The 236,645-nt window shown below is 41.1% G+C and overlaps 7 protein-coding genes across 16 annotated transcripts; 2 read left to right on the top strand and 5 right to left on the bottom strand.

Annotated features, from left to right (window-relative positions):
* Nucleotides 1–18,684: 18,684 nt before the first annotated feature.
* On the bottom strand, nucleotides 18,685–132,653 carry sptbn4b (spectrin, beta, non-erythrocytic 4b). The gene is made up of 43 exons (XM_085381049.1): nucleotides 132,337–132,653; nucleotides 116,420–116,577; nucleotides 115,806–115,957; nucleotides 115,057–115,230; nucleotides 99,954–100,045; nucleotides 99,727–99,807; nucleotides 99,406–99,521; nucleotides 98,555–98,667; nucleotides 98,088–98,275; nucleotides 96,376–96,493; nucleotides 96,124–96,282; nucleotides 95,731–96,033; nucleotides 95,352–95,502; nucleotides 95,058–95,194; nucleotides 94,601–94,750; nucleotides 93,777–94,145; nucleotides 93,440–93,654; nucleotides 93,133–93,270; nucleotides 86,620–86,860; nucleotides 86,185–86,343; nucleotides 84,426–84,556; nucleotides 84,116–84,341; nucleotides 75,218–75,420; nucleotides 73,048–73,138; nucleotides 67,674–67,820; nucleotides 44,433–44,696; nucleotides 39,927–40,151; nucleotides 39,615–39,704; nucleotides 39,108–39,386; nucleotides 38,742–38,872; nucleotides 37,964–38,168; nucleotides 37,490–37,735; nucleotides 37,090–37,224; nucleotides 35,303–35,547; nucleotides 34,935–35,073; nucleotides 34,284–34,368; nucleotides 33,968–34,164; nucleotides 32,820–33,838; nucleotides 32,628–32,688; nucleotides 32,208–32,464; nucleotides 27,597–27,767; nucleotides 25,370–25,412; nucleotides 18,685–25,220 (listed from the first exon to the last, which is right to left on the bottom strand). Exons 2-43 carry the CDS (start codon nucleotides 116,562–116,564, stop codon nucleotides 24,891–24,893), a joined length of 8,121 nt encoding a protein of 2,706 aa, XP_085237175.1. The 5' UTR covers nucleotides 116,565–116,577; nucleotides 132,337–132,653; the 3' UTR covers nucleotides 18,685–24,890.
* Nucleotides 110,827–113,817, bottom strand: LOC146654602 (uncharacterized). Its single transcript, XM_085381050.1, has 3 exons — nucleotides 113,193–113,817; nucleotides 112,839–112,936; nucleotides 110,827–112,764 (listed from the first exon to the last, which is right to left on the bottom strand). Exons 1-3 carry the CDS (start codon nucleotides 113,581–113,583, stop codon nucleotides 110,827–110,829), a joined length of 2,427 nt encoding a protein of 808 aa, XP_085237176.1. The 5' UTR covers nucleotides 113,584–113,817.
* Nucleotides 132,654–134,205: 1,552 nt separating the features above from the next.
* blvrb (biliverdin reductase B) lies at nucleotides 134,206–138,474 on the top strand. Its single transcript, XM_085380709.1, has 5 exons — nucleotides 134,206–134,398; nucleotides 135,660–135,821; nucleotides 137,006–137,095; nucleotides 137,185–137,316; nucleotides 137,946–138,474. Exons 1-5 carry the CDS (start codon nucleotides 134,314–134,316, stop codon nucleotides 138,098–138,100), a joined length of 624 nt encoding a protein of 207 aa, XP_085236835.1. The 5' UTR covers nucleotides 134,206–134,313; the 3' UTR covers nucleotides 138,101–138,474.
* A 914-nt stretch (nucleotides 138,475–139,388) lies between these two features.
* Nucleotides 139,389–144,946, top strand: sertad3 (SERTA domain containing 3). Of its 3 annotated transcripts, XM_085380509.1 has the most exons (3): nucleotides 140,175–140,423; nucleotides 142,626–142,882; nucleotides 143,114–144,946. In XM_085380509.1, the coding sequence occupies exons 2-3, from the start codon at nucleotides 142,630–142,632 to the stop codon at nucleotides 143,542–143,544; spliced, it is 684 nt and encodes a 227-aa protein (XP_085236635.1). In that variant the 5' UTR covers nucleotides 140,175–140,423; nucleotides 142,626–142,629; the 3' UTR covers nucleotides 143,545–144,946. The 3 variants fall into 3 exon arrangements, with proteins under 3 accessions (XP_085236634.1, XP_085236632.1, XP_085236635.1); XM_085380508.1 differs by lacking the exon at nucleotides 140,175–140,423 and adding an exon at nucleotides 139,389–139,535 and having other exon boundaries at nucleotides 142,626–144,946; XM_085380506.1 differs by having other exon boundaries at nucleotides 140,173–140,423; nucleotides 142,626–144,946.
* Nucleotides 144,947–148,255: 3,309 nt separating this feature from the next.
* On the bottom strand, nucleotides 148,256–163,521 carry kcnk6 (potassium channel, subfamily K, member 6). The gene is made up of 3 exons (XM_085380397.1): nucleotides 163,165–163,521; nucleotides 155,311–155,703; nucleotides 148,256–149,390 (listed from the first exon to the last, which is right to left on the bottom strand). The coding sequence occupies exons 1-3, from the start codon at nucleotides 163,478–163,480 to the stop codon at nucleotides 149,149–149,151; spliced, it is 951 nt and encodes a 316-aa protein (XP_085236523.1). The 5' UTR covers nucleotides 163,481–163,521; the 3' UTR covers nucleotides 148,256–149,148.
* Nucleotides 163,522–169,290: 5,769 nt separating this feature from the next.
* Nucleotides 169,291–187,014, bottom strand: LOC146654597 (uncharacterized). 3 transcript variants are annotated; one of them, XM_085380398.1, is made up of 6 exons: nucleotides 186,673–187,014; nucleotides 183,054–186,015; nucleotides 177,688–177,887; nucleotides 176,523–176,644; nucleotides 174,986–175,100; nucleotides 169,291–171,843 (listed from the first exon to the last, which is right to left on the bottom strand). In XM_085380398.1, the coding sequence occupies exons 2-6, from the start codon at nucleotides 185,446–185,448 to the stop codon at nucleotides 171,712–171,714; spliced, it is 2,964 nt and encodes a 987-aa protein (XP_085236524.1). In that variant the 5' UTR covers nucleotides 185,449–186,015; nucleotides 186,673–187,014; the 3' UTR covers nucleotides 169,291–171,711. The 3 variants fall into 3 exon arrangements, with proteins under 3 accessions (XP_085236524.1, XP_085236525.1, XP_085236526.1); XM_085380399.1 differs by lacking the exon at nucleotides 169,291–171,843 and adding an exon at nucleotides 173,517–173,580; XM_085380400.1 differs by lacking the exons at nucleotides 169,291–171,843; nucleotides 174,986–175,100; nucleotides 176,523–176,644; nucleotides 177,688–177,887 and adding an exon at nucleotides 182,721–182,929.
* A 3,650-nt stretch (nucleotides 187,015–190,664) lies between these two features.
* On the bottom strand, nucleotides 190,665–236,402 carry prx (periaxin). Of its 6 annotated transcripts, none has more exons than XM_085381058.1 (10): nucleotides 236,139–236,402; nucleotides 218,177–218,226; nucleotides 215,454–215,561; nucleotides 211,272–211,397; nucleotides 210,547–210,706; nucleotides 208,872–209,065; nucleotides 208,486–208,721; nucleotides 199,888–208,285; nucleotides 193,269–199,434; nucleotides 190,665–191,635 (listed from the first exon to the last, which is right to left on the bottom strand). In XM_085381058.1, the coding sequence occupies exons 4-10, from the start codon at nucleotides 211,299–211,301 to the stop codon at nucleotides 191,346–191,348; spliced, it is 15,474 nt and encodes a 5,157-aa protein (XP_085237184.1). In that variant the 5' UTR covers nucleotides 211,302–211,397; nucleotides 215,454–215,561; nucleotides 218,177–218,226; nucleotides 236,139–236,402; the 3' UTR covers nucleotides 190,665–191,345. The 6 variants fall into 6 exon arrangements, with proteins under 6 accessions (XP_085237184.1, XP_085237183.1, XP_085237179.1 ...); XM_085381057.1 differs by having other exon boundaries at nucleotides 193,269–202,047; nucleotides 202,501–208,285; XM_085381054.1 differs by adding an exon at nucleotides 192,653–192,739 and having other exon boundaries at nucleotides 191,499–191,635; nucleotides 193,269–208,285.
* Nucleotides 236,403–236,645: the final 243 nt, after the last annotated feature.

Genomic DNA, 236,645 nt, shown 5'->3' with positions numbered 1-236,645 from the left:
GCTAGACTACTGCAATTCCCTCTATGCTGGCCTAGATCGTTCCTGTCTACATCGCCTTCAACTGGTGCAGAACGCTGCCGCTCGCCTGTTGACCGGTTCAAAAAAAAGAGACCACATCACTCCGGTTCTCTGCTCTCTCCACTGGCTCCCAGTTGCCTTTAGGATTGATTTTAAAATCTTATTGCTGGCTTTTAAGGTTTTAAATGGCACTGCACCTTCTTACCTGTCAGAACTCCTTAGTACTTATCGCCCCAGGAGATCTTTGAGGTCAGCCGACCTGATGCTTTTAGATGTTCCCAGGTATAAATTAAAGACAAAGGGAGAGAGGGCGTTTGCTGTGGCTGCACCCAGACTGTGGAACAGTTTACCTCCTCACGTCAGACTCTCCAAAAGCCTAGAAACTTTTAAAACCGCTCTTAAAACTCACCTCTTTTCATTGGCTTTTAGAAAGGTTTAATTTATTTGTTTTATATATTTTTATTTTATTTTTATCAGCGAGGTGTTATTACGAAATTGTGTTCTATTGTATTTTTATCTGTATTTACTGTACAGCACTTTGGTCAGCCTTGGTTGTTTTTAAATGTGCTCTATAAATAAACTTGACTTGACTTGACTAGATTATCTTAAAATATGAACACAAATACTTAATTATGATTATTGATTTTAATTGTTAAATTCAAACCAAAACTGGAAATTTGAACAATTATGCCAAGAGAATTTGGAAAAAAACAATTATTTCAATCCAATACACATTTTAATCAAAACATTAAGTAGAAAGAAAACTTTAGTTTGAACTTTAAACTCAAATGTTCTCTGGCTTGCACATAAGAGAGATAATCCCATACAGCTTATGACAAAATTTAATCCGAAGTGATTGATGGCCCTAATCACGACCTTTTGACCTCCCCCCTCCCCCCCGGAAGTGTGTAATGAGCGTGACGAATCGCATCCGGAGAAGGGGGGTGAACCCCGGAAGCGCGCCATCTGTTGCTAAGCGTGTCGAATTGCATCCTGAGAAGGGAGGGGGGAAACCTCCGGAAGAGCGCCATCTGTTGTTGGGAAAAAAAGTTTTTAGTGGGAGGGACTGCAGCGGGGGAGGAGAATAAAAAGCAGAGAGGAGGAGTCCGTCACAATTTCTAAGTCACAGACACACAAGATGGAATCTTTCATTCTGCAGCCCAGCAGCGTTCCTGTGTCCGATGAGATCTGCTCTCCCAAAGAAGAAGGCTTTGAATATGACATATTCAAATACAGCATATTTACTATGGAAGGCCTCGATCCGGACCTTATGACCCTACCGGAAATACTCCGGAAGTGTCTAGTCATTTTCAGACCTGATGCGTCATGTTCCCTAAGCACAGCGGTGATGCAGCAGATGATTCTGTGATGTATAGAGAGACAGAGCGGATGTAATTTTACTTTCTTAAGCTGCACCGGCGTTTGTAATGGAAATAAAGAGTGACTTCCTGTAGAGATTTCAATAGTATTTTATTTTCCTATAATACAGACGCTGTAAAAAACCTTTAAGATACACCATAGCTTGTGATGAAAAGAAGAACTTTCTATCCGCTTGTAACCTACAGGCTGTCTATGTGTAAAAAACGAATAACTATCCCTTACTGAATACTACTTTTCCTTTTGAGAGACTGAAAAACAAACCATAATTGCAGCGACAGGCGATCTTGTTTCACACACACACACACACACACACACACACACACACACACACACACACACACACACACACACACACACACACACACACACACACACACACACCGCGGGTCAAGGAGGAGTTTTTTTCTTCAATACTTTAACAATAAGTTTTCTCAATAGATAGAAAATGATGACGCTGAGGAGTCAACATCCGATATTATCATTGCTTGTAACCCGGTAAATAATTTCGTACATCTCCCCATAAAACAAGTCTTAGTGGAAAAAAGCTCATATTCGAATAAGTTTATTAAAGCACCCCCCTCTGTGGGGAAAGAGTCAACCATGAGGCGAGTTTTGTCAACAGCAAGAACAAGGTCAGACAACTGTTGCCCATTTGGTAAAACAAATACCCATCTCAAAGTCATATTTTACCGTTGCAGAATGTGGAAAACAGACGGCGTTCGCAAGAAGGCAATCAAAAAAAAAACAACCCTCTCTAACTATTGGTATTGTCAAGAGAAAGATGCGAAAAACAGATGCTTCGCTAGACTAGGATAAAATGAGAGAAGAAACGGGAGGGGAGTCGATATCTGCTCAGCCCTACTGTGACAGTTCTACCAATCGCGAGGAAGAATCCGTGAATATTATGTCAGCATTCCGTTCAAACAACGCCGCCGATCACACACACACACACACACACACACACACACACACACACACACACACACACACACACACACACACACACACACACACACACACACACCGCGGGTCAAGGAGGAGTGAGACGGCAGAATAGTTTTTTTCTTCATTACTTTTACAATGGGATTTCTCAATAGATAGAAAATGATGACGCTGAGGAGTCAACATCCGATATTATCATTGCTTGTAACCCGGTAAATAATTTCGTACATCTCCCCATAAAACAAGTCTTAGTGGAAAAAAGCTCATATTCGAATAAGTTTATTCCCCTCTGTGGGAAAGAGTTTTTTTCTCAGAGTCAACCATGAGGCGAGTTTTGTCAACAGCAAGAACAACTGTTGCCCATAAAGTAAAACAAATATCCGCCTCTAAGTCGTATTTTACCGTTGCAGAATGTGGAAAACAGACAGCCCTCACAGGAGGCACCATAGTTAAAATATTTAAATTTCAACTAAATTTGTAGTAATGATCGGATTTCCTCACTTATCTACACCACACTCCTTGTCCTTGATTTCTTATCGTTTCTTATCGTTCCTCTGTCCCTTAATAGAAACCACATATATAGAAACTATCCTCCCTTTCAGTTGTCTTTTGCACTTCCATATCGCAAAGCAGTTACTGTAGGTTATTTTCTGCTTATGCATTAATGTAATTAATTAACTTATTTATCCTTAAGTAAGGTAATGACTTGAGTTCTAATGCTTTTTGTCTCTTGAGTTAGCTGTCAATGTGGGATTTTTTTCCCCTTTTGTCCAGTTAAAGCTGCCTTTCATTCTTCAACACAGCTTAAACTCTAATAGGTAAGCTTTCTTGTAATTTCTTAGTTCTGCAGGCTTCTTGAAAGACATCCGAGACTCTTCTTTGGATGCTGGCTGCCTTTTGTTTTGTTTTCTGTCAAGATGATCCCACACTGCTTCGATTATCTTGAGGTTCGAACCCTGGAGAGATCAATCCATGACTGATGCGTTGTTTCATCCAGGCATACTTTGACTACATTGGCAGTATGTTTGCGATCATTGTCGTACTGAAAAATGAAGTTGAAGCCAATCAGACACTACGTGGTATTACATGGTCGATCAAAATCTGGTGGAACTTTTCTACATTCATAATTTGATTAATTTGGATAAGAGCTCCAACAACACTGGCTGAAATCCAGCCTCAAAGCACGGTAGAGTATCCACGCTGTGTTAAAGACGGCTATAGACATTCACTGTTGTATCTCTCTTCGGACCTCTTCCATGCATATTTCAAATTTGGATTCATTACTCCATAAGACATATTACAGCTGATTTCTTTTTCCAGTCAATTTCTTGTGTAATTTGGCACACCTCAGCCTTATTTTTCTCTGTTCTCCTTCCTTAAGAATGGCTTATTAACAGCCACCCTTCCAACTCAGATAACTTTTGATGAGGTTTCATGAAATGTTTACAGCACTTGAGTTACTCGCCACGGCCATCCTAAATGCTAAAAACACTAAACTTTAATTCTAAATTACGTAATTAACGTTAACCAGAAAAAACAAGCCAAAGTCGAAATGTTGCTGAGCTGACCTGTGGTATGCTATGTCTTCTAAAGCACGTATAATGTAAACAGAACTGGTCTTTGCACAGAAGCCTGTGGAGCTTCATAATTAACCTCAGTGTGTGAAGAGGACTCTCCATTTAATAATAGCTGTAATAAAATGTTATGGCCGACGGTGTTAAACGCTGCACTTGGGTCTAGCAGGGAAGATTTCAACTTTTCAATATGAATGAAGGCTGAAAACTGATTAGATTAATGTCTGATGATCTTTTCTGTGCTTCTTCAAGTTTGTAACACCAAACATATTAAAGGATGATGTAAGGCTCACAGGAAGAGTTTAATTAGACACACATTTACTATTTTCTTTATACTCTTTCTTTCTTGACATGTTTAATATGATTACTATCAGAGGAGAAAATGAACCTTGTGTAGTCTAAAAACTTTTTTATTTAATCAAACTGTAATGTTGTTGAACTCTGACGGACGTGTCTTTTAATCTTGTCAACAAATCCTTAATCATCTAAATCTGCCATTTATCATCTTGTAAAATGTTTCCTCTGCTTCTGTTGCACATCTCCCCCCGGACACTCTCTGCTTCACCAGCCCTGTGCAGGTGGTCCAACCCCTGCCTGCCTCCTTAAACTGGGGTGTTTAAATCTCTTTACCTCTGTTGTGAACTTCACACAAAGTTTGTGGTAACAAAATCAAACTGACGAGGATCTCGTTTGAAAAACACACACACTCACGAGACAAAATAAAAACAGACTGCTCAAAGCAAAAGCAGAGCCCTCACAGCTGGTAGTACAAACACAGTGACAACATGCGTATTAGATACCCTCAGTGCCAAAAGCATAAATATGAAAAAATGTGATCACCAAGAATATCCTAAAAATGGCATTGAGGTGCATGTTACAGTAAAGAAAAAAAAAAGTAGCCAAATTTTCATCGGAAAATGTTGAATTTTAGTAAAAACAATGCTCTGTAGTTTGATACTGTCGTTACAGACAAAGCAGATGTTTAAAGCCTTTGGACGCACATTTGAAATGCACTCATTCTCCTTATCAGCTGGAAACATTAAAGCCGTAAAATGACTTTTTCAAACGGATAAAAACTATTGAACAGCAGCAATGTTGAGCCTGTTCCAAAATTTGAATGTACATGTGTTGAAGGTGCGGGTCTTGTTGAATTATTAAACATACTTTCTTTAATTTTTCGAGCCACAAAAACAACAACTTTTAATTTTCTTCTGCTTGAGTCTCGGCCTCGGGTAGCTCTACTTATCATTGCTCAGTCAGTCGTCTGTTTGTGCTACTTTTTTTCAAGGAGCAGTGGATTATTGGTAAGGGTGACTTTATGTGTTTAGCTACTTAAGTGGAAGTACTGTGGAAAGTTTTACCTTACATACATAGATCTACCAGTACAGCTTCTGAGGTAACTGTTTACAAAATGTTATAATCTATTCAAAGGTTCTTTGCAATTTTACATTGATAAACATTATCCTTAACACATTTGGCCCACATAAAGTACTATGGCCATCACACTGTCATTTAGAATTGTTTAAATAACTCGTGTCTTAAGTCCTTCCATCAAACAGAAAATTTAAAAAAAAAAAAAAACATGGTTCACTTTTATATCACAAAATGTTAGAAATATAAGCCGTTCATAACAACCTGAAAGGTTGGGAGTTTAAAATGCAAACCGATGGAAGCAGAAGTAGAAGACTATAATGTCTCAGAGCACACGGTGTCTATTAATGTGTAGACATGTATAAATAAGAGCTTAATAAAGATGCTTAATTTCTTAAGAAATAAACAGGTGGAGTGATCTTTATCAAAAGTGGATGTTGCATCTGTGGCTAAACCACTGTACCCAAAAAAACTTTAAAAATCTACTGTGTGTGAGGCTGTGTAAGTAAAGCTTGCCCTTCACACCTGCGTGTAATAAACCATTTGTTGGGGGTTGTGGATTTGGCACCTCAGCATTGTGAAAGTGGGGAAACATGTTTCTGGCTGTGCATAAGATTCCTCCTTACAACTTAGAATCTCAGTTCTAAATGAAATTCAGATGTTTTTTTAAGTATGGCTAATGTATTAATTGACTTCTAAGGCACACACACACACACACACACACACACACACACACACACACACACACACACACACACACACACACACACACACACACACACACAAGAACAACACAGAGAAGAAGAAGAGGGGGTCGTTTTACTACACATCATAAAAACGCAATCATTCATCTTCCAACTGTATCTTTCTGTTCTGGCTTTAGAATCATAGGTTGTTTACTGAGCCGTACTTTGGGAGTCATACTGTTGTGATACTGAGGAGAAAAGGGTAAGGTTTGATAGACTAAACCCTTACACACACATAACTTGAAAAACCTAAAGAGTGTGTGAGACTGCTAGCTGTGTTGTTCAGCATTAAACTCATCTACAAATGTGTTAGTAAAGAGCGACTTGTACTTCTGTCCCATTAAGCAACGGTTTAACAAATTTCACTGCAAACTATAAAAGGAATCTGGATTTAAATAGAACATAGTAGTGATGGATTAAGTGCAGGAAACACTAGTATAAGGTGTCTATTGAACAAATCTCCTTCAGCGTTCAAAATGACCAAAGTGAGGCCTACAGGCGTTTCTCTCAGTTGGTTGTGTTCAGGGAAAAAGCAGCTAAATACACTGAGATTGCTCCCCATTGTTAGTGAGTTAACTCTGGATATCTGTAGGTTTTGTCAAACTTGGAGTGAACAAAAGCAGAAAAACAGTAAAAGATGCAGACAGTGAAAGTCTGGTTTATTTCATGAACACAATGAAACATTTTACAGTCCACAGAGCAAAGTAGCATACATGATAAATAGATACACATAACATGAGAAGTAAAACTCGTCGTCTTACCACATGTTATATTCTGTAAACTTAAAATAAACCACAGAAATTAGAGTTTAGTGTTTTAAAGTCATTATTAAAAACATGAGTCAACATTACTGAAGTGACGCTTTAACGATGCGTCTTATCACCGTGTTTATGATGATAAAACATGTCCTCTCGTTAGTAGATGTCAGCGCTGTCACTTGTCATGAAAATGTCCAGAGCCAGGGTTCCTCTTTAATCACCATTGATCATTAATAGGGTCACAAAAGATTTGTCACATTATCCCCATAAACAAAATGCTTTTATAGAAATCATTGTGATACAAATATTTAGATTCTTGATTCACAATGTGCACGAACTCAAAATCTTTAGAGGTTCATATTTATAAAGTATCGCAAATAATACATTTATACCATTGTATGAGCTACACTTCTTGTAAAAACTGATTGAAAAAAGCTCCTGTCGTGACCTTCCTTCTGTGAGGACACACACACACACAGAGAGAGAGAGAGAGAGGGGGAAGATCATTAGGATTGGAGGCGTTTTTGGATTTTCACTTATTGTTGGCTTTACAGTCACATAAAATTCATTCCAATTTTTTTGCCTTTGCTTCAATTAAGGTGTTTCTTTAAATCTACAGCAGCTTCCTTTTCAAAAAGTTTACTGACATAGTAAGGAAGTAGCTAGGGAACTCAGTAAGTATGAGCAACAACAGCTTAGGGACTGTTTCTACAATAAAGAGGAATTCATCATCATCTGCAGTTCATCAAAAAAAAAAAAAGTGCCATTAAAAACAATTCAGCAGATCCTCAAAGTATGGATACAATCTGTTTTCAGCTGTAGAGGTACGCTTCATGTACTTATCAACATGCAGTTTAGAGGCTTGCATTAGAGTGCTTTGGTACTTGGGCCTCTTTTATTTAGCACGGTTATACCATTGTGTATTTAGCTATATAAATATGCTCAAGAGTCTATTGTATGTTTGTCATGCAATTAAAAATTCAAAAATATAATTTTTAAATCAGTAACTTTGCAAATTTAGCGCGGACCCTCACCCCTCCCTCCGGCTCCCACGGCCCCGCTGTCACCGTAAGACTCATACTCTTCCCCCACGTATGCTGCTATTTCCCCGCGCCCCAATAATTCTTGTCCTTTTTCTGTTGCAGCCTCCCACAGTCCCGTTTTCGGCGTTCCTGCGCGACTCATCTCCCGGTCCCTTGGTTTCTCGAGTTTCACGCGTGTTTTCCTTCTACCCTCCCGGGACACCTTCAGTTAAAATAAAGTTTATTTTCTCGTACTCCTGTGTGTGTGTTGGCTCTGCTTCTGGGTCCAGCTTGTGCGCTGAACTTTGGTTCATGACACTAATAGTTTTAAATAGAGCACCACAAACAACAGGTATTCCTTTAGAAATAAACTTTTCTTGTGTTACTTCTAAAAACTACAGATTCTTAACTCTGCAACAGTTAGACAGAGTTGGTTACAGTTAGGCCCTCAACAGTCAGCAAAACAAGTCATAAAACAATAAAAGAGGCTGCCTTATCAAGAGCATCCCAGCACTGTAGTTCCATTACAATCAGTTTCCTTTATTTTATCTTATCATGTCAGAGGCCAACTGAAACCAAGTCCACCTATATAAAAACACCCCATCAGACACACAGTAGTTTCCTCAGCACTTCACAACTGCCGCAAGGTATAGCGTTTTAACTTTTTTTTTTCGGATCCCAGACACAGCGGTTAGCACACAGTTTGGACGTGTAGAAAACATTGCTTGTTTGGAACACATCAGCAGAGAGGTAGAGTTCATAGCTGTTCATAAGAGTTTAATTTAATCAAACCTCATTTTACGGATCTAAGTGGCTCCTCATCACTAGCCAATTCACCATTTTATTTAAATATCTGAATTTTCGGAATGAGGAGCCACTTAGATCCGTAAAATGAGGTTTGATTAAATTAAACTCTTATGAACAGCTATGAACTCTACCTCTCTGCTGATGTGTTCCAAACAAGCAATGTTTTCTACACGTCCAAACTGTGTGCTAACTACCTCACACCGCTGTGTCTGGGATCCGAAAAAAAAAAAGTTAAAACGCTATACCTTGCGGCAGTTGTGAAGTGCTGAGGAAACTACTGTGTGTCTGATGGGGTGTTTTTATATAGGTGGACTTGGTTTCAGTTGGCCTCTGACATGATAAGATAAAATAAAGGAAACTGATTGTAATGGAACTACAGTGCTGGGATGCTCTTGATAAGGGAGCCTCTTTTATTGTTTTATGACTTGTTTTGCTGACTGTTGAGGGCCTAACTGTAACCAACTCTGTCTAACTGTTGCAGAGTTAAGAATCTGTAGTTTTTAGAAGTAACACAAGAAAAGTTTATTTCTAAAGGAATACCTGTTGTTTGTGGTGCTCTATTTAAAACTATTAGTGTCATGAACCGAAGTTCAGCGCACAAGCTGGACCCAGAAGCAGAGCCAACACACACACAGGAGTACGAGAAAATAAACTTTATTTTAACTGAAGGTGTCCCGGGAGGGTAGAAGGAAAACACGCGTGAAACTCGAGAAACCAAGGGACCGGGAGATGAGTCGCGCAGGAACGCCGAAAACGGGACTGTGGGAGGCTGCAACAGAAAAAGGACAAGAATTATTGGGGCGCGGGGAAATAGCAGCATACGTGGGGGAAGAGTATGAGTCTTACGGTGACAGCGGGGCCGTGGGAGCCGGAGGGAGGGGTGAGGGTCCGCGCTAAATTTGCAAAGTTACTGATTTAAAAATTATATTTTTGAATTTTTAATTGCATGACAAACATACAATAGACTCTTGAGCATATTTATATAGCTAAATACACAATGGTATAACCGTGCTAAATAAAAGAGGCCCAAGTACCAAAGCACTCTAATGCAAGCCTCTAAACTGCATGTTGATAAGTACATGAAGCGTACCTCTACAGCTGAAAACAGATTGTATCCATACTTTGAGGATCTGCTGAATTGTTTTTAATGGCACTTTTTTTTTTTTTTTTTTTTGATGAACTGCGGATGATGATGAATTCCTCTTTATTGTAGAAACAGTCCCTAAGCTGTTGTTGCTCATACTTACTGAGTTCCCTAGCTACTTCCTTACTATGTCAGTAAACTTTTTGAAAAGGAAGCTGCTGTAGATTTAAAGAAACACCTTAATTGAAGCAAAGGCAAAAAAATTGGAATGAATTTTATGTGACTGTAAAGCCAACAATAAGTGAAAATCCAAAAACGCCTCCAATCCTAATGATCTTCCCCCTCTCTCTCTCTCTCTCTGTGTGTGTGTGTGTGTCCTCACAGAAGGAAGGTCACGACAGGAGCTTTTTTCAATCAGTTTTTACAAGAAGTGTAGCTCATACAATGGTATAAATGTATTATTTGCGATACTTTATAAATATGAACCTCTAAAGATTTTGAGTTCGTGCACATTGTGAATCAAGAATCTAAATATTTGTATCACAATGATTTCTATAAAAGCATTTTGTTTATGGGGATAATGTGACAAATCTTTTGTGACCCTATTAATGATCAATGGTGATTAAAGAGGAACCCTGGCTCTGGACATTTTCATGACAAGTGACAGCGCTGACATCTACTAACGAGAGGACATGTTTTATCATCATAAACACGGTGATAAGACGCATCGTTAAAGCGTCACTTCAGTAATGTTGACTCATGTTTTTAATTGGTGACTATAAAACACCAAACTCTAATTTCTGTGGTTTATTTTAAGTTTACAGAATATAACATGTGGTAAGACGACGAGTTTTACTTCTCATGTTATGTGTATCTATTTATCATGTATGCTACTTTGCTCTGTGGACTGTAAAATGTTTCATTGTGTTCATGAAATAAACCAGACTTTCACTGTCTGCATCTTTTACTGTTTTTCTGCTTTTGTTCACTCCAAGTTTGACAAAACCTACAGATATCCAGAGTTAACTCACTAACAATGGGGAGCAATCTCAGTGTATTTAGCTGCTTTTTCCCTGAACACAACCAACTGAGAGAAACGCCTGTAGGCCTCACTTTGGTCATTTTGAACGCTGAAGGAGATTTGTTCAATAGACACCTTATACTAGTGTTTCCTGCACTTAATCCATCACTACTATGTTCTATTTAAATCCAGATTCCTTTTATAGTTTGCAGTGAAATTTGTTAAACCGTTGCTTAATGGGACAGAAGTACAAGTCGCTCTTTACTAACACATTTGTAGATGAGTTTAATGCTGAACAACACAGCTAGCAGTCTCACACACTCTTTAGGTTTTTCAAGTTATGTGTGTGTAAGGGTTTAGTCTATCAAACCTTACCCTTTTCTCCTCAGTATCACAACAGTATGACTCCCAAAGTACGGCTCAGTAAACAACCTATGACTCTAAAGCCAGAACAGAAAGATACAGTTGGAAGATGAATGATTGCGTTTTTATGATGTGTAGTAAAACGACCCCCTCTTCTTCTTCTCTGTGTTGTTCTTGTGTGTGTGTGTGTGTGTGTGTGTGTGTGTGTGTGTGTGTGTGTGTGTGTGTGTGTGCCTTAGAAGTCAATTAATACATTAGCCATACTTAAAAAAACATCTGAATTTCATTTAGAACTGAGATTCTAAGTTGTAAGGAGGAATCTTATGCACAGCCAGAAACATGTTTCCCCACTTTCACAATGCTGAGGTGCCAAATCCACAACCCCCAACAAATGGTTTATTACACGCAGGTGTGAAGGGCAAGCTTTACTTACACAGCCTCACACACAGTAGATTTTTAAAGTTTTTTTGGGTACAGTGGTTTAGCCACAGATGCAACATCCACTTTTGATAAAGATCACTCCACCTGTTTATTTCTTAAGAAATTAAGCATCTTTATTAAGCTCTTATTTATACATGTCTACACATTAATAGACACCGTGTGCTCTGAGACATTATAGTCTTCTACTTCTGCTTCCATCGGTTTGCATTTTAAACTCCCAACCTTTCAGGTTGTTATGAACGGCTTATATTTCTAACATTTTGTGATATAAAAGTGAACCATGTTTTTTTTTTTTTTTAAATTTTCTGTTTGATGGAAGGACTTAAGACACGAGTTATTTAAACAATTCTAAATGACAGTGTGATGGCCATAGTACTTTATGTGGGCCAAATGTGTTAAGGATAATGTTTATCAATGTAAAATTGCAAAGAACCTTTGAATAGATTATAACATTTTGTAAACAGTTACCTCAGAAGCTGTACTGGTAGATCTATGTATGTAAGGTAAAACTTTCCACAGTACTTCCACTTAAGTAGCTAAACACATAAAGTCACCCTTACCAATAATCCACTGCTCCTTGAAAAAAAGTAGCACAAACAGACGACTGACTGAGCAATGATAAGTAGAGCTACCCGAGGCCGAGACTCAAGCAGAAGAAAATTAAAAGTTGTTGTTTTTGTGGCTCGAAAAATTAAAGAAAGTATGTTTAATAATTCAACAAGACCCGCACCTTCAACACATGTACATTCAAATTTTGGAACAGGCTCAACATTGCTGCTGTTCAATAGTTTTTATCCGTTTGAAAAAGTCATTTTACGGCTTTAATGTTTCCAGCTGATAAGGAGAATGAGTGCATTTCAAATGTGCGTCCAAAGGCTTTAAACATCTGCTTTGTCTGTAACGACAGTATCAAACTACAGAGCATTGTTTTTACTAAAATTCAACATTTTCCGATGAAAATTTGGCTACTTTTTTTTTTCTTTACTGTAACACGCACCTCAATGCCATTTTTAGGATATTCTTGGTGATCACATTTTTTCATATTTATGCTTTTGGCACTGAGGGTATCTAATACGCATGTTGTCACTGTGTTTGTACTACCAGCTGTGAGGGCTCTGCTTTTGCTTTGAGCAGTCTGTTTTTATTTTGTCTCGTGAGTGTGTGTGTTTTTCAAACGAGATCCTCGTCAGTTTGATTTTGTTACCACAAACTTTGTGTGAAGTTCACAACAGAGGTAAAGAGATTTAAACACCCCAGTTTAAGGAGGCAGGCAGGGGTTGGACCACCTGCACAGGGCTGGTGAAGCAGAGAGTGTCCGGGGGGAGATGTGCAACAGAAGCAGAGGAAACATTTTACAAGATGATAAATGGCAGATTTAGATGATTAAGGATTTGTTGACAAGATTAAAAGACACGTCCGTCAGAGTTCAACAACATTACAGTTTGATTAAATAAAAAAGTTTTTAGACTACACAAGGTTCATTTTCTCCTCTGATAGTAATCATATTAAACATGTCAAGAAAGAAAGAGTATAAAGAAAATAGTAAATGTGTGTCTAATTAAACTCTTCCTGTGAGCCTTACATCATCCTTTAATATGTTTGGTGTTACAAACTTGAAGAAGCACAGAAAAGATCATCAGACATTAATCTAATCAGTTTTCAGCCTTCATTCATATTGAAAAGTTGAAATCTTCCCTGCTAGACCCAAGTGCAGCGTTTAACACCGTCGGCCATAACATTTTATTACAGCTATTATTAAATGGAGAGTCCTCTTCACACACTGAGGTTAATTATGAAGCTCCACAGGCTTCTGTGCAAAGACCAGTTCTGTTTACATTATACGTGCTTTAGAAGACATAGCATACCACAGGTCAGCTCAGCAACATTTCGACTTTGGCTTGTTTTTTCTGGTTAACGTTAATTACGTAATTTAGAATTAAAGTTTAGTGTTTTTAGCATTTAGGATGGCCGTGGCGAGTAACTCAAGTGCTGTAAACATTTCATGAAACCTCATCAAAAGTTATCTGAGTTGGAAGGGTGGCTGTTAATAAGCCATTCTTAAGGAAGGAGAACAGAGAAAAATAAGGCTGAGGTGTGCCAAATTACACAAGAAATTGACTGGAAAAAGAAATCAGCTGTAATATGTCTTATGGAGTAATGAATCCAAATTTGAAATATGCATGGAAGAGGTCCGAAGAGAGATACAACAGTGAATGTCTATAGCCGTCTTTAACACAGCGTGGATACTCTACCGTGCTTTGAGGCTGGATTTCAGCCAGTGTTGTTGGAGCTCTTATCCAAATTAATCAAATTATGAATGTAGAAAAGTTCCACCAGATTTTGATCGACCATGTAATACCACGTAGTGTCTGATTGGCTTCAACTTCATTTTTCAGTACGACAATGATCGCAAACATACTGCCAATGTAGTCAAAGTATGCCTGGATGAAACAACGCATCAGTCATGGATTGATCTCTCCAGGGTTCGAACCTCAAGATAATCGAAGCAGTGTGGGATCATCTTGACAGAAAACAAAACAAAAGGCAGCCAGCATCCAAAGAAGAGTCTCGGATGTCTTTCAAGAAGCCTGCAGAACTAAGAAATTACAAGAAAGCTTACCTATTAGAGTTTAAGCTGTGTTGAAGAATGAAAGGCAGCTTTAACTGGACAAAAGGGGAAAAAAATCCCACATTGACAGCTAACTCAAGAGACAAAAAGCATTAGAACTCAAGTCATTACCTTACTTAAGGATAAATAAGTTAATTAATTACATTAATGCATAAGCAGAAAATAACCTACAGTAACTGCTTTGCGATATGGAAGTGCAAAAGACAACTGAAAGGGAGGATAGTTTCTATATATGTGGTTTCTATTAAGGGACAGAGGAACGATAAGAAACGATAAGAAATCAAGGACAAGGAGTGTGGTGTAGATAAGTGAGGAAATCCGATCATTACTACAAATTTAGTTGAAATTTAAATATTTTAACTATGGTGCCTCCTGTGAGGGCTGTCTGTTTTCCACATTCTGCAACGGTAAAATACGACTTAGAGGCGGATATTTGTTTTACTTTATGGGCAACAGTTGTTCTTGCTGTTGACAAAACTCGCCTCATGGTTGACTCTGAGAAAAAAACTCTTTCCCACAGAGGGGAATAAACTTATTCGAATATGAGCTTTTTTCCACTAAGACTTGTTTTATGGGGAGATGTACGAAATTATTTACCGGGTTACAAGCAATGATAATATCGGATGTTGACTCCTCAGCGTCATCATTTTCTATCTATTGAGAAATCCCATTGTAAAAGTAATGAAGAAAAAAACTATTCTGCCGTCTCACTCCTCCTTGACCCGCGGTGTGTGTGTGTGTGTGTGTGTGTGTGTGTGTGTGTGTGTGTGTGTGTGTGTGTGTGTGTGTGTGTGTGTGTGTGTGTGTGTGTGTGTGTGTGTGATCGGCGGCGTTGTTTGAACGGAATGCTGACATAATATTCACGGATTCTTCCTCGCGATTGGTAGAACTGTCACAGTAGGGGCTGAGCAGATATCGACTCCCCTCCCGTTTCTTCTCTCATTTTATCCTAGTCTAGCGAAGCATCTGTTTTTCGCATCTTTCTCTTGACAATACCAATAGTTAGAGAGGGTTGTTTTTTTTTTTGATTGCCTTCTTGCGAACGCCGTCTGTTTTCCACATTCTGCAACGGTAAAATATGACTTTGAGATGGGTATTTGTTTTACCAAATGGGCAACAGTTGTCTGACCTTGTTCTTGCTGTTGACAAAACTCGCCTCATGGTTGACTCTTTCCCCACAGAGGGGGGTGCTTTAATAAACTTATTCGAATATGAGCTTTTTTCCACTAAGACTTGTTTTATGGGGAGATGTACGAAATTATTTACCGGGTTACAAGCAATGATAATATCGGATGTTGACTCCTCAGCGTCATCATTTTCTATCTATTGAGAAAACTTATTGTTAAAGTATTGAAGAAAAAAACTCCTCCTTGACCCGCGGTGTGTGTGTGTGTGTGTGTGTGTGTGTGTGTGTGTGTGTGTGTGTGTGTGTGTGTGTGTGTGTGTGTGTGTGTGTGTGAAACAAGATCGCCTGTCGCTGCAATTATGGTTTGTTTTTCAGTCTCTCAAAAGGAAAAGTAGTATTCAGTAAGGGATAGTTATTCGTTTTTTACACATAGACAGCCTGTAGGTTACAAGCGGATAGAAAGTTCTTCTTTTCATCACAAGCTATGGTGTATCTTAAAGGTTTTTTACAGCGTCTGTATTATAGGAAAATAAAATACTATTGAAATCTCTACAGGAAGTCACTCTTTATTTCCATTACAAACGCCGGTGCAGCTTAAGAAAGTAAAATTATATCCGCTCTGTCTCTCTATACATCACAGAATCATCTGCTGCATCACCGCTGTGCTTAGGGAACATGACGCATCAGGTCTGAAAATGACTAGACACTTCCGGAGTATTTCCGGTAGGGTCATAAGGTCCGGATCGAGGCCTTCCATAGTAAATATGCTGTATTTGAATATGTCATATTCAAAGCCTTCTTCTTTGGGAGAGCAGATCTCATCGGACACAGGAACGCTGCTGGGCTGCAGAATGAAAGATTCCATCTTGTGTGTCTGTGACTTAGAAATTGTGACGGACTCCTCCTCTCTGCTTTTTATTCTCCTCCCCCGCTGCAGTCCCTCCCACTAAAAACTTTTTTTCCCAACAACAGATGGCGCTCTTCCGGAGGTTTCCCCCCTCCCTTCTCAGGATGCAATTCGACACGCTTAGCAACAGATGGCGCGCTTCCGGGGTTCACCCCCCTTCTCCGGATGCGATTCGTCACGCTCATTACACACTTCCGGGGGGGAGGGGGGGAGGTCAAAAGGTCGTGATTAGGGCCATCAATCACTTCGGATTAAATTTTGTCATAAGCTGTATGGGATTATCTCTCTCACATAAATCCATCATAACTGAATGGAATGCTGCAAATAACTTGCTTTACTTAACATGTTTATACTCTGAACAAAACAGATGCCTTATTTCTGATTAATCAGACTCAACTTCATAGTCACAATTCTGGCACACATAAATTGCCTGGCCTGAGGTGCAAGCATCATGGGCCCATTTTACGCATTTTACCCAGGTCTCTTTTGGACGACTGTTTGAAAATGGCTCCACACAGACAAGGCAGAAGCACTCTTCATCATCTGATGATGACTCTTGAATTATTTTTCTTCTTTTAGCTGCGTTGTTCTTCATAGGTCCAGATGTTTTCCCCCCTCGCGTCCCTCTCTTTTGAAACAGCTTTTTGCTAGATTCAGCCTTATTCTTTTCTTTTTCTAGTTGCTGCTTCACTGGCGTGTCGGTTAGAATTGCTGATTTGCGTCGTTTTCTTCCTTTGCTGGATGGTTTTCGGCGGCCAGCTTTTGGATATGGCTGGATGTCCTCTGGAGTTGGTAGTCCGCTGTCAGTAATTGCAGTGCGGTAATTTATGTCAAAATCCTTTGCTGTACTTGTGATTGATTTGTTCTGCATCTTTACCTGCCTGACTGCCTTTAACATAATGTCAGGTGGTGTTCTGCCACGCTCTGTCTTTCGTTGATAATTTCGAACCATCTTACTTTCTTCCTTCCTTCCTTAATTCCTGCCTCTCCTTCCTTTCTTCAAAAACCTTATTACAAATACAAATGAATTACAATATCACAATTTTTTGGAGCATTTATTTGTACTGGGGCAAGTTGTCACATGTGACGACTTGCCCCAAAGTTAATGAGACAACTTGCCCCAAACTGACATTTATGCTAATTTTGGCTAAATGTCAGGGTTAGCTCAACATAGCACATCAGCTGAAGTATCAAAAGACACGTTAATGTCTCCTCTATTTTGTGTAAAATAATAATCTGTAACATCTATACCTAACAAAGTTGTACTGAAGAAAATTTAAAGTGATTTATTTTTCCTTTTAGGTCAAAAAAATAAAAAAGATGTGCTCACCTCAGATTAGAGCAGTCTTGACCACATGTGAACAGGAGGTTGACTATAGAAGAAGAAGTCACACAAAGTGGCTATTTCATTTTTGAGATAGAGCCTCTAGTGTTGGAGTTATGAACAGTGTGACAACTTACCCGTGTGACAACTTACCCCGCTCTCCCCTACATGTAGTCACTGAAATATGCTGAAGTTGAACCTGAACATCAGAATGTGTTTGGGTGATTTACGTGACTCTGAACATGGCGTGGTTGATGGAGTTAGCTGGGCTGGTCTGAGTATTTCAGAAACTGCTGACTTACTGGGATTTCCCCACACTACCTGCTCTAGAGTTGACAGAGAATGGTCTGAAAAGGAGAAAATGCAGTTTTCTGGGCAAAAATGCCTTTTTGATGTCTGAGGAGATTGGCCAGACTGCTCTGAGCTGATAGGAAGACAACTATAACTAAAATAACCAATCATTAAAAGCAAGATATGAAGAAGAGCATCTATGAATGCTTGGAGCAGATGAGCTACAGAAGCAGAAGACCACACTGGCTGCCACTCCTGTCAGCTATGAACAAGAAACTGATGAAACTGAGATTGGAGAATGATGAAGTCTGATGAATCTCAGACCAGGTGATATTCAGATATAGGGTCAGAATTCGTCAAGAACACTGTGATGAAAGTGTAGATCCATCCTGCTTTGTATTAATGCTTCATGCTGCTGCTGGTGTAATGGTGTGGGGGATATTTTCTCGGCACGCTTTGGGCTTTTTAGTACCAAGTGAGCATTATTTAAACACCGCAGCCTACCTGAGTGTTGCTAACCATGTCCATCCTTTTATGATGACAGCTTACCCGTCTTCTGATGGCTGCTTCTAGCAGGATAATACGTCAGGATGTATCTCATATCATCTCAAACTGGTCACTTGAACATGACAATGAGGAACTTTAGAAATGAAATTAGTCAATATGGCTTTTTTTGTGTCTATAAAACTGACTGACACAGTAGGTAATGCGAATTATACTGACCCTCAGTCATAGTGGAAATAAAATAGGAGCCCCCAGACCTGCTTAAATGACTCACAAAAACACACACACACTCACACACACACAAAAGATTATCTTTCAATCTGTACTTTTCAATTCAAAGAAACAACTGTACAGAGTCAGTAATTTGCAGTTGGTTGTGATCATTTTGTACATTTTTTCACCTTTTTTCCATGTCGGTAGTTTGTGTCACCCCTGTATGTTACAGTGATCGTAGAATGGGACTCAAAGACATGCACAGCAGTACTGTAATAGAGACTATGTCATTCATGCAACCTCTTTGTCCTGATCTGTTTGTGTGCAGGAGGTGTACATCACTTTCATCTAGGCTTGTGGCACAAATAAACAGTCACACTTCAAGACAGACTCAGACTCCAAGATTCAACATAGAAAAAGACAAGGGGCGGTTTTCCCAGTGTCACCATGGATAAATTATTTTCACGTCTGTTTTTACAGAAAATACTTCTGAGCAAATAGATTTGTACATTTCCAGGCTGCAGGTTGCAGACAGGCATACAGAGAGACAGGCAGGCTGAGGGCAGACAGACAGTGGTGCTCAGGGGCTCCTGGGAGGGGACACGCTGTGGCAGCAGATCAGCTAAAACACCAATTTATATTCAGTATTTATTATTTTTTATCTTTGGCTGGTGATAAAAAATGTCACCACATTAATGAGGTGGTCAACAGCACCAAACTAAAGCATAATATTATTCATGACGTGATGATAAAAGTGATCATTTCTAATGAGTATCCCTAAAGAACATCAATAAATTCAACCTCTCGTCCCACCTGAACATCCACTGAACTTAGCAGCCCTGATTGTCCCCGTTTGTGTCTGAGAAAATAACATTTCGCTTCAGTGTACGAGCCCTTTTAATGTCTGCGAGTTTTCTTATGACTTTCTATTCAGGCAGTGTGTTCACGAGGTCCAATTTTTCACCGCTCCTGACGTGGAAACAGAAGCATCAGTGTTTTCCTATCAGAGGCAACATATCAAGATCAACAGTGACACTAGTGGTGATTTTCACCCTTAAAACAATTAATTGTTTGGTCAGTAAAAGACGAGCAAATACACAATCCTCATCATTGTTACTTTGACAAACTTTCATATATTCAGTTAATCCTGTAATAAAAATATTTAAGAAATTTGAGCAAAAGCATGATGGTAGTTTTTTGGTTGTATAGAGAATTAAGACCTAAGTTATAACAGGGCAGTGCAGTGAAGCTAAAGAAAGAAAGAAAGGCGTGTCCAGGTTGGGTAACAAACAGACCATATAAAAGATGGACAAAGCTTTAAACCTGCATTCTTGCTGATGGCCAGCAGAGGGCGACTCCTGTAGTTATAAAAACAGGTGGAGTTGCATGGAAAATGTCCCTCAACTCGACTCCTCTGTGATCTCACTTTCCCGATTAGATTATGGGCTCAATCACTTTTTTTTTCACTTTTATTCAACACAACAAGATGCCTTTTAAATTTTTTGTGAATTATGAATTATTAAAGTCACAAAGGGGGACCAGTCCGAGTATGTCCAGTGTTGGTTTCACAGCGAGATCCGCACCCCTTCTGTGACATCTGGTTTCAAACAACTAAAATAGCAAAGGTTGAAAATATCTTCAGGCTTCAAATCAGAACTTCACTCACTAGTGGCAAAGTCCATCTGTTATATACAGTCTATTTAATAAGTACATAGCACAGTGTTATGTGTCGCTAAATATTAGCTTCTGAACGAAAACAGGACTTCTTCCAGGTTTAATTTTTGCAGTAATGTCACTGAACTTATGTTTCAATATTAATTACAGTCAGTGCTGTCAAAAGAAAAATGTAGTATAACAAAAGTAGTGTTTGTTTAAAGTTTGTTTATAGATTTTTCTATAAAAGGCCGGCTCTGCTGAGAAGGTTCTAGGACCACTCACCAAAACGACGAACTGATTATTAAGCAGTTCGTTCAGTTAAAGGTTTTAGCTCTTGCATAAATGTCCATAAGCTGTACACGAACTTTGAAGATCAAAGTGAATTTCACGCCCTTCTCAAAGCCAAACTGCATGTGACTGAACCTGAAAAGGTCACTCATAATACTTTAATCTTCTCATTTTGGTAACTTTTAACTTGTCCGGGTCTGACGTCCCTCTGCTGGATCCCCAACACCAGTGAACACCAGCCCTCAGCCCTGCAACAGGCCAGCGTCCCTAGTGCAAAGAAAAGGTTGCATAAAGTTCCATTGCTACCACGGACATCATCCTCACCATCATCGGCAACATTAATCCCTGAACACACCGCTCTACAATCCTCATAGACTTCATAATACTGCATACTACTGAGTGCTTTTGGTGTACAAGATGCAACATGTCAAAGTCTGAAGTGTCTGAATGGCATCAGAGAATCTGCACCAGTGTTTCCCTCCGCTTAAAAAACAGTGCGTTTCATTTTTCGGGGCTTTTTTGGCCCCTGATCATGTAAACAGGAGGAAACACTGATCCAACATGAAACATTTTCAACATCAATGATCTACATTCATTTCCAGGCAGAAAAGAAAACACTTTCAATACATTAACAACAAACCAAAAGGTATTTTTATTTATTACTTCGCGTCTGCCGACAGAATGAGGCTGATGTGAGCACAACAGACAGACGGGCAGGGTATCGGCACACACGCCCAAACCGTCGAGCTCTCATTTGTCCCAATGTTTACCTTTCATATATTATCTAAATGTTTCTGCTCTCCAAAGTGTAAAGTTATTTGACTTGTTATTGGTTCAGCTGTACCCTGCGCGATCTGTTCTGTGTGTATCAGCAGAAACAAATCATGGAGGTTTATTAAGATGCTGGATTCATAATCAGTCAGCCAGCTGGCTCGGTGTCACTTTAAACATGGAACTCTTTTCACTCTTGGTGTGTTTGTTGTGTCTGACATGCATGCAAATGATTGCACTCATGTGGCATTCTCATGAAATAAATTACAAGTTCTAAAGACAAATTTTATGAGAAACAGAAACGAGGTCTGTAGGTCAGGAGGGAATTTAAAATCCAGCAATGAAAACCTAAAATAAATAAATAAATAAATAAGACCCAACACAATCAGCTGACCGATAACCATATCTTTAACAAGCCTTAAATATGAACTCTATCCTAGCAAATATAGACACGAGCTGGATTCTTGGGCTTTACAGCCTTCTTACAAATAAATGTAAATGTTTTCTTGTAAAATATTACTGAAGTTATGTGAAGTCCTTCATGTTTGAGTTAAAAAATAACCTGGTCTATGATTTTAAAAATGTAAGTATTGGAGTGATGCGTCTTTGATGAGCTGGCAGACTCTGTGACATGCAGCAGAAAGGTGAGAGAGCAGGTAAAGTCCATGGGCAGACGGTGTTTTGAAAAGTAAAAACACCAAAAGGCTGCATTCGAAGCTCTGTGAAGCAACTGTGCACTGACCAAAAAATTTAATCAAAAAGAGAAAACACCTTAAAAAAGACAACCTGTTAAGCTCATTTTCAGCTCCATAGTTTTACTCTTGGACTCTAACAGCGTAGCTTTGCATGATTTACATTTATACCGAGCCCCGGTGGAGCCCCTTAGTTTATCTTCTGTCTGAAATAAGCTGTTGTAGCTCTTCTCCCTAAAAGGCCATGCTCTCTTTAGTCCTGATTTCTTTTGAATGGCTGCCGCTGGCAAACAGAAGATAAACATAAGCATTATCTCGATGGCTGAACACAAGCGCTTGTGTTTCCTGTTCTCCACTGTGGCTGCGGGGATTTTTTTTATTTTTTATTTTCTCTTGCATCATTTCCACTTTAGAAGTCATAGTTTGATTGGTTCTAGGCCACAGGTGTGGGTTAAAATGCACCACATATCCTGAAACTGTGCCCACAGCATCAGGGAGCATCAGGAGCTAATGCTCCAAGAAACTAACTTGGACGTGTGCCCTACGAATGAGGCCTTTCTATTTTATCTAGCTTTCTGTTTCACATGCAGTACAGGAGCTGCAAATAATTAATTATTAAAAATAAAATAACAATTATGCAAATGCATTTCAGCTGAACTTTAACAGAGAGCATCAGAAACACGAGAGCTGGAATGAGTTTTCATACAGCAGCGGTGACAATAACGCACTTTAAAAGAAGTTTAAATTCAGTCTGGCCCGCATGCATCTAACGGGGCAGGAAATTAATGCCACCATCCACCGCTGGTGCCTCACAAAGCTGCATTTACCAGATAAACCAAACCGTGATGATTCTCATTTCCTGCTGTTTATGGCATTGTGGTGCGTTACCATGAAATGAAACATATACTTGTAACAAGGATGCTAAACTGCAAAGACGAGCTTCTTTAGACGAGTGATTTCTCTCCAAGAAAAGCATGCAATCTCTCACTTATGAAATATTTTGTCAGTGCCGTGTCAGCTCATTCGCTTTTTTAATTGATCGCTTCAGTCATTTCCACCTGATGACTTTTAAGACTCGTTTATAACCTCTAACATTTTCAGCCTGATGGGTTTTATGTGTGCGTGCGAAGATGTAAGTCTATCTTTGTGAGCGAGGACATATTTCCAGGACCTGAATTTGAAAGACGCTCTGAAAGGTTTATTTGAAGGTTCAGAATCAGGGTTAAATTAAGGGGTGAGGGAATGTAGCATCACAAAGATAGAAGTACAAATGTGTGAATGGGGTGTGTGTAGATGTGTGTTGTGAATGGGACGTATTGTATCCGGAAGACTGAGGCGGCATCTGAGGGGATGAACGTACTGACGAGTGTGAAGCACACACCAACACAAATAACCTGAGAGCTATGAAGACCCTGGGAGCGGAGAGCAGCAGCGCGCGCACACACACACACACACACACACACACACACACACACACACACACACACACACACACACACACACACACACACACACACACACACACACACACACACACACACACAAGATTTTGTTTTAAACTCTGTATAAAAACAAATTTGTATGTATAATAAATCAAAGAGAATATCCAGTAGTTTGATGTTGTAAGAGAATAAAAGAGTAGATGAGGCCTGTTTTCATCCCTGAAGGCCTCATTCATTAAAAACATGCAGATTTTGTGCTTATGACCAAATCATGAAAAACTGATCTAGATGGTAAAACAAGCAGATGACAATGAATGGTTTCATTTTTATTAGAAATATCAAAAATAAAGATTTTTTCCTATTTTATTCATTAATTTAAGTGGACCTCTTAAACTTAAACCACCACCTGGTAAGGCCAATGATCATACTAGGAATACCCACCTGCCCCGTGTTTAATATGAGCATTTATCTACCACTGTAAAAGTCTATATATGACAGAATATAAATAAAACTACAAGAGGTCCACTTTTAAAATCGTTTTAATGAATGAGGCCCCTGGGAACAAGACTTTTTATTTCTTCTGACCACCTACTGCTCACTAGAAAATCTATAATGCTAAAATAAAATCCTACCCAAGGGAAGGGAAACTGCTGTGTATGCCCTGGGATCTTGATTTGATACATTTCTTCTTGTTTTTTGTGTGCGTAACAAAGTTCTGAAGACCGACGTCTACTCTTCTCTTCTCTTAAACAGAGTCAGCACAAACCTGGAGATCAGTGCTGACTCATCCAGGGCAAGTGCACGCGTGTGTTTACAGTGCAGTTTGTTATCCAAGTAAAACTATTAGAATTTCTACATGTTTTCATGGCCAGACCTCCAGACAGATGGGATACAGCGGAGAAAGTAAAAGAAGGTCTGTAAAACATTTTGGCATAATTTCATTCTGTTTGTATTTCCAAGGAGTAATAAGACGTAGTGTAGGATGTCTCGACTTACAGACAGATATATACAGTAAATAGGACACACAGACGAGAAATACATACAGACGGAGCTCGTCTCATAGAAAAAACAAACATGGAACAGCATGAGCTACGTTTTATCGCTCTACCAGCCGTCAGCCTAACAGCCTTCCCGTTGACTGTGATGCGCGTCCCGTCTCTCTCTCGCGGCGACGCTGCCCGGGGCTCCGCAGCACAAAACGCCACCCTGCTCTCAGGCAGTTCTCCGAAACAGCCGCCAGGGGGCGTCGGTGACTCTGTGCGTTCTCACAGAGACACAGAAGAGAGAGAGAGAGAGATAGAGGGGGAGAGCGAGGGAGGTGTCTCCTGCTCCAAATCAAATCCGTCCCGTCTGTCCTATGAGTGAGCCCGGGTCAAACCTTCGATTTCCATCCAAACACGACTGCTCTGTTGACAGTGTTGGAGGCGAAGAGGAGGAGGGGGGCGTTCGCAACCAGTTTATGGCCCCGCCTCCCAGCCAGAGTTCATACTGTGAGCTTCAATCCCAGCTCCCGTCCAAGCTCATTTTTTCTTACTGGACTTTTCTGATCGTTTTGCGTCCGACTTCCCAGCCCGTTCTGACCTCTCCGACCGTTCGCCCCTCTCCCTCTCCTTCTCTTTATCCCTCTCCTTCTCTCTGTCCCGTTCCTTCTCCTTCTCAGCACGCTCGATTCGGTCACCCCGGTCCGAACGCTCGCCACCGCGCTCTGACCTGTTGTCCACCTTGCTCCCGTCGCGGCGCGTGCCCTCGTCGGTGGATGAGGTAGTTGGTTGGGGCTGACCCCATTTGGCAATCTCCTCGTGCTCTGAAATACTGGCGGTGATATTAGTCACCCACGTTTTGAGGTCGTCCTGCGATGGGAGAGAGGGGTGCACAGATGTCAGCTGGCCGGTTCAGTTGTTAACATGAATGTTTTTAAGGTTTTCGATGACGTGCAGATGCACAGTTACAGCTGCTTTCACTATTCTGAGGCGTGCAGGAAACAGAAAAAATGTCTCACCTCATCTTTTGCATGAAACAAAAACTCGCTGCCGTCCTTCGTTCTGCAAAGAGAGAAGAAGAGTTAAACTCAGCCTTAGAGCAGTGGTCCCCAAACTGTGGGGTGGGCCCCATCTGTGAGCCACAGAACTACAGTTACATTCTCTGCGGCCTGCTGGAGCGGGAGGGCTAGTAGGAGGAGTTGGCCGTCCGACTGCGGTCTGGGGTGTGGGGCCTCCCTGCTGCTGCGGAGTCGGGGCGGTCTGCCTCTCCCCACCGCAGGGAAAAGGGTAACACCACCTGGGTCTGGGTGCAATTCCCCCCTCCAGGGGCAAGGGTACCTAGACCCGGTTTGTAGAGTACGCTTGGGGAGTGTGATTGTGTGTACAGCGTCTCTTTATGTCTGTCTCCACGTTGGTTGAGTGTGGAGTGAGTGCATATGAGAGCATGAGGGTGGGAATGGATGTTTGTATCTGTGTGTGCCTGTATGTCTGTGTCTATATGTCAGGTTGGGTATCAGACGCCACCTCTCTGGGGACACCTCAGGCCCTCCAAGGTTTGGAGGCCTATCTCCACCCACCACCACTTCCCCTGCCGGTGGCGGACTCCCTCAGGTGTCGGTGTGTTGGTGGTTCTTTGTGTCTGGGGGTGGGCGTCCGGGTACACACCGGCTCACTCCTTGGCGGCCGCTTGTCGGGGCCTGGGGCCTGGGGCTCGCTCGGGCCCCTTTGGAGGTGGGGTGCCCCCGGCCTCTCGGCCTGGGGCTCGGTCACTCAGGCACAGCTGGGGGCCGGCGGAGCTCACGGGCGCGTCACTGCAACTCCCCCTGACTTCTGCTCCGCGGCTGCTGGGCGAGCCCTCATCTGGGACTCTCCTCAGCTCTTACTGGAACAGTGGCGCGGCTGCCCCTCTGTTGGTCTTCCATGGTCTCTTGTGTTCTGGGGGCCTCTGGATGTCTGGAGTTTTGATCTCCTCCATACCCGCTTCACACCCTGGAGGACGGGGCTGTGGCCCCCCCACACTCCCTAGCAGATCATTACATGGAGAAACCTTTGGAATGCAAGCATGCTGATCCACACAGGTATGCACACATGGGTATTCACAGACGCGGATTAAAGCTTTCTTGGCTGCTGCCTCAAAGCACACTGTGCGCTGTCTATCTTGCGTGCTGCACAATATCGTTTATTATTTAGTAAATATTGATATCTATGACTAGCTAGTTTATTGTGATGGTGCTTTGTTTTCTCTATTATTATGTTACTCTTTGTTGTTTGCTGTCTCCTCTGTTTGTTTTTTTTGTTTGTTTGTTTTTTTTTCTCCATACAGGTGACCCAGGAGTTCTTTTTTTTTTTCTCTCTCTTCCCCCCCCTTCTCACCGTCTCTTCTCCCCTTTGGTTTTCTTTCTTTCTCTCCCCCTCTTTCTCTCATTCATTCCCCCTGTCCTATTTATTTAAAAAAAAAAAAAAAAAAAAAAAAAAAAAAAAAAAGAACTACAGTGTGGAAAAGAGGAAAAGCGCGAGTCATTTGCTACTGCTCTGACTTTTACTTAACTAAAATTCAACTTAGATCAATTTGGAAATCCCCGTGTCTGTGTAGCTTAGACTACTTTAAGTTCTTCTTTAAGATTTGGAAAGATGTTTCACCCTCACTGTATCATGTGTTCTATTTTTAGATTTCTATTTTAGTAAAATATCTTTCTGTAATTATTATGAGGTGTCACACACTTTAAGGCATTTGCTTTTTTAATTTCAGAGAAGAAGTAAACAGCCTACTGATCTCAGTCACCTTTAACCAGCTGCTTCTTAAACACGACTCTCAGCTGTGGTTTAACTACGCTTCTAACGTCTAGTTATCGTCTGTAAACAGGTTCCATCGAGGGAGCTCATCACATCGTGAATCCTTAGCTGACCAATCAGCATGCATCAGCAGGATGCTAACGATTCATGGCCAAAAAAATGGAAGAAAGCGTTGTTTCGTTTCAGTTTGGAAAGATTATAAGTGTCATATTTTTGAAAACTAAAAGAAAATGTGACCTTTTTTGTCTAGAAGCAGGTTTTTAGCTATTGGAACACCAGAATTATGTACAATGGGTTTACTAGATCAAATCTGGGTTTGTGGTTATGACCAAATAAATTACTCACACTGTTTATTTTTACAATGTGCCCAGGCCCTAAAGAGTGAAAACACACTAACGTGAAGCATGAAAGTGCCTGTCTGCAGTACATGTGAGTGCGAAAACAGCCGATTACTTGAGCGTGAAGACGTTCTTCTTCTTCTTGTAGCCATTGGTGACGTCGCAGTGGCAGTGGGAGAGGTTGAGCAGCGGCTCGTTGTTGTAGGGCGTCGTGGTGTTCTTGGCGTCCTTGTAGAAACCCAGCTCCCCTTTATTCAGCACGCAGTACAGGTTGACCCATGATCTGCTGTGGTGGGGGGAGGCGGGAGAGGAAGGGAGGGGAAGAAGAGGAGGGAAAGGTGAGAGGAAAAGAGGAGCATGGGGAAGGAGGTTGGGTGGAGGGGTGGGGGAGGACAGGAGGAGTCAGGAAGAGCTGCAGAATCACAGTCGCTACACTAACACCTCACTCACCTGACCAGAGCAGACAGGTAGGTAGGCGGGATGAAGCAGCCCCAAGAAGGGAAGAGGAAACACACTGCTGAACAAACGCAGACGGACGGACAAACAGACGGAGGAGGTGGGGGGATGGAGGTATGGGGAGGAAGGCTACGTACAGCTTGTGTGCACCTGTGTGCGAGGCTTACATGTGACTTACCTTGGAGGAGACAAGAGGAGCAGCCAGCAGCACCGAGGAAGAGAGGAGAAAAGAGACAGAGGAGTTTGGTTAAAATGCCATTTTGGCAACAACGCGGCTTAAAATCCAGACATGCTCGTTTTCCCTCTGTGAGCGTGTTTACATGCACACAGCATTCCAGTTAATAGCTGACATCGGCAGTACTGTGCACAAGTTTCAGGAACTTGTTTATATTTTTATCTTCAGTCGCCCAGACACACAGTCAGAGTTCTTAAGGGCAACTTTCAGCCACAAGAAGAACAAAGAGTTCTGCAGCAGATGGTGTGGAAGCCAGTGTGAGATTACATAAAGAGACAGCCAGGCTCCACAGATGATCTGTGGCAAATCTCCACAGACCTTAAAAAGAAGTTTCATTTTTGTTTACTTCACTTTGTATTATTTTATTTTAAACATTCTCCTTTTACTTTTAGCAACTAAAACATTTGCACAGTACTGCCAGTATTATTCAGAGCAAGTTTCCGTGTGCAGCTTAATATCCTGATTTCAAACTCAACAGTAGATACACGGGTAAAAAAAACAAAAAAAAAACAATGGTGCAAGTGATAAGTGATGTCTGAACTGCTCACAACACCCATTAAAAGTTCATTCTTGAAATGTTTTTCTATTGTTGGCTCTGTGTGATGGCGGGGAGTGCAGATATCCCAGACGTGGTCATCTCCAACCACATCCAGAGCTTTGCTTTGCAAGGCAGAAGAAAAATGGCTTAAAGGAGCGGTAAACTAAAGAGTTAATAAGGAAGAGCCAAAACTGTTGGGAAGAGTTGGAAATGAGCGCAACAGGTTCCCTTTAAAAACACTTGAGCTAAAAAAAATGTTCCTTTTAATATCTCTGTTCCTTGGTGTGGGTTTTTTAATGTATTTTCCTAGTTTACAGTAGCAGATATTACTTTTCTCTTCCTGTACATTATGAACAGGACACCTCGGGAAGAAGTTTAAACTTTTTCAGAGGAAATTTGACATGTGAATGCGCTCACAGCTGTAACCTCAATTTAATGCGAAGCATAGATGTGGAAGTTTGTCGTCCACTTTCATACACCTTTCACAGGCACCATACCCTAACAAGGTACCAGAATATTAATGTGCACATCAACTTACTTAGTGTCTCATCGCGTAGAGATGTAACAGAGACAGGTTGAATCTCAGTCCTTCCCTAAATGCATCCTCGCTTTCTTTCTCGGCATCAACCGCTAACAACGAGGAGCACTTTGGAGATTCACACTTGTCCGGATTTAAGCCATTCGACATTGTGCTTTACCTTGCCATGTACATAACAGGGCATGTACATACGACACACTCATCCATTGCCTTGAGTAGGTGCGTGAGCGGGACTCATCCACAGCTGGGAGGGGATGAGCTTTTAGCTGTGCAAGGTCAGCCCAGCCCTCAGGGGGCAGTGCAGAGAGAGACTTTCTTGCTGGTGTCTCTCTGGAAGAAGCAGGGTGGTCATCAGTGGAGGGCAGGCTGTGTGCATAAGTGTGTGTGTTTGACCAGCAGCTCCATCCCACAGCATTCCTCAGCCAGTCAGTCAGTCTCCTGTGTTTTATTCTGTGGGCTCGCGTTAGATCAGGAGGCATCGTAAGCGTCATGCATGAAGTTTTCACATGCGGTGGGAATCCTGCAGGCCTCTGATCTAATAAAGTGCTCTAATTACATCCTAATAATCAGCACTGACAGACATAATATATTCAGAGGCTGACATAAGATTTACATTAGTGAATCCTTTTCCTGCTTCATGTACTCATCACTGATTTTCTTACTCTTCAGTACAAATTAACAACTGGAGGACTGGGCGATATCTCAGTATCTGCTATGAACGAAGATCTTTATAGCAGAAATGTGCAGTAAGCCTTCAGGTCCTTCACTACATGTGCAGACTTATCAGTATAAAATGCATTTACAAACCATGTCGGACATGGTCATCAGCAAAATGTAAAAGAGCCAAAGTTAGTTTGTATGGTATATTCAGCGTTGGGGAGTAACGGAATACATGTACCTGCGTTACGTATTAAAATACAAAATATGAGTAACTGTAATCCGTTACAGTTACCATTTAAAAAGGTGGTATTCAGAATACAGTTACTTTGTTGAAATAAAGAAATTACACAGCGGTCTTCTCCTGTTTCATATGTTCGGCTATGCCCTCTCTATTTCTGGTAATTCCACGCTGGCGGAAACCCAAACAAAACACGCATTAGGAGGCTCTAATGTCTGTGTCTCAATCCTGCGGCCCATGTCAGCTCTACTTGAGGCCCGCATAATGACATGAAGAAATATTTTTAAAAATTATTGTTCAAAAATTATTTAATATAAAGGCAATAGGCAGAGTGTTCGGAGCCGCAAACCTGTTTTATATACACGCGGAATAGTTTTAATACGAGATCGCTGCTAAAAGTGCAGCCTTACCTAACGTCCACCCTACTGTTACTCATTTATATTAAGATTGAAACATCTAGTTAGTATTGGTATGGAGAGTAACCTGCAGTAATAGTAATAAACCACACAGCAATAGTACATTCATGTAGTTGTAAAAAGTATGATAATATATTAAGTATTCAGAATACGTTACTCTCATTGAGTAACGTAACGGAATACGTTACAAAATACATTTTGGGGCATGTATTCTGTAATCTGTAGTGGAATACATTTTAAAAGTAACCTTCCCAACACTGGGTATATTTAACCTCCTAGGACCTGGCGTCCACATATGTGGACATCACATTTTGGGTTATTTAGACCAAAATAGTCAATTTTGCTCTACATGGTCCTGATATCCACTTACGAGGACATTATACTACTACTGCTCTATCAAAATTTTAAACAAATATCCTGATATGTGGCTCTTATTTTTCTTAAAAACAAAAATAAGGTAAAAAAAAAATCTTGTAATTCTTTGTTTTTACATTCATTGGGCCCCAATATGCCCAAATATCAAATAGAAATTAAAAATGCATACTGTGGAAGAGTTCGGGTCTTAGGAGGTTAATACATTTTCACCACTATATTTCCAACCCCAGGGAGAATAGCTGCTGTGTTGCTGCAGCTAATGGGGATCTTAATCTATTACACTAAGCCATACCTGCCTTCAGACAGATGTTTCCAGCAAAGAACTACTACTCTTTACCCAGCTGCAATGACCAAAACAGTTATTTACCTTGCAAAACATCTACTGCTACCTAAATTAATTTGTTAGTGTAGCTGTGTGATTATTCTAAAGCTGTAGCTCAGTTTGGCCTCAAAAAGGTAAAAACCCTGTTTTTGAGGTTCTGAAAAGAACATTTTATTGCATGAACTAAGAAGCTTTGATTTGTCTCACATTTTTAACCTTTAGTTAAATAACTCCTTCAGTTTTTATTTTATTATTCATTGTTTGGCAACGCTAACATGACTTCTCCTCGCGGCAGGAAAACCTTAGGAGCAAGCAGAGGTTGCATGCGCGTGCTGACAGGTTAAAAACTCGATATATCGCCCAGCCCTAAACAGCTGTAATCTCCCACTGCCAGGCACAGGCAACACCACAAACTGTGACTACCTCCTTCTTTCCACCACATACAAACACAAGACAGTCTAGAACTTTTTTATGTCAGAGAAAAAGGTAAAAATTCAAACTTCATCTCAATAAAAATATAAAAAGGTAAGATTTCCTGAGAAACGCCAAAGCTCTTCTGAGTATTTTCATGTTGAACACACGATGGAATCAACCTGTGAGCCTGTGTGTGTCATGCATCTGTTCAACATGTCCGTGTGTTAGCCTGTTAGCTCAACATGCTAAAGTCATGCCTCTGTCACTCCTGTTGAATTATTAAATGGAGGAAGCAGCAGTGTCATGAGAAAGTGGTACTTAGAGGGCTGGAAATGCTTTGTTCAAACTAATATTTAAGAATAAGTCGATGAAACAATCATTTTTTCTGCACCTCAATAACCCCTGTGGAACATAAATAGCTTTGAATTGATTAACTGGAATCCCTAAAGTTTGATACTCATGACATCACTGTCCATCCTCCTTCTTTATAACTCCTATCAGGTATCAGGTATCATTATGACCCTGAACACCCACCTATTGGTGCTCTTCTTCAGGCTCTCAATGTCCAGCTTGCGGAAAAGGAAGCCCTCGTGGTGTGCCGTATGTGTGGGCGGTTGGGGGACGATCGGGCTGCTCTGGGCTGGTGCAGATCTGGACCGCCGCGTCGTTTCCCCGGGCTCTTTGGGTCGTGGCCGGCGTCGTGGTTTGGGTCTGTCCCGAGCTCGAGGGCGGTCGGGACGGGAAGACTTTTCTGGTATCCCATTAGGCAGTCGGGGCACCTCACCGCGGGCCTAAGGGTTGGGAGAGGCGATGAATTTGAGTTATGGCTCAAAAGTGAAAAACGTTATTACTTATCCCAGTTTTCTCTTTTTAGGAAGTTTGGTCAAAACTTAGAATTAACCCCTAAACGCCCCCAAATATCACACTCTTTATTTATAAAGACTAAACCCAGACCTGCGCTGCTTCTCTTTCTTGTAGCTGCTCTACGATCTCTGCCATGGTGGACCTCTTGTCTCTGTGGAAAAATACCTACTGTTCACATCACAATTGATTCAACTCCAAAAACTGACTACAATAACATTCACTTCTTTTCTGCATAAATATCCACATCCAGATTAAAATGCACTGCAGTACTCTCAGTCTCACCCTCCTGCTGAGCGTCTGTCTGATTGCTCCTTCCCTGTGTCGTGCTCACTGGATTCCTGTCTCTCCAGCCGGTGCCTGTCCCTCTCTCTCCGCCGGCCCTCGTGGCCCCCGTGACCTTCTTGTTCGCTGGAAGTTTGCCTCTCCAACGTCCGTCTCTCCCGCCTCTCAGCCTGTTCCCTCCACACCTCTTGAGGCAGCTCATCCCTGCGCGCCTGGATTAGCTGCTCGCTGGACAGCTGCCGTTCTATCCTGTGGTGATAAGTGTGTGTCTGGCCCTGAGGCTCAGCGTGGCCCAAAGGGTCAGTCCTGGATCCTCGAGGCCCTCTGGTGGGCTCGCTGTGCAGACGCTCCCGGCTCGGCTCCTGAAGCACCACCTCGGCCATCACTGCTACCTCTGCTCTCTCTGTCCCCATCATCATATCTCTCTCCCTCCCCCGCTCTCTTGCCTTCTCCAGCCGGCTGGCCACAATCAGAGGCGTCACAGCATCATCTAAGTGTTTGATTTTGGGTTGCCGGAGATACGGGGAGGATTTTGCCTCAATTTCCCTCGCCGCTTGTGCCGGATGCAGGTGACTCATCACCTTTGCTGTCTGTTCCCTTGCTGTGCTGGCACTTTCTCGTGCCTGGTTGGCTGACACTAGCATCGCTGCTGTGGCTATAGATGCAATCGAGGATGCAGCCGGGCGGCCTAGACCTGCAGCCACACCCACTACGCCTCCATCCCGGACATCCAGAGTGTTTCGGTAGCTGGAGCCGTTCATCACAGGGGTGTAGTTGGCGACTGTTGATCCCAGGCGCCGAGCTGCAGATGACGGAGAAGGTGTTGGGGTGGCCGGCGAGGGAGATGGAGGAGAGCTGGCTTCGTTCTGTTCATATATAGTCTGCCTCATGACGGGGGAGACTGGGAGGCGGGGGAGAGTGGGTGGACTATGTGAGGCATCTTGGGGATCCAGGAAGACTTTACGACCCAGGAGGGGAGTTGGGGGCAGTTTACTTTGCTCTGCTTTTAGCTTTTCTACCTGCAGAAAGAAAACAGAACCAGAGATGAAACTACCAAGTCTTCATCAACAATTTGAGCATGTTTGGAACGTGCTACTGAGTTTGTCTAAACTGAGGACATATTTGCACAGTGAGGATGATGATAATACCGTGGTGAGCCGCCGCAGTGAGCTGAATCGCTCTTCCCAGGTGGCAGCTGCTTTGCGGAAGGCTTCATGTCGACGAATCAGCTGTTCCACCTCATCTACGCTCCCTCCAAGCTCGTTGCTGTTGATAAACGGCTCCTGAGCAGTCAGCCATGCCTCTGCCACCACCGCCTCCTGGGCAAACTGGTGAACCTCCAACACTGCAAACAGGACAAATAAGAACACCAAAAAAGAGAGAAAGCATCTTAATTTACTTCTAAATGCCAGATTCCTGCACATCCCTGTCTTTTTTACTTTTTAAGCCATTGCATCCACTCACATTGCTGCAGGACTTCCCAGTGCTTGTCCCACTTCTCAGACAGCTCACGCTCCTTAGCGATCACTTTGTCCAGCTTCTCTTTGATCTGAGAATAAAGATATCACAATTACATCATGGGTCTGTTTAGCTCTATGGATGCTCAGAAAAAATTGAAATATTATAGGGAATCGATTCCTTCTCACACATAAAATATAAAACCTTATGTTTCTTAACATGCATCTCTAAAGTTTTCTGTCATGCATATACTGTCACATGGGTGCAGTGAGATCAGTGTAATCATTAAGAGGAAAAAGCTCAGGCTTCATTTGGTTTTCCACACTTAGTTTCATTGTATAGCAGGCACATCCTTGCTGGTCAAACCTTCTGTTTGCAAGAGGCAGCCAATTAGAACAATTTTTCCTTAAAGGGGGAGGAGCTATAACAGAGATACAGGATGAATTGAGAAGCTGCACCAAGCCCCAGCACGAAAAACAAGGGTGATTTTAGTGAATCATGTAAAGCCCCTCTAGCAATATGACTCTGCAGAGGAGGCTAATCGACTCGTGAGCCCACTCAACCAGAGTCTTCAAAGTTATAAACAAACTGAGGTTTAGATATCCGTGTTTAAATTGGACTTAAAGTGACAGTCTTTATCATGTTTACTCATCTCACCTCTTCAGCTGCAGGGTTTCTAGCCGCCAGCAGGGTTTTTCCCATCTCAATACACTCCAGGATGCTCTGACTGCGAGCCTCTACTTCACTCTTAAGACTCTGGTGATAGTTCATCAGCACCTCTACTGAGGACACGTCCCTGCAGGAACCACACAGAACCTGAACTCACTGAAGACTTTCACTATGCCCACGAATGCTGACCATCACATGCTATTATAATGAACCATAAAAAGCAAAATGATATTTCATATGTACATTTTTTTTAAAAGAAAATAAATGAGTTTGATCTTAAACAGTGCATGTGGTGAACAGATATTGAGGCTGCTATGCAGGGTGCCACATGCATATGTAGAAGGTATTGTAGATACCTGGGCTTCTCTCCTGTCCCTATCTGACAGATGATCGAGTCCATCCACATGATCTGATCTCGGACCATGCCGAAGAACCTCAGCTTGTCAGTCTCTGTGGTGATCTGCACCCGACACTCTTCGCAGGATGTTAGCAGCTCTTTCCAGCACTGCATCACTTCGTGCTCACGGCACGCGATGGCTTCGGCCTTCTCGCCAGCGTACACCGTCCTCAGCTGGGCTGCGCTCTCTTGCAGCTGACGCACCTGGCAGAGCGTGAAGGCAAGCTTTAGTAAACAGCTCAACTGAACAGGGACGAAACAGAATTGAAAAAAGGAAAGAGAGAGTTTGTTTTCCGAGTGACGCACGAAACACAGCTGCCAAGACAGCTGTGTTTCGTCAGGGCCAAGTGGTGCAGGCTCTGTCACCTGAGTAGGCACAGAACATCTGTGCTTTTGCATCTTTCTTGAGTAGCACTGTTCCTGCTGCCCAGGTGCACGACAGAGACTAGATCAAGCAAAATTAAATGCAGAGTAAGAAGATGGTGTTGCCATGAAAATGGCAGACTCACAAAGAACCAAAAACTTTACTATCCAATGAAATAGATTTTATGTGAATTTGATTTAATTTAAACAAATTCACATAATTTAGTTCAGTTCAGTGTTTTTTATTGGTTATAAAAATGCATTAAAGTCTATCATTTCTGGATTCAGTTTCTGATATACTGATATTCTTTACTTTTTAAATCCACATGGGGGGTCACTGCACCAATTAGGATTACTCAGTTAGCCAGGTAACTTCTAAAATAGCATGCAAAAAATGATTTACACTTTTGTAATCAATATTAACAGTCAATGCTAATGATTAATTTTTTTTCAAATTCCAGATGTTATTCCTTTCACATTTAAACTGTTTGCAGTCAGTAGCACAACTGGCTGTTAGCTACTGTCACGGGCTGCCGGGGCAGACCATGTGGAGAGAGTAGAGGACCCAATTGCAGACAGAGGCGAGGAGACAAAAACTGGACATAACGAAAAGCAAGCCTTTATTTAGGGCTGAAAACTCACGAAAATACAACATGGCTAAAGTGAGGAAAAACCTGAACATAACCTGGGAAACTATGACTCTCACTGTGACTTTATACTATGACGAGACAAGATAACAACTATGACTTGACTGGGAAACTGTGACAACGGGTAGGGAAGGTAACACAGACGATGCGACAATGAACAAAGGGAGACAGAGGACTTTAATACACACATGAGGTGATGAGGGGAAGAGGAGACACACGAGGACACAGTTGACTAGAATGAGACATAATGACAAAGGGGAGAGTAAAACTAAACGTAAAAAACCAAGAACACAAAACTCTTTCAAAATAAAACAGGAAACGTGGACATGACATGAGCAACATGAAAACACACAGACAGAAAATACATGACACAGAAAACTGGGACAGACTCATAACTAAGGCGACGTAAAAGGACCTAAACTATACTGCAACTCAAGACGATAACAAAGCAAACACTTAATATAATTTCAGAATTTCATGAACAGAGCACAATGTAAACATAAGAAAACAATACAAAAATAAGACAAAACGCTGGTTCAGAGACCCAGCCCCTGACAGCTACTCGCCATATTGCATCTGTTATGGATTTACAAATAAAAAAAATCACTAAATAAGTTTCTATAAAGATTCCTGCAGACCAAATATAGATAATATCAATCTTCTTCCTTTAATTCTCCTTTAATTTTTCCTTAAATGAAGATTAGAGGAGGGTCTGTTGATCGATGTGCAGCTGTACCTGTGTGACAAGCAGCTGAATGTCCTGCTCGAAGGTGTGCAGGAGTCTCTGCAGGGTGCTGGTGTTGGAAGTGCTGCCCTGCCGAGCCCGAACCTCTGGCAACCTTCGATGTTTGTCATCAATCTGGGCTAAAACCTGAAAAAAGGCAGTGGAGAAATTTTGCCTGTTTGTAGGGCAGAAATGCTCTATCGGCACCTGATTTACATTTTTCCTATTTTCTTTCTTTTTCAAGCTGTTCTCATCACGAAGGCCAATGTACACTGTGGTGACCCGACATAAAAGAAGATAAAAGTGTGAAATTAAATTAAATGAATCTGCTCTTTATCATATCCGGCATTATATGTGTGTGTGTGTGTCCTTTGGTTTAATTTGTGGCCCGTCTTGGCTTTGCTCCTCTTACCTCTCTGCAGTCGAAGAAGAATTTGTGCAGCTGGTGTGAAGCAGCGAGCATCTGACCGCGGGTCTCCATGAGCTCCAGCAGGTCGGCCCAGGCTTCGTTCACTCCGTCCTTCCATTCGGCGATGGTGGCTGCTTCTGAGTGGCCGTAGTCGATGAGCTCATCCACCATCTGATTGACGGCTGTCACTCGCTCCTGGCCCACGCTGCCCGTTTCTGACGCAAACTCTGTAAACTTCTCCTGTAGGACCTGGAAGTGTGGCATGTTTTATTTACTGCAGCAAATCGGTCTGCTAATTTTAATGTATTCATTCATTCATTCATTCATTCATTCAAGTCAAATAAAGAACATAATTAGACATTACAATCAAATGAAACCCCTTTTGAGATTTTACTTGTAATATTTAAATTTCAGGTAATAAAATCTGTTACCTGAATCTATTATTCATGTGCAGAGGCCATCTGTCGACACACTTACTGTGACATGCTCATAGTCTTGACCCAGTTCAGGCGAGCTGGCGACCACCTCCCTCTGAGCGATCCACTGCTCCAACTCATCCACCTCCCTGTTGAGCTGGTACAGCCAGTACTGCTGCTCCAGACGGCTCTTCCTCTCCTCCACCAGGTCCTTCAGAGACACGTACAGACGGTCTATCTGTGACTGACGCTTGCTGATCTGTTCGCTGTGGAAGAGAGGAGGAAGAGTGTAAGGTAAGGCACAAAAAAAAAAAAAGCTAGGAGGAGTGTAGCAGTAACTGCTCCCCCAGCTCGAGAGACAGACATCGCTTCTACTTTCAGGATTAGGATTTAAACTTTCCTTTCGGATTATTTATGGATCAGGATCTCGCCATCAGTTAGTGCTTCCCCACTCTCCTCTTTTTCTTTCCCCACGTGGTTTTATTCCATTACTGCAAGTCATTAACGTCTACTTTTTGCTGATTGTGTCTGTCTTTTCTCTGCTTTCCTCTCACACCTCCACACGGTGGCAGCAGACGACTGCCCCCGAGCCTCCTCCTTCCTGTTATAACAGAAATCTTTCTCCCCTTCAACAGAGACGATCGTTTTAAGGTTGGTTTTCTTTCTCAGGTTTCTTTACCTCATAACACAAAGCTCTTGTTGTGAAATACTGCTATAAAAATACAACTGAAGTGAATGATGAAAAACCTTTTATAATCCAGAGATTCGGTGCTTTTCTGTATTTAAGATGTTGTGACAGAAATTTCTGTCAGATTTTGTGCATGTGTTTAACTGCTCACCAGTCTGGATGTCCCATCTCCAGCAGCTGCCGGCACTGCTGTGAAAGCAGGCCGATGGTCTCAGCGTAGTCTTCGATGGTCTGTTCTAGGACCAAATGCTTCTTCAGCAGCTGCAGCGTGCTCTGCTCATCCTGGCAGGAGGAGGAAGAACACACGAGAAATGACACTTTAATTTCAGTATACACACACAGAATAAAACTGCATGTAAAAAATCCTGCTCACATTAGAGTCCAACAAACACAGTATCACATATTCAGATGACAATCGCATATTCTGCAGAGAACTGTGTGTGTAAGACGGCTCCTGTGATTTTAAAGAGTTTTTTTTTTTACTTCAATGATAAATATTTCAGACAAATAATTTTACCTTTCCCTTCTCCTCATTCATCATGTGCAACTCCTGCTCACTCAGCCAGGCCTCGACCTCGGCTGTATCGAAGTAGTACTGCTGGGCCTGGTACATGGCATCCAGGACCAGCTGCCTCCTCTCAGTCTCGGCCCAAAGCAGAGCCCACAGCTGGGACAGCTGGTCGTGACCTGCCCTGATGCAGTCTGCCTCAGGGCTGCGTATGGAGCCAATGATCCCCGCCCTCTCCAGGACATCATCAATTCTGCTCCTGTGGCTCTGCAGCTCCCTCTGAAGATTCTACAGCACAGGCAGAAAGAGCTATTTAGATGTTGAGAGTGTAAACGGATGGATCAGAACTCAGAGGCTGGACATTATCTTTATCACAAGTCATCAGTTATTTAGTGACTTGAGCTCTGCGTTTAAAGCTTTAGGGTGCAGGGGGTCTATCGTGAAGAGGAACGGGACCTCTGTTAAGGTTTCAGGCTAAGGCTGCAGTTTAATTAGCAGCTATTCAGGTTTTCTTACCTGGTTCTTCTTCATTAGCTGCTGCACAGCCTGCAGAGTAGAGCCGTGCTCCTGAGACATGGCCATCGGGAGGCGTTCCTGGACCCACAACTTCAACCGCAATGGTATGACGAAAAGAAATGAATATTTGTACATGTATGAATATGTGAACATGCATGTCCACACCTCATGTACAGATTAAAGAGAAGCCTGGTATATTTCACCTCAATTACAAATAGATAAAAAAGTAACAATAACAAAATTAGAACATGCAATAACACGACTCCTGTGTTTTGTGTAGTGAGTGTGAATCTGGTTGTGTTGTCAGCTCACAATCTCATCCTCCAGGTCTCGCCCAACTTGATGAACTTCCTTGGACGCCAGCAGGATGCGTCGCCTCTCCTTCAGCGGCTCGATCAAACGCACCATCCTGGCCTCCACGGCGGCCTGTCGCTCTGCAACCGTCTCCTTGACCTGCGTCTGCTGCGGGATGGAGGATGCCTGCACCTGAAGCTGCCCTACCTCCTTATACCATTCCTCCATCTGGGTCTCCAGGGTCTGAGGAGGAGGAAGAGGAGAGGGTGAGTGTAGTTACCGGGCAGAAGAATGTAACTGAGGCAGGAGAGAGGAGACAAGAGAAACTGGATGGAAGAAACATGTCATCATGTGAGAGAAGATAAAAATGACATGAGTGAGATGAAAAGAGTGTGGCAGGAAACAAAGTTTACATGATTTTAGTTTTTTTCACTTTAATGTAGTTGTTTTATTCCCTGTAATACTGATTTTATTTAACTTTTTAACTTACCACGTCAAAGTTTATAAAACATCTTTTTAAAAACTGTAATAAATTCAGTAGATTTATATGTATTAAGCAACAGATGGATAAGATGAGACTGAGGATAACCCAAAACAGCACAAGAACAGGTGGTTAACAGACATGAAGTGTAGTGAAGGTTACTGTACCCCTTGCCAGGATGGATGCTGGGTAGTGGAGTTATGATGATGTGGTAAAGCAGTGCTAATGGCGGCCTGTTAAAGGAAGCTTTAAGCGGCATGCTGTGGGAGAGGAGAGCGAGAGATGTCTGGTGAAATGATGAAGCAATGAATGGATGAATCTGTGCGTCAGCCCGGGTCGAACCTGCTGTATAAACGAGTTCCCGCCTTGCCCAAACCACCACGGCTGGAGGGCAAATTGCGAGTTACATCCCAAGATCACACGTTGACTGGCAGATGTAATGCAAGTGTGCCCAAATTTGGATTCTTTTATTGAGGTGACAGACCAAAAAAAGAAAGAAATGCATATTCATCAAACTAGTAACCCAGCTATTTAAGAAGCTCAGGCTCCAGACTTTTCTAAACACTCAGTTTTCTTTCACTCTTGGTTTTGTATGAGGGAATATCTCTAATATGGTTAACAGGTTGCTGACCCCATTTGCAGTTCCTATCCTAAAGGGAGGGGAAAGGAGCTACAACAGTTTTTCTTCAGTGACTAGATGAACAGAGGCGCTTCACCCAGGCCCAGTGTAAGATAAAGGAGGACACATGCAAAGCTTTAACCTTGATCTGATGAACGTTCAGCAATTTGTTCTCTATGCAAACTGTCATGCATGCAACAGGCATTTTTTTTTTACTAGATCTATCGACCAGTCCACAAATGTGAATAAAAATGAGTCCAGTGCTGTAACAGAGACCCGTAAACTGTCTGACTTGCACAAATCTATTTATTTGCGATGTTCCAAATATCACCTGGGTCCTGGTTCATTGACCAAGCGTTTTGGTTTCTTGGGTTTTGTTTATTATTAATGATCCTCGTGGCGATGCTTAGGTTGTTTATTTTTTGCGTACAGCTTTGCCCTGTGTCATGCCTGTGCTCAACCTGTTTTATTTTGGTAGTCTCACGTCTCTTGTTCCCAGTATTAAGCTCCAATAAATACTGATTATGATGGTGTGTCTCCACTCCACACAGGTGTCTCCACTCTGGCCAAATCGCCCTTCAGTGTATTGTATTGTATTCTATGTATTGTATTATGTACTGTGTACTGTTTGAGTCTCCTCTTGTGCTTTGTCGAGTGGTCCCTCATTGCTGTAATAATAATAATAATAATAATAATAAATTTTATTTATGAGCACCTTTCAAGTCACCCAAGGACACTTTACAATAGGATAAAACACTTAGTAAAACAATGGCAGAATAAGAACAATAAAATAAAGCACAAGATAAAATGAACAAACAGTGGATTCACAGTGAATATGCAGATTTGAACAGATGAGTTTTGAGTTGGGATTTAAACTGGGGGAGAGAACCAATATTTCTTATTTCAGGGGGCAGAGAGTTCCACAACCTGGGAGCAGAGCAGCTGAAAGCTCTGCTTCCCATGGTGGTGAGGCGGAAGGAAGGTACAGTAAGCTGGACAGAAGAAGAAGAACGAAGTGAACGGGCAGAACAAGTGGTGGTTAACAGGTCAGAAAGGTAAGAAGGAGCGAGGTTATGAATGGCCTTGAAGGTGAGCAGAAGAAGTTTGAAAATTATCCGGAATTTCACAGGGAGCCAGTGAAGTTCCTGAAGAACAGGGGTGATGTGCTGGTAGGAGGGGGTTCTGGTGATAATGCGAGCAGCAGAGTTCTGAACCAGTTGAAGCTTATGGAGGGATTTTTGGGGGAGACCATGCAGAAGAGAATTGCAGTAGTCAATACGGGAGGTAACAAGACTGTGGGCAAGAATGGACGTAGACTGGGTGGAAAGAGAAGAACGTAATCTGTTAATGTTACATAGATGGAAGTAGGCAGAACGGGTGAGGTTATTGATGTGTGATTTATAAGAAAGTGAACTGTCTAGGATGACACCAAGGCTCTTAACCTGAGGAGAAGGGAGAACTGTGGAGTTATCGATGGTGAGTGAGAAATGGTTTGCCTTCAAAAGGTTGGATTTGGTGCCAATAAGGAGGATCTCAGTTTTATCCTCATTGAGCTTTAGAAAATTAGAGGTAAACCAGGATTTTAACTCGGATAGACATTCTGTAAGGGAAGAAGGTGGGAGGGAGGAATCAGGTTTGCAAGAGAGATATAACTGGGTGTCATCAGCAAAACAGTGAAACTGAAGATCAAATTTGCGGAAGATGGTACCTAGAGGGAGGATGTATATTATAAAGAGAAGAGGGCCTAAAACTGAGCCTTGGGGTACACCAGAGGTGACGGGGAATAGACGAGAGCGGAATGATCTTAGTTGAATAAACTGGGAACGGTCGAGGAGATATGATTGAAACCAGGCGAGGGGTGTGTCAGAGATGCCGAGAGAGGAAAGTCTGCTTAGAAGGACAGAGTGAGAAATGGTGTCAAAGGCTGAGCTCAGATCTAAAAGGACGAGAATGGTGAGAAGACCAGAGTCAGCTCCGATTAAGAGATCTGTACCCTTGTTCCATGTTCCTGAACTTCTAATATTCCTGAAATTCTAATGTTTTCTGGACATTTAAAGCCTGCTCTTTATTTTGGATTCTTCTGGACTTTAGCTTTTGCATCAACAGCATTAAAAGCTGATGCTTTGAGGCTAGTTTCTCTGTCCTGCAACTCACTTCTCACACAGCAACACATGACCAGAGTAATTTCACTTTCTTCATGGTAAACCGTGTGTGGACGTCTGCTGCAACACTGGATCTGTTTGCCTTTCTGACTTGCCTTATGAAAAAGATGTGCTACACCGTTCTTCAAATATTTAAAAATACCTGGAGTAAACAGCTACAGTGATACTAGTACTAATAAACGTAACAGGGGTCAACTGAACATTGAAACTTACTAAAGTTAGAGTATATTGTGCTTACAAATAAATAAGCACTAGCTGCATCCACTCACAGATGCCATGTTTATGAATAAGCACAGATTACTATTTTTACTCAATAAAACATCAGTTTTCCCACTACAGAGGGCTTATCTCTCACTCTGATAGAATTATACATGAACCAGATGTCTAGTGTTTAAAATTAAGATAAATGAAGATTAATTATGACCTTAATGCTAGTGTGTGCCATAAATAAATTATAACAAAATAACCAAATACGCGACAAACACAGATTGAGTCCAATAAGTCACAAACAATCAGCCTTTAACCAGGCAGAACAATCAGCATGATACTGGCAACTATATGTGAAAATATTAAAAACTTGTCACCGTCTGTATTTGTAAAATGATCTTGGGATGAGACTTGTGTTAAAGCTCACCTGGTTTGCACGAACACTGACGGCTTACGTTGTGTCCAAAAACCATCAGCGCAAATTAAAGATTAATGCTGGCGCGAACTTATGAGAAGCTGACTTTGCTAAAATGAGATGGAAAGCAAACAGAAAGCTGTGCAGGCGCAGCGAGAAATGTTGCTGTTAGTCATTTTCAAACATGAGGTTTTGTTTGAATATTAATGAGCTGAGGCCATCTCTGTGTAGCGACAATAACGTAAACAGTGATTCACTCTGAGATGGTTCAACATGCAAGGAAGCAAAGATGCAGAATTACGTTAACAGTTTAGGGCAAAACTGGGCTAAAACTACGGAAAAACTAAGAAAAAACCCCAAAACTCCCCAAAAAATCCACCCAAGAATACAGTTATATAAGGATAAACCTCAGTTAATTTGATTTTCAGTTCATTTACAGTTAAATATTTATTATTATCAGGTTAAAATTCAATAAAAGTCTAAACTCTGGAAACCAAGAACTCACTACCTGACAGATGAAACAGAAAAAGCATCTTTGTACAAAGAAATCATAACTTAAGCCACTTCAGAGGTTAGAGGAACGCATCTGTGGGTGAAATGGCTGCAGCAATGTGCCAAAAACCACTTGAATGTTACGTACATGCAGTTTTTTGAGCTGCTTGTTGACGGTGGTGAGGTCCTGTCCCTGGTCGACGTAGGCCAGTTGACCCTCGAGCTGGCCCAGTCTCTGGTCGAGGCTTTCGTAACTCTGCACCAGCAGGTCGGCCTTGTTGGCTTCAAAAAGCTGGCGGGCTTTTGCCTGAGTGGTGCTCTCCAGATCCTGCCAGCACTCCCTGATCTCCTCCAGCTTCTTCCGCACCACCGGGCTGAGCTCCGGCTTCTCCTGGATCAGTTGCTGGCCCTCCTGGATGGACAGGAAATGAGGGGGAACACAGAGGGAGACGGGGGAGAAAATTAAGACCTTTTATGTCTTAATGCGAAAGGATTATTCATTAACATACCGAAAATGTATAATTAGCCCAGAGTACACGTAGATCAGAGGCAAATGTGCAAATAGAACATTTACTACTGAAAACAAAAGGCAATTAAGCTACAAAATGACACTTCATAATCACAAAGGCATTAAAAACACACAACCTATTATGATAATAAGGCCATTATGTAGTTTAATTAACACATCAATCAGTGAATCGACATCTCTAATTAGCACCTGGGGAGTACCAACATAAACGTAAAATCTCTGAGAATATATCGTTTTCATGCAGATCACTTGGTCTGCACCGCTATGCAAATTTTATTTAAGCAAAAATCTAAAATGTTTATGGAGATTGCACTCATAAATCTAAATCTAAAAGTTTATGTCAAGCGGACATTAAAATAGCTTTATGAAAGTGGGGTCGATTTCTCTATTTGTAATAAAAATAATTATTGATCTCTAATCCACTTTTCACAATAAAAGCGTGGTTGAAAATCTGTGCAGTGTAGGATATCAATGACGTTGTACATAAATAAACGAAACTATGAACCTAAAGCATTGAAAATGAAAAAGTCATTAGTATACCAATTTAGTATTCAACCACCAGAAAATTAAATAGTAACAATTTTAAATATTTTTAATAGAAATATCACACTCTTTAGCGTCTTAACTCTTAATTTCATACATTTCTAGCTGTTTCTGGGTTTTATAAGTCATTTTTGGAAGCTTTGGACAGACATTTAGAGACTGAACAATAAATTGAGAAAATACTAGTAAACAAGAAAAAATAATAATCATAATCATTACATGGAGATGTGACGTAATAACGTGTAAAAAATAATATATAAAATACAAAACATATAAAAAATGAAGCAGGTATAAATTTATAAATGTGCTTCATCGCATTTACAAGTCTTCCTGTGTTTGAATATTGATTCTGTGGAAATGTTGTGTGTGTGTGTGTGTGTGTGTGTGTGTGTGTGTGTGTGTGTGTGTGTGTGTGTGTGTGTGTGTGTGTGTGTGTGTGTAAAACCTCCTCCTACTAAAATACCTCATAAATTACCCCACACGTCCCTTCCCCCATCTCTCTCGCCTTTTCATATTTCTGCCCCTTTTGTACCTCATCCCATTCAGAACCATTACACACACACACACACACACACACACACACACACACACACACACACACACACACACACACACACACACACACACACACACTCTGTATGAATATCAATTAGATGGGGGAGGGATTTCACTGAGGAGGCGAAATGAAAAAAGTCTGGGAGCAGGTGAACATGAGGTGCTGGTTTGTGTGTTTATTAGAAAGAAAGGGACCTAAAAACATTCCCCAATATGAACAAAGAACAAAGGATTTCCTATAAACAAACATAGAAAAGCATTAAAAATCTAAGGAATTAACTGTGGGCCAAACTTCCAAAGTCCATTTTAGGAACACGGACTTTAAATTATTTGATATACACTGGAATTAAAATTCCAGCTTAACTTTGAAAAACAACAAACTGGCACTCGTAGCTTGCCAACTTGTCTTTATCAAAAAAATAAAATAAATAATACTTGGTAATGTGTGGATTACTGTGGATGACTGTGCTTTTCTTTGCATCTCAGTTCCTTGGTCAAAAGTTACGGACTGAAGCCTGCTACAAAAACTCCTCTGACCGCTATGGATAATCTCCCTCTTTATAACAACGTAATAACAAATATACAGGGGGTGAATACTTTTATAACTTATTCATTTGTATCCTTTTAGTTACATTAAAGATTACGCTTTATTTGACTAAAACTATGGCTTGCTGTGTGACACAGACCATCCACAAAGCTCTTGCTTTAGTCACGAACAGAGATGGGCAGCGTCCATCGTGCGTGGGAAGAAAACTTCTTTTTACAGCGAAAAAAACCCCTAAACTTCCAAGCAAGCACCGAGTGCGCTATGACGTAATGGGAAACTCACAGAGAAACTCGCGGATTCTTCAACTGACCGCGGCACACCTGCACCAGGGTAAACCTCCGCCTACCACAGTCCTGCTTTACAGGTGAAAATAGAGCAACAGGACCGCTAGTCTTTGACTTTATTTATTTTCTGCTGCGTTTTACTTGCATCTATTTGAAAGACTGAGTGTAAACACAAAAAATATTTTATTTTATGTGCTGGAATGTGTAGAAAATAGGTTTAAATGTTAAACTAATTTATTCAAGTCAGAGAATGTTGCATATAATTACATTTTTGCTTGATGCATAAAGTTAAAAGATTAAAACTAATAAAACAAGTTTAAAAAAAGAGACTTTTCCATTTGATTACATTTTGTATGATGGATTATGCAGAAAAAGTAGAATTGGGCTGAAAGATCTATCGCTTTATCACCTCTTCAGGTTGTAAATCGTGTTTTTAAAAAGTAACTAAGTAACTAAGTAATTAATTACTTTTGAAAATAAGTAATCAGTAAAGTAACGGGATTACTTTTTTGGGAAAGTAATCAGTAATTAGTTACTGATTACTTTTTTCAAGTAACTTGACCAACACTGGTCACGAATTAGCTGATATGTGCATATGTGTGTTGGATGCAGCTTGCTAACATTAGCAGATAACTTTGATGAACAATATATGGTAAATCCTGCATAAAAAATTAACATGCAGTGGCTAAATTGCTAATGTTGAAGCTTCGAAATGCACAGTCCAAAACCAAAAGTTGACATCAAAATGCGTCTATTCTCAGATTATATCTAAAGTCCTTTCAGGTTCCTCCGAGGACCACAAACATGGGTGAAAACCGCACCTGTTGGAGGGCAAAATATGAGACAACCATAGCCTGTAAGGTTCATGTCCAGTTTGAATTTAAAGAATAAGTAAAAAGGGTTAATCGTAAAGATGTGAAAATGTGCAAAACTTTATTTTAGATTTGATTTTACTGTGCAACAGAAACTGAAAGGACGGACATTTTTTAAAAATATTTTTTCGAGTTGTCTGACCTATTTTTCTGAAGAAAAGGTTCAATTTTCCACCATTTGGTTCTTGGTGGGTGGTACTTTTCAGACTGCCTCGAATTTTCACCAGGATGCTAAAGTATCCTTGAGCAGTGACTCATCATCCACAGAGGACAACATCCTGTCTCACTCACTCGAGTTATCATAAAATCTGCAGACATACAGAGCTGCATCATGACTGGAAACTGGAGCCCAGTGATGAGATAAGACAGCTTCCGGTCCAGACACCGAGATAAGCAGGGCAGTTACGGGAACCTCTAGGCAACACCGAGGTGTAAATGTGAGTGAGAGTAGGTCATAAAAACATCACTCACTGAAGGTCAGCCCAAACCAACAATCTACCGAAAAATACATTTTGATGAGGTAACAGTACAAAGCTAGGTTTGATATTTGAAAGTAAAATGTATTGATGAGCCTGGATTTATGAAACAATAATCAGATTTATCTCAATGCTCTACTATTTACTGGTTGTTTGTGCAGCTGTCCATTAAAATATAAAAGTATATTTTAGATCATGCTTAGCAATAACTGCCCAAAGAAGTGCCCGGCGTTTCCCGATGGTTGCTGAGTGGCCAGACTTCCTTCTAGAACTAAGGAGGATGGAAGACAGTATACTGTAGTGCATATGGTACTCTATATCTGCCGTATACACACCATATCTGCAGCTGCTAACTTAATTGCCACTATCTGGGTACAAATGGAGAGGTGAGAAGAAAAAGAAGCAAATATCTTCACACAATCCTGCACTGTTTTTACATCAACACACACAAACACAAAGAAGGAGAAGTGGAATTGTAAGCAGACAGACCACTTTCCGATCCTTTCCACTGCTAGTGCGTTACGTCAGCGTTCATTCTTGTGTGGTGTCCCTCCGGCTGCTGGTGCGTGCCATCCTCTGCGGTGAGTGGGAGGGTTTGTGTGGGCTCGAGCAGCTTCACCCACTAGCTCAGAGCTGCTACTCCACACTACTCATACTGTGTAAACTGAGTCTGCAGTTCAGAGAGGAGCACAGTATTCCACAGCGCATACAGACAGCATCTGTAGACATCCCACGCCAAGCGGGGAAATCTGTGTGAGTCCCACCCCGTACACTGAGCTTGGAGTACCTTTACAAGATGGGTCAACTCACTGTAGAAATACTCAGCCTGTGAAATCAGTTGAATAATGTCTTGTCATTAGATCAGATTACAGATGCCAACAGGAAATAAAGCATTAACCTTTTTTGGAGATTGAGACTTCACGTTAGGATACTGTTGCACTGATGCTAACTATTACTTCTCCCTTTAAGTGAACATCCTTGCTATCAAAAATAATAATTTATTTCAGTAAATAAAATTATAAAATAGTTGTTTTTGAGGAAATATTCCATTACTGAAGGCCGATTAAAACCCCTCAGTCACAGTTAGAGTTAAATCATCTGTTACGCAGCAGCTGCCTTCAGTCTGAGTCAGAACTGTCAGGATATTTTTATTCTGAAAGGACTAAAGTCAGAAATATGTTGCTTATCGTTTTCCTCTTCTTCAGTATTTGCAGTAGTGATTATGGTGTGTCAATGTTTAGCATAGAGAGTGCAATCTCCATAAACATTATTAACAAATATAACATGCCAGCAGGGAGCGTGACAATGAATTATTTAACGTGGAACATTATTATTGTGCCGTGGGGCTTCAGACTCAAATACACAGTGGTACTGCTCCATGTGGGAGGGCCAGTTCACCAGTGACCAAAGCTGCCCATGTGCTGGAAGCTGCCACACAATGTTCATAAGTAACTCCCCTCCACAGCCCACAGTGTGTCTTTTTCACACTGAAAACAAAAAGTGGAGATAATTAGGCACTAATATAAAATACAATGACACTATCGGTTGGTTTTCCTCCTGTACTGTTCAGTTCTTTCAGGTCACCACCCACCTCTGCTCTGTTACAAAAAGGCTGAAAAAGGTGTTTAAATGGACATATTTCACTTCTCTTTCATGTCTACTCATCCATAATCTTAACTGCTTTCAAAGCTTAGGGTTGCAGGGCAGCTGGAGACCAACCCAGCTTACATCATATATAGTATATAGCATTACAAATGTTGATACTATTATTATACATACGTTTCAGATAATGAGGGTAGTGTATATACAAGTAATCCAGTCAAAGCCAAAAGCTCACTCTTCAGACTGCTCTAAAGAATTGTTTACTGCTTTTAAAAAGACAGGGGCTCCATGAGATCCACGTATATGGTAAAAATAATTATTTCAAACTAGAGATGGACCGATCCGATATTATGTATCGGTATCGGTCCGATACTGACCTAAATTACTGGATCGGATATCGGAGAGAAATAAAAAATGTAATCCGATCCATTAAATATCAAAAAAGCACCTCACAAAACTTGCGACATGGCATAACTCGGCTCATAACCGTAGCACGTTGGAGCAGTGTGCATCAGGTGATAGAGCGGCTGTGGCGTGCGAGACCTGTCGGTGGTCTGGTTCAGCATTTTGAGCCTCGCTACCAATCCGGCATTTCATCTCCGAGAAAATGATCCCAGAGAGAAGTGAAGCAAGTGTGTAAGTTCATCTCTGAATGTTTGTAAAGCATTCCAGCTTTAAGCTTAACAACCGAAATATGGAGCGACTACCTCTTCTCTCCCCCTCCCTCTCCCGCTGCTACTTCAATCATGAAACTGATTAATGATCAGCTGATCGGCTTTTCTGTCGCGAGTCCGTCTCTCTTGTTTGTTTATTGCTCACTTTGCGCCAGAAAGAGGAAACCAGCGGCTGAACAACAGCAGCACGTTTAAGCTTGATAAGCTGTTGTTAGAATTTATTTAATATTACTTTCTACTCCAGGATCTTTTTCTACGTAGCTGACGCTGGTAACTGTGCAGGGGCGGATCTAGCAAAGTTTAGCCAGGGGGGCCGATAGGGCATGAACAGGGAAAAGGGGGCACAAAGACATACTTTTCTTTCTTATTCTCATTTAAAATGTCGAGCTTTTAATGAATAATTATCTGACACCCAAAGTTTTAATCTGATGTAAAATATATAGAAGTCCATTACTGTATATAGTAATTGTTAAGTCTAATATAACCTAGTAAGCTATAGTACTTTTTCCTTTGGGAAGGTACCATCTGTGCAGTCTGCAATTCTGTTGAAGAAAGATGTTGAATCTATTTAATTATTCTTGAAAAATAATTGATTTCTGTGCATTTTTTTTTCACACTGCATCAAATTAAAGTTGATTACGTCGATTAAGCATCATGAGGTGGAGGGTGGGGGGTGGTTCCCTATTTTTTTGCTGGGAGTTTTAGAAGCCTATTAGTTAGGTTGCTTACTCTTTAAAATACCAGAATAGGGAGGATGGAGTAGGCTTAAGTTTATTAGATTGATCAGTGTTGCTGAACTATGAAATATTTTGGGTGCAGTGTATTTTTTGCATACAGGTATAACAGAATAGCTTTAGTGTTTTGTTTTGTTTTTAACTTGAGTTTGAACTTATACAAAATGCAGCAAGATGTTAAAAAAACAGTTTGAATTCATATCAGTATTGGCCGATTTCAAATTTATGATATCGGTGTCGGTCATAAAAAAGTGGTATCGTGCCATCTCTATTTCAAACTACAAGTCACTTTAAAAAGGAAAAATATTGCTTTAAATCTCTTTTTTAACCTCCTAGGACCTGGATGTCCACATGTGGACATCACATTTTGGGCTGTCTAGACCAAAATACTAAATTCTGCTCTACAGGGGCCTGATGTCCACTTACAAGGACATTATACTGTCACTATTGTATTGAAATGTTCTCATATGTGGATCTCATTTTTCTCAGAAACAAAAATCAGGTTAAAAAATAAAAAAATAAAAAAATAAAAAAAAAATCACATAATTCTTTGTTTTTACATTTATCAAAATGCCATGAAAGAGTTCGGGTCTTAGGAGGTTAAAGTACTGATGATGAAAAGCACCATGTTGATGTGATTAAAGATTATTTAAATACTAAGACCCAGAAGGATGTGAGAGAATATGTAAAGTGAAGAAAAACAGGAAGTACAGTCGTGCAGGACAGACAGGGAGAGTCTGATGGAGCACTGATGCTAACAGCAACAGATCATCCTCATTCTGCTGTCTGGTGTGCGCTTCACAGCAGACATCTGCTCCCGAGCCTCCCCTCTGCCGCTCTGTTGGTCAGTGGGTCTGTCACGCTCAGGCCACTGAAGCTACCGTGTCAATATTTACATGTAAAAAAAATCTGCTCGTCCAGCCAAATGGAACTGCTTACTTCAATCCAGGTTGAAGTTTTAATGTCAACTCTTGGTCAACTCTGACATAAGGTAAGAAACCAAACACAGGGTCCAATGAAGTCTAAAGACTGAAAACATATTTATAATATTTGCTACGTGTCCACAGTCTTCAAGGAGATACAACTACAAATCAACATTACTTCTTCAAAAGAAATATCCAATGGCAGCGACCTGGGGTGATGGAAAGAATGTGATGGCTGGTATATATAATATGAAACTGAGGCACTGGTCATGTGATTTTTTGACACCTTGCACTTAAATGGAGACCTGCGTGACCGTCGCAGGGTTTCTGTAGGGTTGCACACTATGCAGAGGGTATATTTTCCTCCAAACTGTAATTGCAGACTCATTTATTCATATCAACACATGATTCCACTACTCATGCTGTTGCTCATAAGAAAAGCTGATGATAAAGGCAGCCTGCTGTGGGGTACTACATGCACTCACTCACACATGCACAAATGTCCACATACCATCCAGAAAATGCACAAATACAGAGAAAGAGGACGGCTGTTCTTCCATCTACCTTAAAAATGCCCCCATTTGTTCCTCTGTGCTGCTGTAAAAGCGTCACTTTGACTGCAGGAAAAGAAGGACTTCATCCATCTGCTGAGTGCCCTTTTGGCTCGAGAGCATTAGAAAGCCAAAAGTGCTCCAGGACTGGGCAGGCACTTAAATTGTATGAACCTAATAAGACTTTACTCAGACTTAACTTGGGTTAGCTACCTGTGTTTCTTACATCCTGTATTTTGCTAGTTAGCATTTTAGGTTTATCTTTGCAAACATCCACTTCATAAACAGGAGACGAGAGGAATTAGTAGGACGCTGTTTCAAACCGTTTTGCCTGATGAAAGTCTAACACAGAAACATTAAAAATAAATGCATTTTTTCCCATTTCAGTTACACAGCATGCAGGACTCTGTTTGCTATGTTTGTTCTCAATTAAAAATTAGCTAGCTTCAATCCTTCCTGTCTGCTGTTTTGGAGGTCTTGGAAGTCATTCAGCTACCTCTCCACAAGGTCTTTTTTCTTGTGGTCGGGTGGACTCCAGCTCCACCATGGAGGTCTACAGCAGCTGACAGGAGCCCTTATTCTGCTTTAGAGATGTGATGTGAGCTGGAGGGCTGCTCCAACCACAGAGAACAGGTTTATGTGCTGCTGCAGAGGCTGCAGAGCAGAATAACGACTGTCTCTTGTTACTTATTGCTTATAGTATAAACATGAAGTATGAGTAAGTCATTCAAGAAAACACCTTTGGCATGCACACAAAGATTCAGAGCCACAATAGAAGGATTTTAATCAGAAAATGTAAATAATTCTGATGCATTACTGCTTTCAGACATTTCATATTTGAAAACTTAATTGGACAGTTTTGCTGATTTAGGTTTACACCATCTGCTAGTTGACACAGAGCTGTCTTTGAAGGCTAGGAATATCAGGGTTGCAGTGCAGATAGTGCAGACAGACAGACCCTATGGCTTAGGAGCTCTGTAATGAGCACATAGAAAGACACCTACAACAGGTTCCCTGCAGAAATAAATAAAAAGAAGCTCCACATAGTGATTGTAGGGTCAACATCATCTATCCAGCTGGGCTCTATAATATGAAAACACCTATCTTATACTATCTTTCAGGTCTAGCACCTTCCTCAGCATTATTCTCTGTGTTCAGTTCAGTTCTGCGTGCTTTAATGGGTGCAGCATTGTCTGAACGGTGCATTTAAATATAACTGGAATTGATTGGGTGGAATAAAAATATATACTGTCAGATCTCCATCTTAGCTTAACATCTTGCTCTGAGTGCGAGGGCCTCATTGATGTTTTGCTGCACTTACCCACACACAAACCTGCCCATACTCCCTCATTCACGCACACATTCTCTTATATACTGCAGCACCACAGGTCAGAGCTTAATGCAAACTGTATACTGTATGCAACTCTATATAGTATACAGTTTGCACTCGCATACAGTTATAAGGAAAGTAAAAAGGTGCATCAATGGCCAGACAAAGTCGTATTTTTTGCACAGCTGGTAATTTGTTTATAAAACTTTTATAAAGCTGTACCGATTGCCACCGAAGCCACACAGATTGTTTTATTCTATGCATTTCAAGCATTCAAACCTAACAGGCAATTTTTAATCAATAACATGCTATCGTTACTTCCCCACACCCCCTGGACATCCTGGGGAGCATAACATAGTATGTCTTTGGACAGTTTGCACAGGAAGGTTCAAACCTAAAAACCTCTTGATATAACTGTCCGGGTTATATAACTGTGTCGCAGGCAAGACTCGGACCCAAATACAGGACATTAAGGACTTTTACCTTTAATGCTGAACTCTTCCCAGACATACAAAAACACCAATGGTAGCTGAGCGGGAGAATTCAATCCAAGAACTAGGAAACTCCAGTGAAACATGGAAGGAGGTATTATGTCTAATTGTTGAATGTTGTCATTGTGTTTCTTAAATTTGTAAGGTCTGAGTTCAATCTATAGGATCAAGACATTCCTTTGTCTCTGACCACCTCTCCAGCCACTCTGTGCTGGGGGAGGTTTTATTGCAGATACATTCTATCTAGAAGATCTGTTTCTTGTGATGTTGCTTCCTACTTTTATGATCCTTTTCGTGAGCAGGAAGTCATGCAGTGAGACACACACACACACACACACACACACACACACACACACACACACACACACACACACACACACACACACACACACACACAGTGCCTTGTCTTAGAACCATTGGGGGGTTTTACAGAGGGAGGTGCTTTTGCTGTGGTGTGTATTGTGTGAACTGTTTTCCCCAAAAGCAAGAGGAGGCCGTCGTCGGGGTCATTTTGCGGTAGGATTCAGAGTGCTTCCTGAGACACCGGCCGGTGCCTCCCTTGCTAGCAAGTAAAAGATGTTCGTCTTGTTTTTGTCGTTAACGAGAATAAGTTTCTAAACTAGCGGGGATGTGGAAACACAGACCCAACAGGAGGAATCACACAGGTCAATCTATATCTATACACAAGCCAGGTAACGATGGGAGAGGAAACAGGTCAGAAGACTGCTGACACTAATTGGGAAAATGAGACACAGGAAGTGAAATCTAACACAAATCACAGAACAGGGGTCAACCACCTGCCTCCAGCCCAAAGAAACTGATTCAGCCCACCTTAACTAGAGGGCAAAACAATATAAATGGATAATGGACAACATTTCCATCCTTCTGTTCTTATTCATTGTATTCTTTTAGTCTTTTAGTGCTCATTCTGAGTGCTTAGACCAGTTTGGTCTAAGCTTTCGATACACTGCATGTCATTATCCACTTCTAACATCAACACGACAGTGAAAACACAGAAGAAAACACGAGTCCAAAAAAGCATGCAAGCGTATCGAAAGTGGTTTCTCAATCCTGTAGCCACAATTAAACTTGACTCATAGAGAGAAGTGCACAATACACAAAACAAACCCTGTTTTACTTAACAGGAGATTATAGATTTTCCTGATATTTCTGTTTTATGCTTCAAACAGTGGATGCATCATGACCGGCATCACAGTGACTCAGTGGTTATCACTGTGTAGAGCCCTTCTCTGTGGAGTTTGCATATTCTCCCTGTGCTTGTGAAGCTTTGGTCCAGTTTTGGATCATAGTTCTCCCAGATCCCACCTGCAACCCGCCTCCCCCATTTATCATTATTAATATTTATAGAGTCATTAATTTCTTTATTATTATTACTATTATTGTTATCACTACTACTAGTAGTAGTAGCAGCACTAGTGGTGGTGGTATTATAATTACTGATGATATTGGTCCTATTATATTGTTGTAATTGTTTGAATTATATGTCTTAAATATCCACATAATGCACATTCACATACATACACATAGAACTCACACATAATTTTCATTAAATATGCAATTATGTACAAATTTTTTGTTGCTGTTGTTATTAGTTTTGAGATTTTCAGCGCACATTTTGTCCTGTCATCTATTCCACAGTTTAAAAAAAAACTTTATCAGTGTACAGTTAAGAATGAGATTCAATATGCAACTTTTCTATACAATGAAATAAAGAGATATAAATGAAATGACAGAAGAGAATAAAAATATGCACTCTAAGAGAAAAACAGGGTACAGTGTGCATATAGTGCAAAAACGTTACTAAAATTGCTCAGGTTATGCAATATTACAGCTGCAGAGCAAGTCTGAAGTGTAGTTAAAACCACACTTAGTTATTTCTCCAACCATATAAAAACAGTGCTTTCTGTGTCGACCCAGGACATAGTGAGATTCTTACTTTTGAGAGTTTTGCTTCACGGTCTAACGTATTTTTTTTTACATTTTGATCTTACTTCAAAGGCTGTCAAAGCCGGAACTGCGGGTGAGATATAACACAGGCTACTATTTGACTTTTCTTTGTTTTCTGGTATTTGCAATCTATTGCAATGGTGGATGATTAGTGATTTTTTATTTCTATTGTACTCTTGGTACATTCACCACAAACCAATCAGCTCCAGTCAGCCGTGATGTAACGTAGAGAGTGTGTGAAACTTGGTTCCAGCAGCAGACGCTCAGATTGCCATTCTTAACGAGTTAATGAGGCCAATTAACTGTCAAGGATAATAAGTGACGAGGACAGGATTCAAAAGCCCAGTGGGTTTTGGGCGAGCAACTGGGTGGGTTAAGAGGGTATTTTGACTGTGCATTCACACATCCCCCCCCCACACGCTCACGCACACACTGATAAGCACAATCTGCTGCAACTGAACCAAATCTCCACTAACAGCGAGCAGCCTCTGTTTTGGATCCATCACAGTGAAGCTACATCACAGACATTACAGAATGACTCGGCAGCTCTTTACAAACAGTACATCGTCTTAAAGCGCGCAGATGGCAGTTACATCAATTCTGACCCTGTAAATAGAAAGTCGCAGGTTTTATTTGCAGTCGGAAAGAAGAAACCTGCACTAGTAGCTCAACAAAACCATATTATTACATCTGTGCTCTTTGTTTCTGTTTAGTACACCCCTTTTGTCTTCAAGCTTTGACTTTTAATTGTCACTCAGGCCATCCATTCACAAACTTCACTACAGAGATTATAAGCCACACATATTTAGATTTGTTTATCCGGCCTGTCATCAGGAAGCCCAGTCATCCTGCAGCTACAGTACGGCTATTGATTAGACACTACATTATACATTCAGAACACTGCAAACCTCAGCTTATTAGATTTGGACCTCTATACTACACTACATTAACATCTATTGCAGCAAGCTGAATGCCAGTACACCAAGACCTTTGTGTCTTACACTGAGACTGAGCGAGAGGGAGCTTTACATATGGCTATAATGGCTCGTCCATCTCAGTCGTCTCAGATTTTCTGACATTGACAGAAAGATGGAGGAAGAGGAGACGCAAGAATGGAGTCAGTGTGATTAAGAATTAGGACGTCTTTCTCTCTCCTGAGTCATTTTGAGGAGATGCCACCTGTCAAATGTTTAGAAATGAGAAAAGATGATTGTTTAAACGCAAATGTCTGGCATCTGATTACTGATGCTTCTACACTGACTATGGACATACCGAGGAGTCATGGCAACAAACAATATCATTTGGCAAAAGTATAACCAAAGAAGACAACAAATGCATTTTTTCTTCAGAAGAAGTCATATTTTAAGTTTATATTTGGTGATTCTGGCAAAAGACAAACTCTAAATAATACTTGGAAGGTCAGATTTTTGCCAAATAAACTTTAAATCTCACTCCACCTGAAAACAGTAATTGCATCATGTGTTAACCAGCCAGATGATACCTGTCGGACTGAAAAGCAGCTGCCCACGAGCACTTCAATCCTCCCTTTGTTTATTTTTGAAAGTTAAATCAGAGTATAAATGATATAACCAGAATAAAATCACTTGTGACAGATAGTTCGGTGCCCTTTTACTACTGTTTAAACAGCTAACAATAATAACCACAACTGTAGAAATGTATACAACAGTGAGCTGTGGCATTAAAACTACAGACAGGTGGAGTAAATAACACTGATTATCTGTCAAGTTCCTGATCTATGTTTTTGATTTTTATTATCATTCTCTCTCATGTTTCTTGTATTCATGTCCTTCTGGTGTGTCTTCCATGTTTCCTCGTCCAGTTTCATTTTGTGATTTTTCCCTCCCTTGCATGACTCGTGTGGCCTCTTATTCTTGTTCCACCTGTGTCAGGTTTCCCACTTTTAAACCTTTATCAGTTTGTGTGTCTAATCAGCTTCGTGTGTATTTGTAGTCGCGTCGTTCTCCCTGTCACATTGTTGCCGTGTGTTACTTGTACTTCTGTTTTCTGGGTTTCTGTTTCGGGATCTCCTACTAACAGCAGAGGTGCAGGTGGTTCCTTTTTACTGTCCGCTCTGATCACATCACTCATCCTTAATCTGATTCATATCAGATGGGTGTTGTGAATTACTTTACATGGGATGAATTTGTTTCCTCACTCTGTGCTCTTCATCTCTTATCCAACATTTTAAAAGGATTTAAGCATCCTAAATGATGGTGGACCTCAATCGATTTTCCAGGTCACAAAGCCGCAAAGGCAGACACGAGGAAGCAGAATTAGCAGAACGTAAAGCACCCAGAGTGAGTGAGAAGGGGAGGGATGGAGGGATGACCTTCACACATGAGCTCTACGAGGAGAGGAGGGAAGATGGGGAGAAGTAAGAGGGGACTGGGCAGCAGTTGCTTGGCAACCGTCGCCAGTACAGGAAAGAGGGGACACACTTGCTCCAGTTGCTGCTGGCGGCTTGACGTCACAGCAAGCTGACGAGGCACACAGTGCTTCGTGATGATCTGCTGGGTTATCCCACGTCACCCAGTCGCACATCCAAACTGAAGGAAGATCGATACTTTAGTCTTCATCGAGGTCTTTTCACACACACACACACACACACAGTCAAGTCCTGAGTTTTACAAAGATATAATCGCACGGTTTAGTGGTTAAAAACACTTCTAAACTGAAATGCATTGTGGGTGTGTTGCTAAAAGACACACAGAGCTGAGTAAACATCGTTTGACTCATAGAGTTTATTTTTAAAAGTCTTTTCGGGGCTTTTTTAGGCCTAGATTTACTGTCTAAGTGCAGCAAATTAGCAAAAAAGAAAAAAAGAGGATGGGATTGGTGAGCTTCTAACAATAAGTTAATTTATAAACACAGACTCAGCCAATTCATTTCACTAATGACCAATGCAATCTATCAGCAGCACAAATGATCAATTCAGACTTGATGAAGGAGCATCTAATCAGCCAATCAAATGATTACAGTGTAAATCCATGTTTAAACTGCGTGGACACTCAGATCAAGGCAGCTGATGGAAAATCAATATATTTATATTTTAAGGGCAAACTGTTCACTTTCAGGGAGCTGTCTGAGGTCTGAGCACGTCCTGATAACATCTCCCCCTGAAATATCAAATAAATCAAAATTCTGTGTTCTCCCATAAAAGGTTTTGAATAATCAGACCGCATCTTATCTTAAGGACCCAGCAGAGTAGTTTGCTCTCAGATGCTAGTTTAATTGTGGTTCACGTAATATTTAAAAGTAGAATGGGAGGCAGCGCCTTCAGCTTTCAGGCCAAACACCCTCTCTACTTTTAAGATTAGGCTTCAAACTTTTCTTTTCGATAAAGCATATAGTTACTGCTGGATCGGGTGACCCTGGATCCTGGGGGATTCCCATGATGCACATTTTTTCTCTGGCTCTCTTCCACAGCATGCCCCCCTCCCCTCACTGTCAGGCCCTGCCTGAGCATGGTTTTGCCGGAGGTTTCTTCCTGTTCAAAGGGAGTTTGTTCTTCCCACTGTCACTAAATGCTTGCTCAGGGGTCATTTGATTGTTAGGATTTTCTCTGTAATAGTGTAGTGTCTTCAACTTTAAATAAAATGTTCCTTGAGGTGACTATTGTTGTAATTTGGTGCTATATGAATGTATTTATTTATTTATTTGTTATTTGTACGTTTATTTTGAACATCCATCCATCCATCCATTTTCTTCCGCTTATCCGGGGCTGGGTCGCGGGGGCAGCAGCCCAAGCAGAGAAGCTCAGACCTCCCTCTCCCCAGCCACCTCCTCCAGCTTATCCGGGGGAACACCAAGGTGTTCCCAGGCCAGCCAAGAGATATAATCTCTCCAGCGTGTCCTGGGTCTGCCCCGGTGGGACATGCCCGGAAAACCTCGCCCATCCTTGTCAGATGCCCGAACCACCTCAACTGGCTCCTTTCGATGTGGAGGAGCAGCGGCTCTACTCTGAACCCCGCCCTATCTCTAAGGGAGAGGCCAGCCACCCTTCGGAGGAAGCCCATTTCCGTCGCTTGTATTCGCGATCTCTTTCTTTCAGTCACTACCCACAGCTCGTGGCCATAGGTGAGGGTAGGGGCGTAGAGCGACCGGTAAATTGAGAGCTTTGCTTTTACACTCAGCGCTCTCTTCACCACAACAGACCGATACAGCGTCCGCATCACTGCAGCCGCTGCACCAATCCGTCTGTCGATCTCCCGCTCCCTTCTCCCATCACAAGACCCCAAGATACTTAAACTCCTCCACTTGGGGCAGGAACTCGTCCCTAATCGGAGTGGGCACTCATGTTCATAATTTGAACATGTTAAAATATAACAACAACAACAACAGAGAAAAAAAGAGACCAACAGAGAAAAATAAATAAACAAATAAACAAAATGAATTGAACTGAATTGAATACTGCTTCTATTACAAGCACATATTCATATACTGTGTGTGTTCTTTCAGTCAGAAAACTGGCACTGTGCTTCTTTGGTGCAGCCCAGCTGAAGCTTTTAAATGCTAAAAGAGGTTCTTGCACCATCATAGAACATGTGTCATGGCATGCTTTGACCCTGATGGTAGCAGTAGGAATAAAAAAAGGAAAAAGAGCTGGAAACTTGGCTTTAACCTGCTTTATAGAGGCATGTCAATTTGAAACACGTGATGTAGAACTACCAAAGACTCTCTGCGGCATTTAAGGTGCACAGGTCAGATAACACGTTTTGGGCAGCATTTCAATCCCATGTTAACTGTGCCAACTGAAATACAGACACACACGGCTCCACAGATGGAAGCAACTTAAAAAAAAAAAAAAAAAGGACACTGTACTTCAGTTCTCTATGACAAAAAAGGGGTGCATAAAATAAGTGCAAAAATAAGCTGCAGAGTCTCAGAGGACCCCACACAGAGACACAATGAGGACACAACCTACAGACTGTTTGGACAGGAAGTACTACAACGAGCTGGAGCACGAAAAGCTTCACGGCATTATAGCTCGTCTTTCCTAAGCTTTCAGCGTATCCTTCTATGCGTCTACTTCTTTGTCTGTTTAAATTGTTTTAAAAATTTCTTGCAAATGTTATTATTCTCTAGACCTTTTTATACAAAGAGAGAATAAAACCTTTCTGGGGGGCTATTTTGCATTGCTTTGACGGTAACTGAGCTGAGGGTATAAAGTGAAGGTGATGACATACAACAGCACTAATAAATTGTACCAGTTAGATGGCATGACTGATAAAGATTAGCCCGGGATGCCTCTAAAACAATATTTTTATTTCTAACACTTGTCAGGAGTGAGTACAAATCCTTATCAGCACTGCCATTTAAAAAAAACAAAGCCAAATACTGAATATTATCTTAAAAAAATGCAAGTTGCTAAGCAACAGCCACTGAGAAGTCTTGTGGGGTGAACATGGCTGCCACATATGACTTCAGAAGCTAAACCCTGTCTATCTGCCAACAGCTAGACATCCTGGTGTGACTACAGTCTGCTCCTGAAGAGCAAGACTTGGGATACTAGTGCTGATCACGTTGGCATTACACATCACTATCCGACCTAAACTAAAATTTCTGACACGTAAACACCTCTTTGAAGAAGCAAAGAAGTGACGATGAGCCAATGAAATGTTTCACACAGCAAAATTTAAGAAGCACAGAAACACAGCAAATGTCTACGGTCTGTTCACTGCAGTGTTTTGCAAGCACTTCTTATATATATAGGTCACACATTTCAACAGCGCTGTGTTTCGAAACACTTCAGGTAAACTACTCTTATATGCTCGCACTGGATTAAAGATGGGTTAAAAACAAAAAGCAGGAACACATGCTGGCTGTTAATGGCAAAAATACAGAAAAGAATTCATTCATATTATTATATTATATTTTTTCCAGCATGCTCAAAGTTGAATTCATTATATTTCTATTTCTATTTTACACTCTTAACCGTCCCGCTAATGAGAAACTGCCAGATTAACCATTGGACATGCTGGAAAGGACTGGAGAGGAGAGGAAAGAGGCTCATCCTGCAGTGTGAACAGGCTTCACAGATGTCTCGCCACACTTTTAATTTAGTTGCATGCTGTCCTGTTGGTCCTGTTTTAGCATATATTATCTTTTTTTTAGTATATCTATCATTTGGATAGAGAAAATCTAATTTGTAAAATTCAAAGAGAGGAGATGCTGCGAGAGTCTGTAGCTCTCTAGGTTGTTTTGTGTCTCCCGGTGTTGTGTATTATTTGTCCTTACATGTCACTTTTGTGTGTATTTTTAAATCTGCAAAAATAAAACCAAACATGTAGGCTGTTATTGTTCATTACTGACAGCCGGACTACATATTTTCCTCTGAAGATGAAAGCAAAGAAATGCACTTAGCATTATTCTGATACTTCAGCTTGTGGGCGTTAAAACTGCAGTGGATGCTTTTATACATCAAAGTGGTAGCATATGTGGTATGTCTTAACAACAGCAACATAAGCTACCTTTAAATTGTTTTCCAGTGTAGTCACAGTGTATTTTTTGTCTAATCATTATTTACACTGATTATTTATCCCAGATTGCGTTACAAACACTAACAAAAATACGCTCCATTAGTTTTTTTCCTCGAGGACCCTGGTTTAATATGTGATATCAACTCTAAAAGGTGAGTGACTGGGGCAGAAACATGGTCTCAATTCACCACTTTTGCTTATTATCAAACAATTCAGAAACTCTCTGTTTCTCATCTGTCTCTTCATCATCTCCTTCTCCATCTGTAAGCATTGTGCAGTAACCTAAATCTACCCTCAGAGCATGTTCCCTAAATGCATGTGACCCCTAAATGTGCAACAGAAAGAGCTCTGTGGTCAGAACATGCAGTGCTGCACCCTCAACAGTGAAGCAGCCCGTGTTATGATATGTTAGGACTCTGCAACCTGGCTCATGTGTATTAGCATATACCAACCTCACAGTTCCCACTGTAGGAGAAGAAAGTAATCAGACAAAATGAGCAGCTTGAAGGACAGAAATATGTGCAGCTGCCTACGTTACCAGCCATCATCCGCTATCTTACATCGAGCTGATTGGACGAGGACACAGACATAATGTAAAATGGTAAATGGCCTGTATTTGTATAGCGCTTTACTAGTCCCTAAGGACCCCAAAGCGCTTTACACGTTCAGTCATCCACCGATTCACACACTGGTGATGGCAAGCTACATTGTAGCCACAGCCACCCTGGGGTGCACTGACAGAGGCGAGGCTGCCGGACACTGGCGCCACCGGGCCCTCTGACCACCACCAGTAGGCAACGGGTGAAGTGTCTCGCCCAAGTGTCTCGCCCAAGGACACAACGACCGAGACTGTCCAAGCCGGGGCTCGAACCGGCAACCTTCCGATTACAAGACGAGCTACCAACTCTTGAGCCACGATCGCCCACATGAAACATGAAAGTCACACGACAGCAACAGCATTTTGTTTTTGAACGGTGACCTTTATGGTTGTGCAAATACTACTCGTCCCTAACGCTGCGTAAATGCTTTGAGGCTGACTATTGGTTGCTTCTGGACATTCCAGGGCCTGGTTGCCTAGGTAACAATATAATGTATTTACAACTAGGTCATATGTCAATCCATGGTATTCTGTCCTTTCATTGGTGGTCGCTTCAAGTGCTCGCCTGAAAATTTATAAAAGTTTATCTCCGGCCCTTCCTACTTCATGTCGCTGGTGTTATTTCACCCGCAATTGGCGATTTTTATTTTGACAGTCAGTTACTTTTATTAGAGCCCATCCATCCATCTACTTTTGCTTATCCACTTTAGGGTCACAGGGGAGCTGGAGCCTATTCCAGCTGTCACAGGATGAGATGCGGGTAGATCCTGAAATCCTACTCACTATTCAGTAAGATAAGGCAGAGCTACAATTTCTCATATTTCATCAGGTGGAAATTTCAAATAATTTGCATTTTTGTTGGACAGTTATAAGACTAGTTGCCACTTAACTGTCTTTAAACAGATACTTAATCATTTCTGTTCTCGTCCCAACATATCAAGAATTTATGCTTTACAGTACAGTATGTGCACAAATATGAGTGTTGTGCCTTGATTCAGTTCCCTCTGCTTCCTGCAGGGGCGTTCACGTTTAGCCCTGCCCAGTATGACACTGCAGAGGATTGAGCCACTATGCCATGGTCAGTGGTGCCCCTTCATTGTGATGTGATATGACTGAACCACAATACACTCGGCATAGCCTCTTTCAGGTTTCAGTTATCAGCATAAGAGCTCAGACTGATGATAATAAATGTAGTGTCAATGTTGTCGCTTCACTAGAAATACTGTATCTCTCTGTATTTCCTCAGAGCAGATGCACTGCCAGGATTTGTTTATACCATACAGTCCATCAGATATAACTGCAGCCTGCTTACTAAACAGTTGCATGTTTCATTTTCTACAACAGCCCATATGGGTCCATCGATGTCCATGTGTCCTGTCAAATTTCTTTTGGCTGTCATTCTGCAGGGCCATCACATACAATATCTAATTTTCTACTGGCAAGCGCCGAACGCAACCATATACTTGCCCTGATGGTGTTAATAAGCCTCGGTAGATCAGAAGAGTATCAACTTCATTGCAATATCGACCATAATGGATTAAAATGATAATTTCCGGGCACAACAACCCGAAATTAGCATTTTGCATGAGTGATTTCTTTGTCTCAAAGTCACTGTTTTGTTTTGTTTTTTACATAGTGTTTAAACACAGCAGCTCAGCGGTTAGCACCACTGCCTGACAGCGAGCAGATCCTTGTTCCAGACCAGGCAGAGTTCTTCTGTGTGGCATTTGAATTTCTTCGTTTAATCTTCAAAAGTATGGGGAAAAATATGTGTCAGAGATGGTTTTACCTTGGCATTTAATAACACACTAGGTTAACGCTGACCAAAGATATTCCTTATTTCAAGGGTTTCACTTTCTGATTAAATAAAGGTTCAAATAAGAAAAAAGTCTGTGGTCAACATAAGCTGCAAAAACAAAAGTGTCATAACAAAGAAAAGTGTCCGCTGCTGGACTATTGTGGCACTTTGCAAACCAACTTTTCAACTATTCAGCACTCATCGTATGCAGAGTGTCATCATCTCTTTTTGAGGGATTGCATGGAGCATGTCCCCGTAGCCTCTGTGTTTATTGAGTTCGCACAAGCCCAATGCAAGCAGGCACCAATGCAGAACCACAAATTGTGCATGAGTATCATAAACATATTTTACACAGACGATAATCTCTCTGGCTTTTTATCAGAGATGACCAGAGAGATTCCATGTTGGCCGATAAACAAAAAAAGTCATGTCAGTTACTCATATTATTTTTAATTTATCAAGTTTATTGGTAATAATAATAAAAACAAAAAACATAAGAGCAACATAGTGCGATTAAACTGAAAGCTTTCTGTGGTATTACAGCATATTCCAGGATAAACATATGTCTTGAAGTATCACCTTCTTTACTCACAGAAGCACACAAAGCAGTCACAAGGAGCCACTAAACACAGTGATGCGATAGCGACTGCTAAATGATGCATGGACTACAGCTCTACTGACCAGTGCATCCAGATTTATGTCACTGCAGGCAATCAGAGCCCTTAACACAACCGCTCAAAGTCAAACATGTGCAACCTTGACATGCAGCCTGGGAAACACTGGCTAACCCAATTACATCCGCAGCTTTAGACGAGAGGCTGATGTGCTGTATAAATCTCCTTAATACGAAACAGATCGTATCAGGACAGCAAGCAGCACAGAGGGCTGCGGCGCTCCCCTGCCTATTTAAAAACCCCTCTGTAATACTTTCTGCCCTTGCCACAGGCTTCGTTACGCTTTGATTAAGTAAGTTTTGTACTTGAGTGTTTAATACAAGGACTAATGCATGAATCAGTTTACAACAAATATGGCATTGAGGGTCATTTTTAATCTTCAAAATGATTCTAATGCATCTGAACCTTCTGCAAAATCCTTTAACGGGTGTTTTTAAAACAGAGATATATCACCAGCTAATACAAGACACACACACACACACACACACACACACACACACACACACACACACACACACACACACACACACACACACACACACACACACACACACACACAAAGCCAAAATGATTCAGTGAACAGTAAAACACATCTTTTCTTTTGTTCCCATATGTACAGCAGTCTTCATCTTTTGTTCCTAAAAGCTTTTTAAACCGGAGGCTCATTGGTAAAATTGCAAAGAGGCCTAGTTTTCACTTTCCAGAGCAACAAGCTACGTGACAGCAAACAAAACAAGAGCAATTTCCTGGGAATTAGTTCATTATGTCAACCACATTTCTATTATTTACTCATAATCTGAACCATTTTTTTGTTACGTTGGTATATAATTCTACTAAAAATGCCATTTTTATCAAATGTGCATGTTGTATCTGTTCCTGTGTTTAACTTAATCCGACCTACGTACAACAAGCCTGAATTTGGAACCCATCGTTTACATTTCAAAATTAAGATGGAGAGGGAATTTCAGGAACACTTCGAGACAGTTAATTCCTGAATAATTTTCCAAATAAAAATACACACAAAAGATGCCATATTCTGTAGTATAAACAACAGAAAACCATTGATGCCTAAAGAAATTTTAGAAACACAACTCTGTGTAAACATCTGCTTTTCCGGTGTTGCACTGAGAGCATTTGTTCTGCTCTGATGACGGCACGCATCGATGAACGAAAAACGCTCCAATCTTTTCAACTTTCTCACAATTTGCAACTTCCTGTATCCATTATTGTGTAGGTAAGTCATGCTGACTAGAGATTTGACCGTTCTGTCCACCTGCACAGAGATTAGCTGCTCAAACGCTTCCTGAGTAAGGTTTTGCATGTATGGGTAGATGGCTTTCATACATGACATTTGGATAGTATTACGACAATTATGGATACATGTATTGCCATTATTCATATTAAAGTCACACAAATTGTGAGAGAGTCACAAGAGAAAGAGCAAAAGTGCCCCAGGAGATGTTGCTAAGATATTCGAGGAACCCAAGAAAATCACAGGTGTTGTTACATCACTACATCAGTAGGTCAAAGTCCACATGAAATACTCTTTTGTCATTTACTCTGTGTCTATCTTGACTTAGGTCAAAGTCAGACTCTATGCCATAATATTTGCAGTAAATTTCAGAGTTGCACTATAAAAAAAAAATTGAATGGACAAAAAAACAAAACAAAAACAGAGTGACACTGTAAAAGGAAATGTGCCTGCGAGGCTACATCACTGGGACGGCCAGCTGCACTTACCTTTTCAATTTTGTCCAGCCATTCCTTATTCTGGGCCAACTCGGCCATAAAAGCCTGGTGCTTCAGCCATTTCTTATGAAGCTTCTGGGTCTCGTCTCGACTGCTGTCCCTCGCCATTAGCATCTTCTCATACACCCAATCCCCCAGCTGGGTGAGAGACACAGATACAGAAGGAGTTGTCAGTACAGGACAGTTACAGTAAATAACTGAGGAGCTGATGCTGCACAGAGGAATTCCTCACTTTAAAAGACGTGACCAGACCAAAGCATTCATCAGTAGGTACATATATTATTCTAATTCATGCATATATGATTCCATTAATTTGTTATGCAGAAAAACTGAATTATAAATAAGGTGCACTGTAACTAAACAAGGTCAAACACACACACATTAAAATTTAATGATGCACAGCAAGCACATGTAAGCAGACACACGTGTACCAACAAGCATGGCGGCAGGGATCTACATGTGCACAACCCCTCACAGACAGTATCCTCAGCTTCAACACACCCATGCAGAAATCACCCCCCTACACACGCACACCCCCGCTCTCCATCAAAGAGTAAAATGTGTACATTTTCCACACGGGGACCATCTGCGAGAGGCAAACGGTGAAAGAAAAAAAAAAGAAAAAAAAAGAGCCTCACGCCTGCGCTGAGAGCATCACCAAAATATTCAGGTCAGCATCGGCTCCCTCGTCTCTTCCTCATCAACATTCTCATTCCTGCGTGTAATATTTCCACCTGCACCGCCAGCCCCGCACCTAAACCAGATATGCAAATAGAATAACCAGTTTACCGGCAGTGTTTAAGATCAGCAGCCCACGGGGTTGTGGCAGCTGCAGGCAGCCGCTGGTATCCGCATCCTCGCTCGTCTGCTGTCACACGCATGCAAAGATGCTCTTCACCGCAGAGCCAGAAAGAAAAAAAGAAAAGAGAGGACGGAAAGAGTTGAGGGGTGCCTTCTGCAGAGCCAAATACCCTGGGCAGTGATGCAAAGGTGAAGGGAAAACGCCAGGCAGGAGGGTAAATAACAACAATCCTGGAGAGAAGAGACAGACTGGAGACATCAAACTGAGGCTGCGCTACCCTCTCTTTCCTCTCGCTCTGTCTCTTTCTTGCACTCAAACAGGAGAGAGAGGAGGGGCGGGGGCAGAACAGTGACGAGGGAAAGAGTGAGGATGACTGAGAGAAGAAGAAAAAGAACACCTCCTTCCCAAAACAATAAAATGGCAGGCAGCCGAGCCAGTACGCGGGCGCCCCTCCCCTTTCCTCACACCTTCAGCGAGCGGGCAGCTGAGTGAGCGAGTGAGCCAATCGGCTGGTTGGAGAAGAGATGAAGTGTATAAGGAGAGGAGAGGGAGGAGCTAAAGCCTGGGATTAGAATTTTTAGGGGGGCAGGGGGAGCAAAGCCTCCGGGCTCACCGGTCACGGCTAATGATGCCGAGCTGGGGAAGGCGGAGGGGCGGGTGTGGACTTGGTGCACGAAGATGGATGAATGAGAGGGGCTCAAAGCTTTAACTGATTGAAGCCCATCAGTGTGCATTAACAGCTGAGCTCACGACTCTTCTACAGCTGCTTTTGTTTCATCTTCTCCTCCCTCTCCATGTACATCACCTTCTTCTATCATCCCTCTCTTCCTCTCTGCAGCAGTCCCAGGCAGCTGCACTCTCTGTCTCCAGCTTGCCTGACACTGCTGCAGTGGTAAAGCACAGAGAACAGCGAGAGAGAAACAGCAAAGGGACACTAAAAAGAAGGGGGCTGATAATGGGCAGAGAGGTAGGGAACGACTGAATGATATATTTATATGTTTGACGGCTCTACTGCTCCCCTTTCCTTAAACAGGCCACGGTCAGATTTCAGTCCACTTTCCCTCAATCTGTCACATCATCCTTCACCTATCATCACACAGAACAGACAGGTAACAGGCCTCACATATTTGCACACATACATGAATTTGCAGACAGATGTGTGTGTGCCACTTACTTGCAAAGGTCATGGGTGCACACACACACACACACACACACACAGACACACACACAGCCTGCAACTATAGCGGTCATGGAGGGTCACAGGCTGATGCCTCTAGAGAGTGTAAATGAAATGAATGAGCAAGGAGGAGGAGAGCTTTTAGGTGCATTGGGGGAAGGATGAATGAACAGCTGACGTAAAAAGCAAAGAGAGGGACGGGGTGGGGCGTAATGGAAGAAAGAAGAGGGTCAAAGGAAGACTCAGAGTCATCATCATGCTATCAGGCTTCATCACTACTTCATCACTGTCCCCTAATTTTCCACTGATAGACATAAAAAAAATGTACATCAGGAAAGCCACCTTGGAAAACTGTGTGTGTGTGTTTAGGTTTTAAAGCAATGGACTTAAGGAGAATGTTTGGATAAAGACTAAAATTACATTTCTATACGTCACACTTTTTCACAAAACACAGGTGTAGCTATGTTGATGTGTGGTAGTGTCTGTGAAGAACCAAAGGCTCGAAGTATCGCTGTTTCTCTTTTCGCCCGCAGATGCTAAATGAAAGGTTATCAGCAGGATGAGCAACACCTGAGGCCCTTTAAAACTTTCCCAATCTCGCAGTCGGTCTCTCTAATGTGATGCCAGTGTCAATGCTGAGGACAAATTTAGAACCAGCTCCACGAATTTTCATCAACAAAGAACTGATAGTGATGTCAATAAGGCGTCACCACAACTTTACTGGAGCTGATGTTGGAACCATGTGACCATAGAAGTGTTTATAGGAGGGATTAATGCTAGAAGCTCTCCACTGACTGACCAATGCCGCTCAAAGATTCTGTCTGCCGTGATCTTCTTCCTTCTAAAGTTAATCCAGCTTCTGCAAGTAATCCTATGTATTTATTCAACTTGTAAAAATATAGTGTTTCTCATTAGACACCAATGCAGATCTGACTCTGCCCTGTCACAGCGTCAGCATAAACAGGGCTTTTGACACTCAGAGGTGTGATTCCTTTTCTGGGCTTGGCTACAGCTGTTGATGTCTTTTTTTGCACTCCAAATACACTGTCACACATTCTAATGTGCCGATTCCTACATGCAATTACAAAATGCATTGCATTGCCCACTTTGTTGATGGCAGAAGACAACAGTGTCATTAAATGAGAAGACCCAATGAGTTCAGGGCTAATGCTAGTTCACTGCAGATATTCTATGAAAGAGACCACAAAAGGCTCAAGATATCAGGAATATCAAACTCAGTACTTTTCCTCCTCAGCATGCAAAAAGTCATCCAATCTAAAAGCCTCTGTGACAAAGCAAAAGCACTGGCAGGCTTGAGGGCATTTACAGAGTAACTTAACATGTGCTACATCTATCTTTATAGATACCCACTATATTTAGCCTGTCAGCCTCTGGGCATACACCTGCTCTTTACTGAGAACAGTTCAGGAAGGGAATCCAGGTGAAAAGCCACTGCATGATCTGTAACTCAGTGTACTTCTTTGGTCCCCTTTTGTCCTGAAGACATTGTTGGACTGTGGAAAAAGTGGAAGAGACAGGCTGATGGGAAACTGTAAAGATGCAAGAGGAGAAAAATCAGCTTTGTTCTTTTCAGCTTTTTTTGGGCTGACGTTGACAACATGCAGCCACTATTTCCTGATACAGTGTCACATGTGCAAGTTCACTGAGGGGCCCACCATCACCACCCTGTAACACCATCTGTCCTGTAGCCCTGCTCCTTTCCATCTCCCCTTCATATGGATTGTCCAGGGTATTTCCAAAATATTCATCAGCCACAACCTCCTAGACTCTACAGGATATTTTAATAAATGCACAAACTTCTGCACAAAAAAAAAAAAAAAAAAAAAAAAAGAAGTATATCAATCCTTTAAAGAAATATATTTTTATACGGTCATTTCATGTTGAACTGCTCTGTCCACAAATAAAGTGGTACATGGCTTTGGGGCTGACAGTTGCTAGTAAGCACCTGGTATTATGGGTGATCCTATAAAGTGTTTACCAACCACTCCTAAATCAGTTAGTGGTTTTCTTTACAAGTCGGAGCAAAAGAGAGGTACTTTGTTTAGTCTCTCACCTCAACGTTAGGTGAGAAGAAAGGAAGTGCTGAAATTCACAGATGGTGAAATAGGTAAAAGCACAAAGAACAAAATCCAGGAACACTCGCTAAAGATCTTGCGGTGCAAGTATGATCAAAGTGCTGAATACAGGGGTGTCCTTCATCTACCCCACCGACCAGACCGAAGCGTTCAGTATAAACTGTATATGTGATGCAATTTTGGATAAAACTATCGGATTTTGTTGTAAATGTGTCAGCCAGTGGATAGAGAGCAGCAGTGAGTAACAGGAAGCACGAGCACGCAGCCTGGCCCGAACAGAAGAACACACCCTGCTAGCAGAGAGCTCAGGTTCCTACAGACTGACGCAGTGTCACTCATCCACTGTACACACACACACACACTTACGGACACACCGACACACACTCAGCCTCCTTTTGCATGCTGTGTTTCTAGAGATATGCATTCAACGCTTCATGTACACACATAAACAAGTCGTTGACACACGCACACACGCACACTCATGTATACAGTGAGATACACTCTTCCTCCTTTGAATTAGTGATGAGGGACTGAGCTGCTGAATTATGCAGGAGGCACAAAGAGAGAAAGTTGCTGAAACTACACATGGTTTTGGCCCAGAAGGAGGTGACTCTGCTGGGTGAGAGAGCAAAAACTGCAGGGGCGAGCAGAGGGGAGCCGTGTGCAGCGTAAACACACACACACACACACACACACACACACACACACACACACACACACAGGCAGGAGGTGTGGACCATATCAATGATACTTTCCAACAATAGCAGTATGATTAAAGCGGGCATGCTCAGACTCCATTTGTATCTCCGCTCACTGTTAGCATGTGTTTGCACAGCATAAAGCTGCACATAAAGGACATTTTGAGGAACATAACACCTCCCCCAAAAACAAAAATATTTCAATAATTCTTTTTAACCAGTTTTGCTAACCGAGGCTTCATTAGCTAGAGCATAAAATACATTTTTGGCTATGAAATGGTGTGAAATAGCAGGAGAACGCTTTGTTTTCTTTCATAACCCCTCGTCTTTACTGTATGACGGCCATGTGCATAGTCAGCCCCCAAAGGCCCATTCTGAGCCAGCAAAATCTCTGCAGTAACTTGAAGAGATGTTTACTTTTGAATCTAAAGAACAGGGAAGAAACTGATAAACAAACACAGATTTTTGGGGTTTTCCTCTCTATTAACGTAGGGCCTTATCATACAGTATTAAGCGCCTTGAGGAGACTGTTGTGATTTGGCGCTATATAAATAAAGCTGAATTAAATTGAACTGAATTTTTAGCCTTTTACCTCATGACAGTCCTGGAGAAACCTCTGAAGTTCCCACTGGTCATTCAGTTTTTCCAGCCACTGCTGGGCCAGCCCTCTGTTCTTGTTTCCCCTGAAAAAGCAAAGGAAAAGGAGACTTCAGTCAAAATAACTCTGATTTAATTTCAGTTGTTTAGATGTGTGTGTACATTAGAAGCATTAGGTATTTACATCAGATTTAGGCTTAGTGTTACGCATTATAAGAGTGGTTAACTGAGTATGTGCCCAACAATCTCTACGATTGCTGTAGATTATAGAATATTTCACAAGCGTGATCAGTATCAGAGAGACATGGTAATGTTGCTAAAAGAGATCCATGTTTACTGCTGTTAACTGTAGATAAAGTAAAATATAATCACTTTATTTCTAACAAAAGCTAATGCAGTAATTATTATGTGAGCTAAATAAAGTCCATAAATTGCACTGTGCTGTGTTCATTTGTCTGTCTCCAGCACAAAAACAACAACATATGCTTCTTCTCATTTCTATTGTGAGGATACACATAGAAATCTATAGCCACAAATAACCAGCCCCACCCCCCTCACACAACACGCTGCACAATCTCAGCTTTCACAGAGATTTCACGGACGGGTGTCAGTCCTGGACCAAACACACCATACTCTGCTTTCTGTCTTTTGTCTTGCTCTTGCTTTGATTTAAATCCTTTAGCTGCAATTATTCTTTGTATTATGTTAGCGCGGCAGTTTTTGCGCTACGGACCGGTTTATGTCCGACAATATTTTCACGGACCGGCCTTTAAGGTGTCACGGATAAGTACAACAAAATAAAACCAGTACCGGTACCAAAAAAAATAAGATCTATTCATAACAAACGGGAAGAGACCCAGGGAAACGAGTTAATGAGAAAAACAATTAAAAACAAAACAAACAAAAAAGATAAAAACCCTGAAAACCATAAATTTCACACCCGAGCCTCAACTCTCACGGCCCGGTACCGGTCCGTGGCCCGGGGGTTGGGGACCGCTGCTTTAGAACGTACAGCTGGGACTCCGTGTTTACTACAAGTAGCCTGAGGCCTCTTGACAAACAGCAGGTAACTTTTTCAAGTTACCAACTGCTTGAAGTGCTTTCCTGTTTATAATTTGAGATTACTGTTATATACACTATGTAAATATATAACCGGTATAGTTCAATAGAGTAAAGCTACACACAAAAATCCTCCAACTTTCATTCATTCTAAATGTGTTCATAGACAGTGTTAGCTGCCAATGAGAGAATTTAAATGTTTTTATGCCTTTTTGATTAACATTAAACCTCAATAATGAAACTGAATCACTGATCATCACCGTCCTCTGTTTCAGAGCTTCTAGTTACAAACTGTCATCAAAAATGTACGGGAACAGTCCCATAAAAGTCTGAACACCTTCCTGATTTCAGTTCGGCTCTTCTCTTGCTCACGATCATCGTCCTGTACCTTTCTGTACCATTTTTCAACCCGGCTGCTATTTTTAGGTCACTGCTCCTGGAAGTACCAAACTCGTGTCACGCTTCGGGTGAGTTGCAAGATCAGGATTGTACTCATATTTTTTTCACATTAATGAGATGTTGCAACCAGAATTTGTTCCCCAGGGTCAAACTGACCATGCACAGTTCCGCTGAGCGTGTCAAAACGATCGTGTCATCATGTGCTGGCACACCACGCACAGAAAGTTTTCTTAAGGTCAGTAGTTCTTAAGGTCCTTCTCCACGGCTCCCTCCTCCAGCTTTTTTGGAGGGATACTGAGGCGTTCCCATGCCATCTGGGTCTGCCCCAGGGCCTCCTACAAGCTGGACATGCCCTAACCACCTCAACTGGATCCTTCTGATGTGGAGAGGCACCAGCTACCTCTAAGGCTCATCTCCACTGCTTGTATCCATCAACTCTTTCAGTCTCTACCTATAACTCATGGCCATAGATGATGGTTGAATGTAGATTGACCAGTAAATCAGCAGCTTCCTACCAGCTGCATCACACTGAATGAGTTGAAGGTTTTTACTCAAAGGGAAATTTGGTCCAATTGAAATCAGATCAGGGCTTTGATTTTTTTAATAGACACCTTTCTGTCGTTTTTTGTAATCACACTTCATACTTCAGACTATTAGCACTTACATTTCTTTTCTCTATATTGTTTTGCATGTACAGCACGTGGTACCTGTTGGCAAGAGTGTCGATGCGCTCCTTAATGCGTTCAGAGTAGATGTTGTTCTGGCTGATCAGACTTTCTCCTGCCTCGATCACAGCTTTGATCCTGTGCAGGTTCAGCTCCATGGTGGTGGTGAAGTCCTTGTGTTTCTTTATAGCCGCTTCCACTGTTTCCACTGTGGTGGGCAGCTCCACGTGAGCGAGCGCAGACTCCTAGAAGATAAAGACAGGAGAAGTCACATGATTTCTTTTTTTTCCTGGTTCAAGAACTAAAAGTTAAAGTGAAAGAGAACAATAAATGTGATTGATACGAGTTAATATTGTTATTTTCAAATACTGGATTGCCGTTATTTGAATCCACATTCAAGTGTACATCCTTTTAGATAGTCAGCTGATCATACATTATCCATGTTTATCAGAAGGCTATTTTTGAGGATATCTGCGTTAGTGGTATGGTAACATATATATGACCAATCACAGCTCTGATTGGTTAACTGATTTTATAAAGAAAGATAAGAGTAAGAATTCATCTCTTTGTAGAATTATGAAGCAATAACACAAAAATAGGCTGAGAGCAACACAGAAGTTGAGGTGTGTGCAAAAGGAAACACGCAGTAGTTCAGCAAGAGCCACATGAATGTGTGTGCGCTTGAAGTACTTTAATCAGTGAGACTGCAATGAAAAAAAGAACATGTTGGATTTACTTAACACAGTGGTTGCACACAGATGTTTCACTTTGGCAGCAACACAAACAACTGAGTTCAATCAACACAAGTTAGTCATATTTAATAAACTCTGTGCAATTTGTGTTGATAAAACGTGATTGAAACATGTTTAGATGAAGTAAGTTGAGCTCTTGGAATATTTTAATCCTTCACAATTTTCTCACTTTAATCCAACACTATTCAAGTTATTGAATACTCGGTCACTTAAATACTACACGTTATCTTCATATTACATAATGTTCAACAAAGTCTAAAGTGGTTAACATAACATTTTAATAGATTTACAGCAACTTCCACTTCATCCATCCTATTACCTTATCAAGGTTGGGCGGGCCTATCATAGATGTGATAGGGGTACACCCTGGACAGGTCGCCAGTCTATCATAGGGCTAATATGGGGCGATCGTGGCTCAAGAGTTGGGCGTTCGCCTTGTAATCTTGATTGTTGTGTCCTTGGGCAAGACACTGCCTACTCGTGGTGGTCAGAGGGCCCGGGGGCGCCAGTGTCCGGCAGCCTCGCCTCTGTCAGTGCGCCCCAGGGTGGCTGTGGCTACAATGTAGCTTGCCATCACCAGTGTGTGAATGTGTGTGTGAATGGGTGGATGACTGGATGTGTAAAGCGCTTTGGGGTCCTTAGGGACTAGTAAAGCGCTATACAAATACAGGCCATTTAATACATAGAGATCAGAGAGTACCCACTGCAAATTAAAAACCCAGGACCTTCTTGCTGTGAGGCAATAATGCTAACCACTGCGCCACAAAGCTGTCAATCTAGACTTAACAAAAGTAGGAAAGCTATGATTACAAGGCTTGATGCTGAGTGTGTCTTGTCTGCCTTTTATCCAGGGATTTTCCTGTGGTCTGAAATCTCCTGTGATCTTGTGGATTTCATGAGTCAAGGCAACTAACCACTCTTACTAGATTGTATCATGTGATCTCGACAAGAACAAATCAAGTTGTTGAATTTCATACAGATCCCACATGATTTAATTACGTTCACCATAGAAACAGGAAATTATTTTGTTCAAATTACAAGTTAGACTTTTGTAAATGTAACAACCAATTTCCTTTTTTTGGGGGTGTGGACAACATGACTATAATAATAATAATAATAATAATAATAATAATAATAATAATAATAATGTGTAACCTATTTGAACCCAGGTAGCAAAGGCGTGAAGCAAAGATGGCAAGTGTATAAAAAAAAAAAGAAGTTCACCTCTTTTCTCAAACATATTCTGCTCCACAGCATGTTAGGTTACAGCATAAAACACCATTTCAATTTATCCTAGTAACAAGTGACCATCTTTTGTAACACAGAAAACTCAGGGTCAACCTAGAAGTTACTTGGTTTACGGCTCATTAGTTTCACCTGTTTGTTTCCACCTGCATCTTCTCATATGTATTTTTTTTGTATATACTTTATATATATAATCATGTCTGTTTTGTTTATTTGCATTGGCTAATTGACCTTTCTCTGCCTCGTGTTCTTTATTTAAATATTTTGTTTGTTTTCCGTTATTTGAACATCTTTAGGTTTTGGTATAATAGTCAGAAACTGAAGCCTTTAAAATTGACTCTGCAGGAAAATGGGTTTGTTTCTTTGCCATTGAGTCAAACAGAATAGAAGAAGAATAGGCTCATTCACTGATAATGAAATTCTTATTTTAACGACTAAACGAGCCCATATTTAAACTCTACAATTTAAAAATGAACATCCTCTGAAATGGGCTGTACCATAAGCAGGAAGGACTATTCCTAAAAGTAATTAGTTTGTTCTGTCAACAGTTTAAGAGCTGATTGAAAGACAACAATTGCATTTCGTCTGTATCGACAGTAGTCTTCACATTCAGAGAAAATAAATCAAACTGAGGAATTAAACAGGGAGATGAAGTCAGAGATCAATGGCCTGGAACATCTTTCACACTTATTGGAAAAAAAATGCTGCTCTCTCTAAATCAACTCCTTCAGGCTAATAAGAAGAGCTGGTCCCTGGTAAAGATTTGTTAGCAAACTGAAAGAGACGTCCCGGCCAACACACACACGGACGCACACACATCCGCGAGCAGACACACACGGTCAGTGTCAGTTTTGCCTGTGACATTTCAGATCGGAAAACTAAACCTTTTTACATGTAATACAGACACAAATGCTGACTGCAGAGCCAGAACTGACTGTTGGTCTTCACCACGTGGAAAAACTTCACCCGTAGAGCAGTTGAGGCTTTGAAAAAATACTTATAAAGTAATATGAGTATGATGTTTTAATACAGCGCTTTAATACATTATAAAAACAAAAGCCCGGCCATTATTTGGCCATCTGACAATTTCTAAATCTTCTTTTCTCATCACTTTAGAAACACTGATCAAGGTGGGAGGTGGTCATATCTTCTGTTTGAAGAAGGGCAGTCAATTAGAATCAAGCTGACTTAAAAGGGAAAAAAAGATGGTTTTAAAGGGGGCGGAGCTTGTTTCACACAGAGGTTGAACTGAGGGGCTTCAACAAGGACAATAAACCACGCAAAGCTACTCTAGCAGAATTTGAGTATAAAAATATGAAGCTGAAAATCAGTTGTCACTTTTATTTTGCTAATGCGCTGAAAAATAAAAGACTGATTTTTGCAAACAAACGCGTAGTTTGTATTTGAAGAAAATCTAGCAAAGTAGAACGTGTATAATTGGCGCAGTCCTATAAATACCACCGTAACATCATATGGTGGTAACACAAAAACAGACATGAGCATCAGAACACTGCCAACATCTCTTCCTCCTACACTTCATCAAGAAGCTAGAAAATACATATAGAATTACTAGAAGCTGCTGCTCCAACACCCCATAACACAGACACACTGCAAGAAGACACCTGCTGACGCACACGTGCACACACACGCACACACACACACCCTCCCTCTCCTCTTTCTTTTGCTGGCCGAGCTTTAGGCCAACGCCCAGGCTAGCTGATGCTCTGCTGCAGTCACCAGGCATTATTAAATCTGTTTACAGAGACTTCAAGTTGTTTTGATGCAATAAAAAGTATAATAACAGAGTTTATTCATTATCATTTAGGCTGACTTAAGGATGAAGTAGTAGTGGTAGACTATTTTCTCATCAGATGCTGACCTCAGTTCTAAGTTTAGCGTATAGTAACATATGTCCATTTCAGCCAACTCTTTCTTTTTCTATTCCTGCTCCTTACTTTGGTTCACTGTTATAAACGCAGAGTAAGTAGGATTTATTTCTGCTGCTCAAAATAAGGATAAACAAATGACGGCATTAGCTGGGCTGCATATTCTTTTTCTTTACTGATTTTGTGTGCTCTATAGAGCTCACTCTGGTCTTGGCACGGTCCTGGATCGGTGACCCGGTGTTTTGAGTTTTGTACTTTGATTTTTGGTGTCATCATGGTTTATCACTGCTAGTGTTTTGGTTTCTGTTTTGTATTTCTAGCTCTCTAGTTCTTCTTTGTTCTGTGACTTCCAGTTCTTAGGTTTTGTTCCTGTGGCCTCATGTTTAGTGTGGGTTTAGTTCTGTCTTCATATTTATTTTCTTGCGCCACAGTCAGTCGTGTCTCATGTCGCAGTTTGTTTCTCCTGTCTCTGTGCTCCCTGTTCCCTCTATTCAGTGTCAAGTTCGTGCCTCTGTGCCTGTCGTGTGTTTCCTGTTTTATTTTGATAGTCCCTGTCCTGTGTGCAGTGTGTCTGGTTTTGATTCCCCTTGTCTCGTTAGCTCTGATCACTCCCAGCTGTGCTCTCCTTCTGTGTCTCTTTCCCTCTGTGTATTTAAGCCCTGCTCTTTGCTGTGTTTTTCCTCTGTGTTTATGGTAATGTTCAGCGTCTCCTGGTTTTCTAGTTTAGCTTTCTTGTATCTCATGTTAAAGTGGCCCCCCCACACTCCCTAGCAGATCGTTACATGGAGAAACCTTTGGAATACAAGCGCGCTGATCCACACAGGTATGCACACGGGTGTTCACTGCTCGTAGACCCAAATTACACCTTTCTTGGCTGCTACTTCGAAGCACATCTGTCCTGCGTGCTGCACAACAACATTGAATATTTAGTATTTACTGCTGTTTACACTTAGCTAGATTAATGCGATGGTGTTGTGTTTAGTATGTTGCTTTGTTTTTTGTTTTTTTTGTCTTTTTTTGCTTGTTTTCTATTCTTCTCTCAACAGGTGATCCAGGAGATTTTTATTTTTTTTCTCCCCCCCTTTCTCACTGTCCCTCTCCCCTTCTGTTTTTCCTTTCCTTCCTCTTTCTTTCTCCCTTTCCTATCTCTCACTCATGTCTGTCCCGTCTGTAACATCTGAAAATAAAATATAATAAATAATAAAAACAAAGATCGACCAAATGGACCAATACGGCAATGCCACGATGATCCATTTGGCAAAGTAAATCCATTGGGTATCCTTGTTGGTCTTCAGACAACAATTCTGATGGCTAAAGAACCAAATGGGACAGGCGAGAAAAAAAAAAAAAATTTTTTATCCAGCAATAAAACTGCCGCTTTTACTTTATCATTCAGTCTCAGAGTCCTGTGTTTGGGTCCTGCATTCTGCCTGCCACCTTCTGAAGGAAAGATATGATGTCAAGGTAAATAAAAGCACAGCGAATATGATTCGCCCCCTCTGTAGTATGGAACGCCAGGACTGCCATAATGAATTAATTAAATACACCATTAAATAATTAATTAAATGTGGCAATAATTAATTAAAATTGGAATTAATTAATTAAATAAATAGTTATGACACATGTAATTAATTAATTATTGACACATTTAATTAATTATTTATGTATTTCACATTTTAATTAATTATTGACACATTTAATTAATTATTGACACATTTAATTAATTATTTATGTATTTCACATTTTAATTAATTATTGACACATTTAATTAATTATTGACACATTTAATTAATTATTTAATGATATATTTATTTATTTCATTTTGGCAGTCCTGACGCCTGGCTCTCGTCATGAAATAATTTTATCTGTCAGCCTCACCCATCAAACTCAGGGGGCGGGGTTAACGCTGCCCATGCAGCTTCTCTAACATTTGATTGGTTGCCGTGCAAAGTAAGTCAAAACAGGTCGATCCTAGATAATCGATTGCTTGTGTAGACTTGGGGCAGCCAGGTATCCCAGAATGCAGATCAAATCACAGGCAGCAATGGTGGTGGTGTAGTTTTAAAATACCCCGTTTTTCTGTCACCAGCTACACTTTTAACAGTGTTTTAGCCGCGAATGTCGCGCCGTATGTCTGGTCAGGTTGTCAACATAGAACATGCTTGCAAAAGTGCACAGATGTTTTCAGAGATTTCACTAGCTCTGCTAACAGTTAGCATGCAGAGTGCACCGAGGGGGTACGTTAACCGGTTTGTTTACATATTCCACTCTCCGTGTTCCACATGTTGCATTCGCAGATTCTCATTTTCACCGAACGATCGTCTCTTTCCGCCTGGTCTTGTGTCTCTGTGCTTCTGTAACATAAAGAACGAGCTGACATTTTTCTCACGAAACCAGCGATCAGCTCAACAGACCCTCAGTTTACCTGCATGCATCCTCCTCCTCATCTGTCAGCTGTTTAACACCTGCTGCTAATTCAAGAAACACGCCTAGTTACCTGGTGATAGTCACAGTTTAACTGGGCAGCCGGTGCTCGATATAACGCAATGTCAGCGCATTTTTCTGCACAAGATAAGTAAATATAGTGTTTTCCCCGAGCGCAGAGCTGCTGGAGCTCGTTTCCTTACAGAGCACTTTATAGGCGAACAGCTTTATCAGCGACTGATGTCCAATCACCGGCACACAGCTTTCAAACCTCAGCTGAGTTTTAGCTCTCAGTGGTTAAACGCTGGACTTCATTCACTCAGGTTCTGTCTGTCGGGTCACGTTTACTTCGCTGTTTTATTTACAACTGAGCAAATCGGTTTGGCTGAGGTTAAAGTTACGTTTCATAACTGCATAGTTTCACAGACGTTTAATGGTTCACTGGCACATGTGTTAGACTGAACTATCATCTAAATATCATCTGTTTTTTAATAGTTATTCAACTGTATTCTAAGCACCAGCTGTCTGTTAGAATGTGATTTTTTTTCTCTCTCTGTTGGCAGAGGTATAAAAATGCGCAGGAAAATCTGACATGCATGGCGAACTTCACCGACGATATTTAGGGAGGAATAAACACACATCAAACATAAATGAACCATTTGCCTGTCTCCATAATTGAGAGAATTTTCTCTTCTTATGTCAACACTCTCTCTCTTTTTTTTCTTCTTTTTTTTTTGCTTTTTCGGTCATGTTATGTTTACCTGTCAAAGGCTTGTTACAAACTATGAAACACATCGTGCAGACTTCTGGATGTTAGAAGAAAACGAATACTGCTCATGAATGAGACTAAAGGCAGGAAGGTGTCCTTTAAAACTAAACATGTTAATAGGACCTCCCTGTTTATATCATAGTTTAAGATATAGCATGTGTATTTCAGTAATAGCCTGCTGAGGCCACTATACGTGCTGGCCTCATATCAAATGTGAAGGCAGACTGAGTCTATGTTTGACGTTTGTTTATATCTAATCTTCCTTTTCAAACATTTAAACAGCAGCGAGTCTGCAGCTGAGGGAATACAAATTCAAATTGTCGGAACAGGTTTGCTCGTTTCTTGGATTCATTTGGTGATTTATTAAATGTATAACTGTTATTCTAATCTGCTGCTGAGTCTCTTACACTTTTCTTTATGCTGTATATTTTCACGTCTCTGGAATAGTTGGCAGTTAGATAGTCAGCTGGGAAACTTTGTGTTAACTCATGGAGCTGAGGATATCGTGGATATGCTGACCTCGCTGCGTGGTGTACAGAGCGAGGTCAGCATGATTAATATTCACAATAAAAATATTAGCCGAACATCATGAAGTCTGTATATGTTTCATAGTGTCGAACAACCTTTGTACAGTTAAAGCCAGCAGTTACTACATGACGGAAACACCAACGTTATCTCTTTTATGTGTTTATACACAGGTCACGCTGATTACTGAACAAAAACCCAAAGATCAGATGTTAAACAGATTTATTTGCTCTCTCTCCTCCTTAAACATGTTTTTAATGTTAGTTATAATTCAGAATTGGCGACTGAAACACGTAGGACACATAAGAACATCAGGAAATAAAACACCGATAAATATAACCTCAGTAAAAGAAGTCAGCGGGGGTTACTACAGCTGTGTACCGGGGCCTGCGCTTTGTCGGTGGGATTGCTTGCGAGGCGAGCGGGTCTATCCCACGCTTTGCCGTGAGACTGGGACGACATCTCCGAAATCATCGAAACACTTTTGCAAAGAGGCTGTATCTTGACAAACCGACCAGACACATGAAGATTAAACCACTACATTCTCGGCTAAAAAAATATTAAAACGGTATTTGGTAACACACAAACAGGGTTTTTCAAAGCTCAGTTCTGTTAGCTTCCACATGCCGGTTGTTGTGTGCTAGAAACAATGGCCACCAGGCCAAAGCAATGGTTTTGACTCGATCAGCGTTAACCCCGCCCCCTGAGTTTGATGGGTGAGGCTGACAGATAAAATTATTTCATGACGAGAGCCAGGCGTCAGGACTGCCAAAATGAAATAAATAAATATATCATTAAATAATTAATTAAATGTGTCAATAATTAATTAAATGTGTCAATAATTAATTAAAATGTGAAATACATAAATAATTAATTAAATATGTCAATAATTAATTAATTAAATGTGTCAATAATTAATTAAAACGTGAAATACATAAATAATTAATTAAATGTGTCAATAATTAATTAATTACATATATCATAACTATTTATTTAATTAATTAATTCCAATTTTAATTAATTATTGCCACATTTAATTAATTATTTAATGGTGTATTTAATTAATTCATTATGGCAGTCCTGGCGTTCCATACTGTAGCAGCAGTCTTGAAAGGCTCACCTAAAAGCTGCAGTGTAGAAGCATCGTCTAGGCTTTCTGTGATTGGAGTACTTAAAGAAACTTCATCAAGAACATTAGTCTACTGTACATAAGGTAAATAGTGGAGATTTTCTATTACACAGGGTGTCAGTGCCATAAATAGGGACCCAAATTTCAGGCCAATCCCACTAAAATTTCATTTTGCACCACTGACAGATGAAGTGACGCTGCCACACACACCTGGTTGTTGAGGAAGGATTCGGCCTGTTTGACGTCACGCAGGAATAGATGGAAAATGTGAGCCTGGACCAGAACTTCTCTCCTGCTTTCCCACATCTCCAGCAGCTTGTTCCAGCCGACATCGAGTTTCTGGAGCCACTGCTGCAGGGCGGCCTGTGGGAGAGGAGCCTCCTCGGACTCCAGGAGCTCATTCATGGCTTGCAGGCGCTCGTAGTCCTCTTCGTACCTGCGTGAACAGAGAGCTGCCCAGTTATTCTCTACACAGCCTGAAATAACATCACATAATATATTGTAGAAAACATTCACCTACCGTCCAATCTCTTCCTTGAGAGCAGCGTGCTCGTTGATGAGCTTCTCTGCCTCCTCCAGATTGTTGGGCAGCTGCTCTGAGGCAGCGGCGGTCTGCGTCTGGACCAACCAGGTGAGGAATGAGTCCAGGTCCTGACAAGACAGGGTAAGGAGCATGAATCACAATTCATTAATTATACATTAGTTCATACTCTGGAAGTTTGTGTAGACAGAAAAACTTTCTTTATGACCTCTACACGACATCCGCATGCTGTTTGTACTTTTTCACTCTTGCAATGTGGAATTAAGGACAGCGTGCATTAATTATTTTTATAGCACCCACTTCTCCCCTGCCACTTTCTCAGTAGTATTTATTTATTGTCATTGTCAAGAACAATGAAATTGCGTTTGGGGCTTCCATACAACTGAGGTGATATGGTTGCCCCAGGACAGGTCCTCGGTCACAGTTACCCCCAAGAATTTAAAACTGCTCACCCTCTCCACCGCCTCACTGCCAATGAAGAGAGGCAGATGGTTGTTATGACCCCTCTTCCGGAAATCTACAATGATCTCCTTGGTCTTTTTGGTGTTTAAGACCAAGTTATTGTCGTGGCACCATGACTCTAGTTGTTGCACCTCTGTCCTATAGTTTGTCTCATCATTGTTGGATATAAGTCCGAGCACTGTAGTGTCATCTGCAAACTTAACAATGAGATTGGACGCGCAGGAGGAAATACAGTCATGGGTGAAGAGAGTGTATAGCAGAGGGCTCAGAACACACCCCTGAGGGGCACCGGTGTTGACCACAAGGGTGGAGGAGGTGTTCTTACCCACTCTGACACTCTGTCTACGGTTAGTGAGTAAGTCCACAATCCAGTTGCACAGAGAGGAGTTAAGTCCCAGTTGGTGGAGTTTGGGACGGAGTTTGTATGGCCGGATGGTATTAAAAGCCGAGCTGTAGTCTACAAAGAGGAGCCGTGCATAGGTGTTCCTGTGTTCCAAGTGCTTCAGTAATGTGTGCAGCACTGTGGCGATCGCATCCTCGGTTGACCGGTTCTCCCTGTATGCAAACTGGTGCGAGTCCAGGGATGGTGGAAAAGCAGCTCTGATGTGTTCACAGTACCGGAAAATGGAGTCAGTTATTCCTTAATAATGACAGGTTGGCTGATAATTAAGCTTGAGGTCCTTTGGCCCTATTTAACTTCTATTCTCTTTGAAACTTTTCAAGTTGGTTTCTTTATTGAGCCCTGCAACAACGCCCTCAGTTTTTATGTAGAAATTATTTATCTAAGAGTTTATAAACATGTTTGGGGTTTAATCGTTCATAAACATAATTTCAGATTTGATTAAAGAGTCAGCAACTGAAAGACAGGCTCTAGAATTTATATCTCTGTAGGATGTTGAAGATGGAGGTGCCAGGAGAAAAAGGGAGGACTGGTGTGACAGAAGAGGATGCTAGAGATAGGATGAGATGGAGGCAGATCATTTGCTGTGACGAACCCTAAAGGGGCAGCTGAAAGAATAAGAAATATATGTACATGAAGTCTTACCACTGCCTTGGTCTTTGACAGTCTACCCTCCTGCTTGCTCCTTGCTACTGTTCCTGTTCCTTGGAATTGCTCCTGGTGTCTAGTTTTGTTCTTTAAGATTTTTTGTTTACATTTATAGCAAATTTGAATAAAGGTCAAGGTCATAGTGAGGAATAAACCTCACTTTTTGCTCGCTGATGAATTTCAGTAGCAACTGGTGTTCAGAGTCAAACACTTCTTCCTTATTTGTACCTGTATGAAGCTCTGCAGCCTGCTAGCCACCATCAGTGAGTCCTCACATCCCTGCAGGGTCCGTTTGAGCTCCTCCCACTCCACACTGATGCCATCAAACTGCACAAGAACCTCCATTGCCCGAACCGGGTGAGCAGTGGCCAGATGCTCTGCCTCTTCCTGCATCACCAAAGAGAAATGCTATTATATGGTGCTGCTAGCCTACTGATACCTCAGAGTACTTAAAATCATATATACTTTTATACCTATTGTTTGGTTTCTTAAACTCACTTAGCCACTAAAAACATGAGAAAATTAAATCCCTGAAATACAAAAAATCATCTCTACTTGTCCGTTTAGACTCTCCAGTTAAGTGTAAAATATTACTTTTAGGGATAGATTTCAATTCTACAGCTGAAAAACGTCATATAAATGTTTTTTGTGTAAATGTCCTACCTGTAAGTGCAGTAGTTTGGGCTCCAGAACAGACAGGGCTCCCTCCATAGTAGAGAGGCGTCTCTGCAGGGCGAGGACCCCTCCCAAATCACTGCCCACATACTGGGTGGCGTCAATGGCTTTTCTCTTGTCCTGGATCTGGGACTTGATCTCTGCACACTCCAGCAGGTAGTTCTGCAGACGTAACATCGAGTCCAGTTGATCTTTCTTCTGCTCGACCAGCTCCACGATGCTGTTCCACCTGGAGAGGTGTGACAGACGGCGCACAATAAGACTGCAAGTGCACTTCAAGAGAGGCGAGTGTTGTTGTTGTGTGGGGGAAAAAAAACGTGTGATTCACGCCTACCACTTGCTTTTTGTAAAAGATTTGTTTTAGTTGTGGATATTTACTAAGTGTGTAACAGTTTTAGAACTGTTACACACTTAGTAACACGGTTTGATAAGATGACATCCTTAAATCTGGATTACATTTTTACCTAATAAATCAATATAATCCAAATAAGCAGCAGACATATCAACCACCAATAACATCGAGGTGAAGCGATTCAGATTCAGTCATCTTCGTGTTGATGATGTGACGCTGTTTTCTTTGTAAGTCTATTTCTAACATTTCCTTTGTGTTACTCCTGACTTTGAAAGAACTCGTTGTTATTTTGACCTGATATGACCTGCTCTGATTCACGTGAGACACTTGTTTGTGATCCACTATGCTGCGGCTTCGGCTCAGCCTCACACATCGTCATCCAATATGTTCACCTGAATCTACTCCAGACCAACAGATCTCAGTACACACCCATTCAGCCAAGATACACGCGCGCACACACACTCACGCACATATAAACATATAAACACAAATCCTTGTGACCGTACTGAGGTAATGTCAGACAGAGCGCTCAGCAGGAAAACATCTCAGTGACACTGACCTCAGGGCTGGAAACCTGTTTTAAAAATGTTCAGTGAAAATTTTCATTGAATAAATCTGTTATAGAATTGGAGTAGTTATGTAATTATTAGGGGTGCAACGATACTCGTATCGATATTGAACCGTTCGATACAGTGCTTTCGGTTCGGTATGCATATGTATCGAACAATACAAAATTTGTCATTTATTTTATCAACTTTCCTTCTAACGATGCTGTCTGTGTTGAGCGCTCAGTGAATCTGCGTTCGACTACTCCGCCTAGGCTGCACTGTCGAGCGCAGATCCACTGAGCGTTCAACACACAGGATCATCAGAAGGAAGAGCGCAGGGCAAGCTAGCGAGACAGAAGTTAAGCTCTCCTTGCAACATGGCAAATTGAACCTCCCCCAACCTCATTCAGATCTGGTGTTTGGAATTATTTTGGTTTTCATGTGACGTATGACCCTGAAGGTAAGCGCGTCATGGACTAAAGTAAAACAGTATGTTGGATGTGCCACGCAATGCTCAATTACATGGGTGGGAACTAGTGTGTTAGCGCAGTTAGCTCGTTAATGTGTTGGCCGTCTAGCCCCATGCACGGGGCGATCAGGGGTAGCTCGTTAACGGAGATTTGCCGTGTTGTGGCGTTAACATCATTTCAACGAGATTAACGCTGACAGCACTAGTGGGAACACAACGAATATGACTGCACATTTACACCGACATCATCCTAGTACAAAGACAAGTGGAAGCAGACAAAAACAACAAGCATGCATGCTACAAACTTTACCCGAGTCATTTAGACAGCCGTTAGCACATGATTCTCCTTATGGGGACCTGCTATGTTTAATATTGTGGCGAGCTCAGACAAGGAGGAGACGGAGGTATCGTTTGGTCTTGCTTCCCGTGAGCTAGCCAGGAAGCACAGCCGTTTATTGACATCTGCAGAAGAACACTGCCGCTAGCTAACTGCTCAGCATGGCAACCGCACAGCAGCAGCAACAACAACAACAACAACAACACACAGGGCGCCCTCTGACCCCAGAAGGACACACCTTCGCAGCGAGAAGGCGTCACCCGTCACTATGGCAACATAAACAAAACATAACTGTACAAACAGAACCCCGAATAGCCCTGACCCGCTACATAGCCCCCACCTAAGGGGTCAGTCGTCCCCGACGACCCCATTACCCCACACAAAGTCATGCAAATGTCCAGGTGCCTTCTTTTGGCGCACCGGCCGGTCACGACTGGCGGGGGAAAAGTCACTCGGGTCAGAACATGGGGTGCCACCATCATCCCACTTCTGACACCAATGTGGCGAGCTCAGACAACGAGGAGACGGAGGTGTCGTTTGGTCTTGCTTGCCGTTAGCTAGCCAGGGAGCACAGCCGTTTATTGACATCTGCAGAAGAACACTGCCGCTAGCTAACTGCTCAGCGCGGCAACCCCACAGCAACAACAACAACACACAGGGCGCCCTCTGACCCCGGAAGGACACACCGTGGCAGCGAGAAGGCGTCACCCGTCACTATGGCAACATAAACAAAACATAACTGTACAAACAGAACCCAGAACAGCCCTGACCCGCTACAATATGCTGCCCAGAAGAAGCGTATAGTATAGCTTTTATTTTGGAAAGAGCCATTTCTCTGTAATAAACTCTCTTTTCCAAAGATGAGTGATTCCTCAATCAGATACAGGGCTCACAAAATCGCTAGCCCGACGTCCTGGGGCTAGCGATTTTTCCAGTCGGGCTACCAAAATCTATCTCTGCCCTGCCCGTCGGGCTATTGTAGGAAGGAAAAATATATGTCAATGCTTTTGCATTCTTTCGGAAATGTAGCTGGGTAATTATGTCATTGGCATCGGTGAGCCACTGCCAATATGTGACATATTGAAATCGCGTTTGAATTTGCGCTTGTTTTTTGCTTTCACTTTGCAATCGCCCGAACTGTGTATAGAGAGCGACAGTACTGATTGGTGAGTGATGATAATTTGCGCACCAATTCCTCTGACATCGTCTTATCAATCGTTAGCTTACTATGCAAACATGACAAGTGAAATCTCCCGCAGCAAGGTTGATCGCGCAGAGAATCGCTGACCATTGTGTGTGTGTGTGTGTGTGTATAAAAGTAGCAGGATATATATTTCAGTTCTGCTGAGCCAAATAAGACAGGTCAGGGTGAAGAAGTGACAGCCAAAGAAAAGCTTACCACAAAACGGAGAAGTTATGACAAATCAGACTATAAGGCAAAAAGAAAGTGCAGCTTTATGGTTTCATGGACAAAAGAATTTCTGTGGCTGCAACATGACGAGCTATATAACCGGGGCTGCACATAAGTGGTCCGCAGGTGCGTATTTGCTGTCAAAATAAAAAACGCGCACAAGATATGAAGTTGCAACGCGTGTTTGCATACATAAGATTTTCTGGAGGAGGACAGACATTTGTTTAGAACTCTTAAGGATGTCGAAGAAGCTCCTTTAAGCAATTACTTTGGTGTTCCTCCACCTCCAAACAAATGTCAGAAGGAGTCCGAACCACAAAAGAAGTACGTATTCTCGGAAAAGTGGATGCAGGAGGTGAGCTGGCTTCAAACAAATGATGAACGCACAGAGATGTGGTGCAGAATGTGCCGTGAAAATCCCACTCTAGCGGACAAAAACAGTGCCTTTTATATGGACGCAAACGCGCGTTGCAACTTCTTATCTGGTGCACGTCTTTTATTTTGACAGCGAATGCGCACATGCGGACCACTTATGTGCACCCGTGTAAATAACATAATGTTCTGCCAGGTGTGTTGTTGGTTTTCTCTCGATTTCTGAGTCGACAAGCGCCTTTGTTACTGGGACCAGTCATTTTAAGAAAGGCCCCCATTAGAACCCATGAGAAATGCAAGAAATGCATTATTGCTCAGTCTGCAATATCTTTCCCAGAACAAACACCAATTGCAAATAACATACTAAAAATAAACCTGAAAAATCTGTTTAGAACAGCGTACTATGTTGCAAAGAGTGAACTACCACTGGCAAAATTTAGCAGTCTTTGCAAACTTCAAAAAGCAAATGGCCTCGATCTTGGTTCCACTTGTCACTTACCCGTGACTTCAGTGGAAATTTCAAATTCAGGATCTGACACAGACTGATTCATGTCCTACACAGTTCTTACAAGTTCATAGAAATTTCTGTTCAATTAGAACCAAGTATTTGAGTTGATGATTGTAATTTTTATACAATGTTGTAATTTGTTTTTCAACAATTTTTTGATTAATGTTTTGTTTCCTTTACAATATTATACTTTAATGTATAATATTGTAAAGGAAACAAAACAGGAAACAAAACATCAATCAAAAAATTGCTCTCTTTTTTTATTCGGGCTACTTATATTTATTTTGGGCTACCAAAAACTGAAGAGTCCCTGCCCGAAGGGCTACCAGGGATTTTGAAATTTTGAGAGCCCTGAGATATATTTATTTTTTTAATTACTTTTGTTTCAGCAACATTAAATTTAAAAACTGTACTTTTGAGTTAAAGTATATATTTATAATTTTAATAAATGACAAATTAAAAAGGCATGAACATTTTTTTTGTATCGAAAAAATATCGAACCGTGACACCAAAGTATCGAACCGAACCGTGAATTTTGTGTATCGTTGCACCCCTAGTAATTATGTTGTAGTTATAATAACCTGACTGAAAATTAGGTCACTAATACTGCTTTGATTCTGCCATGGTCTTATTTTTTCCTCCTTCTTTCAGCTGCTCCTTTTATTGTTCATCCCAGTGGATCATCTGCTATGCTATCCCTAGCAATCTCCTCTCAAACCAAATCCCTTCATGTCCTCCTTCACTGCATCCACGAATCTCCTCTGAGATCCTCCTATTCCTCCTGTCTGGCAACTCCACCTCCAACATCCTCTCTCCCTCTGATGTACTCATTTCTAATCCCGTCCATCCTGGTCAATCTCAGTGAAAATCCTGATATCTTTAATTCTGCCACGTCTAGCTTAGCCTCCTGTCTTTTAGTCAGTGCTACCATCCCCAAACCTTACACCGTAGCAGGTCTGTAAACCTTCCCTTTCCCTCTATCCTCCTGTCACAAATCACCCCTGACACACGTCTCCACCCACTCCACCCTGCCTGCACGCTGTTCGTCACCTGCATTGGCTGTTGTGTTGGATAGTTGACCTCAGGTGTTTAAACCTTACTACCTCTACTAAAACTAAATTAAAACAGGTATTGTGACGTGTTTTTTAAATACCATATAATCATTTGTAGTAGTGGTGGTAGTATTTATAAAATGTTATTAGCAAGTGTTAAATGTATGTTATGTTAAATATCAGTACTCTTGCTGACTCTTGTTTGGCTTTTTAACAATTTATAGATATATACCAAACTGTAGATATTACATCAGGAATCGTTTTGAAAGACAGAGGGAGTAAAACTGAGTGAGCTGTAAGCACGATAAACGTCAGGAGATTAGACAACCGTGTGCTTTAGAGAGAGAAATACACCTTGAATTTTCCCTCCTACTGTTATAGACTGATGTTCTTTGTGCCACTTAAGCTGGGTAGAGTCGCACTGTGTTTAATATCATCAAATTAAGTTAATATATTATGCATTTAGGCTTTTACTACTGGAACACAATTCTATTAACCAATACAAGTGAAGGCGGTGAATAAATATGACTGCTTGTATGTTTGTTTTTGAATTTGGGACTCTTGGCCAGCCCCGTCTTAAATGAGGAAGCCAACACAGATGGTCACCCCAAGACCGACTCTCCACGTGCCAAGGTCACCGGACTCACGAACACCCGGCTGTCATGGACTCTGCTGCCAGACATAACTGGTCAATGAAGCGGGCTGAGACATTTAAGCAAAAAAACAAAAACACAATCCTATCTCAGGATCTACGTGGACAGAGATCGGAGGGAGGATGGCTCCAAGTTGCTACGATGTAAGAGCTGCATGTCGCATAATTACGATGAGAAGGCAGGTTCAACTCCCAAAGACGGCAATTTAAAAAAAGCTGTTAACAAACCCCACAACAATTCACACTCTTGGTGTTTCTCTTCTTTCCCTGTGTGTCAGCTGACTTCCCTCCACCTTCCTCTCCATCCACCTACTACGCCCCTCCTCCTGCCTCTGGTAAAATCAGTAAAATCAAGTCATTTTTCAACAGAGAGCAATCAGTTCGCAAGCTGCTCTCCACAAACATGTTTACGCTGTTAGAGCTCATTTTCTGAAGTTTGAACCTTTACTAATAAATATTGTTTGTCACATATGGCAGTGCTACAGTACTACCGTGTATGTTATGTACTACAGCGCTGTACTTTGGTAACTGGGGCTGATTTAAATAATGTAACTTTGACCTTATTCCACTCAATCACATTTTATCTTATTTTTAAACGTTGTACTCTCAATGCCTTAGCAATGAAATTGTACACAGAGAAGTCACAGCACTCCAATCCAACCAACCAACAGCCGACACAGGAACTATATTAACTATATTACTAATATAAGGTTCATCTGTGAGTTGGTAGGCACATCTATTTGTTACTGTGGTAAATGATGCAGCTGTTATCACTTCGATTGTTGCTTTTGTTTCAGTACCTAGAGTTGAGGTGGTCCTGACAACCTCTGACCTCTGTAGAAGATGGATGACCTCCATCCAGGAGCTGCTGAACTATCTGATTAACATCCAGGATCCTTCCCATCAGGCTGTTCATCTCCTGGTCCAGGCTCTCAAATCTGCAACATGAGGGTTGTAGTTTTGAACTGCAAAAGTTGGACTCAGCCAATTCTTGGTAACAGTTTAGACAACAAGACAGACACTGACCACCCAGCTAAGCTTTGGTAGGCCTGAGATGGTAAAGCCAACTGCCTTTAGCCATTCTGTCCTCCTTCCCCTCCTCCTCACCTGTGTGCCACAACATCCACATCCTCCAGTTTTTCTGGGATCTCCATCCTTTCCAGCCACTGCTCCTTCTCGTCAATCCACAGCTCGCAGGCGTTGACCTCGCTGAACATGCGGTACACAGCGAGGGCGTCGTGAAGCCACTGCTGTCTGAGCACTGCGATTTCAGCAACCTCTGTGTACAGCTGCTCCACCTCTCCCATACGAACCTGCACCTCCTGCAGAGAGGAGGATGGAAGAGGAGACAGGACGAGATGGTCGGACAAAAAGTTTATTAAATAATAAAGACATGGGAAGTGAAACATCCTTTTTTTTGTTTGATTGTTGCGCCCGTACCCACCTCCTGTTCACGGTACCGCAGGGGCAGCGCCACCATGTGTTTGCGCAGTGCCACTACATGCAAACGATGTTTGTCAATGGCTTCACTGACCCCTCTGTGTTTCTTTAGCAGCGATTGAGTGGAGTACTCATCGTGTCCAAAGTCTTCACTGGACACCAGGCGGTAAGCGTCCTGCAGCCAGGCCACGACGTCGTCCGTCTCTGTGGAGAACTGGAAGAAGTTGAGCGCCTCCTGCAGGTGGCTGAGATGCTGCGCAGCCTGGTCCTCCAGCCTCTTCCACTCGCCTTTAACCTCCATGATGCGCTCCTGGATCCCCGCTGTGCCAAAGCTCTTCTCACTCAGAATCTGCTTCCCTCGCTTCATGGTGTTCTGGATAGGAGGAAAGATATTTGACTCATTTGAAAAATGGCCACTTCTGGCTTGAGAAAACGCTTGATTTGCATGTGGCTGAAAAACAAACCCTAAAGACCAAGAGACCTGGAGACCCTAGATCTAACATATTCATATTGTTCTCTTTCTTGTTTTCATTAAAAAGACCACCTGGTGCTTCAAAGTAAAGTTAACAAAACAAGGAGAACATGAAATTAATATCAACCAATAGCATATAAAAGCTATTGGCTGATATAGCTTTTAATGTGGGCCAGCAGATACATCCTCAAAACGTGAACTCCAAATGTTCTGTTAGGAGAAGTTGGATGGGTTTTTTTTAGATAAACTAAAAGAAATGTATAAATGTAAATGCATAAATTTACTGAAGTCTGTGAAGTTTGGAGAAAAACTCTTACAGCAGTACATTTACCAGGTGCAGAATTGAAAACACGCACCTGCAGCAGTGAGCGGTGAGCCAGCAGTTCCCCAGCCAGAGTCTTGTGCTGTTGCAGTAACCTCAGCACACTGCTCAGGTCCTTCCCGTAGCCCTGAGCTCCCAGGATGGAGCTTTTCTCTCTGATCCAGGCCTCCGACTCTTCCAGCTCCTAATAGGACAAAAGACAAGTTTTAAAGCAGGACAATATTTGTAATGGAAAACTGAACAGGTTTAATGATTGGGTGGGGCGATTGGTGGTGCCTGGCCTGAATCCAGGGTGGGGTCTTTCTGTGTGGAGTTTGCATACTGTCACCATGTCTGTGTGGGGACTCCTGGTTGCTCCCATAGACATGCATGGGGCATAAAAAATGTTCAAAGCTTTCTGAAGCATCCAAGCTCCTCAGATACTGGCTCCTAGGAATAATCCCGGCAAGTTAATCCCGCCATTTTCCCCACAGCCTGCTGACCCATCTCACCTGAAAGAAGGCCCACAGTTTCCTTGACTCCTCGAGCTCAGCACGTCTTTTAGTTGCCAGGTGTTTCAGCTCCTCCAGACAGGAAGAGACATGGTTGACACGGTTACAGATCACCTGTGGGTCACATGGTTGGTAACCTGTAAAAATGAGACGGCATTAAATTTATTAGAACCGTGAGTCAGACACAGGATATCAACCTACTCACACCAAGCCTTAAATACCAATTTTCCAATCATTGCTAAAGACAAATAAAACACTTTCACTGCAACACAATGTGTGTGTACATGCGTGTACCCTCTATTGTGGTGAACTTGAGTGCAGCAGTGTTGAGCGTCTCTACTCTCTCAGCCTGCACAGTAATATCGGCCTCCTGCAGGCCGTGCTTCTGCAGCAGGTCGTCCACCTCTAGTAGATGTTTCCCAAAGTCCCTCGAGAGCAGCTGGACCTGAAAGGAATGAAGCAACGGGAGGGAAGAAAGGCGAGAGAAATTAATGGAAGAAGAAATGATGAAACCAGGGGTTTCAATAATAAATTTTGATATCTGTGTTTATATACACACATGAAAAATCTGAAGTGTATGTAGGACTCTAGTTACAGAGTTTCTTTTGACCCCAGTACTCGTATTTTAGGTGTAGTGTCCTTTTCATTTTACGTCTCTCACGCTCTCTAGTACCTGCATGTCCTCCATCCAGTCAATCATGTACACCATGTCCTGGAAGGTCTTCTGCAAGGCCAGATTCTTCTCCAGCCGGGTCCTTCTCCCAGCCACCAGCTCCTTCAGCAGACTCCACTGGCCCAGGATATTCTCTTTACGTGCCAAGATACGCCGGATATCGTAGTATCCTTCCACCTCCATCTCTGCTGCGAGTTCCACAACCACGCCAATTCTTTCCTCGTATGAGGCTATGTCTGCCTCGATGGCTTCGTGCTTCTTCATCGCTGCCTCGACTGCTGGTAGGTCATAGCCAAAATTGTCCTGAAGTCGAAGGGGAAAACAAAGAAAGTCGTGATCTTAGATTTAATGAAACAAGTACCAGTAATACACTGAGACATTTGTCCCCCCTACCTGCGATACGAGTCTCTGATTCTCATTGAGCCAGGCTTGCCTCATGGTGGTTTTGTGGTCAAAGCGCTGAGCCAACAGCTCAAGCTTCTCCTGGCGAATCAGCTCCTTCCGTAAAGCTACACCTCTCTCGTGCTCTGCCTTCTCCAATCTCTCCCAGGCCTAGAAGATGAATGACAAACTGATTAACAGTGTTGGAGAAAGGATTAAATGTTGTATATAAAATATAAACAACACAGCTTATGGGTGTATGACCTTGTTAATGTCTGAGATGAGCTTCCCATCATTAGGCACATAGGGTTTCTGGTTATTGGCTCTGAGTTTGCTTTGGATGGTGAAGAGAAGGACCTCGAGATTACCCTTCTCCTGAAACCTGGATGAGAAGCAGGAAGCTTTAGTTGGTGGGTCAGTGTCACAGTATCGCAGTCATCTCAGCAAAAAATCACTCAAACAGCACGAAAGCTTGTTGACAGACGTGTTTCTGTCTGTTGTCCAGGGTTGTGCTCATTAATTACTCACAGAGAGTCTACATTTAGTCTGAGAACAGTCTTCTATTAAAATATCCACTAATATGTATGCACATCTGCTTATGTGCCATTTTCACAAGTCAACAGCTGGCTGTGAGCTGCTTAAGTCACCCAGAGCCTAACAAGGCCTATTGTATCATAGCAAGAGTGTGTGTGTGTGTGTGTGTGTGTGTGTGTGTGTGTGTGTGTGTGTGTGTGTGTGTGTGCTCGCTCTGTGGGTATCATTGCTGCTGACAGTACACTCTGAGGTGTCATGAGTCTAGTACTCTACACTTTAGTAGGAGTCACATAAAATTACACTACACAGCTACACACATACACAGCAATCTTATTTTTCTCTAATAGGGTGAAACATAAAACGTATATGGTATAAGCACAACAGTATATTTTTCACAAGACTGGCATAAATTAAATGCATTAATTACATTAATAAATAATAAATTACTTAGTAAAGCAGATATAAGCAACTAATTCTGACACTTGAGAAGCTGTAGATTAACTGTTTTGAATCACAGCTGGTCACACCAGGTTACTGGTAGCGGTCACAAACCGAAGCTTATTTTACTATATGTGATGTGGTACAGTGGTCAGTCGTTTATCGTGGGAGTTATGTTCCAAAAATAGGTGATAGATGAGTAGCAAAGTAGCCAACTTTATTTTTTCCAATTATTATAGATGTTTTAAGACCGTAAAACCCCTCACTACACGCTTTATACACTTTTCTCAGACAGGCATGAACATTTTCACAATTTTCTCTCTTGTTTAAACACTCTCAAAGTTCAAACCTTTTTTTTCTACAAAGTGCAGTATTATAGAATGAAACCAAAGGCTACCGTAGTTGTCTTTGATGGCGCAAAACGTTTCGTCGACATTGTTGCGTTTGTTGGGAGAAACCTTACAAACATACAGTAAAGCACTTCAGAGTCACACTGCTAGCGATCAAAGATTTATGTAAATTTGACAAGCTGAACACATTCTGTACTGTACAGGAGACACGGCACCAGATTGATTGACAATGGTCTACAGCCAATCAGGACGCAGAACACAATGCGCTGTTAAAAAATAAATAAATTAAAAAAAACATGCAAGATTGCACCCAAAAAATCAGTGAAACAGCGAGGCTGCGAAAAGTGAACCGCGTTATAGCAAGCGACCACTGTATTACATATTTACATAATTAGTTGGTGTTGTTCCTCCAGCTGCTTCTTTTTAGTATCACTTTGTTTTCCAGCTTGAAGTTGGCCCCAAGGTTTTGGAGATGCTTTGCTGTCGTCAAATTCTTCCAATTATACCGTTTCTTATGAGTTTAAGACATTTGCAAATCAAATCAAACGTTTTACACAGCGTCACAACTTTTTTGAAATTGGGTTTGTACATGTGGTGTTAAAAAAAATGACAAAATATGTTAATCTGGTATTTTTAAAGAATCATCAAACTTACTTTATGGGCTTCTCTATAGTGCAGTAGGTGGTGAAAGCCTGCAGCTGCTGCTGAACTCCGGTCAGCGAGTTGGCAAACTTCTGGTTGCTGATGACCGCGATGGTCTTCTCTATCCACTCGAGGAGCTCAGATGCCAGAGCGTCATAGCGGTTAACAATCTTCTCTGCCTCAATGCAGTTGTCTAGCACCTGGTTCAGAGAGAAGAAAGTTGCAAGGAGATTCTGAGAGCAAGATTGAGGTATGAGGCTAACAAAAAAAGGCAGGAATAACCAAGAAACCCTTTAAGAATCATAATATTTAAATCCCTCTAAGGTCTGCACGTGCTAGTAAAGTGATATTACAGTGATATTATTTGTTTCAGACTGCCTGCCCTTCATGTTTTAAAGCAATAGTGGCTCATTGATCTCCTCTCTGATGCTGTCAGTATGCAGGTTTTGTAGGCATATTTGGGAGAGCATGTGCGTTACCTTGCCAACGCGCTTCCCCTCCACAATAAGAGCCTTCATCTTAGAGAAGTAGTGGTAATAGGAAACCACGTATGTAATGATGGACTTTTCATCTGGGTTCTCGGTGTTCACATCTGCACAGGAGGGAGGTGATAGAAATGGAAAGATAGAAGAGTTAGCATCACCTTTAAGACCAGCACTCCTTCCTCTTAACATACAAGGATCTGATTGTTTCTAGTATAGATCAGCACCACGGTCACTCGTCCATAAGATTTGAGAGTCTGAGTAAGTCTGAGTAATGGCTCAAGTCTTATTAATACATCAGATCTGTGCATGTCTCTCCTGCATAATTCTGAGTTCACTGTAAGATGTGACTGAAAACAATGTGTGGGAAAAAACATGCTTTCAGCTGCCATCTCATGGCCTCACCCTTCCACACAACTCACAGAAGGAAAAAAAAAAGCTACATACGTTTAAAAAGCTTTTTTATTGCACACTTGGACAAAGTCTGAGCACATTTTCAGCGCCCACACATTTTAGAAGAGTTAAACATTTTAAACTTCCCTTACATAGCCTTTATCCTTGTCTTTTTAATCCATCATAAAAAGATTATAATGGAATGAGTATATGCATTGGCCTTTCTGGTAAAAATTGAACGTTAGTTCTAGTTTTGGGTACTGTTACATGCTTTATGTTTTAAAATCAGTTAACTTATAATGTTTGAAAGAAGCTGTGAGAACCTTTGAAGCGTGAGTTAATCTCACGTCTCCCATTTCTGTGAAAAAGAAAAATGTTGTCTATCTTACTGAGTGCAGCAGGTTTTGCACTGTTTTGGATATTGCAGCATGGAGTGTGGTTTGCATGACTCTCACCCTCAGGGTCCAGGAGTTTCGTGAGGCCCAGGTGCTGCTCAGCGATGTTAAAGGCTTGCTGCAGGTTGTGGGTTGCATTGGATCGTGTCAGCTTGTGGAACTCTATTAGATCAGGTCTGGAGGGCACAACATGAAAAAACAAAAATTTGTGTATGGTTGTGATTTTAAAATTTCATGTCAGTCACACCCGCTTCTCCGTGTTTGTTTAAATGTGTGTGTGAATATTTTTCGTCTTTTTGTTGGTAACGTGTTTGCATCTAAAAAAAGGACTAAAAACACATACTAACAGTGCTGGTTCTATGCTGTGTACGTGTGTCCTACCTGTGTCTATGTATTAGGGCGTTGAAGGCAAGGCCGTCCCTCCAGCAGGTGGTGAAGTTCTGGATGTTGACCTCAGAGTACCTGCGACATGGAGAAATGCTTTCTAATCTTAAAGAGCTCCAAATTACTCTCACTACATTCTGACTAGATATACAGTATAACACCTAAATGATCATGAAATCTGCAGTTTGAGCTTCTAGTTTCTGTGTTTTTATTTCACTGCTCACCCTGCAGTCTTCATCTGGCACCAAAGCAGCAGCGCATCCTTGGCAGAGCGGGTTTCTCTGTTGTCCTCCGTCTCTATTTTGATCACCTGGATCTGAACAAGAAGAAGACGAACCAAGAGTTTAGTGTTTTCTGTCTGTCCCAGAGACTCATATAAACACGCTGCTGCTTCATTTTTGGAAGTATAGGTTCACCTTAAAGACTCCACGTCCTTAATTTTCTCTTACATGTGCACAGTTGTAATGGTGCATTCTCATATTAAACATGGCCAAAGTTTTCCTATGATGGAAACACTCAGGTCTCTGACAAATGTAGTAATCAGGATATCAGAAGCAGAAAAAAGCAGGTTCAAAGTGATGACAGCCCTGAAGGAGAAGAGCTACAACAGTTTGCCTCACACAGATCTGACAGAGTGCACCAAGGCCCAGTACAAGAATCGTGCAAAGCTACTCTAGCAAAGCCTCACTGAATATTTGTTGCTGTGTTCTGGAGTAGTTCAGTGGGTTGAGCAAGAAATCTATATGCCAAAATACCAGTGCAGGGGCCCAGGTTCAATTCTGCTCCAGGCCATTTTATGTGCATTAACCCTTCTGCACTCTCTTCCTGTCATAGCAAAAAAATACTTCAAACAAATCAGTGCCAGAATTAAGCAAAATGGATTCACTTTAATAAAAGTAAATCAAGCTGTAAACAATCAAAAATGCTTCTGAGTGGCCACCAGTTAACCTGATTACAAACTCAGTGAATGGATGTGCAAAATGTATTGTACTGTATGTGTATTGTAATTGTAGAGGATGAAAGCGTTAATAAAGGAGTTAAATCTGCCTTAAGATAGAGCTGGTTAGCTTATTTCTTGTCCACCTGCAGCTGTACCTCTGATATTTTAAATAAACTTTATGGACACAACTAAGCAGTGAATAAGTAAAATGTGCAAGATGTCAAGTGACAAAGCATGTATGCAAGAAACGAAATGGAGCAAAGGTCTGAGCCCCGACTTTATTCCCGAATGCTGAAAAAGAAACAGCAAAGCAAGAAAAACTACAAGCAAAGGAACAAAGAGAAATATGACATGAGGCGAGGGTTTGGGTGTTAAAAACACACGGCTCTGTGTGCCTCCTGAGGACAACACGCTGGCCGTTACAATGCCTGATGATAGGAGACAGTGACAGCCATTCAACCAATCACATCACAGTGACATGATCCAAGGTAATTGGGGACATGGCACCCTGGAATCAGCTGCTACCCAAGTCATTAGCCGCAACACTGTGCACACACACGCACACACACACACACACACACACACACAACCTTTTTAGTGATTTGTCTGTTGTGATGTAAACTGTGTCTCAATAGTCTGCTTTCTTCTCTAAAAAGGTACTAGAAAGTAAGAAAACACTTATTATCTTTAACATTTCATGCTAAAGATAATATGATTTATAAATTCACATTGAATGTATAAAACATTAGAGCCTGACATTAAATATACCTCCAAACTGTGTCAAATATCATCAGTCAATACCTGAATCTGCATATATGGCCTTTTTATGACAGTAAGTTATTATAAAAAAGGTAAAAGATGGTCAATAAGTCTTGGATCAGATACACTGCCAGTGTGTAAGCTAAGCAGAAAAGCACTGCACACAGTACAATGCCACTCAGCCAACCATATACAGCAACACAACTGAAGTGACAGCAAATAATAAGAGTCTGTTATTATTTGCGTATGGCTCTGTAAATACGGTAGCTTTACCTCTTCCTTCGCCTGTCAGTCCTCTCCCTTCTTTACTGCTTTTCCCTCCCTCTCTCTTTCTGCCTGTGTACAGTTACTGCAGTGGTCTGGCTCTACCTGCTGACTGGGCAAAGCAAACTCTCACTTTCACTGCTGGGGAAAAGGCGGAGATGAGGGCAGAAAAAGTGCAAGAGGAAACGATAACTCAAAGCTACCGTGACAACAGAAACCTCAGCTAACCCTGGACCGCTCTCAGGCCTGCTGACGTTACTCTTAGCACCTAAATGTTTGATTAAATCACCTTACTGATGATCTAAAAGGACCTCTGGATTTAAAATCCAAAAACTATTTTGCAACAGAAAAACTCCCAGTGCTACAACTGCTATTTATTCCCTATTTATTTATTTATTTCCTCGCTGTGTCACTTCCTTTCTTCTAATTTCCACATCACAGATTCCTCGTTTCATTCCTACCTCATTTTCCCAGTTAAGTTCACCTGAATACTCCCCAAAAGTTTAAAGTTTAATTAAAGTTTAAACAGAACCTTAATCTTCATCATTTTAATATGAAAATGAAGGATTAAGTTTAGCTTGTTTTCCTTTTTTTCCAAGTTTAAGACTCCATGTGTGTCTGTTTTTCTTATCTTAAAGACACTTGAGTTTAGAAAAGCAAACCTTAAAAGTTCATATTTATTTCCTGCATCTTATTTTGAGGCCACTGATAACGGATGACTTTCTTGGCTTTAAGATAAAAATGAAAATTGAGAAAAGACAGTCAGGAACTTAAAATGTGGGTGAACTCTAAGAAAAGTGTTCTTATTTAAACACGACTAAAAGAAGAGCAATTTTAGAGACATAAATACCGTTTACTTATTACTTTGTAAGTACTGTCAAACTGTTTAATAAATTCATTCATTTTTCATTTTTGCTTCCTGTGAACGTTAAACGTTATTGCTGTGGTTTCTCTGATTTCAGGTTTTTGTCTTTGTTTTGCATTTTTTGCCCCATTGACCTGAAGCAGCTCTTTGTCTGGTTGTCCTACAACTTAAACATGAAGAAGTGTGATAAACTTTACATTATCTTGCAATAACCTTTCTGATTTTATTATTCTAACTGTGACCATAACCATGTGTGAGGTCATCAAGCTCTGAACTTTGATTTCTTCCAAAACGAGATAGTAAAAAAATGTCATGAAACAGTGTGCGATGCTCTTGAGAGCTTTTACTTTGAAAAGACTACAGAGGAATTCAACATAGCCTCTGACTGGATTGTTGTTAGTGAGTTAGGTTGACACATAACTTGTGAGGAAGTGAATCAGACGTACCGTAGCCACTGAGAAAATAACTGTTTCTCTCCTAACATTTTAATTTCAAGTAACATAACAGTTCAATTATTTGCATGCTGTTTTATTTCATTGTTTTATTCATACAGCACTTCATATATTTGTATGCACAGCTGCTCCTGGAAAACGAGGAAGATGTACAAAACAAACCTTTAAAGTCTTTACAAGTTATGATTGTGACTGTATCAAAACTCTTGGACCTAGTTTCTTCAGAAGTGTAGCCTTTTCTTCTGGTTATTGGAGCACAGGTGCTACACCTCAAATATGAAACATGAAGAAATATGTATTTCTAAACCCTGGTTCTCGCCCTGATTTTAATGTGTGTTAATTATTAAGTTCAGGGAACAACCAGCGCTTATTTATCGGAACATCTCTGCTCACCGCTTCCCATCAGCCAGCTATTCTTTCTCTATATGAGTACTTGTCTCATAATTAGACACACACACACACACACACACACACACACACACACACACACACAGCTGAACAACAGTCTTCTGCACTACTCTCCTTTCTCAGCACATGCAAAATTGAGGAGGCCATCGACTGGTGGCTCATGGGAGCAGGAGCACGGGACAACAGCCGAGCTCACGGCTAATGGTGGGAAATCTAGCAGACAGCTAACACTACAGTGGGGCAAAAAAGTATTTAGCCAGCCACCGATTGTGCAAGTTCCCCCACCTAAAATGATGACAGAGGTCAGTAATTTGCACCAGAGGTACACTTCAACTGTGAGAGACAGAATGTGAAAAAAAAAATCCATGAATCCACATGGTAGGATTTGTAAAGAATTTATTCGTAAATCAGGGTGGAAAATAAGTATTTGGTCAATAACAAAAATACAACTCAATACTTTGTAACATAACCTTTGTTGGCAATAACAGAGGTCAAACGTTTACTATAGGTCTTTACCAGGTTTGCACACACAGTAGCTGGTATTTTGGCCCATTCCTCCATGCAGATCTTCTCGAGAGCAGTGATGTTTTGGGGCTGTCGCCGAGCAACACGGACTTTCAACTCCCGCCACAGATTTCTATGGGGTTGAGGTCTGGAGACTGGCTAGGCCACTCCAGGACTTTCAAATGCTTCTTACGGAGCCACTCCTTTGTTGCCCGGGCGGTGTGTTTTGGATCATTATCATGTTGGAAGACCCAGCCTCGTTTCATCTTCAAAGTTCTCACTGATGGAAGGAGGTTTTGGCTCAAAATCTCACGATACATGGCCCCATTCATTCTGTCCTTAACACGGATCAGTCGTCCTGTCCCCTTGGCAGAAAAACAGCCCCATAGCATGATGTTTCCACCCCCATGCTTCACAGTAGGTATGGTGTTCTTGGGATGCAACTCAGTATTCTTCTTCCTCCAAACACGACGAGTTGAGTTTATACCAAAAAGTTCTACTTTGGTTTCATCTGACCACATGACATTCTCCCAATCCTCTGCTGTATCATCCATGTGCTCTCTGGCAAACTTCAGACGGGCCTGGACATGCACTGGCTTCAGCAGCGGAACACGTCTGGCACTGCGGGATTTGATTCCCTGCCGTTGTAGTGTGTTACTGATGGTGACCTTTGTTACTTTGGTCCCAGCTCTCTGCAGGTCATTCACCAGGTCCCCCCGTGTGGTTCTGGGATCTTTGCTCACCGTTCTCATGATCATTTTGACCCCACGGGATGAGATCTTGCGTGGAGCCCCAGATCGAGGGAGATTATCAGTGGTCTTGTATGTCTTCCATTTTCTGATGATTGCTCCCACAGTTGATTTTTTCACACCAAGCTGCTTGCCTATTGTAGATTCACTCTTCCCAGTCTGGTGCAGGTCTACAATACTTTTCCTGGTGTCCTTCGAAAGCTCTTTGGTCTTGGCCATGGCGGAGTTTGGAGTCTGACTGTTTGAGGCTGTGGACAGGTGTCTTTTATACAGATGATGAGTTCAAACAGGTGCCATTCATACAGGTAACGAGTGGGGGACAGAAAAGCTTCTTACAGAAGACGTTACAGGTCTGTGAGAGCCAGAGATTTTCCTTGTTTGAGGTAACCAAATACTTATTTTCCACCCTAATTTACGAATAAATTCTTTACAAATCCTACCATGTGGATTCATGGATTTTTTTTTCACATTCTGTCTCTCACAGTTGAAGTGTACCTCTGGTGCAAATTACTGACCTCTGTCATCATTTTAAGTGGGGGAACTTGCACAATCGGTGGCTGACTAAATACTTTTTTGCCCCACTGTATAGTAGCCTAAACTGTACAGATTCAGCTGGTCGGGTATATTCAGAAAGCACGTAAGGAGTAAGTCTACTGAACAAATTAGCTTATAAATATGAGCTAAGTTTTCGTGAAAAATACTTCTCTCTGTGATTTAGCATATGCAACGTTCACATGACCTTCTCATAAGCTTATGCTTCTTCCTGCTCCTTTTTGAACATGAAAGTTATTTGGAGTTGTGGTTGCTCGTTTTCCTTTTGTTTTGCTTTGTTCATTTGTCTCTTTTAATTCTATGTTGTTGTACTTTTTCAACATGTTCAAAATAAAGATTCAGTCAATCAATCAAACCTTGTTGTGTCTGTGGTCTTCACAGCATGGCAAAACAAACAGGACAAGGTAATGAAGCTAGGCAACGTAGAATAGCACCAGACACGTACGCGTGTCCTGCATGTCCACATGCTGCAAGACAATTTCTGCTTTTTTTCCTTTTGTATTATTGTGATGGTTGAATTCACATAGAAGCTGAAAAACTAAAAAAAATGCATTTACAGCAATATATCTTTAATTCTCAACATCAAAATTTCATTTTTATATGTCATGTTGTAAAACAAACTTAAACTGTATTAAAAACAGCTTTTATTTATTTTTTTCTTTTTGTTTAAACAAACTTTTAATCAACTTATACAACTATATCTGGCTCATGACATAATTCACATTTCACATAGACTGATATAAGTGAATCCTTATAAATAGCCTGAATTGATGGTTAAATTAACAGTTTTGCCAAGAAGCACTCAAACAGCACAAACCTCTGCCAGAGCAGCTCCCTCTCTGCACTGTATTTACTTTTAAGGGAACATTATTATATTTCATATACATTTCTCTCTCTCATATTTGTATTTAAACATACAAACAAGAGGTTTGCAGTGCAGTAAAATCATTATGCACTAGCAAGTGTTGGATAATTGGTATGGATTTGTAAAATAATAAACATGAATATCTTGAGTTGATTGCAAAAAAATTATACTACAGTATGTTTCTAAAAAAACTAAGCTGCTCGTTCTCCTTCTCATCACAATGCGTTTTCAAAGATATAATGCATTTTGGGGGCAATTTGAACACACAAGTTCCACTTGTTGTTTTAACCATATTTAAAGATGAAGGGATTTTATGAAGGTTTGGTTTTATCTGACGTTGAACAAGGTCAGAGGTCCAAAGCGACATTTAGAATCCCCATATATATAACTCCCAATATTCCTATATGTTGTACTGTCGACATGCTGACAGTACACACCACACTTATTACAAACATAGTTTCGAAGTTATGAGGCTTTTTCATCAATTTGCAACCAAGAAATCATTAAGCTGACCTTGGAGACCTTGTTGGATGTTGGGCAAATTAGTTAATGGATTGCTAACATGACCCCCTGTCTCTACACCCCTACAAATTTTATCAGAATTCTTTCAAAAGGTCATGTTAGCACTTACAGATAGGATGACATGCACGTACAGTGGGGCAAAAAAGTATTTAGTCAGCCACCGATTGTGCAAGTTCCCCCACTTAAAATAATGACAGAGGTCAGTAATTTGCACCAGAGGTACACTTCAACTGTGAGAGACAGAATGTGGAAAAAAAAAATCCATGAATCCACATGGTAGGATTTGTAAAGAATTTATTCGTAAATCAGGGTGGAAAATAAGTATTTGGTCACCTCAAACATGGAAAATCTCTGGCTCTCACAGACCTGTAACGTCTTCTGTAAGAAGCTTTTCTGTCCCCCACTCGTTACCTGTATGAATGGCACCTGTTTGAACTCATCATCTGTATAAAAGACACCTGTCCACAGCCTCAAACAGTCAGACTCCAAACTCCGCCATGGCCAAGACCAAAGAGCTTTCAAAGGACACCAGGAAAAGTATTGTAGACCTGCACCAGACTGGGAAGAGTGAATCTACAATAGGCAATCAGCTTGGTGTGAACAAATCAACTGTGGGAGCAATCATCAGAAAATGGAAGACATACAAGACCACTGATAATCTCCCTCGATCTGGGGCTCCACGCAAGATCTCATCCCGTGGGGTCAAAATGATCATGAGAACGGTGAGCAAAGATCCCAGAACCACACGGGGGGACCTGGTGAATGACCTGCAGAGAGCTGGGACCAAAGTAACAAAGGTCACCATCAGTAACACACTACAACGGCAGGGAATCAAATCCCGCAGTGCCAGACGTGTTCCGCTGCTGAAGCCAGTGCATGTCCAGGCCCGTCTGAAGTTTGCCAGAGAGCACATGGATGATACAGCAGAGGATTGGGAGAATGTCATGTGGTCAGATGAAACCAAAGTAGAACTTTTTGGTATAAACTCAACGCGTCGTGTTTGGAGGAAGAAGAATACTGAGTTGCATCCCAAGAACACCATACCTACTGTGAAGCATGGGGGTGGAAACATCATGCTATGGGGCTGTTTCTCTGCCAAGGGGACAGGACGACTGATCCGTGTTAAGGACAGAATGAATGGGGCCATGTATCGTGAGATTTTGAGCCAAAACCTCCTTCCATCAGTGAGAACTTTGAAGATGAAACGAGGCTGGGTCTTCCAACATGACAATGATCCAAAACACACCGCCCGGGCAACAAAGGAGTGGCTCCGTAAGAAGCATTTGAAAGTCCTGGAGTGGCCTAGCCAGTCTCCAGACCTCAACCCCATAGAAAATCTGTGGCGGGAGTTGAAAGTCCGTGTTGCTCGGCGACAGCCCCAAAACATCACTGCTCTCGAGAAGATCTGCATGGAGGAATGGGCCAAAATACCAGCTACTGTGTGTGCAAACCAGGTAAAGACCTATAGTAAACGTTTGACCTCTGTTATTGCCAACAAAGGTTATGTTACAAAGTATTGAGTTGTATTTTTGTTATTGACCAAATACTTATTTTCCACCCTGATTTACGAATAAATTCTTTACAAATCCTACCATGTGGATTCATGGATTTTTTTTTCACATTCTGTCTCTCACAGTTGAAGTGTACCTCTGGTGCAAATTACTGACCTCTGTCATCATTTTAAGTGGGGGAACTTGCACAATCGGTGGCTGGCTAAATACTTTTTTGCCCCACTGTATGTAAACGCTACCAAAAACACAACCATCACGCGGTAATAATCAGCGTACATCAACACACTTATTGATTTCTGTATCTGCAGATTTCTGTATCAGTGAGCTGTCTTGCACACAGTGAACGTTGATCCTCTCTGTCTCATGAGCATGGCCTGTGTGAGGGACCAAGCAGCCAAAGCAAAGAGGACACAGGCAAAAAAATATCTTCAAAAAGGGTTTTCTTTATTTTAACCCTCAAAAAGTCCAAAATTAAAATTCAAAACCATACTTAGCAGGCCCATAAAACAGGTCAACTAAATATAACTCTACAAAAAGTAATTTCCAAAACTTAAACAACAAAGTGAGACACAACTTAACTCACAAACTGACCTAATTGGAAAAGACACATGAGGGTAGCTTTTATAATGATTTGGCCAAACCATTTGAACACAATAGGGGGGAAAACAAAAACACACACTAATATTAACTAAGCACAGAATAACCCAACTAAACCTAAAACACCCCTGCTCCTGGTAAGCCCGTGGTTGGTCCTGCTGAGCAGGCATTTTGTCCCCAGAGTCCTCAGCCACGCCTTTTGCCCAGACAGGAAACAGCCACCGCCCAAACCCAGGTAACTCAAAGAAAGAGAAACATAATTAATATAACAAAACATTTTAGAAAAACCATACAATGCTACTATGTGCGCGCCTCATAATACCAGTGTTAGGTTTAACCAAATGATTAATGAATTATATTAATGAAGAATACTGCAAAGCAAAATAATAAAGTGAAAAATGGACTAATTTACCCCTGTGTGGCTGCTGCCATCACACACCCCCCCTCTTCAGGACTCTCGCTGGTACAGCGAGAGAGGAAGTCGGCGGTAACGTTGTTCTTCCCAGGAATGTGCTTGATGACAAACCGGAAAGGTTGCAGAGCAAGGTACCATCTTGTGATCCTTCCGTTCTTATCTTTCATCTTTTCCATCCACTGAAGTGCACTGTGATCCGTCTCCAGGGTGAATTCTCTTCCAAGAAGGTAGTACCTGAAGGAATCAAGGGCCCACTTGATTGCAAGGGCCTCCTTTTCCACTGTTGAATATCGAACCTCTCTTGGGAACAGCTTTCGGCTGATATAAGCAACAAGATGACGTTCTCCTTCCAAACCTTGAAGTAGCACTGCTCCCAGACCCCTATGAGATGCATCCGTTTGAAGGAAAAAGGGCTCATTAAAGTCTGGACTGTACAAAACTGGTTCGCTACTCAGTGATTGACTGATGTCCTTGAAAGCTGCTATAGCCTCCTCTGTCCAGTTAATCTGATTAGGACACTTGATGCCTATCAAGTCCGTTAGTAGAGCTGCCCTGGTGGAGAATCGTGGTATGAACCGACGATAAAAGCCTGCCATGCCCAAAAAGGATCTTAGTTGCTTCCTTGTCTGTGGGAGAGGACAAGACTCAATGGCTTGGATCTTACTGACCTGAGGCTTGATCACCCCATTCCCGATCACATGGCCCAGGTACGCAGTCTCAGCAGAGGCAAAAACACACTTAGAGGGGTTCACCGTCAACCCAGCAGTGCCAAGACGGTCGAAGACAGCATGCAGATGTTCCAAGTGTTCCTCCCATGTGGTGCTGTAGATGACAATATCATCAAGATATGCAGATGCAAAATCTGAGAAACCACATAGTACTTGGTCCATTAATCTCTGAAAGGTTGCTGGAGCCCCATGCAGCCCGAATGGCATCACTGTAAATTGGAAGAGACCCCAAGGTGTTCGAAAGGCAGTCAACTTCTTTGATCGCTCCGTTAGTGGCACCTGCCAATATCCCTTGCACAGGTCAAGTGTGGTCAAGTACTTTGCCTTCCCTAGCCGTTCCAGCAAATCATCAATGCGTGGTGTGGGGTATGAATCAAACAGTGATATTGAGTTTAGGTACCTGAAGTCTATACAGAACCTCATGCTTTCATCCTTCTTTGGCACCAGGACCACTGGATTACACCACTCACTCTTTGATGGCTCAATGATCCCCAAGGACAACATGAGGTCGATTTCCTTCTTCAGGGATATTAGCAGACATTCAGGGATCCTGTAGCTCAAACGCTTTACTGCGACGCCCTCTTTAATGACAATGTCATGCTCAACAATATCTGTTCGGCCAGGATTCACTTGAAGCACCTCAGAGTTGCATGCAGCTCTCACCTGAAGCTGTTTATCATCTGGCAGATGACTAAGGTCAAAATCTACCACATCAGCAGAAGGCAAGTATTGCTCACCAACCTCTTCTTCCTCTGGCACACCCCTTATGAGCATCACCTCTGCTGTCTTTTCAGGGCGCTGCGCCCATTCCTTCAATAGATTTATGTGCAGAACCCTGCTGGAGCGTGGCTTTCCAGGGATGAACACTTGGTAAGTAGTGGACCCCAATTTCTTCTGAACCTCAAAGGGCCCTTGCCACTTAGCCAATAGCTTGTTGTTGTCAGTGGGGAGGAGCACCAACACCTTTTATCCAGGACTAAAAGACCTCTGACGAGCTGCTCGGTCATACCAAAACTTCTGCTTCTGCTGGATTTTGGTCATATTTGACTGAGCAAGCTCACTCATTTTCTGCAGTCGCTCCCTCATCTGCACAACATAGGAAACAATGTTAACAGAGTCCATCTTTTCCTTGCCTCCCTCCCAGATGTTTCTTAGCAGGGCTAGAGGTCCTTGTACCTCATACCCATACAAAAGTTCGAACGGAGAGAAACCAGTGGAGGCTTGTGGCACTTCCCTGTAGGCAAAGAGAAGATAAGGAAGCCACTGATCCCAATCAGCACCATTCTTATCTACCACCTTCCGGAGCATCTGCTTCAGAGTCTGATTGAACCGTTCTGTTAGCCCATCAGTCTGAGGATGGTATGGGGTGGTCCTCAGGCTTCTAATGCCCAGCAGCTTGTACACCTGTTTTAGTAAGTTGGACATAAAGTTACTCCCCTGATCAGTCAGTATTTCCTGTGGGAACCCTACTCTTGCGAAGAGCTGTACAAGGCAGAAAGCTACTGATTTTGCCTTGATGGATTTCAGTGGGAAGACCTCTGGATATTTAGTTGCGTAATCAGTGATTACAAGCATATAACGATTCCCTGACTTACTCTTCTCAACAGGTCCAACAATATCCATTCCGAGGCGCTCAAATGGGGTACCAATAATAGGCAGTGGTTGGAGTGGAGCTTTGGAAGGGACTTTGGAGGATGTCATCTGGCACTGAGGACAGCTCTTACAGAAGTAGGCTACATCTCTATGGAGGCCAGGCCAGAAAAAATGTTGTCTAATATGAGCTGTGGTTTTGTGCTTACCAAGGTGGCCAGACCAGGGAATAGAGTGTCCCAAATTAAGCACGGTTTCTCTAACTTCTTGGGGGACCACTAGCTTGAGAAGTGAGCCCATCCGATGGTAAAGTATGCCATTTTGCAAGACATAGTCACTTTTGTTAATGCCTGCCTCCTCTACTTGGTCCTTGTCTATTGCTCGCTGAAAACAGGAAGCTAAACTAGGATCAGTTTTTTGCAACTCTATTATATTGCCAGGAATTTGAAGTCCCAAAGGCAAGTCTGGGTCAGTATGCATTTCTGGGTGTACTATAGTATGCTGGAACTTCTCCTGTCTCCTCTGTCTGCGACTTTTCCGAGGCTTCACAGGTGCAACTTCCCATTCCTCATTAAAAAATGGCAAGGCACTGAAAACTTCTGAGGTTTCACTAGATTTTTGAGCTTGGGCTCTAGTAACAGCCACATTGCATTGATGATTCTGGTCTGACTCCAACAAATCAAAAAGTACTGGAAAATCTCGTCCCAGAATAGCTGAATAAGGCAGGTTATCAACCACCCCAACATTTAAAAGGTATGTCTGTCCATTCACTTTAATGTACATGTCAGCTGTTGAGTACATCTTCTCATCTCCATGCACACAACAAATGGGGATGGTGTCACTAACACGGACAATATTGGGGGGCACAAAATCTCTATGTATCAGTGTACGAGAACTGCCAGAATCAAGCAAAGCTCTTAAAGTTGTTCCATTAGCTTCCATTTTTATCATTTTAACAGTCTGGTCACACTGGAGCCCATGTTCAGCATGTGAACGTGGCATGAAACATATTTGAACCATCTTAGCTGAGGTTTTTGGGCACATTGGCTTTGTGTGGCCCTCTAACCCACAGAGGTAACAAACAATCTTTTTTGAATTTTTTAATGGTCTGCCAGCAAACTGGTTCTCACCCACAGGAGTTTTTTCTGCTGACAATGGCCTTTGATGATACATCTGGGCTGATTTGGGGCCTTCCTTTGGCATTTTATTTGCATTACAGGTCCAAGGTTGCCCTTTCCTCCTGGCAGCTACAAACACTTCTGCCAGCTCAGCTGCCTTCGCTGCAGAAGACGGATTGTGCTCTCGAATCCAAACCTGTAGCTCAGGGGACAACATTCTCAAATATTGTTCAAGGATGATTATTTCACCAATTTCTTGGTTCGTTTTACCTTTTGGCTGAATCCATTTCCCGTACAGATCTTTAAGTCGAGCATACAACTCCTTAGGGTTCTCATCAAGCCTGACTTCCAGTGAACGGAATCGCTGCCTGTAGGTCTCAGGGTTAACATCATATTTGGACAAAATTGCAGCTTTAACTTTGTCATAGCTGAGAGAGTCATCAATATCCATATGAACGTATGCCCCTCTTGCCTTGCCCGTTAGCAGTGGTATTAATCGAAAAACCCAGTCTGTTTTTTCCCAACGATATGCTAAGGCAATGCGTTCAAATGTAGTCAAAAAATGCTCAATATCATCACTATCAGTCAACTTTTCCAGTCTGGGTTCATGCAATGAAAACTGACCTGATAATGACTGACTGGATTCAGCTTGAGCTTGAGGAGAACTAGGAATGTGAGGTAGCTCCCTTGACTCTGGTGACTCTGTGGTAGGTAATGGTAGCTCTGGTACTGGTGATGTCCGGGACTGCACCTCTAACTGTAAAAGCTGAAACTGATGTTGCAATGCTTTGAATTTTTGTTCTTGTCGTGCAGTTACCTCTTCTTGCCTTGCTTCCCGAGCCTCCTGTTGACCCATATGAGCTTGCAATATTGACATCAGATCTGACAGAGATGGCTCCCTTTCTTCAACCTCAGTGCTCTCCACCATTTCAGAGACTCCAATTTCCTCCTCAGCATCAGCTTCCTTCTGAACAGTTACTCCTTTCTTCCTTTCCACCTTTCCTCCCCGATGCATTTTTCTTTTTTTCTGGGGGTGAAAAAGCCTCAAAGAAAAAAAAAAACTGTGTCCTCAACTGGCAGATCCCACTGCTGCCACCAATTGTGAGGGACCAAGCAGCCAAAGCAAAGAGGACACAGGCAAAAAAATATCTTCAAAAAGGGTTTTCTTTATTTTAACCCTCAAAAAGTCCAAAATTAACAAAATTCAAAACCATACTTAGCAGGCCCATAAAACAGGTCAACTAAATATAACTCTACAAAAAGTAATTTCCAAAACTTAAACAACAAAGTGAGACACAACTTAACTCACAAACTGACCTAATTAAAAAGACACATGAGGGTAGCTTTTATAATGATTTGGCCAAACCATTTGAACACAATAGGGGGGAAAACAAAAACACACACTAATATTAACTAAGCACAGAATAACCCAACTAAACCTAAAACACCCCTGCTCCTGGTAAGCCCGTGGTTGGTCCTGCTGAGCAGGCATTTTGTCCCCAGAGTCCTCAGCCACGCCTTTTGCCCAGACAGGAAACAGCCACCGCCCAAACCCAGGTAACTCAAAGAAAGAGAAACATAATTAATATAACAAAACATTTTAGAAAAACCATACAATGCTACTATGTGCGCGCCTCATAATACCAGTGTTAGGTTTAACCAAATGATTAATGAATTATATTAATGAAGAATACTGCAAAGCAAAATAATAAAGTGAAAAATGGACTAATTTACCCCTGTGTGGCTGCTGCCATCACAGCCTGCAGAGGGTTGCACACGCTGCAAGATAATTCTATTAGCAGTGCTGGCAAATGTGCTTTGTGGTGGGTAGCCAGGTCTAGCATGACAATACTCAGTCCCAGGAGAAAAGCTGATAGGCGACTGTGCACCGTGAATGTTACAGAGGCATCAGAATAATGTCATGTTAGCAGTGTGAGCCAATGCCACGCTGTAGCACTGAAGCAATATAAAGAGAAGCCATAGATTTCTGCTGTACTTACAGGGAAGAAGGTGATCCTGTATCACTGCTGCTGAGGCCTGGAACCCTGTGTGTGAGTGTGTGCATGTGTGTGGTATGTACATGCCAGAGGGTGTGCGATGAGACAGATGAAAGCCGGCTCAGGTAAGGTAGATAAAACAGTGTGCCCGTGTGTCCTTGCTGAAGAGCAGACTGGAAGGCGACTGCTGCCGGTCAGACACTGAGTGACATTAAGGCTTCATCCACTAAACACGGCTGTCGCACACTGGTGACGCAGCGCATGTGACAGCCTTCCCCAAACCACCAAGAGATAAACGATGCACTGCTGATCACAGCAACTTTGCACAGCAAGTTTCCGCAAAACCAGCATTCAAATATTACATCCGTAAAGAAACACTTCATATCCTGGAATACAATAAAAGCACCTTTTCTCTATACAGTGACAAAGTTGGCTCATCAGATGTCCACACTGCTATAATCTGTCACGATGAATCTGTGTTTTAAATTTACCTGAAAGCGAAGGATGATGGTCCAGATAAGGCCCAGGGTAAGGCGATGGTTTCCATCCACAATGTCATGGGAACCGACGTTTTCCAGGTGAACCCTCTGCTCTTTAAGAAACTGCAGTGCTTTGTCGACGTTCTCCAGGCAGTGGATCCGCATTCGACCTCGTGTGGGCCTCGGCTGTGGCAGGAAGAAGAGTTTGAGTACTTTTAATAAGATAACTGTTATTATTGACATACTACATGTGGGACTATAGCAAACATTGTTAAAATAATAACAAAGACAGTCAAAAGGTTGGATTTACTTTTAGAAATGACAGAAGTAAAAACCACTGAGGAGAATCTGGGGATATTTTTAGCACAAGGGCAAGTCCTTTCTTACAAATGCCCCCACTGTGAAATAAAGGAAAACTTAAGGAGACATCATATACCAGGCAAAGTGGTAACTGACTGGTAACAAACAGACAGACAAACAAAGACAGAACCGATTACATGCTCCCTCCTTTCAAGTGGAAAATAACCAGAAAAGGGTTTTCTGCAGAGCCAAAGACCCTGGACACTATGGGTCATAGGATTTTTTTTTTTTAAATGTTCTAATCTCTGAAGTTTACAGACGCCCTTCAAATTTCTTTATTCAATTTTTTAAAAGTCCGTCAATGAGGGCAAATATTCAGTCAAAATGAAATCAGTCAGAAAGAAACTGACAGAATGAACAAAAATGAAGGATTACAAAACTAAAACCATGACGGCTCCTACCAGCAGCTCTCCACTGAGGACCTCCAGCAGTCTGGTGAGCATGTATCCATCCCTCAGGTCGTTGTAAAGGTCAGATATGCGACAGGACACCCTGGCTAAATGAGAGTTGACCCACTTTGTAAAAGTCTTCTTTTGCACTGCATCTCGTTCATCTGAGGGAAATTAGGAAAGACATTTTAAGTTAAAGGAACAGATACAATAATATCAGCTTTATATATGTGAAATGATTAGATCGGAATCACTTCAAATGGCCCTGAAAGACCTTTTGTTGCTTTCAGCTGCATGCACGCTCATGCTTGCCCCTTGCCTGACAAAGTCGATCTAATACTTTATGAAATATTTTCTTCAAATACCTAAAATACAAGGTGCACATAATTCACTATTAAACAGTTAAGAGATGAAAAATCTAAAAATATAAAGCACTTTGAAGCAACTGTTGTTGTGACTGGGTGCTATATAAATTACATTTTATTAAATTGCATTTGATTAATTGTTTAAAAATGCCCTGAAAGTAGGTATTATTCATTTTGTATATGAACAGATAATACAGTCAAATGTCTGCATTTGTGTAAATGTGAGTAAGCATGTGCACTGATCTGCTTGTGACCTCTGACCTGCCAGGGCCTTGATGCGGGAGCACTCGAACAGTTTGGAGCTGGTACACTCTGTCTCCCAGAAGCCAGAGCCGATTGGTCGGTTGTTGTTGTTAAGCTGGCGCTGGGCTTCCGCGTTGTCCAGGTCTGGAGAGGCATTAGCCATCGCGCCCGACGCCCTGCGAAAAATCAAATGCTGTCATAATATCTGATATCAACCTGTGTGTGAAATAAAGGATGGGATAAAGTCTTCCTGGTAACATATAAAAATGAAATTGAAAAAATCATCTGTACAGTCATGCTTGATGAAATATGTTTTGAATGAGCCAATATAAATATCAGTGGATTTGCTTTAATGCGCTACTCACATACAAAAATGCATATATATGTATGTGAGCACACTGGCACATGCAGAGGAGAGACAAAGAAGTGCCATTGCTCCATCCCCACAGGTGAAGAGCCTTTCGCACCTGATAATTAAATTAAATTAAACTAAACTGACTTCACACGTCCTTATTAGATATCTCTTAACCCTTATTCAACCGCACAAGTTTAGCCAGCAAAGAAATTCAGACTCAAAATTCATGGTTTAATAAGGAGACTTCTGCAGAAATAAGGAGTCAATAGGTCCTTTCCTGTTCATGAATGATGCAGTACCTGTCCTTGGCATCAAAGCATTTTACAATAGCAAAGCTTAAAATAGACTTAAAATGATTTGGGCATCTCATCTCTTCAGCCCGTCCCTTTGACAGCTGAAAGCAGGTACATAAAAATAGCTTCTAAACCTCTGCATGAAATCACACTGTGCCGGCTGAGAGTTAAGAAACAGAAACATTCGAAACAACAACAATGAAAAACCTCCTGTTCAATTTTCTGATATTCATCAGCTTCCGCTGCATTCATTTGAAGAGCTCACAGAGATGTTTGATATCAGTTAGAGGCTTCAATTAAAATTAAAATGAAACCTTAACAGTGAGCACTGGATAATGTGGTGTAAATAGTCTGCTTCGAGCAATGCACGGTTCGGTTTGTGGCACTCGTGACAGAATTCAGAGCGCACATTAAAAATCAGCAGACTGGGTGAAAACTTAAACGCATCTCTGCTAGAACAGCTTGGAGGCTCTGAAATAAAAATTTGGGTTTTTCCAAATTAAGGCACCAAAAAGATGGTACTGTCTGTTTCAGCCTTCTTCATACACACCCTCTTCCAATTTTTTAAATGCTTTTTTTTTTTTTTTTTACATATAAAGGATGTGTCATTCAAAAAATAGATGGTACCTCCTGTCTTTTCCTGAATTTGACAGTTTGTTGTTTTCAGTGTGTGTGTGTGTGTGTGTGTGTGTGTGTATGTGTGTGTGTGTGTGTATACACATGTTTAGACATCTTTGTGAGGACACAAAATTGGCATGCTACTATACTTGTGGGGACTAAATGCCCGTTTATACTCACCAAACGATATAAAGAATGTTGCCTGGTCTCCGTTTCTGTGACATTCAGATGGTAGGGCCAGTCTTTAGCACAAACAACATGAAAGGATGGATCCATCCTATCTTGTATCAGCGATTCAGCCTGGTGCTGGTGTGTGGGGATATAATCTTGGCAAACTTTGGGCCCCTTGATACCATCTGAACACGTTTTGTGATCATAGTGTGCCCATCTTCTGCAGGATAGCACACCATGTCACAAAGCTCAAATCATCTTTCACATGACAGTGAGTTCACTGTATGGGCTCTACAGTCAGCTGATCTATGCATCACTGTGCGATGCTATGATGCCGACATGGACCTCAAGTCTTTCAGGAATGTGTCCAGCACCTTACTGAACCTCCACAGTGACGAATTAAGGCTGCTCTTAATTCTTCATGTTATTAAGCACTTGCCAGGTGTACCTAATAAAGTGACCAGGGATTGTACGTATCACAACAGGCATTAGAAATATAAAAGCTCGTGTCGGTAATGATGTATAGAGCAGTGCACTGGACATTAAATAAATCATAAATATTTTAGATGCACATTGGGAATCTAATAAGAATTCCCAGGTAAATACAGCATCGTTAGTTTTCTCATGTTCTCACTCTTTGTGTTACACACACGATGAATGGAAAATACATGCAATGGTTTCTCTTGGTGAGGAGCAGATGTGCCTACGGATATAAAAGATGCCATTTGGTGCTCTTCTCCGAGGCTGCTAACAAAGGGGAGGGAGGGGGAAGAATACATGTTTGTTTCCATGGCCCCACTGGGAATCAAACCCACAGCCAACTAGGCTTTTACACATGTGGGTTCAAGGGGAAAGACTGATGATAGAAATGTATTCTCTGTATATTTATCCAGAGGGCTTCTTTTGTCATACACTTATTTCTCTTTAAACTTCTTACAAAGATAGAAAGTGATGTTTAAAAAACTGCTGGCTCATTTTTGTGGCTACATTGTTTCAGTATGGTTGTTTTTTTTAGCAGATACAGCAGTATGTTTGGTGGTCATCCTTCAGCATCCTAAAATCATCGGCCTTCCCAGTGTGCACTCATTAAAACCCCTGTCCTTGAAATGCCTCACAAGATAACACAGAATGAAAAATGTTCTCCCCCCTTTCCCCTCCCCCATTTCTCCCTATACCCTTCTTTCAACACATAGGAAGAATACACCCAACAGTTACATGCCCTGAATTTGTATTGTTACTTTTTAGTTAATGTTAGTAACACTATACTCACCCATTAAGTTCAATTTATGTGAATGAAGATTTCAAGTAAATAAAAGGTCAAATAAGCATTTGATGTTACTGTTTAGGAAGGTTTCTCTGAAGATTCCTGCCTCAGACTTTTTCCCTTTTCTCTGTAATCTCTTTTTCCTCTCCTCATCTGGCCCCTTTTTCCTGGCCTCCTCCTCCCTCTGCAACAAAAACCCAAGCTCACGGTTGTCACTATACCTAAACCACTGGAAAAACAACATAGCCATATCGAGTAAATGTCAGCGTGCCCTGCAAGACAGAAAGAGAAGAAGTAGCTGTGCACATGCACTTAGCTGTCCTCCCTGGAGAGGATAAATATTATAGAGCTTTCTATCTGGTGATGATGCAGAAAGAGGACTGCAGTGAAATCCAACAAAGTGAAGCCTACAGTAAATCAGATAAATTTATAGGTAACCTGAGTGAATGAAAAGACAACAATACAAAATGTTCTTTTCAATTAACTTTAACCTTTAAATAACAAAATACTAATAGAATTGTTTTGGAAATGTAAAAAAAGAGATAAAATTAAGCCCAACCTTTCAATAGATACATCTTCTCTACTTTATACAGTACATTTTATACAGTACATTTTATTCCTCAACTCATCGTTATCTTAAAAAAAAAAAAAAAACAATTTGTGAGAAATAAAAATCATGAAAATGCTGTATTCTTTGAACATTTGGATACTTCTAATGAAGGATTTGTTTATAATATATTGCCAGGTTTATTCTGTTTTCAAAGAAGAACAAATGAGTCAAATGCATATGTTTACATTTATACTACAATAATTAAACAGTTGGGTTGCAAAGGTCATTCCTACTACAATCCTTCCAAGCTCTTGCATGACTGCTGAATATTAGTGCAAACTGATGGCTCGGGACAAAAGCCTTTTCTTTTTTCTCGACACCAAAGCGCGACCTTTCCTCTTAAACATCCCTAAAACACGGGCTCTCCCTTTACGGCCGCACTAAGAACATCACGCAGCGCTCCATTTTGTGATTAGTTTTCAGATGAGTGGCAGCTGATGGTGTGATCTCAGATGTTGTAAATGAGCTAGCCCCTTGTTTAATGTCCCTAAATCCCTGTACAGTTTTCACTCTAATCCCCCGTGTGGACTAAAGTCACTCGCCAGCATTTTCCTTCAGAACGTGTGAGAGCCACCTTTGAGGTTGGCTGCAGAGTCCCACCATGCTCTGTACTGACTGATATCGCAAGCCATGAAGCCAGCAGGCTCATGTGAATGTTTAGACAGAAACACCCCAGAAAGAACCAGGAGTACTAACATGGGGACCTTCACTGAGAAATATCTGTGGCCAGACTGATGTAATGACTATAAAGCAACAGAAGAGGCCTGCAGGTGAATCGTGTATCTGCAGAAAAGAGGTCCAATGTCTAACGTGTCAATAGTTTATCTTTTGATTGCATTTTTTACTTATTTTTTGCCCATTTGCAGCATTTAGACTGATCATGAAATCTGCAGGGTTTTTTTTTTAACTGAATTTCAACCAGATTTAATATCAGCCAATATTAGTTCTTTATAGACTTACTGATGTTAGCATTTAAAACAGACAACAATTTGCTTTATTTAGGTAAAGGAAAGAAATAATCTTCAAACATGAGCTCTGGTGTTCCATCAGAAGGCTCTCTGCACCGACACATGTTCGGAGCACCACAAACCAGCAGTCAGCCAGATTAAGTTCTCCACAACTGTGCTGCCACTGTATCTTATTAAGGCTCAGAAGTAACAACACATAACAAATGTTAGCGAGATCTGCTTACGTTTGTGTATTGGATTTTTAAATCACCACACATTAGTATCAGTCTGAAACCCCCCCACTTATATCAGCTAGGCTCTGATTTTAACTCACCTCTATCACCGCATTAGGTAGGGGAGAGCGGGGTAAGTTGTCACACGGGTAAGTTGTCACACTGTTCATAACTCCAACACTAGAGGCTCTATCTCAAAAATGAAATAGCCACTTTGTGTGACTTCTTCTTCTATAGTCAACCTCCTGTTCACATGTGGTCAAGACTGCTCTAATCTGAGGTGAGCACATCTTTTTTATTTTTTTGACCTAAAAGGAAAAATAAATCACTTTAAATTTTCTTCAGTACAACTTTGTTAGGTATAGATGTTACAGATTATTATTTTACACAAAATAGAGGAGACATTAACGTGTCTTTTGATACTTCAGCTGATGTGCTATGTTGAGCTAACCCTGACATTTAGCCAAAATTAGCATAAATGTCAGTTTGGGGCAAGTTGTCTCATTAACTTTGGGGCAAGTCGTCACATGTGACAACTTGCCCCAGTACAAATAAATGCTCCAAAAAATTGTGATATTGTAATTCATTTGTATTTGTAATAAGGTTTTTGAAGAAAGGAAGGAGAGGCAGGAATTAAGGAAGGAAGGAAGAAAGTAAGATGGTTCGAAATTATCAACGAAAGACAGAGCGTGGCAGAACACCACCTGACATTATGTTAAAGGCAGTCAGGCAGGTAAAGATGCAGAACAAATCAATCACAAGTACAGCAAAGGATTTTGACATAAATTACCGCACTGCAATTACTGACAGCGGACTACCGACTCCAGAGGACATCCAGCCATATCCAAAAGCTGGCCGCCGAAAACCATCCAGCAAAGGAAGAAAACGACGCAAATCAGCAATTCTAACCGACACGCCAGTGAAGCAGCAACTAGAAAAAGAAAAGAATAAGGCTGAATCTAGCAAAAAGCTGTTTCAAAAGAGAGGGACGCGAGGGGGGAAAACATCTGGACCTATGAAGAACAACGCAGCTAAAAGAAGAAAAATAATTCAAGAGTCATCATCAGATGATGAAGAGTGCTTCTGCCTTGTCTGTGTGGAGCCATTTTCAAACAGTCGTCCAAAAGAGACCTGGGTAAAATGCGTAAAATGCAACAAATGGGCCCATGATGCTTGCACCTCAGGCCAGGCAATTTATGTGTGCCAGAATTGTGACTATGAAGTTGAGTCTGATTAATCAGAAATAAGGCATCTGTTTTGTTCAGAGGATAAACATGTTAAGTAAAGCAAGTTATTTGCAGCATTCCATTCAGTTATGATGGATTTATGTGCAAGCCAGAGAACATTTGAGTTTAAAGTTCAAACTAAAGTTTTCTTTCTACTTAATGTTTTGATTAAAATGTGTATTGGATTGAAATAATTGTTTTTTTCCAAATTCTCTTGGCATAATTGTTCAAATTTCCAGTTTTGGTTTGAATTTAACAATTAAAATCAATAATCATAATTAAGTATTTGTGTTCATATTTTAAGATAATCTAGTGTGACAACTTACCTGCCGATGGGGCAAATTGTCACAAGTGCACATTCTCCTTTCAACAGTCTACAACTCCGTAATGAGATAAGATATGAAAATGTAATCAATACATCATATGTGCCCGAGACTTCCGTCTTTCATTTGGTGAAACATTTATTACGTTGTGATGTATGGTGCTCAGTAAAAGTTAGTCAGTGTGAAGAGTGTGACAACTTACCCCGCTCTCCCCTACTTTCATGCAATCCAAAAAATAGTGTTGCTGTTTCTGTTTCATATCTAGCTCGTTTATGACGTAGGCCAAGTTTCTTTCAAAGATGTTTGCTTTCTAAGTGCCTCCTTAGCTTGTGGCAGCATGCTAGCATTAGCCCTCCTGACATATGACCCACTTTGACTGAGGGCTGCTAACATCCACAGTCCAGCTAAAAGCTAAAAGACTTGTAACTTTATAGATACATTTTCTTCACATGGTGGATCATCCAACAAGCTTTCCCCTTTATTAACCTCTTGTTGTGTCTTTCTCTCATAATTCTTACCATTTGATGATGACTAAATGAAGCTGGTTGTGAAAATTATCCTGTATCCAAACTGTGTTAGGTTACCTGTGGTGGACGTTTAAAACCTCTTTAGTTGATGACGACTGCAGGAAAAAACCTGTAACTGTATATTTTTGTAGGGCGATAAAACAAACTGAAATACGGATTAAAGCCGGTGATTGGATTGGAAAAGTTGAACCACAACAAAAGTCCGCATCAGTCAAACTGCAGCCAAAATACATGACTGCTGTATCTGCGCGTGTGTATGTGCGCGCGCACGCACGCGTGCCCTCTATTCTCCTTGCCTTGTTCTTTGCCGAACCTCAACCACCTGGTGTCCTAAAATCAATCAAATCAAACACAAGGCTGCTCTGGTGTGTGTGTGTGTGTGTGTGTGTGTTATCACCTTTATTCTAATAATCAGACTCAGCTGTTCAGGAATCAGTCAGCCGTAGGCAGTCACACACACACACACACACACACTGCTGGCTATCTGTTTTATGCTCTGTTTTGACACACTGAACACAGCCTGCAGGAAAGTTTAAAAAAAAATGTGACCGCAAACTTTCATCTGCATTCATACTTGTGTAACACTAAATTCATTCTAATATTGGCAACAACAACAACAATAATAATAATAATAATAATAATAATAATATCAAACTTCTTTAACATCATTCTGGAAAAACAGTTAATGTCCATGAGATCTTAAGATATTGTGTGATGTGTCTTTGTTGAAGAACCAGGAAAATATGGAAATATATTTGGGGGACATGGTGGATTTTAACTCCCCAAAAAAGCTGAGGTGCCTACTGTGGAGTGTACATGCAAACATACACGTGTTACTACTTGTCCTAAGTCCACAGGCAGCAATCCTGTGCTTCACTTGAATGAGAATCAGAGTCATGTATGATAACGTGACCCGATTCTGTGCTGTCTGCAGGTGTGAATGTGAGCATGAATGGTCATCTGTCTGTTTATGTTAGCCCTGTGATGGACTGGCGACATGTCCAGGGTGTACCCCGCCTCTCATACAGCAACAGCTGAGTTAGGCTCCAGCCACCCCCTGACCATGAATTAGATGAGCGGTTAAGAATGATTTAATAAATGACTGACTGTGTCACAGAGTAGCAGAGCTTCACGGATAGTAACACCACTGTTTTCTGTCATTGTACATTCGTCTCCTTTTCCTTGTCCAACTTCAGGGAAAAATACCACTGTGGGCAGTAAGCTAGAAGGATCACCACCCCCCTTTCTTTGTCTGTATGAAGTATAAAATCAAAAAGCAGAACAAGCTCACAAGCAGGAGAGACAAAGAAAACAGCTTTATTATTACTTCTGACATCTGTTGTTTTTCTGCTGTAATACATTTTAGTGCTCAAATCAGATGCATCTTCATCAACTATTGATGTGGACTCCATCGACATCTCTCTACATCACTGCATATCAAATATTTTTGTCACCAGGTTTTTTTTAAAGCTGCTTTTGGTGCTTCTTTGACTATGATCCAACTCAGAATATGTTATGGTTTAATGGTTTTACTAACCACTATATTAAGAACACTTTAACTACCAGGAGTGTCGTGATAACATCAGATGCTACTGGACAAACAGAAGACACATTTAAACTACTACAGCTTCAAAATAGTTCTGAAAATAATGAAAATCAAATCAGAACAAGTGCCGATGTTGCCTGGTGAAGTTAGCATGTCACAAGTCCATATAATTACGCACAGTCATGTCCCAGCAGGTGCAGGGGGGGGGGGGGGGGGGGGAGTCAGATGAACCTGGTGGATCCTGAATAGTTGATGCTGATCAGGGCTGGTGAGCTTCAAAATGAAAGTGCTGAGTAATACTGCTGATGATCTTTCATTCAGCCACATAAATACAAAACACCTCCAAATGTTTTATTCTGAGAAGGCGACGACAGAAGCGAGTCCACCATAGTGTTTCACACTGCATTCAGCGCACATGCAGACATCTATTAATCTGACCGCACTGGTAATTCAGCAAATATAATTTCAGTAGTTTAAAAAAAAACTGTTAAAAACAACAAACTTGGACCAGAAAGTTTTGATAAATAAAATCAAAAACACAGATTCAGAACGGGGATCTTGCTCTGATGTTTATGTTGAACTCTCGGGGTTACAGAGTTCGTAGGAGGCAGCTGTGCCAACACCGAAAGATCAAACCTTTAAACAGCAGCGTCCTCTCTGAACTCTCCATGGTGTTGGAAGAAAGAGCATGAATTGCATCTGTGGCCGTGTGTTCTCTTTGACATCTTCCATATATTGTTAAAGCCCAGTAGATGCAGTGGAAAACCGCACAAATAAAACCAAACACTGTCATATTTACGTATGGAACCTGATAATATGAAAGAAGTTATACAAAATAAAACACTCGCGTTTGGTAAGTTTTTACTGCTTAAATAATTTGTTACAGAGTGACATGTCCTATTTTATTTTGTAAATATTTTTATATTAAAATATATTATTTCATTCCAATGTCAAGATCTGCCTGTTTCACAGTAAACTAAATTATCTCAGTAAGTCACCTTGAACTTGGCAACCTGTGATGATAATACTGAAACAAATGAAATTAGCGCTGGTAAAGACAGGACAGCAAAAATGGGAACTTTGCCCAGAGATATCTTCTCATCTCTCACTTTTAGGAGAGAATCTAGATCATATGAAGCTTTTCTGTTTTTCTCCAGGTGGACCTGAACCCTATATCACTGTGGTTTATAGGACAGCATCTAAAAGGAAATGTTCTACATCCAGGGTGGCCATCTCTGTTTCTCCCCAGGTGGTTTGAGTGTGTTTACGTGACTGCGTTTCAGCTCAGTCGTGACTCTTTTAGCTGTTCTCTTTACTTTGAGGTTTTATCATCCAGACTTGTATCTGTCAGTCTTATTGACATGGGTATGAGAGATTGTGTCTCAGTTTTTCCTGTACATTTAAACAAGCTTTTGAACGTTAACCCTTAATCGGTTCTTTTAAGACATGCCTGTCACATTTCAGTTGATTTCTTTTGCTTAATCAATAGCCTAGAATCCACAGCTATCCATTAGGGCTGTTTGAGTAGAGCAGAAATGAAAACCACAATTAATTCGGTCAATATTGAGATTATGATCTTTTAATACAACTGCTCGTAGAATTCATTTCTTGGGAGTAAATTTTCTTGAACTTTCATCCAAAGATAAAAAAAGAAAGATTTTGAATTAAACCCTCCACAGCCTGGTAGTCGGTAAATTTAGAGAGTACCAAAAGCAAAGTAAGAACCAAGCACAATAATCATATAATCATATAATCTCAGAGATTTTGTTTTGATAATCACTGGAAGCCAAAATTGTAACTGAAGCTTAAAATCTGACTAAATGCACAGGCATATTATCCCATTAAAACAAAAACATAAGCCGAATATCTGCACAGAACTGCACTCTTTTTGACAAAAAAACTCTAAATGGATTTATTCTGCTCACTTCCAACTCTATTTTCTTTCTTTCTTTTTTGTCTTTTTTTTTTGCTTTTAAAGTAGCACTGCGTGGTTCGCAGTTTTCTTGCGCTAAGCCTCGATGCATCCACCGCTGTCTGAAACATGCAGTTTTAGCTCTCCTCCCTTTAAGATGACTTTCTTCTGACTGGCTTAAAAAGCAGGTGGGAGGGGCTTCTGTGCCACAGCCAGACTCGTTTGCCTGAGATGACCATATTTGGAATATCTGCACTCACTGACCATATTAGAGACAAGATTTGTATTTTTTTATTTTTACAAATGTTGGAACCTGAGTTTTTGGCTTACAGAAACTACTTGAAAATGTGTTCAAGTTTATTATAAACTTCCATTATTGTAACAATATACAGCCATGGTAAAGAGACAGCATAACTCTTTTATGTTCTAGGGTTTTACATATCAAGATACAAATAAAAATAATCTCACAAAGTCAACCATGACTTAGTTTGTCACTGTTGCAGTTATTGTTACACATAAAAAACAAGTTGTTTGAAGTTTACTTTAAACAATGTATTATTGGTCAGAGTTATCATTCATAAGTTTCCTGTTGCTTTGTTATTCAGGGATCATCTAATAGTGTAATTACTACTGCATGTCTACATCCATACATGTGTGAGATTGCAGAAATGTCAGTCGTTACATCTTCTCCTCTAAACCACTCAGTGTTATTATGGCCTTCTCTCACTAGCTATGCTGCTGAAGTGAGCCACCACAATAAATCACAGTTTCACCAGCGACATAATGTAAACACCCCCACGCCCCTCGCCCCGCCTCCCTGCTCTCTCCTTTTATTATCCTTCACACTTTTGCAGCTGTCCTCTCTCTATTCCCACCACTCCCTGTGTCCTAACCTCTCATCCTCTTTGTCTGGCTTCCACAACTTGTGTTTTAGCAATTAGTATCTGACACTGATGCCTCTAAACTAACTAAAGAATGACCATAGTCTAAATGCTAACCACCCGGTGTCCTTGAAACATACACTTAACCCTGAAATGCTGCATTGAAGCAGTTCCGTCATCAATGGTAATGTACAGCATGCAGTGACCACAGAATGATGGTAACGTGAACGAGTGCTAATATAAACTGTGTGACTGTGGAGCTGAAAGAAGAGCTGATGGATCCCATGAGCTTCTCTGGGTCGAATGTTTATCCCATCATTACTAGTCTGTAAATTATATACAAGTTTAATTAAGTCTACTTCCAGTTTCAGTCACGTATTCCAAAACCAGGACAAGAGTTTAAATGTCATTGTACTTTTTAAACTTTACCACTTAGTTGAGTCTTGAGTGTAATTTTACAGCCATCTGTAAAACTCGGTGGAGGCACTGATCTTTAACATTACTGAAGCAGTGTGAGATCAGCTTGACAGAAAACAGAACAAAAGTCCTTCCAGAAGCCAGGAGAACTATTTCTAAAGACAACATAAAGAACTGACAAGAAAGCTGACAACTTATTTCCCATTTTCCTTGGAAGACATAAAGAAATAAGGGATGGCTCTAGCACCTACTGCCCACCACTGTTCTCTTTTATACCATTATACTTTTTTTACTATCTTTTTTCCCATCTTTCCCAATGCATGTGTAACAGGGGCACCAACCAGTCATATAATATGTACCCACAATGCAGTTTAACAAAGCCAGTTTTACCCAGCTAGCTGCCTGTGACTCCTCTGATCATATAAAATAGGATGATAGCTCATGATGTTCTCCTCCATTCTGATGTTGATAAAAAAAAAGAAATGTCTATAGTGTTCTTGTTCATCTACTGCAAATATGTGGCTCATTGTGATTTTAACAGTTTTGGAAGGGGGGATTAAGTTATATCAGGCATTTGCTACACACATATATAGTGGAACAAATTAAAACTGCAATATTAATTTACATGGGTACATTTTCCACAGAGCATGTCGACAGAAACTTCATAAACTTCCCACTAAAACACTACCTCAGATCTTGCGTATGGATCAATACGGCTCCCGTGCAATGATGAATTCTCCAGTCAGCAATTTCTTCTCTTTATATTACTCCACCAGTGATCCAAGAATAGCTTAAAGTACCTCACGGATGCAGGACTGTCCATCTCTTTTGATATAGAAGTTAAATTTAGAGATAGAGAGAATGAGGGAGAGACAAATATATAACCAGACGAGGTGAGAAGACAATAAACTAGAAAGATGAAAATGAAGTGTGATATTGTGGAATATAGATGTTAGAGAGATAAAGGAAGGAAAATATGGAAAAAGAAGTGAAATAGAAAGACAGTGGGAAAATAAAGAAACTGATCTGAGACAGATATAGGGGCATATCACCAGAAAGATGAGTCGAGTAAGAAAGAGAGACAGCTGCCAGTGTTAATCAGTCAGCGGCAGCAGCTCTGTGTCTCTAAGGCTTAATCTGGACCAGACCCTCAGTGCACCCTCTCCCCTCTTTTCTTTAGTCTTCATCAATATCGTCACATACACATCATTTGGGGACATTAATCACAGCCTCTCCTAGCTCGCTGATATCCCATCTGCCTATTGACAATTGTGAGGAGAACGCTCGGTTACTAAAACGTCTAAAGATTGATTAAGTGATTAAGTGTCAGACTTTGGAGGGTTCGAGAAAAGTTCAAGACGCCACATTATTCTCCATTAAAACATAACTTTGTCAAAAAACGCCAAAGTTAAAGCGTTTTTACAGTTTTACAAGCATTATTTTATCAGTATGAAAGAACATCCCATCAACCACTGCCAATAAAATCAATTTTCTGTGTGATCACAGCCATCAAATCAACAGGAAGCAAGATGTGAGCATGTTCATGTTGAACATGAACATGTGAACAGAGTGAACTCAATTCTACCAATTGTAGTAGCTAAATCGCACTAATTCAGCTGTCTGTACAGGAGCAACAATGATGGCTCGTTTAAGATCAGATTAGATTTAAATGCCTATTGTAAACACTACTGTCTTTTAATACCATTACAATAACCCTGAAATTAAATAATAGCACTCACCTGTGCTTTAAAGATTAAGAATTTCTTGTCCTTTATCTCCACGTTGGTAGAATTGTTGAGTCATTGTCTTATATTTCTGTTTGTATGTTCTTGTTTTTACTATTGATCTAACTCAGTTTACTTGTTTCATGCAAAGACTGTATTTAAAAGATGATGCCACCCATTCATTAGTGAAGTCGAAAGCTACGACTTGAGGATTTGTTGGTGTTTCTACGTGCGAAGGGTGAATCATGACGCTCCTTTCTGAAACCTAGAATAGCCAAAATTGACAAAATGGACTTCGTCTTTTACTTATTATAACCTGAAATGAGCGACTGAGCCCATAACCCTATGGCAAAAATGTTTACAGAGGTCACGTTTAAGGTAAGTTTTTTTTCGTTTTCCTTTTTCTGTAAACCTGGAAGTTTTTTTGCAGCCACAGGAATCAAGAGGAACGCAGGAACTTTCACATTTGGCTTCACTTTTCAGACCCGGAAGCTACGTCCATCTTTTATGCTCTCTGAGTGTTAAAGTGCTGGTGGAAAACTGGGACATGTGAGCTTTCAGAGCATTCATGTGTTGTTTCAAACAGGAAAAATGTTTGCTGCCTCGTGACTATAACAGATACATAGCAGTTATAGAGTCAGTGCAATAGCTTGTAAATGTTAATTTAAAGTTTATAGCTACAGCTACATTTGGACATTTTTCTGCTGGAAAACCGCCAGTGAGTGCACGGTTGCAAATGATAGAATGCTGACACTCAGCCTTATTTCCCCTTGTAATTTCATATTTTCTGTACAATTTTCATCCTTTTGCTGCAGTCAGGTTTCTGTTATTGATCTGTGTACAAACTCAAATGTGTAGCAATAATGTTCTACAGCTCTTACATTAACATTTAACAGTGAACCGAACATTGAATATTTAATCCAATCTAACTTTACGTTTGACTGTCATTCTGACCCAAACATGACCCCAGGTTTAATCCCAAACTTTATCCACACTGATATTACCTGACAAAATATATGGAATCTGGATCATTCTTTGAGGGAGTGATGCTGTCTCTCCTTTTCTCCTTCACACTCACTCACACACACACGCACACACAAGATCCTTCACTGTGACGTCACACAGTACGCACTTTACACACTGCACTGAGTCACTTTGAGTCACTTCACCTCAGCACAGTGAACCTGCATCTGTAAGCAAGGGCAGCAACCACACCCAAATTCTGAGTCGACAAGAACACGCCTCTTAAAACAGTGACCTTGTGGTCTGATAAACAGCAGAGAGCTTCAGTATCCTAAAGATGCTGTTGATCATCCAGAGAAGACAGGGACAACAAGAAGAGTAATTCTATCTAGCTGAGAAACACCATAAATGTATACAATATTCACACTGCTGTGCAAAGATTTTAGACATGGTGTTCAAATATGATTCCATCGTGCAATACAAACGTAGAAGCAAGCTTGCTCTGCAGCAAACAAAGTCCTCAAAACATGCAGCCAAGCACAAAAAGAACAAGTTGTGCTCCCAGTCGCTGATCCCAGCCCTGAAGTCTGAAGTCTAGGGTTACGGGAATAGACACAGGAACCACGATAAGTCCTCTTGGATGATTGGAACAATCCCCCAACAAGTCCCCGAAGAAACCTGAACAACCTGTGCCATTTTAAAGGTAAAGTGTTTTTAAATATTTAAAATACATGAAGTAATCTTGCTTACCACCACATGTTTTGTTCACTTTGAAATGGGATCTAGCTGGGTTCAAACTGTTAAACTTTTGTATTACATGAGTGACTCAAGACAAACTGAAATACCACAAAATGCAATGGATTCAGGTTATAGAAACCTGCTGAGCACCACATGTGGTATGAAAAGGTTCACAGTACTGTGTGCAACATAAACCCACTGAGAGACACTGGAGTAAGGGGCTCAAATGGGTCCAAAAAAGTCACAAAACTTACAGTAAGTACCGTTAGCAGTTTGGTATTAATGATTAAATGAATTCAGATAACCGCATACCTCTGTTCACTTCTTCCCTCTTCTTTTATTCATGTTGTTCCAGTACAGTCACAAAGTAGAGATAACCAACTAACTCCCACCTGCATGCAAACTTCAGATCAAGACAGAAAGGACAAACAATGGCCCGTGACATGTCTCCGTGCACAACAGGGGTTGTAGTCACTTTTTTTGCAGCAGTGATCAAACAGACATTAGACAGGCTGCACTGCATCTCCTACTTGTGTTGCTGAAGCAGTGTATGCTGCTTCAGGCCTTGTCAAACTAAAGCATGAATTGAGTCAATCTACAACCACCCCTTCCAAGACAGCAAAATCCCTCCAGGATTTGGGAAGAAAGGTGCAGAAAAGCGAGAGTAATGTAAAGTCACATAAGGAGACCACAGGCACATTTTAACTTCCTACTAAAATACTGCATAGAGCATTACTGTCGATATTTATTCTTGTGAAGTTCTGCTGCAGTGTGCATACGGGTACAGTGTGCAGTCTGTAGCTAGAAACCAAATAAATGATCTCTAATTTAAAGTAAAGGTTACACAGAAGCTAAAACATGCAACCGCGTACCATAGCCCACAAAAAAACTAGGCCGCTTTCTGTTTCTCAGCTCATTTCTCCTTTTAAATTAGACAATCAGATCCAGCAGGCATCATAAGCACCTTTCCAGGCATGCATCACGTACACATGTAAGTGGAAATAAGACACGAAACGGTCCGTCCCTTTGCCGGATCACTGCGGTACCCTGCACCCAAATGCAGGCCGGCATCCCGGCAAAAAAGGAGGAAAAAAATCCCATGCATCTCGACTCCTTGCTCTCACACGGGGAATGAGACGACAACCAAGGGAAAAGGAAGCATCTTTTTGCGTTTTTATCGGCCTTACCTTTAGCCTCAGTGTCAGTTTTTTGGTTTGGTTTCGTCCTCCTCCACCAAGACGTCGCTGGCTCGAATCGATGAGGAGCGCGGTTTATCAATGGAGGAGACTGACGCTCCGCTTTTATTCCAGCAGGGTTTTCCCTCGATTAGTCCCTATTACACGAGGAAGCGGCTGGTTTGGGTAATTACTGAAGCACCGCGGGGGGTGTGCACTGTGCAAAAACTGCGCCTTAGCGCACGTTAAGAGCGCTGCGTGCCTGCAGCGCTGACCGCCGGCCGGGAGATGCTGAGGTTCAGTGCCGGTGGAGGGTGATGGTGATATCCATAGAGGTCCCAGTTTCCACCTGACACAACCTCTCCTTCCTCCTCCTCCTCCTCCTCCTCTCCGCTGGTGATGCTGAGGAGAAATATCAGCATCAATGGCAGAGAGAGAGAGAGAACGGGAGAGAGAGAGAGAGACGCTGACGGTGACGAATTTTAACGGATAACCACAAGAGGCCGCGTTTCAGCAAATTGATTCAAAGGCTAAAGAAGAACAAAAAAGAAATATCACAAAAGTTAGAAATACCAGCACATAATACATCTATGCGAATTTCTCTTTGAGATCAATATTCTTATTCTTATCTGAAAACACTGGTAAATATTTTTAATTAATACACATTTAGGAAGAAAGTCCAAGTTAGCTGTTGATTTTTCCTTTTTTAAAACTCCCTTTTAACTTTTATTCTCTTTTTTCAAATAACCTTTTTTTAAGACATTGTCACATGAAATAAGGACGTTATTTCATGTCTTTTAAGCGTGACGAAGGCTACATATAAAAAAAATTAAAAGAGTTGCAGTACACCTGCAAAATGTTCCTCTTCCTTTTTTCATTTGCTCTCTTTAAGTGTCACCACATAATCAGGCTCCATCTTGTTTTAAAGAGCCCATAGTACTGGATTAGGGCTTACTTGTGGTTCCTGGGAATTTTAAAAGTAGAATGGGAGGAAGAGCCTTCAGCTTTCAGGTCCGTCTCTATGGAACCAGCTCCCAGTTTGGATTCAGGAGACAGACACTGTCTCTTCTTTCAAGATTAGGCTTCAAACTTTCCTTTTATATAAAGTTAGTTAGGGCTGGATCAGGTGAACTTGAATCCTCCCTTAGTTATGCTGCAATGGGTCTAGGATGCTGGGTGATTCCCATGATGCACTGAATGCGATTTGGTGCAATATAAATAAAATGTAATTGATTCGAAAAGCATAGCAGATCATCTACCTCCATCTCATTTAGTGTCTTGCATCCTGACACTCAAACTCTTTGCATGTCCTCCTTTGCTACATCCATACACATTCTCTGAGGTCTTCCTCTTTTCACCCTCCCTGTCCTATCCTATGTCCAGTATATCCACTATTCCTCCTCTGCTCATGTCCTAACTTTGTTTCCAATCTGAACAGTCATTCTGATATACTCATTTCTAATTGTATTCATTCTGGTAACCTCCAACAGAAATCTTAAACTTTTTAACTCTGCCACCACCAGCTTTAACTTTCATGGTTTCTAAAACTATTAGGAATAAATCAAACTAGGTATATCAACTATAGCTCACACAGATAGCTCACTGCAGAGTCACAGGTGGGAAAAAATGTGAATTATACTTCCACCTATTAGTGATTCTGATTGGCTAATTTATACGTAATGAACTGTCTCACCTTCATTTTAAGATCGAATATATTTTGTAAATCTTTATCTTTATCTAAAAACATTTTAAAAATGTCTCTTTCATGGTAGTGGTTGCTATTCCTGCCCTGGAGTGACGCACAGGAGCTGAACGGCTCCTTTAACTCTCCATATAGGCGGAGTCTAAGATGCGGAAGTGCCTTCCTGTCAAGCCAAAGAGGCGTTTCGTTAAAGGCCAGATGTATTTTTAAGTGAATGCATCTCCTACTCCGGACACTCTTCAGCTGACCAGGTGTTGCTGTCTCGTGGATCCCGCTTATTAAGAACGATGTCGGACTCCATTAAAAACGTCGCGATATTTGGAGCCACGGGAATGACCGGGCTGGCGACCCTGCCGATAGCAGTAGCTGCAGGTGAGGAATAAGAGTAATAAAAATAAGTTACAGACGAAATAGAAGAGATCATGTATTTGTGTAACCGTGCGGGAGTCACACTGGGGTCTCTCAGGTGGGTTTCAGTAGGCTTTTCATGCATTGTTACTGTTGGAGTTAAAGTTGGAGTTTTCCGCACAGGCAAAACAAACTTTGATGCTTCAGACTGTTTTCTGAGCGTCCTCGTGCACCTGTAACAGGGTAGTTACACGTCCACCTGTGGAGGTCACAATAGGGTGATAAACATGAGGTCACGGGATTCCCTTGCGTAATAACCACATCTTAACTGTAACAGTTTCACAAAAAGCTGGTAGAAATGTTCCTCAGCCTGTTAAAATCAGAAGTTTCGCATGAATATTTATGACATAATTATTTTTTTTATATCACATGTATTTGGTCAAGTTTTGTTAATTTTTTTAAAGGGTTGAATGAACTGAATGAACACATTTCAAGGCCTGATTTGTAAACTGTAAACTGTAATCCCCGATGAATGTCACTCTCTGCTCTAACTTTCTTTAACCCCCATTAGAAGTACAGCTGCAATAACCCACTGCTCCTCTCACAAAATCCCTTACACAAACACACTGTGTCATATGATTCGTTCGATTTAGCAACATTTCTATTTCCTTTCCTTTTGCTCACCCATGGCAAAAAAAAAGTCGACTCATGTTTAACGGCACAGGCAGCGTTTTGCTGAGTCACGGCAGTTTGTGACACAGAGAGCTGATAGTAAAAAGCTGTTTGCTATCTTGCCCCCACAGTAAAGGGTGGGATCTCTCCTGAAGCTGTCACAGAGTCACCAGTCAACCTGCATTTGTATAGCACCAATTAAACAAATTAAATTAAAAGTACAGGGAAGACTAGAATACTGCTAAAAACTACAAAATTACATAGGAACACATTAAAAAACAGTACAAGCAACAAAAGCTTCTGAAGCAGTTTGTTGCTAGCAGTTTCTGCACAGTAACCAAACAGGAGAAAGTGACATCTTGAGTGTGCTGGTTGGCACCCAGGTGAGATGATCTGTTGTCATTGTGTCACCAAGACAAGTCCCTGTTCCTTTGATAAAAACAACACATTTCCATGACTGTAAGATCCTGCAACATGCACAGAAACCAATGACTTCAATACAAAACAAAAAGCACAGTATGCTATAAGTGAAAGTGTTTCATAATTAGGTGTTTATGGTCGAAGTTTAGTTTAATTTCCATGGGGTTTTTTTCTCTCTCTTTTTTTTTTTTAGGATACAATGTGACGGTGCTGGTGCGTGACCCCGCCAAGCTGCCTGATGACCACAAGGCATCCAGAGTGGTGGTGGGAGATGTGCTCAAGAAAGACGATGTAAAGAAGACGTTGGAGGGCCAGGATGCTGTTATTATCATCTTAGGCACCAGGAATGACCTCAGTAAGGCTGAAGAATTGCACATACAAGCAAATATAATAAGACATTAAATCAAAATGCACTCTTGCAATCATATCGCCAGCCTACCTGAACTCAAGAGGACTTATTTCAATGCTTAAATTAATACCAATGGAACTGCATGGATTTAAGTTTATGTGGTTTCATGTATTCATAGTAATTGTAATTGCATGCAGTCACTGAATCTTAAAATTCAGTTTCCTTACTTACATGTTCACCTTTCAGGAGAAAGACTATATATTTCAGTGATGTAATGATGTAAAACACTCACTAGAGGTCACCAAAGCATTCTTATTACATGTAAAACGTGACATTGGGTCAGTTTGACATAATCGAAAAGACACAGTATAGAGATGAATGAGAATTATAGCATAAAACTAAATAACATATGCATAGCTTATTGAATAATTTAATAAATTAAGGACTGTATAGAAACTACTAACTCTATAAAAACTGGAGAAGTCTCTCCCCTCCAGGGCTGAACATTTCCTCCACAACATGCATGAACTGAGTCCTTGGATCCAGGGGATGTTTGGCTCTGGATTACTTTTTGATATATTCATCAAGATAGTGTTTCTCAACTTTTTACTATTTCCTATTTCACATCGGTAAAGAAGTCTTTCAAATATCCCTGGATGCAGATGTGCATCAAGCCAAAATATTGTATCACTTCAAATTTGGACCAAAGCCCACCTCTGGGAACAATTTTCATGCAAATCTATCTACGACCTTTGGGTAATCCTGCTAACGGACAGACAAGCCGAACAATCACATAAACAACATTTAATTGACTAATTTCCCACCAAAAACAAGACATTTCTTTTAAATTTTAAATTAATATTAACTTATAAGATCAATTAACTCACGTTATTGATCTTTTAAATCATCAGTTAAGTCACTAAAGCACATAATAGAGATTTGAGTTTATATTTATGGTGCTCTCTAAAACATTGGATTTACTTTTACCCAGTGGAGCATCTGTAGGAATGAAGCAAAACAACAATCAAGTACTGTTCTGCAGTTGTGTGTGTGTGTGTGTGTGTGTGTGTGTGTGTGTGTGTGTGTGTGTGTGTGTGTGTGTGTGTGTGTGTGTGTGTGTGTGTGTGTGTGTGTGTGTGTGTGTGTGTGTGTGTGTGTGTAATATCTCTAATCTAACTTGTATTCATTAGGCCCAACTACCATGATGTCTGAGGGCACAAAGAACATAGTGGAAGCTATGAAGGCGCGTGGAATCCGCAAAGTGATCGGCTGCATGTCAGGTATGCCTCGCTGCGTTAAAAAAAAGGAAGTTGAAGAGCTCATCGAAGTCTGTACAATCAATCATTTTTCTCATCTCTTTTCTTCCCAGCCTTCCTTCTGTGGGATCGCTCTAAAGTGCCGCCACGTCTGGTTCCTGTGACGGAGGACCACGACAGGATGTACACCGTGCTGAAGACATCAGGGCTGGACTATGTGGCTGTCATGCCTCCTCACATTGGAGGTCAGTAGTAAGAGGAAGCCAAGAGTTTTGGTTGCAAAGGTCCATTTTTCAGCTTTATTCAATCTGGAAAAAATTGAAACCAGCTAAAAAGAAAGTCCAGAAAAACAGTTTCTGGTATAGTTCAATATAATTTTAACCTTTATGTTAAAACTTATAACTCATCTGTCTGTACATAAAAATATAATACTAGGTTGGCAGCACAATTATACCAAAACTTCCTTGTTAAATGCTGCCCTCTTGTGGTGAATTCTTGTACTGAATTTTGCAGACGGGTTTTACAAAAGGTGTCTTTAATCGTGGCCTTGCCTACTACAACGAAGTGAGACGATTAAGGAAAGGAGTTACTTTTCTACACACATGTCAGACTGCTCATAATCTCTTTTCTAAATCAATGGTTAAAGTAAATATCGTCAGAATGGACTTGTACTCATTTACACTCAATGAAGGGAAGATTTTCGAGTTTGTTCATCCGGCTGTTACTTAGCGGTTTTGCTCTTCAAGCCCATTTGAGATAGAATGGGACAGTATGTGGGTCGTGGTCTAAAATGAGTGCAGCGTCTCTGCTGCAAATCAGGAGAGCGTTCATACATTCTCTTAAATTAAATGTTTTGTTCTGCCCTCATCTCCAGGTGACCTTCCTCTGACAGAGAATTACGTGGTGACAGAGAACATGCTAAAGGGAAGAGCCATCTCTAAACACGATCTGGGACATTTCTTCGTCAAGTGTCTCTCCACGTCGGAGTGGGACGGCAAGACTGTTGGAGTGTGCGGAGAGTACAAATAGTCCTGTAGTGCACACTGCTTATGCCCCGTTTAAAATCACTTCCTGTTATTGATGTTGAGCGATGAATGAAGGGAAGAGTTTTGTGTTGAACTGCTAATGTGTGGGGGTTTTTTTGTCCTTGCTTCAGTCTTTTCTATTCCCTTTTGTAATTATGATTTAGCATCTTTTGCTTGGTGTTCCTTTCTTATATTTTCTTTCATTATTAGCTGCATATATGGTCATCTTTTTTTCAAAAAAACAAGTGCCAAACCTGTAGTGTTACTTCAGCTCTTTAATTGCTTCTTTCTTCTTCTGCATTTCAATCATTACATCATGAGATGAGTCTTACTGTTCTCACCATTGTCCTAAAAATAAAAGACTTTACTGTACTAAAAGTTGTGTTGAACTTTACCACATTTTCACATTTAAAAGAGAACTAAATCTGTTTTCCACTCCTCGACTCATGTTCGAGCGGGTGAAGTGGTAGGGTGTATTTTAAGCCGAAATGGTTACAGTCTCCCTTGTGTGTGTCCTGCAGAAAAGACAACCAAGCATATCTAGATTTTGCACAGTTCTCTGACCAAGCTGTACCAAATTCACCGTGAAGAGGCTGCACAAATAAGGAAATCTTTTCACTTCAAAAATAAACTGGGTGTTTAAAAAAAAAAAAAAAAAAGTGAGGCGTGAATACGCCTTTTTACACCGTTTCTAGTTTCACACATTTTACAGCGCACAGCAGTTCCACTCATTGACATTTATAATGCAAAGGTTATATTCAGGCACATTAGATTATAAAAAGAAGGGACTTGGGATTCAAAGAATCCCACTTTAATACTCCTGGATTATAACCTGTGAATTACAAACAATACTTAAAAAGTAACTGCCTGCAAGGATTCAAGGATGGCTGCCAAGTGGGAAGACATTTCTAGCAGGACTTTAATATAATTTAATTTCTTATTAACTGAAAACTGTAAGTGATCACTTTGAAACTTGATATATACTATCCATTGATTTTTTTATTTTTTTTTTAACACTATGAGGTCTTAAGTAATCTTTGACGATGACCCCAGCCACTCCCCCACCCTGACCCTTTATTTTGGAGAGAATCAAATACATACATAGATTTTTTTTTAATCCCCAAACTTTACCCGAGACTAGGGAGAACAAATAACAGAACTGCATATTTTCAGTGTGTAGAGTTATGATTAGGCTTGACAGGGGGGAGGACTTTGGTTTTATTTTGAAAGCCACAACCGGAACTTACTTTATATTTCGAGCACGTCATGCTTCTCAGTGCAGAAGCAGAGGAGCAGCTACAGCTGTCCTTTTAAAGTTGACTATCCGGTTCTTCATGTGACTGAAAGTCGGGTGTTACAATTAAAATCGAAACCATAAAAACATAAACGCTCGTGATCTGGGGCAGTAGAGTGGGGCCTTCACTGACGGTCGCTTTCAGGTAAATAACTCTCATCTGCTTTGAAGAAGACTGATTCAAACTAATTAATTTTACTGGGCTTAAAATGACCTTTGCTGTGTATGACAGGTACATGTGGGATCCATACGTATTTTCCTTTTCGTTTATTCTTTCTTGTTTTGATTTTTCAGTGCCATGCTCAGAAATGTGTAGACATTTATGTGTATACATTTTAAAATTCTGAATTGGATATAAAATCAATCTACTGGAATCATTTCAATCTTGAAAGTCTAGCATTTAACTTAAAACACAGATGAATTAGAACTCGCTGAATTTTAAGTTTATTCAGCAAGTATTATTCCAGTTTTCTTCTTCTTTTAATAAAAGAGTCTGTACTAAAGCCAGTATAAGGACTGGAATCCAACTTCACTTGGTGATGTAATCATTTAGGAATTAGTGCAAAGAATATTATATAATAAGAATTTAAACAAACTGGTAATTGCAGCAGGGGTTAATTTACACTATTTCCAAGTTTAATAAATGTAAACTTTAGAATATATTAGCCGTACAGCTCGTTTAGCGTGTATTTAATGCGTTTCGTACATGGAAACTACTCTGGTGGAATGTAACGTATAAAAACTCCATTACCCACAATGCCTTCCTATAGCCAACCCCCAACTCTGAACCTCTTGGTATGAAACTCAAATCACGGGCGGGAGAAGGCGAAGGCAGACTTGAAGCTAACGACGTAAGAGCGTTTGGGGATTTTTAAATTAGAACAAGAGTTTTAAATCGATGTTTAATCGTTAACTTATTTATGAATGAACCGAGTAAAACTTAAGGGTAAATTTGCCAGTTCAGGTCGAAGCGAAGGCAGCAAAAGCATTGACGACTAAACTCACGGCGGAGAGACGGGAAGTGATTCAACAGGTTGGTTTGCTTAAAACAACTCTTACTTCCCACATGTGTTTGATCGCGAACTTATTGTTTGGTGGGCTAATTAAGATCGGTTTTAACTCCGTTCAGTCGATTATTTCGACTGTAAGTCGAATTAATTTGTATTTTTACCCGATGGCCTCGGGCGAGACTGTTTCCCTCCTACGCGGTGAAACCAGAGTTACAACCCCCACTCTCCATTTAAAGTACCCACATTGTTATGCTCATTTACAGGCTCACCATTTTAGTCTGAGCTCTACAAGGGCAGGTCCTGAGATTCTTTTAACTGTTATTTTAAAAATCCATGTGTTTCCAAACTTTATCCAGGGGTGTAGTGTTACGGATCGTCTCATTAATTAGCATTTTTACTAAAAGACTGCAATTTGGTGGTGTGGCGATTCCCACACAAGACTGAGACATGGTTTGAAAAGCTGTTTTACACCTAGATAAGTTGTTTGGATTATAAAAATGAATTGTCTAGTTTAATGCAGCAGTTTTCTCCACTGGCCTAGAATTTTTACAGTAGTCAAATGTAAAGGCGAAAGGCTGAGATTCTTCGAAAATTGCCCCACTTTTTGCATCTTAACAGGCATCACCTGGTTTGTAAAATCAGTTGTGGGGTAAACAAAAAGCTTAAAAAAGGAAGCCAGTCAGAATTTTTAGACTCCTGTATTGTTATACCTGACAATCAAAATGTATTTTATGTACTAGTAATTTAACTGTAGTAATTAAATATAAATTATTTGCAATTTTTTTTGTATTGAGATCGAACTTTGTAATAAATTAGTAGTTAAAGCTTTAAAATACATTTACTGGAGTAAGTGCTTTCTTTAGGCTTGCCCCTGTGCTGTTATCCTTCAGCAAAGGGTACAGAAAAATCAGTCACATTTTTAGGATTTATTTTATGATCTTATAACAACTATATTATAAACTAAAGAGTTTATCTGCATACAGATAACTTTAATTTTTGCTTCTTCTTGATTTGCACAGTAAACTATCTCAGCAGATATTTTGATAAAGGATATGGTTAATTTAGTCGGTTTGCTTCCGAGGTGATGTGAACAGCCAACACACTTTTTACTGGGGACATCAAGACAGGGACAGTTGTTATGTTGAACCCTGCTAGTTACAGAAACTCTGTATGTCCATATGTAAATATAAAGGTGAGAGGCTGAGATACTGCACTCTGTTTTGCATCTTAACATCGTTCGGGCATCATCTGGTTTGTAATATCATTTTTGCGGTAAACAAGAAATGACACCTTTTGTTGTCTGGCACATTTTTTAAAAGTGGGGTGAATTTAAGCAGATCTTTCGCAGGCTTGTGGTTTGAGTTTGTTTGTTTTTTGTTTTGTTTTTTCAAACATAAGGCCCGAGGGCCAGAATCGACCTGGCCAAGACTCCAATCTGGCCTATGTCCGGTTTTGGAAAATGTGAGGGTGGGGCTAGATTGTGTAAATTTATTTTGGTATATGGTGTAGTATTACTAAAAAAATGATTTTTTTCCCACCGTCTACTTTTGAAATTATTATTAGTTGTTTTTCTCAGTGGGTTCATGGGGAGAGAAAATAGAAATAGTCTGTGAATAAATGTGAATGAGCAGTGAGCTACTGGAAAATGTTCTGTAATTTGACACATTTATTTATTTGTGTTGACAGATTTGCTACAGTAGCATTTCTTTGTCATGTAGAAAAGCTGAGGGGAGGTGTGCTGGTTGAAATGTCACTTCTTTTTCTTACATTAAACGTCTAGTTAAATATCTTCACTTCTACAGAAGGAAGAGTTTCGCTGGCTCGGCCCATTTAAGATCAACGTGGCTCACAACCATAATGAACTTGGCATCCCTGGTCTAAATAGTCTCTGTTAGTGAAATTCAATCTTCACAAAAATCCTACTAATTTCTCTAAATATTTACTGTCTTAGACCATATATCTGGTCCTCAATTGTACCTTTTTTAATTTAAAATACATTATAATAAATAAATGCTTACCACAGCCCCCAAACTAAAACAAAATCCTGTAGTTCTTTTTTTATTGATGAATGCTGGTCGATTACTTTGTTGGTGGTTGCAGCATTTTGATATTATTCTTTTGCAGCTTCAGTTTTTGAATTCAAGTGATTCTAAATGTAAAAACCACAAAATATGACCTGTGATATATTTATTACAACCCAGTAACATTTGTGCCTTATTTTGCAGCTTAATGACGATGATGATGCCGAAGGGGCAGAAGCGCAAACTATCCATAGAGGAGGAGGCTTCAGACTACAGAGCTCCCACCTGGGAGAGCCAGCAGCAGTTTCTGCTCACAGTTTCCCTCAACAAGTATCAGTTCTCCCAGCAGCTACGTGAGCCCAGCCTGCGACGGTCCGTCCTGATAGCCAACACCCTGCGGCAGATCAGCCTGCAGATGTCTATGGTACCATCAGTCAACGTGGAGGTGTCAGAACCTCCAGGTATTGCTTCATCTGCACTGACAGCAAGTATTGCCGCTGCAGCAAAACGTCATTCTGCTGTAACGGTTGACAGCTGCTCAGCTCTGGCCACCTGCCCCATGGTTTCCTTAAATTACTCACCAAATTCTACTGAAAAGACAAACTACTCGAGTGAATCAAATTTCCATATCAGTATAGAGGATGATGAGGACTGGGGATCGATGTCCACTGATACTGATTCATCTCTTTCAGCTGTCATTTCCTCTATTCTTGCCGCACTGGACTCTACTATAGACGGGAATCCTCAGCCACCTCCACGGATACCCCTCAGGCCCTTGGAGAACATGTCCAAGCCCTATGAGGGAAGCGTGGCCTTGGTAAATCACGGTCTCAGAGATCCCGGTGACTGCAGGGAGCAGCAGGAAGACGGCAGCATGGAGGTAATGAGGTCCAGCTACCTTGGGGATTTCACTGTGGAGGACTTGTTCCAGGATATAGACACATCCCTGGTAGACATAGACATGGGAGTGATTGGGCACAGAAGCACTGAAGGTGGACACACAGCTGGGGATGACCTGTTTATGTACCTGCCACCTTTCTCCCCCCACTCCCCTTTCTCACCACACTCTATAACACCCACCTCCCAAAATGCCCAGCCTGCTCTGATTGGCCAGTTGGCATGATGAATACAAGGCAACACTTATTATGTATAGTGACTGTTGTAAGCCCCCTAAGAGCTGTCGACCGCCTTTAAAACAGTATCTTTGGGTTAACTGTGGAGCGACTACTTGTTTTAAAAAAAACATTTTGTGAAATGTGGCCCTCATTTAAGAATTTTGATGTTGTTATTTTTGTGTATGAATTTTTAAATTCAGCTATCCTTTACACAAAACTACAGCGCTCCTAAAGTCCTGTAAAGGTTCTTTCTTTCTTTTATTAAAATCCTGTGTGCACAAGCTTTTTTAAAAATGTGCAAACAGGACAAATAAGTCGCTGGACTAATGTTAAAAAAGAGGAGGAAAGAAATCACCTCACTGGACTTTAAGGTGTCTGTACAACACTGAGAAAAATAACAATTATGGATTTAATCCATTTTAAGTACAAATTAATGGTTTGTACATTACTTCGCAGTCTAATGATGATCCCGAGGGGGCAGAAGCATAAACCCTCCCCCTCAATCCAAGTCTGATGTACCCATCTTCACTCTCCACCAGCATCTGCTTCAGTCTCTTATCAAAATCTTGTGAGGGGAAGGAATTAGCTCGAGCATCTTTATCATAAACTCTGGTAGAGTTTATAAAAACGGCTTGCGTGCATGAACACCCTTCACTTGCCGTCTGCTCTGTCCTCTGTCGATCATTACACAGCCTTTAACCGCGGGGACAGGTAAAGGTCTGTGCACTGTCTCAGCACAGCTCTGCCAGTTAATGTTGAGGACATTCAGGCCTGCAGTGCATGTGTGAGCTACTGTGTTTTCAGTAAAGCTCTGGGTACATCCACATTAATACAATTTAGTTTTAAACTGTAACCTTAACTGTGTTTGGACCTAACAATCACACCGCTATAGAAGACGCCTAACACTGAGAGTTTTTAAAAATGCAGTCTGAGCTTGGATTATTTTTTTTAATGGTCGGCGGTGATGGAGCAGGCAGACATGCTTGTTTTCTAATGTGTCAGAAACGCGTGTCTGCACGGAGATCTTTTTCCTTTTAAAGGACCATTTTAAGATTTGCATTAGTCCTCGGTGTGCCTTCTTTCTCTTTACACCGACGCAGGCTTGCTCAGTTTACCTGAGCAGTCAGCATGCTAGTTTAGACGAGTGGTTCTCAAACTGCGTGGCATTGACAACAGGGTGAAAAATTCTAATGAAACTGATGTTTTTTTTCCCCTTTGTTGGGTGGAGGAATACGTTTGATGCTGTTGCACTGATGATATGCACCTTGTATAAGTAAAATCCAACTTTTTTTCCCCCCTTTTGTTATTTGTTAGGGATTGGGGTGTTTTTTTTGGCTTCTGAAGTGGGGTATGCCATAAAAAGTTTGAGAACCACTGGTTTGGAGAGATTTATAAAAACTGCTAAAACAATCAGAACGGAGATCATTTTCATTTAAAAAGTGTTAGTGTGGATGTAAGAAAAGGCAGCTTTCAGTCATGCACTGGTGTTCATCCATGCAGCGATTTGACTGTCAGGGCAGCACATGAGACAACTCCTTGTTACCACAAATGTAAAGTGTGAGCTCTGAGATTTGATTTGACTGATATTGGATGGAGAGGATGGCTGAAACACTAATGTTATAGGTCAAATCTTCAGTAGAGAAATCACTTAACCTCTTTTTTTTTTTATTAATGTCAGGATTTCAAACAGTAAAAATGGGCAGGAATCAAAGATTATCATCAAAAGTATTGATCGGGTGGATTGGCTAAAAGATGTTCACAGAAACAGCATTTAGTTCATTAACAAAATAGTTACCGCGTTTGGTGGATTTTGGCGTTTCACGCAGAGACTGAAAAGCGTGAAAGCAGAATTAGTCTCGTCTGAAGAGTTTCCTGAGTGCAGCTGTGGCTCAGGAAATGATGTGACAGATGGTGGTTGTGAACCGCTCTGTGCACTGTTGTATTTTAGTTTTTCTTTTTTTCCTTTAAAAAGATGTTTTAGAGCCTTTACAGTACTGTGATGATATACAAAGCATCCTCACCCACTCAAGCGTGACAGTCCAAAGCCACTGGTCACGTCACCTCGGGTATCTGCAGCCGTTATGCAACAGCACTTTGTTGTTCAGATGTATTATTGATCAGGTGATTGAGTCCAGATGGTGCTGACTTCCACGCTGTGAGCAGTTCATGAATCAGGTCAGTTTCTGCCAGTTTTAGCAGGCTTCACTTTCTCAGTGGTTTCTTTTGTGGCAGTTTTGTCATAATATGGATTCATAAGTTTGTTCAACTAACAGTATTTATTTTAGAAAAGGTGACATTTCAGGGAACAAGTTCATTTTCAGTTCTGTTAGATGTTACTGTAGGAACATGTAGGAATTTATACCAACTTTGCTAAAATACCCGACGGGATGAAATGTTTGAGGAAGCACCCCAAGTGCTGGTTTTTTTATTTTTATATCCAGGTTATGTATTGAAGTTGCTTTCTATGCATACGTCCTTTCTGAGTAGCTGGCTTGCAACTCCAAAATATTTATGAATGACTCGTTTTGTCAACAGTGAGTAATTTATTATCGTATCACACTGACATATTACTAATGGTATATTAAAATACCGTCATGGCAGTTATTTTATTTACTTTTTTCCTCTACGCTTTAGAGATTTGTAAGATGTTTTAAAGTGTAGGGCAGAATGCCCAGATACTGTGTATTTTTGACAACCTGTTTACCTGTACTGATGTTTTGTAATAAAATATGCAACTGTGTAAAGAAAAAAAAAAAGACTAATTTCATTATCTTTGTGCATCACATACCAGAGTTTTTTTTATGTTAAACTTGTGTAAGAGTGCAGGGAACTTGTTGTCATAAAGAAACCAGTTTGGACATAAGCGACAATACTCAGGCTGTGGTGTTTAAATGCCCTCAGTTGATACTAGCAGGCAAATGTCCGACACCAACAACCACACAACATTCAAAGTCTCTTGAATCTTTTGTTCCATATTCTCATGCTTGAACTTCAGCAGGTCACTATAACCTCGTCTACATGCCTTGATGCAGGGTATCGAACTCCAGCCCTTGAGGGCCAGTGTCCTGAAACTTAAATGTGTCCCTGCTGCAACACATCTGAATAAATTAGGTCATTAGTAAGACTATAGACCTTGACTGCATGCTGAGGGGGCAACCTCTAACTATAAGTGTTTGGAAAAATGTACTTTTATCCATGTTCATTCACTCATGACCTGCTGTAATGTGAATCAAATGCCCGAATTGCCACCTCAGCATGCAGTCAAGACTCTACAGTCTAGACCTAATTTTATTCAGGTGTGTTGCAGCAGGGACACATTTAAAAGTTTCAGGACACCGGCCCTCGAGGGCTGGAGTTTGACACCCGTGCCTTAACGCATCGAGCTGCTGCCGTGCGATTGGCTGATATTTGCATGAACAAGCAGATGAGCAGGTTTACGGTACAAAGTGGCCCCATGAATGCACATGGAAATAAGATTATGTAAGCTGGCCAACTACCAGTTCAGCATACCAGTAACTGAACTTAAAATGGATTCTAATGCATTCACACACTTCAGTAAAACACACACTATACCCAAAAGGAAACTGGCACAAATCCAATGTTTGGCTTTGCTCTCACTTAAACTCTGAGTGAAACAGTTGAAATGAAACTAGTTGGGCATTAAAGTAGACCTGATATTTTCATTTCCAGCATCATATTTTCCACTTTGACCTTTACTAAAATAGCTTTGCATGACTCTCAGGTCAAAAATAAACTTACCTTATTCTAGGCTTTGGTGCAAACGCTCAGTTGCTTTAACACAAGGGTGGCGGAACTCCAGACTTCAAGGGCTGGTGTCCTGCAGGTTTTAGATATCATCCTGGGTCAATACACCCGAATCAAAGGATTAGTTGATTACCAGGCCTCTGGAGCACTTCAAGACATGTTGAGGAGGTAATTTAGCCATTTAAATCAGCCATGTTGGATTAAGGACACATCTAACACCTGCAGGCCACCATCCCTTGAGGCCTGGAGTTCCCCACTCCTGCTTTAACTCATCTACCTTAAGTCAGATGATTTGGTTTTTGATTGGCTGTCCCTTAAAAAACAGGGTTGAACAGCAGACAACACAAAACAGCTTTTAGCTCATTATTTGCACATATTAATCTTGCACCGTTACACACGTAAAGCTTTTAAACATCACCCTCATTTAGTAGCACCCAACCTTGTAACAGTAAGGCAAAATAAGAATCAGTTGTTATCCTTTAAATAATGACTTGAGGGTTTTTTTTGTAACTTCTACAGTTCTTATATGTAACATTTTAAGATTCTGAAAAGGTACAAATGCTGTGAATTGAAGAATAAAAAGACAAACATGGCAACATATTACAAAGTTTCTTTAATTTACAACTTTTCATAGTGAATGCAAGCTACATTTTACTACACTACAACACACACACAACTTATTTTACAGTATCGGATAACTTCACTACTTTTAACTTTACTGTTCACATCAGTTTTACTATTAAAGTGCATTTCAAGTGTTTCTCTGATGGACACCATTCCAGATGTTTGAAGTCACAGATGTGGACAGGTTTTTGTTTGAAAATTTGGTTCTCTCTTAAAATTATTCACCACAATTAAACGCTCAGTTTTATTTATCTGGTGTCATTTTCTTTTCTTCATCCTTTGTTCACTCCCTCCATTCTTATGTTGAACATTTAAAGACATAATTATCAATGTTGCATTACATACAGGCAGACGCTAGGGGGCAGCAGCATAAAGCAGGAGGTAAACTGCTCATCTGTGGCTTCCTTGCTCTTCATGACCTACCCACATAAAAACGACTACTTAAACAATGTCTGATTAAATAAGATTCCCCTTAACGCTCCTGCTGCTTCAAATACTCAATCTGAGGTAATGATCTCAAGCTTTAATAAGTTTAATTTATTGCAGTTGTGATCATTTGTGGTGTAAAGATAGAAAGGTTCAAACTAGCTCAAGTCTGACAGTGCTATGAACATAGATGGATGAATAGGTGGGAGGTGTTTTGACCAGGAAGAAGAATAAGGAGATAAACAATGAATGCACCCACATAAAAATGTAAAATATTCAGCTTCAGCACAAATACATTAAAGACAATATTTGTTTGTCAGTGAGACAAACCTGTCGCAGAAAAGCAAGAAGACCAAAGAGGAAACAAAAAAGGTAAAAAAAACAAACAAAAACAACAACAACAACTAAACTGTATCAGAAGTTTTAGGCCGAAGCCCATCATGTGCAATCCTGACTGTAAACAGCACAGTTACACTGGTGTGTCAGAGGGAGATGTTTTCCTTTTAGCCCTGGTTGGGAGAATCTGTTCCTGTGTGCAACACGAGGTGCAATACCCACTCCTAAACTCTTTGGTGGCCCTCTATTTCTCAAATACTCAATCCTGAAACTCATCTCAATCCTCCTTAATGTTTCCTCCAATGGATTTTTTTAAATGAGTTGAAAATAAACAAGAAGAAGGAAAAAAAAGAAAAGAATTCAGAATCAGCCCACCAAGTCCTCATGTTCCATCAGTGGTTCAAGACGTAAGGATTTGTGAGAGATGGAGCTTCTTTCCCTTTTCTCTCCGTCCTCACAGCTCAGCCCCTGTTGATGGTGTTGTAGGACACCTGTGATCCCGGCTCAAGGTGATTGCTGGCACCCTTTTCTGTCTGCCTCTGGGGACTCTCGCCGTGATCCACGATGGGCTCTCTGTCCTCATCCGGGTCAGAATCTTCACAGCGAGGCAGCTGTAGCATGGTAGTCAGGCCATGCACATCAGACATCTTGTGGAAGGTGCGTAGCAAGAGGTACATCATCATCAGACCCAAGAACAGGTACACTGGAGACAGAGAGAGAGAAGCCAGGAGGGAAGGGATGGATTTTTTTAAATGCAAGGATATTTAACAGAATTTGACTGGTGATTAATTTCGATAAATGTTTCAGCCTTTCTGCTGTGGCTCCAAATACCACATAAAACCACATGTAGGTATTCTCTCTTTGACTGTGCTGGTGATCTGTTTATTATGCAACACTGAGGTTGGAAAAAGCAATACTGCAGCAGGTGTGATACTAAATCTATCAGCTTATGAAAACCAGCAGGTTATGAAAATGTTAAAGCTCTTTACAGCTTTTAGGCATTGGTACACTACCAGTACATGCAACCACAAATAGCTGTGTGGTGCATTATGTGCAGAATTTAAAGTATATTATTTGTTGGTATTAATTAAAAATAAATACTACAAAGATGCATGGTTACTTTATGATCTTAGACAAGCAAGAAACTTACAAACTCATGTAGCTGGTAAAGAGAAAATAAGTCCGAATACACTTGACTAACAACCAATTTTTAAACATTCATTTAACCAAAAGGAGAACAAAAGTGCCCTCAAGGTGGCAAAGGTGAAAATAAAATCTCAACCTTTGTTACTTCTGCTCTGATTCTTGCGAGTGCCTTAAAGAAATCCGTGTGGTTTTACTGTGTAATGTGTGCATTAAGCGGAGTTCAGGCCATGAGCAGCAGTCACTCACAGCACAAGCAGGCCAGCTCTAAGAAAACATCATTCGATGTTACAAATGTAACGCATGTTTCATATGAATTAGTCTGACTAGGAGTTTGAATCTTGTTCTCACAGACTATAAAACTCATCATGGTTAAAAACAGCAGCTGGTGATGAGTTTAAGATTGGTTTAAACTCCAAACTTCCCAGAAGATTTACCTCTCACTGTATCTGTGTAGGTTGCCAGTCATTCAGGTTATGGTAGTTTTATTTAAAGGCTAGCAAGACTTGTTTTTTAGGTTCGGGGATTCCCGGGTATTTATTTGCAGTGCAGTGGAAGAGCCCTGCAGCAGTTGGCGAGTTTTTTTGACTTGTTCTTACTTAGGCAGCGATCAGTCTCTTCAGTTTGCAAGTTAATAGGGTCAAGCTGGCAGCTACGATCAGTTTGTGATTATAGATGTTATTGGTATAAGTTGCCAAAAGGTTGTGCTTATTGGTGCAAACTAACTCAGACTGATTGCCAACATACTGGGAATCAATCTGTTTTTAAAGTAGACAGCAATTACTTGCAAACAGTCACAAATCAGAGAGCGATTCCAGTCAGTCACCGTGACTGTTTGGAGAAAGTTTGTCTCCCACCAGGCAACCTGTGCATAAGGTTAACAAGGTTGTTCTTCTTCAACTAACCAAGGTGCATATTTATCCAGCATGTCCTGGGTCTGTCCCAGGATTTCCTCCTACTTGGACATGCCTGACACCCAAGTATGAGGGTATTAGGCCAAACTAAGGTTTTGTTTGCTCTAGAACATCGTTTCTACAACTTGACTGCAGTCGACCAGTCGATTGGACATGATTTGGAAAGGCACGCACACACACGCACACACAGAATAAGTTAGCAAAAACTGATGTATTCAACTGTACAAAATACGTTTCAACATGTCTGAAGCCTTTAAATAGCATAGCTTTATAGTAAACTTCATTGTACGTATTGCATTCAACCTTAATTTCACACAATCCTGCAAAGAATGACTTAAATACCATCAGCAGGAGCGATGGAAAACTCATAATTCTCATAATGCTCAAGAAAATGGCACGACGACTGAAAATGATAGAAACGTCTTTGCTAACAGAAAACTGCTTAAGCACCCTGTCCAGAAGATTACCTACTCTCATTTACCACATCTGCATTATTTTCTGAGTTATACATAAATATATATAGTTGTATACAAACGGCAAATGTAAAGTGACAGAACACAGTCCTATAGCATGCAAACGTAGGTCTGCAACGCTCTTCAAAGCACCTACACTGCTACCAATGCATAACCATGACAGCATATTTAGAAGGAAGAGGAGCTAAAGTAGTTTTTCAGTTTTCAAAATAGGTTCCTTTTCAATTTTACCACACAGCACTTCGGCTGAGGAACAATGCATCAGGCTGCAGTCTGTCACTAATCCTCTCCAGAACCACCAGGGGCTGTTTGGGTTAATCTGACTCGACCTACACTGTTATATAAAGCAGCCTGAGGGACAAGAGAGCAACATCGCCGGTCCCTGTGAGCTACTCCACTCGGCCTCCTTCCAACCTGAAGTCAAGGGATTAGCTGTGGGCAACACGAAAGAAAACACAGCTTTCAGCAGAGCTCCTGAGCTCCTCATCAAAATGAAACACGTTAACAGGTGAGATCAAAGGAGTTAAAGTACTACAGGGTGAATTTTCCTTCCTAGTTAAGTTGCTGGAGGGCTCTGAGGAAAATTAAAGAAACTGTGTGAAATGCTGCATTCTCTCAATCCTGTAAACAGCAGAGCTCATTCATCCCAGTGTGTGTCTGTCAGATATTCACTGTAGATATTCACTCTGACCGAGCCCACAGAAAAAAAACAAACAAACAGCAAGCCTGCTTTTAGACACAAAGGTCATTCCAGCTCTGACTCGATTACCGAAAGGAAGCCCACAAAGAAGCTGAACAACAACAGCCGACTATGGAAATAACCTCCATCATGTGATAACAGAGTTTTTTTGATTGCCAGAAATAACAGACGGGCATCTAAGTAAGGTTTTAAACACGACGCACACATGCACATTTGACTCATATGGGAATACCCTCCTACACAGCGGTGGGCAATTGAGAAACGGGGACTGTCGTGACAGAACTCAATTCTGCTCATAATTATCTCTTTATAAGCTTATTAGTGCAGCCCTCTCACAAATACCCCTTCCATAATATCATACACTAATAAACATGTTATGGAAATGCACTCTATAAAGAGCACAGTCTTCATTTACTAATAAAACAAACAGTTTAGAAGCTCGACTTTAACTGATAACTGTTAACATCAGCCTGTTAAAATGCTCAGAGAGCCTTAACATGCAGATGTTAAGTGTGTATTGATCACCACAGTCACCTCCTTATTTTAGCTGCACTGTAAAGTATGGCGAGTGTTGGTGCAGAATGAAAAGGATTTGAATGCATGCACCAGAGTTCATAATTATCCCAATAATTACAGCGATTTTCAGACACAATTGGGAGATGTTGGTCAAAGTCAGAGAAATGAAAACCCTCCAGAAGGCGAGGCAGTCTTAATGCTCATAAGTAACCTTCAAACACCTGTGAGCATTTATCTGTCATTTTTATAGCATTACCTAAATTAACTTTTATTTCATTGGGTCACAAGAAAAAAAAATGCACGCATAGAATAATAGATTTCAATTCAACTCCATCCTGAAGACAAGAGCTCTTTGTTTCCTATGCTTGGCATGGACATGGATGTCTATATACCACTAAACAAAGGTCTTCCGGGGTTACGTGGGCTATAATTACAGCCGATGATTGATCTAAGCACTTACGCCCGACTTCACAGTCTGAGTGCTGTTGCACTTACCGAAGAACAAACGTCAAAGTCAGATATCACTTTATTTTGTTTTTGTGCGATTCTCCTCAAAGTCAGCTCAACTTCAAACGAGCTACACAGAAGAGTGAACTTCAATTTACAATTTATGAGGAACCGCCAACCTGTCAACCCTGACTTGGTAGCGAGAAAAAGGCAGCGAGAGGTGTTACTTCTCACATCAGAGGTGAGAATGAAGACAAAGCCACAAAGGTCAACTTCTGTCAGAGCAGCAGGACAAAAAAAGATTCAAGAGATTTTAATTATCTGTGAGTGTAGAACATATTGCCAATATGTTCTACACTCACAGATCTCAATGCATCTCATGCAGTTCCTTTCATTGCATTGAATCCAGTTCTCTTTTAAAAAAAATACTATCAACTTTTCGGCCCCCAGTACTTCTCTCTTTAATGATTTTTGGAAAGACCGCCCTCCTCTCACTCTGTGCTTCTGCAGGTGTTTCAGATATTGTGGTGGACCTGCTCCCCTTTACAGCTCTGCAGGCATGTAGCAGCTACGTGTGACCCTCACAAGCAAACCACAGCAACCTCGGCGTGTGCCATGTACCCAGGTTATCAACCATTGCTACCACACCCACAGGTGCAGTGGAGTTTCAGCTATATTCTTAGCCATCATCAACATCAAAGCACAAACACCATGAAACAACCGGCTTTCTATCATGCTGGAACAAATTTAATGTTTTATTTTAATTTATGTTAGAGGTAAATAAATGATACCTTTTCTTTTTAGTGCAAGTCACAGGTCACATACAGTGTGTTTGGTGGTTAGTTACAGGAGCTGTCCAGGTTAAAAACCTGGTTGCTCCCATGTATTTACTCATCTTTAGTCACCACAGTTCAAACAATGCGTGGAGATTTTCCAGTAAATAAAAGGTTCACATTCAAAGCACACTGTACTGGATGTATTATTCTATCCATGATTACCTTCTTCCCCACCTCTCTTTGTGTATTTCATTTCACCCTATTCTTAGCATACTACTGTGCAAAATTTTAAAGCAGAGTTAAAATTTTGGCTGGACTGTGTGCGGCATCACAGGCACGCATATCCTCGTGCACATGCAAGTTTTTATACAGAAATTTCAGACATGAATATAGTCACCTAAGCACTGAACCCCAACTCAGAAGGTTGCTTTTACTTATTTATGATACATTTACTGTGAGATTAGGACTAAGATTAAAAATGGTGGTATGCAATTTTAAAGCATGTTTGTAAGACCCGACTGAGCTTAAACATGCACTGATATGAGCTCTGCTGTGCTCTGGGACATGATGAGACAACACCTTCTTCTCAAAAATACAGATAAGCAGTCTTAAAGAAGAGGTGTGTTAGCCTGGGACTGTGACTTCAGGGCCATGTCGTTACTAATGACTTCCACATAAGTTGATCCACTAAAGTGAAGTGGATCAGCGAGCAACTTTGGATAGAATAAATCCACTTAAAACATAGTTGGACAGCTTGCACTTCATCTGTGTTAGCATAAAATCCAAACCAAATAAAAGCTTCACTTTCAGACCATAAATGAAAGATTGAAGCAGTTGCCATAGCACCAAATATTAGTTTTGAATTCAGCATCTTAAAACCTCGCTCCTCACAGCCAGAGGTGACCGTATTTGGATGAAAAGGCGGAGTAATACGTTACAGACTAGAGCTAAATTGTAGTAGTGTCTGCTAATCAGTGCCAAGTAATAAGGGGTGCACAGCTGATAGAAATATAGTCTTGATCAAGATAATCATCTTGATATCATCTGCTGTTAGGAATGATCTTCTTGTGGCCACTAGATGAGCTGCAGTTTTCAGCTCTTTGTTTGATTTTTTTCAGAATCAGATTATGTTCATCTGTACACAAAGAATTTGTCTGTGTCATTACAAAATTAGCTTTCTATTAGCTTAACTTAACCTTAGTCTGCTTCCTCCTAACTGTGGTTATCAGCAGTATACTAAGTGGATTCACATCAGTTTTTGTTTTTTTCCATTATTATTTTATGTTAGAATCTGGCCGATCTGATGATATTACAGATTCATTTCTCTTTTTCTAAGCCAACTTTCCTAACTCTGTGTCCTAACTCAAATTTGACCTGAGCCCCTTACACAGAAATTATACATGAATTGTTAAGCGTTAATGCGTTATGTTTTAATAACAGGCAAGTCTGACATGATCAATGAGAAAATCTGTGTCTGTGAAAGTAATGTAACATCGGTTTGATTAGAAGCAAGTCCCCCGCCTGTAAGAAAAAGAGCCAAAAATTACTTTAACAATGTGGTTTATCTGAGCTGTAAGCTGGTTCAGCCCGTGGCTGCACTCTAATTGAGTGCACTGGATGAATGCATTTCTAGTCTACAAACAAACGGACTCACCCATGACAGCACTAAGATACAGTGTCCTATACTTCTGCTCTGGCTGCATCCCTGGCACAAAATCCCCCAGTCCAATGGTGCACAGAGAGATGAAACAGAAGTAGACGCCATCCAAAAAGCTCCAGGACTCCTCCAACTTGGTGAAGATGGCTGCTGGCACCACAAAAAAGCACAGCACCACCAGAAACAGCAGCAACACAAAGTGGACAGCAGTGGCGGGCCGAGGCTCCAGGCCTGATCTCTGAAGCAGGCTCACCGGAGCGAGGACCAGAGGGTACAGGAGCCTCTGGACACAGGCGGTGAGCACCAGCATGGTAAAGGGAACTCCTAACAAGGCGTAGAAGATGGAGAAAGCTTTCCCAGTGTCAGACAGAGGAGTGGATTGACCATAACCTGGAGGAACAGCAACATGACAAGTTTTAGAGGAAGTGGGAAATTAGATGAGATGATAGAAAAGACACGATAGAAATTGTTGTGCTTTTTCTTTACGAGAGTCATTCAATAAATCTAAATGTAATTTAATTAAAAACATTAATGTAACACTTTAAAATATTTGAGCTGTATTGTGATTTTGCAAGCTGCTATTTCTGGTGCTGTTGAACTGTATTGGATTACAAAAAAGGGATCTTATGTATTTTGTCCTTACTGATATAACTCAGATGCACAAAAACAATATATAAACAGTATAATGCAGTCAAATCAGCAGCCTCCACATTGATCATCAGCACTCAAGTCAATACAGCTCCAAAGCTTTCTAGCAAAAATGGAGCATTATAACATTAATGAGTTACTGGACAGCTGTAGAGCATAAAAATAGATTAATGTGCTAATGAGCACACTGATGTTACAGAGTCAGGTAGAGTTATTGGCTGCAACAGCAGCACGTAATTTGCCCCAGACTTTTTAACTTGAAGCTACAGAAAAACAGCAGCTTTAGTCAATGTCAGGGTACCAGTGCTGGTAGGAAGAAAATAAAATTCAGACTCCAGCATAAGCAACTCACTGAGGATCTGTCACAACTGCCTACAGGGATTATCTACCAGCAGAAGTGAAACTACTGCAAATGAATCTTCTGCTGGAGCTTTAACCTGGTGGCGTGATATAAAAGCTTTACAGCAACACAAAGGATAGGAACGAAAACAACAGCTGAGTGCAGTTAAAAGTACCTCAGACTGAAAACACTGACGCACAGAGTACTGACCAGAGAAAGATAAGACCAGAAAGGACTGTATCCTGTAAAACTGTTTATACAGTGTAAATATATATGTAAATAATCCGCCGGGGTGGGGGTTAGGAAGTTCCTTTATATTTGGTTTGTGCAAACAGCACACCATCTGCTGTATGTGATCACAAAACATTAGGTTACTACACAAACGCCAGAAAACAGCTTTCATTTTAAAATGGAGCTATAAAACAACCATCCAGCCCGCCGCCTGTGCAGAACATCTGTAGCCCTTTAAATTACAGCTGTTTGAGAAAAAGTCTGAATTCTGCCTGCATTTATTTAAATAGTATTTTTAGCCTGTAAAAGAATGACACAAACATTCCTGAGTAATAAAGAAAACATTATTATCCAGTCCTGCCATAATAACGTTATCCAAATCACTGGCCACATTTGGATGATGTGTTTACAAAGGTGCTGCCGGGTGTTCAAAGTACAAAGCTGTCTTTGTCAAAATCATCTCCAAAGGACATGAGCTGTGTGTAAAGTGTACGACTACAAAAACCTGGGCAAATGTTTCTATTGCCACAGACTGGTCTGCTGTCTGCAGCGTGAACGTGGTCACAATGTTGATGAGACAATGTTGATGTGCACGCTAAGAACGAGCACAGCCTTTGTTTTCTAGGGGGTCGTGAACTCATGCTTTAAAAACATGACGTGTTTCACAAACTAAAGATTTGATGTCACTTTGACTACAGAGCAGCTGAGATGACGACACAATCTCCTGTCAGTTAAACCGAAGCCTTCGGGCGTTTAACAGAGTTCAGCGTGAGCTCTCTTTCAAAGCAAGCACAGGTTCAAGGCAGATGTAGCTAAAGTTACTGTGACGTTACACACACACGCGCACACATATGCAGTGGACTATACTCATCCAGACAGCAGCAAATACCATAGAAAGTACCATTTCCCACTTTTAGTGTAAACTGGAGGGCTTGATAACGGACACATGGAACCGTTTATCTCTGCTGATGAAATCTGCATCACTCTGACCGAAGCAGACCGCTCCACACGATGATGCCCAGTGCTGATATTGCCCGTTGGTTTGATGTATTTGGCTTTGATCTGACTTTGCAGTTGTCACTTCAGTAGTTGTCACAAATAGATTACATTGAATTAACACCCTTTTACCCTGTTATGCCTCTGACACTACCAAAGCTCCACTTAGAGCCTCAGTGAGATTATCTGAACTAAAGTTTCTATCCAGGGGCATATTCAGTGCAAAGGGTACACAAAATTAGATAAGACAAATACATTTCAAGTTCAAGTTCAAGGTTCTTTATTTGTCACATGCATATTTAAAGCCATGGCATGGTCGGAGATAACGTTTCTCATACTTTTTTAAAACCAGCAAAACACAGGAGCTTACAGGCCTGTCTTAGTGTGGAGCTACTGTTCTTTGTGTTGTTTGTATTGCATATATACACACACAAACATTAGAAGACTGAATCAAGAATGTAAACAAATCAGGGTAAAAAGTATCGCCCTGTAAAATGGATTTGGGAAATTGAAAATTTTGCTTCTCTTTGTGATCGTTTTCCATGTTTTATGATCATTGCACAGTTATTAGCACCTCGCTCCTTTTTTTGGTAGCTTCTTGATAGCGCTGCAGTTTTGATGTAGATCTGTGGCCATCTTTCTGTCACACCTTAGTAGTTTGTGTTCCTGGTCACTTTGTCCTTGTCATTTCTGCTCTTATCTTCAATGCTTTTGTGTCCCTATAGTAAGTGTTGCGTCTCTGGGTGTGTGCGCAGAGTGTTTGATCAATGATGTCAGCCTCTGACTAGAAGGCATGTAAAATCACATGGAAGCTGTTGTTTGGCGTTTAAAATCTGACAATATGCCATTTATCCAATGTGCAGTGTAACATTTCATCCACTCGGTCCCAGCTATACCGGCTCATCAGCTGTTAGCTGCCTGCAGACTTTTTAGTAAGTCCCCCTCCCACCTTTGCTCTGTCCAAAAGTTCAACAGTGACACTGACAAACATTACAAAGAACATGAGCTGGAGGTTTTCTCCCTGCTGTTAGGGACACATGTCAGTCACTAAAGCTTAAATCTAGACGTGGTGTGTGGTAAAGCAGGTTGAAATTTTTTTTTAATTACTCCCCAAAATGTCCACTGATCGTAAAAAAACAAACAAACTATTGTTCCTTCTACTCAACATACTTGTTGGAGTGAGAGACTATAAATTTCACTATCTAAGTGCATCTGCTGCTTCCTCTTTTTGCCTTGAATTGAGTACCGGCATGTTAAAAAAAACTCAGTGAGATCATAACGCAGCTAAACACGTTACACCATTTAAGGAAGTGTCACCCAGCCTCTGCTGAACACAAAGGGCCATTCTGTTCTGCTTCATGCATGAATTTGCATTTCTTCAGCGATCATGCGCCAGTGTCATTTATAACAGCAAGCCTGTGAATGTGACCGCCTTCGCAGCAGTTTGCCAACACAGCGGAGCAGCAGTGCAATAAGAGCGGCACGAAGACAGCTGCTGCAGATGTTTGATTGTGACAGTCGTCAAAAACTGTCAAGCTCAAGTCGCCAACTTGACAGCTAATTTCTTACAGTTTTATCTTAAACAGTTAGTTTACTCTTTAGGTTGGTTATACACACAGAGACACTGGGAAGACTCAAACATGAGGGCGTAGCAGACACATCGTTTGCTCTGTAGTTTGACCTTCGCCCATTATTTTCTAGTCATTGATACATGCATACTCTTTCTGTAACTTTAAAGCTAGAATTAAAATCTAAGTGTACAGGTTTGTATCTAGTATGTCTTTAACATTAATTCAGATTTGCCACCACATCACAAGCTAGTGTGAGACAGTGGCAATATACTGCAATATCTTTGAAGTATAGCACAAAGGGAGGCAATATTGCCATGTTAATATTGAATAATAATGATAATTCGCACAAAGATACAGCAATGATAGATAATTCCAGCTTTTTTGGGGTATTTATTTATTTTTCAGTTACAAAGATATCATGATATACTGTGCATAATTGTTTTGCAATGTATCACAGAGTCACTGGATTGTCTGACCATACCGTGATAATAACATGTCACGAGTTAATCTGAGTCCTACCCCTAGTCTCATCAGAAATACCCTGAGTATTCAATTCAATTTTATTTCATTCATAAAGCGGTAAATCACAACAACAGCTGCCCCGAGGTGCTTTATATTGTAAAATAGAGCCTCTACAATAATAAAGAGAGAAATCCCAACAAGCAAACAAGCCCCTTTGAGCAAGTATCAGTTAACAGTGGGAAGGAAGGCTCCTTTTTAACAGAACCGGGCTCATGGAGGGGCAGTTATCTGGACTGAAAATCTGTCACAGTTCCTACACTATACAGAGGCACAGCAGTGAGTGTTTAAAACCTATCTGTAAAACACAGTGGAGACTCTGTCATGGTTTAGATCTGCATTTCAGCCACAGATGTTGGCGATCTTGTCACAATTGATGGAATTACGAATGCAGAAAAGTACCGTCAGACTTTTATCAACCATGCAGTGCCATCTGGAAACAGTCATTCCAAACACACTAACAGTACAAAAAAAGCACACAAAGCTAGTTTTCCATTGTGTTTTTCTCCATCAGTCATAGGTTGGCTCCATCAGCGCCTGGACCTTAACATAATGCATTTCAATTCTACTGTGTATCACATATGGTGATTCAAAGGGCTTCACATGCATAATTTAAAAAAATAAATAAATAAATAAATAAATAAATAAATAAATTGTCCACATATAAAAATTCAAAAACTGCAACAGATGGATCCCCAATTTTTCTGTCAGGAGTACTGAACAGATTACAGTTTGGCAGTGGAGGAGCTAAAAGGGCATGTTGGACTATGAGGAGACAAAATGTCAGATATGCAACATTGTACAAGTTCAAGTAAGATTTTATATATATATATGAGTATTTTAACTTTAGTTCTGTAGGATACCACAAGCCAGTGTAGCTGAGACTGGACCAATACACTGTGTTTTATAACACAGAGATTTGCAAAACAGTTGCTAAAGAAACTGTAAGCACCAAAGTCCATCATTTTACATAAGCTGGTCTGAGTGGAGAATAACAATTCTTTCTTCCCAAACTGATAACTGCAATACCATGAGAATAGAGTGGCAGTTAGTGGAGCAGCGTGACAGAATAGAGCAAATAAGCACTAAATATCCAAACAGGAGCTTTAAATGTCCTCCAAGAAGCCTGAAGAACTGATCCTGAGACTAATTAAAGAAATTACAAGAAAGCGTGGCTAAGAGAGTTCAGGCTGTGCTGGCGATTAAAGGCGATCAGACCGAATGTTGACTCTCAGGTTCATCAGAATTGTACAAACTCCGCTTTTGCTTTATGCACTGAATTTACATTTATGTTTGCACAGGTTTCAATAAAACATTGCATTCCCATTTTCCTGGCAAAATTAAGAAATAAGGACAGGCTTGAGACTTTTGCACAGCACTGTACTTCACAGCAATTAAAAATCAAAACAAAAAGTATGACCTGAATGCCATCTCATAACAAACCGCCCATCTGGCTTGGCTTGTTTTTCTAGTCATTTTTCTTTCAGCTGAGGTTAATTACGTGGCTGAAACTGCAGCTTTAATCACAGACACGAGAACGTTGTGACAAACATTTTTCCTTCCTGTTACTTAACATCTCAGAACATGCCTTGCTGGCAGGCCCACCATGCACTGCTTTTGCATTTTGCCTCAACATCCTGTTTAAACAGGAAATACATAAAATTAAGTGCACATTGTACCATTTTACTGGGTGTTGAAAAAATGTAGGTAAATGTGCATTTTTAATGGCAATAACTAAACCGGCTGAGAAGCTCTGGAAGCAGAGCGTGAATTTGTACCTCTGAACGACAGACAGCTCTGCGGCTCAGCTGAGAGCGTCCCACAGAGGCCCAGTGTGTCTAATTAAATGTCAAGGGTGTTGTTTTATGACACTGTGTATCCACAGCAAACCCTCACTGGATATTTTCGACAACACGAGGAGCTATTTGGTAAAAATGCATGAAAAATAAAACGAAATGTGTAGAATGAAGGGCTTTTTAAATGCAGGATTTTGTTAATCCATGTTTAGCTGCCCAGACAAGGATCGAACCAATCTTTGCTCAAACCTTTTTTCAGCGGAAGTTTTCAATGAATTTTTTTCCCCCCAGCCTGGGACCAGAAAACCTACTGATATTGTACAGTCATGTGAAAAAGGAAGTTTTCACTGGTCTCTGCACAATCTGGTCAGAGCATTTGAGCATTTGTGTCAACAATTTCACCAGATTCCCAGGAAGCATGTGGAATTGTTAACATCCCTGCAAACTCACCCCAAGGTTAGACTGTGCAATGCCCAACAACTACATCTGAGACTCCACAGGCCCCAGAGTGGGTGGCTTCACAAAGATGTGAGGGACTGCTAATTATACAGAAAACCTTTAAGTTACTGAATCACTTAGTTTTCTTTTCTTTTCTTTTTTTTTAAAGAAACAAGAGTCCTTTGAATACTCTTTTTCACATGATTGTATATTTAACTCCCGTGATTGCAATGACACCATAGAATAATTTGCCAAATTTTAAGGTTATTTGTAATGAAATTCTTGCATTGTCACTTAACTTCTCTCATAAAGTAGCAGGACTTAAGAGGAAGCCTAAACCCTCTGTTTTAATGTGAAATGATCTGATCCTACATTTCCCATCATGCAGCAGTATCTACTCTGGTTCTGTCATAAGCTCTCCAGTTATGACTTTAAAGTCTCCAAGCCCATTTCCAACACACGGACACCGCTGATATGAATTTTGCGTGTACAGAATACCATTTTCCCTCCAGCCTAAAGCCTGAAAAACAAAGCAAATATATAAACAACTAAACTAATCGTATCACCAAACACTTAAGTAACTAGGATTTGGTGCAATGTGCTTTATATTTGGGCCTGCAGGTAAGTGAGTCGTTCAAGGCCAGCAGAACACCACAAAGAACCCAGTGTGGACAACCTGGCTGGTCCCACAAAAACCTCTGTGATGTATTCTGCTCTCACCTTCACTTCCTGTAACATCCAGGTCAGGCTGCTACATACCGAACACCGAGCAGGTGCTCAGATCGCACAAGACCCACGAATATTTTGGTAACATCACCGATGTATGATAATCAATTTATGATAATCAATTTCCCCTTTTCTTAAATACCTGCTTTCATACTTTCAAAGTAAGACCAGAAATAAATCACATGATGAGGGAATTTCCCTCATCTACACGCAGATTTGGGAATTTTACAGATTTACAGATTAAAAGGAAACAACGTATAGTGGAAACTTTTTTTCTCCCCTGAGGTCGATACATCGGTTTGCGTTTAGATCTTAAATAGCTCAAGCTTTGAGTCACAGCTACAACATCCATAACACGTGGCAACATAACTCCAGAAAACTGCCACCTGCATTTAACCCAGCATTGTTTTTGTGTTTCCCTCCTCACACTAAAGCCACAGACGTCCCCTCAATGGACTGCAGACTTTCTTTGGTTCAGCCTGTTTGCAGTTTACGGTAACGCGTAACACTGCCGAGGCTCCACTGTGCGCAAAAACGCCCTCAGGTGTTTCCTCGCCAAACTTTCTTCACTTTTGTTTGCACTCACCGACAGTGGTGACCAGAGTGTTAGCGAAGAACATGGACGATGCCAGGTCCCAGTTTGAGGTAGCGGAGGCGTTTCTGATGAGGAAGACGCCGTACTTGTTGGCCGCCAGCACTTTGAGCAGAAAGTTTTCGAGGGACGCGGCGCTGACGCAGCTCTGGTTCAGAAACTCCTTCTTCAGAACTTCCATATCATGTCGCAGCTTGTCCTCCATCGGCCGCTCGATGGTGGAGAAAATCAGGGCTCCGAAAAGCAGGTAGATGACATAAAACAATATAAAGCCTACGAGCAACAGCCACGACCTGCCTACTAAAGCCATGTCTTAGGTTTAGTTCTGGAGCTACTCACTCTGTTCCTCTCTTTTCCTCTTTGTGTAAAAACTATTCGGGGGCTGTCCTAATTGAACTTGAACCCCTCCTTGTCACTGCATCCTCCTCCCACAGCAGGAACAGGGGGTGTGTTCAGCTCAGAGTCCGTTGTGCATCCTGGGTCCTGCACGAATCCAGGTGCGTTTATTCGTTTATTAGACTTAAATGATCACATCTTTCCCGTGATACACCCGTCCCTAATTTCAAGAAAAGCCTGAAAAATATTACCACTGTTCTTAAGAATCGCCAGAAAAAAAAAATCTCTGTGCTTGTAATAAAAAACGCCTGAAAAGAAAGAAAGAAAAAAAAAGAAAAACTAGAATAATAGCGTCTTTTGGCTTTTGGAATTGAACTCAGGACCTTCTTGCTGTGCGGCGACAGTGCTAACCACCGTGCTGCCTTACTTACGGAACAGTAATACCGTTTTTTTTCTTGCGTATTACGGCCCAAAGTGTTTTTGCTTTTATTTCGCATGTTTTGGGCTCAGAGGAAGTCCACACCCTTCCACACATTTAGCCCTCCTGTGTCCTCCTCTGAATGTGCCATTCAATATTTTGATAAGCAGAAGAAAAGTCATTCTGGATCCTGATGATGATAAGAAGAAAACACCCTATGAAATCCGCTAAATTCTTTCAGTGTTCATATCTTTGTTCAGTAGTTCTTCATGTAAACTGAGTCTATTCTGCCACGGAGGAATTCTGGTCAGTTTCCATGATATCCATGATCATCCCACTGCCTTTCCACAGCATTTTTAATGCTCACATGGACAAAAGATGTATGATGATTTATTCTTGGACTATATTAGAACTGTTTATCTTGATTTAAAATTCAAAATAATCTTTATTTGTCTTACACTGGGCCTTTGTGTGGCACCTCAGTTCATCCTCTATCTGAAAGGTTGTTTTACTACCTTTACCCCTCCCTTTAAGAAAGTTTTTCGTTTTGCTGCTGATCAACTGCTGCTCACTGAACAACACCTGAACAACAGGTGGGTGGAGCTGTTGTGCTTGAGCTGACCAGGTACTGATGCCATCATAGAGAGCCAGGGAGAGAAAACCCCCAAAACTGTTTGAAGCATGAGCTTTTGGCTCAAAGGGATTGCTTGTACATTCATTGGTCTTATTTTTCAAAACTTCATGTCTCATCCATCCATCCATCTCTTCTGCTTATTCAATTCAGGGTCACAGGGGGCTGCAGCCTTTCCAAGCTACCATAGTGGGGGACATCCTGGACAGCTCGTGACCATTACAGGTCCCCTTTAATTAAAAGTCCCTTCAGCAGCTACAAGTGTGAGTGTAGTAATTTTATCTCTAAGTACACCATGTTACAAAAACATAATTTGTTCCATTTGTTTATTTGAATCTATAGAAACTGCAAGTTAGTCAATGTTTTGGGAAAAACAAAAGTTCAATTATCTGAAATTCATGTCCTTAAAGGGGAAAAAATCCTGCAAAGACCTGACACAGGCCTGAGAGACACATCTGGCCCTTCGGTTGATCCAGCTGTTCATGAAGCCTCAGCAGAAATGGTCACAGTGTAAGGGAGGCTGTCAAGAAGCCCGTCTTAAGGAAGGGAACAGAGAGAAATATGCCAGATTACACTAGAACTGGACTGAAACTGGTCTTATACCGTGATTAGGGCTGAACGATTATGGAAAATAATCTAATTGCGATTTTTTGCCCCAATATTGCGATTGCGATGCGATATGCGATTATTTTTTAAGGTCTTTGTCTTCTGTATTATTAAACAAAGACAAGCAATACATCATATAGTATGGCCCATACTATATTACATTAATTTTAAACTGTTCTTTCCTGGAAGACAGACCTCTGTTATGATGACATGAGGTGATGCATGAATTGATGACTGACATTTTTATTTAACTTCTTCAATCACAACAGTATATTTGAACATACACAATAGTTTATTTTTAGCTTACAAACATCTGAGCATAAAGTGCTGACAAGGAACCCTGGTGTAAACATTAAAATGAAAGTCAGTACAATGTGCAGATTGCAGAAATATACATAAAAAAAATCAGTGGCTTTACCACACTCAGTTTTTCGACATCTGTGAACTACTAGACAGTCATTCAATTAAAAAATAATATTAAATAAATAAAACTAATAAATAAAAAATACACACATCTTACTGATCTTTGCAGTCAGTAACATTACACATAAAGTGCAAACATAATAGCAATTGTATAAACACACACACAAACACGCCTTTAAAATTTAAAGGCGTGAAATTGGACGGTCTAGTTCTGATTAGCGTCACCGCTGTCTCGGTGGAGTTTAATAAACTCGGCCGTCTGCTTCTTGCTATCTAAAATATAACCAGACACTGGTGTAAATTCTCGACTGTCTCATACTTCTGTTTAATAAGTTTTCTGTTTGACGTTTAGTCAGCTGTGTGAAAACCAAGGAGGAACCCACCCGGGGGATTAATAAAGTTTTATTTTATCTAATCTAATAACTTTAATCTCAGCCAAACCGATTTACTCACGAACAAACAAAACACTGAAAAAAGCCCAACAATAACATTTTTAGGTTGTCTAAGTGACTTATATATTACGTTTAACCCGAGCAGCGAAACTCCGCGGTGATCTGAAAATGATGTGCCGGGAGTTGTGCCGTTCTCGGCCGCATCAGTAACCCTCGAGCTCCCGGCTAGCTGTCGAGCTGGTGGGTAGCAGACGCCTCTGAAAACGTCGAAGCACTTTTGCAAATATGGGATATCTTGATAAACCGAGCAGATATTTGATGTTTACACAACTACTTTCTCGCCTGAAAATATGTTAAAAGTTTATTTTGTGACCCTGAAAGATTAGTATGAGTAATTTTAAAACTTAGTAGCGGCTGCCATTGCTGGAAACTGGAGTTTGGCTGGGCCGCGCTATGAATTCTGGGATATGGTAGTAATTTGGACAGCCTTCGGCACGTCGCTGTGACGTAATCGGTCTACAAATGTGGCCTCAGGAGGATGCAGCCCATGAATTTGGACATGTCCAGAGTATAATCGCAGCCTTTGCGGTTAGAAAATTGCACTTGATCATGTCGCGATATTATCGCAAATGCGATATATCGTTCAGCCCTAACCGTGATTAAGCCAAATTTAGTCCTAACCCCACCATCATTAGAGCAGCGTGGAATCATCATGACAGAGAACAAGCTGCAAAGAAGCGCTTTGAATGTCCTTCAAGAAGCCTGGACAGCTATGCATGTCATCTGTACTGTATTTCCCACAAATGTTGGACTTCCCCTTTAACTCAAGTTGGCGGAAACTTAACTGATCTGCCGCTTCATGTGACGGTCAGATGGGAGTTCCTGGGCTGTTCGGCTCTTACCCAGCGGTTACTAGGTACAACAAAACACTCTCACTGTGCTCTGTTTGCTTCTCCTGGAAGTAATCGCTGGCTTGTCTGTGCTGTTTATGCATAAGGCCAGCTGACTCATGCGGTGTAAACGGTGAGGTCAGGGCAGTCTGCTGCTCATCTGCCTGTTTTCTACCCTGCAGTATAAAGCTCTGTTATGATAGCACAGCGGGCAGGCAGCTGCTCTGACTCAGCAAATAAAGTGCTTAACTCTCTCTGCGCCACTGATCTCGGAAAGAGGTGATGGTGACATGCCACACAGGATAATCTCGCTAATACTGGATTATTTATCACGTTAAAAAGTGAACCAGTCCATGTCTTCAGCTTCTGATAAAATAAAATAGAATTTATTAGGCGATAGTGCTGCTAAAGCTGAAATAAGATATGATCTTCTATAAATATGAAAAAATTCCTTTACGTTGTATTCACAGGCATCTGTATGCAGTGATTTTGTGAATCACTTCAGCCCCTCTCGCAGTCTGCAACATGAATTATTACATGCAAGAACGCAGCTTGATATTTTACACGCTGTTTTCCTCACACAATGTCCCAGTTGGTTATCACAATGTGCACTATTATATGTCCTTGTATTAATAGTCAGGCTGTGATGGTAAACAGCCAACAGGCCAGAAATCTTTTGCCGTGTGACCAGCAGCTTTTTACCAGTTCAGCAGCTGTTATCAAGTTTGTTTTTTTTGAAGCCACATTTAAAACACAGGCCATCAAGTTTAGCAGACGTTTGGCTTGTTTTCTGATGTTCCACACTGTTTTGCATATGTTACAGAAGCAGCATTAAGTGTCATTAATCCTGCAGAAGTTGATGACTGTTCACATATTCAATACCAGGGATTTTATTCTAAAGTAGACATTTACAGATTTTACTTTTCCTGATGATGTAATATTTTCTAAAAATCAACATAATGCAATGTTTTTGCATGACAGAGTCAAAGTGAGACTAATTTTAATTGCTTTGCAGGTAATTAACTGAATTCTGCCCTGTAGACTAATGAAATCTTTGACCTACTGGAGGGTACGTGACAGTAAAAGGCAGATATAACAAAATGCATTAGGCTCTATGTGCAACAAATATTTAATGAAAATCAATTAAATAGATGTTATTAAAAGCCAACATTAAATGGTGCTAGAATAAAAGCAGGGACATTATCATCAGTCCTTCAAACATGGCCTGCAGCTCTGAACTTTTCTCAACACCGCCCAACAGTGGTGACCATCACACGGTGTTTAACTCTCCAGTTCCCAAAATACGACAGATTATGAAACTGTGAGGACAGAGCAGTAAATATTTACAGCTAGTGAGAGGAGATGTGTGTTACGCCCCCTGTCGGTGCAGCTCCTTTGCCTTGAACCATGTGGAGTATCTCCAGAGGTGGAGACATGTTTGAAGCTAAATGTGAAACAGGATGATTGCGGAAAATATCGTGACCTTATTCTCCTCAAACTTCCTCAAGTGAAAGTGTGAAAATGACAGTCTATTAAATGTTTGGTCAGTTTTTAACCAAAGCAGAAAAATTTGTTTCTATTTTGGTTTCACAGTTAATTTTCAGAATTTTCTTGTTTCAGTTTAGTTTACAGCTTCTGTTTGTCAGGCGCACAACAGTTTCTATTCTCGAGAAACATTCGTATCAAAGCCTCTTCAGGTTAAGTTGTCTTGATAAATTATATCAATGGCTTTCACAAAGACGAGACATATTTTCTGTATCTATATATTTCCTGTATAAGTATAAGAAACATGGACCAAAGTTATGGACTTATGAACAAAGTCCCACGCTAATCCATAGAGCAATAAAGTAGATATGTGCTAATATATTAATTAGAATAATGTGCAGCAATTTTGGCAAAGAGTAAACCTAAAACATATTTATGTTCATTAATTGTTTGGTCGGATTCCAGAAATCTGAGGATAGGTCATCACCCACTGACAGCTGGTAACCGTGAATCTGATAAGTGGTTAGGAAAAAAGATGGATGGGTTTGAATGTTTTTCATGACAAGCTCAATGAAAAACCTTCATTGACTCCATGAGACGTCAGCTGAATTACGTCAGGTCTGACTTCTTCTTGGTCTGTCTGGAAAATATTTGTTCGTTTCGTAATATTTACAAAGGTTGAGTGAGTGGATTTCAAAATGTTCAAACATGGCCCAGAAGAGCAGACCATGTGATGATTTTATCCGAGTTACTAGTCAGCCAGTGGTTCCCTCTTCATGAAATCAACAGGTCACATAATTCTGCATGTCAGGAGGAAGCATTAGCCAGCACGCAGTATCATTTTATTACATCAGTCAACAAGGTGACAGCTGGATCCTCCTCATTGTGACAGAAAATATCCAATTTTTTCAAGAATTTGAATGTTGTATAAATGGCGCGCGCACACACACACACACACACACACACACACACACACACACACACACACACACACACACACACACACACACACACACACACACACACACACACACACACACGACTGATTCTGAATTTCATCACAGATGACAGAGTTAACAATTGAAATACACAACAGAGCGACTTAAAGTTTTCTGAGGTGACACAAATTAGAAACGCGGCGCATGATCGGCATAATGTGAACAATATTCTCATAAAATATCATTTTGACTGGCAGCTAAATTCAAGTTTTGCCCATGAAGTGGACTCGACTACAGAACAGCGCTGAACTAAAACGAATGTACTGAAACATTCGGCAGACAAGAAGCGAGACAGAAAGACAAAGAAAGAAAAAGGTGGAACATCACATGCTTTTGTTGAGTCCACTTCAGTGTGTTTGAGAAACAAGACAAACATTTCCTCCTGAAATCACTTCCGTAACCTCGTAAACATTGGCACTTTCTCTGTTGGCACTAACTGGAAGACAAACTTGTTTCTCTGAGGAACCAGAACAAAGTTGAGACCTGTTCCTGTCACTGGCTTTTCAGTAGCAAATACACAATGAAAGCACATGCATCAAAATGTCAAATGTAAACAAAATTAAAACAAAAAGTCTTGATCTTTCTTTAGTACTCATTATTATATCTGCTCTAGGCTTTTGAAAAAAATAACAATGCTCAACTTTGATCTTCTGTGTGATGACACGACTAGACAAAAGGTTTTTCTGTTACTTCTACTGAACGTGTGCATGAATCCAGGTGATGGTGACATCTGTAGAGGTGCTACAGACAGGAAAACTGAGGAGGAGTGAAGCTGTTACAAAGGGTCAGGCCACCACATTAATGGAGCTACAGAACAAAAACAAGCATCGTGTCATCGAGTCTTCTTCTCTAATTAAACCCAGAGATCTTTTCCGGGAGGAAGACTGGAACTTTATGCTACTTTCATAAAACGTGGCTGGAAATATAACTACAAATCTAGTTTTCTGGATAGTTCCCATTTACCTGACTTGGCACTCAATAATACAGACATGTATGCCTCCATCACAATCGCTTATTAGTCCAATTTGAAATAGCTGAAAAGTACAGATGCTTGGGTAATTTAAAATGTCATGTTGACACAGTTTGTCTTGTACCTGTTCTGCTCATTCAAAATTCACACTGGCCATTGATGCAGCCGCCCAGCTCATACTCCGTCTGAAAGCTGTATTAGAGCCTCTCCTGATTGGTTTGAACACAGGTAGGCGGGGCTTTAGTGCTCACAGCCACACCTGTGTGACTGAAATGATATGTAGGAAAAAAGTAGAAAAAAAAGTGTGTTTGGAGTAGTCTGACGTCAGAGCTTTAGGCTCAATATTTGAACCCATGTTTAACACGAGCATCCATCAATGTAAGAGTATATACATGACAGGAAATAAGGAGAAGCCTTAAAGGCCCCTTGCATGAAGTAAAGCTGTGTCTTCATGAGTTATAAATGGCTTGAAACTTAACCAATAACCCCAGATGTTTTTCCCCTTTCAGCCTGACATATTCTATGAATATGCTTACAGTATACAGCATATAGTATATGAAGAATGCCATTTTTTCAGAACTGGGATTTTCCTACTTAATAAAAAAATCTATTTCAAATTTAAACTGTAGTGTAGTGCAATATTATTTTGTTTGACTGTTAGATCAGCAACACTGGAGGCAATAACTTTTTGCCCCAATTACACTCTTCCATATCTGCACGACAAAAAACGAGAGACTGCAAATGAAAGCTAAACAACCGGCATGTCAGAGTTCCAAAATCATGAATAACAGGGCCGCCAATGTGTGTAAAACGTTGTCTTATATACCCCAAAAGGTTGATTCTGTTCATCTGGACGTAGCGATTTCAGTGGGAGAAACGTTTCGTCACTCATCAAAGTGACTTCTTCTGCCTTAAATATTTATTTTTATTATTTAAGTTCACCCCATGTGAGTTTTATCTCCTTTATATTTATTCTACCCTTGAGACAAAAAGCAGTGGTACTTCAGATCTATTTCTGTTTATGGAGGAAAAAATTAGAGTGCCTTTAAGGTGGCGGCGTGTACCTTGTAACGGGTCACAATGCTCCAAAGAATCTCAGTAGATAAGGTGGAGACTTAATGGGTGGTAGTGGTGATAGTGAACAAGGTGATGAACACGTGATATAAAAAAAACCACTCCCCCAGTATACATCAGCAGGTGGTGGAGGAGACACCAGCTCTCCTCACTGTCTCAGGCTTAAATAACCAGGAAGTGTGCAAAGAGTCAGCAGGTCGATGAGTGCTTGACTTGCAGTTTAACATGCTGTGAATCCGGAGCCTCGGGAAACATGTTAAAGCCTGGAGTCCTTCATTGTGAATGCTGACAGCCAAACCAGAGCTGAGGTCCACAGAGTTACTCCATGATGTTCCTGTTGTAGTCATAGGACAGCCGTCGCTTAGCAGCGGCATGTTGAGCATGCTGATTGGCTGAGGGGAGGCCAGGGGAGAGGCGGCAGTTTGCTGTCGAGGAAGCAGGTCTGCTTTCCTGCAAAGATGAAAACTAAAATCAGCAACACAGCTGACTACAGCGTAGTTTATCAACTAGCCAGAGAGAAGGTTACAACAAATATGAACAAATGATAAAATCAAATCCATAATTATAGAATTATTGACTTGTCGTAGGCTCAAAGCCCACAGTGCCATTAGCTCTGATTAGGATGACACAGCAGATGTGAGCGTGGTTTCCCTGCGGATCTTACAATGAAGACCAATTATCAGAACTGTGAGGTGTGAGCCCAGACGAGGAGGGGGAGCACTGACAACCTTGTAGAAAAAACACCTCACACTCCCCTCTCTCTTTCAGGACGCCTGATCTGTAAATAAACTGAGATTTCTAATGTGAGAGTTGAACTCCTTATAACAAAACTTCCATTTGGATCTGCAAACGCACACATAAACACACAAATCTGGAAAACATCAACATCACCGGATCGTACCCAGAATTCTGCTGGTGCAAGTGTCCTCAGCTATGCTGCCACCTGCTACTTTTCCCTTTGTTATCTTGAATCTATTGTTTGAGTCTGTCCTTTTTCCTTGTCAGATTGTCCCTCATGGCCGTGCATCTCCTTGTTCTGTGTCTCCTTGAAGCTTGCTAGTATTTGAATTCTTTGCTCTTGCTTTAGATTTTGTATTAATATGAATATTCAGTTTTAAAACTGTTTTTTTTTAAGTTCATTCCTGTTTCCAGTTGTTCTGAGTTTGCGTCCACAACCTGCTTGTCACATAGCCATCATATAACACACGATATCTATGGCGGTGAGTTACAGTCAGTGATTACACTGCTATGTTGTCAGTTTAAAATGTAGTAATACCTATAATGAGCATGAACCATTAGCAGTAGTTCAGGCAGACCGTAAAGTCGAGCTCTGTCACAAGATCAGCTGATATTGATAAAAGCTCCAATCAGCTGATGGTTCAGCTGATCCTCTTACGGGCAAGAAATACATGCTGTGGATCTGCAGCCTGATTTGCAACCCAACCACAGCTTTTTTCAGAGCCATACCACCAAATATAGATTACTCCAGATAAAAACCCATTATTTGACTCTAGCTGTCCTGGCTCCACATCAATCATCCAGTTCTAATAAGTCTGTAGAGATTATATAAAGCATTTCGACACAGTTCCTCTAAAGCAAGCTACAAATGTTACTTTAAAAGGCATCAGATCTTTTTGGATCAAACAAAACACAGCTGTTACAGAAAGAGGCCACCTACCAAACCCCTTTCCTGAGTAAAGCACTGTCAGCTATATTTACTGCAATATACAACTTACAAAAAGCAATTAATCAAATTGAAATTGAACATATTTGTTCACATTGGCAGCTTTGATTGGTAGTGAGGAGGATTACAAAATTTGTGAGCAAGGGAAGTTATCTGAAAAATATGGAAAAAGACATTCCTGTGCCAAACAGAGCCATCTATCAGGAAAATCTAGGTAACGCTAACAAGGGAGCCGAAGAGACAGCAAACATCCCCTCTGACAGAAACGTGGCCTACTTCAAAAGAGCACTCGATCTGAACCAGAGGCAGCGAGACTGCTGAAGGTACTGCGTTAGGTCCAGATGCTGCAAAAGTGCCTGCAATCAAAAGACATACTGACAACATTTCAGACTATTTTCTGCAGAAATAAACAAAATAAAAGTTCACCTTCAAATTTTGGCTTGCACTAAACACCCGACAGCTGAAACACCACCCTACTTCATCCTGTCCTCCACTGTTGTCGCCTGCGTAAACAATATCACTTTGACCTTCAGTGAACATTTGATTTGTGCATGCTTTATCATTGCTGCACAGCCAGTACGACACATGTAAACATCTATTGTCTGATAAACTGTAGGCCCCCATGTCAGCGCTGCACGTTTGCACATCTGGATATAACCCAGATTTCAAATATACTACCTCAAGTCCCGTCTCTTTTCAGCCGAGGGCATCTTTAACCTTAAACAGCAACACTTTGCTTCTCCTTTTTTTGGTCATTCCTTCCAATTACCTTAAATCTCCACACCTCTTTTGTTTGTTTTCTCAATGTGTCTAACAATATTCCTCTATTATAGCCCATCCCGGTGGTAATTTCTTGTAGCTTGTATCAATAACCTTGGCTATTTTGTTAATCTGCAGAGGTTTTAGCTTTTGTAGTTCCTAGCTTAGCATAATTTTATCGTACCAGTCTCAATTTGATTTTTTTTTAAATCAGTTACCTTTCTTTAAAAATTCAAAACATCATAAACGTTATCACATAGAACTATTCTCAGTCTTCTATCTTTATGTCTGAATTGTTAATTAGAAAGGTTACTGAAGACTTTATAATTTAATAATTGCTCGATTAGAAAATAACACCCCAGTCAAATGATAATGAAAACCAAAAAGTGGTATTTTCACACCACATTCAGTAGCAAAGTAACTAAACAGCAATAACTTATATTTGAATTTATGTAGAGTGAAAGATGCAGCATTGTGGAAAAATTAACGACAAAAACTATAATTGAGTAAAATAAGACCTTTGTGATGAGATGATTTATCTGCTGCTGCAAATTGGCCCTCTGCTGTAACCCAGTTTAAAATATAACGAAGCAGGGACAAGTGAAAAAAGAAGCATAGATAAAATGATCATTAAATTCACATTTCATGCACTGTGATAATGTTGATTGCTGCTTCTGGCCTGTAGCAAGCAGTCACACAGTGGACGGGTAAACCCCACACTTGCATATTTTGAAGGTGCCTTGTAGCTTTCTGATGTGACTCGGTTCAGCAGCGCGCCCGGGGCTGTTCGTGTACTGAGCGTTCTGCATAAAACAGCAGTCGCATCATTTGAATGAGGCTGCAGGTTTCAAGGCTATCGGTCAAACAGCACTATCAGTTCGTGTTACATGTTAAGGCTGTGTTGACGAATTCAATTTAACAACCGCGAAGCTTCACAAATTGAAAGTGAACACTAAGTGCTCTGTGCTAATTCCCCTGCAGCAAATTATGAGTAAAGAGACGGAACATTTGCTGTAAAATTTGATTTCTTAAGTGTTTTCTATCAGATTGTGAACACTGAAACATGTCCGCAGCGAGCGATTAAGACGCACTCGTCTCCAAAGCTGCTGGGCTCGCATTTCCATGTGCATGGTGTCGGTCTTTACTCACAGTGTGCGGCTGCTCCAGGTGTAAAGTCTTCAGCAGCAGGTTACGAGACACGCCGTTGGCTCTCTTATATCTCTGGCCGATCATTTTGTTCAAGTCATGGAAACTGTCCAACAGCCTAAAGGTTCAAAGACACAGACACACGATTTCATGCACAAGAAGAACATTTGTTTTAAATGATTGCTTTTCAAAGATTCAAGATCAAGATTCTGTATAGGAGTCAAAAGCTCAGGGGTCACAAGCCTGGATAAAGAGGAGGGTATGTGGTGTAAAACTTCTACACAATCCAATATGGATGCAATCTGCTGTGGCGAACCTTTGGGATAGAAGTACGTTTCTTTCTCTGTCCTATGTGACAGTGTGGTCAGCATGGTCATCTTTGTTTGTGACCACAGAAGGTGGTTTTACGACCACTAGAATAGTTCCCAGGTTTTTTCAAGGGTAGCTGCACAGGCAGAGAGCACCCTCACCAACCCAGTCATTTTGTTCTGTAAGCATATCTGAAATTCAAGGGTTGCTCCTATTAGGCTGTCCAGGGGTACAAATTCTAACAGTTCCTTGAAATGTAGTTGCACTTCACACAGTCACCACTAGGTGGCCACATTTTCTTTCAACTTGTCAACGTATAGTGTTTTATCTCGTAAAACCACCGACACCATAAAAGAACATCAAATTATGCATTTTGTATTCATTCCTGTTTGACTCGAGTAAAATGACACAAATGATTTAGAGAAATTCAGTGTTGGAGGGACAAGGAGGTAATTTTGTGAATAATTCCATTAAAAAAGGACTTGTATGTATAATGATATTTTTTTTTAAATGAACCCCATACAGATTGTTTAAAATGAAAGTTTCCCTGAATGATAGTTTTTGGTAATTGTTACAAGTATTTTCTTTAAAAACAAGTATGAATATTTAAGAAAAAGAGTCAACATTATGTAAGGAAAACACAGTATTTCTGTTAAAATGGTGAATTTATGGAATAGTTTTATGAAGAAGAAAAAGTTCAATATTTATGAGAAAGATCTAAAAAGATCTTGTTGTTCTCTTTTATCAAATCAATTTGGAGTTTGGTGAAGGATGACAATCTGTCAAAATACAATCATAAAAATTTGCAGGAGTAAAACTGAGTCTGATGATTTTGGGGGTCTGATCCATTCAGTACAGAGTACTTATGCAACAATATAGAAATCAAAACAGAATTTATGACTGGTTTCATTAGCCCTGAATCACAGCCTACTTTATCATCCTTCTAGACACTAGTGGGAAACATCCCATCTAATCTCTTCTGCTTATCCTTGTGGGAAATGGTGGGAAACACACGTTACTAAATTAAACTTGTGCTGTCTTTGGTGAAAGCTGAAACTAATGATTGAAACCAGGAAAGTGTTTACTGATGGCATGGATAAAGAGAGCTGAAGAATGTACATTGAAGGTACTTGTGCACCGACTTCACTCAGGTTCTTAGGTTTATTCCCATCCATCTTTTATCTAGAGTCATCGATACACATGATGGCCTTCGTCAGCACGGTTCACCTACCCCTGGTCGTGGCTTGCTCCGCCTCTGAGGAGCTGGCTCAGTGTGGGAACAGTACTGAGGTCACAGGAGTCACTTGAGGATGAACCAGTAAATGAGGGGAAGGCTTCAGCAAAGACAGCCGCCTGCAGTAAATACAGAGAGAGCTCATCAAATACAGCTTGAGAGCTCAGCACACCGCAAGAAAACAGTCAAAACACAAGCATCAAAAACACATTTGCAGCATTTAGGAAAAAAATATGCATTTATGGTTCATTACATGAAAAGTTAATACTTTATTTTCATAAAGGTCTCCTTGTGGCACCACAGGCACATGAACCAACTTATTTAAAAACAGCCAGTCTCCTCTCACTCTGCTTCACTGCAGTTTTGGGCAGGGCTCATTTTTCATCTGCATCTTTGCACTGTGCTTAATGTCCACTGGGAGACTCTCCCCGCAGTGCTGACTTCTTATTTTTAAATTTTATTTTTAAGGAGAAAAAAAAAAAGAAGCTGGGGTAATGTGAGTTATAACGCTGGAGAAAATACTGATTAATTTTTACTCATAAAACTTAGTCACTCCTCCTGCAGGGTTACATCAGGGTGAGCCGTGTTTCCATGGTAATGGCACAGCCAACTGAGAAAAAGGGGGAAATTTTAGGTACAGACATATACACTTTCAACTGGATAAAAATTAGTGACCCACACAGATAACACTAAAATCACCCCATCTCTCACCAAAAAACAAATCCTGCATGAACAGAGATTTGGACGTGAAACTAAACTCCTTCTCTAAGTTATAGCCAAGATACAATACACACACGAAGGTTTTTGTACATTTCACCCAGGGCCAGCTATATCTACCAGACACTAAGAATAGCAGATGGAGCAAATAATGCATAGATTTAAACTTGAATAATTCTTTTCTACTGCATGATCCACAGGGGACTGAGTAACTACACAAATAACTCCCTGAATCCACCGAGCATCCCTGATCGATGGTACAGGAAGTGCAAACAGAGGTTAGAGTCACAGAGACAAACCACGCAAGACAGAAATTCAATGCTGTGACACAAATGAACCAATCCTGAGGAGTTTGTGGACTCAGTGAAGTGGATGTAATGGCCACTTTAGCTCTTACTGAACAAACAGAACCGTTTTTATAGCAGTTACTGAAGGACAACTGTACCAGGTTCTGATTGGCTGAGAGTCTGTCTCTCCTCTCCTCCACAGCACTGGCTGGCCACCACTGCTCCACAACGTCTCCACCTTCATCTGATGAATCCTGAGGGAAGGCTGTCCAGGTGTCGCCTGACTGGTGGAACGAGCTGTCCGTCTTGCCTGGCGTCCAGAGGGTCGACTCACTGGTGATAACATGCTTCCCAAGTGCTGTTATCAAACACACACACAGGCACATGCACATTAAGTCTTAGTACATACAGGGAGTGCAGAATTATTAGGCAAATGAGTATTTTGTCCACATCATCCTCTTCGTGCATGTTGTCTTACTCCAAGCTGTATAGGCTCGAAAGCCTACTACCAATTAAGCATATTAGGTGATGCGCATCTCTGTAATGAGAAGGGGTGTGGTCTAATGACATCAACACCCTATATCAGGTGAGCATAATTATTAGGCAACGTCCTTTCCTTTGGCAAAATGGGTCAAAAGAAGGACTTGACAGGCTCAGAAAAGTCAAAAATAGTGAGATATCTTGCAGAGGGATGCAGCAGTCTCAAAATTGCAAAGCTTCTGAAGCGTGATCATCGAACAATCAAGCGTTTCATTCAAAATAGTCAACAGGGTCGCAAGAAGCGTGTGGAAAAACCAAGGCACAAAATAACTGCCCATGAACTGAGAAAAGTCAAGCGTGCAGCTGCCAAGATGCCACTTGCCACCAGTTTGGCCATATTTCAGAGCTGCAACATCACTGGAGTGCCCAAAAGCACAAGGTGTGCAATACTCAGAGACATGGCCAAGGTAAGAAAGGCTGAAAGACGACCACCACTGAACAAGACACACAAGCTGAAACGTCAAGACTGGGCCAAGAAATATCTCACGACTAATTTTTTTAAGGTTTTATGGACTGATGAAATGAGAGTGAGTCTTGATGGGCCAGATGGATGGGCCCGTGGCTGGATTGGTAAAGGGCAGAGAGCTCCAGTCCGACTCAGACGCCAGCAAGGTGGAGGTGGAGTACTGGTTTGGGCTGGTATCATCAAAGATGAGCTTGTGGGGCCTTTTCGGGTTGAGGATGGAGTCAAGCTCAACTCCCAGTCCTACTACCAGTTTCTGGAAGACACCTTCTTCAAGCAGTGGTACAGGAAGAAGTCTGCATCCTTCAAGAAAAACATGATTTTCATGCAGGACAATGCTCCATCACACGCGTCCAAGTACTCCACAGCGTGGCTGGCAAGAAAGGGTATAAAAGAAGAAAAACTAATGACATGGCCTCCTTGTTCACCTGATCTGAACCCCATTGAGAACCTGTGGTCCATCATCAAATGTGAGATTTACAAGGAGGGAAAACAGTACACCTCTCTGAACAGTGTCTGGGAGGCTGTGGTTGCTGCTGCACGCAATGTTGATGGTGAACAGATCAAAACACTGACAGAATCCATGGATGGCAGGCTTTTGAGTGTCCTTGCAAAGAAAGGTGGCTATATTGGTCGCTGATTTGTTTTTGTTTTGTTTTTGAATGTCAGAAATGTATATTTGTGAATGTGGAGATGTTATATTGGTGTCACTGGTAAAAATAAATAATTGAAATGGGTATATATTTGTTTTTTGTTAAGTTGCCTAATAATTATGCACAGTAATAGTCACCTGCACACACAGATATCCCCCTAAAATAGCTAAAACTAAAAACAAACTAAAAACTACTTCCAAAAACATTCAGCTTTGATATTAATGAGTTTTCTGGGTTCATTGAGAACATGGTTGTTGTTCAATAATAACATTATTCCTCAAAAATACAACTTGCCTAATAATTCTGCACTCCCTGTAGTATGTGCTTTCGATGCTCTTAAAGGACAATAATGGGCATTAACCCTGTATTATAATACAGCAACAGCAGCATTGGTGCTAAAGGTGACAATAATTACTAGGACGGCTTCCAAACGGGGCCAGTTTATCCAAATGAATGAAGAATCCCAATAACTGTTTTGTACAAATGTCCACAATCGTTTTTAAATGCTGGAAAATTAAATTAAATTCTACAGACCCTACAACACATCCAACTAATAATTTAAGAAATCTCTGTCTGATCTTTGCATATCTTCACTAACTGTTTATTCAGTCTACTTAAACCTTGACAAGTTTCTAAGATGCTTTAGATGGTTTCAATTCATGGAGTCTTACTGTTGCAGACTAAGCCGTTCCTGTCGTCCTCACGTGCTCTGTGCAGATGGATGCAGCTAACCTATAAAATAGACCTGATGCTTTTTAAAGGGAGGTACAGTATTTTTCATGCGACACCTGGAACAGACTTTAGTCTTCTGTGACCAAGAACTGGAAAAGCAGTTCAGAAGATGGATGGACAGACAATATGTGCATCCAAAATACTGTTGACCAGTCCTGTCCTGTCCAGTGCTGCCCCTCCCTTCCACTGGAGGGTTCTTCCTGTTAAAAGGGAGTTTTTCCTTCCCACTGTTTCCCAGTTCTTGTTAATAGGAGGTCGTCTGATTGATGGGGAGTTCCTTTTTCCACCGAATGTAACATCCAAAGCAAACTTTGTTTTTCTTGCATGTGATGCATTTAGGGGACACCTGTAAATCTTGGTTACGGAGGCACCATGCTAATATTTTAAATTATTATTAGATGTGCCAGAATTAAAACCCACAGTTTTAGTAGCTCTTCAGCTTTCTATTTGTCAGCAGCACAGCAAGACAACTTGCATTTATTATTCTGTTAATCACCTTGTCGTATCATTGTGTTGTCTATGGCTGTGACTGCTTCCTGCTGTTGCTTAAAAAGTTGCCTGCTGTACCAGACTCTGCGGGACTCTTTGAGTTTGTATGTTGGACTTTAATCTCACCGCGACATCTCACTGCGTGGAAACATTTCAGCGAATATTTGTATCTCTCTTCGATCCCTGCTGCTTTGACACATCTACACGTCGCTCTCCATTGCTCGGTGTATTTATCCGACGATGTATCTATCAGACACTTGTCTGTGAGACTGTTTCCTTTTCACCCGTTGCCCAATAACCTGAGGCTAACAGGAGAGCTCACTGGCCTGTTTGCTTCCTCCCCCTCTCTTAGCTCGACTCTGAATGATTAATACCGTGTAGTGAGACGGGGAGATCAGTTAGGAATCCAGGTCAGGACAAACTACAGTCTTATTTCCACTGTGCTGGTAAGTGATGCCTACCAAGGCAAGAAAGAACTCTGCATATTTATCACAAGATTAAAAGTACTACTGGTCAACAACTTATTTACGTCATCTAAGTTACAGCATGTGTTTTAGCTGTATGATTATCAGGCTGCCTTACTTTAACTCTTTACCCCCATTTCAGGCCTGTTTACAGAACAAATTGACTAAGTTTGCATCACATGTTAGTGAGGGTGGTCGCTGCCTTTGCAGGTACCCTTCAAACGGCATCTTTATTGATATACACTGAGGGATCAAATGTATCATTATGGAGGAATGAGTTAAAACAATCTGTTCCGGAACACACTTCCAATCAAATGTTTTTCCATGTTTTTTCTGCCTCTCACTACTTTTATTTCAAGCTATTTTTTTCAACCTTGTTGTTATATTCAGTGTAGATTTATAATATGTATTTTCCCAGATTTCACACAGGCACAGCCAGACCTCTGTTTGCAAATGCTATGAAAGGTGTTTGTTACACTCATTCTTGTCTGTTGAAGTTTCTGTCTCCATCTTAGTACTGTAGCTATTTATTAAAAGACTTTTGGGTCATGGTGAACTACTTCACTTTATCCACTGTGTGAAACAAGTAGATTTATCTCCTCCTCCTTTTAAGCCAGCATTTTCCTGATTGGCTGGCCCTCATTGAGATGCTTAAACAGAATGTGGGTGGGGCTTCAGTGCCTGAGATTGCCTTATTAGGGATGCCCATCATAAGTGACATCATACAGAGCCACAGATAGAAAAAAACAACTTCAGCCATGTTTAATATGAACATTTGCTACTGTAACTCACATGTTTATTGAAAGCCCATTTTAATTACTAATAATTAAAACCAAAATAAACTAAAAGGCCAGATAAGTGTGAAAATATGCATAAGTAATGTGGGTGAAGCAAGCCTTTAGGTTTTATAGCTGGTCCTTTAATTTTTGCCCTTTTACATACATCAGTCCCTCTGATGATAAATGTTAAGACTGATAAGCCATCAGCAACATGTTAAAATAAACTTTTCAGTAGAACAGACTGAGACATAATTATGCACCAACCTCAGCACAGCCTCATTTAGCCCCCCTGTGGAAACTGGGCTTAACATGATTTAGGTGATTAGCTAAACGGAGCAGAATGAGGGATCATTACGACTGATTAACACCGGCTGTGAGAGAAAAACAACGAGGCGCAAGGAGTAAAAGATCTGACATACCTGCGCGTGTCTGCTTCAAGAGTGTAGCAGATAAGAGCCATCATACTGTCAGACTACTAATTAAATTCATTTATTTATGATTCAGGTACTAGCACTGCTTTATTTTGTTCATCATACAGTTCTTTAAAAAATCCAATAAAAATATTTTCTTCTCAATTACCTTCTTGCACTGAATGATGGTGTCCAATATTTTTTAATTCCGCGTACCCAGGAAGCTTTGAGATGGGTTTGTTAGCAGGATTAGTCGAAAAGAATCAGGTAGATTTGTAGGAAAAGTTGTACCAAAGATAAGGAAGGGCCCAACTGCTTTTTGGAGTTGATCTCAGTCCAGTGTTTTTATTTTATTTTTTTGAATGGATCTTTTGAGGGCGACAATATTAAAAACCTGCAAAATATCTTGATGTTCTCTATAAAACACTAACTTAGATCCAGATAATTAGATCTCAATTCTTGAGGAGGGAGTTAACAAACAGTAAAAATTAAGTCTGCAGTATTTAAATAGTACATAGTAATGCAGTTTAAGTAAGGACTTCCAGCTGCTTTATCCCCGCAAACACATCTTCATAAAATAGAAACTATAACAGCAGCAGGATTTTGGAAAGATAAAAGTAAATACCCACTTGTGCATAACTACTTGTGCGCTTCTTGAAAACAGATTGTGTACACTTGCATTCCTCAAAGTGTACAAAAGGTTAAAAATGCACTAATTCTCTGAGGGAGTCGTTGCCATTCACTCTTTGTTTCCCCAACACAACACAAAGAGTGTTAAAGAGTCTAAATCTGCACATTTCTGACTTTTTTCTGAAAATCTCTGAAGCCTTTCTGTGTCAGCCTTGTTGTCCAGGACCAACAGATCCAAGCCTACAGCACACAGAAAGGCAAATTTACCAAAGATCCCAAAGGAGTGAAAGAGATACTAAAATGAGAGGAAAGCCTGGCTCGTAAACACAGAAAGGGACAGAGAATGAACAACCACGAGACTCACCAACACTCTCTCTGCTCCCACAAGGCACTGAGGCAGACATGGTGAACTCCTCGCTCCAGGCTGGCTCTCCCTCCGCCTGCATGAACACTCCAAACTCATCTTCCTCCTCCTCCTTCCTCCCTTCGTCAGTGGCCACGGTGGAGCCACTCTCCACCTCACCCTGCTCCTCCAGCTCTCTTCTCTTCCCTTCTTGGCCTCCTTCTCTGTCTCCTGCTGTTGCACTGACTGCCTCCGCCTCCTCCTCCCTCTCCTGACAGGGCAGGCCGGTTGCCATGGATCCCAGGGTGGGCAGGGAAGGGGCAGGATTAGCCTGGGAGAGCGCAGGGGAGGTGGGGAGATTGGTGCAGGCAGTGTTAGTGATGTTAGTCTCTCCACTTGGTTCAACAGGGGCATTGCTTGTTTGTGCACAGGTGTATCCATCCTCCTCCTCCCACTTCCTGTGTTCATCTTCAACCTCCTGTAACCTCCAGTCTTCCTCTGAAGCACGGTTTATCTCTGTCCCTTCATAACTATCTTTGAGTGTGACTTCTCCTTTACATTCATCCGACTTCCGAATTTCCCCAGCTCCGTCTCCATGTTCAGGATTGAGGCTCTCTTCTAAATTTCCTTCTTCTGACTCCAGCTCATCTTTCGTCCCACATTTGCTGCTCTTGTCTGCCACAATCCTCTCGCCTGACTCAGAGATGGAATGATCTCCATCTGTGAGGGGTGAAGGTAACACTTCCTCCTCATTTTTAAACACAGATTGAGGTTTATTATGCAATACCTCATTCACAGTGGTTTTCTCATTGGCCTGTTCTTCTACCTCAGAGTTTTCTTCCTCTTGCTGATACCCCTCAACGTGATTCTCCTGCTCAGCCTGAACCCAACAAGTTTCACGGTCAGCACTGCAGACACTGCCCTCTATGGGTGCGGCTGACTTGTTAAAAGTGAGGGAGACTGCAGTGCTGCTGGAGGCAGGCGTAAAGACTGCACACCAGCTGGAGAATTCATCAAGAGCCTCGCTGATGTTCTCCTTTTCATCTTTAACATCTGCACACTCAGCCCTTTTCTCTGATTCTTCACCTGCTTCATCGAGATCAGAAAATCCGTTTACATTAGCCCCTTCTTCTTCTTCACGGGGACATTCACTTGGTTTTCTCTCAGTAACACTGTTCTTATGTCTTAAATTATCAGTCAACCCAGAATGTCCATGGGTGACGATATTTCCTTCAGTGTATCTGTCCCCTTGTTCCTCTGAATAGCCATCCTTGCTCTGAGAAGCTTGTGTCTTCTGCCCCTCGCTGCTCTCAGTTTCTCTTGTTTCTCCCACATCGCAGCTGTCGTGGGAGTCACTGTAAGAACGGGTAGATTCTAGGTCAGGGTTTAGTTCAGTCAAAACAGAGCTGGAAGACTCTAACTTGCCGAGGCCTCCCTTATCCTCCTCTTCATTCTTTTGCCTTTCCTTCCTCATTCCCGTCACCTCACTGTTCAGCCTGTTTGGGATGCCTCCCTCGTGTCCATCCTGGCTTTTCCTCCTCTGTGCTCTCCTTCCACACTGGACGCAGGATTTAGGAGAAACGCTGTGGCTGCATCTGGCTCGCCGGCTGTCCTGCTGTGGGGTGGGAAACTGTTTACAGTCCAGGCCTCCTTTGTCTTGCTCTTCCTGCCTTTCTTCCACAGCGATTTCACCAGCAGGAACTTCCCTGCTCCTCTGCTGCCTCTCTCTGCTCACGCCTGTTTTCTCCCGGCACGCTGCATTGCCAGACTTCCTCCATCTCCGCCCCGATCGCACCCTAACCCGGTTTGCTCCAGTCTGTGCCGGTGGAGTTGGCCCAGCTGGAGTGTCTCTGCGTCCTCCTCCTACTCCAGTCTTTCCTCTCAGCCATCCTCCGACCACACTGGATGCTGCACTGGTTGTCACTCCAGAGTTGGGCTTAGCTGCTGAATACAAACAGCTTCCTTTCTCAGTCCGGAGGAACAAACACTGAGTCTGAGTCTTCCCGCTGCCCTCTGAGGTCTTCAGAGTGGCAACTGTTACCAAAGCTCCGATTCCAGCCTGCCTACTGTCCACCCCGAGCGGAAGCCCATATCCCATGCGACTCCACTCGCCACTCAGGCAAACATCTGCAGGCCTGGGGCAGGACGCTGAACTTCCTCGACCTGCAGGAGGAGCTGTGGGTGCTTGTCCTCCCAGCAGATTAGCAGTCTTGTGGCGATTCCTGGAACACAGGGCCCAGGCTCGGAGACCCCGAATGAGCGGCAGATCGGCCAGTCCCAGCTCCAGTCGGCTGGGGAAGGGCAGAGAGGCTCTGGAGCATTTCTGGAGCATCTCCCGGCTAGAGCCTGACATGCTCAGGCACGGGTAGTTGTTGTTGTTATTCTGCTGGAGCATAGTGCTTGTTGTGGGCCTCATCTAGGTTTTATTGGTTGGTTTTTGCTTATCCTTTATTAAAATGCAGCCTGTCGGCTCAAGTTCAATTCTCATTTGTGAGAGGGAGCGCTGCCACAATCAAGAATCTATTCTTGATTCACAGCCTGACAGCTCAAAGGTAAAAAGATCATCATTTAGAAAAACATCACTGGGCACTATGAAACAGCTAAAACAAATTTCTCACTGATTAATTCTGACAGTGGTACCGAAGACGATGTTTCCTAACATGGCCGGAGGGAGATGAATCTCCTTGTAATCTCATATTTTAGCAGATTATTCTGACTGCATCTGAAGACAGAATCAGTTGTTTTTCTGACGGGCGACCTGCCACTGTTTGCATCTATAACTCCTCAACTTAGAAAGTCTCCTGATGAAGAAGAGAAACATGCAGGTGTGATGTCCAGCTGTCAGTGCTGATGAGAGCAAGGGAAATGAGAAGTTTGTTTTCTTCCAGGCTGACGCTCAGTGACGCTGTCTCCAGAGCTTCGCCGCCCTCCCCGTTCACTGTCCTCTCCTCACTGAGGACTGACTCAGCTGTCACAGAGCACCCTGCAGGGGAATGGGTAAAATAAATAAAACAAACATGGAAATTAAAGACTCATAGTGCAGACTTATTATAAGGTAGTGTGATATGATTAAAGAGCAAGGATCCCGCCAAGAGGAGGCCCAATCCAGCAAATAAATAAAAAGCTTAAATATTAAAATTATTTAATGCTGACTTCACTTTGGTTTGGCTCAATGGGTTGCAGCTGTAAGTCAGTGTGGGAGGTGTGAGTCTGTCAGAGGTCATGCATTTGAATCCAAAGTGACTTCTTTTCCCACTACTCCGACCCAAACAGGCTCTTTTATATATATGAAAATGGGAACTGACACCATTTGCATTGTGGTGAGAATTAGATTAGTTGTTGCATCAGCCACACACAATCATCCAGTAGACTAAAAACGAAACACAGGTGGCCATAAACCCATAAATCCACTTCTCCTGCCCACACAGCTTAAAGGATTTACCCGAAGAGCATCAATAACCCGCCACATAAGCGACGAAAATAGGTTTGAGCCACGTATGTCATACTTAGCCTACTCCTATCAGCACCACTGTGATGAAGATGAGCCACGTCAAACCACACAGTGTACCAGCACTACCTGTGTTCCCAGCCAGCATGTCCTGAGAGGGATGCCCACAGCCGAGTGCTCATTGTTTCTTACCTTTTTCGAAGCCCCGGGGTCTCAGGTCCAGGCTCTGGATTAAGTGTCCTTTACTTAATGCCCCTCTGCTTCCTTATTGTTTACAGACGAAGCCTATTCCCCCTCCTCTCGGGCTCTGGAGCATCCTAAAGTGGAATCAGCGCCGCCTCATCTTTCTACTCGGCCTGCACCACAAACGTTACAAATCGCTCGAACATCCATTCAGTCCTGTCCCATCGTTTAAATCAGAGCACAGCCTCTTTTTTTTCGCTCTCTTCTCCCGACTCGTTCAGCCATTGCGCATCATCTCATCCGCCGCGGCTCGGCATCGTGCGCCGCCGCATCTTACCGCAGTAGCCTCCGGTGTGCACAGCGAGCAGGATGACGAAGAGCTAATTTGACTTACAGCCCACTCACTGATAGGAGGCGTGATTCGTGCCACACAGAGCAGGGAGAGGTGAGGCGAGCGGAAGTGTATGGAGGGTTCGTGATGCCACACTTAGGGAGAAAGAACACACTGGTCTAAAATAGAACAAACAGAATCTATTTGTTTGCTACTGGGAGCTTCAGACCTAGATCTAGAATTTAACACAATATTTATCATATGTACGTTGATTTCTGACATTTTCAGAGGTGAATATAACATGTAATAAAAACACAGTGTCTGGAATTTTAACCATTCCCCATTAAAATAGTTTAAATGTGTTTATTCTGAAAAAACAACCAAACAAAATGGGACATTTTAGACGAAATGTGTTTTTTAAGTACAAGTGAAAGAATCCCAGTAGCAAAATTATTATTGACTGGTGAGTTAATTAATATAACTATTAGAAAAAGTAACAAATCACAGAAAAATATGGCTACTTTTGCTTTTTCTGGGCACACTCCCGGTTTCTCTGATGTATTCCTGAGATATGACAAGCAGCTTTCTCTGAAAATACTTAACAATAAAATTAGTTGATTTTTTTTCAGTGTGCAGCAGAAAAATATACACAAGAGAAACAGTTACGGAAAGTGAAAATGTCACCCACAGGTCACCTATGAAAGTATTTGTGTTCTCTCCATATTTCTATAAGCTTTTGAAATAAAGGAGTAAATATTCTGAAATTTTAGAGGTCATTTTTTATATTACTTGTTAGCTTAATTTGCCAAAATTACCAGTAGACTAGCCACAGGTGTCTGTGTTTACATAAGTCACTTGGTCTACAGTGCTACTGTTTATGTAATGGTTGAGTTTCATTGCATTAATAACTGTTTATTTTTCTACTCACTGTATTATCTACATTATCTATATTAGGACAGTGAGTTAGTCACCTATCAGGGAGCCAGTACCTGTGCTTGTTGTAGTAAAAGTGCAGACTAGATGCTACTTTCACCCATTGTTTATGATTTTACCATTTTTTTGTGTGTGACAGCATATTGGATATTAAGGTACAGTGTGGAGTATGTTTAAATTGTTATGACACCATCTAAGAGGCGCTGATTTTAGTTTCAGTGATTAAAATTCTAGTAATTTATGTTTCCATTGCTTAGCATTAGCATTTACCTTGCTAACCTCTTGCTAACGGAACTTGCAAGGATTCATCCAAATATGGTTAATTCCGGCTCCAAACAAATACAACAACAACAAAAACACCCTGGTATTAGCCAAAAGAAACTTTATTTTAAAAGGGATGAAATTATGAGATTTTAAAAATGCTGAAATTGTTCAGTGAACTGAAAACAGTAAGTTTGTAGCTGGTGATGCTGCACTTTCCCCTGTCTCTGCTTCATGGCATTGTTTACTCCTCATACAGCATTAGTGTAGCCTCACATACTCTCACCAGAGAGCCTACGTTTTCACAGCATCATCACAGCAGCAGATGAGTAGATTGGGAGACACACACAGACACACACACACATAGAAAGAAGACGTCATACATCCATGTGCACAATTTACTTTTTCCCTCCAAAGTCCTCCTCTCCAGACATTTTCAATAAGCCTCATTCGTGTGCTATGGATCTTTTTCATAACTCTAATATAAACAGGCCAGTAAAACCGAGCTTTGGTATCATATAGTCAAAATATTCAAAAAGAAATACATTAAAGATTATTAAGAGTCTTAATTATTTTTCTGGATTTAAATGGGCTTCCAGACCACTGCGTTTCTTATATTAGGAATTTAAAATGTACATGTTGTGCTTTGTTCATATGTTCTGTCATACTCTTAAATGGTGTATGCTTATATTAAATAAAGTGGTTTTCAAATAATGAGGCAAGTATACACACACCATAAATTGCTATAAACTGCTTTAAATAGCCTTTTCAGTCATTTTTTTTATACCCTTGGCTAGGGATGATGTCATAGAGGGAGGATCTCCCTAATATGGTCAATTAAGGCACAAAGTGCTACACACAAGCTCCACCTACCCGTTGCCCCTGTGAGGGGCATCGATTCAGGGGGCAGTTGGTTTATGAAAGTTGGGTGGCCTTAAAGTGAAGATCTAAAAACAGCTTGTTTCAGACATTTAATGAAGTGAGGATCTGCACCAAGGCCCAGCTTATGATGAAGAATAACTCTGAGATGAGAATTATGCAATATAAAAATATGGAGTAGGAAATAATGTTGTCTCTTTGAAAATTTCACTGAAATTTATTTAAAATTTGACTACAGGACAGAAGACTTTTTGTGTGAATATTACTTTATTTAAGTAACATCTTTACAAACATTCTTTCAATGCAGCTCTGACAAAACACTTGCCACTGAAACCCTTAGAATCAAAAAGAAATTCGAAGACCTTGTTAAACCAGAAAGTTAAAAATCTCTCTGCATGTACATCCTGCCTCAGTGCGCGTTACCTTCACATGTCACTATTCGTCTCAGCTTTTTTTAAAGTTCTAGTTCTCAGCTGCAAAAAAGGCACTGTGCTAAACGTTGTTAATGAGACAACTCTTTTATGGATTCATGCATTTTACCACGCAGCTTCATTCCATCAGTCAGCCAAATAAAGGAAACATAAAAGTGTTTATTCTTAAATGTTTTACATCTACTTGAAAATAGAAAACCGTTCAAAAAGCCTGATTGGTGTATCCTTTAAGGTAGGACGTTTTAACAGAATACCAGAAAAATTACAAACATGTTTATAAATGGTAAGTTCTTTGTTTATAAATTAAACTTAAATATCAAAATTTAGAGACATAAAAACTGATATTCAAGAAGATTATTCCATTTTAAAACAGTTTATACATTAAATAGTAGATACATTGTTTAAATTGTACTGGGTAAAGGCACTTAAAGTTTCAATCTCTCCGACAGTAATTTTTGGTGTTTTTAGAAATATTTATAACTCTGTTTTCTGGCCTTTTTTTCTAACACGATTGCTTTGCAACAAGATCAAGACACGCCACCCCCACTAGTCTCACTCTAGCAGCCTTTTAGCAACTTGGATCAACAGAATAAACTTTACAGTTTCCTCTCTAAAATTTCTGAATTTCTGGTTTAAATCCCCAAATTTCCGTCCAGCTCACTGCTGATGTTTTGAAACGCAACAATACTTAACAGCCGAGCTTCAGAAATATCAGTGTATTTTAAAGCTACAGCCTCATTCACAAAAAATACAGTGGTGCCCTTTTTTTTGGCATTGTACAGTAAAAACATTAATAAAAAATATATTAGCAGCAGGTTGGGCTAAATATTTGAGAGCAACCTATAACCAGATAGTCACAGGTTTGATCCCCACAGCAGATAAAGAGTCCAGAGCGTCCTGCTTACTCACTGACCGTCTCTGGGAAAAAAAAAAAGCACAGGCTAAATGTGCTAATATATAAAACTATGGCAAAAAAAAAAGCCCATAATCTCAGAAAGTTCACACTTTTTCTTCAAGATAAACAAAACATTGTTTCAGGTCAAAACAATATCATTTATGCTTTGGTAAATATGAAAATACATTTTGAACTGAAAAGGAAACAGCTTCAAAAAAGCAATTATATTGTTTTATTTACATAAATATTCCTCTGGCCTACGTTGTGATGGTTCATAATGAAATATTTTTAAATGATCATGGAACTGAATCATGAACCATGAAGTCGATGTGAGTAAAAGACTCTTTCCAGCGCATTTCAAACACAAAACAAAAATAAATAATGAAACAGTCCGACATGTTTACATTCAGAGTGAAACCTTTAAAAACCAAACAAAATCGGATAAATAATTTGGACTAAACTAACAAACCGTAACAAAAAAAGTCGTCACATGTAAGATGAGAGAAGGAAATATATAGCAATCTTTAGCTATAATAATGACAATAATACTGCTTGATGTAATGTTATTGTAGTTCATCACATTCATACATCATCTATGAAAATATAATATAATTTTTTTTGTTAAGGCACAGATGAACCCCAAATTAATATACACGGTGTTCCTCTGGGCTATGTTACTATTTATCCATCTAAATTGATTTGGTTAGAGTTGCCCAGTTTTGGCGATATTAGCTGGAGAAATGATGCGTGGAGCCCACAAATAATCAGTTCAAAAAAGTTCAGTAGATAAACAGCACTACAGGTCAGAAGAAAAAACTAATGTATCACTAATTTGGGGATGAATTGTCCTTTTATTAGAGGTTTACTTTATATTAACACGGCAACCTCACAAAAAAACTAAACAACAATAACAAGAAAAGTAAAATACATTAAAGATACCATTCCAGCATCTTCAGTACTTTGACACCTGGTGAGCTGCTGTTGTTGTCTTTGTTGTTGCTGTGGTCGTTGAAGACTCGTCTGTTCGTGTTTCAGCCAGGTGGGTGATTCTGGTGGTCTTTGTCACCATGGTGACAGTTCCCTCCTCGGAGGAAGAGATTTGGTGCTCTTCGGTCATTTGCGAGGTGGTGAAGTCGAGCCCTGAGGTGTGGAGGCAGAAAGACCCCGAGACATCTGCCTCACCCCCTACCTCACCTTTCTGCTGGGCCTGAGGAGAACTCTCTGGAGTTATCTGGAGGAAGCCTGCGGTAGGTAGGCCAGGAAATAAGAGAAATGAAAGAAAAAGAGGAGGATAGGTGAAGAAATCAAGAGGGAAAAGAAACTTAGTCTTATGTAGAAGAGACAAAACAAGAGTATATAGATTAGTGATTTATTTACCAGGAACACAAAAAAATATACAAAAAACATCAAAGGTAGCAGCAAGAATAAAGTATAGATAGTGTAAAGTATATTCTAATAAATCCTGTGGTAATATAGTGAAAAAACCCAGTAAAATCCAGACATAACATATGAGAACCACATGCAAAATTGATTAAACATCATTTTTGAATGTGTAGACTTTTACAGTTTTTCATTTTCTCATTTATATGCTTTATTTTCTCATTTCTCATAATGCAACTAAACGGGCAAATTTAATAGACGGGGTAGATACAAATTTAGATTTTTCTAAATTTTCAATGTAGTGCTTTGATAAAAAAAAATCTCTATTTTCTTGTCCTTACTATATCTATTAAAATATATAAGAGCTCAGGCTATGCATTTTTCTTAAAGAAACATGAAACACTGGATGACTAGTCTTTTAGTGTGGCAATGCACAGTGATTCAAATGAATGCAGAAGAATTTAAAGCTGACTGGGTTGGGTTCAAAACCTGCACTAAAACTTTCTGGTAAAATGCTGCCATCTTGTGGTGAAGTTTTTAATTAAATATCTCAGAGGGTTTTTACAAAAAGCGGCTTTAATAATAACATTAACAGCAGTATTGACGTAATGCCAGCCCAATCCGGTTGTTCAGTGATGACGCGACGAATCCTACTTCCGGGTCTAAAGTAGTCTGCGTTTAATATGGCTTTTGTGTTGTTAACATGTTTAATGTTATGTATTTTCTTCTATTTGATCTCAAAAAGCTCCTAAAACAGTCAGTGATCACTGTTGACCTCCCTCGGCTTTTATTACCACTAATCATTTATTTAAGCTCAGCTTTTAAAACCTTAGGATGTAACTACAGCCCAGCCCATGCAGCAGTATATGAATGACTAACCTCGTATTGTGGATGGATTATCTCAGTTGTTCTCCTGGCTGAAGTTTGGTCCTTTTACAGCATCCTGCCATGCGATTACATTTGTTCCTGACCACCGAGAACACTCATGTTAACTTTTATTGAGTGGAAAAAAAGTTAGCTTGTTTATATTATGCTAACATAGCTGTGTCGCTAGCGGTCACGTAGCACATCATTATATACCAGCTAACCCAACTTCAGTAACCCTACAAACGTCACTGCTGTTTAGTTTTCTGTCTTCATTAATGCTGGAAGTGATAGCAGAGCTGTACGTTTTAATTTGTTTCCAAAACCCCGCAGTCAGGACATGCTATATTGTATTTAGATAGAAGCTAGCGAGCTAACTCCTGCTAACTTCTAACTCCGTTAGATGTCATACATTCCGTTTTCATGGATGCCTGGATGTTAAACTCAATTGTTACACCTGGTAGAGCAGAACGCTGATCATTTTATTAAAGATGAAAGACTTTAGACAGTTTTTCAACTCTCAGTAATGCCATAGTGATCGTTTGATATATGGACCTGCAGCAGAGTTTAGGCCCAGACACGGCTAGTGACGTCAGACTGAACAATCGGATAGCATCTCCTTTAGCCTTACCTGTGGCATGTGGCTTCAAGGTGACCTTTGGGACCTTAAACCATGAGGAAGACTCTCTCTCTTCTGATTCCCTGCTTTTGCTCTCCACCTTGCTCCAAGCTTGAAACTTTGTTGAGGTGAACTCTGTGGCAAAACCAGAAGGGGACTCTGAGCTGTCCCTGTCCAGCATTTCTGTTCTGGCACGAGAAGACACCAAATCCTTCAAAGGCTCCTCAGTGAAACCCCCTGGTAACATTGTGCTTGATTGTACTTCTTCTGGTGATGAATGCTTTCCCAGTTCCCCACTTGTTTCCATGTCTGCTCCTCTTGCACCCGTCTTCCCATATAGACTGGTGAACTCCACCTTTGGGAGTTTGATTTTACCACTGAATGCCACCTTCTCTTCCTTGGAGCCCTTGTGAGGGCTTTCACCATTGAGACTTGAACTTGAACCTTCTCTTTTGACAGTGTCACCACCAAATGATGCAGATTTGCCAGACGAAAACGACACTTTAGGCATCTTTATTCTTCCCCCCTTTGACTTTTCTTCTTCTGCCCCTTCTTTTTCTGCACTTGCAGCAGCTGACTTTTCTTTGGACTTTCCAAAGCTTGGCTTCTTTTTGATTTTGGGCATCTTCACTTTGACAGTCTCTGTCTCAGCCTCAGCCATTGCTTCCCCTTTTAAGGGACTTGTGCTTGTAGCAGGCTTATTTGTTGGAGGAGTGTCTACCAAGACAAAAACCGCTTTCTTTACTTTAGGCATTTTAGGGCCCTCATACTGAATTTCTGGCCCATGGACATTCACACTTTCCTCTGGTGAGGATAGGGAGGGTAATGGGACGCCAAACTTAGGGATTTTGATTTTCTTGCCTTTTTCTGTTTTGCTGTTATCTCCATCTTGAGATGAGCCAATATCAAACTCTATGTCTGGTATTTTGGGGACTCTGATTCCTGCATGTGGAGATGAGGAGCCACCCTCTCCTTTCACTTCTGTTTTTAGACTTACACTTGGTAATGTAACTTCTGGTACTGGATGGTTAACACGATTTTTCTCATCTTTATGACCATTCTGGGTTTCAACTTCAAAATACTCAAATCTTTCTCCACCGTTTTTCTTTTTTGGCATTCCAATCTTGAATTTTGTTCCTTTGACTTTAGGCCCTTTTACTTTGCTGCTGGTTTCTGTAGTGACATCTAAGTCAGGTAGATCAACTTTTTTCCTGTCCTTTTTGCCCTCCCCTTTGTGAAGTCCAGTATCAAGTTCTAAGCCTCCTTTTGGACCTTTGATATCTATTGTCGGGACTTTTAATTTTAGGCCTTTGTGCTCACCCTCAAAATGCAAATCAGCTTCTCCAAGAGCCCCAGTGTCCAGGTCAGCCTTACCACTTGGTAAGTTAATCTCTGCTTCAGTGGTTTTAGCCATTGGCAGTAGTATTTCTCCCTCTGGAACTTTAATATCAGAACTGGTTACTTTCATCTCTACAACAGATACCTCACTACCTTTACTTTTGCCTTTCGGGAGTGAAATATCAACTTTTGGCATCTTGATATCTGGCAGTTTGATGATTCCTCCCTCTGTCTCCATTTTCTCTGCTGGTGTATCAATGTTTACTTTTCCCTTGGGAAGTGATATGCCCACATTTGGCATCTTGAACTCTCCTCTATCTCCCCTGATATCTGCCTCAGGACCTTGCACTGAAGGTTTTCCTTTAGGAAGAGAAATGTCAACTTTTGGCATCCTGAATATTCCTCCCTCACCCTTAATTGTAGCGTTGGCACCTTCAGTCTCTCCCGTTGGAAGTGAAATATTGACTGAAGGCACTGTCATATGTGGCATTTTGCTGCCATCTCCCTCAATTTCAATCTCTCCTTTAATTTTGCCAGCTTTTCCTTTGGGTAGAGAGACGTTAAAACCTGGCATTTTGACCTGAGGCATTCTGATCCCCCCCCCTGCACCTCCTTCCAGCTCGATCTCTGCACCTTCTGTTTTTCCTTTAGGTAGTGAAATATCAACTGAAGGCATATTGATGTGGGGCATCTTGAATTTTCCAGCTTCTCCTTTGATCTCCACATCTCGAACTCCTGGACTTTCAACTTTTCCTTTAGGTAGAGAAACATCAACATTCATTTCGATATCTGCACCTTCAATCTTTCCCTTGGGTGCTGAAATATCAACTGAAGGCATTTTCATTTGTGGTGTTTTGAATTTCGCTCTTTCATTTCCTTCTGTTTCAGTCTCTGCATCTCCAGTCTTTCCGCTGGGCAGTGAAATATCAACAGAGGGCATGCTTAGATGTGGTATCTTAAATTTCCCACCTTCCCCCTTTAACTCCACTTCTGGACCTTCAGTCTGTCCTTTGGTTAGAGAGATATCAACATCTGGCTTTTTCCAGTGAGGCATCTTAAAATTTCCTTTGCCATGTCCTTCTACTTCAACATCTGGACCTCCAATCTTCCCTTTGGGCAATGAAATATCAACAGAAGGCATGCTTAGATGTGGCATCTTGAATTTTCCACCTTCTCCTTGAATCTCTATCTCTGGACCTTCAATATGACCTTTAGGCAGAGAAACATCAGCATTGGGCATTTTCAGATAAGGTGTTTTGACTTTTGCTTCTCCTTGTCCATCCACTTCTATTTCTGCCTCAGTATCTTTGAGTTTTCCTTTAGGAAGCGATATGTCAATGTTGGGCATTTTTATGTGAGGCATTTTTAACTTTCCCTCTGTAGTCTCCTTCATTTCTAAATCTGGTGAATCAGTCTTTGCTTTTGGAAGTGAAATATCAAGTGCAGGCATATTAAAATGAGGCCTTTTGAATTTTCCGTCACCCCCTTTTAGCTCCAGGTCTGGTCCTTCAATCTTTGGAGACTTTCCTCTGGGCAAGGACACATCAAGGTCTAATTTGGGGAGAGAAACATCAATCGTTGGCATTTTGGGAATTTTAAGGTTTCCCTCATAACCTCTTATATCAGCCTCTGTAACATCAACTTCTGCTTTTGGGAGAAGAACCTCAGTCTCTGGTGTTTTAGCTGCTGGTAACGAGAGCTCAACAGAAGGCATCTTGACCTTGGTTTTAGCTTCAAGGTCACCACTTGGCTTACCTAGGTCTTTTTCTTTAGAGACAAAGCCTGGGATAGAAAACTTTGGCAGTTTTAAAGAGACGTCAGGTGCATGGAAGCCACCTTTTGCCTCTACATCTGCATCCAGTTTTGCTTCAACTTTTTCCTCTGGGAGTTCACTTTTGGGTGATGATATTTTTAACTTGGGAAATTTCATTTTGTATTTTGACATGTCATCTGAGTTGTCAACATTGATATCTGGTTGATGAATGTCAATTTTTCCCTTTTTCCCTTTAACATCAACATCAGGACAAGAGACTGATACATCTGCAGCCTTCTTGGACATGCCAAATGAGGGCAGTTTGATTTTAGGTTTTTTCACCTTGACTTTTCCACCTCCATCAAACTCCACCGACGGTGCTCTGATCTCTCCTTCTACATGTGGTGAACTGAGTGAAGTATCTCCCTTAGGTACTGGTATTTCCAAGTTACAGCTCTTTGTCTTTCCCCCAAACCTAGGAAGAGTGAAACTAGGTACTTTGAGGAAAACAGGTAGATCAAAGCTGCCCCCTGAAGAAGGCCTCCCTCCTTCTGCTTTCAGAAGTTCTACTTCCACATCATCACCTTTGGGTTTTGTAAGGCCAAAATTGAGATCCATCTTTGGAGCTGAGATGTCAACTGTTGGTAGTTTTACTGTGGGAAGTTTTAGGGATGCACCTGGACCTTCTAGACCACCTGTCTCTATATCTTCATTCTTAACTTCCAATTTGGCAGGATTAAGGCCTCCTGTAAGACCAGACATCTCCAAATCTCCAGATGCATCAGGACTTAGAGTATCAACTTTGAAGCCTTTAGCTTTTACACCAGAGGGCAGGCTGAGGTCAAGGTCAAATTTGGGCAGATTTATGTCAAGACTTGGCATATGGAATCCACCTCCTTTTTTATCAACTTCAACCTTCGGGATATCAAACCTTCCTTTTTCAGAGAGTCCTTCAATATTGATATCTCCCTCTACTGTACCCTCTGGAACTGTAACCTTTTCTCCCTTCACGCTGGGTCCTTCCACTTTGATATCACCTTCTGGGAAGTTCATCTTTGGAAGTGAAATATCAACTTTGGGCATTGTGAATTTGCGTCCTTTATTGCCAGGACCTTCGATGTTGAGGTCAACTTCAGCTTTTCCTTCAGGTAGTAAAATCTCAAACCCTGGATGTGCACCTTCTATGTTGAATTGAGGTCCCGTTGCTTTGATTTTAGGAAGAGAGACAGATGGCATATGAAACCTTCCACCCTTTTCAGCGTGCCCGTCAATTTCTCCGTGTGCTTTTGCTTTAGGGAGTGAAATATCAATTTCGGGTATCTCAGTTGTCCCACCTTTAGTATCATGGCCCTTTATTTTTACACCACCTTCTGGGAGACTGACTTTAGGCAAAGAAACATCAAATTTTGGCATTTTGAATTTGCCCCCTTTCATGTCAGGGCCTTCGATATTTATGTCACCCTCAACCTTTCCTTTAGGAAGTGAAACATCAACAGATGGAATTTTGATGTTCCCTCCCTTGACATCAGGACCCTCAAGAGTGACATCAACATCTGGAGACTTCATTTTGGGTAGTGAGAGATCCAATGATGGCATGTCGACAGTGGGCAATTTAAATTTCCCCCCTTTAATATCTGGACCTTGGAGGCTTATATCTACCTCTGGAGACTTGATTTTAGGGAGTGACATATCACCTCTGACTTCAGGCCCTTGGATATCAACATCAAGTCCCTTTGCTTTGATTTTAGGAAGAGAAATATCAACTGAAGGCATGTGAAACTTGCCACCTTTCCCAGTTTTTCCTTCAATGTCAATATCCACATCTGCTTTTCCCTTTGGAAGAGAGATATCAGCAGTGGGCATTTGAAGTTTCCCTTTGAAATCTGGTCCTTCAACATCGACTCCAGCCTTTGGGAGACTGACTTTAGGCAAAGAAACATCAAATTTTGGCATTTTGAATTTGCCCCCTTTCATCTCAGGCCCTTCGATATTTATGTCACCCTCAACCTTTCCTTTAGGAAGTGAAACATCAACAGATGGAATTTTGATGTTCCCTCCCTTGACATCAGGACCCTCAAGAGTGACATCAACATCTGGAGACTTCATTTTGGGTAGTGAGAGATCCAATGATGGCATGTCGACAGTGGGCAATTTAAATTTCCCCCCTTTAATATCTGGACCTTGGAGGTTGATATCTACCTCTGGAGACTTGATTTTAGGGAGTGACATATCACCTCTGACTTCAGGCCCTTGGATATCAACATCAAGTCCCTTTGCTTTGATTTTAGGAAGAGAAATATCAACTGAAGGCATGTGAAACTTGCCACCTTTACCAGTTTTTCCTTCAATGTCAATATCCACATCTGCTTTTCCCTTTGGAAGAGAGATATCAGCAGTGGGCATTTGAAGTTTCCCTTTGAAATCTGGTCCTTCAACATTGACTCCAGCCTTTGGGAGATTGACTTTAGGCAAAGAAACATCAAATTTTGGCATTTTGAATTTGCCCCCTTTCATGTCAGGGCCTTCGATATTTATGTCACCCTCAACCTTTCCTTTAGGAAGTGAAACATCAACAGATGGAATTTTGATGTTCCCTCCCTTGACATCAGGACCCTCAAGAGTGACATCTACATCTGGAGACTTCATTTTGGGTAGTGAGAGATCCAATGATGGCATGTCGACAGTGGGCAATTTAAATTTCCCTCCTTTAATATCTGGACCTTGGAGGTTGATATCTACCTCTGGAGACTTGATTTTAGGGAGTGACATATCACCTTTGACTTCAGGTCCTTGGATATCAACATCAAGTCCCTTTGCTTTGATTTTAGGAAGAGAAATATCAACTGAAGGCATGTGAAACTTGCCACCTTTCCCAGTTTTTCCTTCAATGTCAATATCCACATCTGCTTTTCCCTTTGGAAGAGAGATATCAGCAGTGGGCATTTGAAGTTTCCCTTTGAAATCTGGTCCTTCAACATCGACTCCAGCCTTTGGGAGACTGACTTTAGGCAAAGAAACATCAAATTTTGGCATTTTGAATTTGCCCCCTTTCATCTCAGGGCCTTCGATATTTATGTCACCCTCAACCTTTCCTTTAGGAAGTGAAACATCAACAGATGGAATTTTGATCTTCCCTCCCTTGACATCAGGACCCTCAAGAGTGACATCTACATCTGGAGATTTCATTTTGGGTAGCGAAACATCAAGGGATGGTATATTTAGCTTCCCACCTTCAACCTGAGGGCCTTCGACATTAATTTCAGGTCCCTTGGCTTTGATTTTAGGAAAAGACAGGTCAATAGATGGCATGTGGAACTTTCCACCTTTTCCAATATCTCCTTCAATTTTTCCTTTTGCTTTTCCTTTGGGGAGTGAAATATCGATGTCTGGCATCTCAATCTTTCCAGTTTTAATGTCAGGACCTTTTATTTTGACACCACCTTCTGGAAGACTCTCTTTTGGTAAAGAAATATCAAATTTTGGCATTTTAAACTTGTCACCCTTCACTTCAGGGCCCTCAACATCAAGGCTGCCCTCAACCTTTCCTTTAGGAAGTGAAACATCAACAGATGGAATTTTGATGTTCCCTCCCTTGACATCAGGACCCTCAAGAGTGACATCAACATCTGGAGACTTCATTTTGGGTAGTGAGAGATCCAATGATGGCATGTCGACAGTGGGCAATTTAAATTTCCCCCCTTTAATATCTGGACCTTGGAGGCTGATATCTACCTCAGGAGACTTGATTTTAGGGAGTGACATATCACCTCTGACTTCAGGCCCTTGGATATCAACATCAAGTCCCTTTGCTTTGATTTTAGGAAGAGAAATATCAACTGAAGGCATGTGAAACTTGCCACCTTTACCAGTTTTTCCTTCAATGTCAATATCCACATCTGCTTTTCCCTTTGGAAGAGAGATATCAGCAGTGGGCATTTGAAGTTTCCCTTTGAAATCTGGTCCTTCAACATCGACTCCAGCCTTTGGGAGACTGACTTTAGGCAAAGAAACATCAAATTTTGGCATTTTGAATTTGCCCCCTTTCATGTCAGGGCCTTCGATATTTATGTCACCCTCAACCTTTCCTTTAGGAAGTGAAACATCAACAGATGGAATTTTGATGTTCCCTCCCTTGACATCAGGACCCTCAAGAGTGACATCAACATCTGGAGACTTCATTTTGGGTAGTGAGAGATCCAATGATGGCATGTCGACAGTGGGCAATTTAAATTTCCCCCCTTTAATATCTGGACCTTGGAGGTTGATATCTACCTCTGGAGACTTGATTTTAGGGAGTGACATATCACCTCTGACTTCAGGCCCTTGGATATCAACATCAAGTCCCTTTGCTTTGATTTTAGGAAGAGAAATATCAACTGAAGGCATGTGAAACTTGCCACCTTTCCCAGTTTTTCCTTCAATGTCAATATCCACATCTGCTTTTCCCTTTGGAAGAGAGATATCAGCAGTGGGCATTTGAAGTTTCCCTTTGAAATCTGGTCCTTCAACATCGACTCCAGCCTTTGGGAGACTGACTTTAGGCAAAGAAACATCAAATTTTGGCATTTTGAATTTGCCCCCTTTCATGTCAGGGCCTTCGATATTTATGTCACCCTCAACCTTTCCTTTAGGAAGTGAAACATCAACAGATGGAATTTTGATGTTCCCTCCCTTGACATCAGGACCCTCAAGAGTGACATCAACATCTGGAGACTTCATTTTGGGTAGTGAGAGATCCAATGATGGCATGTCGACAGTGGGCAATTTAAATTTCCCCCCTTTAATATCTGGACCTTGGAGGTTGATATCTACCTCTGGAGACTTGATTTTAGGGAGTGACATATCACCTTTGACTTCAGGCCCTTGGATATCAACATCAAGTCCCTTTGCTTTGATTTTAGGAAGAGAAATATCAACTGAAGGCATGTGAAACTTGCCACCTTTACCAGTTTTTCCTTCAATGTCAATATCAACATCTGCTTTTCCCTTTGGAAGAGAGATATCAGCAGTGGGCATTTGAAGTTTCCCTTTGAAATCTGGTCCTTCAACATCGACTCCAGCCTTTGGGAGACTGACTTTAGGCAAAGAAACATCAAATTTTGGCATTTTGAATTTGCCCCCTTTCATGTCAGGGCCTTCGATATTTATGTCACCCTCAACCTTTCCTTTAGGAAGTGAAACATCAACAGATGGAATTTTGATGTTCCCTCCCTTGACATCAGGACCCTCAAGAGTGACATCAACATCTGGAGACTTCATTTTGGGTAGTGAGAGATCCAATGATGGCATGTCGACAGTGGGCAATTTAAATTTCCCCCCTTTAATATCTGGACCTTGGAGGTTGATATCTACCTCTGGAGACTTGATTTTAGGGAGTGACATATCACCTCTGACTTCAGGCCCTTGGATATCAACATCAAGTCCCTTTGCTTTGATTTTAGGAAGAGAAATATCAACTGAAGGCATGTGAAACTTGCCACCTTTACCAGTTTTTCCTTCAATGTCAATATCCACATCTGCTTTTCCCTTTGGAAGAGAGATATCAGCAGTGGGCATTTGAAGTTTCCCTTTGAAATCTGGTCCTTCAACATCGACTCCAGCCTTTGGGAGACTGACTTTAGGCAAAGAAACATCAAATTTTGGCATTTTGAATTTGCCCCCTTTCATGTCAGGGCCTTCGATATTTATGTCACCCTCAACCTTTCCTTTAGGAAGTGAAACATCAACAGATGGAATTTTGATCTTTCCTCCCTTGACGTCAGGACCCTCAAGAGTGACATCTACATCTGGAGATTTCATTTTGGGTAGCGAAACATCAAGGGATGGTATATTTAGCTTCCCACCTTCAACCTGAGGGCCTTCAACATTAACTTCAGGACCTTTGGCTTTGATTTTAGGAAAAGACAGGTCAATAGATGGCATGTGGAACTTTCCACCTTTTCCAATATCTCCTTCAATTTTTCCTTTTGCTTTTCCTTTGGGGAGTGAAATATCGATGTCTGGCATCTCAATCTTTCCAGTTTTAATGTCAGGACCTTTTATTTTGACACCACCTTCTGGAAGACTCTCTTTTGGTAAAGAAATATCAAATTTTGGCATTTTAAACTTGTCACCCTTCACTTCAGGGCCCTCAACATCAAGGCTGCCCTCAACCTTTCCTTTAGGAAGTGAAACATCAACAGATGGAATTTTGATGTTCCCTCCCTTGACATCAGGACCCTCAAGAGTGACATCAACATCTGGAGACTTCATTTTGGGTAGTGAGAGATCCAATGATGGCATGTCGACAGTGGGCAATTTAAATTTCCCCCCTTTAATATCTGGACCTTGGAGGTTGATATCTACCTCTGGAGACTTGATTTTAGGGAGTGACATATCACCTCTGACTTCAGGCCCTTGGATATCAACATCAAGTCCCTTTGCTTTGATTTTAGGAAGAGAAATATCAACTGAAGGCATGTGAAACTTGCCACCTTTACCAGTTTTTCCTTCAATGTCAATATCCACATCGGCTTTTCCCTTTGGAAGAGAGATATCAGCAGTGGGCATTTGAAGTTTCCCTTTGAAATCTGGTCCTTCAACATCGACTCCAGCCTTTGGGAGACTGACTTTAGGCAAAGAAACATCAAATTTTGGCATTTTGAATTTGCCCCCTTTCATGTCAGGGCCTTCGATATTTATGTCACCCTCAACCTTTCCTTTAGGAAGTGAAACATCAACAGATGGAATTTTGATGTTCCCTCCCTTGACATCAGGACCCTCAAGAGTGACATCAACATCTGGAGACTTCATTTTGGGTAGTGAGAGATCCAATGATGGCATGTCGACAGTGGGCAATTTAAATTTCCCCCCTTTAATATCTGGACCTTGGAGGCTGATATCTACCTCAGGAGACTTGATTTTAGGGAGTGACATATCACCTTTGACTTCAGGTCCTTGGATATCAACATCAAGTCCCTTTGCTTTGATTTTAGGAAGAGAAATATCAACTGAAGGCATGTGAAACTTGCCACCTTTACCAGTTTTTCCTTCAATGTCAATATCAACATCTGCTTTTCCCTTTGGAAGAGAGATATCAGCAGTGGGCATTTGAAGTTTCCCTTTGAAATCTGGTCCTTCAACATCGACTCCAGCCTTTGGGAGACTGACTTTAGGCAAAGAAACATCAAATTTTGGCATTTTGAATTTGCCCCCTTTCATGTCAGGCCCTTCGATATTTATGTCACCCTCAACCTTTCCTTTAGGAAGTGAAACATCAACAGATGGAACTTTGATGTTCCCTCCCTTGACATCAGGACCCTCAAGAGTGACATCTACATCTGGAGACTTCATTTTGGGTAGTGAGAGATCCAATGATGGCATGTCGACAGTGGGCAATTTAAATTTCCCCCCTTTAATATCTGGACCTTGGAGGTTGATATCTACCTCTGGAGACTTGATTTTAGGGAGTGACATATCACCTCTGACTTCAGGCCCTTGGATATCAACATCAAGTCCTGTTGCTTTGATTTTAGGAAGAGAAATATCAACTGAAGGCATGTGAAACTTGCCACCTTTCCCAGTTTTTCCTTCAATGTCAATATCCACATCTGCTTTTCCCTTTGGAAGAGAGATATCAGCAGTGGGCATTTGAAGTTTCCCTTTGAAATCTGGTCCTTCAACATCGACTCCAGCCTTTGGGAGACTGACTTTAGGCAAAGAAACATCAAATTTTGGCATTTTGAATTTGCCCCCTTTCATGTCAGGGCCTTCGATATTTATGTCACCCTCAACCTTTCCTTTAGGAAGTGAAACATCAACAGATGGAATTTTGATGTTCCCTCCCTTGACATCAGGACCCTCAAGAGTGACATCAACATCTGGAGACTTCATTTTGGGTAGTGAGAGATCCAATGATGGCATGTCGACAGTGGGCAATTTAAATTTCCCCCCTTTAATATCTGGACCTTGGAGGTTGATATCTACCTCTGGAGACTTGATTTTAGGGAGTGACATATCACCTCTGACTTCAGGCCCTTGGATATCAACATCAAGTCCCTTTGCTTTGATTTTAGGAAGAGAAATATCAACTGAAGGCATGTGAAACTTGCCACCTTTACCAGTTTTTCCTTCAATGTCAATATCCACATCTGCTTTTCCCTTTGGAAGAGAAATATCAGCAGTGGGCATTTGAAGTTTCCCTTTGAAATCTGGTCCTTCAACATCGACTCCAGCCTTTGGGAGACTGACTTTAGGCAAAGAAACATCAAATTTTGGCATTTTGAATTTGCCCCCTTTCATGTCAGGGCCTTCGATATTTATGTCACCCTCAACCTTTCCTTTAGGAAGTGAAACATCAACAGATGGAATTTTGATCTTCCCTCCCTTGACGTCAGGACCCTCAAGAGTGACATCTACATCTGGAGATTTCATTTTGGGTAGCGAAACATCAAGGGATGGTATATTTAGCTTCCCACCTTCAACCTGAGGGCCTTCAACATTAACTTCAGGACCTTTGGCTTTGATTTTAGGAAAAGACAGGTCAATAGATGGCATGTGGAACTTTCCGCCTTTTCCAATATCTCCTTCAATTTTTCCTTTTGCTTTTCCTTTGGGGAGTGAAATATCGATGTCTGGCATCTCAATCTTTCCAGTTTTAATGTCAGGACCTTTTATTTTGACACCACCTTCTGGAAGACTCTCTTTTGGTAAAGAAATATCAAATTTTGGCATTTTAAACTTGTCACCCTTCACTTCAGGGCCCTCAACATCAAGGCTGCCCTCAACCTTTCCTTTAGGAAGTGAAACATCAACAGATGGAATTTTGATGTTCCCTCCCTTGACATCAGGACCCTCAAGATTAATATCTACATCTGGAGACTTCATTTTGGGTAGTGAGAGATCCAATGATGGCATGTCGACAGTGGGCAATTTAAATTTCCCCCCTTTAATATCTGGACCTTGGAGGTTGATATCTACCTCTGGAGACTTGATTTTAGGGAGTGACATATCACCTCTGACTTCAGGCCCTTGGATATCAACATCAAGTCCCTTTGCTTTGATTTTAGGAAGAGAAATATCAACTGAAGGCATGTGAAACTTGCCACCTTTCCCAGTTTTTCCTTCAATGTCAATATCAACATCTGCTTTTCCCTTTGGAAGAGAGATATCAGCAGTGGGCATTTGAAGTTTCCCTTTGAAATCTGGTCCTTCAACATCGACTCCAGCCTTTGGGAGACTGACTTTAGGCAAAGAAACATCAAATTTTGGCATTTTGAATTTGCTCCCTTTCATGTCAGGGCCTTCGATATTTATGTCACCCTCAACCTTTCCTTTAGGAAGTGAAACATCAACAGATGGAATTTTGATGTTCCCTCCCTTGACATCAGGACCCTCAAGCGTGACATCTACATCCTGAGATTTTATATTAGGTGTAGAAAGATCTATGGATGGCATGTTTGGTTTTCCACCTTTGACTTGAGGACCTTCAGTATCTATATCTGGTCTTTTAGATTTTATTTTAGGGAGAGAGATGTTAATAGAGGGCATGTTGAACTTGTTGCCTTTGCCAGTGTGCCCTTCAATTTCCCCCCCTACTTTTCCTTTGGGGAGTGATATGTCAATATCTGGCATTTCAATCTTTCTTCCCTTTGTTTCAGGTCCTTTTAATTTGACATCACCCTCAGGAAAATTTACCTTTGGTAAAGAAATGTCAAATTTTGGCAGTGTTATCTTTCCTCCTCTACCTTCAGGCCCTTCAGTGTTTATGTCAATGCCAGTGTCAACTTCTCCCTCTTCTTTACCTTTTGGAAGTGAAATATCAACAGTCGGCATTTTTACAACAGGAAGATCAATGTCAACAGATGGCAAATTGAATTTGCCTCCTTTCCCATTACCTTCAAAGGTAATTTCTGGTCCTTCAACATTTATATCACCTTGCTTTGATTTAATTTGAGGTAGAGAAACATCAACTGAAGGGATTTGAAAAGGTTCTCCTTTACTTTTTACTTGTATGTCACCCTCTGCTTTTCCTTTTGCTTTTCCCTTTGGAGGAGAGATGTCAAGAGAAGGTCCTTCTAGGACAAGATTTCCCTCAGGCATCTTCATCTTTGGTAGTGAGACATCCAAAGAAGGCATCTGGAATTTTCTTCCTTTGACTTCAGGGCTCTCAATCTTTACCTCTCCCTCTGGTGATTTCATTACAGGAAGAGCGAAGTCAAGTGATGGGACGTTGAACTTTGCTCCTCCTTTTGCTTTAGATTCAATATCAAATTCCCCTTCTTTGGTGGGCACCTTTGGAAGTGAGATATCAAAAGTTGGGAGCTGGAACTTGCTACCCCCACTGCCACTGAGCTCCACATTGGCCTCAATGTTTGGCTTGGATAGTGAAAAGTCAACACCTGGAAGTTCTGGTCCTTCAAGTTTGACATCAGGGTCAGGTAGCTTTATTTTTGGAGGAGAAATGTCTACAGTGGGCATGCTGAGTTTGCCTCCTTTTACTTCACTCCCTTCTAAAACAACCTCTTTTTCAGATGGCTTCAGTTTTGGTAGGGATATATTACATGAAGGCATTTTAAAATTGCTTCCTTTTCCATCAGTTTCAGCCCCTCCCTTGTCTTTTGACAGAGAAACATCTATTGATGGCAGTTCAATTTTCCCTCCTTTGATATCAGAACCATGTAAATTAGCCTCAGTTTCAGATGTTCCCATCTTAGGGAGTCTGACATCAAGTGAAGGCATTTTGAATCGTCCTTTAGCAGAGGGAGCCTCCATTTCAATTTTGCCCTTTGCCCTTCCCTTTTCAAGAGAAATATCAACAGAGGGTATCTGCATTTCACTTGGTGGTAAATGAAAATTTCCTTCCCCTTCAACATCAGTCACTCCTGCTTTGCCTTTGGGAAGGATCAGGTCCACTTTGGGTAACTTGAATTCCCCTTCCACACCTTGTCCCCTTATGTTTACTTCTCCTGGTTGAGAAATGTCAAAATCAGGCATTTTGAATTTTCCATCACCACCAACATAGTAGTCCATATGGACATCTCCACTGTCTGATTGGACCTTTGGGAGTGAGAGCTCAACAGAAGGTAGAGAGAATTTTCCTTCCACTTCTGGGCACTCAGTGTCCACCGATGATCCCATCTTAGGTAGTGAGATATCAACCTTTGGCATAGAGATCTTGGGCCCTTTAAAAGTGCCCTCGACCTCATCAGGAATTCTCCATCCGCTGTCTAATTCCAAATCAATATCAGCTACAGAGATGTCACTGGCAGGCATGTTGATTGCAGTCTTCCTAATTCCTTCGTGATCTTTGATCAATATGTCAGTCTTTCCCTTCACTTTAGGCAAAGAAATATCAACAGAGGGAAGACCGATCTGCCCATCTCCTTTGATTTCTACCTCTGGAGGTTTTATGTCAGTATGAGGCATTTTGATGCCTCCAGCTTTTACCTTGATGTCACCATCAATTTCATCTGAATGGTGTGAGAGTCTAACTTTGGGTAGTTTCAACTTTGGCATTCTGACCTTTGCATCTCCTTTGTCTGCATCTACATGAACTTTTCCTTCAGCTGTTTCAGCTCTTCCTTTGATGTCCATTTCAGGAGCTTTGATTTTGGCCGTTCCCTTCACACTGGGCAAAGATGTCTCAGCTTTTCCTGAAGGGAGAGCAAACTCCACATCAGGTAGGCTAACTTTAGATGCTCCCTTCTCCACATCTTTATTAGCAGACAAACTGAACTCCACAGATGGCGGCTGGATGTTTACCCCCGGAGGCTTCAGCTCCACAGATCCAGTTTCCAAAGTAGAGCCTGACTTTGTGTGTTTGCTTGTAGGAAAGGTGATGCCAAACTTGTGTCCTTTTCCTTTGCTTTTCACTTTAGCTCCAGGCATTTCAGATGGGGAAATATTCACTTGCCCTTCAAACCGTCCTGTCTCCACTTTTGCTCCTTTTTGCGGGAACCTTGGAAAACAGTGTTTTAGAGAGGAAAAAAGGAAATAGGAAAGAACATTGTAATATTTCCCCAAAAGATTATATCTAATTTAAAGCACAACATTACAATAGATATAATTTAATGTTGTGCAATTTAATGTACAACAAGCATTGCATTGTAGTATTATTTGGAACTACCAAAGAGAAAGAAACAAACAAAAAAGGCCAACCTCATCCTCTTCTTTGCCTTCCTCTCAACTGCTGCTCCTCTGGCTTCCTCTACTTCAACTTTTGGACTTTTCCTTTGTTTGAATTTGGGAAGAGAAAACTCTACATCACTCATCTCCAGCCTGGGAGGTGTTCCCTCTACCACCAGCTCCTCTCTTCGCTTCTCTTTTAGCCTTTTCAGACCAAAACGTCCACCTCGTTTCTTCTGAGTCTTGAATGGTTTGGTCCCCTTCACACTCTGAAAGAAACACGTGTGACAAGAGCATCAGTCAACAACATTTAAAGACCTGCATCTATCTGTACTAGTTGATCACTCACAATATATTTTTTCAGCACAATGGCTTTCAGGATTAAAAGTGATTACAATAAATTGATAAAGCTACTTTACCATTTTGCCCATCTTGACTTTGGGACCTTTGACCTCCACACTGGGAACCTTTGGGCGCACGCTGCCATCCGCTCCAGGGATGGTTCGCTTAAGCTGGAAGCTGACCCTATATGGCTCTGCGCACTGAAGGATTTTTAAAGCGTCTTCATACCTCACATTGTCAAAGTAGACTTTGGCACTTAGCAGCTGGTCACCTTCATACAGAAAAACAGTATGAACAATATATTCATGTACATCAGTTTGTGATGTATATTTAGTATAGGATGCATTTAGTGGAAAAAGTAGAAAAAGTAAAAGTGATTTATTAAATAAAGTTTGATTAGAGACACAGTTAAGCATTTTGCAATTTTGCACAATTTTAAAAAGTTTAAATTTGTTCAGAATTGAACAGCAGAAATGAGGCTTTCTTGTCGGAAGTAAGCAAAAAACCCCAAAACAAACCAAAACGAAAAAAAAAAAAACAAGCAAACAGCGGCCGACACCTAAGACTGGTGGGTAAGTAAGCGACTAATGCAGAAAACAGAGATTTTTAAATGGGAAACTGTTCTTGAAGTGAGTCAGGAAGTGTGATTTTTATCGTGGTGGAAGCAAAACAGCAAAAGTAAGAGGAAATTCGTGACGATGTTTATGTGAAGCGAAATGTGAAGCGTAGTTTGGATCTTCTTTTGCTGCTGGTTCAGTCAGTATTGTTTGGAGAGAGATAAAACCTGCAGCTTCAGAATCTAGCACAAAAAGCACAGAAACACAAAGCGCCCGCCGACGCTTCAAAATCAGTGAGCAGTCGGCTTTCAGCCCCGACGGCGTGTCCGTGTCTGCGTATGTGCTGTCGGGTGAAAAGGCGACATCTCACTGATTCAGATGCGTTGGGTTGTGTTTGTGTTTACGTCTTCGTGCAGAATCCGTGTACCTGCTCTCATTTACTGTTTCAGCTGTTTGGTGGTTGTAGAAATTTTGTGAGGTTTAACCTGAGATTCTGGCGTTTCGGGCAAAATAAATTTATATTTAAAAATCGATTCAGGATTTTAATGAATCGATATCACGTTATCCAAGCCAGAATCGTTTTTAATCGATAAATCGATAATCACCCCCCCCCTTAATGACAATGTCATCAGAATAAATGCATTTAAAAAAAAGTGGGTTAGAGTTTGTTAACTCTTTGGAAATTGCAGACTCCCTGATGAGTCAGGAAGTGTTTAATCAATATTTGAAGATTTTTACAAAAATTCTGCAAAATTCTGCAACAAAAATAGGCGTCAACTGTTGTTGGAATTTGTAGATTTCCACCTTCTGGGTCAAGACTTGTCCTATTATCTTTTATTGATATCATGTTACATTAGATTTTTTCCCCTTTTAACTTCAACTTAATTTCACCTTAATTTTATTTGCTTTATTTGGCCCCAACTTTTTGGCTTTTTGTTTCATATTTCATTATATTACTGAAGCAATTCATGAACTCTATTTTTAAAGGTGGGATATAAACAAAGCTGATATGAAATAAAATGAGAACAGATGATGTGGAAAATGTAATATTGGGCTTTCCCCCCAAATAATAAAGTTTTCTGTGCAAACTCCTTAAAAGAAGTCTAAATATCTTTTTAATTACCTTTTAAATCTTATATAAATGTTATGTATGTTAGTAGTGCTTTCTAAATGAATCAGGTGTGCTTGCAGGCACCTTGCTGTAGACTGAGGTGTTTAGCAGCTGGAGAGTCTTTGAGGACGTCTTTTACAAAGATCCCTCGTTCTCCTCCACCAGTCACACTGTAGCCGCTGGCTCCAGCCCCTGCCTCTGTCTCCACCACAATCTCCACAGATTTAGAGGCTTCCTCCACACTCTGCGACACACAGACACCAACACAAAACTTCGGTTATCCACGAGATTCTTTTTTTGTTTTATTATTACCAATACTAGTTTAGTAATAGCAAAAATATAGTTAAACACAAAATACTAGTCATTATTTCAGTCTTTTAAAAGAAGTTAGTCAGTGCATAAATCCTGTGGTTTGTCAGCCTGCATCACACTACTGCATCAGAATTGAATAGCAGGTCAAAAGCAAGTAAAAAATTGCTAAAACGACTTTTCGGTCTTGAATTTTAATTATTTTTGGGCTCCAATGCTGAGTAAAATTTTGCACTTGTTTGAGTAGGTGCATGTTTTACTGTACTGTTCTCAACTTTACTTCAAAGTTCATTTTATCCATGAAGCTGTCGCAGAAGAAAGGTCATTCTATTCTTAGACTACATTCACTTTTCCACAGGCTGAAGAGAGGAAGTAAAATGCAGGAAAAAGTTAACAGTTTTCTGTGTTTAGCTGTGCATCACCTGGCACATTACAGCTTTAAGCCATTGATACATAGAAAGGTAACATATTTCAGCCTGAAAAGTCAGACTTCTGCTTACTGTCTGTTCATTTGCTGGCTCAGAGTCCATCTCTGGTTGGGCCAGCTGGCAGGTCGACTCTCTCAGATGACTTCTCTTCTGGCTCAGTACCTGCTTCAGCTCGGCATGGAGCTTCTCCTTCTGCACCTGCAACAGCACAGATGACAGGGGTTGAGGTGCCATATCATGATGCAGCAAAAAAAGAAGAAAGAAAAACACCAAAGTGGATTTGTTATGCTTTTCCTTGTTTTCTTAGTTTGTTATTTATGTTTTTTGTTTTCATGTGCTTTGAACTTCAAATTCTTACTTCCAGGTTCTGTTTGTAAGTTGTCACTTGCATTCCCTTCCTCCCTGCATCCTCCGATGTGTGAAAGTTCAAATCTCTACATCTCCCGTGTCAGTTATTGTCACTCACTTCCTGATTTATTTTGGTAGTTCAACTGTGCTCTTAGATGGAAGGAGAAGCGTTTCCATCTACCTGACATCTGCCTTCATGTGTAGAAACAGTCTGTCTTTATTCTAGCCTTTGTTGTCCTTTCAGCATAAGTCTCTGTAGTCCTGTTTATAGCCTTTTGGGAACCAGCTTCATATAATCTTGGATTACACTTTATTTTTTCCCTTCCTGGACTAAAGCTATCAGCTTTGGAATAAAGCTTACCTTTTGTTTGTCAGCCAACAAACAAACATTTGTTTGTCTGTTGCTTAAACTTTGCAGTTCATGACACTCTACTGTATATCCCAAATTTTGCCTTCAGAGTGCCTTAAATCTTCAGTTTTAGACATTTTTCTCACGGCATTTTAGACCCACCACCTTTTCAAACTACTAGTTAACTTCTGGCAGCCATAATAAGAAAGCTGACTCAAAGTGTGAGGGCTTAAAATGACTTATCATGCATAGCTACTTCAGTAATGGAAAGAATAATTGTGTAAATCTTTGACATAAATATAGTTTAACATAATGAAGATAAAAATAGATATATTTTCAGCAGTTTATTGTGTTACTTTCAAGCCTTTGGAAAAAATAAAGGACAAAACTGTAAAATAACTGAAAGCTAAAAGATAACTAATATTATTGTTTAATGTAATACCTGTAGATGGTAATCAAGGAAAATAAACTTAAAATCAATGAAATTTTAAATAAAGAAAAAAACCTTAATTAATTGGATACATTTGTTATAAGGCACCCACTTTTGTTTTTGTATAGACTGTCTTGTTAATTGATAATTACATAAGAATGCAAATTTACAACATTACACATCTAAATGTGAAAAATAAGAACTGAATTTTAATTACATGCATTGTTCAAACTACATATTTAACCATGTAACTAAAAATATCACCTAGCTAATATTCAAATAATTTTGGCTAATTGATCCCGCCCCCCCGTCCTTCCAGCTGTTGTTGTTCCCACATGATAACAAGATATATCCCATTCACCTTGTTAGCAATGCAGACAAATGGGCACAAAATAACTGCAACCAGTATGTGTTACTGTCTGGTCCCATCCAACAGCAACCGCCTTTTGCAAAATCCTCCTAAAAGTCCTCCTTCTAAAGTTGCTAACATTCTAGTTTGTGCGTTGGGGTGTTTACAGAGTCCCAGCACCTGCACTGTCACTTCAGCTTCATCATATTTAGACATTTTGTTGTTCATTTTGCGTCCAGTGGCTGGCGGTCACCTGCTGCCGCATGAAAAGACTGTGGAGTGACATTCCTGCTGAGCTGGGAGAAATGAGAGCTTGTTTACGTGTGGGACAATGACCTCAGCATATCTGTCCTGGGCTATTGTATTCCAGTTTGAATGGTCCTGGTTAGTGTCCAGGTCAGGAGGTCAGTCACCTCTCTGCTCTGAATATATCTATATACCAACATAGTTTTTTTTAAATAGACATTTTCTGAACGTGAGTGGAGCTGCGATGGCTTTGATCCAAATCAAGGAAATCATAAACAAATATGAACCTAGCTAATAAAATTAGTGTTACTTAAAAACTCCCAGAGAGCAGCCATTTGGCTTTTCTACCTTTAAAACCCGGAGAGCAGCCAAATGGCTGGTAGGCTTTTAGCTAAGCTTTAGCTTCAGCCAAGTGGAAGCTAAATTGGCTAGTCATTCATATGTATATTAGGTTGTTACCTGGGAATTCTGGAGGGAGGGGAGTGGGGGTGTGTGATTGAGGGGGTGGGGGAGCTGCTAAAAGCTGTGAACTTCCTTTTGTGTTTCATCTTGATGCATTCTCAATCATCCAGGGAAATAAATCTCCAAAAGTCACCAACTTGGAGTGTTTCAGTTTGCCATCTTAGGGAGAAATCAACACACATGGGTGTATGTCCTTTGTTGCTGAGATTTATTGATAAAAACAGTACAAAAAACCAACCATTTGTACACATATTTACAAATGGCCTGCTGAGTGGTGCATGGAGCATGTTCATTGGTTCATGGACCTCCCTGAACTAATGGCATTTATTGCAATTGTCATCTTGCGGGGGGTTAACAGGGTTCCATCTCTAAATGACTGCTGGTCAGCAAACCTGGGAAACCCACAGATAATTGGAACTATGGCACGAAACCGCTTCCAAGACATCATGCAACACCTACGCTTTGATGACAAGTCCACCCGCAGTGATCGAGCAAAGACTGATAAGTTCGCTGCAATTTCCAGTGTGTGGGGATCATTTGTCACCAACTGCATCACGTGCTACAACCCTGGTCTACATATCACCGTTGATGAACAGCTTTTCCCATCAAAGACTCGGTGCTGTTTCCTGCAGTATATTGCAAGTAAACCTGACAAGTTTGGGATCAAGTTTTGGGTGGCTTGCGACCTAAAATCCAAGTACATTTGCAATGTCTTCCCATATCTTGGCAAGGACCCCAATCGTCCCACTGGGGAGAGACTTTCTGAAAATGTAGTAATGAGGCTGATGGAACCATTCCTAGACAAGGGCAGAAATGTTACCACGGACAATTTTTTCACATCGCTTTCACTTGCGCAAAAACTTCTTAGACGGAAAACCACCATCCTCGGCACAGTCAACAAGATTCGCAGGGAAATTCCTCAATCCACTCAAACCCCCACTCCCCTCCCTCCAGAATTCCCAGGTAACAACCTAATATACATATGAATGACTAGCCAATTTAGCTTCCACTTGGCTGAAGCTAAAGCTTAGCTAAAAGCCTACCAGCCATTTGGCTGCTCTCCAGGTTTTAAAGGTAGAAAGGTAGAAGCCTGGGGATGCTACTGTTAACTGAAATAAAGCAAAAACTAACTAAACTGATACTGTGTATAAGCTAAATAAATAAAGATTTTTTGTTTTTTTGGTTAAATTTATAACACTAGCATTGAGAATCTGATATTTACATGACTGATCAGAACCCTTTACACACACAGAAAGCTCCACAGCTGAAAAACGTTAATATTTAAATGGCTGTCAGTTCCTTCAGCAGCCACTAAAGGCTGGCTCCAAAGGTAAATCAATTCCCGCTAATCAAATTTAATTCAATTTATTTTTATTTATATAGAGCCACATCACAACAGCAATTACTGCAAGGTACGTTATTTTGTACGGTAAAGACCAATTCTGTAAAATTCATAAAGCTAGTGTAAAATATTGCCTGGTAGGAAGTGGCATTTGTTATACTGATCACAATAAGATGGATTACCTAAAAGTCTTTTCAGATACACTTTAACCTCCTAAGACCCGAACTCTTCCACAGCATGCATTTTTAATTTCTCTTTGATATTTGGGCTGATTGGGACCTGATGAATGTAAAAACAAAGAATTACTAAAAAAATTTTTTTACCCAATTTTTGTTTCTGAGAAAAATGAGAGCCACTTATGAGGATATTCGTTTAAAATTTCGATAGAACAGTAGCAGCATAAAGTCCTCATAAGTGGATATCAGGCCCTTGTAGAGCAAAATTGAGTATTTTGGTCTAAATAACCCAAAATGTGATGTCCACATATGTGGACGCCAGGTCCTAGGAGGTTAAAATGACCCAATGTTTTTACCTTTTATGAAAAATGGATGAAAAAGATGATTTGTCAGCGCTGTTGCTTTTCAGACAACCTTTTTTTTTTTTCTTTATTGACAATTAGATTTGTAAACACCTTTATTCTGACACATGGATGCATGGCAGTAAAACTCAGTTTATGCATGAAACCTTCATGTGCATCCTATCATTGCAGGTCATTTTCTGTGTCTCACCACTCTCTCAGGGCTCTCCTGTTCCTCTGTGGAGCCGCTGTGGTGAGGGTTGCGCTGGGGGGCGGAGGGGGATCTGGAAGACGGGGGTGACCGCCTCTTATCTTTTACCTGCCCAGACAACAGAAAGTGAGATGTTTGAGCGCGTGAGGCAGCAGTTTCTGGTGGTTTTACCCTTTAACTCAATTAATAAGATTATTTTGGGCCTGTGAACAGCTCTGCAGTGGAAGCTGTGGGAAAAATCTTAAGAACAGGGAGACGTATGTTTTAAATTTTAACACATATTGACATTTCTTTCTCTGCTGCTCCAGTGAAGCTGTTTAACAGAGGAAAACTGTACTGGGAATCTCCCAGATGTGAAAAATGTAAGCTACAGTGTGCATGTCCAGCTCAGCAAACGTCCTCTGCATGAGTAAAATAAGATTTACAGTACAAGCTGTAGTCTTGTTACGTTTCTGACTCTGTGTGCTAGTCATGCTTCAGTACCATCCAGTATCAGGATGAAAATCACAGTATTAAAAAGTGATGCAGGTTTTATTGCAAACAGTATTTGCAAAATACAGAAGCATTGTGAAATTTTTTTTCTGAAGCAGCTACATTTTTAATGTCCCCCAGATGACTGGTGATCCTGTTGTTTGCATTGGCTGTGTTCTCCTATTGAAGCAGGTTTTTCAGAGACAGCTGCAAGAAAAGATGAAGGTATTTTCTTTCAGGTGACTGTTAACCACTATAAATTGAATTATGAAATAAACTCTTTGTGATCTACTTTATAATTTCATTTTTTCTGATTAAATCCACCACGACATATTGTTGTTATTCTGCTGCTGCCTCTAATTTGCAAAGAATATTTTTTCTTGGACTGAAACGGTGTTTCTCCCCAAGACTAATTTTAGACTAAGTCAAAGTTAAAAATGGGGGCATTTACCTCTCGCCCCCTTTTCTAGAGGAAGCACACCATGTCCAACCCTCCTATATCTCCTTCCTCTGCTTGTGACATGAACTCTTGCACAGATGATCTTGTCAAAACATTATGTTCCAACACTTTGACAGTGTAACCTCTGACACAAACTATAAATTCCCAGCACACAGTGAAAGCTGAATGCCTGTGATAATAGATCTTATAATTGTTCCCATTAGAAGAATTCAGTTTGAAACCATTTTGCTTACCAAATGTAATATTCCTGAAAGCTGTCTTACCATGCTCATGTCTTTAGTGCTCACCCCGCAAGCTGCTTGTTCAAAGATATATAAATACACACATTTCCTCTCACAGAAACACAGCAGTGAGCAGGCATAAAACTTAAAGCTGTAATGACTTAGTGCTCTGTTTATGAGGTGCTACGCCACTAGAGATAATGTGCAGCTCGCTTCATAAAGTGCAATAATGCACTACATTTAAAATAGATTTGATTAGAGCAAATGAACAGCCACAGTAAAATACACGGCTGTGCAACATGACAAACAGTCACGTCTGTCGACGCTCGTTTCAGTTAAACAGCAGTCGCATAAAAGAATCGCTCCACTGACTGAAAGTGTCCCCTGGGTACTTAGAGCTGAAATGCTGCATGTTTTTTATAGTTACAGAATTATTATTATTATTATTATTATTATTATTATTATTATTATATACAGTCAAATGGAAATTGCTCAACTTTTTTCTTTGTGTATTGGGATAAGCAAACAGTTGATTCTTGGTCAAACACTGCAGTTACTTAATTAAACAGTAATATACTATTTTTGTTTTTTATGTTGTAATCTAAAGGCGACCTGTTCAGCTCATTTCCAGTATCGGATTTTTGTTGTTGGACAAAAAGTCACATTGCATGATTTTTTGTGCAAAATCACCATTATTTATTTAAGACTGATTCCTTGGTTTCCTTTTTAAGGTCAGCTTTCTTCTGATTTGCTGCTTCTTGTAAACAGTGGGTTTAAATGGCAGGTGGGCGGGACATCTGTGGTGACAGCCACAGCTGTTTGCCTGATATGACCACATGCCTTCACTATGACATCATACAAATCCAAAAGCAGAAAAAAAATGCATGAAACTGAGCATTTGGTGGAGTCTGAATTATTATTATTTTTACTTAATGTTTGAGTTTCTGGTGGCCGTGTTTCACATGATCATCGACATTGTGGACAGAAAACAAGAAAAGGGTATATAAAAAAAAAAACAACAACCCAAAACTGTCTAATGGAGAAGTGAATATTCCTTATATTTATCATGCCTAAAAATCTATATAACTTTAAAATCACAATAACCTTTATGTATGAGATTATTTGCCACTGATTAGGGAATGATCTGTTTAAATCTCTTGCATCTCAGCTCTGTATTTTTAAGAATTCATGAATTTATGCCAAGATCTAAAGAAAGTCTGGTACAGGTTTTTAAACCTTTTTGACACCAGGGACCCTTTCGTGCACATAGATATCATGAATTAGTTGCCATTTCTGTCTCTAAATGAAGGATGCATGTGCACTTTTAAAACCTAAACATGATAATTTCTGCATGCACCAAGATAGTTTAGCTTTTGTTTGGTTGTTTATGTGCAGATCTGCACATTTTAAAGTGACAGCTCAGTTTGTACATTTATTTATTTAGAGTAAATTCCAAATTTCATTCATGCAGGTAACTCTTGGTACTGTTCGTATCAAACATTTTCTCTGTAACACCTGTAACATGACTTATGGGTGTGTTTGCATGAGCAGGAAGAAGGCTGTGTACTTACGGCTGGATCTCTGGTCTGGTTGAAAACATGGCTGTCCTCTTGGTCTCTGTCTAAAACATTAAAAGAAAACAACTCCTTGTTAATTTGTTAATTCATTGATTATCAATCAGTGATGAACAGAATGTCTTTGGTATTATCTTTAGATACGGAGCATGTTAGTGATTTGTTGAGCGGCATAAAGAATGAGAGTGGAAGGACATTTCCTGAATTTATTCAGCCAATTTTCCTGCATTTGAAAGACGATAAACAAGGAAGAATGCAATTGTGCAATTACCTCAAGTTTCGTTAGAAAAAAAATGAAGATGGTTCAGAGGTGAGTTCATTTTCATGTATAAATCAAAAGCAATGAAAGGGTGGATGCTTGGGAAAATTTGCCCAGCAAAAAGAGCAGAATAAAACTAGAACAAAAAACGCCTAGTAATTGTTGTTTCAGTGGACATTTGGTGACATAAAGCACTTTCTTTGAGACAGCAGGACACCACTCACTATTCACATGCCATCGAAATATAACAGCATCATGTAACAGTAAATTAGCCCCGGTAGTGCTCTTGAGAAAATAAACCTGACATGAATACCAGATGTTCAAGTATATGGAGTTAGAGGCTCTGATATAGTGACACAGCTGTCAGTCTGAAGCTTCTGGAAGGGTTTACATTCTTTCCATAGTCTCAGTTATTGCTCTGCACTGATTGCCCGAGCCCAGCCATCTGCACAAACTGTCCATTCACACCTTTAGGAAACCAGTGGTCCCAACAAGCCTAAACTAGTGTCTTATAAATATTCTGTAGAAATACTAAAATGCCAAAATTGTTTATTTTGGTAACTTTTCATGTCAGCAGCTGCTCTGAGGTGATGCACACCACTATGCTCCCTGAAGGCTGATAAAATTATACTACCGCAGTGGCAATATGCAAAGTTTGGAATAATGGTAGGAAAGAACTGACCTTCTTACAGGTGCACTGTCTGACTCTACTCACCACAAGAGTTAAAATGGATGATAAAGCAGGGCATTTTTTTCATGTGACACTGCAAGCTTCTAGCCTATGAGAGTGCAGCGTTTCTTGGTTTTTGAGTTATATAAACTGTTCACATGGCACAAATGAACTTCATTAAACAAAGGTGATGTCCTAGAGACTGCAGTGCAGATACAAGCATGACAAATCAAGCTGTTTGTAGGTCAAATAGTAAAATACAGGTTTAGGTTTGTGCGTGTTTAAAATGAGGATTGATCAAGGCAAGAATACTTCCACTGCTTGTCTTAACCCTGTGCATCCTGAACCTTTCTGTTTATCCAGTGTAACTTGGCTGACCCTATGTGAAAAAGTGCCTAAAGTACCACCCTTGGCGGCAAGAAGTGCAATCAGGCATTTGCAATATTGGAAGGTTTTTCAGCATGAACAGTCTGTTTAAAGTCATGCCAAAGCTGTTCAATTGGATAAATCCAGACTTTCAAAACGATCTTGGCATGTTTTGGATCATTGTCCTGCTGTATAATCCAAGTGCTCTTGAGCTTCACAGCACAAACTGATGCCCGAACATTTTCCTTCCGGATTTTCTGGTACAGAGCAGATTTTATGGTTCCATCAATTATGACATATGGTCCAGGTCATGAAGCAGCAAAGCACTTCCAGAACATCACTGGCGCCCACAAGTTTGACTGTTGGTGTGATGATCTCTTTTTGAGATACTTTGTTAGTTTTACACCAGATAAAACAGGAATCAAATCTTCTAAATAGTTCAACTTTTGTCCCATTAGTCTACAGAGTCCTTTTAACAAATGTGAGATGTGCCTTTGTTCTTTTTGGTAGCAATGATCTTCTCCTCTGAACTCTCTCATGGATGCCATTTTTGCCAAGTCTTTTTCTTATTGCTGAATCATGAACTGTGACCTTAACTGGAGCATGTAAGGCCTGCAGTTCTTTACAAGTTATTCTGGGCTGACTTGTCAATGCACTATTTTTGAAATTTTGGTAGGCCAGCCACTCCTAGGAAAGTTCACCGCTGTTCCAAGTTGTGGATGAAACCTCTCACTATGGTTCGCCTTAGAAATGGTTTTGTAACTCTGAGTTTCTTTAGATCACGGCACGATGTGTTGCTTTTTGAGATCTTTTAGACTCCTTTGGTTTGTCAGACATGTTCTCTTTAAGCGTGGCTAGAGAAATTTGTCTCAGCTTTGCAAAAGCTGTTGCTAATCAGAGTCAATTAATGATTGAAGGAGGGTCAGGTAGGTTTGATTAGTTTTTGTTCCCACACTGTATTCACTCATGTTAAGATTACTTTGATGATCTGAAACATTTAAGTGAGACAAATATGGAAGAAACAAATAAACGAAGAAATCAGGAAGTGGGCTAATATTTTGCCCCTGTGCACAGTGCATCTGCTGGACAAAGTTTGGTTTGTTGGAAATATTTTTAAGAACGTTCTTGAATTCATGGACTTGCCAACAACAGCACAAGTCTGCAGGAATCACCTCTGTTTCTCTGCAATCATGTGGTTACTTTTCGGTGCCTCAGCTCAGCTATGTGCGTGTGTGTGTGAATTTGAGTGCGTGTGTTTGGGCGTGTGGTGTCAGCGTGGATGCCGTGCCTGTTTGGGTGGGTAGGGGGTATCTGGTGTCTAGCGGGTCACAGGAACACATAACATACATTCGCTGCATCCCAGCCGTCAGTGTATCAGTCACGGAGGAGCAGGGACACGAATTAATGGAACAGAACAACATTTTGAAGAGACCGATGCTTTTAAAAGATCCGCGGAGACATCAGAACCATCCCAGAGTACCTGCTAATTCACTGAATGGTGCTCTAGTAGAGACAGAGACCTCACCCTCACACATGTTTATTCTTCAAGGTTTTAAGACAATTATCTAAAGAATAATGATCTACTTTTAGACACTGAGCTCTGGAATAAGATGTTTTCACTCTCTGGTGTTTTCACGTGCATTTGAATATAGTTTAAACTTAAAATCAGACACAGACTAAAGACAAAATATGATCTTTAGAAATAGAATATTTTTATTTAGGATATTCTAACCCTTTCTGACTTGTTTTTGTGCTACTGAGAGGGACTATTTATCAAGTGCAGCGGCAATAGCAGGTGTACCCACTGCACTGCTGAACTAATGGCCCATAAGTGGCGTCAGAGTCTAAATGAGCAGTTGTTACTGAAATGTTTTATTAAATTAAAGTAGGCATAACGGTGACAGAAATTTCCAGCGAGTGATGTAATTTTTAAATGTATATACAAACTATATAGAAATCTGTTCAATTATTGAAACTGTAATAAACAAAATAAAAATAAAAGACACTTAAAACACATGTTTACATTTCCTGATCTGTGAAATTAGAAAAGTGAAGAAACATTTTCAGGTGAGAATATTACAGTGAAAGTGTAAACATGCAGATGACTGGGGATTGTTAAGCTGCTGTAGGTTTTCACCTACAGCAGCTTTAAACTGCAGCTCTGTGCTGCAGATGGACAGCAACAGGTGGAGGAGGTGGCACTCCCTGGATGGAGCTAAGGAATGGAGGCATGGCAGTGGAGGAGGAGGAGAAGATTTGAAATGCCTCACAGAGTGGTCTTATTATAGATCAGACTCACATCTGCAGGCCCCCACACGCCTCACGACTGCCCCACAGACACCCCAGCATGTGTAGGTGTAAAGTAGTGAAGTGGGAGGTATTTTTACCCACAGTTTAAAACTTCCTTCAATGAAAAGTGGATGTTAGAAAAGTATCATTCCTCATACCTGACTACATTACTGCTTGATTGCCTCTTTGCTGCTGCTCTGATTAGTAAACAACCAGGCAAAATAGAGAGATAACACTCGATTTATACAGTCACCTTGATGCCAGCTTTCGGGTGACGACACCCTGGAGCTCAGCTATGTATCCCCTATGTATAAGAACCAGAACCAACTCGTTCAGGAAGGCGTTACACGATGCAGTTTTATTTTCATATTTTTCATAGTAATTCACACAAATTACTTTCTGATTATTAGTTTTTCTGCCAATGTGAGTCTAGTTGGAGCAATATCAGCAGAATTACAAGGAAATTACCGAGCAGAGTTTCATGAAACATGCTGAGGACCTGGAGGGTGAGCAAAAGGATCCTTTACATACCATCAGGAAGTGTTCAGAAAGCCAGCAGAGTATAATTTGCGGTAAATAACACAAAAACGTGACCTGAAAACACAGGAACTAACAAACAACTAACAGAGTATGGCTGTTTACTGGTTTCAAACTGATTCCCAAAATGTTGACTGACCCTCATCCTTTCAATTTTAATGCAACTATGGCCAGTGGGAATATATTTAAAGCTAACCACACAAGTTGTTCAATTTGCACTGCAATGTTAAAGGGGACACTGCAATCAAAAATAACAATAAGATGCTGGATGTTCACCCTCTCAGGGGTCGGGAGTGCATGAAGACTCGTGTGTCCAATGTCACAGCCAATAACAGCATCTCTATGCTTTGGTTGTCCCTGAGAAAGATTACAGTTGGCAAAAGCAGCACTGCAGAGGGAGACTGCATGGCAGCTGTTCATTCATTTTTGAGGGAGTGCCAAACTACTTTGCATGATACCCGCTAGGTGGATATTATGTAAAATTGGTACATAGTGGTGCAGATAAATCAAGAAAAATGTGGACTGCAAAAAAAAAAAGAAAAGCTATCTGGGGCAGTTTAGAAGACCTGTTTTCTTTGGGAGAAAACTTCCTTGATTAGGACTTTGAAAATTTGTGGCACTCATAAAAATGTTAAAAGTAGCCTCTTTTAACAGTGTTCTACAAAGCATTTAAAGTAATATTTACATAAAACAGGCCAGGGTGTGCACGAGTAATGCAGCTTTGTAGTATTGTAACTGTATTAGTTTAGTTATAACTGCAAGTATTGCAACCATACTTACTGCTCGTTCGTGTAAATAACTATTCTGCTGCATCACAGGATCCACTCTTTTATTTTTCCTCAAGGCAGAAAAACTTTCATTTTTCATATCACAGGGTATGGACTGAAACAACAGCCCAGGCTGGGAATTTGACTCATCTCCAGACCACTGTGTTCCTGTAAACTACCAGACTGCCGGTTTTGCAGTCTAACCCTCTGTTACCCTTTTTTGGGTTCCCAGAAGACTTCTACATTTCTACTTAAAACTACGAGAGGAAAAGGTTAAAGCGGATCAGTGTGTTTGCTGTAGCTCACACAAATATACGAGGCTCAGCACACAGACCAGTCACACAAACCAATCTGCCTACACAGATGAGGTGGAAATATTAATGATTGCATTAACAAGCAAACCATCAAACATACTGAAGCGTTCTAAAACTTCAGGTACAATCATTTCTTGAAATTGAAAACTACAGGCCAGAACAACCCTCGGGCCAGCGGGAAATGTTCAACATTATAACAGCAGCTGGAAGCCATTCAGGGATAACTCTCCTGGTTAAGACTAAGCATGTGTGTACGGTTCTCCTTCACACTCATCTCCTCTCTACACTGTTGATTTCACGGCCACTGAAGTGAAGACAACACACAGAGAGCATAATGAAACTGTAATGCATTTTTTTAAAAACAACATGTAAATGTAATCATGGCCACAGCTTTGAATTTGGAGATGCACATTATGCAGGTGGTCTGGTGTTTTCTGTATTCTGGTGAATTTTCAGGCAGTTTATTTAAAATTTCGAGTCCCTGACCTTTAGCGCAGATGGCCTGAGGTATGAAGTGAATGTTTAAAGTTTCTGAAGTGAGTGAAAACAAAATGAACAGGAAATACTTCCTTAAATTAAACCTGAAAAACTATTGTCCATCCATACATTTACTCCCATTCTGCCTCCACCACACATCCGGGTCTGGGTGGTGGAGCTAGCACTCTAAAGAAAGACCCCAAGACCTCCCTCTCCCTGATCAGCTTGTAAAGCTCGTCTGGAGGGAAACAAAGATCTTCCCAAGCCAGCTGAGAGATTTACTTGTGTATGTACAAAATATCCAGGAGGCTACAATTAAGCCGAAACGTGTACAGTCGTATAATTTCTAAGCAACATGTCCAAGACAGATACAGTAATATGTATTTAATAGTCTTATTCCTTGGTGCCTGACTGTTCTTACGATGGGCCCTGAATCTGAGGAAAAACTTGAAAGCCAAAGAGTGCGTTGCTGCTGTCAGCCACTCCGCATTTTGCCAAACAGGAGCTGGATTAAGTTGTCTAAAGTAGATTTGATGGTGTGGGTGGGTTTATTTATGAAGTCAGAGTGGAAAAAAACTTAAACGGGGCCTGACAGTACTTCACAGCTTCACTGCTAAGTTTGAGCAAAAAGCTTCTTTGCCAGTTTCACATGTAAATCGTTATGCAGTGTTTATCAAAGTATGCTGGGATTAAGTGGATTTATATGCTAACTACAGCTCTGCAACATTTCTATGTCGCTGTAGGTCAGTGCGCAGTAAAAACTCTGAGGGATGGATGCAGCCTTTCCTGAATGGAGAGCGTTACTTGGTTCGTCTTTACCTGTTGCACCAATATGATCAAGTATTCACACCAATAAGAGAGATGTCCTCTCAGAGAAAGATACCGGAACTATTTTTCTATTTTTCTAGTGTTTGCATTAAAGAAGCAACAAATTCTCATGTCCCTTAAAATGCAGTGGTATTGTGTCGTTTGTGAAGTAATCATTTCAGTAAAATATATTGACCCCAATCACCTCCTGAGATGATCCATTCTTTCAGTTTAACTGTCAGTGAGCTGCAAGGAGAGCAAGGAGTTAGTCTTGTTCGTCACAGCTTTTCTGGCTTCGGAGTCTACACAGTACGGAAGTGAGTGATTTGGTGGACAAATCTTTTAAACAAATGTGTTTAATGGTCTGTGAACTCCAGTGATAGAGAAAAGAACTGCTTTCCATATTAGCCATGGTACATGTAAACATTTGGACGTCAGTGATGCTGAGCTCTCTGACACCCTGCTGCCTGATTTTCACATATTTTAAAACCCTCCAGCTTTTTTTAATATTTAAGGATTAGACTTTCTGCACCTACATTTTTTCCAGAACATTAAATGAACAAAGTTGGGATATTATGGGAGTGGGAAACATTAAACTTAAAAAAGTCCTTAGTAGAAATCTGTGGGAGAATTCTGCAACTGCAAAGATGGTTGTTCCACTCTTAACGCTTAACACGGACCACACATCAACCAGTCACACTGCTCCACTGACATGTGTGGGAGAGGTTCACGCCTGTTTCTGAAGCAAAGACTGGCTAAAATAAACGACTGGCTTTTAGAAAGGTTTTGCCCAAAATCAAAAACTTCCCGGAAGATTCCTAAAATACCACATAAGCATCTTTAGCATTTACTTCCAAGGCTTAGTTAGATGGACTAGGATTTAATGGGTGTTCTATGATGTCCCTGGGATTTCCCTGGGTCTTTCTTGTGTATTTTATGAATAAATCTTCTTTTTTTTGGGTACCAGTACTGGTTTTATTTTGTTGTATTTATCCGCGACACCTTAAAGGCTGGTCCGTGAAAATATTGTCGGACATAAACCGGTCCGTAGCGCAAAAAAGGTTGGGGACTGCTGTCCAACACTAGGAACAGTATTAACCCATTCACACCAATTCATACAAGACCTTACTTTACGCATTTTAAATGGTTATTTTTTTCAATCATGTACATGGGCAGAGTGTTTAGCTGGTAGGAGCCTTAGTATCAGCATCCAAAGACATATGGGATAGCCTCCAAGCTACCCCGTGACACTGAACTGGATACCCAGTTAAGAAAATGGATAAATGGGCATTCATGGGACACCATATCTGTTTTGAGTTATGCAGAACTGAGCTCCAGTTCAGCTCCCCAGGTTACCACGACTCAACACATACCCATGTACCACTTTACACCACAGGTAAACGCGGTTGAATTAGACATTTTGTCCTCACAACCCATTGATTTCTTTTTCTATCACTTTAACAAATTACAGCTGCAAGAAGGCACTTGTCTGAACAACCAGTATCACTTGTCTGCTGTCAGTGTGTGACTGATAGCTGTGATTCCTCGCACTAGTTTGGACATCCATCATGAATTGTGATGATGTGATGTCAGCTGAATCGTTTTTGTTGTCCCGCAGTGCCTTAAAGACGAAGCCTCATGAAACTGACCCTGCTGCTCTAATCCTGTTCAGCGGCTGCTTTAAGCCTATTAAAGATGGACAAGTTAATGATGTTATAGTTGGCTCAATGACGGCTGGACTTGAGCATCAGGTGTCAACGCAAAGAAAACAAGTCTGCCCTTTAAAAAGTTGATAACATGTCTTTGACGTAACACATTACATAGCGCCTGACAAACAGCTGAGGATGTGTTTGTGATTTATTTCTAGAGAGGAGTATTATCAGCACAGGTCACATATACTCTAGATAAAAATATTTTTTCTCCTCACACACTTACGCAAGAGTTCACACACAGAGGAAATACCGCCATACCGCCACACTTTTTTACAATTGGTGGGAGACTGAGCAGATAACACAAAACTTACTGGGTCTAAATTTAGGACAGAGAGCAAAGGAAGGAAGCTGTTTCTATTCCAGTCCCCAGACTGACTGTAAATACTTCAAAAAACATCAGCTCTTAAAAAAAGGAAAACAATGAAATCTGTGATTCAGCATCACGGGTTTGTTCTGACACAGTCTGTTCACGGACCTGATGTATGAAGTTGAAGTGGATCTACTTAGTCTAAACCAGGGGTGGGCAATCTCAGTCCACGAGGGCCGGTGTCCCTGCAGGTTTTAGATGTGTCCTCGAACCAACACAGCTGATTTAAATGGCTAAATTAGCTCCTCAACATGTCCTGAAGTTCTCCAGAGGCCTGGTAACGAACTAATTATGTAATTCAGGTGTGTTGACCCAAGGTGAGATCTAAAACCTGCAGGGACACCGGCCCTCGTGGACTGAGATTGTTTAGACCAGGGGTGGGCAATTTCTTTCAAATGTTTAATAACCATAAGGCACAACAGATTATAAGGCGCATTAAGCGAAACAAAACAGTCAGATAATTCAAACTTTACTTAACTCATTCTTCTTGCTTCTTTTACTTCTGTACCATTGATTCATTGATGTTGAATTCTCTCGCAGCTGCTCTATTCCCAGGTTCTGAACCTGAAACCAGGGTTTGATCTTTGGTTTCATTCTATAATACTGGACTTATTTTTCTACAAAGGTTTGAACTTTGAGAGTGTTCAAACAAGAGAGAAAAGTGTGAAAATGTTCATGCCTGTCTGAGAAAGTGTAGTGAGGGGTTTTACAGCCTTAAAGCATCTATAATAATTCACCTAGTATTTTATTATTTTTAGAGCCTAACTCCTGTGGTAAACGAGGGACCACTGTATGTGCTTTAAAAAATTGTTCTTGTCACCACTGGAAATGCCAACCTGCTAATGGACATGTAGAAAAACATTCACTAGAACATTACCGTCCACACGAATGAACAGAAAGAAAACAAAACACTGTTTTGTCTCATGTCATAGCGTTTGCTCTGAATCTACAAGCCACTTTGCAACCCACCTCTGATACAGCTCCTTCGTGTCTGATGCCACTGATGTTTGCTTTATTTTGTCCTCACTATTTTTCTGCACATGTGAACGAAGAATCTGAGATGTCCCAGAACAGCACCATGGTGCCAAATGTAAATTACTGCAGATGGAAATAATCTTCATTCGATTGTTTTTAGGGAAATGGATGTTTGTCTTGGGGAGTGATAACAAACCTTCCGTTTGCCTGTATCATGACTTATGTACTGGACTCTAATACCGAGTTGACTCTACTGGTATGTTGGAGCTGCAGGTGGAAAATCAGAAGAAATGCATGATGTAAGTGAGTAATTAAGTATTAGCAAAGAGTACAAGTTCTCCCTGACATGTTTAACAATAATTTAAAACAAATGCCATACTTTTTGTTCAGGGTGTGTTACATACAATGTTTTTCATATATCTTTTTTCCCATAATATCTAACTCCCTTCATCTATGGCAAGGACTCCAGACCATTACAGACTACAGGACCACCAAACCCTCCCCCGCATCCTCTGATGTCTCCTTCCTCAACGAGCTCAACAACTTTTATGCTCGTTTTGAGCGAGGGAACCCCACAACCACAACCAAAGCAGACATGACGCCAGACCACCAACCTCTGACTCTCTCCCCCACCGATGTAGGAGCGGTGCTGAGCAGGATCAATGTCCACAAGGCTGCAGGTCCAGATGGCATCCCCGGGCGTGTTCTCAGAGCGTGTTCTGGGGAGCTTGCAGGAGTGCTCACAGACATATTCAATCTGTCCTTGGCCCACGCTGTGGTACCGGCCTGCTTCAAATCCACCTCCATCGTCCCGATACCCAAAAACTCCAACCCATCTTGCCTCAATGACTACCGCCCAGTAGCACTCACCCCCATCATCACTAAGTGCTTAGAGCAGCTGGTCCTAGCACACTTCAAATCCTGTCTCCCCCCCACCCTGGACCCCCACCAATTCGCATACCGCCAGAACAGGAGCACAGAGGATGCAGTCTCCATCGCACTGCACTCTGTCCTCTCACACCTGGACAACAACAACACCTACGCCAGAATGCTGTTTATAGACTTCAGTTCAGCATTCAACACAATCCACCCCTCACAACTCATCAGGAAACTGACAGACCTGGGCATCAGCTCCCTCATCTGCAAATGGTTACTGGACTTCCTGACCAACCGCCCCCAACATGTCCGGCTGGATAACCGCTGCTCATCTACCATCACAATGAACACCGGTGTACCACAAGGCTGTGTGATGAGCCCTTTCCTCTACTCCCTCTTCACCCACGACTGCAGACCTGCTGATGGTTCCAACACCATCATTAAGTTTGCAGATGACACCACGGTGATTGGCCTCATCAGTGACAACGATGAGGCCGCCTACAGGGAGGAGGTGGATCGTCTGGCTGAGTGGTGCGACACAAACAACCTGCTGCTTAACACCGAGAAGACCAAGGAGCTCATCGTGGACTACAGGAGGAATGCTGACCCACATCCACCCATCCACATTAAGGGGACGGCTGTGGAGCGTGTGAGCAGCTTCAAGTTCCTGGGAGTCCACATCTCCGAGGATCTCACCTGGACGACCAACTGCTCCAAGCTGGTCAAGAAGGCTCACCAGCGCCTCTTCTTCTTGAGGACCCTGAGGAAGAACCACCTGTCCTCAGACATCCTGGTGAACTTCTATCGTTGCACCATCGAGAGCATCCTGACCAACTGTATAACAGTCTGGTACGGGAACTGCTCTGCCTCGGACCGGAAGGCGTTGCAGAGGGTCGTGAAAACTGCCCAGCGCATCGCCGGAGCACCACTTCCTGCCATAAAAGACATCTACAGGAAGCGGTGTCTGAAAAGGGCTGGGAAAATCATCAAAGACCCCAGTCACCCATCACATGGACTCTTCACCCTCCTGCCCTCTGGGAGGCGCCACAGGAGCCTCCGGACTAAGACCACCAGGTACCGGAACAGCTTCTTCCCCACAGCTGTCAGACTCCTGAACTCTGCCTCCTGACATCTGACCCACGTTAAACTCATGGACTGAACATACACACACCCACAATGGACAACTGTACCCTCAAACACAATAATAACATGGACTGAACCACCACTCACAACCACTAGCACTTTATATAGCCTCTGTAGAAACTATCTACACCCTCACTTACCTTAACTGCACTACTGTATAGCTCTGTGTAAATAATCATTCTGTACATTCAATAATCTTTAATCCTACAACTGTTTACAACTTGCATAGTTCCCATTTCTGTATAGCTGTATATCTCAGATTTCTGTAAAGTTATTTATTTCATATTCTGTATAGTTTTTCATATTTATATCCTGTTCATAGCTTGTACTCACTACAGCCTGTACATACTTATAGTTATAGAATATTCACAACATACTTCATACCGTGTACATTATAACATACCATAATAGACCCATTTCTGTAGTATACTTACATATCTATACTATTGCTAATATATATTGTAATATATCTATATCACTAAAGCACTTCTGGATGGATGCAAACTGCATTTCGTTGCCCTGTACCTGTGCAATGACAATAAAGTTGAATTCTATTCTATTCTATGATGCTTATACTGAATGTCATCTGCATACACCGTAAATTCCTCATTTTGAAACAAATGGTATGTGAAAATGGAATATATCAGAAATTCAAAATATGACAATTTAGAAGTGATGCAACAAACAGACAAAGGGGAGTGATGTGACGCTCATACATTAGCGCTATATCATGCAAGCCCACACTGCGTTGATTTTATTTCAACTTGCACGCAAGCCAGTGAAGCACTGTCCCAGAAACACATATTGGCAACAAACAGTGAACAGTGAACAGTATTAAACAGATTGTCATGGTTGGCTGTGTGGCAGGCAGGCAAGCAGGAGTGGTGGATCCAAAATGCAGGACTCAGACACAGAAGTTCAACTTAAAGCGCAGCTTTATTGCTGGGAAAACCTCTTACTAAACTAAACTCACCAAAGGACAACAAAAACGCTGGTGGACTAAAACACTGAAGCAGAAATACTGAACTGGAGCTAGAGCTGGAAACAAAACACTGGTAACACGGAGGCAAAACACACACAGCTTGTTGAGGGTACGACGCAACACTGACTCAGAGAAACACAGGGACTAAATACACTGGGAAGTAACGAGGAGAATGAGACACAGAAGGAGAGCACAGCTGGGGGAAATTAGAACTGATGAGACAAGCAAAGCAGGACACATTCACATAAGACACGGACCTACAAAGTAAAACAGGAAGGATCACACAGAGACGCAAACTTGACACAGTGGAGACAGCAACTAGGAAACACAGAGACATAAACCATAAGGCAGAGGACTCTAAGAACCGAGAGGCACAGAGGGGAACTCAAACATGCAGACAGACTTACGCAGACAGACTTACACAGAACAGAGGGGACAGAGAAACATGAAGGGCAAGGGATCGAAACTAGAAACTCACACCAAGTACAATAATACAAAAATCACAAAGAACTAAAACGCTGGGTCAGGAGACCCAGGACCCTGACAGTACCCTCCCCCCAAGGGCTGGCACCCGACAGCCCAACACAAGAAAACGAAAAAAAACCCCAAAAACCGCCCAAAACAGAAAACAACCCGACCAGGGCGGGCGGCGGGGGCCCAGGAAGGAGGGCACGAAACAAAAACACCAAAGCACAAGAAAGCCCCAAAACAAAACACGAGCCCAAAAAAAAGAACAATTCAGGGGGCCGGCCAGGGGGCCGACAGCACAGGAGTCCAAACAGGTCAGGGGGCCGGCCGTGCGGAAGCCAACGGCGGCGACGAAGGAGACGACGGAGCAGTTCAGGGGGCCGACCGCGCGGAAGGCAGCGGCGGCGACGAAGGAGACGACGGAGCAGTTCAGGGGGCCGACCGCGCGGAAGGCAGCGGCGGCGCTCCAGTGTCAAGCGTACTGGCTGAGGCCCAGTGGGCACAGGACCAGGCGGGGCATGACCAGGCGGGGCACAGGCAGAAGCTGGACCAGGCGTGGATGAAGACATGGAGGCTGGGCCTGGCGAGGCTGAAGGCTCTGATGAGGCTGAAGGCTCTGATGAAGCTGGACCAGACGAGGATGATGAAGCTGGACCAGACGAGGATGATGAAGCTGCAGCAGGAGGCTGGACGGGCTCCTCGGGCCCTCCAGCTGACGTGGCATGAAGCAAGGGCCGGAGTGGTCCCTCGGACCCTCCAGCGGAGACATGAGACGAAAACTGGAGTGGTCCCTCGGACCCTCCAGCGGAGACAGGAGACGAAGGCCGGAGCGGTCCCTCGGACCCTCCAGCGGAGACTAGAGACGAAGGCCGGAGCGGTCCCTCGGACCCTCCAGCAGAAGTCATCACTAAGCCAGCAGTCATGGAGGCCACTGGCTGACACAGAGGCGACACAGGAGCCTGAGCCGAGAGTGGCTGCTGAGCAGGCGACACTGGGAGCTGAGCTGCTGGAGACACAGGTGACACTGGTGTACTGGGGTGAAGGCAATGAGGATGCAGTCCCTCTCTTAAGGGAGGATGGAATGATTTAGTGATAAAGCTTGATGGGAACAGATGCTGAGAATACCAGGCAGCGAGGGCTTCCAGGAGGGTAGCTGACTCTACCTTGCCTGGACCGCCCATGCCAAACAGTTCGAAGCAAATCCTGGCTCTCAGAGCTGTTATTAATTGTTTTAATCCGTTAATGTCCAAAAAACCAGCTGCGCAGAGGGTGGAAGACAAAAAGTTGTCGAAAAAGACCACCTGAAGGAGTCTCTTGGGGGTGTCCTCAGCGTGGATTACCTCCCGGCAGTAATTCCACAACTGCGCTAGATACTGAGACCGTGAGTCCGCCGGATCCATTTGATGGTTGCGTCGTTCTGTCATGGTTGGCTGTGTGGCAGGCAGGCAAGCAGGAGTGGTGGATCCAAAATGCAGGACTCAGACACAGAAGTTCAACTTAAAGCACAGCTTTATTGCTGGGAAAACCTCTTACTAAACTAAACTCACCAAAGGACAACAAAAACGCTGGTGGACTAAAACACTGAAGCAGAAATACTGAACTGGAGCTAGAGCTGGAAACAAAACACTGGTAACACGGAGGCAAAACACACACAGCTTGTTGAGGGTACGACGCAACACTGACTCAGAGAAACACAGGGACTAAATACACTGGGAAGTAACGAGGAGAATGAGACACAGAAGGAGAGCACAGCTGGGGGAAATTAGAACTGATGAGACAAGCAAAGCAGGACACATTCACATAAGACACGGACCTACAAAGTAAAACAGGAAGGATCACACAGAGACGCAAACTTGACACAGTGGAGACAGCAACTAGGAAACACAGAGACATAAACCATAAGGCAGAGGACTCTAAGAACCGAGAGGCACAGAGGGGAACTCAAACATGCAGACACAGACTTACACAGAACAGAGGGGACATAGAGAAACATGAAGGGCAAGGGATCGAAACTAGAAACTCACACCAAGTACAATAATACAAAAATCACAAAGAACTAAAACGCTGGGTCAGGAGACCCAGGACCCTGACAATTATAGTGAGAGGGTCACTTCAACCACATTCAAAACAAAAGTTTCCCACCTAAAATATCAGCACTTGTACGTGCAGAGAGTTTTGATGCTTGGATATGTGCAGCTCTGTGTTTTTATGAGGGACTCTGGATTAGTACCTGCAGTATAATACACACTGGAGTGTTTATAATGAGGCTTGTCATCATTCAATCTAATAAGGACATTGTTTTAGGAAAGATGCTCCACTGGTTTTAATTTACAGATAAAGGTTAGTTTACAGCTTAGCTATTTTATCGCCTGTCTAAATGTTACATAATATCTTTTCCACTGGAAGTCTGCAGAATACGTCAGTGGTGGACTTTGCTACTGGTAACAATATGGAAAATGTACAATTTAGCATTTTAACACCCAAGAAATGCTCCAGCTTTTTTTTGTCCTGTTGGATATTGAACATTGATTGTAAAAAGACTGATTACCTGAATCTTAAACCTGTAATTCGTTACAACAATCTGGAGCCAAAAGGGAAAATGGTCTTCAACAGGTAAATTTAAATGCACTGTGATTGGGTGACTATGTGCTGTCCTGTTTGAATAAGAAGACAGAAACTGTGGAGCTCAGTGGCCTCTAAACCACGGGTGGCCCCGAATCCCACCGGGTCTTTTCCAACTGCAAATTTCGGAAGTGTTGCCGCCGTGCGCCACTTTAGATAAAAGCACCAAGCAAACAGCATCATGTCCAAACCATTGAAGATGAGAGAGATAGATCCCAGTGTGTTTCCTGCCCCTTTGAGACATCAGATGGGCAAAACAAGGCACACCCGGAGGCGTTAGCCTCTGGACAGGAAATGCCTCTTATAAACAGAAGTTTGTTTTTATTTTAAACGATTGAATTTTCACATAGTGAAAGACAGTCACGGCTCAGGTTAGCTTAGGATAAAACACACAAACTATAAGCATCTTATAATTTGAACAAACTGACACAGTTTAAAAAGACGTAAAATAGTAGAGGTAGTTTTTGCAGGGAAGGAAGGAACAAAGAAAGGTTTTGATTGGATGTCTCACCAATTATTTATACTTATTTTCTATTTTTGATTTTTTTTTTATGTATATATAGATGCATTTGCATGTATATGTATTTATAAGTGTGCGTATCTATGCATACCTATTTCTATCTGTGCGTCTTTTTGGTGTGTTATTGGGCTTATACAATAAATTTATAGAAAGAAGAATGTAAACAAGGATTTATGAGCGAGAAGGAAAAAAACAGGAAGTAAAGTTACTAAATATTGAAGATGGGGTGTGATTAAATAACCTTGTGCTTCTCCCCACTCCTTCCTTATGTTTTATTGTGTTATTTTACCATGTTTAAAATAAAGCCTCAAAGAAAAGCAAAGCAAAGCAAAACAAGTGTACTTTCAGGTCTTTTGTTTACAGGAGTCTTCCTTCCTGTAACATCCTCTCAGCTCTCTGCGTGCACCAGAGGAAGTTCACCCAGCATGTACGTCAAGTGGTGTTTCCTCATGAGGTCTCCCCCATGAACTACCCCGTCAGCTCTTAACCCCACTTGACCCCTTAAATGCCAGTCTAAAACTGACCCCACCCATAACTGCAACCACCACCCAAAATCTGTCGCCAGGAAACTGCTATCATCATCCATCATTTCATTTCTGACGTCATTTATTCTCAGTTCAGTGTGGACACACACATCCACACACAGTAAATGTGTTCACCTAAACCAGTGGAAAAATGAAACCATTTTAACCTTTAACCTTTAGGGCGCTGGTGCTGGAAAGAAGAATCTGCCTTCTGGTTTCGCTGGTCTATTTTGGTGTTGTTGTCAAAGATGTAGCTTTTATCGCCTAAAAATGTCCAGTGCATGCATTATGTAATCCAGAGGGACTTATTTGTTTGTGATCTTCAATCACAGAGTGGGTGTGCTTTGGCTGTGATACCTCTGTACCCACTTTAAGCCAGCGTACATACCAGGCTGGTAAGCGGTGAAGTTGGACCTGGGGGCCAAACAGATCCTGTGACCGTCACACTGCAGCTGTCACTGTGTGTAACATTAAGACAGGGACTACTGGAAATGACTGCGTGCTCTGCAGCATAAAGACGTACTAGTGCGTACACCAGGAGCTTGGTCACTTGGTGTTTTTACAAAAAAACCTTGCTGGGACATGAGTAGTTTACTGACAGTTGTTTAAAAGAGCAGTAAACTACTTACAATGTTGAGTGGTTTATTTATGATGAGGGCACTCTGTTATGTGGGCTGAACAAATGGCACTGCCAGATACACGGTTAAAATAAGTGCTCTGATAAATTTTCAAGTGTTATTTCTCTTGGGTCTCTTGACAAAACTCCCTTATAAACTTGGAGCATAACGACATGTCATGCTGCAAATAGTTACCATAAACCTCAGTGAATACTCGAGTGTTTGTAACCAGCAACTGGCATGTTGGAATAAACACTAGCAGCAGCTGTCTTACTAAAACTGTCTTTGCATTTAAACAGCACACTATTGTTATGCTCTCCAATGTCAGCAAACTGGAGTCTGCAGGCAGCTCCATAAACTATTCTGCCCAGCTCTCAGCAGCTCCTGAGCTGCCAAATGTTAAACCAACCTTTCAGAAAGACAACAATGTGTTTTCAGGCAGATTTATAGCTAAATTATACAGACGCAGAGCAAAAAAAAGGGAAAAAAAACACTGCTGCTATTCCATAACACAGAGTATCAGGAACACATGCTTTCATATTTGCTCTAACCAGCAAAAATCTTCCCCATCTTTTAGCACATTTTCCTACACAGCAACAGACTGGTATCCACAGACTGCAGTGTTGCATGAGCACAGACTTTATTAAACCACATCCACACAGCCTACCTTAATTTTCAACCTCAGCGTGTCCTCAAAGGTGACAGGCCCTCCACCTGCAGCAGCAGCAGCAGCAGCAACAGAAGCAGAGCTTCACTCTCAGGCTCGTCCTCTTCTCTTGTTCTTATGACTCTTTCACACTCACTTCGTGTTGGTCGGCTGCTGTCATTAATTTGTTGTTGGTACTTTTTTCTCTTTTCCCCCTCTCTTTGCTTTAAACATTTGCCCCTTGTCACCAGCCAGCCTGTTGCTCCCCTCACTGAAAGCTCAGGCCTGGCCAGTGCCCCATCTCAAGGAGGGATGCATGCAGCCACCCGATTGGCTGGAGGGTAGAGATATGCCCCCATATTAGGGCACCTGGAGGTGGGGCTGAACGACCATAGTAATAAAGGAGGGAGGAGAAGAAGATAACAAAGTTTGTGTCATAGTAGACTGCAGGAGCAGCGAGTGTTTCTCTGTCTCTCAGTGCCTGCTGCAAGCTATTAAGACAGTGAATGAGAACAATTGGAAAGATGA

Source organism: Rhamphochromis longiceps, linkage group LG14 (assembly GCF_057381845.1).
Source record: "Rhamphochromis longiceps isolate RC_006_pf linkage group LG14, R_longiceps_female_GT1.1, whole genome shotgun sequence".
Classification (NCBI taxonomy): domain Eukaryota; kingdom Metazoa; phylum Chordata; class Actinopteri; order Cichliformes; family Cichlidae; genus Rhamphochromis; species Rhamphochromis longiceps.
Note: the sequence above shows the minus strand (reverse complement) of the source record. Positions and strands in the feature narration are given on the sequence as shown.

What these genes read in the sequence shown, in the direction of transcription:
- LOC146654602 (XM_085381050.1), bottom strand. Translation starts at nt 113,583, where the DNA reads ATGCATCGGGGAGGAAAGGTGGAAAGGAAGAAAGGAGTAACTGTTCAG. An exon ending in ATCCAGTCAGTCATTATCAG is followed by an intron (nt 112,937 to 113,192) that starts GTCAGTTTTCAT and finishes TGAGACCTACAG; the next exon opens with GCAGCGATTCCGTTCACTGG. An exon ending in GAAATGGATTCAGCCAAAAG is followed by an intron (nt 112,765 to 112,838) that starts GTAAAACGAACC and finishes CCTGAGCTACAG; the next exon opens with GTTTGGATTCGAGAGCACAA.
- sptbn4b (XM_085381049.1), bottom strand. Translation starts at nt 116,564, where the DNA reads ATGGCTAATGCCTCTCCAGACCTGGACAACGCGGAAGCCCAGCGCCAG. An exon ending in GTGGATGTTGTGGCACACAG is followed by an intron (nt 93,271 to 93,439) that starts GTGAGGAGGAGG and finishes CTCATGTTGCAG; the next exon opens with ATTTGAGAGCCTGGACCAGG. An exon ending in AATCCTTCCTCAACAACCAG is followed by an intron (nt 75,421 to 84,115) that starts GTGTGTGTGGCA and finishes TTTATCTTCTAG; the next exon opens with GAGTCTGCGCTCGCTCACGT.
- blvrb (XM_085380709.1), top strand. Translation starts at nt 134,314, where the DNA reads ATGTCGGACTCCATTAAAAACGTCGCGATATTTGGAGCCACGGGAATG. An exon ending in GCCGATAGCAGTAGCTGCAG is followed by an intron (nt 134,399 to 135,659) that starts GTGAGGAATAAG and finishes TTTTTTTTTTAG; the next exon opens with GATACAATGTGACGGTGCTG. An exon ending in AGTGATCGGCTGCATGTCAG is followed by an intron (nt 137,096 to 137,184) that starts GTATGCCTCGCT and finishes TTTTCTTCCCAG; the next exon opens with CCTTCCTTCTGTGGGATCGC.
- sertad3 (XM_085380508.1), top strand. Translation starts at nt 142,630, where the DNA reads ATGACGATGATGATGCCGAAGGGGCAGAAGCGCAAACTATCCATAGAG.
- kcnk6 (XM_085380397.1), bottom strand. Translation starts at nt 163,480, where the DNA reads ATGGCTTTAGTAGGCAGGTCGTGGCTGTTGCTCGTAGGCTTTATATTG. An exon ending in CACTCTGGTCACCACTGTCG is followed by an intron (nt 155,704 to 163,164) that starts GTGAGTGCAAAC and finishes CTGTTCCTCCAG; the next exon opens with GTTATGGTCAATCCACTCCT. An exon ending in GTATCTTAGTGCTGTCATGG is followed by an intron (nt 149,391 to 155,310) that starts GTGAGTCCGTTT and finishes CTCTGTCTCCAG; the next exon opens with TGTACCTGTTCTTGGGTCTG.
- LOC146654597 (XM_085380398.1), bottom strand. Translation starts at nt 185,448, where the DNA reads ATGAGGCCCACAACAAGCACTATGCTCCAGCAGAATAACAACAACAAC. An exon ending in TGGGAGCAGAGAGAGTGTTG is followed by an intron (nt 177,888 to 183,053) that starts GTGAGTCTCGTG and finishes GTTTGATAACAG; the next exon opens with CACTTGGGAAGCATGTTATC. An exon ending in GGAGCAAGCCACGACCAGGG is followed by an intron (nt 175,101 to 176,522) that starts GTAGGTGAACCG and finishes TTGAACCTTTAG; the next exon opens with GCTGTTGGACAGTTTCCATG.
- prx (XM_085381053.1), bottom strand. Translation starts at nt 211,301, where the DNA reads ATGGACTCTGAGCCAGCAAATGAACAGACA. An exon ending in AGCCAGCAAATGAACAGACA is followed by an intron (nt 210,707 to 211,271) that starts GTAAGCAGAAGT and finishes TGTGTGTCGCAG; the next exon opens with AGTGTGGAGGAAGCCTCTAA. An exon ending in ACACCTCAGTCTACAGCAAG is followed by an intron (nt 209,066 to 210,546) that starts GTGCCTGCAAGC and finishes TTCTGTATGAAG; the next exon opens with GTGACCAGCTGCTAAGTGCC.